The following is a 288358-nucleotide window of genomic DNA, read 5'->3' as shown; positions in this document are numbered from 1 at the left end:
TGTCATCTTTTGGATCAATTTAAATTTTTAATGATTTCATTTCTTTTGTTGGCTTATTGGCTACAATTTTTTAAACATTTTATTAGTTGCTTTTAGGCTTATGGAATACATCTTTTGCCAATTAGAATCAGCCTTGGAATGACATTATATCACTTCATACACACTATAACAACCCTGCAATATTATATTTCTCTCTTCCTTTCTGACATTGTGATACACTTCACTTTTACAGATGTTATAAACCCCACACTACATTATTATTTTTATTTTGAAACTTTGTTTGATTAGAAGTATCTTTTAAAGACAAATAGAAACTAGAAACTATTCTCCTACACTTCTCCACACAGCTACTATTACCAGTACTCTTCATTCCTTTATTGTAGATACACATTGCTACACCTGGCGTCATTTTCTTTCTACCTGAAGGGTCTCCTTCAACATTTTTTTGCAGTATAGATCTGCTGAAAATGCATTCTTTCAACTTTATACATCTAAGAATCTCTTTCCCTTTTTCTCCCCAAAGGAAAGTCCTTCATTTTTGAAGGATAATTTTCTTATGTATAGAATTCTAGTGTGACGATTTTTTCTTTCAGTATTTTAAAGATGTTGCTCCACTACCTTCTCACTTGGACTGCTTCTGAGAAGAAATCTGTGGCCATCTTTACCTTTTTCTTCGTTATTTGTCATGTGTCTTCATTCTTTGGATCCATTAGTGCTTTTTTCTTCCTCACTGGTTGTAAGAAATTGAATTATGATGTGTACTGTATAATTTTCACCATGACCTTTGTGATAGTCTTTTTAAATTTAATATTCTAAGATCTGTGGATCTATGGTCTTTATCAAATTTGGAAACATTGTATCCATTATTTCATCAAATATCTTTTCTGGTGACCCTTTCTTTTAACATGCCAAGTGTTTTGAGTAAGAGGATAAATCGTTCCTGTTAGTCCACCTAGGCCAAAAAGACGGTCTACAGTTCATAATTTCTTTTAAAGTATATTTCCTAGCTCTGCTCACTTAAGATGATCAAAAGAATACCTTCCTAATAAAAACAAGCAACTTGGTGCCAATATTCTTATTTCTACTACAATTCCCTTCTAACAGTTTGCTGATTCTGTTTTGGTTTGGAAATAATTAAGGTTATCTTAGACCATTTCTTATGGATGGAAGAAAGTGTTCAAAGCCTAACTTGGATGTGTGAGGTTGAAGGACTTTTCATGGGATCATCATCAGAGGTTATCATTCTATAAAATTTTATTGTGAAAATTTGCTTATAAATGAAAATGTTGAGTATATACCTAATTTTAAAAGATGGAATATACTTTTTTCCCTAATTGATGAAAGAAAACTTTAATAGAAAAAATGCCAGTGTGGTCATTACTATCAAATGTAGTAAAGCCATTAGATGAAATGTTAATTAAGAGTGATATAGTCACATGGAACCTACATGCTAACTTTCTAATTATAAGTATTTAAGAATAAAACATAACAATGGAAATGTCCAGCTCTTACCATCTTAATCAAGTGCTCAAACTTGCCATTATCAAAAACAAGACAATCTGGTTTTATGTAACACCTGATGTAATACAATATAAGTGCACAGAATCCTCTATAAAGCATTCTTATTGAACATATTTAACCTGAAGCTAATTATTTCTTTAAACTAAACTTCCGGTTTATAGCAATATAGGAGATAAAAGAAACAAGATAAATGACATCCAGATGGAAACAATCAGTCAAGCAAATTCAGATTGTAGGAGTTCTACAAGATAACTGGCTCAGTCTCTTAAAAAAATCAGTTATTAAAAAGAAAGAGATATTTAGACTGTTCTCAATTAAGAAAAGCTAAAAAGATTTAACAACCAAATATGACTGTTAAACTTTAATTGGATTTTTGTTTAGAAAAAAAAGCCCAGTAAGATATTTTATGAACAATTGGGAGGTATTCAAAACTGGACTTATGTCACACTAGGAATTTATATTTAAGTATTCTAGGACAATGACAATACTGTGGTTATATTGGAAAATTTCCTTTTTAAACAAAAAGAAATCTTCATTTTTGGGATATCTTTGTTTTTAAGACAGTCATGATGTCTCTGGCTTACTTTGAAATGGCAAAATGTTAATGGTCATTCTAGCTATATCTTTGATATATGGAATGCACTTTATTCTTCCTTTAACCTTTTAGGTACATCTAAATTTTTTCATAATATAATGTTTGCTGGGGGAGAGAACACAGTTTACTAAGCATTTTGATACCTGGTAAAGTTGTCCAAAGGAATTAATGATGAATGAAGGCAAAATTTTGGCCCTCAAAATGTTCCTGATGAAAAAACTTAATAATAAATATGTATTAACTGTAGATATTGGTGTACCTATGTAAATATAAAATATATTTTTACATTTTATTTATACTTAAATATTTGTATAACAAAATAGATAAATTAACTATATTTTCATAAGTAAAATATTAATTCAAATATGATGCTTTTTGGCAGATTGAGTCTAAACTTCATGTAAAACAACAGAGAGCAACGAATAGCCAATTCATTTCTTTTTTTTTTTCTTTTATTATTCATATGTGCATACAAGGCTTGGGTCATTTCTCCCCCCCTGCCCCCACCCCCTCACTTACCACCCACTCCGCCCCCTCCCTCTCCCCCCACCCCCTCAATACCCAGCAGAAACTATTTTGCCCTTATTCCTAATTTTGTTGTAGAGAGAGTATAAGCAATAATAGGAAGGAACAAGGGTTTTTGCTGGTTGAGATAAGGATAGCTATACAGGGCATTGACTCACATTGATTTCCTGTGCGTATGTGTTACCTTCTAGGTTAATTCTTTTTGATCTAAACTTTTCTCTAGTTCCTGGTCCCCTTTTCCTATTGGCCTCAGTTGCTTTTAAGGTATCTGCTTTAGTTTCTCTGCGTTAAGGGCAACAAATGTTAGCTAATTTTTTAGGTGTCTTACCTATCCTCACCCCTCCCTTGTGTGCTCTCGCTTTTATCACGTGCTCAAAGTCCAATCCCATTGTTGTGTTTGCCCTTGATCTAATGTGCACATATGAGGGAGAACATATGATTTATGGTCTTTTGGGCCAGGCTAACCTCACTCAGAATGATGTTCTCCAATTCCATCCATTTACCAGCGAATGATAACATTTCGTTCTTCTTCATGGCTGCATAAAATTCCATTGTGTATAGATACCACATTTTCTTAATCCATTCATCAGTGGTGGGGCATCTTGGCTGTTTCCATAACTTGGCTATTGTGAATAGTGCCACAATAAACATGGGTGTGCAGGTGCCTCTGGAGTAACCTGTGTCACAGTCTTTTGGGTATATCCATGTATATCACCCTATACCAAGATTAAGCCAATTCATTTCTTAAAAGGGTAAAAGGGAAAAACTACTTGTGGCTCAAGGTATAAAAATTGTAAAACTATTTTGAAAATAAGCAGTGTGCTAGAGAGATGGATTCTTGACTGACAAAACAGATTAGAAAACTCACAAACAGATTATGCACATATGGTATTCTGATGCATGATATAAGCAGCATGACAAATTATTGGAGAAAGGAGAGACTATTTAATGTGTGGAGCTTGAACAGTTATAATTCATATGGGAGAAAAAATGAAATTGGAGCCCTACTTCAAATCATTTAAAGAATCAATTCCAGACTGATCAAGAACCGAAAATGTTGTGAAGGGAAAAAAGAGAAAGGTCAATAGCTAGAGGAGAACATTAGGTTGGGAGAAATTTTTTTAACAATAGGAGAAACCTGAACTTCTGAAAAGCATCAAGTAGAGAGATACAGAAGAGTTGAAGGAGTGCAACTAAGAAGGAAGATGGCAATGGGTTAAAGAGCCAGGTAGCTGGCTTAGGGAATATGCTCAGTAGTTATTAAATGAAAGGATTAATAAAAGGGAAGGAATTTGCTTAGTTGGAATGTGCAGAAATTGATTCAGAGAAGAGGTGGTCTTTTTTTCATTGACAGATGTGAAAGTGAAACTAACAGGTGCAGCACTGATAGGTCTGCTTGGCTTTGTGACTTTCACCTTCAAGATTCAGAAATAATCTTAAGCCAGAGGGGAAAACCCTCTGTGGCTAAAAAAAATCAAACAGAAAGCCCTCAAACTCAAAGGGCATGGAATCACTACATAGGTATAAGAAAATAGGTACTATAACCAGACAGAGAGAAGGCTATTTAAGAGAGATTTTTCTAATGAGTTTCATTAGCTTCCATGCTTGATGTTGATATTATTGTTAATTTTCTAAACCTTGAAGGATCAGGATCTCAGCAGAAAAAAAGTGGCATGTGTCAAAGAGCCAGCTTCAGAAAGAGGCCAGCTCTAAAACTAAAGTGTCTGGGTTCATATTCTGCTTATGGTTTCTGTGAAACCTTTTACAAGCTATTTGATTTCTGAAGTTTCCACTTCTATTACAATCAGTCAGGATTCTGTTAGTTCAGATTTTTTGGTTGCAATTAATACAAACGGACTCTGGCTGACCTGAGAACAAGAACTCATAGGGAGAACATGGTGCAATCCATGAACCAGACGGAAAGCTTTAGTACTGAGGAGAAGAAATTAGAGTAGCCCCAGAAATCCAAGAAGCAGGGAAGGATGGATTGTTTTTCTCACATCCTGGCTTTATATGCATAATGTTCAGAAGTTTTCATCTTTTGTCAATGTGCTCAAGATTCAAGTTCCACAAAGCTTGTTATCAAAGTAGCCTAATTTGAATTCTTTGCTTATCCTTCAGTCAGAGGAGCATAGAGCATCTTAATCCATCAGACTGTGGAAGAGTGTCTTCAGGAAGAGAATGTGGATAGTTGCTACTTGAAAATACTACAAATGTACATGTGCTCCATGCCTTTGGCTATCCAAATGGCCACATGTTTACTCCTAGAGTTAAACTTTAAATAACACTTTGGCTTAACATAATGTAAATATTTCACAAACAATGAAAGTTCATTATTCTTCTTTCTAAATATGGACAACCCCAAATTGCATCTACCTCCATATCTAGAATTTTTGAGTAATATATTTTCTGCTTTAACTCTGTTGTCAACCTTTCTCTGGAGCCTGCCACCTGCTCACAAAAAAAAAATGATCATAACTTTTTCTCATAGAACGATACTCTTATGCTTCAGAGATCCCAATGGGTAAAGAAAGTAAGATCTAGAATGGATCTTACCAAGTAGTCCAGTCATAGTCAGAATACAGGTTTGTCCACTCTAGAGCCATCATTTTTCTTTCCATCACAAGAGAGTTAAAACAATATGAAGCTAAGACCCTTCTTGGAGAATTTTAATAGTAATCAAAGCTTTAAGGCATGAAAATGGAACTCTGAGGAGAGTTTTAAGTCATGGAAATCAGAGAGTGGAAAGTTTAGTATTATAAGATTTGGATGGGGGTGGCAGGTACATTTATTTAATGGAGATAGGGATGACTAAAGATTTCTTATTTTAAGACTATTTCCCAGTAATGTAGCACTTTATACTCACTCATGACTATTCAATCAATCATCTCTATGCCAATTGGTAGTTGTTAGTAAAGGCTTTGATTGACATAGTTAGTAGGTCAAGTGGATATCTGATTGCCCAACTACTGATTATTTTTAACCTTGATATCTATAAAGCAAAACAAATTATAAATACTTAAAGAAGTTCATTAAAAATAGGAATCATAACCAAAACCTTAAAAGAAAACATAGGAAAATAATGAAACTAGGAAAAGTCTTTCAGAACATCATGACAACTAAATGTCCCCACTGGCTAAAGCACAGGAAATTTCAGGTGTTGCCAATGGCTATATTCAGATGGAGGAACTGCATTCAGTATTCAAAACATTGAATTCTCTTTAAAATCTTCTAAAAGTACATTCCCTACCCCTGCTTCTTTATACCCAACAAAGAACAGTGCCAGACATTTTATCCTGTTAAGATTTATTCCCAATTTAAATCTTGGAAACTACACACAGGCATAATTATTTTGGTCAATCAAGGAGAAAGCTTACTCTGTTTCAAAACAAGTCATGCAAGGAAAGATTTAAGGAATTTCATTTTAGCCTGAAGATGTGAAATTTAAACTTCCACTAAAGGACGCTTGGGGAAAATGTTTAGAGAAAGTCATGGTGTTGGCTACAGTCTTTCTGAGTGACTTATTCTGATGTCAGGTATGTGGTGAGGGTTAGTAAGAGTCTCATATTTGGCACAGTCTAGGTTCTCACAGTCTCAAATAACAAGCTGGTCATATGAGGACTTTATTTTCCTTGAAGTGTTTAGATTACATTCCACCATTGGCTTCGAAGCTATTATTCAACTTACACTTTTAAAATTTATCTAGGGGTAAGCACAGAAGGCCACAGAGAATATTTTTCTTTGTTTTTGAGTTTTTGGGCAGAATATTTAGAATGGGATGAATTCCAAGAGAAACAAACTAAGATCTAAGCTAATGACTACAGTCACTTTCTACAGAATTCAAATCCTAGTGTGTCATCTCTGACTGCAATTTTTAAATTAGTGCTTCTATGGTGTCATACAATGTGAAGATTTCTGCCAAGCAAAGCAAAACTAAGAGATAATGTCACAATTAGACATGTTGCCAGTCAATCGAACCGACTCTAAGACAATAAAGGATGTGTCTTAAGGAGGGGGTGATCAGTAGGAGAATTTCAAGAATATTAGTGAATTGCTAAATTATATCATAGGTCTTATTTGAAGATGCAGTTCAATTTGACTATAGAAACAGACTGAAATTGTAACGAAGAACCAAACCAAAGTGCCTCAATTGTATTGCTCAGGCAAGAGCTTCAGGAATATATCAAAGCTACATATACAAATGGATATAAACTTCACTGAAGAAATTAACATGGAAGAATTGAAAAAGAAGGTATATGGGTATTATTAGAAGTTTGCATTTTAAAGCAAAACGGTGTAGCAGATTTCCCTTTCATCTGTTATTCATCAAGAGATTTAGATTATGAAAACCATCCATAGACTACATTAGATAGAAAATTAAGTCAATATTTGATATAATAGTAAGAGTGTTTATAAGTTTTAGGAAAGGAATAGGGATCTTAATCAGGTACTATATCAATAGGTTCAAACATTGGGTTTAGAGTCCCTCAATTCAAGAGAGATGCAAGTGACTGATAGACAATATATAGGAAACAGGAATGATTTGAATAATGAGAAATTCAACTCTGTCTCACTGCACCATAATTCAAGAGGGCTGTGCAGGCTATGCACAAATGTTTTAGTTTCCAATGTCTATGAAGGAGAAAGATTTAGTGCTTTTAGAGCAATAAATTCAAGATAATTATTAGGATAAACTTTCTGACAGTGTTATTTGTTTTATGTGAGGACAACTGCTTCTGGAGTGGAGAAATGGGAAAGGTAAAGTCAAACACCCCCTGACTGGAACATGAGTTATAACAGGATAGGCGTATGATGTCTGATATGCCACCTTACAGTGGTCATGTGACTCTGAAACCTGAGTTTATTGTTGGGCTAATTTTCATATGAACCCCTGAGCACTGTTGAGTTTTGGAGGAAGGAAAGTAACTGTACAATATACTGTTCAACTGATATTTTACAGGCCACATCTGTAAAGATGAAGGAGTAAGCTGTTCCCTACTCATCACGGGCAGATCGTCAAGAGAAGCATGAGTGAGGGATGAATGTGGATGAATTTCATAGAATTCATAAGGCAAGAATAGCATCTTCAGAGGCCCAAGGTTTTCAGCTGCTTTGTGCTTTGGGGTGATATTTTTGTGGCTACTCTGTTTGTCTCGCTGAATGTTTTTTGGTGTTGATAGTTATCTCTTGTGACTTATTTTTAGATTGTTTTTCAGGTGGTACTCCTAAGTAGCAACAGATGTATTTCTGAGACTTTCTTGAGCTTTCTTACCAAGTGGTGGTCACAAAGAGTCTAATCCCAAGTGTTATTAGTAATTCAGATTTCCCATCCACTCATAGTTTTAGCATGTTTGGCTATTTCTTGATTCCTTATATGTAAGATTATTAGGTTGCCGTTACTGCCTGACTTAGCATGATATTTTTTTACCTTCTCTTGGGATCTTTAGGACTACATCTTCAATTCCTTTTGTGTCTAGCTATACAGGTATAGCTATAATACCCCTGAATGGTTCTTCATAGTATTTCCCTTATCAAACAGCTTCAGTCATACAAATCAGATTTGAAAAAAAGAGGCTATCTTTGTAACAACACCCAGAGTAAGAATGATCTATACAAGGAATGACAAGTACTTAGGAGATGTAGAGAAATAGAAGACATGTAGTCTTATAGTGCAATACGAAGAAAGATATATATATATATATATATATATATATAAAAGCAATGTAAATAGTCTGTTATCCATTTAAGTCAACAAATATTATTTGCTCCTATAAACATAGTTATATGGTTAGAAAATTCAGAGCACATAAAGATGAATGAGTTACAAACCAAATACTAAAAAATAACATTTCATGAGCGGACAAATGGACACATAACATCCTTGATGTAAATTGGTGGGGGAGGGGGGATGAAATGATGATGTTATTTTCTCAGACTGTGGAAAAGAGAAAGAAAAACAAGGTAACAAATGGCAGGTCATATTTTCAAGGTCAGTTTGACACCACTGGTTAGACAGTAGTAGCCCTCTCCCACTAGAGAAACAACCCTGTAGTTTTAAGTGAAAATTAGTACTGATTAAATGGTCCAAAAGTATTCTTAAGAGTATCTCACTTTCTCCTTTTTCTGTTTTATGGTTTTTTTTTACCCTTCTGGTTTTGACATCATATTTATTAGAATGAACCATTTCCACTTTTTCTTAGTTTTTATTAATCCTGGGAATATACATTTCATCTCTACTTCTGTCTTAATATGTATCAAGTAGAACCTGTCTTCATCCCTGATGGTACTCACTCTTTCAGATTTCATGATCCTAGCCTTCACAGACTCTTTCAAGTCTCTGTCATCCAGGGTCCACATCCTCTTCTTATTTTTTGATTACTTTGTTCTCTATACTTTATAAAACTGGCTACCAATAAGTGTTAGTTACTCTATGTATCCAACAAACCATTATTCTTGTCCCAAGTTACTGTCAACTTTCCCTTTGATCTTCTATTTTCCACATCTACAATTCATTCTCCACACATCAGCCACAGCAATATTTTAAAAACATTAACAACATCAGAGCATTGCCCAATATTCAATGCCTTCCTATCACATTTAGAAAAATTTACTTCATTTTATAAGAACCTAGATGATGTAGCTTCTATGCTATGGTTTGAACATTTGCCCTTCTCAAACTCATGCTGAAATTTCTCAATTTAATAGTATTAAGAAGAGGGAAATTTAAGAGTTGATTAGGTCATGAAGGCTTTGCTCTTATGAATAGATTAATGGCATATTTCTTTGTCTTTCTGCCAAAGATGATGCAGCAAGAAGGTCTTCTCCAAACACTGACTTCTTGATCTTGGACTTCCCAGCCTCCAGAACTATGAAAATAAATTTCTCTTCACCATAATTACGCAGTCTGTGGTATTCCCTTATAGTAGCTCAAAATGGACAAAGGCTCCATGGCATGTCTTCTGTTCCATTTCACATTGTTCCTTACTCAGTGCATTTAATCCATACTGGTTTTCTTTCTGTAATACCACCACAGCAAATATTACCTGTAAGGACCCTTGTGTTATCTTGTCCCTCTGACTATAATGCTTGTCCAGATACTTACTTGGCTGACTTCTATCGTTGAGGTATCCTCAGCTGAAATGTCTTTCAACTGCTCATAAAAGGCTTCCCTAAATATTCTCCTCCATTAAGTTGTTTTTACATAGCAACAGTCCTTCATAGATTTCATCACTATTTGATATATTCTTTATTCTTATAACTTCCATGAGTACCTGGTGTTTATTCTTCATCTGCATATCCAATTTATTAACATCATATTTATGAAAATGAGCCATTTTCACTTTTCTTAGTTTTATTAGTTTCAATTTTCTTGGAATATCACCACTTTTGTCTTAATATGTCTCAAGCAAAATTTATCTCCATCCTTGACATCTCTGATGTACCTATTTAAGTCTCTATCTGATATTGTACATATCTATATCTATCTATCTATCTACCATCTCTACCTATCTGTCTACTTATCCCCATATATATATTCTTAAGTGCCTAGAATGACTATCTACACAGGGGAAGCATAAAACCGTACCCTGGAGATAAAGAAATGAATGATAAAATGTCATCATTGACAATGTATCTGCTATCTGCATGGCATTGTTGCTTGATCCATAAGCTGATACAATATTCCCTCTCAGATTTCTTTCTGTGATTCTAATAGACTGTTCACTTTAGAAACATAGCAACATGGGTGTGCTTTATTACAGTCCATCAGGTAATTCCTCCTTCTCTTCAAGTTAGTTTCATGGAGACCTGATGTTATATTCTGTGTTGTATATGTGCAATTACCATCAGTCTTTAATTATGAAACTACTGTGTTTACTCTTGCTTTGGGTGCTTCAGTCTTGTTTTAACTAGGCAATTAATGCTCTTTATTGTATTTATTTAAGTTCACCATACTATTCAATAGAGAAGAAACATCTGATAAATTTATATTAGGTTGGTTTTCCAACATTATTTTTCTATAATGACCATGGTCTCTAACTATGATGAATGGGAAAAGTGGTATTTTATTTCTTAATCTGTTATTTCAAAAAATAGAAAAGATAAAGAAAATGTGCCTTGGGGAAACCTTTCATTTATAGCTTTTACCAAAAAGAATAAATAACTGGATATAAGGGAAAAGCTGATGGTTTCATTTTTCTTTTTAGCAGTAAACAGAATGAGGATGCTAATTATGAAATTTTTTAAATCTCTTGAAATTGTATCTCCAATTAACTTCGTGTTTTATGTATTTCTTTGGCATAAAGTTGGCTGAAATTTAATCCTCTACCATTTTCAACACACTCTAAATAACACAATTCCTAGCAAGATTTTAATTCATTTCTTTGAGGAAACATTCTTTACATCTCATTTCCTGAGCCTGGCTTTGCAGTCCAATGTGGTGGTATCCTGTATGCGGTTTCCAAAATTGATCTAATTGCAATGGTGGAGACCAATTGACCTATGAAAACTTGCTATCCATAAGTTCTTGTTCATAGAAAGAAGGTATATTGGAGACCTCTTACCTAATATTCTCAAATATACATTTAATATGTTATCTAACATGTTTAAAATATGATAATAATAAATGAATAGCAACAATTGACATTTACTGAGGAAGTGTTACATTTTAGGAAGAAGACTAAAAACTGTATGTGAAAACCTCTTTCCTATTCTTAAAAATCCTGTGGAATTACTCTCACTACTTGCATTTGGTACATGGGAAACAGAACCTTAGAGAGTTGAAGAAACATAGTTAAGTAAGAGACAGAGGTGGGATTCAAATAGAGTTCTCTGTGGCTGCAGTATCTCTAGCCTTCATTCCTTTGCTGTGTCAAGTTTCACTGATACTGTAGTTAAGCAATCCTGCATTTAGATCCTGACCTGCCTTTATCACAGTCAGCATGCAGGAGAGCTGGAAGATTGGCTGACTAACTGGCATTGGTAGACACATTGGCAGTTGATCACTAGGGATAATTTCTACACCTTTGTTGATAGTTTGGTGCAAATGGAAATAGAATTTGTGAAACAAAAAAAATTTAAGACTGAGACTGGGTCCCTGTCTCAGGCAGCCAAAGAATGAACTTCACAGACAACAAGAAAAGTATAAATTGGGAGAGTTTATTGAGATAGAAAAGTATAAAGTAGGACTGTAGAGCCCCCAGAATTGGGGGGACTTTCCAAGAGAGGGTGACTGAGAAGCATCATAGTGTGAGGGTTTTATCCATTTTCTCCAAGGCAGTGCTCAATCTCTATGCTAATTAGGTGTGCAGAAAGCAGCATTTTGGTTGGCTGTGCCTGCAACATTCTGATTGGTGAATACCCATCCTCACACCATCAGCCCTGCCTTTTCTTTTTTCCATCCTGCAAGGTAACCAGGAGGTCATAATGGAAGTTTCCAGGGGCCCTTTCTTCTGTCTCATTTGGAGTTACAAGATCTAGATTTAAATGCTGGATCTACAAAAGACTGTTACTCCAGAGGCACCTGCACATCCATGTTTATTGCGGCACTATTCACAATAGCCAAGTTATGGAAACAGCCAAGATGCCCCAGCACTAACGAATGGATTAAGAAAATGTGGTATCTATACACAATGGAATTTTATGCAGCCATGAAGAAGAACGAAATGTTATCATTCGCTGGTAAATGGATGGAATTGGAGAACATCATTCTGAGTGAGGTTAGCCTGGCTCAAAAGACCAAAAATCGTATGTTCTCCCTCATATGTGGACATTAGATCAAGGGCAAACACAACAAGGGGATTGGACTATGAGCACATGATAAAAGCGAGAGCACACAAGGGAGGGGTGAGGATAGGTAAGACACCTAAAAAACTAGCTAGCATTTGTTGCCCTTAATGCAGAGAAACTAAAGCAGATACCTTAAAGCAACTGAGGCCAATAGGAAAAGGGGACCAGGAACTAGAGAAAAGGTTAGATTAAAAAGAATTAACCTAGAAGGTAACACCCATGCACAGGAAATCAATGTGAGTCAATGCCCTGTATAGCTATCCTTATCTCAACCAGCAAAACCCCTTGTTCCTTCCTATTATTGCTTATACTCTCTCTACAACAAAATTAGAGATAAGGGCAAAATAGTTTCTGCTGGGTATTGAGGGGGGGAGCGGGAGGGGGTGGAGTGGGTGGTAAGGGAGGGGGTGGGGGCAGGGGGGAGAAATAAACCAAGCCTTGTATGCACATATGAATAATAAAAGAAAAATGAAAAAAAAAATAAATAAATGCTGGATCTAAGAATCCCTTGGGTCCAATGTTCCCTTGGGCAAGTTGCTTAATGGGTTTGATTCTTAGTCTTCTTGCTGGAGATCATTTTATGATTTTATTATCATATAATAGTTGTACAGAGGGATACATTGTGATATTTACATATGTGCTTACATATATCTTAGTTAGATGTACATCTCTACCATTCTCTCTCTGCTTCCCTCTTTTCTTAGAAAACTTTCATGCGTTGCCTGCTCCAAGGAGTGAATTCGGCTGTTTTACCATCATGGCTAGTTCTTGAAAAAACAAACTTCCAAAAAAAATTACTCACAAGAAATCACACTAACACAGACTTGACAAAATCACAGAGAGACACACCAATCTTATGTCTTTATCTTAATGTTGTTAGCGATACCAGAGAGTCATGGATTAGGCATAGTATAGCAATCTTTACTTGAAACCACTGATTTTCTACACAAGATGGAATAATATAAACTCTGAAAGGCAGAGTGAGATCAGGCTACTGAGATGAGTTGTGTTGGGACCCAAGACTAGACCACATTCTTATGATTGAACATTAGGTTTTCACATATGGGAGTAGTATGTATTTTGCTAATCAACTCAGAAAAGAATTTCTTTGGAGTGCGAATGTTGATTTGGCTGACTATTCTTAGATATGGGAACAAACAAGCTCATTTTGTTAAGAAAATATATTTAAAATAAAAAAGGTGTTTTATTATCATTGAAGGGTGCCATTATTTGTCCATGAAGTATATTTTCTTTAACTCACCTTTTTTGTTGTTGATCTTTTAAGGTAAGGTCTTGCTATACATACCAGTGTGGCCACCAACTCGCTCTGTATTCCAGGCTGGCCTTGAACTCACAATCTTCCTTATTTAGCCTTCTAAGTGCTGGGATTACAAGGCTGTGCCACCATGCCTGGATTAACTCACTACTTAGTATGGATTCAAGATTCCAAAATAACTGAAATTATATTTTAATTGATAGATTCTGTTTAGAAGATGTGGAGATAATTTTGTATGATAGAAAAGATAATGCCAAAGAAGTCTTATTTTAATATCACTATTTAAGTTACCCATTAATTTTAAGCTTCTCAAATGGTTTGTAAATTAGTCACATGTATTAGTTAGCTAAGGCTGCCATAAAAGCATAACACACACTGGCTGGCTTAAACAACAGAAATTTTATTTCTGACAGTTGAGGAAGCTATAAGTCCAAGATCAATGAGTTGGCAGAGTTGGTTTTTCCTGAGCCCTCTTTCTTTGATATGTGGATGGCTCCTTCTTGCTATGTCTTTATGTGGCTTTTCCTCTGTGTGTGCATAATTCTGGTCTCTCTGCATGCCCAAATTTCTTCTCATAAGGACACCAATCAAATTAGAACCCACATCAATCAAGGATTTAGTGCAGCTCCAATCAGTTCCCAGGATAGTTTTTAAGTAGAAATTGACAACTATTTTCTAAAGTTTATATGGAAATGCAAACATTCTGGAATAGCCAAAATAATTTTGAAAAAGAGAAATAAAGTTGAAGGGAACACACTAGCTTAAGTTTAAGATTTTATCTATGGTTACAGTCATATTTTCAGTGTGACCAACACATATATGAATGTATTAGCGCTCAAATTTTGCCAACTAATTTTTTTACAAAGGTACAATTGGTACAATGAAAAAAAGAATAATCTTTTCAATAAATAGTACAGCTATTTATTGTTATGTTGTACTATGTATAATAGACATTCACATGCAAAAAAAAATAACAAACTTCATCATTTCTCACACCTTTTACAAAAATGAATCCACACTGGATCATACATAACCTGAGAGGTAAAACTATAAAACCACCAGAAGAAAATGTGGAAGAATGGCCAAGAGTGGTAATACAAGCCTATAATACCAGGTACTCAGGAGACAGAGGTAGGAGAATCATGGACCAAGGCTGGCCCAGGCAAAAGTATGAGACCCTTTCTGAAAAAAAAGTAAAAGCAAAAAAGAACAAAAAAAAAGGCGGGGAGTGGTACATGGCTCAAGTGGTAGAGCACTTACCTAGCAAGAGCAAGATTCTGAGTTCAATCTAATCCCAATTACTGCTCCTCCCCTCCCAAAAGAAAGAGAGAAAAAGACAAACAGGAAGGAAGAAAAGAAGGGGAGAGAGAGAAAGAAAGAAAGAAAGAAAGAGGATCTGGGATTAGAGATAGAATTCTTACATATTACACCAAAGACACAATCCATTAAACACAAAGACTGATATATTGGACTTCGTCAATATTTAAAACATGTATTCGACAAAAGACATATTAAAATAATGAAAAGACAAACTAGAGACAGGAAGGAACTATCCACAAATTACACATTCGACAAAGGAATTGTATCCAAAACATATAAAGAATCTCAAAGCTCAATAACCAGAACACAAATAACCCAATTTAAAAATGGGCAAATGGATACTTTACCAGAGAGGACACTGATGGCAAATAAATACATGAAAAAAATGTTCAACACCTTTAGCCATTGCATAAGTGCAAATTAAAACTGTCATGAGAATTCACAATAGCCAAGTTATGGAAACAGCCAAGATGCCCCACCACTGATGAATGGATTAAGAAAATGTTGAATCTATACACAATGGAATTTTATGCAGCCATGAAGAACGAAATGTTATCATTCGCTGGTAAATGGGTGGAATTGGAGAACATCATTCTGAGTGAGGTTAGCCTGGCCAAAAGACCAAAAATTGTATGTTCTCTTTTATATGTGGACATTAGATCAAGGGCAAACACAACAAGGGGATTGGACTGTAAGCACATGATAAAAGTGAGAGCACACAAGGGAGGGGTGAGGATAGATAAGACACCTAAAAAATTAGCTAGCATTTGTTACCCTTAATGCAGAGAAACTAAAGCAGATACCTTAAAAGCAACTGAGGCCAATAGGAAAAGGGGACCAGGAACTAGAGAAAAATTTAGATCAAAAAGAATTTACCTAGAAGGTAACACACACGCATAGGAAATTAATGTGAGTCAACTCCCTGTATAGCTATCCTTATCTCAACCAGCAAAAACCCTTGTTCCTTCCTATTGTTGCTTATACTCTCTCTTCAACAAAATTAGAGATAAGGGCAAAATAGTTTCTGCTGGGTATTGAGGGGGTGAGGGTGAGAGGGAGGGGGCAGAGTAGGTGGTAAGGGAGGGGATGGGGGAGAGATGACCCAAGCCTTGTATACACATATGAATAATAAAACAATAAAAAAAAACTGTCATGAGATACTTCTATATAGCTGGCAAGGATGCAGAGTAACTGAAAGTCATATAAATTACCTTTGGGAATGCAAAATGGTACAGCCACAATTGAAAACAGTTTAGCAGTTATTATGAAGGCAAACATACATGTTTGATACCATAATTCTGTTCCTTGTTATTTACTTTAGAGAAACAAAAGCATTATATTCATACAAAAACCTGTACATGAATGGTTGCAGCAGCTCTATTCATAATTGCCCAAAGCTGGAAGAAACATAATTATTCTTTAACAGCAGAATGGATAAACAAACTAAAGCACATGTATGCAAAGATATACTCCTCAGCAATGAACAGGAATGGACTGTTGATTCAATAGTTGAATGAATCTCAAAGGCATTATAATGATTGAAAAAGCCAGCGTCAAAATTTCACATACTTATTATTCTACTAATATGATAGTCTTCAAAAGACAGAGCTATAATGATGTCAGCTCAATGATCACCAAGGGATAGGGAAAGGGGAAAAGGGTGACAGCAAAGAGATGTCACAAGGAGTTATTTGGGATTCTGGAACACTTCTATTCCCTGATTATAGTGGTGGTTAGAACTGTACATAAAAAGGGTTAATTTTACTATAAATCAGTAAATAAATACATAAATAAATGCACCCTCTCAGATGACCTATTGCCTGTTGCATTCTGTTGCCTGTTGCTATCACTTCTCAAAAGTGATCTGTACCTATTGCTCTGCCTCTTCCACAATATTCATCAAAATTATTCTGTTTCCTATTCACGAGGACTTCCCTAATGATTCTGCCTTAGCCTGCCCTGCCATGTCTTGACTCCTATAACTGTTCCAATATTCTTCTTCTTGGCATATATCCTAACACTTAGATTATTCAAACAATGTTTCAGGTGCATATATTGGTCTGTCATGACCAAAATGCTTTTGCCTCAAAAAAGCATGCAGATAGAGAACAAACCCAGACTTGCTGGAGCCAGAGTAATCAAAATGTTATGTTGGAAAAAAGAGCCAATATTATTTCTGAGTGTGAGACTTTGGGGAGGACAGTTTAGGACAAAATACCAGCACACATGGAATTCTGATCGTCTACAAAATGATTAATCACATGATTTCATTGAAGAATATGCGTACACATAACCACATATGCTCACAACCACACACCACTGCATGGAGCTTATAATTACCACTGTCCAAAGTGACTAGTTACGAGCATACTGAGGTAGTTTTCTTTTTCTCAGATTGAAATAGTCATAAAATTTTATTTTCATGTCTCTTTTATACAACCTCCCTCTTTTCTAATTTAATTAGAAGTATTCTTTGGCCTCTCTTCTAATTTAATTATCTTAATAATCTTTAATCATCTCTATTTTTGTAATCAAGTTCTGGAAGGGGTCAGGAAATTTTGACACTGGTAAAGTTTTGACATGGACAAATGTTTCACTCCAAACATTATATCTGCAGCCAGATTTGTCTCTGTGGTTTTCTCTGCTGGGGGCCCTCATTCCACATCCATTCAATAAACACTGATTGAGCACTTACCATGTGCCAGGCACTGTGTTAGATGTTGTAAGAAGAGCAATAAATAAGTCAGGCATTGCCTCTGCATTCACAAGGTACATAGGACAGTAATTATGTGAAACAAAGGAGCAAATATTTATAGGATCTGTGTGGAGTATGTGTCATTTATGGGTGCAGAAAGAAGGGGTTTTGACCCAGCCAAGGAGAGGCAGGGAAGCCTTTCTGGATGGAATGCTGCTTGGCTGAGCTTTCAGCATGAATAAGATTTAACTAGGCCATGCAAGATGGGAAAAATTGACAGAAGACAAAATCTGTGACGTTATGCTGAATTAGATTTCTGGTACTGCTATAACCTGACATCTTAGAAACGTGCCCTCATTCTCCTCCAAAACCTTCCTTCGATTCTCTGAGATGCAGTGTTCTGTGCTATGAACTCAGCTGAATGGGTGGCCTGTACTTCTGTGCTCTCCTCAAAGCATGTCTGTTCATGTGGGTGAATCGGTTAGAATTTGAGGTTCTAGGATAAGAGTATCTGGGTTCGAATTTAAGCTGTGTGATCTTCCGCTATTGACCTCTCTAGAAGTTTTAGTTTTCTCATCTATAGAAAATGAGTGATAATATCTGTTCCAAGGGTTAAGTTCACTAATAAACACAATTGTACAGGTATTTAGAGCAGCAGATGAGATACTACTAAGATATTTAATTGCCCAGGGTTGCTAGCACATAGGTGGGAGAGTTTAATATCATGACCCTCTCACTGTAAAGACCCTGCTGGTTTCATGATGTAACAAAATAGGAGAAGTAAACTGTGTCACGCAAGGTTTTTCTTTGGTTGCAAGCAACAGAAACAGAATTCACTAACTTCAGTCAACAAGAAATGACTGGGAGGGTACTGGTAGCTTTCAGAATGACGGCATAGCTTGGGGCAAGGCCTGAGAGGGGAAGCCATGAGCCCAGTAGCACAACTTGGTTACTAAGCTACCCTCCTCCCAGGCTGGACACTGAATTCTTCCATCACACCAAGCATAGAAGATTCTAAGCAGGCTCTGCTTCTTTGTGACAACACTATGATTTTTGCTATAGACATGGCTGTTACCCCAGAAGTTAGGTACTAGGGAGACCAGGTATCTGGCCTATGGAAGGAGGCCTTGCCACCCCAAACTGACACTGCTAGGTTTCCAAGCACAGGAAAAAATGACAAATGTCTACTAATCAGCTTTTAAGGTATTAATGATTTGTGATCCAAAGCAATAAATGTAGTTTTTAAACCAAAGAAATGGGGATGCTGTTTTGACCTGTTCTGCTTGGCTGTGCCTGGATTCTGAGCCAACATACCAGCATAAGTGCAAAAAGGAAAGAAGTTGGGTTTGTAGTTTGGGATATTTCTATGCAGATTTACAACTGAGATGATACCAAATAAACATAAATAGAAGATGGCTGGGATTCCAGCCACTAGGAAAAGCCCAATTATAAGCAGAAAAGAAGAGAAAGACACACAGATACAAATATTAAAAATCTAGCCAGGCATAGTGGCTCAGGCCTGCAATCCCAGCACTTGGGAGACTGAGGCAGGAAGATTGAGAGTTCGAGGACAGCTTGGGCTACATAGTGAGTTTGAGACCTACCTGGGCTATTAGTGAGCCCTTTAAAAAAAAAATGTCTAGAAAAGAATTCTAATGAAGGTTGAAAAAGCAAGATTAGTTTTATGCAGTACTCAAGAATAAGAGCAATCAAGAGCCTATACCTAATAGTAATGAAAATTCTGATTTACAGAGGGTGAGGGGGTCAAAGTAAGAGACTTTGAGGTACTGTGACAGAAAAAGTTGTTTTAAAAGGAAATTAAGAGTTTCAGTTCCCCTATCCCTCTCCAAATTAAAAAGGCTGCTCAGGCCTCTTTTTTTTTTTTTTAAGCCAAACCACAAATTCCTGACCAGGTCATATGAGTAGTAGGTCCTTTCATATTTTCTTTGATGTATGAGTTTTATAGTGGGGTGATCATCCTCTTGTGGGTCCATAGCTACAGTGTATATACACAGAGAATGGAGAGGAAGAGGAGAACCATCCAGCTGGTAAAAGTAGCAGAATTTAACACTGGAGACCAGTGAGGTTGTTATCCAAATCATCCATAACAAGCTGTATTAGGAGGATTAATCAGAGTTTTCTTCATGTGAGTTGGAGAACTGTTTAAAATAATTTTAGCTACAATTTACTGAAGATTTAATATGAAGCATTATTCTATGTGAATTTATTGAATCCTCACACCAATCTAAGTGGTGCTTAAAATTACTGTCTCCATTGTGCAAATGAGGAAACTGAAGCCCAGTGTGACACATATGTGAAGATGGTACTTGAATGTGGGTCTATGGAGCACTTTGGCCAGCAGCTGATTTCTGCTACAAATAACAACAGCACTGACCAAGTGTCTCTTAAATCCTAAAGCATATGCTGTGTTGCATGGCAGGGAATCTGGAGGGAGAGCTGTTCAGGAGCAGAATGATGTCATCAGGTACGAAGGCTTTCCACCTTTCCTCCTTGCCACATATGTTGGTAATGTTTAATGTTCCAGAGCACAAGAAGCTAGAGCAGTTTTAGGCATCCCCAAGTGCCCTAGTCACATTTGTTTAAAAAGAGAAGAGAGAATGTTTTTCATAAATCTCTTCTTTGATTAGAGAGAGAAAATCTTTCTCTCAGCACCCCCAGTGGTTCTCCCTCATGTGCTATTGACTAGTTTTAAGCTACATAGCTTTGCCTAAGTCTAAATCACTTTTGAAAGGGATAGAATTCCTATGATTGGCTTAGATCTATAACTCACTCTCTGAGTATGATAAAGGGGTCAGCTTCCTTTAGCATGCAAAAAGAAAGGGGTCCATTGGGAGAAGGGTGGCAGCGATGGCTATTATGAAGGCAAGAAATTTGTCTGCCACCTTCTTGTGGGAGGAAGTAATTTAATTCTAAAATGGCAATGGAAATGGAGGTTAGGTGAGAAGAGAAGCAGAAACAAGAGGACAGAGGAGGGGAGATGGATTCAGAACTTATTAGATAAATTATGACAGCCTCTTTACATACATTATCATATTTTCTTCACGCAATACTTGCTTTTCTTATATCTATTTTTTAGAAGCTCTGAAGGCCTTTAAATCATATAACACAAACATGACTGATTATTTGAATCCAAATTGATTAATTAGAAAGTACATGCTCTTTAACTCTTAGCTATTCAACTTAGACAAGTGTAAAAGAGACCAATAGCAAAGGAAAATTGCCATTTTCTGGAAAGCTTGTCTGTCTCTTTGTACCTCAACCTTCTCAACATCCCAAGTTAAACAAAGTCATTTGTTCATTAGTTGTATGCACAGCCCTTTGTACATACATCTGTTTCTATTTCTTGGTATTGTGTAATTGAGTAAGGAGAAACTTTCTGACCCTTCCCTGGATCCTTACTTTCATATATCAGAAGCAATTGTAGGCACCACTAGTGGGGAAAAAATGAGGGGGAGGAGAGAGAAAGATAAAGAAGGGAAAAAACGCAGGCAGGAATGGAACCAGGGACTCCAAGAGGGCTTCTAATATTTCATTGTTATTGAAAATTACACTTCGTAAAAAGTCTTGTTCATTTAAAGTTTGAAGAGTGACAGAAAAATGGCTTTCATACTTAGGTCTGCTAAATGTATGATAAATCAAAAAAGATGGAACAAGGAGAAACTTCAAGAAAAACAAAGCAGAAAATCAGTGTGTAGTATAAATAACACTTCATTAGTGCTACGGTGCCTTACAAAACAAATCTAGAAAATTCCACAGAGTAATTGTAGTATGCGGCACAGAAGAGAATAATTTACTATCGTTAGGAGTTTGTAATCCCTCCCATGGAAAGGGGAATGTATGCACGTAACTCTTTAATGATAGTGGACTTGCAGGCATAAATCCCTAAATGATGAGATGTGAATATATTTTATAAATTCAAGTTTCTGTTGCAGAAGAAAAAGTCAAGCTGTCTAGTTTGATCAGGGCACTGACCTAAGTCTATTACTGATTCACTGAGAACTGCAGCCTTGGGAAGGTGCTGTGTCTATTCTGTGCTATAAGAGAGGCCAGGCTCAGGGGGAGGTATAGAACACAGTGGTTTATTCTTTTGCTCATCGGGCACACATCAACACTATAAACACACAAATCTTAGTAGCAAGCAACGCCAACGGCATGGTAACATACTACACCATTCTCCAAACACCCAGAAATAATGCAAGTGTTTTCTGTCAGGAAAACTTTTCTGCACTGAGGTTTAGACACTTCAGCTAAGTGTGGGTCCAATGCAAAATTGGGAGATATGAAAAATTAGTAATTTTACCTGCACCCTTCAAAATTTCTTTCCTTTCTTAGCAGAGTTTCTTCTCTCCATTCTAGTTAATTCTCAAGCTCTCTTCTACCACATCTCTGAAATAAAGGTCTGAAACTTATTAACAAGGAAATGCAAACAAAAGGCAGTAACTTAAGTGTTATTTCTCCCACAAGCATTTTGTGTTCTAACATGGATCAAATCCTTAAGCTAAGCAAAATTTAGGAAAGTTTTCAAAGGGATGTTCTCCGTTCTCTAGACAAGGCTGTTAGGTTGGAAATAGGGGTTCCCCCAGAGGCTGGATTGGACATTGTGGAGGGACCATTAGAGTTTAACAGGAATCTGTAAGATTCATAGTCAAAGAGGGTACAAAGCAGTAGATCAAATCTAAAGATGAGAAAACACAAATGTGAAGAAACAAGATTCCAGATCATATACCAGGAAAAAGGGGCCCCAGCTGGGAAAAGGGATCATGAGAGCAGGATTGTAGGACCACTGGTTGAGGAAGAGGCTGTGAAAATCCCAGCGAATGTCAGGCACTTGTGATTAATAGTACTGGCTGCCCGAGGTGGGCTGCATGAAATGAGGGATACTTTACCTGGTGAGAGGGGTAGCATAGGAGAGAAAACAGTGGTCCATGGGCAGCCTTCAAGAAGTCTAGCAACACTCTGAACTCTTATTAAAGGGTTGTACAAGGAGAAGACTTAAAGCTTTGCTTAATTGCTTAGGGAAGTATGCCATCCTACAGCAAGGTAAGGAAAGGGGCCTTTGTGGCCCCTGAAGTTCCACTTCAGTGGTAGTCAACAGTTGCCACTTGTTTGGTTCTGCCTGGTTCCCACCCCTTGCTTCTGTCTTTTTTCAGCATCTGCGGCAGGATTAGTAGCCCAGCTTCATTCCCTTCTTCCATCTAGTACCAAATGGTTTATTTAACTAGTACTATTACAAAATGGCATCTCTCTCTGGTGGGCTGTTCCAATGATGCACTTCCTGCTTGACACTCTGGAAGTGGTCAACGTCCTGAAGGCCCCATGTCTCTGCCCTACTGTAGACTAGCTAGTAGACTGCTGTCTCTTGACTTTTAGGTCTCTCAGGTGTGAGCCAGGGCCAGTCCACTATACATCCTGCACTCCCAGGGCAATATCAAACTTTCCAAGATGCCCTTTATTACAGTCGGGAAAGGTATGCACATGATACTAATAGAGCTTTTGAAAATCTTCTTTGATTTGACATCCCTTGAGTACTTTAACTTTCCAATATTTTATGCTTTCAAGTGGCTGTCAAAGCCTGTAATTAGCTGTCTTCTTTGTAAACCCTGCACGAACAGTCTTACTTTAGGATGTAGAAGTAGTTGGAGTCCACTTTTTGGAGGCCATGGGTCAACATAAGACAGACATAGATTGATTTTTGACAACCTGTTACTGGTGGGTAAGTTCAGGTGTGAGGGGTTTCCAACAGAGACAAGCACTAGCTTAAATAGTTAGTCAGTCTTAGATAAACCATGATCCCTTCTGGTTCTTTGAAAAATAGGCAAAGATTTACTTTACACTTGAAGAGGAGCTTTTCTGGGTCTGATTTTTATTGTTTCATGTTGGTAAACCTGTTTTTGTAGTGCACATGTTGCTGCTTTTATAGGGTGCCTAAAGTGACACAACACTGTAATAGGACATAGAAGAAAGGGGAAGGATCAGATGAGAAGAGGGGAGGGAGGTTTCCCAAGAGCCTCCATATGAAACATAAGAAAGAGTTCCTTTTGGGAAACATATAAGTTAAGCAGCAGGAACAACAAAAATGAACTGTTGTGCAGGAGGGTGGTTTAGGCTGCTGTTACAAAACAGAATGATTGCCACTGAGAGGCTTTTGGTATTGTAGTCTGCAGTAGGAGAGAATTGTATCCAGATTCAGCATTGCTAGAGATGCCCAGAGGGTTTTCTCAAGAGTCTTGATTTGTTTGTGTTCTATGAAAAACAGAATTCAAATACAGCAATACCTCACTTATCCAGTTCCATGCAGAAGCTGTGCCATACAAATGCTTATTTCAGATGAAGTTTAGGTTTGTGCTGTGATCCAATAAAGCTTGAAAAAGAGTTTTGTTTTTTTTTACTCCTCCCTATTTCAATTTCATCCTGATCCTTATAACAACCCAGAGAACATGGCTTTATTTATCCTACTCGAGACTAATTTGCCTCATAGAACACACTTAGCATAACTGGTATTTGTCTTGCTCTCTATTCCCCTGGCTCTAGGTCTTTTGACCCCAAAAGTAGTCCAGAAGTCTTTCAAATACATCCAGTATAGGGTAATTTGTGAAACCCTTTCTTTATTTACTATTAATAAAGAGCTCAGTCAGAATCAAATAATTTGGTAATTCAGCATTTTAAGTGCCAAGCACTATTCAACACAAAGAACAGAAAAAGATGGTGGATTTAAGGAAACTGGGATGAGGTCAGTGGTGTGGCTGTGATATTACTGAGTGGATTCTGGCTAAAGGCTGGGAGGCATGTAATTACTAGGAAGGCTAAATAGGAAGGAAAGGTACAACTTGGGGTGGGCTAGGCAGACCACAAACCTGAGAGTGTGGGTAAAGTGGAATTGGGTCTTTAGCAAGGCAAAGCCAGAGGTGACTTGGCAAGGCAGGTTATTGGACAGTTACTTATACTAACATGTTAGCAGTTTCTTCCTATATGGGATCACCCTCTTTTGTCCAGTCTTAAAGGAATCAGCCCGAGGGTTTCTGAGGTTTTAAGAGGGTATTAACAAAAGGAGAGACATGACGCCTAATCTCAATGTTTTTGCTATTCTAAACTTAACCAAGAATTTCTTATTTCCTATGATTTTATTACCAAGTTTAATCAGCTTATACAACAATGAAAATTTTATTCTATTGCAATTTTGTGGAGATCCTATTTTTTTTTTTTTTGGTGGTTCTGGGGTTTGAACTCAGGGCTTCACATTTTGCGAGGCAGGTACTATATCACTTGAACTATATCCCATCACTTTGTACACTGGTTGGTTATTTTGGAGATAGGGTCCACTGGCCTGGACCATGTTCCTACAGTTTTACACTTTCCCCCATCACTGGGATGACAGGTATATGCAACCATGCCCAACTACTAGTTGAGACTGGATCTTACTAGCTTTTTGACTGGGCTGGCCTTGAACCACGATCCTCTCAATTTCGGCCTTTTAAGTATCTAGGATTACTTATTATTATTATGAGCAAGCAGTGTCTGGCTAGAGATCTCTTTCTATTTTCAAATATTTGCCTTCTTCAGAAAATAAGTAAATCCACTCTATTAAACTTTTAAAGTTGAAACTTAGATTACCCATTGCCCTTCTGCGAGCAGGAAAGCGGGGACTTCTGCTGAAAGGAGAAAAGGCAGTACTGTTTCTGACTTCAAAGTCACTATACCCCTAAGATAAATGTCTACTAGACAAGAGCGCCCCTGACCAACAGGGACAATATCCCTTCTTCATCCTGGGTTGGTTTTTCCCACTATTACTGAGATCCATATCTGCCATTCCTGACTCCTTTTCATGACTCTGCCTATAGGTCCCATTCTTGAACTAACTTGGCTCAGTGAGCTCCAGAATTGGGCAGAAGATTTTCCTGGTTTTGTTTTCTGGTCCTCAGCTCCTTTCTGCAGTGATTTCATATAAATGGTGTAGCTTTGGGAGCCTGAGTCTCTCCTAGCACCTTATGCTTTCCTCATAGCCTCTCAACCTTTATACCCACCAGGAAACCTATCAGCTACCCCAGTTCACACTGGACCTTCTGCTCTGAGCCTTGTTCTGAGAAACTCTAGTTTTCCCAGGCCTTTTCTTCAACTCCTGCCTTTCCCTTCTCCAGATAATAATGCTCCTCCCCTGAACCCAACCTAATGGTTATGACCTGGGTAGCAAGTACCAAGCCCTTGGTTCCTACCTGCAAGTCAGTCAAACAGTATCTGAGTGTTATCTGATGCCAGGATACTTCACTTCTGGGTCCTATTCACCTCCAGGGTCTCTGCATGGTCATGTTGGGTCCTTGGTGCCAACCAAGTGCCTGAAACTTGATTAAAGACCATAACAATATTTGCTTCTCTTACTAGTCATGAGCAATCAACTCTTCTAGTACTGCCACTGGCAAATTACCATCTGTCTTTTGCTACTTTATGCCCTTCTCCTTGTAGCTCTTACCTTACTGTATTACTTCCATACCCTGATAGAAAATAATCCTGAATTATTTAAACCAGAAGTATCTCAAGTATCTTCTTTAAAAGTACAAGAGCTGGGGCTGGTGGCACATGCCTATATTCACAGCTCTTGGCTGGCTGAGACAGGAGGATCAAGCATGTGTAACACAGCAAGATCCTGTCTCAAAAAAAAGTACAATGAATATTGGGAATTCATACAATTTTAATGTTAATTAATATATCAGATTTTTCACCCCCCCCAATGGGAAAGTATAGGCAGCATAGGAGGGCAGTAAAAAGTTAAATCTATCTAGTTAGGAAATCTGAAAAAATGAAAAATTGCAAGTGCACATTTACTTTTCTCAATTTTGTCAACACTTGTACACAATAGTTAATTTTTCCCTAACAAATGTATGACACCTATTATAACAAAATTTTCTTGATAATTAGCTTAGTTCTAGAACTTCTAAAAGGAGATTTTCAAATAAAACATAGTCACTCCAAAACCAGCCATTCTGAAACAGTTCTTAGCTGGAATAATTGAATGATTATATAACACCATTTATGCAAGTCTTTAATACACATTTCTGTACCCCAGTTGTAAACTACTTTGGAAGGGAGATGATTTCATGACATTTTGCATCTTGAGAACGCTTGAGTAAACCAAGTGCCATATTGATAAATTAGAGTTATTTTCTGGTTCTCTTCTACCCTTTTATTTTACTTTTCCCTTTCCTCTCTCCATTTTTTGAACTTCTTACTCATTTTTTAATCTCATTTTATAACACCCTGTTTTGTGATTCAAACATGGTAGGTGCTGAATAGTATTTGTTAAACTGAATTGAAGTCAATATCCCTCCATATGGACCATTTTACCTACAATTGTAGGGCAAGATTGACTGTTTTGTTTTTCTGTTGTGTGATGAAAGGAAGTTGGCCAGGGTGAACAACTTTACTTTTCATTCCATGGAATCACTTTTATTATTTATTTACTATTTGTAGTGTGAACATGTTTCCAGGAACTTAAGCAACTAGAATGTAGTTTTCTACTTAAATTCACTCCCTCTGTTTAGGAATTTCTATCTATCAGAAAGAAACTGGTTAAAAAAAAAAACTGACTGCAACTATTCTTAGGGTAGAAGGGAACAGAGAGGAGAAATATTTATTGAATCCCTTCATGCTTACCAGACTCATAACTGTTTCCAGAACCAGTTCAAACTAATTCTGTGTCTTGCACCATTTTATTTTGGACTTAATGAAGTTCGGTACCACAGAAGAGGGAACTGGTTTGGCAAAAACATTTCAGACGATTCTTTTTTCTTATCCCCTCTTTTTTCTTAAATGGCTTAGGTCTTGGCAAAACAAAAAGTGTTTTTCGCTAGTGCTTTTTTTTTTTTTTGTCTTTAATTTTAACTAAGTGTGCATTTCAAAGGAAATGTAACCCAGCTGTTTCTTATTCTTTTGCACTCAACAAAATGGTACTTTGTAAAAGCCATTCAATGTCCAAGAAGTCTTGAGCCCCTTAGAAAAAAAGAAAGCTTTTCTTTTCTTTGAACCAAGAATACAAGCTTTGCCGGATGAGAAGATTTGGAATCAAGAAAACTGGGATTTGGTTTAATTTAAACTAAGAATTTATAAATGAGAGAATGATTGCAGCCTTGGCAGGATGTAGGTGTTTCCAGGTAACTGAAATTTAACTCTCTTATTTATGAGCCTTGACCACATCCAGTAGTGGTACTTCTATACTCTCTTCCTGGATATTTCTTAGGAGGGAAAAACTGTCTTTATGTGTATGTGGATTTGGTGTAGGAGCAATGAGCAGGATAATGTATCAGGAGGAATTATAATCCTATATACATAGCTGCACTGAAAAAATAAGGTAGAATAAACTGATTTGGGGGATCTCAAATATGAGAAAATGACCATTTTCACAGAAGTAAAATGAAACTTACTCTTAAATTTTTTATAAGCGATTTTCTATTCAATTGTAACTTTCAATTAAAATATAACAAAGGTGTTTCATTTCCTTATGAGAGAGGAAATTTTCAAAATTTGGGAAGACCTGTTTTCAATATAACAAATCACATTTTAATTATAAACTATCATATATTCCCTAAAAGTTTGCTAATGTTCCTCTATCAGGCAAAACTTTGTGGTCCTTTCCTATTGACATAACAGAAGACTACTTAAAGATCATACCACTTTCTATTATAAGGCTACTTTGTATTTGTTGTCACTAATGTTATTTTGGTATTGGTCTGGTAATGTTTTATACTTGTTAGTTACTTATATAACTTTCATTCTAAGTGAGATTCAGGTTCACATATATGTACTAAGAGCCTACTATGTACCAGATGCTGTTAGGGATAGAGAATCAAATATACCAAAATTATCACAGGAGCAGTGAGAGTGGGCATCTGGGAAGGAAAGGGGTTGCACATTATGAAAGGGGAAGTGCAAGGGGGGAGGGCAGAGAAAAGTCAGAGTCTCTAATTCATCAGAGCTTTTGTGGCAAGTAGGAAAACCCATCTTGTTAGGTGAGAAGTTCTCCTAAGGGCACATGGTTTGCAAAACATACAGTGCTTATGCACAAGGTGAAGGAGCTGATTCCTTTGGGAGGCTACAGCCCACACTTGAACTTTCAGCTTGGAAAGGGTAGCAGGCTCCATTTACTGCAACAGCTGAACTAGCACAACTGCTCAGATCTGAGAAGTACGCTGAAAGAAAGAAGACACAAGAGCAATGTGGAGAAAGCCCGTGTCTGATGAAGAACTTTGCAATATTTGCTGTGGAATTTATGATTTAAACACCTAACTGAATCTCTCTTACAAAACTGTCAGGAAAGTCTTTATTTTTCAATGATGCTTTTGGTGCTGGGGGTTGAAATCTGCATCAAAATTGATTTGAGATGTCAACAGAGGATAGGTGATATCTGAATCACAAAGATAAGTAAGTCCCATTCCTGCCTTGGAACAGCTCCAAGATGAACAGTTTAAACATGTAATTTGAATACAATCTGGTGAAACTCATATTCTAGTCATATAAGCAGAGGGTAGGCTTTCTCAGAAAGCAGTGGCCAAGTCTAAGCTATGTCCTGAACAACATCCAGCAACATTTCAGGTATAATGGCAAGTCATTAGTTGCAGAATAGATTTGAAAAAAACATTGCAACTCTGGATCTATTTATTAATTCATTTTTCTCACCTTCAAAAACTTTGCTTAAAGCAAATCAATTTTAATCCTCTTTACTTTCCCTCAGATCCAAAGGAAATGAAATATTTTGGAAAAAATGTTCAGGTAACTGTGAGGCACTTTATTTATTTATTTTTTTTTGGAAAACCATGTGCTTTTCACTTTCTATTTCCTTATTGCTTAGAAAACAAATACTTGAATGAAATTTAAGTTCAGTAACTTGTGCTGATTTCTCTTAAACTAGAAATAGAAAGCCCTGAGAATCTTGAAGTTTGCCTTGTGAGAAATTGGAACTTGTGTGGGCATTTAATGAGTGTGTGGCAGAGGGAAAAGGGAAAAAACAAGCAATGACATCACAGACTCATTATCCTGTCCATCCCACACATGAGCTCACACAATGGTGTAGTGATAAATGTAATGAAACACAGAATCTACTAAGAAGGAATTAGGACTGGTGTGGTCACAGGATAGAGGAACAGGTTGGAAAGAACTGGTTTGGGCCAAAAGAGGAAGGTTGTGGAGAACATACAGCCCTCAAATTATCTGGACAGATTACTTTTTGGAAAAGGGAGAAAGGCCAGGAAGGGTCTGTGTCAAAGTCTTTCTAAATTTCATTAAGAATTTATTGTCATAGCCATACCACCCTGGTTGTGCCTGATCTCATCTGATCTCCAGAATCAAGCAGAGCTGGGTCCAAGTCATTCTTGGATGAGAGAATTATATTGCCCTAGAGTCTTTAAGGCTTTCATTCATTTTGCTTTTGGAGATTTCAATGAAAATTCTTATACTTTTGGTCATTATTAGTTAACAACTTAACTAAGTACTGTTTCTTACTTGTGACAACAATTTGAAAGACATATTCCCCTGGTTGGAGTAAAGAATGCTAAGAGGAATAGCAGATGCTAGAGGAAACCTATGGCCACTCCACAAATGCATGCAGGATAGCCTTGTACCCATGAAACAGACACCATCCTCATGATCTAACACTTTTGTAATTAGTATTTCAACACACTCATTTTTTTCTGCTTTTTTGGAAAGAAAGAAGAAAATGCACATACATTCAGTATGTGCCAAGTAAAAGACATTTTCACAAATGATTTCTTATGTATTTCTCATCTCAGCTGCATGCCTACTATCATTTCCACAGGTAGCAGGAATCAAAGTCAGAATTTAAACCTGGAACTTAAAACTATAAGTCCTATATTTCCCATATGTGCTCTCCCCTTGTCATGTGATCCAAGTCCAACCACACTGCTGCATTTGCCCTAGATTTAAAGTCCACATATGAGGGAGAACAAACAGTTTTTATTCTTCTGAGCCTGGCTAACCTCTCTCAAAATGATGTTCTCCAGTTGCATCCATTTACCTGCAAATGATAAGATTTCATTCTTCTTCATGGCTGAGTAAAATTCCATTGTGCACAAGTACCACATTTTCTTGATCCATTCATCAACCCGAAGCATGAAAGTGTTTGATGTCCCCACTCCAGAAGAACTAATTCAGAAACCTTAAAGCAACAGAGGTTAACATGAGAAGGGGATCAGGAACCAGTGTAAAGATCAGTTAGAGATGAATCAACATGGATCATAATACATGGGTACATGGAAGCAATGTTAGGAATCTCTCTGTTTAGCTATTCTTAACTCAACTAACAAAAATGCTTTGTCTTCCTTATTATGCTTGTGTGTTTTCTTCAACAAAATTAGTGATAAGGGCAGAACAGGACCTGCCTGAAACTGAGGGGAGGAGAGGGGGAGAGAGCAGGGTGGAGAAATGACCCAAACAATGTATGCACATGTGAATAAATGAATAAATAAATAAATAAAAAATAAATTGTAAGTCCAGTTCTCTTTTTGCTATTAAAAGTGCTTATTTATTTCTTGACTCTACTACTTGCTTTTTTTTCTTCCTATCTTTTAATTATCCCACTATTGGCATTCTGGACATTCTTATTGTCAGATTTTCTCAATATAATCCCCTGCATTAGGTACTATTGTCCAGTAGATTGGTGCACAAGCAGATTAGGCAATGAACTAGGATTGCAGAACTAGACAACAGTGCAGCCAGGGTGCAAAGTCAAGCACACCCACTCCACATCTCCCTTTCAGAACCATCAAGGATTTTTTTCTGCATCTGTGTCTCTAGGAGGCTGTCCGGTGTTGACCATGAGTTCATGGGGACCATGATTTGTTGCATGTATCAGCAGAGACTTGAGAAAATCATCTGGTGACCTTGGCACTGCAACAATCTTCAAGTCAAATTGATGACCAAACCTTGGCCAGTCCACTGTCCACTAAGGCCAGATTAGTGATGGGAAAACTGAAGATACTTGTCTGGTGTTGACTTCCTGTGACTACTTTCATCCTTGTATTGTCCAAGACCAATTTGGAGTTTACAGAAAAAAAAAACTAATGGGAACCAGAGCAATTGGAAATCTTTTGCAGAGAGAAGGGAGCTAGCTCAGACTTCCAATTTTTTTCTCATGAAAACGCTATCAAGGAAACATGTTGGGGAGTGAATATTGCCATCTCCCCTCTCCCCTCATTGGAAAGCAGGCTAGCAACGGGATGCGGAGTATCTTAGCAGAGTCCCCCGTAACTCTGCCCTCCCCGAGTGTAAATCATTCTCCAACTGCAGGTCAGGCATAAATCATTCTGAAACCGCAGTGCTCACTAAATGCTATTGTGTTATTGAGACGTAAATCCTATGTCAGCTCGATGAAATGTCTGTAGCCATTTCATTAAACAAGTCAAGGCAGCTAGTTAACAATGTCCGAACATTCAGTTATTAAAGTCCAGACAAGAGGTTTGAGAGGAAAGTCATGTTAAAACGACTTTCCTCCAAACAGTCACTACTCACGGTCATTTAGTTTACAATAGGCATAATGACTACCCCAGCTCTGAACCCCATATCCTGAGAAGACCCTAGAATGGACAACACAGGTCATTCAGGGGAAGCAGCCCAGAATGCTGGGAGCCCCTCTGACCTTTGCAAGTTTTCTTTACGTGAAGCCTAGGCTGATGCTCCTATCTATTAAACCTGTCTCTAGGGTCACTTCTGTAAGGTGGAAGGACTCATTTTGTTCAATAGTTAGGATTCTAATCAGCTGATTAGATTACAATATTTGTAAATTAAACATAGCAACTTACATCTGGATAGCTCTTCAAGTTTCTGAGGATTTCCCCCATATATTTAATTTATATGTTCTTTCCCTTTCTTCTTGCAACTTCATAGAAAAATTGGAATGACAAAAAAAAGGAACTTTTCTAACATCTTCCTTTACACTACAAGGTTTTCTCCATGTTCTTTTTCAACTCATGATGTAGGATGGAAGAGGATGGGGCATTCTTCCTTCTACCCAAAATAAGTCACTCCATCTATTCTAGGTTGCAATCTTTTCCTCTTCTCTTTTCTCCTGGACCTTATTGAAATTTTCTCTTCTTGCTCTAATTTCAACCTTTTCTTTTTTTTTTCTTTACTCTCCCCTTCACATTAGCCTTTAAACAAGTTTAAGTCCCCTATGATATTTATTATTTATTTGTTATTGTTATTGGCACATATTACTCATAAAAGGGGTTTCATTGTGATATTTCCATACATGCAATAATGTGCAATAATTAACTACCCTATTACTCTTACTCTTCCTTGCATTTTTTTTACAATTTTGTTGTGTTATTTTCATAATTTCATTATGGTATTTTCATATATGCATATAATATACTTTGATTATATTCACTTTCATCATCCTCTCCTTTCCCCCTTTTGCATTCAGGTCATGTATATATACATATTATGTATTATATATATTATATATAATATAGTATATATTATATATATTATATATAATATGTATATATTATATATATTATGTATTATATATTATATTATATATTATAATACATAATATAAATATATTACATATATTATATGTAATATATTTACATATAATATTAGATATAAATATATATTTACATATTATATATATACAACACAACATTAAATATATAATATATGTATGAAAGAAAACAGGATATTTGTCATTTTTAAGTCTGGCTTATTTCACTTAATATATGATCTTCAGTTCCACCAATTTTCCTGCAAATAGCACTTCATTCTTTTTATAGCTAAATGATACTCTATTATGTATATATACCACATTTTCTTTGTCCATTCATTGCTTGTGGACACCTAGGCTTATTCCATAGCTTGGCCATTGTGAACAGTACTGCTATAAACAGGTGTGTACAGTTCTCCTACTGTATGCTCATTTACATTCTTTTGAATATATGCCCAGAAGTATATAGCAGGATTATATGGTAGTTCTATTTTTAGTTTTTTGTGGATCTTCCCTACTTATTTCCATGGCAACTGCACTAACTTACATTCCCCTGAGCAATGTATAAGAGTTCTTCCCTGCCATCCCACATCCTTGCCAGTCAGCATTTGTTGTTTTTCAGAAAGTCATCTCCTATGCCTACCTATGTCTTGAAGTATTTCCTGTAGTAGTTTAAAAGTTTCAGATCTTATATGAAGGTCTTTGATCAATTTTGAATTGATTTTTACACATGGTGAGAGATAAGTTTCAACTTTTTTACATGTGGATATTCAGTTTTCCCAACACTATTTGCTGTCTTTCCTCCAACATATATTTTTGGCACCTTTATTAAAGATCAGATGACTGTAGCTGAGTGGGTTTATTTCCAGATCCTCTGTTCCGTTGCTCTACATTTCTACTTTTGTGCCAGTACCATGATGTTTTCATTACTATGGAGTATAATTTGAAGGCAGGTATTGTAATGTTTCCAGCATTGCTCTTTTTGCTCAGTATTGTTTCAGCTCTTCGGGGTCTTTTATTTCTTCCATATGAATTTTAGCATTTTTTTCTATTTCTGTGAATAGTGTCATTGGGATTTTTATGGGGATTGCATTGAACTTGTAGATTGCTTTTGGTATTATAGTCATTTTACAATATTAATTCTGAATGAATAATGGGAGGTCTTTCCATTGTCTAGTGTCTTCACTAATTTCTTAAGTATTTTATAGTTTTCATTGGAGAGACCTTTCACCTCCTTAACTAGATTTGCCCCTAGGTATTTTTTTAAGCTATTGTGAATGGGATTGGTTTTCCTGATTTCTTCTATAATAGGTAAATAAATAAACAAATCACTGTCAAACTTCACCCCCATCTACTGCATTATATATATATCTTTCTTTCACTGCTAAACTTTTTGAGAATATTTTTCACTGTCATTTACTTTTCATCTCCTGGAAAATCCTTAAGCCACTCCAGTCTGGCTTCTACTCCTAACCCCTTCTCTGGAAAAGATGTCTTGTCTATGGCCATACCACCCTGAACACTCCCAATCTCACCTGGAAAAGATGTCTTGCCAAAGTCTCTGGGTAGGTCTAAGTAACAGAAACATAACTTAAACTGGATTAAATTAAGAAGGAGATTTTGGGCTTAATCAGAAAACTTGGGGTAGAACAGCATACAGTCATCATTCAATAGCTCCAGGCCTGCATTCCTATATTAATCACCTGGGTATAAGATGGCTGCATCCCTTTTATGGCTCTTTCAAAAACACAGAAACTTTTTCTAGAAACAACCATAGAACTTCCTTTGACATTTTCTTGGTGTCAATTTTGTGTCTGGTACCCATTACAAAAATGATCCTTAAGGCCAGAGAGATAACATGCAAGTGCCCCACTTGTAAGCACTGGAATTTTCCTATATCATTGGTTCTCCACCAGAGACGATTTTTTCTTCCTACCTTGGGGACATTGGGCATAGTTTGCGGTCATTTTTGCACATAATGACTTGGGCTGGGGAACACAGGCATTTAGCAAGTCTAGGGCAGGAATGCCACTAAATGTCCTACACTGACATGACATCCTCCTGTGATAAAGAATGGTGCAGCCCAAAATATTAATAGTGTCATCATCCTTTCTTTGTTATCTGCTACATTCCATGATCACGGTCAATGCTAACTCCTAAATATCACTTGAATTTGTCCATCTCTCTGCCTTCTCACTACCACTTTCCCAGTTTATGTCACTGTCATTTTTTAATTGTTTTACTTTATTTGCTTTATTTTTCTAACTGGGGTGTCTAATTTTGCCATTATCTCATCCAACTAGTACATGCATCCTATATTTGTTAAGATTTGGCTACATATGAAATAAAAATCAAAATAAACAATTCAGAAATTCATTTCTCTCTCATATAAAAGAAGTCTGAAGTTAAGTGGGTCAGGGGAGCTAGAATTCCTTGGCAAGGACTAACTTTCTATCCTTGTTACTTTGTGGACTTTAGCATATGACTCTTTCTACATGGTCAAAAACATTTGCTTGAACTCTAGTCATCACAACCATGTTCAGCTAGTGGAATGAGGAAAAAGACAAAGAAGTAAAGCCCACATTCTAGAGGCTGAGCATATTTATTCTGAATACAGGCTTTTAGACACTATTTAGTCATATTGCTACAGATCTGTGAGAGGCTGGTAAAGGTGGAATTTATTTCAAGTGGACTTAGACTTAGCTAAAGATTAGAGTTTTGATTAAGGAAGACATAAGAAAAGATAATGTATGACAACCAGTAGACTCTGCCACAGAGTCAGAATCATTTTCCCAAAAGGGGAGCCAAATTAAAATTGTCCTACTTAATGTGATTGAATGTCTGACTCCATGAGATATTCAGGATACATCCTGAACTTCCTAATGTGGATTAAAATTCTTGTCATTATCTAACCTGTGCTTTCTTCCCTAGTCTTCTGAAGATTACCTCACATCAGCGCCACCTTCTCAAATGCAATCATCCTGTTCTTACAGGCCCTTAAACTTCTCTCCCTTTCTCTGAGTCTCCTCTCGTTCTCCTCTTCCTCCTCCCCCTCTCTCTCCTCCCCCTCTTCCCCCTCTTTTTTTTTCTCCTCCTCCCCTTTACTCCTTCCTCCTCCTCTTCTTCCTCCTTCTTCTTCCTTCTCCTCCTCCTCCTCCTTCATTTTCTTCTTCCTCTTCCTCTTCCTCTTCTCTTCTCTCTCTGCCTTGACCCCCTCCTTTCTCCTCCAAAATTACCCTTTCTTCCCCTAGCTATCCTCCATTCTCTCTCTTCTCACATCAGATGTCATCTCTGGGATGCCTGTTTTAACTAACCATTACTGAGCAGGAAGACCTACCACTGTTTTCTCGCAGCTCCAAAACCTCACTCATATTTTAACACTATGTTGTCATTGCCAATTTCCTTTTTGTGTCCTCCCTCTATACTGTGGTTACTTATGAAAAATACTGTGTCACAATATGTGATAAACATTTATTAAATAATTCTTGAATGAAGCCAGGCACTGGTGGTTCACATTTGTCATCCTAGGTACTAAGGAGGCAGAGATTGGGAAGATCATAGCTCAAAGTCAGACCAGGCAAAAAAGTGAGAGTCTATCTCGAAAATACTCAACACACAAAAGGGCTGGTGGAGGGGGCTCAAGTGGTAGAGCACCTGCCTAGCAAGCACGAAGCCCTGAATTCAAATCCCAGCACCACTAAAAAATAATAATTCTTGAATGAATGTGCCCTCAGAAACACCCTGCAAAGTAAGAAGCATCATTTAGATTTACAAAGGTTAAGGAAATTAAGGTGCACCCTGTTAGGAAAAATACCGCTCACAAAGAAAGCTCATGAAAAAAGTCTCACATCTAACAGCAAGTTTTAATGACAGACTCAAGCAAGGAAAGATGTCGCAGTGCTGACTGTGGGCTAGGTGTGGGTTTTGTAGAAGAGGGAGCTTGAGGAAGTTAGCACTCAGGAATTTCCGTTAGGGTAGAGCTGTCATTGGGGGTGGAGCTGCCTGGGGGAGGCTCCATTTCTCAAGAAGTGAAGCCTGAGGATGAAATGGCCACCGATTCACAAAATGGCGACATTACTGTTCTGTCATACCCAGGGCCATAATACTCCTAAGGGGCAGGATTTGGGCTGAGTTTCTACCCCTTCTCAAGTTCTCGTTTTACAAAGCAGAGTTCCCTTCTTCCTTATTCTGTCTTAGACCTACACTGTAATGTAGACTTGGTGCTAACATCATTGTTTTGCCATAGTTCGCACATATTAATACTCTTGAAACTTTCATTTCTCCCATTGTTGTTGAGGATCTTTAAAGTGTTTGCTGTTACCGGGCACCAGTTGCTCACTCCTACAATCCTACAACTCAGGAGGATCACAGTTCAAAGCCAGCCTGGGCAAATAGTTAAAGAAGACCCACCTCAAAAATACCCAACACTGAAAAGGGCTGGAGGAGTGACTGAAGTGGTACAGTGCCTGCATGGCAAACATGAGGCCCTGAGTTCAAGACATGCTTTTTTTTTTTAAAAGTGTTTTCTCTCTAGTCTTTCATACACAGATAGTGTAAACCTCTTTCCATGTGTGCCTTAAGGCAAATAAGAAAATCAAGGGATATTATTTATTCACTATCTACTAGCCTGTCTTCTTCCTTGGCCTTTCTAAAATGAATCTTTTAAAAAGTTACTTTTCTTCAGTCATTTGATGATATTTTGAAGGAGGCTGAGCATCCCTAGCCCCAAAAGGGAAACTTCATTAGTGTAAGCCAAGACAGCAATCCTATTCCCTTTTCAAATAGCTCATTTACAAATAGTCATGTAAAGCAATTTGGCCAGTAGTATTTAAGAAAAGTCTACCACAGGGCATCTTGTTTTAAAAAGGGACACAATGAGGAGTTGTGCCATTTCTGTCACAATGTTATAATCAGCACTTGATCCTTAAGTCTGCTATGACCATCCTGGATACAAAAGGATTGTCACTATGCTAAGGGTGGCAGAAGGAAAGGACTGATGCATCTGGTTCTTTATAGCATCCCTCAGTGCTGAGTCAGTCACCTCAAGGACCACCCTAACTTAGGATTGCTTATTATATGAGCAACTAAACATTCACAGTATTTACATTTGTATCACTAATGGCTGCATTTTTATTTTACTTCCTGCGACCAAAAACATCCTGAATGGGACATGAACCCTAAAATGCATTGAAGATCATTAAGATAAACCACATGCTTACCCCTTTGTAAAATAATGTCGTAAGAAGTTTCTTTCTTAAGTTTGGGCTCAAAAATAACAGTGTTGCTCTTCCATTAACTGCCCAATATGTATTATAAATATAGAGAATATATTGGATTGTCTCTAAATTGTATAATCATGAATCCAACTCTGAGGAAACCTGTGCCACATCACTACGATCTTTTTCAGAATTTTTTATCCTGAGACTTACTTCTCTGCTCTCCAGTGTTTTATACATGGGTACTATAAATAATCTCTCTCTGCCTTGAAAGTATTTGAGACCTTGGATTATGATTCTTTGGGTCACATACACTGCTTTAAAATTAAAAACCTGCTATGCCAAAGGTCTTTCACATCCCATTTCCCATCCAAACTCTAATTCATGTTTGTAGCCTTCTTCACAGCTTCCTCTGGAGAATATGAAATATGATGTCTTTGAAAGTAGTGTTGGCTTGTGGAAGGGAAGCCTATTGGTCATATTTTTAAGTGTAAGTCCTAAATTATGCATTTAAAATAAAAGATAGTCTCATCTCTTGGGAAGTGTGCATATCTTGACATATGAACTTCAAATGGCCTGAAAGTTTTACTTGGCTAAGGAATGACATCTACTTGTATATTCTTGCATCTCTTCTGTGTGCTGCTCTGCATAGATAAAAAATATTTCACATCTGGATCCTAAATATATCTTGGATATCATTCAGTATAACATTTTCATTTTATAGGAACTAGAAGACTACTTTTGGAACAATAGTTCATGAACACCATAGAAGAAGTGTAAGTGAAGAAACCTTTAGAGTTCCCAATATTGCTCCTGTAGGATTAGTTACTCTGTGTAGTGCTAGAGTGATGTGTGTGGGGGGGTGATTTATTGGATTGTCTAACTTAGTACAAAAGGGTTATAGTGGGAAACGGGGACAATAGTATTGAAAGGAAGAGGTAAGAGAAGCAATGGGTTCTGCATAATTTCAGTGAAATTACCTAATTCTATGCATTAGTTTTCCATGTGTAGTGTGAGAGTATGATATACCCATATCAAATAGTGCTATACCCAGTTTTAGTTACAGAGAACTTGACAAAAAGTGGCTATGGAGCAAGGTTTCTCATCCTCAGCACTATTAAAATGTGAACCAGACAATTCTTTGTTATGAAGCTGTCCTTTGCATTGTAGGATGTTTACCAACATCTCTGGCCTCTACCTACTAAATGCCAGCAGTACTTTCAATTATGACAACTGAAGATGTCTCAAGGTATTGCCATTCTCTTGGAGGAAAAGAGTCCCTGGTTGGGAACCACTACTATAAAGAAAGAACTTTTCATATTGGCATTTTCCCCTCCACGAACAAGTAGTCAAGAAACCAGGACAGTATGGTCACTGGAAGATGATTTTCAGGAAGCCAACCTCCTTTATGTTCCTATTCCACCACTCCTGGCCTGTGACGTTTGCCTATATAGTTGTTGCTCATCAAGGTTCTGCCCTCCATCTGATTTTTTACCCTACAGAACTGGCACTCACAAAAGCAGGAAATGTGTCACTTTTGTAAACCCGGCACTTGCTTGGTCTTGTGCTTGGCATCAATATATTTTTGCAAAGTGCAAAAAGCAATGACCAACATGTGACATCTGTGGGGCCATATTAATCAGGACAATTGGTTTCATAGAGCAAAACAACTTCTATGGTTATTAAAAGAAATTGGGGAGCTCAGCTGGCAGGGCTGGAAAGCCAAACTAGGAACACAGCAGGCAGGCCAGGAACCAGGCCTAACCACACTGTGGGGCCTTTCTAGGAAACCTCACTGCTATACCTGTCAACACCACCAACACAGCTTGTACCCATGATGGGACAGGATAACAGAAGTTCTTCACTTGCAAACCACCAGGCAAGTGCCACGGTCTGCACAAACACTAAGGAATTTGATTTCTCATGCTTTCCTCATGTTGTTCACCATTATGAACAATTTTATATACTAACGTGAATAGATCATAGGGCACCCAAACACTTTGTCAATTCTGACTGTGTCCATGAGGGTGTTTCTGGATGAGATTAATATTTGAATCAGTAGACTTGAGTAGAGCAGACTGCCTTCTCTAAGGAAGAGGGCCTCATCTAATTAGTTGAAGGCCTAAATAGAAAAAAAAAGTCTGGAAAGAAGGGGAAATTCATCCTACATGACTTTTGAGGAAGGACATAGTTTTTATCCTGATTTTATATTTTAATTGAAGCATGAGCTCTTTCTGGATCTCACTCAGCTGACATTTAGTCTGCAATTGTATCATCAGCTCTCTTAGCTCCTCCCAGGAGACCGATTTGTGCTTTCTCTCTCACTAAACTCTCTCTTTCCATATATTTAGAGAGAAAACTCTAATACACTTACAAATCAAAGTCTTAAAGAGGTGTGTGTAATCTGTGGAAATAGGTACTATGTCTGTTTGTCTCTCTCTCTCTCTCTCTCTCTCTCTCTCTCTCTATATATATATATATATATAGATAGATAGATAGATAGATCTATCTATCTGAAAGCATTTCACTGAGTTGTTTCAATTCCATGAAATTGGAAACAGGAATAGCTTCCATATAGCAGAATCTGCTCCAACCTACCAGATACCTTATACCAGGAAGAGAGTATCTTCTCAATCAGAGATGAAGCAACTGAAGGTTCACTGCTTTCAATTTTATTTATTTATTGCCATTTCTTTTTCTTTTTTTTAATTTGTCATTTTTACATTTACTTACACATGTATACATTATTTAGGCTACTTCCCTACTCCTCATTAGCATTTCACCCTGTTGGCCTGCAGTTATCATCTGATAAACTATTAGTTTCTGGAGTAAAATTAATAACCCTCTATTTAAAAAAAGGAACTCAGTAAAATAAAGACAAATAATCAAACTAATATTGGAAACAAAACTCCCTTTGACAAAATGCCTTCCTGTTGCATTTCTCCAAATCAGGACAGCCCCTGGAAGGATACTGGGCTTTCCTCACATGAACTGTTATATGGAATGCCTTACCTAGGGAGGGCCTCTGATCGCCTAATGGAAACCAAAGATCAATTTCTCAAAAATCATGTGTCTGGGTATCTTCCACCCTACTCTTTCTCAGGTTGCAAGGTCTTTTGGCTCAAATCCCTCCTCTTGAGTTTCTAGTACACTCTGACCAACCCAGAGACTATATCCTGATAAAAGCCTGAAGAAAAATAAACTTGAGCCCACCTGGAAAGGACCTTTCTAAGTGCTACCCTCCACAGAGATGGCAATTCGAACTGTTAAACAGGGTTGGACTTACCACACTCAAACCAAAGGACCAGCCTCCAATCCATCAGGAAGAACAAAATTCCAGTGGACTGTGATAAGTTTGGCTTATCCTCTATTAAGAGCCATAATTAATCTCTTCACATGGATGAAAAACCAAAATGTAACCCTCAGGATATATAAAATAGAAATCTCAATCACAGGAACTGACCCCTTGGGCAGACTGGCTTTACATCATAAAAAAAATTCACTTCCTCACCAGTAACTGGACCCACTCCTAACACTAATTTGAGATCCAACTATGACCCCCTTAATGACCCCAAAAGACTACAGATAATTAAGATATAATCTTAATTATATCTTAAAATAAGCCTTAAAAAATTGAGACTGGATATGGTGAAACAAATTCCTGGTTGAAATGGATAAAATATTCTGAGAATGCTTAGTTTTGCACTGCAGGTCGACTAGAGGCTCAGGTGGTCTCATTCCACTTGGTTGGACCTCAGACCCTAATGGTATGTCATGTATAATATCTCTATATCAAAGGAGTTGACCTCAGGAAATGAATCCTGCAAGACCTTACTTAGCATTGCTGTTTCCAACACTAAAAGGTCCAGGACAAAAGCTCCCTCAGACCATCAGGCCTCCGTCTCTAGATGCCAACTCTACCTCATGCCGCTCTAGGTATGGGGAGTAATTGACATTTGTGAGTAACTTGACTGGCTGTGATTAAAGTTGATCCTTTGATGAAATGAGTAATCAAAATGCATTGACCAGAGCCTGAGTAGATGTCTGATAGTACTGTGAAGGGCCTTTGCTTGAGCTCCTCCTGAAAAATTAAAACAAAACCTGTACTTTGGTTCATTTGACCATCCCATTCATCTTGGCATTTCAAAAACCTGGCCAATCTAAAGGGGAACTCAGGTCCCAAAATAAAAGGATACAAATAGACAAACTCCAGGCAGGTCATTTGACCCACACATCTATATAGATGCCATTGGAGTTCCTTGGGGAGTCCCTAACTAGTTCAAGACTAGAAACCAAACAGCAACAGGTTTTGGTCCACTATGATAAATAAAAATGTAGACTAGATTAATTAGATCTACTACAATCAGCAAGGATTTATTAACTATACTAGGGAGGCCATCAAGGGGGTAGCAGAACAACTAGATTGTACCAGCAGAATAGTCTGGGAAAATATCCATCACCTGGATATGATGCTAGCTGGAAAGGGAGGAATTAGTGTAATGATTGGAGGCCTATGCTGTACATTCGTCCGCAATAACACGGCTCCCAATGGCACTATCACAAAAGCTTTCAAGGATTGACTGGAAAATTAATTAGCCAAAAATGTAGGAATAGATGACTCATTTACTAGCCTAATAAAACAATGGCTTGGAAAATGGAAAGGTGTGATGGCATCTATTTTTAACATCTCTAATTATTATATTTAGAGCAATGACTATAGTAGGATATTGTATTATTTCATGTGTGAGGGGGCTCATTCAAAGATTAATTAAAACTACCCTCACTAAACAAATATCACATTCTTACCAAAATAATATCCTCCTATTAGATACTGAACAGGAAAGTCAACTAATGTTAGGTAAGTTTGAAGAAAAGAACTGTTAATAAAAAAGGGGGGGATGTTATAAGAATCAACCAAAGTCAGTTCTTTTCTGTCAAAGGGGTTAATGTATAGTATAGTTATCATTGTGTAGATGTCAGCTTCACTTCCTCCAAATTGTTGTCTACATTGTATATATGCTTAACCTTGCAGGGTTCTCGTCTTTGGACAAAGGGGCTGTTTCATTTTGTTTTCTTCTTAGATGAATATATTCCTGTTATTGCCAGTTGTCCTGTCTTAAAAATGCTTGCTTAAGATGATTATTGCTCAGATAAATTTCCTTGCTCCCCCTGCTCCAAGGTTCTTTGCCCCACATGTTCCCTTTTCAAATTAGCCAATCACAAATATCATAAACCCAAACCTGTTCAGTCAGGGTGAGGGGCAGACTTGCATTAGAGATAAAAAACCTAAGTGGACTTCCCACTTGGTGTGCTTGCTAACTGAACTCTTTGCCTGTGGCCCACCCTACTGTAGAAGCAAATTTTGCCTTGTCCCTTGACTTCTGAGTTGTGTCACCTCTCTTGTGACACCCCAAAATCTCACATTTCTTTCTAACAATGGTACTAGAATTAGAGCTCAGGGCTTTGCGCTTGCTAGACAGGTACTTTACCACTTGAAATACTCTGCCAGCTTTTTTTGCATTATTTTTGAGATAGGGTCTTGTTTTATGCCTGGGCCAGCCTGGACCTTGATCCTCGCATTTATACTTCTCATTCGTAGCAGGGATGGTAGGCACACATCATCACACCCAGGACTTGGATAGGATGGTGTCTTACAAACCTTTAGCGTGGGCTGTACTTGAACCTCAATCTTCCCACTCTTCACCTCTCATATAGCTGAAATTATAGACATGAACCACTGTACCTGGCCTACTTGGGATTCTTTTTTTCTGCTCAAACAATTCATTTAAGAACAATGTTTTGTCTTATTATCTATCTTATTTATCTAATAGTTAGATATTATTTTATTGGAACAGAATTCACTTTTTGAAAATTCTTTTTGAATTGAACTATTTTATAGATTCATCAAAATAAAACCAATTTATAAGTCAAGAAATAAATATTTTAAAAGTATATGTTTTCTGTTACTTTACTGGTATCTTTTCACTCTCAAAACTGATCTCATTTAAGAGATCAATTCTGTGATCACCATTGTCATCAGAAACCCTTACTCCTATGTTTCTGTTACATCATCTTTTTTAATAGTTTTATTATATTCTTGAATTAGCATACATTAATAATATGGAGGAGTTCATTTTGGTAATTCCATACTTGTGTGCAGTGTACTTTCAACAAGTTCACCTCTTCTTACTCCCCTTTTTTCAAACAGAGTTTGGTGAGTTTAATTATGTTCATGTATAGATGCAGCATACTTCCATTCTCTTACCTCTCAGTATACTTTACTTTCTCCCTTTTCACTCCTGCTGATACACTCCCAAGGCAGTTCCCCATTTATATTCATGTCTCTTGATTATTGTCATAATCATCACTATTTTAGGGTTAAGTTACACAAATGAGTGAGAAGGAACTAGAGATCAACAAATAGCACATGTTGTTGATCTCCTGTTCCTTCCATTTTGCTACAAATGACATAATATCATTTTTCTTTATGGCCAAGTAATATTCCATTGTACATATATACCATATTTTCTTTATTCATTCATCAGTTGTTGGGCACCTCAACTATTTCCACAATTAGGTTATTATGAAGACAGCTGCAATAAACTTGGATATGGAGATATTTCTCTTACATATCAATTTAAACTCCTTCAGATACATGGCTAAGTGTGGTATTGTGGTATGTCTGGGTCATAAGGTAGGTCATTTTAGTTTCTTGAGGAAACTTCATACTGATTTCCATAGTGGTTGCAATAGTTTATATTTCCATCAACAGGGTATGAGGGTTCCTTTCCCCCCACCTCCATATCCTCACCAACATTTGTTGTTGTTTGTTTTCTTCTTGATTGCCAATATAACTGGGGTGAGCTGGAATCTTAGTGTAGCTTTGATTTGCATTTCCTTCATGGCTAAGGATATTGAATAGTTCTTCATGTGTTTATTAGTCATTTGTATTTTTTCTTCTGAGAACCGTGTGTTCAATTTGTTGCCCATTTATTAACTAGGTTTTTCTTCTTTTGCTGTTTAGTTTTTGAGCTCTTTGTAAGTTTTAGATGCTAATCCTTTGATAGCTAGTGAAGATTTTCTTCCACTCTGTGGGTTGTCTCTTGAGTCTGGTGATTGTTTCTTTTGATGGACAGAAACTTTAATTTCATGCAGTGCCATTTGCCAATTCTTGCTCTTATTTCCTGAGCAATTGGAATCCTACTCAAAAAATAACTATAGGCCTGTATCTTCCACAGTTTTCCCAATTTTTTGTAGTAGTTTCAAAAGTTTATGTCTTACATTAATTTTTTTATTCATTTGGAATTGATTTTTACACAATATGAAAGATACAAGCCTAGTTTCTGTCTTATGCTTGTAGATGACCAGTTTCCCCAGCATCATTTGTGGAAAATGCTGTCTTTTCTCCATTGTATGTCTTTGCTTCTTTTGTCAAAGATCAGATGGCTGAAGCTGTGTAGTTTTATTTCTGGCTCTAGGAGAATGAAAATGATAGAGAGACAAATAAAAATCAGAATTTCTTTCTTGTTAAGAAGAGTGTCTGCTCTATCAGTGCAGTGGATACTGTCCTCCAATCTCTGTTCCTCACCTTTGTGTCTGCAGTTCTTCTGTTGGTCTTCCTCTCATGGTCTGGTCCCTTTGGTTAGCTTGCTTTGCTGGAATTCCTTGGATAAATGTATTAACATGTGCCACCTGGACTGAGTGGTGTTCTTAAGGAGCTGGCATTCACAGAAAAGTCTGCTCCGCTCTCTCCTACATCATCCCAGAGTCAAACCAGCTGGGGGTGACTTTTCTGAGGACAACTTGGCAAGTCCCAGGTGTGCTTTTTTAATATCTTTGTTTCATAGATCTAAAATTTGGTGTTTAAATTTTTTTCTCTAGCTACTATCTGTCCAGTCTTTTACTGCGCCTCCAAGTTTGCTAACTTCCTCACCTTTTTATGTAGGCATGTAAATGAAGCTTTATTTCTGGTTCTTGGAGCCACAGAAATGTGGCTGCCATCTGCCATCTTCCTCTCTCTCCTGTTATATCATTTTCAACAGGTGGTTGCTATAGACATCAGCTCATGATGTCTACTGCAGATTCACTCATTGTCTCCTATTTTAAGCAGGAGACAGGGAAAAAAATGAAAAGTAGAAAGGAGGCACATGCCTGCTGCCAACATAGGTCTTTAGCAGATTTTCAGAGTTCCACCAAACTATTTCTGCTTACATTTCACTGGCCACCTAACACCTCCAAGGAGGCCACTAAACATAGTGCTTTAACTGGATGCATTGGCCTTTAGAATAAAACTGAGGATCTGTTTCTAAAACCCAAGGGTAGAGGATTTATTCTCACCAGCAAATGGTAGTACCTGCTACACATTTCCTTATTTTGTCTATTTTAAAGCTTCACATCACTAAAGGTGCAGGGGAGGAAGCCTTAAGCTTTTCCCTTTGATGAGTGCTGCGTTAAAAAATAAACTTCTGAATTTTAAACTTAAATTGTTTGAATTTAAAATTTTAAATTTCCTCAATTGTTTTTATTAATTTCCAGTCTGTCACAAACTAATATTTCAGTAAAATACAATAATAAATAAATTATTAGAAGAATTAGGTTAAGAAGACAGAGTTTTACATCATCAGATTCAATAGTCATACATAACTGTCCAATAATTATAATTAAGATATGCACAAAATAGAAAACATAAATTATCAAAGCTATCACTGGGCGCGTGCATACAGGTGATTTACAAAGATAATTGATATTATACGTGTAATTTTTGACCATTTACAATTATAAACAGTGAGTTATGAGTAAAATAACCCTTCTACTGGTTAACTTTCACATTCACATTTCTTAAAGAATTATATCTATCAGTACTTCACATTTTAATATGCTTTTATCTTGTTAACTGATCTAATTGGGGTTGGACCCATTACAACATTATTCTTATGAGATAATGTGTATCTAAATGATTTTTCTACTTTGTTTTTATAACACCCAGAGTGGAGAGCCCAGACCCTCAGAGCTTTGTTGACAGAAATGGAAGAAAATATATTAAAGCAATTTTGACGGTCTCCAGATAGTCCTTTTTATCTTTTATCCAAATGAAGCAAACATTGCTGAATTTTCAAAATTTAATCCACCAATATCGGTTCCAACAATTTGCCCAGAATTTTCTAGCTAAGTTTCAATAATCTATCACAGAAAGAAGAATATTCCAGATCCATGAATTTTCTAAGCATGAGTCTTCTTTCACTGGCAAATAGAGTTTTATCAAATTCTAAGTCATGAGGTGGATAACATTTTGAGGACAAGCAATATCAATATCATTATTTACTTCATTAATAATTGTTGAGAAATTACTCAACAAACTCCAATCTTTCCTTTCCTTCAAACTTATATGCCACTAAAAAAAATACTGCATTCTTTCTTTGCATGTAAGTGTTGAAAAAATTAGAAATGCTGAAGATATCAGACATCCAAGTTTGATTTCTTAAATTTATATCTTTAAGAAGATGGAGACAAACTTCTTTTATCTTGCAGAAACATTGAGTTCCTTTCATAATTCAGATAATCACAGTAGAACTTTTCCCTTGATATGTTAGCCTAAAATAAGAGCTGTTTATACTAGCAGGTTGGATAATCCTTACCTGTCCCTCTGTTTGGAGGGCAGGTAGAAATCATGATACGTGTTACTGTCTCAGCATAATCACGATTTGCAACACCCTGATTGCTCTTCTCCAATTTTTCCTGATAACCTAAAAAAAAAAAAAAAAGTTGTTCATGATTTGCTATCATATCATCATGATGATGAAGAGAATAATCTCAAATTTAACACATAAGTATTGAATATGTCATAATTTTTACTATATCACTAATCATACTGTTTAATTTAGTTGACCCCTTGGTCATTGCAAGATATTCTCAATGAAGGAGCTAGTGTGTTGGTTTACATTCTGCTGCAAGCTCCAAAATCCTAAACATACAACAATTTTGTCATTGCATCTGTGTCGCTAGAACATTACCCTACACAAAAATAAAATTCCAAACTACATGTTGGGCAGTGTAATTCTTTATAAAGTTTTATATGGTTGTGAGTTCATTGGATTGCTAGCAATGAGCCCAAAAGTAAAATTCTTTCCTCGTAGCAGCATATTACATTTATAATAGCTGGGCACCCATGGCTCAAACTTGTAATCCTAGCTACTCAGGAGGCAGAGATCAGGAGGATCATGGTTCAAAACCAGCCCTGGGTAAATAATTCACAAGACCCTATGTTAAAAAAAAAATTCATCACAAAGAAGGCCTGATAGAGTAGTTCAAGTGGTAGAGCACTTGCCTAGCAAGTGTGAGGCCCTGTGTTCAAACTTCAAGACCACCAAAAAGTAACAAAATAAAACAAAATAACTACTATGGTAGTAATATCCATGCATTTTCCAAGATGCAGTGATTTGCTATCTATTTATTCTATGTATTAGTAGTTGGTTCCTGAACGTGTTGAGTTACGGTATCACTGGAAAAGTACTTACTTTCTCTTCCTGATTATAGATTCATCCCAAATTTCCAAGCAGCCATCTTACACTAATGTATTGAGTTTGAAGTATGTTGTTGCAGAGATCTACTGGCTGATAAAAAAATGAAATCATTATTTGGGGACATGGCTTGGGTGGTACAGTGCCTGTCTAGTAAGTTCAAACTCCAGTATAACAAAAAATATGAAACTATCAAACCTCTACATAAGTTTTACAGGTTTTGTTTTGTTGGCCTATTTCTTTTAGCAACATGAAGTGTCACTTTATTAAAAAAAATAGAGGCATAGTACTTATTGGTATGTACTTATAGATCGGTATAACATTTATACATGTTTATAGACATATATACATTTGTATAGTATTTGAACGTATGCTTTTTAATTTAATATTATTTCTTCAAAAATGTTTTATTTTTATATTTAATGACATGTCACATGTTGGAATATGATCCTAGAGTACATGTAGGCCCAGTTTCACGGGTGTGTGATCTGTGTATGTATGTAGGATCACATACTTAGGAGAGTCCCTTGTTTGGTTTAATGTTTTGCTGCTGAAACCTTATATTTATGAGTTTTGTTTTGTTTTGTTTTTTGAGGCAGGGTCTTGCTTGCCCAAGCTGGCCTCAAAGTATCTCTGTAGTCCAAGCTGGCCTTGAATTCATAATCCTCCTACTTCAGCCTTCCAAGTGATTGATTACAGGCTCATACCACCACACCCTATTGTTTTGAATGATTCTTGAACAAGGGCCCATGTTCTCATTTTGTATTTCATCCCAAAATTATATAACTAGTCCTTGTTAGTACGAAAAACACAACTCAAGATGCTTGCAACTTACCTTTTGAGTTTAATCACATACCAGTTCCCTTGTATCCTGTTCAGTGAGACCAGTCCTTTTATTGCCTGCATGGATACCACAGCAGTGGCAAATTGCTGTACAGCTCTGAATGCTTACTCACCATTTCTGGGCCTATCTCATCACAAACTGGTAATGACCAGGCAATGGCTTGGCCAACAGACATGTTTCAAGTAGCACTTTCTTAAATAATAAATCAGTGATCAACAGCATAAAGGAATAAATGAAGTCTTACTTGGATGTTGAGGCAGGAGTCCCCTGAAATAATGAGAGGGAAGGAGTCATCTGCTTGTGGATATTCCTACTATGTTTGCCACAGGTTGGCCAAGAGATAGGGTAAATTTTTAACAATAGTCATTTGGCCAAGGAGGAAGGCATGTGATGATCTTACTGAAATTGAGATGAGGCACAGGAAAAAAATCAGAAATAGCATACAGATTTCTGGACCCTGTCTTGCCCTGTTCCAGCAGAAATCCGTTGCTCTCCTCTTACACTTTCTACTTCAGACAGAAGCAGAGCAAGGGCCAAGTAGAAAGCAGGTTTTCCTTAGGTTACACAGCTTTGGATGAAGACTAGAAATATGACTAAATTATCTTGATCTGAGGAAATTTTTCATTGTCTCTAAACATGAATGAATATAAATCAAGACTAGCATTAGTTTAAACTTCAAAGCCAAGGCACAGATCACTCCCCAGTGATATAGTGTTACAGAGGAGGAAACAGAAATCTTTTCACTTTAGGCATTTGCAACTCAGCTAAGGAAGAAACACAGAGAGCAGTTTTGTGGCTCAGTGGTATGGCATTTACATGGCCCAGAGGAGCCTGAAGAGGTTAAGTGATTTGTCCAAGGTCATCAACTAACGAGATGCAGATCTGGGGCTGTGCTGGACCTCTAGACCCTAGGTCCAGATCCAGCCTTTTCTAGGCAGCTAGAAAGAAAAAAGAAAACTGCCATCTTCTTGTGTCCAAGAACCATGACTCTAAAATATGACACTAAGCCTCAAATTCTGTGTAATTTAAACCAAAATATTATAGAAAGATGAGAATTGAAACAAATCTTGGCCTTAATTCTGGAAGACAGATTCTTCTAAAACAGTTGTCTTCAAACTTTAGTGCAGTTCAGCATCACTATGGAGTTTCCTCAGGGGAAGTTTCTCATCCAGGAGGTGGGACTTGAGACTCTGCATGGCTAACAAGTTCATAGGTAAGGCTGATATTACTGGTTAGTTACCATACTTTAATCCCTATCCATCCTTCAATTAGTGCAAGGAACTCTAGGGGTTGGTATTAACCCTTAGAAAATCCAGGATTGTCACTTTAGATACCAAAGCCCCATAAGGGTTTCCTTGCTGAGGGAGTTTGCCAGAGGTTTAAAAATAAAGAGTGAAGAAAAAAAAAGGGAAAGGAAAAAATAAAAGTCATGGATGTACCACACAGGCAATGGTGGAAAGAACTCTTTTGTGATCTATATGGTCAATGTGAACGTTAAAATCTGAGCTGAGATAGCCCCCCCCCAAGGAAAGGAAAATAACATGGACTCCAAAACAGATTGTATCCTCCCATCCCTCAATTTCATAATTCTACTCCCACTCATGTCCAGAAAATTGTTGACCTATTAAAATGTCCAATATGTAGAGACAATCTAATATATAGACCACACAAAGATAAAGAAAGGATTAAAAAAGAGGAAAAGGCAGCCAGGCACAGTGGCTCATGCCTGAAATTCCAGCTACTGTGGAGGTAGAGATTGGGAGAATCATGGTTTGAAGCCAGCACTGGCAAAGAGTTAATGAGACCCATCTCAAAGCATGGTGTGTGCCTATGATCCAAGCTATCCAGGAAACATAGGTAGGAGAATCATGCTCTGAACCCAGCCCTGTGCAAAAAGCATGAGACCCTATATGTAAAGTAATCTAAAGAAGAAAGGGCTGGGGGCATGGTTGAAGTGGTGGAGCACTTGCCTAGCAAGTGTGAAGCCCTGAGTTCAAACTCCAGTACTGCCAAAAAATAAAAAGAAAGAGAGAGATGAGTTTTCTCTAAGATGGCAGATCAGTAGCACCCATTGAGCACAAGCTTCTCTGGAAGATAGAAGCAAAACAATCAGAGAACAGCTACCTTTTTATTTCGGTGACAGTAAGAAAGCACTGAAGTTTCAGTTGTGAAAAAATCTTAAAAAGTCAGAGAATTTTGAGAGTAGAACAGAGAGAGGGAAAGACTGCTCTAGCACAGAGCACACAGTGGCAGCATGGCAAAGGACAGGGATTGAGGCCAAGAAAAAAAAACGAGCCAGCAAATGCAGTGAACACAGATCTGAGCAATGCATGGAAGTACAGGCTAATCAGACAGGGGACCAGAACCTGCATGGCATAACGGCACCAGGAAGGGTCTCTTCTTCCTGACATTTGGTTGCAGTGCAATGTCAGGGAGCTTGCAGTTTGGGAAGTCAAAGCTCCCTGCGTCATCCTGTCCCTGGGAATCCCCATGAGTATTGGCTTAGAGAGCTGCTCTATCTATAAGGGAAAGACAATCAGAACCACTGAGAGCTCCATACAGCAGGAAGACAATACTGGACATTAAAGGGAACTTCCTGTTTGGGGTGGTCAATTTGGGGAGCTAGTTGGGGGAGTTCTGAGGATGGGGAAAGGATTCTCAAGTAAATATGTATAGGAACTAAGTTGTGGAAGATCAGAGTATAGAGGGGTGGAGCACACATATATTCTATTACTGCTTACCCTCAGTGCAGGTGGCTGCAACCTGGTAGGACTTCTCCATCCCACAAGTAAAGATCAGAAGGAAGGTTCCACAGACACCTTCCTTTGGGATCAGACAGCCAAAAACTCACATTCAGCCTAACCCTATCCTGAAGAGCAGGGCAGCTGATAGTACATACAATCAGAATTGCCCACAAACCACACTCTCTGGTTGCTAGGCAAGGAACACAAACAAAAACAGGCAAGGCTGAACAGCAAACACCCTCTATTTTCATCAAATGGTCCAATACCAAAGTGGTCACAGAAAGAAGAGCTACTCAACATAGGTTGTGATCTTGTACTTCTGCCCATATAAGTACTCTCCTTGGAGGACAGGAACCCTGTCACTTTCTTCCTTTTCTTTTCTTTTTCTCCTGGTGTTGTGGCTGTCCTGTTTTCCATGTTTCTTTGTTTTTCTGAGACTTTTTGTCAGACCTGATTAGTTTGAATATGTACATATACATTATTTATTCTTTTTCTCTCTTATTTTTCTTTCCCTCTCATTCCTTCCTTGTTTAATATCGAATTTCTTTGTTTTGTCTGTTTTTTTTTTTTTTCTTTTTTGAGGTAAGCACTTGCTGTGGGGCCCAGACAGCCCTCAGGATCATGGTCCTCTTGCCTTGGCCTCCTAAGTGCTCAAATTACAGGCATGAGCCACAGAACTGGGCTTTTAATTTTTAATCTTTTCTTTTACCCTCTCCTTTCTCCTCCCCCAACTTTCTCCTCTTCTTCTTCAATTAGATCATTTTCCCTATCTTGTTTCTTCTCCTCATCTTTCATTTTTTGTTTTTACTCTTTAATTAGATCTTTTCTCTCCATCTCTTCTTTCTCATTCTCCCTTCTATTTTTCCTCTTATCTTTCCATTCCTCTCTCTTATTTTTTAGTATTATTCTTTACTATTATTTTTATTCCTATCTTTATTTACTAATATCTTCCTAGTTCATTCAATATTATCTTTGCTCTTTTCACTTCTAATGTTATTGGAATTGTGGTTATAATTGTTTATAATTTGTTATTACTATATTTCTGTAGCTGGTTTGTTTATATGTTACAGTTATTACTGCAATCAGTTGTCTTCTTTTCTTTTCAAGTAGTGCTAGGTACCAGCCTGGTTGGTGTCCTGAGTACATTGGTTGGGCATTTAGCTATAATCCCAGTCCACTTGTGAAAAAACTGTACCTCAATCCTGCCACAACTTAGTCCCACCTAAAGTGTGGGGAATTCTATACAGATTAAAACTTCCAGCCAGTGACTCAGTCCTACATCTGAATATCTCAGTGTGGAAAAACAAGAAATATGAATAAAAGGCAACATGACTTCTCTAAAGGTAACAATTCCATAGTAACTGATCCCAATTATACTGAAGTAAATGAAATCCCAAGAATTCAAAAGAATGATAATAAGAAAGTCCAACAAACTCAAAGAGGATACAAATGAACAGCTGAAAGAAATAACTAAGACAACGCAAAATATGGAAGAACAATTTAATATAGATATTATGAATAATAAAATAGAAATCTTGGAAATAAAAAACTAAATAAATCAAACCAAAAAATCTTCAGTTGAAAACCTCATTAACAGACTAGATCATGTGAAAGACAGCGTCAGAACTGTAAGAGAGGAAGATTCATTAGAACATTCATACAGTAATAAAAGAAAACAGTGAACAGAACAGATAAGACCTTTGGGACATTGTTCAAAGACAAAATTTACAAATCCTTAGCATAGAAGAAAACGTGCAAGGTAAAAGCACGGACAGCATATTCAATGAAATAACAAAAAATTCCCCAAATCATGGGAAAGAAATGAACATCAATGTACAGGAGACTTTTAGAATACCAAACAGTCATAAAAGGAATGAGTATTCACACATTATATTATAGCTAAAATGTCAGTTGTACAGAATGAAGACAGAATATTGAAAGCTATGAGACAGAAGCACCAAGTCATATATAAAGGTACCCATCAGAATACACCAGATTTCTCATCAGAGTCCCAAAGCCAAGAGGGCATGGAATGACATACTTCCAGCCCTGAAAGAAAAGAACTGCCAATCACATCACTATATCCAGCAAAGTTATCCTTCAGTATCAAAGGAGAAATAAAAACCTTAAGTGATAAGCACAAATTAAAGGAATACATGCCCCGTATTTTACACCTGCAGAAGATAGCTAAGTGACTCCTACACACAGAAAAGGAAGATAAACACAACTGTGAGAATACAGAAAAGAATAAATCTCACTACAAGGACTGGGACTCAAATGAGGATTAGGAAAGAACCAAGCACTACAAAACCAACAAAACAACAGGTATTAGTACATACCTTTCAATACTAACTCTAAATGTAAATGGTTTTAATTCTCCAGTTAAAAGGCAGAGTGACTGATTGGATTAAAACAAACAAGCAAGCAAAATATAAACTGCCTGTAAAAAACACAACTCTCCGGCAAAGACAAAAACAGACTAAAAGTGAAAGTGTTGAAAAAGATAATCTAAGCAAAGGAAACTAAAAGCAAGTAGAAATAGCTGTACTCACATCTGACAAAGTAGCCTTCAAGTTAAATCAGTCAAAAGAGACAAAGAAGCTCATATCATATCAATAGGGGAAGCAGTCCACCAAGAGGATATAAAATTATAAACATATATGTATCAAATATGGGTGCACCCAATTTCATAAAACAAACACTAGTGGATATGAAGGTTCAGATAGAACCCCACACAATAATAACAGGATGCCTCATTACTCCATTCTTTTTTTTTTCTTTTATTATTCATATGTGCATACAAGGCTTGGGTCATTTCTCCCCCCTGCCCCCACCCCCTCCCTTACCACCCACTCCGCCCCCTCCCTCTCCCCCCCAACCCCTCAATACCCAGCAGAAACTATTTTGCCCTTATTTCTAATTTTGTTGTAGAGAGAGTATAAGCAATAATAGGAAGGAACGAGGGTTTTTGCTGGTTGAGGTAAGTATAGCTATACAGGGCATTGGCTCACATTGATTTCCTGTGCGTGTGTGTTAACTTCTAGGTTAATTCTTTTTGATCTAACCTATTCTCTAGTTCCTAGTCCCCTTTTCCTATTGGCCTCAGTTGCTTTTAAGGTATCTGCTTTAGTTTCTCTGCGTTAAGGGCAACAAATGCTAGCTAATTTTTTAGGTGTTTTACCTATCCTCACCCCTCCCTTGTGTGCTGTTGCTTTTATCATGTGCTCAAAGTCCAATCCCATTGTTGTGTTTGCCCTTGAACTAACGTCCACATATGAGGGAGAACATACATTTCGTTCTTCTTCATGGCTGCATAAAATTCCATTGTGTATAGATACCACATTTTCTTAATCCATTCGTCAGTGGTGGGGCATCATGGCTGTTTCCATAACTTGGCTATTGTGAATAGTGCTGCAATAAACATGGGTGTCCAGGCACCTCTGGAGTAACCTGTGTCACAGTATTTTGGGTATATCCCCAAGAGTGGTATGGCTGGATCAAATGGTAGATCAATGTCTAGCTTTTTAAGTAGCCTCCAAATTTTTTTCCAGAGTGATTGTAGTAGTTTACATTCCCACCAACAGTGTAAGAGGGTTCCTTTTTCCCCGCATCCTCGCCAACACCTGTTGTTGGTGCTGTTGCTAATGATGGCTATTCTAACAGGGGTGATGTGGAATCTTAGCTTGGTTTTAATTCACATTTCCTTTATTGCTAGAGATGGTGAGCATTTTTTCATGTGTTTTTTGGCCATTTGAATTTCTTCTTTTGAGAAAGTTCTGTTTAGTTCACTTGCCCATTTCTTTATTGGTTCACTAGTTTTGGGAGAATTTAGTTTTTTAAGTTCCCTATATATTCTGGTTATCAGTCCTTTGTCTGATGTATAGCTGGCAAATATTTTCTCCCACTCTGTGGGTGTTCTCTTCAGTTTAGACAACATTACTTTTGATGAACAGAAGCTTTTTAGTTTTATGAGGTCCCATTTATCTATGCTATCTCTTAGTTGCTGTGCTGCTGGGGTTTTGCTGAGAAAGTTCTTACCTATACCTACTAATTCCAGAGTATTTCCTACTCTTTCCTGTATCAACTTTAGTGTTTGTGGTCTGATATTAAGACCCTTGATCCATTTTGAGTTAATCTTGGTAGAGGGTGATATATATGGATCTAGTTTCAGTTTTTTGCAGACTGCTAACCAGTTTCCCCAGCAGTTTTTGTTGAAGAGGCTGCTATTTCTCCATCGTATATTTTTAGCTCCTTTGTCAAAGACAAGTTGGTTATACTTTTGTGGGTTCATATCTGTGTCCTCTATTCTGTTCCACTTGTCTTCATGTCTGTTTTTGTGCCAGTACCATGCTGTTTTTATTGCTACTGCTTTGTAATATAGTTTGAAGTCAGGTATTGTGATGCCTCCTGCATTGTTCTTTTGACTGAGTATTGCCTTGGCTATTCGTGGCCTCTTGTGTTCACATATAAATTTAACAGTAGATTTTTTAATCTCTTTAATGAATGTCATTGGAATTTTGATGGGAATTGCATTAAACATGTAGATTACTTTTGGGAGTATCGACATTTTTACTATCTTGATTCTACCAATCCATGAGCATGGGAGATCTCTCCATTTCTATAGTCTTCCTCAATCTCTTTCTTCAGAAGTGTATAGTTTTCCTTGTAGAGGTCATTCACATCTTTTTTTAGGTTTACACCTAGGTATTTGATTTTTTTGAGGCTATTGTAAATGGAATTATTTTCATGTATTCTTTTTCAGTTTGCTCATTATTAGTGTATAGAAATGCTAATGATTTTTCTATGTTGATTTTATATCCTGCTACCTTGCTATAGCTATTGATGATGTCTAGAAGCTTCTGAGTAGAGTTTTTTGGGTCTTTAAGGTATAGGATCATGTCATCTGCAAATAGGGATATTTTGACAGTTTCTTTATCTATTTGTATTCCTTTTATTCCTTCTTCTTGCCTAATTGCTCTGGCTAGGAATTCCAGTACTATGTTGAATAGGAGTGGAGATAGTGGGCATCCTTGTCTGGTTCCTGATTTTAGAGGGAATGGTTTCAGTTTTTCTCTGTTAAGTATAATGCTGGCTGTAGGTTTGTCATATATAGCTTTTATAATGTTGAGGTACTTTCCTTCTATTCTTAGTTTTCTTAGAGCTTTTATCATGAAATGGTGTTGGATCTTATCAAAGGCTTTTTCTGCATCTATTGAGATGATCAAGTGGTTTTTGTCTTTGCTTCTGTTAATGTGGTTTATTACGTTTATTGATTTTTGTATGTTGAACCATCCCTGCATCCCTGAGATAAAGCCTACTTGGTTGTGGTGAATAATCTTTTTGATGTGTTGTTGAATTCAGTTTGCCATTATTTTGTTGAGGATTTTTGCATCAATTTTCATTAAGGAGATTGGCCTATCGTTCTCCTTTTTGGAGGTGTCTTTGCCTGGTTTTGGGATAAGTGTAATACTGGCTTCATAAAATGTGTTTGGCAGTTTTCCTTCCCTTTCTATTTTGTGGAACAGTTTAAGGAGGGTTGGTCTCAGTTCTTCTTTAAAAGTCTGATAGAATTCAGCAGAGATACCATCAGGTCCTGGATTTTTCTTTTTGGGGAGACTCTTGATTGCTGCTTCAATTTCTGTCAGTCAGATGGGTCTCCTGTAAGCAACAAATTGTTGGATCTTCCTTTTTAATCCATTTCGCCAAGCGGTGCCTTTTGATGGGTGAATTAAGTCCGTTAACATTAAGTGTTAGTACTGATAGGTATGTGGTGATTCCTGTCATTTAGTTGTCTTAGTTGTTTGAAGGTTTGTTTAGGTGTACCTAAGTTGAGGTTACTCTCTACTTTCTTGCTTTTTCTTTTCCTGTGGTTTGGTGCTGCCTGTGTGCAGAATCCCTTGGCAGAATCCTTTGTAGTGGTGGCTTTGTGGTGACATATTGTTTTCCTTTCTGCTTATCATGGAAGACTTTTATTGCTCCATCTATTTTGAATGATAGTTTTGCTGGGTAGAGTATCCTGGGGTGGAAGTTATTTTCATTCAGTCCTGGAAGATCTCACCCCATGCTCTTCTTGCTTTTAATGTTTCTGTTGCGAAGTCTGATGTGATTTTGATGGGTTTACCTTTGTATGTTACTTGTTTTTTCTCTCTTACAGCCTTCAATATTCTTTCCTTAGTTTCTGAACTTGTTGTCTTAATGATGATATGTCGTGGGATAGTTCTATTTTGATCTGGTCTGTTTGGTGTCCTGGAGGCCTCTTGCATCTGTATGGGTATATCTTTCTCTAGATTTGGGAAATTTTCCGTTATTATTTTGTTAAATATATTACGCATTCCCTTCGCTTGCACCTCTTCTCCTTCGATGCCCATGATTCTCAGGTTTGGTCTTTTGATGGAGTTGGTGAGTTCTTGCATTTTCTTTTCACAGGTCTTGAGTTGTTTAATTAATAGTTCTTCAGTTTTTCCTTTAATTACCATTTCATCTTCAAGTTCTGAGATTCTGTCTTCTGTTTGTTCTATTCTGCTGGATTGGCCTTCCATTTTGTTTTGCAGTTCTGTTTCATTCTTTTTTCTGAGGTTTTCCATATCCTGGCTGTTTTCCTCTTTAATGTTGTCTATTTTTGTCCTGAGTTCATTTATCTGCTTATTCATTGTGTTCTCTCTTTCACTTTGGTGTTTGTACAGTGCTTCTATGGTTTCCTTTATTTCTTCTTTTGCTTTTTCAAATTCTCTATTTTTGTTGTCTTGGAATTTCTTGAGTGTCTCCTGTACATTTTGGTTGACCCTGTCCAGTATCATCTCTATAAAATTCTCATTGAATACCTGTAGTATGTCTTTTAAATTATTCTTGTGGGCTTCTTTGGGTCCTTTGGCATAGTTTATCTTCATTTTGTTGGAGTCTGGATCTGAGTACATGTTTTCTTCATTCCCCTCTGGTTCCTGTACTAATTTTTTGCTGTGGGGAAACTGGTTTCCCTGTTTTTTCTATCTTCCCATCATTGTCTTTGGTGTTGTTACTGTCCCTGTACTGTGTGCAATTAAGTATTTTCTAGCTTGTAATAATAACAATGGTAATATTTAGAATGGAAGGGTGAGCTGAGATGGAAAGCAAGAAGTTAGAGAAATGGGAAAAACAAATACACAGACTGGAGGGAGAAAACAGAACAAAGTTTCAGACAAGAAGATTTCAAAGGTATAAACAGGGACCTTTAGTGTACTAATCGACAGTAAGCTGAACAGACATTAGAGAGACAGAGAGAGGATTGAAAATCAAAAATAAAAAAAAGGTAAGAATAAAAATAAAAAAATAAGAAAGAAAAATCTGTTTATAAAAATGTATTAAAATAAAATGAAAAAATAGAAAATTTAAAAAAACCAAAAAACCAAAAAACCAAAAAAACCTCCAAGTTCAAATACAGTGAAGTCTCTGTCTCCAATCCTGGAGATGGTGCCTCAGATGTTGTTCTATAGTTGTCTCATCAAAGGGGATGCATAAAGAAGAACAAAACTACACACAAACACACACAAAAAAACCCCTCCAAGTGTCCCAAGTTCAAATGCAATACAGTTTCAGTAAGTTTTTCAGCTTGCAGGTGTAATTTGGTTGTTCTCTCATCAAAGGTAGAGAGACAAAAAAAAAAGAGTCTGGAGACAGTTCTGAGAATGGTATCTGTAGCTGTGGCTTGCCTGCCTGCTGCTGTCAGCCTGCTGTTTCTGGAGGCGTTATTTATGTAGATCTCTGGGGTGAGCTTAGCATTCACCTGGCCCTGCAGGCTTTGTTTGCTCAGATTTCTCCTGTGTGTGAGCCTCTGCTACAAGCTTTCCCCTTTCCAAGCACTGGGAAAGGTGACACTGCACCTGCGTTCTCAGGCCTGCATGTTTATTTACAGTTCATGTGGGAGGTGGGTCTTCCCCCCTCTCCTGTGCAGTTCTCCTCCCACCTCCGCTTTCACAAGCTTTCCTGCTTCTGATTACTGGGCGGTACTGCTGCTCCTGCCAGCCGCCATGTTTGTTTACAGCTCACGTGGGAAGTGGCTCTTCCCTCCTCTCCTGTGGAGTTTTCCTCCCTCCGCCACTCTCACAAGCTTTCCCGCTCCTGGTTGCTGGGCATGCACCCTCGCTACCTCCAGAGGCTCTCTAGCCTGCCCAGCTTGTTTATTTACAGTCCTGGGAAGGATTCCCTTCCCCCAATCTTCAGCGCTCAGTGCGCCCCACCCTCTTTCCTGCGTGTCTTATTTGTTCTTATTGCTTATTACTCAGTTTCTCTTTTTTTTCCCCGGGTGGAGGTCAGTCTGTCCAGGGGGCTATGCTGCTCTGGTCCAGACTTGTCTGGTACTGAGTACCACAGTACCGCGAAGCTCACCTGGTCCATGTCTTCCCAAGCCATCTGGGCACCGGCAACTGGCGGCCTGGGGCCCTCCTTGTTTTTCCATTTAATGTGAAGTGGAGATTCTCTGCACTGGCTTTTCTCTAGTTCCTGGTCCCCTTCTCCTATTGGCCTCAGTCACTTTAAAGTATCTGTAGTAGTTTCTCTGTGTTGAGGGCAACAAATGCTATCTAGTTTTTTAGGTGTCTTACATATCCTCATATCTTCCTTGTGTGCTCTTGCTTTATCATGTCTCATTATTCCATTCTTAATAACAATAGATAGGTCATCCAGACAAAAAAAATCAACAAAGACACATGAGTTAAACTACTTGATGCAGGGAAACACACACCACACACACACAACTCCAATAACATGCTGCCTAACAAAATAAGGCCAACCAAGCTACCAGAAACATAGAAATCATAATACAGGGACTGATAGAAGTTAATGTCTTGCTTTAAATGAAGACCTAGAATTAGACAATTATAAAATTGAGAACAGAGAATAAGATGCAAATGACTTACATTTTGACATAGTGAAAATAACATAATTAGGGAAAAACTTGGATGAATTATTTTCTCTGCTCATGAAAGAATCATTAGCTACCAGTTATCATCAAATAAAAGTTTCCAAATGTTCAAACTTAATAATGCTTGCAAAACATTTTACCTCAATTTCAGAGTTCTGTTGAAGCATTAGTGACTGCTATTGCAGAAAAAGGTTAACATAAGTTCATAATTCTTTCAGTTTTACTTTTATTTCTTTATCTTCTGTTGTGCACACACAAATACATTATAAAGACCAATATCATGCATTTGTGAGACTTCTGAGCTGGCTGTCTTGGGATTTAACTCTGGAGGCAGGGCATGTGTTAACCAACTCTCCCACAAACTGCTTTCTTGAATGAATTCTCTTCCTCATTGCCTTTTACTAATGTTCTGTCTGTAGTGGAAAAGGCTAAGGGAGGATTTACTGCTCATTAAATAGTTTATGGTTGCTTGAACCACTTGTGCTGGTTCTTCTGCGGGAAAAAAATCAGCCATAGTTTGTAGGGAAAGAAAAGAACTTGAATAGTCATTTATAAAGAAGACAGCCCAAGTTTTGATTTTGAGCTTCTGGTTCTTTTACATTTTTCTCAGAATTTGTGGCAGAAAATATGCATAAGAATTTGAAATATTAGTGAAAGAAGATGGAAAAAGGAAAAAGCTGCCATGTATCCAAGGTGTTACAACAGCCAGACAGAAAGTGGAGGGTACTGAAGAGCCAAAAGCTTGAAAGAGGATACAGAAATCAACAAGGAGAAAAGATCCCTCTGTTGTCCACCATGTATCCTCATTTCCATAGGCACATGTTTTATGGTTGAGGAGGATTGGGGGAACAGCTCTAAGCACTCCTCAGCAGCTTCTGCTTATCTCTGAACCAACAAAGCTTCCTGATGACTTTGGCTCAGTCAGGAGTGTCCTGGAAGTTCTGTGGAGTTTGCTGAGTACAAACACTCTGATGCAGGAAATGATTTCTATTACTGTATAAATATGCCTGTGTGTAAATCCTCATATATATCTTTATATGTCTGCATTTAACTTTATATCTAGAGTGCACTTCTATAAATCATCAGAAATGACAGAGAATGTCAAATATTGAGCATTAATTTGGGACTAAAATAATATCTGGATTGGAAGATGAAAAATAAGCAAATATGTTAATTCATTAATTGATTAAATATTAATTATAAACCATCAGTCAAACTTTTCTGGGTGTACTTCTTTGTTTACTTCTGACTTTTAGGATGATGATAATTTTTCACATATCTCCTATAGTTCATATCTTGAATGTGCTCCAAAGGCCCACATTAAAGGCTGGCTCATCAATCTAGGGTGTTCTTGGGAGGTGGTGATACATTTAGGAGGTAGGGGCAACTGGAAGGAAATTAGGTCATTAGAGATATGCCCATGAAAGGAATATCAGGACTCTCTCTCTCTCTCTCTTTGTTCCATGGCCCACAAAGCCATCTGGGGAACCTTGAGCACTGTTGTTTTTCTGGACATCTGGTCCTGAGACCTTTGCCTCAGCTCCTTGGAGCTTTCTCACAAAGCCAGATGCCAAATCACACAGGCTCTGACAGTCTCCATGAGGTAAGCAGGCCTCCTCTACTATGTAGTTCCATCGTGATACACTGTACCACCACAGACCCAAAATGACATGGTCAACTCTCATGGACTGAAGCCACTGAAACTGTGAGCTAAAATAAACCTTTCCCCTTTAAAAGCTGATTTATGTTGTGCATTTTGTCATAGCAACAGAAAGCTAATGTACCGCCCCCCAAAAAATAAATAATTAAATCAACTGACAAGTGGGGGTAAAAAATGGAAAACAAATAGGAATGTATGATCCTAATTGTAAAAATGAATGAATAACCAGAAAGTGTTGGGGAAAGACAACTAAGCTAAGTAACTTTGGAAAACAGGATTTGACTATACAGACAGTCCCCAAAGGAAAATGGTTCAACTTACGATTTTTTTTCATAGAAAGCTATACACAGTCAGTAGAAACCATTCTCTGAATTTTGATCTTTCACTGGCTCGTGATATGCAGTACTGTGGTATCATACTTTTATATGAAGTTTTGTTGAAAAGATATAAGAACCAACTCAAAGGAACACTCAATATCTAATTTGGTACCATTTGAACAAGAAGGAAGGAAGTACTAAAGGAAAGAGAATAGAAGCAAGAGAAGGGGGAAGGAAGATAATGGGGGAAGGGGAGAGAGGACAAGAAAAGAGAGGAGAATCAAGAATTATAGAGAGAATCAAGACACCATTTGTCAACCACCACAGTAGTAAATGTTACAGGGAAAATTATCATAAATATTAAAATTTGTGGTCAAAAAAAATCAAGGAACAGCCTATTTGCAGTTTCTCAAAGTATGTCACCACAAAATACTTATAAAGAGAAAAATAGTAGCTTTGCAGTTTGGAAACTTGGAAATTACCACCTTAACTACAGCATTACAGTTAACTTCATCAATAACAGTAGTGGCATATCATGTATCTCTTCCTCTTAATTGAGAAGGAAAGGAAATCCCTCCATGGTATCCTTGCCAAAAAAATGAGTGCCCCAAATTAATTATAAGAAAGCAACTGACAAACTAAATAGGGATGTGCTGAAAATTTTGAGGTAATGAAAGGCCAAGACTGGATGAAATTAGAAAAACATGCCAACTAAATGGACCCCAAACTAGAAAATAAGCATTAATAAGACAACTGGTGAAATTTGAATAGGGTATGTGTGAGATTAGTTAAAAGTATTGTTAATGTTAGTTTTTGGTTCTAATAATTGTGTTACTAAATGTTAATAGCATGTAACATTTGGAAAAACTATGTAAAGGTTAGACTGAAATATTTTGTATTTTGCAAGTTTTTGTGAGAAATTATACAAAAATGAAGGAGATGAAAAAACAAAAATAAAATAGCACTTTAAAAACTAAATAATTCCACCCCACTCCTTTAAGAATAGCCATCATTAGCAACACCACCAACAACAGGTGTTGGCAAGGATGTGGGGAAAAAGGAACCCTCTTACACTGTTGGTGGGAAAGTAAACTAGTACAACCATTCTGGAAAAAAATTTGGAGGCTACTTAAAAAGCTAAACATTGAAGATTCCAAGATGGCGGCTAGAGGTAGGAAGCAGAAAGCGAGCCTCCTATAGTGAAATCTTGGAGAGATGCTGGAGACACACTTTGCAGGCATAATCACTGAAAGGCATAACTTTGACCCCTCCACACCTCCAGATGGCACAGAGAATCTCCACTTCACATTAAACGGAAAAACAAGGAGGGTCCCTGGGCCACCAGTCGCCAGCACCCAGACGGCTTGGGAAGACTCGGACCAGGTGAGCTTTGCGGTGCCATGGTACTCCCACAGACAAGCCTGGACCAGAGCAGCATAGCCCCCTGGACAGACTGACCTCCACCCAGGGAAAAAAGAGAAACTGAGTAATAAGCAATAAGAACAAATAAGACACGCAGGAAAGAGGGTGGGGCACACTGAGCGCCAAAGGTTGGAGAAGGGAATCCTTCCTGGGACTGTAAATAAACAAGCCGGGCGGGCCGGAGAGGCTCTGGTGGGAGTGGGGGTGCGAGCCCAGCAACCAGGAGTGGGGAAGCTTGTGAGAGTGGCAGAGAGAGGAAAACTCCACAGGAGAGGAGGGAAGAGCCACTTCCCACGGGAACTTTAAACAAACATGGCGGCTTGCAGGAGCAGCAGCACCGCCCAGTAATCAGGAACAGGAAAGCTTGTGAAAGTGGCAGTGGGAGGAGAACTGCACAGGAGAGGGGGGAAGACCCACCTCCCACATGAACTGTAAATAAACACGCAGGCCTGAGAACGCAGGTGCAGTGTCACCTTTCCCAGTGCTTGGAAAGGGGAAAGCTTGTAGCAGAGGCTGCCCCACAGGAGAACTCTAAACAAACAAAGCCTGCGGGACCAGGTGAGTGCTGAGCTCACCCCAGAGCATAAACAATGCCCTCCAGCAACAGCTGGCTGACAGCAGTGGGCAGGCAAGCCACAGCTGCAGATACAATTCTCAGAACTGTATCCAGACTCTTTTTTCTTTTTCTTCCTACCTGTGATGAGAGAACAACCGAATTACACCTGCAAGCCGAAAAACTTACTGAAACTGCATTGCATTTGAACTGGGGACACTTGGTAGGGCTTTGTGTGTGTGTGTGTGTGTGTGTGTGTGTGTGTGTGTGTGTGTGAGTGTGTAGTTTTGTTCTACTTTATGCGTCCCCTTTGATGAGACAACTACAGAACAACATCTGAGCACCATCTCCAGGATTGGAGACTGAGACAGACACCCAAATTATTAAGATGGAAACTTCATTGCATTTGAACTTGGAGGTTTTTTGGATTTTTTTTTTAATTTTCTATTTTCCATTTTATTTTAATTCATTTTTAATATATAGATATTTCTTTCATTTATTTATTTTATTTTAATTCCTATCTTAATTTTTTCTTGTTTTCGATTTTCAATCATATCTCTGTCCCCCTAATGTATGTTCAGCTTACTGTCAATTAGTACACTAACGCTCCTTGTTTATACCTTTGACATTTTCTTGTCTGAAACCTTGTTTTGCTTTCTCCCTCTTGTCTGTGTATTTGTTTTCCTCTTTTCTTTAACTTCTTGCTTTCCATCTCAGCTCACCCTTCCATTCTAAATATTACCATTGTTATTATTACAAGCTAGAAAATACTTAATTGCACACAGTACAGGGACAGTAACAACACCAAAGACAATGATGGGAAGATAGAAAAAACAGGGAAACCAGTTTCCCCACAGCAAAAAATTAGTACAGGAACCAGAGGGGAATGAAGAAAACATGTACTCAGATCCAGACTCCAACAAAATGAAGATAAACTATGCCAAAGGACCCAAAGAAGCCCACAAGAATAATTTAAAAGAAGACATACTACAAGTACTCAATGAGAATTTTATAGAGATGATACTGGACAGGGTCAACCAAAATGTACAGGAGACACTCAAGAAATTCCAAGACAACAAAAATAGAGAATTTGAAAAAGCAAAGAAGAAATAAAGGAAACCATAGAAGCACTGTACAAACACCAAAGTGAAAGAGAGAACACAATGAATAAGCAGATAAATGAACTCAGGACAAAAATAGACAACATTAAAGAGGAAAACAGCCAGGATATGGAAAACCTCAGAAAAAAGAATGAAACAGAACTGCAAAACAAAATGGAAGGCCAATCCAGCAGAATAGAACAAACAGAAGACAGAATCTCAGAACTTGAAGATGAAATGGTAATTAAAGGAAAAACTGAAGAACTATTAATTAAACAACTCAAGACCTGTGAAAAGAAAATGCAAGAACTCACCAACTCCATCAAAAGACCAAACCTGAGAATCATGGGCATCGAAGGAGAAGAGGTGCAAGCGAAGGGAATGCGTAATATATTTAACAAAATAATAACGGAAAATTTCCCAAATCTAGAGAAAGATATACCCATACAGATGCAAGAGGCCTCCAGGACACCAAACAGACCAGATCAAAATAGAACTATCCCACGACATATCATCATTAAGACAACAAGTTCAGAAACTAAGGAAAGAATATTGAAGGCTGTAAGAGAGAAAAAACAAGTAACATACAAAGGTAAACCCATCAAAATCACATCAGACTTCGCAACAGAAACATTAAAAGCAAGAAGAGCATGGGGTGAGATCTTCCAGGACTGAATGAAAATAACTTCCACCCCAGGATACTCTACCCAGCAAAACTATCATTCAAAATAGATGGAGCAATAAAAGTCTTCCATGATAAGCAGAAAGGAAAACAATATGTCACCACAAAGCCACCACTACAAAGGATTCTGCAAGGGATTCTGCACACAGAAAGTGAAACCCAACTTAACCATGAAAAGACAGGCAGCACCAAACCACAGGAAAAGAAAAAGCAAGACAGTAGAGAGTAACCTCAATTTAGGTACACCTAATCAAACCTTCAAACAACTAAGACAACTAAATGACAGGAATCACCACATACCTATCAGTACTAACGCTTAATGTTAACGGACTTAATTCACCCATCAAAAGTCATCACTTGGCGAAACTGATTAAAAAGGAAGATCCAACAATTTGTTGCTTACAGGAGACCCATCTCACCGACAGAAATAAGCATAGGCTTAGGATGAAAGGTTGGAAGAAGATTTACCAAGCCAATGGTCCCTGAAAACAGGCAGGAATAGCAATACTTATCTCTGACAAAGTAGACTTCAAACCTACATTGATGAAACGAGATAAAGAAGGATATTCCATACTAATAAAAGGGGAAATAGACCAAAAGGAAATAATAATCATCAATCTGTATACACCCAATGTCAACGAACCCAATTTCATCAAACATACCCTGAAAGACCTAAAAGCATATATAAACGTCAACACAGTGGTTGTGGGAGACTTTAACACCCCATTATCATCAATAGATAGGTCATCCAAACAAAAAATCAATAAAGAAATCCAAGATCTAAAATATGCAATAGATCAAATGGATCTAGTAGATGTCTACAGAACATTTCATCCAACCTCTACACAATATACATTCTTCTCAGCAGCCCATGGAACCTTCTCCAAAATAGATCATATCCTAGGGCACAAAGCAAGTCTCAGCAAATATAAGAAAATAGAAATTATACCATGCATACTATCTGATCCCAATGCAGTAAAAAGTAAAAGTAGAACTCAACAACAAAAGTAAAGACAAAAAATATGCAAACAGCTGGAAACTAAATAACTCATTACTTAATGAAGAATGGATCATCCATGAAACAAAAGAGGAACTTAAAAAGTTCCTGGAAGTCAATGAAAATGAAAACACAGCCTACCGGAACCTATGGGACACAGCTAAGACAGTCCTGAGAGGAAAGTTTATAGCCATGAGTGCATATATTAAAAAGACTGAAAGATCCCAAATCAAAGACCTAATGATATATCTCAAACTCCTAGAAAAACAAGAACAAGCAAATCCCAAAACAAATAGGAGAGAAATAATAAAAATAAGAGCTGAAATCAATGAAATAGAAACCAAAAAAACCATACAAAGAATTAAGGAAACAAAAAGTTGGTTCTTTGAAAAAATAAACAAGATCGATAGACCCCTGGCAAACCTGACTAAAATGAGTAGAGAAAAAACCCAAATTAGTAGAATCAGGAATGGAAAAGGGGAGATGACAACAAACACCATGGAAGTCCAGGAAATCATCAGAGACGACTTTGAGAACCTATATAAAAATAAATTAGAAAATCTAAAAGAAATGGACAGATTTCTAGATACATATGATCATCCAAAAGTGAACCAAGAGGAAATTAATCACCTGAATAGACCTATAACACAAAATGAAATTGAAGCAGCAATCAAGAGTCTCCCCAAAAAAGAAAAGTCCAGGACCTGATGGATTCTCTGCTGAATTCTATCAGACTTTTAAAGAAGAACTGAGACCAACCCTCCTTAAACTGTTCCACAAAATAGAAAGGGAAGGAAAACTGCCAAACACATTTTATGAAGCCAGTATTACACTTATCCCAAAACCAGGCAAAGACACCTCCAAAAAGGAGAACTATAGGCCAATCTCCTTAATGAAATTGATGCAAAAATCCTCAACAAAATAATGGCAAACTGAATTCAACAACACATCAAAAAGATTATTCACCACAACCAAGTAGGCTTTATCTCAGGGATGCAGGGGTGGTTCAACATACAAAAATCAATAAATGTAATAAACCACATTAACAGAAGCAAAGACAAAAACCACTTGATCATCTCAATAGATGCAGAAAAAGCCTTTGATAAGATCCAACACCATTTCATGATAAAAGCACTAAGAAAACTAGGAATAGAAGGAAAGTACCTCAACATTATAAAAGCTATATATGACAAACCTACAGCCAGCATTATACTTAACAGAGAAAAACTGAAACCATTCCCTCTAAAATCAGGAACCAGACAAGGATGCCCACTATCTCTACTCCTATTCAACATAGTACTGGAATTCCTAGCCAGAGCAATTAGGGAAGAAGAAGGAATAAAAGGAATACAAATAGGTAAAGAAACTGTCAAAATATCCCTATTTGCAGATGACATGATCCTATACCTTAAAGACCCAAAAAACTCTACTCAGAAGCTTCTAGACATCATCAATAGCTATAGCAAGGTAGCAGGATATAAAATCAACATAGAAAAATCATTAGCATTTCTATACACTAATAATGAGCAAACTGAAAAAGAATACATGAAAATAATTCCATTTACAATAGCCTCAAAAAAATCAAATACCTAGGTGTAAACCTAACAAAAGATGTGAAAGACCTCTACAAGGAAAACTATACACTTCTGAAGAAAGAGATTGAGGAAGAGTATAGAAATGGAGAGATCTCCCATGCTCATGGATTGGTAGAATCAAGATAGTAAAAATGTCGATACTCCCAAAAGTAATCTACATGTTTAATGCAATTCCCATCAAAATTCCAATGACATTCATTAAAGAGATTAAAAAAATCTACTGTTAAATTTATATGTGAACACAAGAGGCCACAAATAGCCAAGGCAATACTCAGTCAAAAGAACAATGCAGGAGGCATCACAATACCTGACTTCAAACTATATTACAAAGCAGTAGCAATAAAAACAGCATGGTACTGGCACAAAAACAGACATGAAGACCAGTGGAAGAGAACAGAGGACCCAGATATGAAGCCACACAACTATAACCAATTTGTCTTTGACAAAGGAGCTAAAAATATACGATGGAGAAATAGCAGCCTCTTCAACAAAAACTGCTGGGAAAACTGGTTAGCAGTCTGCAAAAAACTGAAACTAGATCCATATATATCACCCTCTACCAAAATTAACTCAAAATGGATCAAGGATCTTAATATCAGACCACAAACTCTAAAGTTGATACAGGAAAGAGTAGGAAATACTCTGGAATTAGTAGGTATAGGTAAGAACTTTCTCAACAAAACCCTAGCAGCACAGCAACTAAGAGATAGCATAGATAAATGGGACCTCATAAAGCTAAAAAGCTTGTGTTCATCAAAAGAAATGGTCTCTAAACTGAAGAGAACACCCACAGAGTGGGAGAAAATATTTGCCAGCTATACATCAGACAAAGGACTGATAACCAGAATATACAGGGAACTTAAAAAACTAAATTCTCCCAAAACTAATGAACCAATAAGGAAATGGGCAAGTGAACTAAACAGAACTTTCTCAAAAGAAGAAATTCAAATGGCCAAAAAACACATGAAAAAATGCTCACCATCTCTAGCAATAAAGGAAATGTGAATTAAAACCACACTAAGATTCCACCTCACCCCTGTTAGACTAGCCATCATCAGCAACACCACCAACAACAGGTATTGGCGAGGATGCGGGTAAAAAGGAACCCTCTTACACTGTTGGTGGGAATGTAAACTAGTACAACCATTCTGGAAATAAATTTAGGGGCTACTTAAAAAGCTAGACATTGATCTACCATTTGATCCAGCAATACCACTCTTGGGGATATACCCAAAAGACTGTGACACAGGTTACTCTAGAGGCACCTGCACACCCATGTTTATTGCAGCACTATTCATGATAGCCAAGTTATGGAAACAGCCAAGGTGCCCCAGCACTGACGAATGGATTAAGAAAATGTGGTATCTATACACAATGGAATTTTATGCAGCCATGAAGAAGAACGAAATGTTATCTTTCGCTGGTAAATGGATGGAATTGGAGAACATCATTCTGAGTGAGGTTAGCCTGGCCCAAAAGACCAAAAATCATATGTTCTCCCTCATATGTGGACATTAGATCAAGGGCAAACACAACAATGGGATTGGAGTTTGAGCACATGATAAAAGTGAGAGCACACAAGGGAGGGGTGAGGATAAGTAAGACACCTAAAAAACTAGCTAGCATTTGTTGCCCTTAATGCAGAGAAACTAAAGCAGATACCTTAAAGCAACTGAGGCCAATAGGAAAAGGGGACCAGGAACTAGAGAAAAGGTTAGATTAAAAAGAATTAACCTAGAAGGTAACACACACGCACAGGAAATCAATGTGAGTCAACTCCCTGTATAGCTATCCTTATCTCAACTACCAAAACCCCTTGTTCCTTCCTATTATTGCTTATATTCTCTCTACAACAAAATTAGAGATAAGGGCAAAATAGTTTCTGCCGGGTTTGAGGGGGTGGGGGGGAGAGGGAGGAGGTGGGGTGGGTGGTAAGGGAGGGGGTGGGGGGAGGGGGGAGAAATGACCCAAGCCTTGTATGCACATATGAACAAAAAAAAGAAAAAGAAAATACTAGATGCACAATAAAAAAAAGGAAAAAAAAAGAAATATTAAAAATAAAATAATAAAATAAAAGAAGAAGGAGAAAGAAGAATAATCCAGGCCCTGGAGAGAGAATATTGTCCTATAAAATAGTGATTCTCAAACTGTACTTCCATATAGACTGGGCTCTTAAAATAGTGGCTCTGTTTCAAAGTTTATTGGAGAAAAAAATAGAGTGAATAAAATGTCTTCCTTTTTAATTTGCTTTAAGTTTTTGCTGCTTTGAAAAAACAAAAATTACTTGTATAACAGGTGCTTAGCCCAATAGCTTGCTCTTTTGTGGAGATATGCTTCTGTCTATGAACCTATGATTTCACACTGTCTATATATAATGGAGGCGTATTTTCTGCTAGTAAAAATGTTCATCTTGAAAAATATGAAATAGATTAGCACCACAGTGCTTTCTTTACACAGAGTATCATGGCACCTAGCAATCTCCCTGAATGTTCTTGACGACACTACCCCCCTAAAGAATCTAGCAGATAGCGGTCTGTGACTTTGCACACTGTTAAAGATGTATTGTTTAATCACAGCTATGTAGGAGGTAGAGATGATGATCCTCTGATCATGGTTTGAAGTGAATTAGTGAGATCCTGTCTCAAACAGCAGGCCAGATATGATAGTGCGTGCCTGCAATTCTAGCTACTCAGGAGGTGGAGGTAGGAGGCTCATGGTCTGAGGCTGGCCCCAGACCAAAAAAAAGCAAGATGAAAAATTAACTGAAGCAAAAAGTGCTGGAGCATGGCTTAATTGCTAAAGCACTTGCCTAGCCAATATAAAGCTCTGAGTTCAAACCCCAGCACCACAGAAAAAGAGGTGTTGCTAAACTTTTAGCCACAAATATTGCAAAACACAAAGCCAGGGACACCTTGATGCTTTATTATGCAAATGAGGCTTGTTCCCAGGATTTCTCCATTAACAGTAAACATACTAAAGCTTGAGACTGACCCAAAAGTTTGTATGATCACCACCAGCTGCCTCCCAGCTCTGTGATTATCTGCTACAGAGACCACACCTTGCCTTTTACCAATGCTGCCATTCCCTTTCTCATTTGGGAAATTATTTATTTCTGAAAGTGTCTAAATTTGAATTTATTGCTATGAACTCATTTTTTTAAAGCCTTCTTTTTTTTGCTGCCGTTGATAAATTAGAGGTTTATTGCCCTGGGTGGACATTCTGAATAAAAGCTGCTGTAAAAACATGAAGTTTTTCAAAATAAAAACAAAAACTCCAAAAGCTGAATAATAAACATTGAGCTTGATACATTCTTGCTATGCTGCTGAAGTTTGAGGCTGCACTTGTAGATGGCCCACAGCTGAGACATGCACACCCAGCAAAGCACAAGGGACGCTGTGACCTCATAGCTTAAGGACTAAAAGAGAAAAAGGCTGCACAGTCAGAGCAGGAGTGGGAAAAGGCACTTCAGCTTTGACTTCGATAAATTGCTTATGTTCTTAGAAAACAGCCACAGAAGAATGTGGGTTAAATAAGGCCACTGTCTTATTTAGCAAATGGGGAGGCAACATGGTGGAGTACAAATAGAAAATGGGTTCGCCCCTACATAAGCCGAAGTGTTGGCCCCGGGTTTTGTACCGCTGGCTGTGGTACTTCCCATTAATCATGGCCTCACTTTCTTTAACTGCACAATAAGGAATCTGAGTTTCATGACTTCAAGTTTTCCTCCTACCCCTAAAATTATAAGATGCCACTTGTGATTTTTGACTGGATGCCATTCTTTTCTTATGTAAACCTAATCTCAAGAGAATTAAAGCTCAAATTGATAATCTTATCAATTGAAATTCAGCTAAAATGTCTACAGAGAAGATAAAATAAAAATTTTTTCCTCAAAATTCTCACATACCGTTTAAACTTTTGCTGAAAAGGAAAGTCAAAAGTGACTACTATACAGTGAGTCTTTTTCGTAAATGACACTTAGGTGTCATTTAAGATAAACACACTGTGGAGAAAGACAATTTTAGAGTGCTATTTTTATGTTTAAATGGCTCCAAGTTCTAGGTAATATTAGGTGGCCTGCTATTTCACCCTTTTTCAGGTATTTTCATAAGACCTGAAACAGGTGCCTAAAAGCTTGCTACATATTGTCTATTTAATCATGCATATCCACTGACTTCAAAGTCAAATGTATATAACTTACCTGGCAATTGAAGTATTATGTCTTTTCCCATTACTAAAATGAAATCCCCATGGCTGATCACTTTATTAAAAAAAAAAAAAGGTGGTGTTTTTTTAAGCTCACAGTTTTGAAGGCTGAAAGTCCAAACAGCATGGTGCCTGCTCTGTGGAGGACAACACTGGCTGTATCACATCATGGCAGCTGACATCATGGCAAGATCTCATATAAGAGAAAGAGATCACATGGTGAGACAGGAAGCCAGAACAACCAGGAGAAGGCCAGCAATGATCTCTTATTAAGCCATACCTTTTAAAGGTCTCGCCACCTCTTGATATTGCCACACTGGGGACCAACCTTCCAACACATGATCCTTTGGAAGATAAATTCAAACCATAGCAAATGGTATGAGGATACATTGAATTTTAATTGTTTAAAATTTAAAATGCCCTCTCATGTCCATCATTAAGAGCACTTAATGATGTGACTTACTAATATGATGAAATGATTCTGAGGTATAAAAGGAACCAACTACTGCAACAATGCACAGTAACATGGACAAATGTTTCAAACATACTGAACAACAGAAGACAGACTTAGAAGGGTCTAGGCTGTGTCATCTTCTTTATAAGAAATTCTGATAAAAACAAGTCTAATCTTTGTGAAAAGAAATTAGCATAATGGTTGCCTAAGATAGGGTGAGCAGGGAGCAGCTGGTAAGGAATAAGAGGGCATTCTCTGGAGTAATGGAAATGTTTTATGTCTTGATAGTGGTGTTGGTTACACAGTTGTATGTATTTATATAAACTTGCTGGACCATATGTTCAAGGTTTGAGTGTTTCACTGTATGTCAATTATATCTTAATAAAATTGTTCACAGTTTTAAAAAATACTACATGCACAAGTCTCAGATATTCTACTTAGTAGAAGAATGGGAGAGTATCTTCATAATAAATATTAAAAACCTTGAAACACTCATGCTTTCGGCTCTATAATTCCAATTAAAAATTTATCTTGTGATAGGAATTAATGTTGAGGGACAAATATTTTCCATAGTGATGATTACAGCAATAACATAATTTCCTAACATTTTATTATACAAATTTTATGCATATGGAGAAGTGGAAGGAATTTTACGTGAATACATTCAAACTCCTCCAACATTTTGATTATTCATCAACATTTTACTTATTATCTCTATCCATCAAATTTATAAATAAATTTGTGAAAAACTGTCATTTTCATCATTTTAAGCCCTACAACCCATGACAAAAAACAAGCTGATTCTTTTTCTTCCTGTAGTGCCATGAGTTCATAAATCCTACCATAGGTTACCAAACTATTTTCTTAAGTGTATTCCCAGAAATAGAGTTGAAGTTACCCAGAAACAGATCAAGTAACTATCTCTGAGTAGAAATATAAGTGCATAAGGAAAATATCCCTGCTTCAGATATCCTCTGTAATCTGCCCTTGTTCCAGCAAATTCTCCCATTTGTAAGTTAATGCACTGATTCTTAAGTTAAAAAATATCGCTACCTCTAGGAGAGTGAACACATGGAGCCACTATTGCTGTTTACACATTTATACATTCCCATGAACAGCTCCAAAGCAGAAGGTACCAAGAGAGTTATATAGGCAAACTGAATTGGGAGAACACAGGGGAATGCTGAGTGTAGTGGCAATGATTCAGAGAGGGGTTACTGGGCAATGGGATTAACCCTAACATTTGAAGGTAGAGAAAAAGGCCAACAAAGTGCATAAAAGTTCTGGGATGTTTCTGTGTGGAGCTGGCCCTGCGTTCTGTATGGGATATCTGCAAAGATGAAAACATCATACCTATACTTGAAGCAAAAGATTGGTTGACAGTTCAATAAAGCTCTTATTTTCTTTGTAATTATTAAAATTAATTATTAAAAATTCAGCCCAAAGGCTTAATTACAGTTTGTTTAGGCATTTGGGAGTGTTCTGGGGTGGCAGTCCAGCCAACTATTTCCTGGTTTGTGTGTTTTATCATTTTGATTTTCTGTTGAAGGGCTATGGGGTCTTGGAATCAAGATGGGGGCATCCACAAGAGATTCAGAGAAGCTCTCTGCCAATCCAATCAATTACAGCTCTAACTTAGTTTGTTTCCAATATGTAGGCACTGTTGTTCCAAAATTAATATTTTTGAATATTCAACACATCCCTGAGGGAGAGCAAAAGGCCTCCCCCACCTTTGTTTCTCCAGCAAAACAAGTCAAGAAGAGGTCTTTGCTGATGAAATGTTTGGCTTCTTTCTGTCCAGCTGTGCTTCATCCCTGTGGCTTTCCCTCTTAGAAATCCCAAAATAGTCACAGAGGCTGCCTCCAAGCTAGACATGACCTGGCCTGTTTGGCTACTTTCCAAAAGGAATTTTAATGAAAATACTAGTTTTTCTTTAAAGAAAGTTTTTTATTAGAACCTATGCAAAGCTGTTCCTCTTCCCTTCTTACCATTCTTTAACAATTCTAAAGTCTTTTCTTACTTCATCAAGGATATTTGCTTTATTCTTTGGGCCTAATATCAGTTTCTGAGAGGAACTTGGGGAAGTAGAGAGGTCTGGTTGCCTTGGTCATCAGAATGGCAAGACGTTTGAGGTAAAATAAGTCATGAACTTGTCCCTTCAGTAATCATTCCTTCCTAGCTTCAGTGGGAACATAGTTAACATTTTGCTATTCACATCTACAAAAACAAAACAAGACCCAACAACAACAAAACTACCACTACTGCTCTTGACAAAGGCTCGAGTACAATAATGAGTCAGTCCTACTGTAGGTACCTTAATGGCTCCACTAAGTGGGAGGCCATTCCTAAATTTCCTGCCCAAAACTTGTAGTTGTGTCAGCTAAGAGTAATGCCTTATTACCTTCTTCTCCAATTCTCTGGTTTGTTTGGATGTGTCCTCTATTAGACAGTAAGCCTGTTGAAGTTAGAATCATATTTCATCCTCCTGCATGTGCCTAGTCTATCACAATGCTGGACATGTATGAAATGTTCAATGAATGTCAAAAGACTGAGTGAGACAGATCTATAGTCAAAAGACCATGGCTTTCTTCATGGCTTAATAACTGTTACAGGGAGAATTGATTAGCCTTTCAGAACCCTTTTATCATATGAAAAATGGAAATAATATTACTACATGCCTTCAGGAGTTACTTAAGTAGAATAACTACATGTGGACAGGGAGCGGTGGCTCATATTTGAAATCCCAGCTACTCAGAAAATGGAGATTGGGAGGATCATGGTTCAAGGCCAGTTCAGGCACAAAGTTAGTGAGATCCCATCTCAATCAATAAACCAGACATGGTGGTATGCACCTGTCATCACAACTATGCAGGAGGCCACAGGTCAGAAAATTTGAAGTCCAAGCTTCCCCAGGCAAAAATACAAGACCCTATGTAAAACATAATTTAAAAAGCAAAAAGTTTTGCTCAAGTGGCAGAGTATAAGTGCAAGGCCCTGAGTTCAAACCTTAGTATCTCCACCAAAGACTTCTGCAAATGTTCACTCTCACTGTACTGGTCGGGGTGGGTGGGCAAAAGATAATTACCTTTCCATCATTTTGACTATCCTCTCAGGAAGAAAAACAGGGTGTTCTAGCACTGATCTTAGTATCGACCACATTTTTGAACTTAGGCATGTCACCTCTTTGAGCCTTTTCCTTCTCTGTGAATTAATAAGATTCTATTAGATAGACATAGGTCTAATATACTGCCTAGGAGATGGTCATGGAAGGAAGTCAAAATATTTTTGTAAAACAGACAGATATGAGTCAGACAGATATGAGTTCAAAGCTCTACTTTACCATGAAAGATCTAGGTAATGTTGAACAAGTTACTTCTTATTTTTAAACTGCAGTTTCTTCAGCTACAAAATAGGCTAATTGCATGGGATTGTTGTGATGATTGGATGAAATGATGGACACTTAGCTCTAAGCACATATTGAGCGCATTGTGGGTAAGGTAGTGGTTCATTTTTCCTTCCCCAAAAGTGACAGACTGCCATCCTCCAAGCCTCAGAGTTCTCTAACCCCACATATTCTAGGAAAGAAAGACTGAGTCCTGTTCACTCTCCCACAGAAATTCATAAGCTAGTCTTAATTATCCAAAAGTGCCCTCTGCACTACCTTCAACCCTCATCTACAATTATACTTGGTGTGAGCTACTCCAAGTACAGAATCAAAAATTAAAACTCTACAATTATTAATGGCTTTACTAATCTGAATGCTATATTAGTGAGCAGACTTCCCTTGCAGAGTCCAAATCCCTTTCTTGGGGATTTCTTGATCCCTTCTTGATCTTGGTCAGACCTTCTCAAGACAGTGGCCAGGGAACATAACCATGTAGATAGAGAACATTACTAGAGGCAACCAGGAAACCCTCCTCCTGGTTTGATTTCTGCGTATGGTACCAGATGCTGCCAAGGTGGTCAAGTCTGCCTACTTTTCCTGGGCACCTTACTCTGCTGTCTGAGGCTCTTAGACTCGAAAACCTTTACTTTCTAGTTAACAATGTTGATGTGCATCAATTACAGTTAAAGGCATCAATTGTCCAAATTAACCTAAATGATTGTAGCAGGTTAACAAAGGAGGCAATTGCTTAAGCCAAATTATATTTGTGCTTGCACTCCAGCATTCCGTGTACCTTTTAATTCTGTAATTCATTGCTTAGGTAAAAGACCACTGGGATCTTTTACTTACTGATTTCTAGAATGTAAAATTATGACAAATCACAAGGAGAGAATATCTGAGGCTTCATGTTAGTCCAGAGAGAACTGTACAAGTCAAAGTATAATAGTGATAAGAAGAACAATAATAACCATAACTCTTATTTATTGAGTGCATATTATATGTACTATGTGACTGGTTAAAGTCACATAAAATGATTGTTGGGCAAGGCATTTACCAAAACTTTTCCTGTGGACTCTAGAAATAGTTTAAAGGTAAATTTTTAAGCTAGCATAGGTTAGTCAGCAGGAATAAAATTAGAAATTAGATAGTGAAGCCTAAGTATTAAGAGGCCCAGTTACAGTTTTGCAAGTTAATGGAAGTTTTAATAAAGACTATGGTTGGGGGTGAGGTGGCACAAACAATGTATACACATGTAGGTAAATGTAAAAACAATAAAATAAAAGAAATAAGTCCAAAAAATTAAAGACTATGGTTTAGTGCAAATGCTGATCGCTTGTGGCCATGCCAGCCAAATATAGCATACTCTAGAACTCTACATTATCAATAACTTCAGTCCTCTATAATCTCAGTCTCAAGCTTCCCACATTCCAACTTAAATTTCCTCTTTCTCTGTAGTATTCTAGCCAACACTATCACTGTTCCTTTGATTTAGTGATTCTATGAACTTCTTACTATCCTTACTATCCCCCACTTTCCTTATGCAGCTTAAATTCCATGCTCAATTATTATAATGATTCTTTTTCACACATTCTTAAATCCTATGCCTTCCTCTTACTTCACCATACTTGCTTGGTAAAACTACAGCCTTGGTTATATCTAACCCTCTGCATCTTCTTCACCAGCACCCACAGAGTGAACCCATATTTCTTTTCCAGTTCACTCCCTCTCTCTCCTCATCTCCCATATAGTTAATGCACACTCTTCTTTTCCTCCCATCACCTCACTAAAATTGCCTATTAAGGGGAGAATCACTCCATGTCATTAAAACCAGTGATTGTGTCTCTATTCTTTTGTAAGCAGCAGTATTTGACATATTTTCTTTAGTTGTTCCTAAGAAAGCTTCCTCCTTTTTATCTATTCTTCTTCAGTCTCTTTTGCTGCTTCTCCCTCATATGTTTCACTGTTGTCTGAGTGTTGGAGTGCTCTAGCCTCTTCTGTTTGGTATACTCATTCACATACAGATCTCATTTTTCCTTAAGGATTTAAATGTTATTAACATAGTACTAACACCCAACTGTCATGGTTGGCTCCAACTGCTGTCACGTCCTGCTTGGATTATCCAACAATGTCATGAGTCCTCTCTGCATCTGCCCTTGTGGCATTTCAAACTATACTGATCACAGTGACGATCCTAAAATACACCAGATGATCTGCACTGTCCTGTGCAAAATCTTCCAATGCTTTTCCATATCACTCTAAATAAAATCCAAAGCATTTACAATAGAGTACATGCCCACTCCTTCCTGTCCCCCACTCTCCACCCTATCCCTACATCAGATCTGCTACTTTTATCGGGCAGAGATTGTTGTTTGTTTTGATCATTGTGGTGTCTCCAGGATCTGGCACATAGAACATAACCAATCAGTATTCACTTAGTACATTAATCAATGAATCAGTGTTCAATCATGGCAGGCTAGGTAAAATGGAGGGTTTTTTTTTTTTGATGAAATAGTAGTGAGTAGCAGGATGAGAATGGAGTTTTCTTCCTCTCCCAATTTCCATCTTCCCACTTAATTAAATTGCTAGTAGTAAATAGTAAGGAATATGTAGGGATCTAGTTACATTTTACCCCTAACAGACAACAAACTCACCCAAGACAAAGCTTACTTTGGAAGTCAAGGAATCCTAGGTTGACAGTGCCAAATATTTATTGTACAACATGGCAACTACTTTTATTTCCATCAGGTAACAGCATACTTCTCTAACAAATAGGCTCTACATTTTATCTTATAGTCTTTCTACTAAAACAATTACTTGTTATATGAACGCTGCATTTTTCCCCAAGGTTATCCACCCTCCCCTTGGATAATCAAGCTTACTCCCAATCCTTATTCCTTTCTTTTTTAAATTTTATTTTATATCTTTTATTCATATGTGCATACAATGTTTGGGTCATTTCTCCCCCTTTCCCCCCAACCCCTCCCTTTCTCCCCATCCCCTCCCTTTCCCCTGCCCCCTCCCTCTCTCCCGCTACTCCCTCGCTTCCAGGCAGAAACTGTTTTGCCCTTATCTCTAAATTTGTTGAAGAGAGTATAAACATTAATAAGGAGGACCAGGGGTTTTTGCCAGTTGAGATAAGGACAGCTATACAGGGAGATTCCTCGCATTGCTTTCATGTACATATGTGTTACATTCGAAGCTGGTTCTTCTCGAACTGACCTTTTCTCTAGTTCCTGGTCCCCTTCTCATATTGGCCTCTGTCGCTTTAAAGTTTCTGCACTAGCTCCTTTGCACTGAGGACATCAAATGCTATCATGTTTTTTTGGGCGTCTTACCTATCCTCATACCTCCCTTGTGTGCTCTCACCTCATCATGTGACCAAAGTCCAATCCCCTTGCTGTATTTGCCCTTGATCTAAAGTCTGCATATGAGGGAGAACATGATTTTTGATCCTCTGAGCCTGGCTAACCTAGCTCAGGATGATGTTCTCCAATTCCATCCATTTACTTGTGAATGATAAGATTTCATTCTCCTTCATGGCTGAGTAGAATTCCATTGTGCATAAATGCCACATTTTCTTAATCCATTCATCAGTAGTGGGACATCTTGGCTGTTTCCATAACTTGTCTATTGTGAATAGTGCTGCAATAAACATGGGTGTGCAGGTGCTTCTGGAGTAACCTGTGTCACATTCCTTTGGGTATATTCCCAGGAGTGGGATTGCTGGATCATATGGCAGGTCTATGTTTAGATTTTAAGAAGCCTCCAAATTTTTTCCAGATTGGTTGTACTAGTTTGTATTCCCACTAGCAATGTACGAGGGTTCTTTTTTTCCCCACATCCTTGCCAACACCTGTTGTTGGTGGTGTTTCTAATGATGACTATTCTAACAGGGGTGAGGTGGAATCTTAGTGTGGTTTTGACTTGCATTTCCTTTATGTCTAGAGATGGTGAGCATTTTTCCATGTGTTTTTTGGCCATTTGAATTTCTTCTTTTGAGAAGGTTCTGTTTAGTTCACTTGCCCATTTCTTTATTGGTTCATTAATTTTGGGAGAGTTTAGTTTTTTGAGTTCCCTGTATATTTTGGTTATCAGTCCTTTGTCTGATGTGTAGCTGGCAAATATTTTCTCCCACTTTGTGGGTGGTCTCTTCAGTTAAGAGACCATTTCTTGTGTTGTGCAAAAGCATTTTTAATTTTATACAGTTCCCTTTATCCATATTTTCTCTTAGTTGCTGAGCTGCTGGGGTTTTATTGAGGAAGTCCTTGCCTATACCTATTGTTTCCAAAGTGTTTCCTACTCTTTCCTGTACCAACTTTAGAGTTTGGGGTCTGATATTAGATCCTTGATCCATTTTTAGTTAATACTAGTACAGGGTGATAAACATGGATCTAGTTTCAGTTTTTTGCAGACTGCTAACCAGTTTTCCCAACAGCTTTTGTTGAAGAGGCTGTCTTTTCTCCATAGTATATTTTCAGTGCCTTTGTCAAAAACAAGTTGGTTATAGTTGTGACACTTCATATCCAGGTCCTCTATTGTGTTCCACTGGTCTTCATGTCTGTTTTTGTGCCAGTACCATGCTGTTTTTATTGCTATTACTTTGTAATATAGTTTGAAGTTGGGTATTGTGATATCTCCAGCATTGTTCTTTTTGCTGAGTATTGCCTTGGCTATTTGTGGTCTCTTGTATTTCCAAATGAATTTTAGGGTGGATTTTTCAATCTCTTTGATGAATGTCATTGGGATTTTGATGGGAATTGCATTAAACATGTAGATTGCTTTTGGTAGTATAGCCATTTTTACTATGTTGATTCTACCAATCCATGAGCATGGGAGATCTCTCCATCTTCTATAGTCTTCCTCAATCTCTTTCTTCTGAGGTTTATAGTTTTCCTTGTAGAGGTCATTCACATCCTTTGTTAAATTTACTCCTAGGTATTTGATTTTGTTTGAGGCTATTGTAAATGGAATTGTTTTCATATATTCTATCTCATTTTGTTCATTATTAGTGTATAGAAAAGCTAATGATTTTTGTATATTGATTTTATATCCTGCCACCTTGCTAAGGAGTTTTTAGGTAGAGTTTTTTGGGTCTTTAAGGTATAGGATCATATTGTCTGCAAATAGGGATATTTTGACAATTTCTTTACTTATTTGTATTCCTTTTATTCCTTCTTCTTGCCTAATTGCTCTGGCTAGGAATTCCAGTACTATGTTGAATAGGAGTGGGGATAGTGGGCATCCTTGTCTCATTCCTGATTTTAGAGGGAATGGTTTCAGTTTTTCACCATTAAGTATAATGTTGGCTGTAGGTTTGTCATATATAGCTTTTAAGATGTTGAGATACTTTCCTTCTATTCCTAGTTTTCTTAGAGCTTTTATCATGAAATGGTGTTGGATCTTATCAAAGGCTTTTTCTGCATCTATTGAGATGATCAGGTGGTTTTTGTCTTTACCTCTATAAATGTGCTGTATTACATTTATTGATTTGTGTATGTTGAACCACCCCTGCGTTCCTGGGCTGAAGCTGACTTGTTCATGGTGAATGATCTTTCTGATGTGTTGTTGGATTCACTTTGCCATTATTTTATTGAGTATTTTTGCATTGATGTTCATTAAGGAGATTGGCCTATAGTTCTCCTTTTTGGAGGTGTCTTTGCCTGGTTTTGGGATGAGTGTAATACTGGCTTCATAAAATGAGTTAGGCAGTTTTCCTTCCCTTTCTATTTTGTGGAACAGTTTAAGGAGAGTTGGTATTAGTTCTTCTTTAAATGTCTAATAGAATTCAGCAGAGAATCCATCAGGTCCTGGACTTTTCTTTTTTGGGAGTCTATTGCTGCTTCAATTTCATTTTGTGTTATAGAACTATTCAAGTGATTAATGTCCTCTTGGTTCAGTTTTGGGTGATCATAAGTATCTAGAAATCTGTCTATTTCTTTAAGATTTTCAAATTTATTAGAATACAGGTTCTCAAATTAGTCTCTGATGATTCCCTGGATTTCCATGGTATTTGTTGTTATCTCCCTTTTTGCATTCCTGATTTTACTGATTTGGGTTTTTCTCTCCTCATTTTAGTCATGTTTGCTTTCTCATATTTTTAATTTTTATTGTCTTAGAATTTCTTGAGAGTCTCTTGTACATTTTGTTGACCATATCCAGTATCATCTCTATAAAATTCTCATTCATTACTTGCAGGATTTCTTCTTTTAGGATTTTCTTGTGGGCTTCTTTGGGTTTTTTGGCATAGATTATTTTTCTTTTGTTGGAGTCTGTACTAATTTATTATTGGGAGAAAATGGTTTCCATCCTTTTTCTGTCTTCCCATCATCCCACTTGGTGCTGTTACTCTCCCTGTACTGTATGTAATTTAGTATTATCTAGCTTGTAATAGTAAAAATAATGATATCTGTTGGTCTGCTTCTCCCAAGCAGGTTAGGAGCCGGTGTCTGGCAGCATGGGAGCCCTCCTGGTTTCTCCATATTTTGTGGTGTGGAGAAGCTATGTGAGGGCTGGGGGCTTAGGGGTGCTGAAGTTTTGCCTCTTCTTGGTGGTTTTTCCTGCCAAGTGTGTCTCCAGCATCTCAGCAAGATTTTTACTCTATGGAGTGCATGCTATCTGCCTCCTCCCTCTAGTCACCGTCTCGGAACCCTCTCCTTATTCCTTTCTATTCCTGGATAGACTGCTGTCTGTCAAATTTCCCAGGATGCAGTGCAGAGAGGTACTATCCTTTTGGTTGGCTAGCAACTATGTCTGTAAAAGAGCAATCTTAGCATATTAGGGAGAGAAGCACTTCAACCCTTCTATCTTTGTCTGTATCCTGTTCCCTATCAGTTAATATATAAAAAGATGGATGAAAAGATGACTGAATATCCTTTTTTGGTACATTTTAATGCATCTCAATTGTGAAACTAAGGACAACTGAAGCTTAATTTTTAAACCCAAAATTTGTAGGCATTTCAGAATCAAGAGTTAGAAAAAAATGTGTCAGGAACATAGTCTCATGCAACTACTGTCACAGTGTTGTCCTTGACTTGCTCTGATTCTTATCTATCCTCAGACATTTTCTGTTCTATGTCTTTGTCTAGAGTCTCAGTTGTCTATTAGATGATGAAATTATGATAGAATAGCAGTAATAATAAAATAATGTAGTAATAGTAATAACTAATATTTATTAAGCACTGACTGTGTGACATGCAGTGCTTAGCACTATATTATCCAACTTAATTATCACAAAAGTCCTACAAGTTGGGCACTATTGTAATACCTAAAAGAGAAATGGATATTTTGAGAAATCAAGTAAGGTATTCAAACTCAGGCAGCTAATAAATAAATTACTAAGACAGTGACCAGAGTCAGCACTATTGGGGTTACTCAAAACCATTTCTCCCTTCCAATGCTGGATAACAAGTAAAGGAGGAGAGACAGATGCCAAGGCAGAAATAGTGGTGCTGGGAAAGCAGACTTGTTTGGAATGGTTAGAAAGTCATGAGCCAGAGCTTTGAAATTCCCGACACAAGTCATCCACAACAGCAACATTCTACACGAAATGGAATTGTTTGGAGATTCTGACTGGGCACCAACTACATGCTGCTGGCATGAACTCAGTTAAGAAACCCAAAGCTTTGCTGACGAAGTGCTTGGAAATACAACTGTGTTCACTTCAGCATCACAGAGAGGGAGGCCTGAATGGAATCTCAGAACACTGAATCTCAGGGTAGGGGAAAGAAATCAACCTCAAGTCACTAGAGACTTTGCCTGATGCTGAGTCCTGTCCAAATACTGTTTCCCTTCCAACTCTCTTCTGAAAGAATATTGTGCTGTCCATCACTGCCTGCATCGTTTTCTGGCTCTAGAGACAACCATGTTTCCTAAGATAGCCAAATTGTAATGGATTATAGTCTGTGTGGTAAGGACTGAATATTAAAAACCAAATATGTTAGTTGATACATTGTAAGAACCTTTGTAAATGCCACAATGTACCCCCACCCAGCAGGACAATACAGGAAAAAAAGAAGAAAATCTGACCATTACCAACAACAACAAAAAATAGTTATGTTTTTCCTGTTTCCAAACTGCACTTTTTGTGAGGAAATCAACATACACAATGAAGGACAAGGATTACACTCCAGATAATGTCAGAGTGGTTTATACATCATTCGCAATTTTTTAAATTTATTTTTTGTGGTCCTGGAGATCAAACCAAGGTCTTCACATATACTAGGCAAGTGCTCTACCACAGAGCTATAATCCCTGCCTTTACAATTCTTCTACATGGGAATTTTGTCTATTTTCCTCAATTTCATTATTTATTTGAGCATTTATTTACAACATTATGAACTCATTAATATTTATTGTATACTTCACTTATTACAATCCAGTATAACTTTATTTATTTTGTTCATCAAATATGTCAACCTTGGAGTTAATTCAGTTGGTTTCTGTCTCCTTGATATTTCCAAGTATGGTAAAACTTACATTTTTCAGATTGAAGAAATTGCAGACATTTTTTAGTCAATGAATATCCCTCATAATCTCATACCTCAAATTGAGAATATAAAGTTTTCTGTTTATTGGAATTTTCTTTATGTTTCCTTCACCACAAATAAATAAATAAATGCCAAATATGTGAAATAAGGAACCAAAGTTTCTGCTGCAGATATCTTGAGGATATATGGACAGCTAATACAGGAATAAGAAAAGACATGAGCAGTGGTATGAATGATCTGTTTTCTTGTCTCCTTCACATTAGGCTACAATCGAAACATAGCAAGCAGACTTTGATTGATTAGAAATATCTTAATAAAACTGTAAGGGAGAGGTGACAGAAGTAACATTACCTTTCCAATAGACATTGGAAGCACTAAATTATGAACTCTTTCAAGCAGGAGCTGTTGGGATTCCAAGCACTATAAGCTTAGTTCCATTAGCTATGAAAGGAATTAATAATATTTTAGAAGGCAATGGTAGGAAGAATAATGAATAGTTACATATTTCTGATATAAGCTATATATTGTCACATACAAGAAGGGGTATAATTATAAATTATTATTCCTATTGTGTTAAAAGTAGAGGGAAGGGGAAGCATTTTGTTTTATTTCAAAGACACTTAAAACACAGAGAGAATCACTGGATGGCGACAGTCAGGGTCCTGGTTTCCCAGTCAGTCCTTTTAATTAACCAAAGACTAGAGTTTCCAGATTTCAGTTTTCTAACTGTAATGAAAATATTGGTTGAAAATACTCAAGATTATTTCAGCTCTAAATTTCTCGAACATTTTGTTTATAATAAAGAGCCAATTTTTCTATAAATCTGGCCCAATTTAACTAATAATTTTTTAATTTTTAAACACTTGGATTATACTACAGAGGGTTTTCTTTCTTTGTAATGTGAAACTATTTATGAATTTGAGATTAATACAGAAGGCAACAAGAGAATGGAGTCTTATATCAATTTCCTGATAAAGCCCAAATTAAAAAGCACTATTCTGGGCTAAGTCCCCAATGATGTTCAGCTTTCCACCTGAGCACAAGAGTTTGCAGAAGGCAACTGAACATACACATGCATACATTCATCAATATGGTAATGCTGTGTTTGAACTTGTGTTTTCATCTGGCCTCTAGGGGTTAGGGGCATAGCTCAGTGGTAGAGCACTTGCCTAGTGTGCATGAGGCCCTGGGTTCAATCCCCAGCACTGAAAAAAAAAGAATAGATTAGCCATTGTGCTCTACAATCTACACATAAAAAGAAACCTTCACCAGTGGTTTTAAAAAAATGACTCATATAAAGAGAATTGTAGCAAAGGGGAAACAAGTGGTTTAGCAATATATATCTCACACATGAAAAGAATTAACCATACAGTAATAGGAGTGCTAAAGAATGACCTGTGTCTAAATATCTGCATTTCTATTTAACTTACATTTCTCTCCCATGTGGCTTTCATTACTTAAATAAACAATGTTCAGTTAGTTTGAACTCTGAGCAAGGCTTTCCGCTAGGCACTGTGAGGGATACAGAGATGAATCAAATATAGATGCTCTTCTCCTCAAGGGGCAAGAAGCTGATTAAGGGTCATAGGATAAATACGGGAGCAATTATGATAGAAGAGAAAATGCTCTGCTCCCTAAGGGAGCATCAAAAAAGCACTGAGCACGTCCATTAAAAAGGGAGATTTATTCTATAGGAAAGTACGGTGGGGGCACTTTGTGAGCCATTTCCATCAGGTCTACAAAGGTGCAAAGGAGTCTCAGTATGAGGAGAAAATAACTGATTTTATTGGCTTGAAATGTAGGATTATGAGATCAGGAAGTTTTAGTAAAAGGGTCAAAATGCCATTTTTAGTCCACATTGTGACCTTGAAATAAAGCTTGAACTTTATTCTCTAAGAAACAAATGATTAAAATATTTTAGCCAAAGGATTACATTATCATAGCTGGGCCTTAGAAAGATGATTGTCTGAAGAGAGAAAAATAGAAGGAATAGGAAGCAGACGAGTAGTTAGAAGAATGCTGCACAAATTACAGAAAAGTAAAAGTGACTGGACTTGAATAGTGACAGAAGGTTTGGGGATGATGGGCGGGTGCTTGGGACATTTACAAGGTCTTCCTGTTAGAGGCTCTGTTTACTGACCATGTGGGCTGAGGGGCAGGAGGAAGAGTCAAAGAGTCCTGGGAAGACAGTAACAAGATGAATTCAAACTAGGAACAGAGAGCAATTACAGAAATTTAGAGCTTTGCCTGAGAGAGTCTGCGAATACCCAGATAGAAATGACCAGAAAACAGTTCAAAGCATAAGACTGATATTCTGGAACGTGGGAAAGATTGGCAATAGAATTGGCGGTTATTGGAGTGGATGTTACATATAACTGAATACATGAGACTAAATGGAATTGTCAAAGGAGTATCACAGCAAAGGAAAAAGCAACACAGTAGTCCCCTTATTTGCAATTCTGGTATCTGTGATTTCAATTACCCACATCTGAATCTGAAAATACTAAATGGAAAATCCCAGAAAAACAATTTATAAGTTTATATTGTATGGCATTCTCTTTTTTGTTTTTATTAGTGTATACTAATTGTATAAAGGGGTTTCATTGTGATATTTCCATACATGCATATAATGTACTTTGATCAAATTCACCCCCTCTATTACTCTTTTTTAATCTCCTTTCTCTCTTTCTAAACAATTCAATGAGTTTCATTACTCTATTTTCATACATGCATATGAAGTTCTTTGTGCTTTCTGTTCACTCTCTATATTGTGCACCATTCTGAGTTGTGTGATAAAGTCTCACACCATTCCTCTCCCTCCCAGTCCTGAATCATCTCTTTGTTCATCATTTCCATGCTGTGCACACCCCCACCTGTTAGTCACTAAGTAGCCATCTCAGTTGCCAGAGTAGCTGTCATGGTTTCATAGTGCTTATATTCAAGTAACACAAATTTTACCTACTAATGGTCCCAAAGCACAAAAATGGTGATGCAAGCCATTTGGATACACCAAAGAAAAGAAGTAAAGTGTTCTATTTAAGTGAAAAGGTTAAAAAATATGTAAGTACAAATAAGATATTTTGGGACAGTAAGAGAAAGACCACACTCACCTAATCTTCTTTGCAGATTTTTATAGTATTTCATTTTATTATTAGTTACTGATGTTACTCTCTTCCTGTGCCAAATTTATAAACTAACTTTTATCATAGGTGTGTATGTAATGGAAAAAAGTATAACCTTTGTAGGTTTTGCTATTATCCACAGTTTCAGGCATCTACTGGGGATTTGGGGATGTATTTCCCATGGATAAGGAAGGATGACTATGTTGACCTGTGTTTAGGCAAAAGGAGGGGAGGAAGCAACCTGAAAGAGAGAAAGAGGAAAAATATAGAGGTAAATGAAAGAATAACTGAGAAACAAACAATCACAGAGATTGAAGAGAAGAGAGAGAAGAGCATGTTAAGAAGGGTGTAATAATAATAAACAGTAGCACAGACTGGCCCAAAATTGATTCCAGTCACAACCAGCAAGCAGCATGGCTTTCATGAGAGAAGCAATGGAGAAAACGACATTAAACATAATCAGTGAAATAGCACTGCATGGCAGCTGCTCTCAGACATTTTCTCAACACTGTTATGTTCGAGTCTTTTAGTAGACACATATATATTTTCACTTCTCTTGGGTAAATATCTCAGAATGGAATTTCTGGGTTCATGCTGTCTTCTAATTTAATTTTTGTAGAAATCTAATGAAAGATTGGTATTGTTCTCATTTGTCATCAGTGCATTTTTACCTCCTGAATACTCTACCAGAAAATGCACTTAGACCCTTCACACCTCATGGTACTTCATCAAGGCTGTTTTCCATTAGCTCCCAACTCTGTCTTGCTGTTGAATGACAATGAGGGAACCAGATAAAGGAATTTGTGCTAATGTTAGCTGACTCAGAATACCAACCCAGATGCATGATCCATAATGCAATTAAAATGCACAGTTCATACTTTAAAAATTAGCCATCTTCAATTGCATTATATAACGTAGTAGTAACAATAGTACTCTTATCTGTTATAACTATTTACTTACAAGTATCCATTAAATAAATTTTTTGTGCTAGGTACTGGAGATGGAATAGTGAACAAAACATGCCCAGTTACTGTTGCCATGTAGTTTTCTGTTTAGACAGAGGAAGGTAGTAATCAAAGAACCTCACTAACAAATGCACTATTATTACAAACTTACAGTGCTCCAGAGAAAAGGAACACTATTTTATGAAAGTATGTAAAGAACCCAACAAAATATAGGATCAAGGTAAGCTTCCTTGAGAAAATAATGCTTGAGCTTAGATGTGAAGACTGGGTCAGAATTACAAAGGTGAAGCAAGTTTGCAGAGGGTTCTCATTGTAGCTTGAGAGAAGAGAAAGGACAGAGGTCTGTAGCTGGAGGGGGCTTCAACATACATGGGACAAGAAAGCTAGGAATAAATCCCAGAGAGTGAGGGGGAGAAGGTGGGATTAGAGCCCAGCAGTGGGCATGGAGCCTTCTAGGCAACATTAAGGGCATCTTGTCATAACATAAATGAGAAGTCATCGAGGAGTTTTAAACATAGAAACATAATAGAATTTGTGTTTTGTAAAGATATTTCTAGATGACAGTGTACCATTTTTAAAAGAAGTCCAAAGTGGATAAGGGGTAATTGGCTAAGAAGCAATTTTAGCAGTTAGGTGATTGGCTCAGAACAAGGTAACAGAGAGAAATAAATGGACTTGCAACATATTTAAAAACAAGCTGAAAGGGTTGCAGGGGTTGGTCATCAGTAACTTCTACTTTCTGACCCATGCAATGCCTGCCATACAATTAATGTTTAATAAAATATTAGCAATAGTGATTATTGTTGCACTTGATGCTGCATTATTACTATCACGACGATATTGTTGTTTCTAGAAACTCCTAGTAAACTGTTGGTAAGATAGGCTAACAGAAAAAGATAAAAGGTTTTAGAATGAGAAATCTCAGATTTAGGTCCTGGTTTGTTGATAACCAGATAAGACTATTCTGAAAAAAGTTCAAATCAGTTACAAATTGTCCCACTTCCCAAAGAGGTAGCCTGCATTCCAGTGTCCAGAGAGCATTAAGAACTTGGCTCTGATGCTAGAAGCTATAGTGACTTGCAGAGTTTCAACTCAGGTCAGAGCCAGGGACAATTTTACAACAGGTCCTCCTGTTTTCTTCCCGAGGATCCTGATTAATCAGCCTCAGCCCCTCATTCTCAGGGTACCCAATATCTATGTTTATTTCTCCCAGGTGCTTCATCTCAGACCTTGCTGCAAGCTCTTCTTTCTCTGTATTTGTTCCTTTCCCCTAATTTAAATCTCATTTGCTTGGGGCACTGGAGACTATAAATATTTGATTAACTAACTCATGTTAAAGTACAAACTGCTCGTAGAGCGTTAGTCCTTTGTGACGTTCACAGAGCTTTCACTAGTCTTTAAAATCAAAACTGAGAGATAGCATGCATTACATTCACCTTGTATATATCTCAAAAAACTTAGAATATACAGTACTCACCACCATAAAGAAATGATGGATATTTTAGGTGGTGGACATGTTAATTACCCTGAGTTGATTATTACTCAGTATATACACAAATCAAAGCATCACATTGTACCCCATAATATGTACAAATGTTATATGTTGATCCAAAATGAAATAATTACCAAATAAACACTGAACAGGATGTGGATATCAAGTGCTGTGCATGGTTAACTGCACAGAGACCTGAGGGGTGCCATTCAAGAGGGAGGCACTGCCTGTTGCAGTTGCTTAACAGGCAGAGGGTGTCTGTCCTACTGGGCAGTCTCAGCCAGTGGAAGAGTTGTAAGATAGATCGCTTGGCTCAAGTCCATAGAGAAGCAAATTCATTTGGACAAGACCAAATAGGGAGAGACTTTCATGAGTTTTCAGTGTTGTGAAAAGGCATAATCTAGATCCAAATGGAAAACCAAGGACTCAAAAATATTGAAAACTTGATTTCTTTTAAAGCACAAAAAGCAAGTGTATGCAAAATTTTCTTCTAAGAGAAAAATATTAAATCAGTTTCATTGAGTGAAAGTTACATAGAAAATTCATCCATTTTTAATATACATTTTTATTTATTTATTTTTGTGCTAGGCATTGAACTCAAAACACTCTATCAACTGAGCTATACCCCTAGCTCCTTGATAACTTTTGACAAACGCATACGGTGATGTGATCATCACCATAATCAAAACGTAAAACACATCAACCAAAAAGTTCACTTATGCCTCTTTGTGGCATGGGTTGCTTTGACTGAATCATATTGCAGATTTCATTAAAAAAAAAAAAACACAGACTTGCTGGTGGATTGAGGGTAAAAAGGCTAGAAGAGAAAAGTCAAGGGTGACTCCAAGCCTTTGTCCTAAGAAACTGTATTTAGAGAATTACCACTGTTAGGTCAGAATGACTAGAATTTTGTGTGGAAAATCAGTAGTTTAGTCCTACTTATTAAGGAAGAGTTGATTTATGAAAGATAAATTTTAACACGTAGATAAGCACCTAGAAGACTTGTTTCAACAAAAAACAAGGATACGCACATTGAAATAATAATGAGGTACAATTTTTCAACATAAACATACAAATCTTTGAAACACATGATGGTATTCAATATTAGATATGACCTACTACAGATGTCAATTCAGATAAGAACTGTCATGTGAAGGATAGGGTTCAGAGCCATGAATTTTCCATGTCTTTTTTAACTTCCTCATTCAAATTCTGGGAGTTATTCTCAGGGAATTATATTTAAAAAATAAACCAAACAATCTGAAAGAAACATGAAAAGTTTTATTTGCACCAAATTCTCACTATAAATTTCTTTATAGTAATAAAAAATAGGTATAATTTGAATATGTAGAAAGGCGGGTATATATGTCATGTATGGTGCACTTGGATAGAATATAATGGTAATTTTTCTGAATATTTACTATGTGCTTGATACTGTTCTAAAGTTCTTACATTGTCTCATTTTATCTTCCTTATTATGATGTATGGCAGAGATACTCTATCTGTGTAGCAGAATCTATCCTCAATTTACTGACGAGAAACACAAAGCACACAGTGTTTTAATATTACACAGCCATTGAAGGATTGATTCCACAGTCCAGGTTCTTAGCCATAAGTGTATACCATTATGCATGCATATTGGGAAAGACCAGAAGAAAATACAAAAATAAGCTTTTAAAGAAAAAAACTTGAGACTATTGGATTTTACAGTTAGGAGTTCATTAATGGTTTTGCTAGAAATTTTTCCTATTAAGAGGAAGAGCAAAACAGGTTGAGTGGAATGATCTTTGGAGAGAGGCTGGTGATTTATGGAAGGAAATTATTTTTCTTTGAAAGGAGAAAGGACTGGGAATCAGAAGCAAGTCAAGTGGGAGATAAAAGCAAAGAAAGAAGAAAAAGAAGATAAGTAGGAAGAGATAGAGGATGAGAGGCTATCAAAAAGATGAGAGGACAGAGGAAGGGAAGAGAAGAGAGGAGAATAGTTGAGAGGAGGAAAAATATTGAAAAGGTAAAGAAGAAGCCAAACATAGCATGGAGTGTAATTCACCTTGTACAAAACACTTGCTTAAAACTATTTATTAGTGGGCTGGGGGCATGGCTCAAGTGGTAGAGTGCCTACCTAGCAAGAATAAGGCCCTGATTTCAAAGCCAAATATAGCAAAGAATGAATAAATGAGTAAATAAATAAATAAATAAGTATCAGGCTGGAGATGTGGCTCAAGTGGTAGAGCACCTGCCTAGTAAGTGCAAAGCCCTGAGCTCAAACCCCAGTACCCCCCAAAAGTTAAAGGTATTAATTAAAAACTAGGCAATCAGAGCCTGATTGTTATCTCAAGAAGCTCTTTCTATTCTGTTTGGTTTTGCTGTGTGTCTCCATCTGTGTGTACAAAATGAAAATAGACTTATTTTTCTAAATCTATATGTGAATAAATAAATATTCAGAAGGTACAGTAAATAAGAAAATACAAAATATAAGAAAATAAGATAATCTGTAACACTCTCTACAAAACTATGGTTAAAATTGAATTATATAACCTTCTTGATTATTTCTATTCAAGAAATATGCACACACGTCTAAATCCACATTTGCATCTCCCTTCTTGTCACTTGACAATATGCCATGGAGAATATAACTTCTCCAAGTTAATAAATATCTTCTCTTGAATGGTTGTTTACCATCCTGTTGTACAGACAGTTATAATTTATTTAATCAGACCCCTGTTGATGGGCACTGGGTTATTTTGAATTTTTAGTTACTATAAACAACATTGTGATGAATATCCTTACACATACATCTCTGTACAAATATTCATTTGTTTCCTTAAGGTAAACTAAGAGGTAAAATTTCAGGGTCAAAGAGTAAATGATTTTTTTAAAGTTTTTATTAACACAAATTACTCAAGTTCCTTCCAGAATATGTGTGAACCGTTCCTCCTACTACTAACACCATGTAAGAAAGTTTGCATCCCACACTTCATGGATTTGGAGTTTTGGCCTTCTTTCTAATTTTTCAGATTGGCCATGGTTGAAACACAAACTCAAAATTCCCCCTCTCATATCCCACATTGCTGCATAAACATATAATTTGTCTAAGGAAATATCTAGAAACTTCTGGACACTATTCCTAAGTGGTAGAAAGTAAAAGTACATTTGGTTTTAGGGATTTTTCCAGAAAACAGAGGAAGCTGAAAACCATCAAAACCAAGTCCTGTATGTTTTGTACTTCAATGACTATGTATCTTATTTCCTCTGATTAGAAAATGAGTAATCAAACCTATGGCGATACTTAACAAATATGTTTTTAAAAAAACATATTTCAAGCAATCTAGGAAGCCACATATTTTCCCCTGTGTGAGTCTAACATTATTTTAATGGTTTTTCTCTTTTATTTTGTGTTTTTTTTAATAAGAATAAATATGAAGAAATTGCCTCTAACCCCTTGAAAATAACCATTGGAGTTATAAAAAGAGTTTCATAATTTGAAGTCTGATTTTAGTTTTGGGCAAACATTTTAAGTATCAATTTAATTCCAGACAAACTACAGAATTCTAGTCATTTATTATAAGTCTAATTTGCTACAAGGGGAACACAAATATTTCTTCCAGTGTTTTAGCAGAAACTTAAAATGTATATTTACAACACTTAGTCACTTCTCTCACAAAAATAAAATCTTTTCAGACTCCATGTAAAGTAGCCAGATGCCTAATTAGGAATCCTGAAACTCAGCTGTATTGAATTAATAAGTACCACAGCAAGAATTAACCAGAATATCCAATTCCTCAACAATGAGGAAAAATAAGTTTATGAAATGAGTGGTCAAAGAGGTTTGGTAAATTTCTAAACATGATTATTATATTTTCTTGTTCTTACTAATCCACGCCATGATTAGAAGTCAAATCATGCCCAAACCTCTTTTATTTTTTGCTTTCCATGCTCAATGCTGTCCTTCAGAATTTTTTTTTTCGCACTAAAATTTTCATGGCTGCTTTCAGCCAAGGAAATGTTATATATTATTGGAGTTTATGATATTTTTGCTTTTCATGGAGAGAAAAATATTAGCTATTTTCAGTTCGTTGTGAGGGAGAATGTTGTGTGTATGTGTGTGTGTTATTTCTCTATTTTAAATGTTTCCCTATTTAAAAGGCTTTGTGGTATACTAGTAAATCAAAATGAGCAAAATCTCAGAATTCCTAATAGTCACTTGGCCATTCTTTCCATGGGTGGACTCTTTGTTTTTCTGAAGAGAAAGTAATAAAGACTTGTAAATGAACATCTGTAACTTTTTCTAAAATTCTCGATGAACTATAACTGATATACTTCATGGAAAAATGTGCACACTTTCATGATATTTAGTTAATTGCTACAGTTCTAGAGATTAGTTGTCTGACATTAAATTAACAAATTCGCGTTTGCAAAAACTATATGTTTATTTCAAGTAGTCGAGAGGTAAATGCATTTATATTTTGTTAGGAAAGATAGTTAAACTCCAAAAGGAAATAAAAATAACGTCAAGAGAAAAATAATGTCAAAGTGTCAGCAAGAAAACCAGTTGCCATAATGTACACAAAAGGCGTAAATATCTATGCATGCCTAATAATTTTCAGCTCTTGTCCATGCAGCCATACAGCCTGGACTCAAGTCTGCCATGGCCTGATTGCTCAAAGTGCCCAGATCTGTTTCCTCAACAAGAAAATGAGGAGAATAACAGTACCCACTCTATAGAACTGCTGACAGAACCAAGTATCCACCTAGAAGAGAGGATAACATACAGTACATTCTCACTAAATGTTGTTTTTAAGTTTTGTTATATTTTAGGTGGCTTTGTTTATTTGTAATTGGCACATAATAATTGTGCACAATTGTGGGATGCAGTGTGGTATTTGTGATGCTTAAATGCATGCGTATACTCATAATCAGAGAATTTTTTATCATTTTATAGGGTGAGAAAACTCAAAGTCCTCCCTTAAGGCTATATGGAAATTCATAGTACATATTGTTACCTACAATCACCAACTTGCACAGTAGAAAACCAGCACCTACTCCTCCTACCTCACTATAATTTTGTAACTGTCAACTAACCTCGTACCCTCCTATCACTGGTCTATTCTCTACTTCTGTGAAACCAACTTTTTTACTTTCTATGCATTAGTGAAAGAAATCATGGGGGATTTGTCCTTCTGTGCTAGGCTTATCTCACTCAATGTCCTCCAGGTCTTTCCATTTTTACAAGTGACTGAATGTCATTCTTTGTTATGTACATGTACCACATTTTTACCCATTCATCTGTTGATAAACACTTTGGTGGGTTCCATATCTTGACTGTTGTGATTAGTATTGTACTGAATGAGTGCTGGTATTTCTTCAATATTGTGATTTCATTTCCTTTGGATATATATCCAACAGTGAGATTGTAGGGTCATGGTTTATATTTTTGAGAATTAGTTCCCTAAAATAAGAGCATCCTGCCTTGATTATTACTATATGGAGAGAGAGAGAGAGAGAGAGGAGAGAGAGAGAGAGAGAGAGAGAGAGAGAGAGAGAATCTTACTAATTAGATTATAAAAAGTTTTGGATAGTAAAGTTAGGGTCTCATTTTTCTTTTGTAGTTCTCTCCCTTTCTAGCTTTGCATAATAAGCATGAAAGACAAATTAAATGAGCAAGTGATTTAGTAATCTGTAAATTAAAGTTGCATGAATTATGGTTAAATTAGTCACTGACAGACTGAAGAGGAAACAAAGAATCATTTTCCAATTCATCCAGAAAAGTCAAATGGAAAAAGTACAATGTTTCTTATCATTTACTAATGTACTCACTAGTAATTAAATTGACTCACCAGCCATAAATGACTTCTCAGAAACAAAGTGCTTCTGAAAAGTAGAATACTTGTGCCTCTTATGTCTGCACTATTCTGTGAAAAATGGGTGGTACAAAAAAGGAAACAAAGGTACCAACAAGCAAAACCCAAATCAGTGGTGACTGATTAGCTGCTGTTGGTTCCAAATCATTTGTGAAACAACAGTGCCACCTGTTGGATAGCAAAAACAAGTCTGTTGCAACTTTCTTTTATTTGAGAAAGGTTTGTGTATGCCTCCTTTAGGTAATAGAAATTGTTTGGTTGCAACATGAGAAAGAAAGAAAAATGAAAAAGTGTCTGTTTGCAACAAACCTACTACCTAATAAAACAAATGAAACATCTTCATAGGCATAGAACTTTGAAAGTGTATTTCAAAACCTTTTCTTTCCTTCCAAATTCTTGCAAGGATTCATTCTCTGTCTTGACCTTTGCTCTATTTTTCCTTCATTTGTTCTCCTTTTATGGGATTGCTGAAAGCAAAATTAGCAATCTCTAACACCTGTCCCTTAACTAAGAAGAGATATTATATTTTAAGTTTTCTTTTATTTTTAACTGATCCCTAATGCCATTACAATATCACTAATAATATTACAAATATGTGAACATATTTGTGGGATACAATGTAATGTTTTGATTGAGAGTAATATTGTGTAATGATAAAATCAGGATAATTAGCATGTCTACCTCCTCAAACAATTATCATTTCTTTGTGTGGGAAGATTCAAATATCCTCTTTTCTAGCTATTTTGAAATATACAGTATATATATTTTGAAATATATGTTGTTAACCATAGTCACTGTATCTTACAACAAAATACCAGACCTCAGGGTAACCACTATTCTACTCTTTACTTCTATGACATTGACTTTTTCATATTCCATATGAGTGACTTCATGTGTTATCTGTCTTCTTCTGTAAGAAGCATTCTATTGGTGGAGTTTCAGAAGCTTTGCACATCTCTCTAATAATTGTTACACAGACATAAACCTCTGAGATGTTTTCAAGAAAGACAAATCACAGTCTGATACTCTCATGACATATGCACCTTATTCCCTGACCTGAAAAAAATCAGCCTTCTTTTATGTTTCAGACATTGGACGTCTATCTCTATTGCATAAGATGGTGCCTTACCACTAATTGATGCATTAGTCTAAAGATGAAACACTTGATCCTTATTTCCTTTCCATTACTAGTAAGCAAATGAAGAAGTTAACTTTTGACTTCAGGCAAGAGAGAAAGTCTGGAATTGTTGTTGGCATTAACACATTTATTGAAAACCAAAAAGTACATAAGAGGTGAGTAATGAGAGTCAGAATATCAATGAACAGAAAGAGTCTAAAAAACCAGTCATCAAAACTAAAAGAGATCTAAAGGAACAAGCAACTCTTTTTTTTTCTTTGAAGAGGTATTTTTCTAAAGAACTCTTTGTATTGATTTTCTGGCTGCAAAAATTATACTAACAGAGTAAAGAAAAAGATGAGTGCACATTAAGGACAGCACATCTGAATCCTATGTACAAGGCACTATACAATGTCATCTGAGTGGGATAAGTAATTCAGGAGTTCATAGGTCATAAACATTCCAGCTGATATACACAAGGAAGATTAAATGAAGAAGCTCTAGTTGGAGAGATGAAGGCAAGGAATAGCTAGTATCCAATCAGAAACATTGTACTAGACCATGGGAGTCATTAAGAGTGCTAATTTTTTTATTTCTTATTTAGAGAAATGTTTCATGTGTATGAATAAAATATGTGTATGCTTTAAAAGGATATTTTCAAATATTAGCCATCTTTACATTGAATAATATACTGTATCCTTATTTCCCTGTCTCCAAAAACAGTGGCAAAGACTACAACACAAAGTACATTTCAGGTATCTTCTTTCTTTCTGTTGTAAGTATTCTTTATCATTTTTCAGAGTTTTACAGTATTACAGTATCTCAGTTTTATTGTTTCCTTATGGGTCTACATAGAGTCCCTTTTTACAGAAGGCAGAAAAATCTAATCAAAACTTAAGTCAGACGACATCACTCCTCTCCTTATTGTCCTGTTCATCATTAACTTAGAAAAGTCATCTTAGCTGGTGCTTATAAGGTCCTATGTGATCTGGCCCTCAGCCACCTCTGACTTCATCTTCTCTCTTTTTTTACCTGTGTGCACACCTGTTCCTCAAATGTGTCAATCACACTCAGGCCTAAGGGAATTTATAGTTACTATTCTCGGTGTCAACATGGCTCCCTCCTTCACTTTCTTTCTGGACTCTGCTCAGTGAGACCTTCCCACTTTCTACATTTGAATAGCTCTATCATATGCACCCTATTTTCTTTTTCTCCATGGCATGTATGCCAATTTTATATAGTACATATCCGCTTGTGAATCTATTAGTGATCCGGTTTCCTTAGCTAGAAAATAAGCTCCTTGAAGTCAAGTCTTGTATCTGTTTTTTTCTCTGTGGAATTTCATTACTGAGGAAAGGATACAGCATGTAGCAACTGCTCTACAGCAATGAATTTGGAGCCTTCTCTCAGTGCTAAACTTCCCTGCTCTTCAGTATGGCTTCTCATTTCCCTTCTGCATCCTTGAATTTGCCAGTCAATGCCCAGCTCAGGTTCATAGCATGGCATTAGAGTAGCATAAGACAGAAATGTGAAGGACTGCTGAGCTTCCAAAATGAAATCCAAGGCAAAATGTGTACTTGCCCATGGCAAACAGAGACAGACAAAGGCAAATTTTGAGATTTTTGACAAAAAAGATACATTTAAATTTTTATTTTGTTAAATATGAGATTATGCCCATACAATTTTGGTGCTCAAGTGGCCTTTCCTTTCTGAAATGATGATTGAGTTTGATGACAGTTTTTTGTTTGTTTGTTTGTTTTGCTGTTTGTTTGTTTGCTTCTTCCTTTTTTACTGACCTTACTTGTCAAGGTAAAATGTTGAGAATCCTCAATAATTCTCAATTTTTAGATATATTCTAGAATGAGCTATTTTATAAGGCAGGAAACTATAAGCCAAGAGAGATTCTGTAATGCCTTCATGCTCGTAGATTTAGATTTTTTTTTCATTTTAACCAATTGTTTTTTTCCCTTTTAAAAAATTATTGTTGTACTTGGGGTACATTGTGACATTTATAAAAATTCTTACAATATATCATAGTTGAATTCACCCCCTCCATCATTCTCCTTTAACCTCCATTCCTGGAATAGTTTCAACAGGTCTCATTTTTCCATTTACATGCACATGTACATAATATTGCAGAGTTAGAACTAAAACTCACACTTCCTCACTTCCAGATGCTTCTGCTTCATCTACACAAATCTGCTTCCTCTGAGAATCTCTTTGGGAATTATCCCTTAGAGTGTGCTTATCTGCTGACCTTTATTTATTATTCTTGTGTGCTTATTCTTCCCTGAAAAATATATGTCTAGGCATCAAGATCAAATACTTTCATATTTGATCATATATCTGAGGATGGGGGGCTATTTCCTAGAGTCAGATTCAGAAGCTGTTATGGTTTGGATCTTAAATGTCCTGCAAAGGCCTGTGTTGAAGGCTTGGTCACCAGTCCATGGAGCCATAGGGAGTGGTGAAGGCCTAGTAGAAGGAAGTTAGGTCATTGGCAATGTGCTCCTGAAGGAGGTCTTAGGACCCTGGCCTCTACTTTCTTTGCTCACAGATCACCAGGAGGTGAGCAGCTTGGTGAGCCCACGCTCCCTCTTCGATGTGTTCTGTGATGCCACATGTCCAAAAACAACAGAGCCAAGAGGCCACAGACTGAAACCTCTGAAACTCTGACCCAAAATAAATTTTTCTTCCTTTTTAGCTATTTGTCATAGCAGGCATTTGTCCTAGCAACAGAAATTTGGCTAGTACAAAAGCCAGGTATTTTTTTATTGGTAATTGTACCAGGAAGTAGAGATTTTATTTTCTACTTTTAGAAGTTTTACAGATTTACCTAAATACTTTGTTGTTTAAAACAGCACCATAAATATAAAATATAAAAGTTGAAACAACTTCCCTTCCCCAGTAAACATGTTTGCATATATCCTTCCAGATCTTGTTTGTATGCATTTACATATATACATAAGTATATATATAAAACATTGTAAATTTGTGAAAGAAGGAAATATATACATAGAAGAGAGAAAGATATATGCTTGTATACATACACACACACACACATATATATATATATATATATATATATATATATCACATTTATATCAGTATACTAACAGTACTTCTGTCTGGCTGATTGAATTTATACTTATAAATATGGTTGTTAAAAATATGATTCCAAAATCCAGCATGCTGAGGTTGCATGGAATATTCAGGAGAATCGAAGAGTTTAAGATAGTCAGTTCGAATAGGGTGGAGAGAATAACAATGTTGGAAGCAAATGGAGAGTATTGAACAGGTCAGTATAGATTAGAAGAGTGAGTGGTAGGGTGTGCTTTGTGTAGCAAATTCCTAGATATAATATTTTCGTGTCACCCCTTTTTCTGTCATACATGTTGTTTTGTATAGTGCATATATGTGTTTTGCAAACATCTAACTAAACTCTAAACTTTATTCTAGGCTGAAACTTTATCTCCAAGTGTAGACTGTGTTATCTCCCTAGCCATAGGGCCTGCCTGGTGTGTTCAGGACAAGGTACACATTGACATGTGATGTTATTTATCCTCTTTCTTAAAGATCACTTGAGCTAAATATTGCTCAAGCTGATAAAAAATCCATTCCCAATCCCTTTTACTATATTGGTTCATGAAACTTCCTTCAGTTATGTTTCTAGTTGTCTTGGCATCTGACTTATAAACAGAGAATGCCAAGTTCATGCCAGATCACAATCAGCAAGGACTAATCATCAGAGCTGGCAAGGAAAACAGAATATGCTCCCTTTGTAGAGCTTACGGCTCTAGAAAGGACATTCAAATTCTTGTGACCCAAGCAATTAACTCTAGTACCTTCCTGTTCCCCAGAATGTTCTGACTTCTACATGGGAGACATCTGGACCACTATCCCTAAGTATAGGTTGTGATAACCATTGAATTCCAGGATCAGAAAGAACCTTATCTGGATTTTAATTCAACATTCTTTTATTTATTTATTTATTTATTTATTTAAGGTGGTACTGGAGTTGAACTCAGGCTTTCATGTTTGCTAGGCAGGCACTCTATAACTTGAATCACTCCTTTGGCTTTTTTTGTATTAGTTATATTTGAGATAGGGTTTTATGAACAATTTGCTGGACCTGCCTTCTTCCTGTGATCCTCCTGAGCTATGCCTCTTGAGTAGTTAGGATTACAGGCATGAGCCAGCAGTGCTTGGCTCAACATGTAATCTTTTTGTAGTTAAGTGATTGAAGACTGCAAGAAATTTGAACGATACATTTTTTTTGTTTTCTTTTTACACATATAAAGATTTAAAATCTCCCTTCCTGAAACTTCTGCCCATTGATCACTCATTAACTCATTGTATGCCATGTTCTGTGCTGTGCTGAGGTCAGAAAGATGTACAGATAAGGCTTCCCCTTTTAAGAACTTCATAGTTGTGTTGTAAAATAGTCATATAAATATATAATTAATTTGACGTATATATTTGAAATGACACATATTTCATATAAAAGCAAGATAAAGGATCAGCTAGTCTGGCAGAGTAAAGGAAGAGAATATTCCTGCAGTTGATATGTTACCTCTCTCTAATTTGTTAATCATAAATCTCTCTTATCCAGCTACTGATTGAGTCAACTATATCATCCAGTCCAAACTTCTACATCTTTTCCATAAATGTTATAATTTTCACTGGACGCAGAGTGACTGAGTCTGCATCATGCTTTCCTCATTCTACTTTCTCACTCTACTCTACCGCCCCTGTCTAGAAGCAATCAAATAAGAGATAATTGGCTCCACTCTAATCATGGAGTCCAGTCATCCTTCCTATGATCTTTATTCTAAGTTTATCACTGCACACCATTTTACTGGGTGCAATTACTAGGATGTACTGGGCATATTATTTTAATAAAAGTCATGTCCAGTGCTCAGTGCTTGGAGTGGCATGCTTTCTTTCAATTTATCTTTCTGTATAAGAATGAGAGTATGCAGCCTACTTTCCAATACAGGACAATTTACATCAGTTTCATCTGACACTGCTGTCAGAATAAAAAAGCAGAAAGAACTTTGATTCTTGATCACATTATTGAAATTCTGGATCAATCAAACCTGACACACACTTCCAAACATGTGGAACAATGAATGTACTTCATCTTGAAAACAGTTTGATTTGGGCTTTCTGTCACATGCATGTAAAATCATCATAAAATTTCAATTTGCCTAAAGCCTTGTTGAAACGAAGAGATGTTGTATCTTTTTTTCTGGACAATTGCTCTAATAATATTAAAAGATTGGGGAGGTTCTTTAATATGCCTGTTTTTTTGTGAATCAATTATGGTTCTTAGTGCCTAAAGTCACATTTTCCTGGAAAAATGTTCTCGACTCACTCAGAGTATGAATAACAGCTGGAAGCAATTCAGTTCTACAAGCATTGATTACATATCTACTCTTTGCCCTACATTTTGCTAGGCACCTGAATATATGCAGAGTAGTTCAGAATAAGATGTGTCTCCTCTCTGCAATGAGCTTAAAATCCTTTGGAAATGCAATGAAATGTAAGGAGCCTGAGCTCTGGTGTCATATACTCAGTTTCAAAATTTATCTTGCACTATACATATGCTGTTTCATCTAATCTTCACATCAACTGTTACAATGATTATTTATGAATGAGGAAATTAAGTTCAAAGAGGTAAGTAACTTTCTCAAAGTGACTTGTCAGACATAATGGCGCTGGGAAATGAGTATGAGAATGAGCACAAAGCCAAAGGTATATCCAATGTTTAGGTGGGATCTGAATGTGTCATTAATAGCCCTGCACCCCCAGACCAGCAATTTATGTCTATTGTAGTTTTTCTGTCTTAAAAGATATGCTCTGAAGTCAAAGGTGGTGCTCAGTTAATCTTTTAGAAGAAAAGCATTCCCAAAATCAGGCAAAAGCTCCATCTGATGGCAATTAGAGCAAAAGCCAAGAGCATTAAATAGGTGTTTTTTAGTTATTCACCCATTCAATGAAAATTTATTATACCTAATATATGACAGGCATTGTGCTAAAGACAATGAAGAATACAAAGATTCACAAGGTTCAGATTTTGCTCTAAGGGAGTTGTGACCTTTTAGCTGTGTTTACTGTAAGTACTCAGTGAATTCACATGGTGTGGTTTTAGTTGTGTGACAGAAATTATCATCCTTCCCTGACGCTAATCAAGTAATAATAGCTGTCATGTATCAGATGTCTACTAACTCATAGGCATTTTTATAGATGTCATCTACAGTCTTTAAAAGACACTGCATTTTTGTTCCCTTTCTATGGATGGGAGAGCTGTGGACGGGGGAGCCTAGGAAGACTACTCACAAATCACACAAAGCCAAGATTTGAAAGCAAGTCTGACCCGAAAGTTTGTGTTCTTTTCGTGGTGTTACTTTGACATCCAAGGCCTAAACTGGATGGAAAAAAGTAGGTAGTGTCCCATCGGTGTTCCTCTTTCATTCTTCACTCCTGCACACTACCCACTGCCCTCAGCACCACATGCCCACCAAAGTGTGGTGTACTGCAGGCACTCAGTGATTCACATGATGTGTTTTCAACTGTGTGACAGACTATCATCCTTCCCTGAGGCTAATGAAGTGATTGTTTTCTGAAATCTAAGGTCTGAACATTATATTTAAAGCCCTTGCCACAATAGACATTCTTTCCTCTACTATATATGGTAAACACTTCCAAACATATTGTTTCATAACTTCTATTTTTGCAAATATGATTTTGATGCTGTAACAAATTGCTCAAGGTCACTCACATTGTAAGTGATGGTCCAAGACTCAAAATCCAGTACTCTCTATTCTAGCATAGTTTTAAGTAACATGTCCAAGTTTCCAATACATTTTCAAAGATATGTCCAAGACTAGTATATTTCCTGCTAAACCAGATGTGGATGCATGCTATGGTGTTTTGAATGATGAGAACTGCTTTCCTTTAAAGAATTTACTCTTTGTTCCTCTCATTCCATGTCCATTATTGTTTTCAGAATATTTTACATGTACACAGTCTTGACTTTTTTCCTTGGTGTCTCATAATTACTAGTCCTGGCTCCACACTCTCTCCCATAACTATTCCCAGAGGCCATTTGTCACCATCTACAGCCTGTGTTTCAGTTAAGTTTTCATGAGAAATGTCTCTTTTGTGGCATTTACCAAAGGGAAAAAGTATCCCAAGCTCCTTTAAATAGAATACAGCAATGCTTTTCTCATACTCTTAAACCAGGGTTTTAAATTATTTTAACTTTATGACTCATCCCATCAGTAGGACCCAGACAGTTTGCTACATGAAAACAATTGGAGCAGATTTTCTTCAAATCCTTGATATGACTAAGACAATGATTTATTCTTCCTGGCCCCAGGTAATCTCTGTGGAATACTTTCTTATTTTCAGAAAGAAGAAATTATCAAAATTTAGTATGCAAGATTTATTCATGATGAAACTCAGTAAAGCTCAGAAGGCCACACTTGTTCCTGTCCCCTTATGACGTGCTTGGTAACAAATTACATTTTTCTGTATTTCTAAAATAAGCACAGTCCTGTTTGAAGGCTTCAGTGGGATGACCTTTGAATGGAACCACAAAAGAGCAGGGTCACCCCTTGCTACATTTGGAAGCATTAAAGTATTTTTAGAGTTCTAGCAAAAGAAATTTAAATTAAAGTAAGACTAAAATTACCTTATAAATGTGAAAAAAGACAAGTGCATAGAAAGGAGATTCCTTGTCTTTTGAGAAAGAGACTATCCAAACTCATGCTTTCAACTAACACCTCTTAGCAAAGTAATGAGAAGCAATCACCAAGGAGTAATGTACCAGTGTCCAATTCTCATCTCAGCTACTTATTAACTCAACTGGTTTAACCTCTCTAGATTAATAATACTACCTCAAAGGATTTTGGTGAAGTTGAAGTGAAATAACACAAATAAAGCAGTTAGCACAAAGTCTATTTATTGTATTAAATAGTCAGACAATATTCTAACTGTTATTGTTATTATTATTTTCCAGATGTAAATATTAAGGCAGTCCAAGTGGTATGACAGGGAATTTCCACAAGCTTATAATCCTGTACAGCATAAGTGAGTTTTTCTGAGATCAAGGTGACAAGACAAATAACATTGATCTGGGAAATAGATAAACACAACTCCTTGCCCATTAATCATGTATGCTCAATGCATGCTTGTTGAGGTAATTAACTTTTATTTTCTGTAAGTAGCTGGATTCAATGAGATATTGATGGAGAGGAGATACATAACTCAACGTTTTGGCATTCATAATCTCAGCATATTATATGATCTCTAGAAGTCACATGATATAAATCTGATATTTTGAGGGGAAGAAATTTGGCAAGAAGAAATTAGGAAGCTTTTAGTCAATATGAGGACAATTTGAGAACAGAACTATAAGTGATCATCCAGATTCCGAAACACAGCCTTGTGACACAGGGGACCTTTAACATCCAGCCCTTTGTTAGAATTTACTAAACTCCTGGGCTTACCTAACACCAACTAGGCAAAAAGGAAGATTGGAGTTATGCTTTACAATTCGGGAATCTACGTGATATTTTAGAATATAAGAAGCATAGATGTTCCTAAATTAATCTACTTATCCTAGACCGTTCTTAATTATAATCAGATTTAGAATATTTGTGAACCAGAAATAATACCCCCTTAATTCCAAACTGTGTGAACTGGCTTTGAATTTAAAAGTTTCTAGTTAAGAAAGAAATAACTATATTTTGGCAAAACCAGGAATATAGCCCACCTCTGAGCTGCCAGCCATTTGTCCAATAGCTGTCTGTGTTTAGAGATTATAGAGAACCAGAGAAAGGCAGCCAGAATGAAGCTGACTGTAGCTCCACCTTCTTATTACTCCTGCAAACCAACATTTCTTTGTTTTTTTTAAATAACTTTTATTAGGATATTTTAATTATACATGGAGGGATTTGTAGTAACAAATCCAGTATTCCAATTAATCTTATATTGTACATTATTTACATTGCCCCCATCATCTCTCCCTATCAGCCCCCTCCCACCCCACTTAAAGCAATTGCAAGAGGTTTTTCAGTTCTATTTCATATAGGTGTATGAAGTCCACCAACCATATACCATCACCTTAATCTTCTTCCTTCACTCTTCTCCCTTCCCTCCCATTAGTACCCCACCTCCCCCTGCACACACCATGTTTGTTTTACAGCCCTGGTTTTCATTATTAATGTTTGAGTTGACATTCGACAGGGTGTCTCAATGTGTGCCCACTGTGGGAGTGCTTTACTTTGGTCTGTTCAATCCTTTTGAATATTCTCCCTTACCCCTTTACCTCCCACACCCCATTTTTCAACAGTTTTCAATCACATCCTCATCTTGTGGTATGCGATATTACTGATGCTCTTTTCCTTTTCCTTTCTCTCTTTCCCCGAGTTCCATAGAGTAGTTCCACTGTTACAAATGTGTTCTACAATTGAGTTTGTATATGATCATGCTTGTTTTTGTATATATGTTTTTCTTTGGATCTATCTTGCACATATGAGAGAAAACATGTATCTTTTGTGTTTCTGATCCTTACTAACTTCACTTAATATGTCCTCCAATTGCATCCATTTATCTTCAAAGTAAAAGAAGGTTATTCCTTGTGGCTGAGTAATACTCCACTGCCAAATAATTCTTAATTGGCTTTTGCTACAATATATTTTAGTAGCAAATTGCCCAAAACTCACTGGTTTAAAAGAATACTCACTTATTTTCACAGGTCTGTGAGTTGGCTGTGTAGAGATTGAGACTGAGCTCAACTGGATGGATCTGCTTTGAGCTGTTAGATGGCTTTGCTTCTCACTGAACATTGGTGAGCCAGCTGAGCATCTCAGCTCCACATATCTCTCATTGTCTTGGGATTTGAGACTTAGTCAGAGAAAATCTGACTCATGGAGAGAGCAGAGGCAAAACGGAATAACAGGAAACATGCAAGAGCTCTTAAGGCCTACCTACATGAGAGGGTGTGTTTGAAAAAAAAATAAGTTTCAATGAGAAAATACAAGAAATTCAGTGACAGAAGAAAAATAGCTAAGCATCATAACAGGCTGTAAATTAGCCATGATCAATGATGTAGCTGTAGAGAAAGCAAACAAACAAAAAAGAAAGGCCTACCTAATGGCAGGCCCATTGTCACCCCATATAGGGTCAAAGCAAGTCACATGGTCAAACAAGAAAATACTCACCACTCATGACTGCTACAGCAAGGTATAATGCAAGAAAGTGTGAAGAATTGGGGCCAATAATCAACCTATCACCCTGAATCAGTCCCAACTCTAAACTTAAATTTCTTTATTGAAAGGACTTTTTTCCTTTACTTTTTAAATCATCATTTGAAATTCTAAACCCATACTTATCCCTTACCCAGAGATCAGAATTCTCCCTTCTTCCCATTTACTCCCCCAAATTGGAAACATTCTCCCCCCATTGTTTATTAAAACATTGATTACTCTTTGTGTCATATTTCTATTTAATTCTTTGGGAACAAATCTACAAGTTTCTTCTTGAACAAATGGCATTAGCATCTTTGGCACATATCCAAAATGAGGAAAAGCTAATTATTGCATAGAGGTAATATGAACATCCTTATGGAGAATTTGAACCTTGAAGAAAATTACTATACTTTTTAAGGCTTAACTTCCTAATGAAAAAATATTCCAACAATTCAATTGCAACATTACACTTATTACCCATGCAGAGAGGAAATAGAGGTATGGATTGGCTAGTATTTTGATTGTTTGCTTACTATTCACCACAATTCTACCTTTGTCCTTAAGGTATGCAAACTATTAGTGAATGGCAGGTGGGTGAGAGCTTACATTTAATTCATCACCGTGACCAAGCTTACAGCCCACGTAACTTTGACTGATTGGTCTGAAGTATGGCTCATGTATGTCCTTTGTCTTTCTGCCTGTATGTGTGCACATGTGTAATATTTGTTTGTGAACATAAAATCAAAGGTAAATTTACTCCATGTTTACAAACAGAATAAGAAATCAATAAATTGATCATAAGTAATCAATAAATTAGATTACATTGTGTCTGTCTGACCACTGATGGAGTGATTGGGAGCCTTTGATACATCAGAAAGCAGATGAGATTGAATCACTAACTTCATATTGTACTGTTGCTTTACCCTTCAGTTTCTAAATCTAAGTTTAAAATAATTGGAGAGAAGTCACTTCCTGGGTTAGGTGCCCCTGTTTGGTGTTTTAATGCCACCCTGTCTACCTTTCTCCATAGCACTTATCATTTGCATTATAATCATATATTCACATGTCTCTACTCATCATTTACTCATCATTTGATCATAAGCTCTGAGAAGGCAAGTGAACATTTGTCTTGCTCATAGTTTTACCTTTTGGCAATACATGCCTGCCATGTATTAGATTCTCAATAAATTTGTTGAGAGAAGTAAACATCATTCCAAATGATCCATAGAACAATACACATGAAGAATTTTGTCAATAGTCAATGCAATATAGATATATGTATTATTATCTTCATTGCTAATGAGAAAAATTACAATAAGCAAATCACAGATTAGAAATGAACCAGCCCAGGTAATCTGCCAACTTTGTATTAACTAGCTTGGGGGTTTTACATCTCCATTTCAGCATAAATTTGTTTGGTATACTCTTAACAATGTGGACAGGGTGTATGAACATGCTAGACAGTGGGGCTTAGGTCTATGCCCACTGACTACACACAGACTTACATATTAATGACAGATAGCCTTGGACTCAGCATTGAAATGATTTCACTACGAAAGAGCCTCAAGATTGTGAAATACAACTAAAATTCAAGCGCAAGATAAAATACGAGTCTTACCATAGGAGAAACACATTTTTTTCTCTGCATTAAAAAAATAGTAAGATTTTTTTCCCTTCTCCTGAACGATAGCACCATAATGATTCAATTTCTCCTGAACCAATCAGCATCAGCCTGTGAGATCCAGACCTGGCACATGGAAATTTCAGCCTTAAGTCAAATATTATTTCAAAGTTAATGACAAAATCTATTTTTGCAGTGGTCTTGTTTAAAATATTTCCCCTTAATACTCTTGAAATGCTGTAATTGAAAGCAGTTATTTGAGATGCCAGTGCATACTTCTTTAATTATGTCCCATACCATCTGTTTCCAATGAAGGGGCAGTATCTGTTTGCAGTTACCAATCTTATGAAAAACAGGCTTGTCCCGAAAATAGATTGGAACTAAAACCAGAAAGCATTTCTTTCAGAGGCATCCTTTCAAGCCAATTAACTTTAATCATTATAGAAATGTTTATTTCCCATCTTAGTCTCTCTTCACATGTAAATTCCTTCAGGGGAAAAGATCTCTTTTTGTGACTGTTTGAATAGTTCCAATTTGGATTAATCAGAACCTGCTGGTCTGTTTATGTTCCAATTGTGAATGCTGGCAGCTTTCTTGATGAGGGAGGCACACACTCCCTGCTGAGAGCAGATCCCAAAGCACAGTGAATACACACCTACTGGTCAGAGCAAGTTGGCGAACACCTGGACCCCATGCTTGCCTCCGGACTGCCTTCTAGAGTGAGGCCCATGCTTCTCTGGTGGCTGGGACAGGAATCAGTGTGAAAGCCATTTTGTTAAAGGAACCAGATATCCTCTTGGACCACAAGTTCCCACATCATTCTCACAAAAGCTATGAGAAGGGCTGGTAGCTACAGCAAGCTACAGCATCTGTGGTGGGAGCTTGCACATGTCATCACTGTACCTAGAAGAGTTATTTCTGAATTGCCTCTATTCTTCAGGGACATTTTCTATCCACAAAAACTGTCTTACAGCAAATTTTTGGTAACTATGACAAGATAGCTTCATTCATTCATTCACTCATTCATTCAGAATGTAAGTTCCTGAAGGTACTTTTGAGTGTTTTGTACCTTGATTGTCCCAAATGCCAAGAACAGTGCCTAGAACAACTAGACTCTCAATTTTTGTTGAATATATTCAGTTTTCTAGACCCTAGGGATACATTAAAATGAGACATACAACATTTCTGCTCTTATGCGACTTTCGTTCAACATTATCAGTGTCTTGGATTCAAAAACAAAATGGTTTAAAGACAAAACATGTTGACTGTAAACATCTTGAGGATAGAACAAGAGCAGGGACAGTGTCTTTTTCATTTCTGTGCCTCAATGCAAAGTATTTGGTGCAAACTTTGCATTTAATAAGTACTTGATTAATTTAACTTAGCAAGCATGTGTGTGTTGGCCACCATCTAAGAAACCTACTATTTACTAAGCTTTTAATAAGTTCCATTCACTGTGATGAATGTTTTATGTACATGAGCTCCTCTAATCCTCTAAACAAACAAAACCTGGGAAGCAGATATTAACTACTTCTAATGTTCTGATGAGAAGCTGAGGCTTATGTACAGAAAAATCACTTTCTGGGATTGATTAGTTATTAAATGTCCACATATGATTAGGAATTCAAGCCTGTCTTAAAGTCAATATTCACAGATGCTCTCTGCCATCTTTGCTCAAAGTGTCCTTTAGGAAGGTTTGCCTGTAACACACCAAAATCATGGATTTCATGGTCACATATTTTAAAATCTGAAACCATGTTATTATCATTTGGGAAATGACAGTTCTCATCTCCATCTCTCCGTTAAAATTTCTGAAGTTTTATATTGACTGGACCTTTAATATACATCTTTCAAGCTAGGTTTCCTAAAGCTTACATGTCTGTGGTTTTTAGATCTCATGGTCTCCATCCAAGAAGTATATATTCTCCTCATTTCTCAAGAATCCTGAGACTAAGTAATGTATTTTTTTTCCTTTGGAGTTAAAATGTTATCCTATCAGACTGGATGGACTTGGCAGATTTCAAGTAAAGAAAACTACCCTTCTAGCCCAGGCTCTCTCTTCATCTGATGATTTAAATGGAAGTGTAACAAAATCCTTTAAACTTTCATAAATTATTCCCATCTCAAACTTTCCAGAAATCAGTCAGGAATTCCTGTGGGAATAACATGCAAGACAGTACAGGGTGGCACAACAAAGGCAAGCATGGTGAGAGATGAAGGAAAGTTGGGAGGAGAACCAAGACATACTAATTGTGTAGTGAACAGTGACTGAGCATCTAAATACACTCACACTGATGAGTGGCTTCTGAAAGGATGGGCTCCAAGACAGAGCTGGACTTTATGTCTTTGGGCCATTCTTCCAGTGGCTGTGACTCATTTCTGGGTCTGAGCATACTAATGACTTAAAACCAATCTACAAGCACTAACTACTTTAGAATGACTCTAATCTACTTGTCAGCTGTTTATCACTTGATAATATAATCACTACAACTTACTCATCAGCACTAACTACTTTAGAATGACTAATGGATTTGTCAACTGTTTATTACTTGATGATATCAATCACTACACCTTACTTTTCATCCACAATGTAGTAAGTACTATCCTGAGCAGCAAGTGAAATATATCTCTACCTAGAGAATGTTCCATTTAAATTCATTAAACACACAAACACACTCAAACACATGCATGGAATAAGACCTCCTTGAAAGAAAATGAATGTCAGAGTAGGGCAAAAGTCAATGTATTAAGTTGAAAATACCAACAAAAATGATGACAACAACAACGATAACAAAGCAGTAATAATACCACCTGTTTAGTATCTACTGTGTACTAAGCACTGTGCTAAGGAGCTTTAGATTGACCTTTAAACACCCTTTTGAGTGAATGTTCTTATCTCATATTACAGATGAGACAACTGAAACTGAAAGAAACCAATGTTTTTAGGCTGCAGAACTAATAAATGATAGAATCAGAATTAAAATTCAGTTCCTCCTGACTCTTTCTAGATGAATGAAGTTTGTTTCACAAATCAAATCAGAGAATGTGATGTAGGAAATTGCATTCTGTGAAGGAAACAGATTGAGTATACATAAAAGAAGCTAAAAACTTAATAGAGGATCTGGGAATATTCCTGAGTTAGAAACTTTATCTAAGTTTTATTCTTTGCTACTTCACTAAGCATCCTTATAACCCTGGACAGGCCACTTCACATCTTTGGACTATAGTTGCACCTTTTATCTGTTGATTTGAGGTAGATTTAATACTTTTAAGGATTTCAGGAGGAGTTTTGGTGTCTAAATACCACACTGCTCCTACCTTAAGGTTCTCTGTGGAAGGAGGTAATTCAGCAAAGCTAATAGCAAAATAGGAAGCAGTATGCCAACATGTCACTTGCAGAGTTCCTAAGCTACATCATACTACAGAGCCTTGGGCTTTGGAGCAGCCCTGAGCTGTCCTTTACCTACTCCATCTAGCATGATTGAATCTTCATAACATATTCCAAAGTAAATGACCAGTCTTACAGATTAAAAATAGCCAATCTAAGTGTAAAAGAACACAGAGTCAAAATGGTGGGTTGAATTTTAATGAACCAAGGCAGAAGCAAGAGATGGAGAAGAAACAAAAGGGAAATACAATTTATCATCTTCTGTACAGATGAGTTCTAAGAACTTCCCTGATAGTAAGAATCAATGGATCTATGAAGCTACCACCTAGAAACAACCAGAATCAACATGTAATGAGTATCACACAAACTGAAGTCTGTAGTGTAATGCCAGTTATCTATAAAAAGTAACTGATATTAAAAGCAGTTTTTACTCAAGAACAACAGATATCACAGAAAATAATGGAATAAGATATTCAAAGTGCTAAGGAAGAGTAATTGGAAATGCAGGACTTTTTATTGAACTAAACTATTAGTTAAGCCAGAGGAGAAATACAGTGTACAATGCAATTTCTCACTGAAATAATTATCAAAGGAAGTATTTTATGTCATTACCATTTTTAGAGTCAGGCAGCTGTCCTGACCCCTTTGCTTTATAGTTTTCCTCTCCACCTCTGTTTTTGCTGTTCCTCTATCCCCAAAGGTAGAATCCTTACGCTCACTTGAAACCTGTTTCTGATAGACCCTACTCCAGATATTTAGAACTTCAGAACTTCTTTTCAAAACAGCTCTGGCTTGATTATGGGTCCTCTGAGGGACTCTTTCCCAAGTCTGTTATCTCAAGAGTAGGAAGTGCTACCAGTGGTCACACTTCTAAGCTCCAGAGGAAGCTGTTTGCAGGTGTTGTAGCTGGAGATTGGATATATGGGAGGCAGAACTACAAACTAGTTTAGAAGGTCCTTCATTGCATGGGATGGAGCCATAGTGAGAACAGAATGAGTGTAAGCTACAGAACAAAGGCTGGGGCCCACTCTCCCAAGCCATGACTTTCTGGCTTGGAAGTTAAAGAAGTCCAAGAAATTTGAACTTGGAATTGCACATTGTTAGGGAGATATAATTATCAGAAGGAGGATAGAATACAACTTATCAATTTCCAGCCTATAAATATAACTCTAAAACATTTAAGTTCATGGTAGGCAGGCCTCCATTTATATCCTGCTGTATACCCTATGAATATTAGGATAAGTCTGGAAGAAAAGGAAACCCATAGGGAAAACCTAGAGTACAAGAAGCAAGAGTTGGTATGGAAATTAAAAATACTATGCCAGTAATTAGTTAACTTGTCTACAAAAAAACTAATGACTATTTTTTGTGGATCAAAATAGTATTAATACAAAATTAGGAGGGTTTTTCAAATAAGGATTAGAGTGCTAGTGTCCTGTCATTCAAAAGTAAGAGGCAAATACTTTACTATTAAAAGTTTAGAGCTTCTTATACACAATAAGATATTTAGGGCAAACACTAAAGGAATAGAAGTACTTAGTCTCTGAATTAATAGAAGAAAAGAAAAAGGAGTATGTTAAACTACAATTCCAATAGAAAACAGAAAAATAAAGCAAAGAAAAACACAAAACAAAAAGAATAAATCCACATTTTATTAATTAAAATGAATCTAAATGCAACTAAATTACATATTGAGAAACAGATTAACAGTTTGAATGAAATATAGAAAAAATCCAGATACATGACATTTATAACTGAAATAAAAACCATGGACGTGGAAAGTGAAGTTATGAAAATATGACATGTAAGCACTAGCCAAAATAAATCTTATTTTGTAATTTTAATACCAGAGAACATGAATAGAGCAAAACACTTTATAGAAAGGGTGATAAAGTATAACAAAAAAGGAGCAATCAACAATAATAATCACCAATGTATATATAAGGGGAAATCTAACACAGACATGTCTCCTATCAAAGCAGACCCAAAACAAGCAGGGAGATAGAAACTTTGAATATATATAAAGATTCAGAAGGATTTGAACTTGGGAATTCACACTTGCTAAGTAAGCACTCTACTGCTTGAGGTGTGCTTCCAGTCCTTTTTCCTCTGGGTATTTTGGAGCTAGGGTCTCACTTTTTGACCAGGTTGGCCTGGACTGCAGTTCTTCTATTTATACTTCTCACTGTCACTGGGATAACTGGTATATGCCACCATGCCCAGCTCCATATTATTATCATGCAGATATTATCCTTCTTCTGTTGGTTAGAAAATATATATTGTTTTCAAGAAGTAGCCCATATGTGTAAAATTTTTAAAACTTTTATAAGTAATTCATAGCTTAAAGGAGAAATCATAAAGATAATATAAATATCTTTATGACAAATGCTAAATTTAAGAATTTGTTAAGATGTAGCTACCTTGATACTTGTATGGAAGCAAGAAAAACTAACCCCTGCAAAACAGAACAGAAAGTAATAATATTTGAATACAACAAAACTTTACAAAACTTCAGGAAAGAGGATAGATGGAGTTACTTTTGTAAGATGGATCATACTTAAACACCTGACATTTAATTTTACTTTAAGAAAATAAAGGAAACAAAAGTGAATTGCTAACCTTGAACTATGACTTTAAACCTTTAAAGAAGAACTAACACCAATACTCCTCAAACTTTTCTAGGAAATAGAAAGGGAAGGAACACTACCAAAATCATTCTATGAAGCCAACATTATACTCATTCTGAAATGCAATAAAGACATAACCATAAAAGAGAATTATAAACAAATATCTTTAATTAATATAGATGCAAAGATTCTCAACAAAAAACTGGCAAACAGAATCTAGCAACATGTCAAAAAAAATCATACACCATGACCAAGTTAGTTTCATTCCAGGGATGCAAGGATGGTTCAACATATGTAAATCCATAATGTAATATAGCATATAAACAGAAGCAAGAACAAAACCCTCATGATCCTCTCAATAGCTGCAGAAAAAGCCTTTGAAAAAATACAACACCCTTTGTGATAAAAGCTCTGAAGAAACTAGGAATAGAAGGAACATTCCTCAGCATAATAAAAGTTATATATGACAAACCTAGAGCCAACATCATACCAAATGGAGAACAACTGAAACTGTTCCCCATAAAGTCAGGAATGAGACAGGGCTGTCCGCTTTCCCCACTCCTATTCAGTATAGTTTTGGAATTCCTAGCGAGACCAATTAGCAAGAGCAAGAAATTAAACGGATTCAAATAGAGAAGGAAGAAGTCAAACTATTCCTATTTGCAGATGACATGATCTTATACCTAAGAGACCCCAAAAACTCTACCAAAAAAACTACTAAAAAATCATAAACTCTTTCAGCAAAGTTGCAGCATACAAAATTAACATACAGAAATCAGTAGCTTTTCTATATACCAACAATGAACAGATGGAGAAAGAAATCAGGGGAACAATCCCATTTACAATAGCCTCAAAAACAATAAAATACCTTGGAATAAATTTTAAACAAGAAACCAAAGACCTTTTTAATGAAAACTATAAACACTGAAGAGAAAATCAAAGAAGACATCAGAAGATGGAAAGACCATCCTTGCTCGTTGATCAGTAGAATCAACATTGTGAAAATGTCCATTCTACCAAAAGCAATCTACACGTTCATTGCAATTCCTATCAAAATTCCAATGACATCCTGCACTGAAATAGAAAAAGCAATAATGAAATACATATGGAAACACAAAAGACCTCGAATAGTCAAAGCAATTCTGAGCAACAAGTCCAATGCTGGAGGCATTATAAAACCTGACTTCAAACTATACTACAGAGCCATAACAATAAAAACAGCATAGTATTGGCACAAAAACAACAGAAAGACCAATAGATCAGAATAGAAGATCCAGACATAGGCCCACGTATCTATAGCCAGCTGATCTTCGATAAAGGAGCCCAAAACACATGATGGAGAAAAACAACCATTTCAACAAATGCTGCTGGGAAAGTGATATCCACATGCAGAAGACTGAAATTAGATCCCTGTCTTTCACTCTGTACCAAAATCACCTCAAAGTACGAACACCTTAATATGAGGCCTGAAACTTTGAAACAACTCCAAGAAGCAGTAGAAAATACACTGGAACAGATAAGTATAGAGAACAACTTCCTAAACAGAACTCAAAAGGCTCAGCAACTAAGCAAAACAATGAACAAATGGGACTGCAGCAATTAAAGAGCTTCTTCACAGCAAGGGAGATAGTCACCAGACTCAAGGGACAGCCTATAGAATGGGAGAAAATCTTTGCCAGCTACTCATCCAATTAGGGACTAATATCCATAATTACAGGAAACACCCCAAAAAACTCAGCCCCCAAAGAATCAACACCCCAGTGAGGAAATAGGCACATGAATTAAACAGGGAATTCTCAAAGGAAGAAGTACAAATGGCCAGTAAATACATGAAGAAGTGTTCAACTTCCCTGGTTATAAAAGAGATGAAAATCAAAACAAAACTTAGATTTCATCTCACCCCAGTTAGAATGGCCAGAAACAAGGGTAATGACAACAAATGCTGGCAAGGATGTGGCAAAACAGGAACCCTTATACATTGCTTGTGGGAATGCAAATTAGTACAACCACTATGGAAAGCGGCGTATAGAGATTCTTTTAAAAACTAGAGATAGAACTGCCATATAATCCAGTGATACTGCTCCTGGGCATCTTCCCAAAAGAACATAACACAAGATACAGTAGAGATACCTGTACAGTGATGTTCATTGCAGCACTATTCACAATAGCCAAGCTCTGGAAACAACCCAGATGCCCTACAACTGATGAATGGATCATGAAGTTGTGGTACATACATAATGAAGTATTACTCAGCCACAAGGAATAATGACATGGGGCTTGAAGGTAAATGATGCAACTGGAGGACATCAAGTTACGTGAAAGGATCACAAACACAAAAGATGCATGTTTTCTTGAATACATGGAAGATAGATCCAAAAATAAACACATACACAGAAACAAGCACAATCATTTACAATAAACCCAGATGTAGAACATGTTTGTAACAGTGGAACTACTTACTCTATGAACCTCAGGGAAAGAGGGAAAAGAAAAGAGAATGATAGAACATCAGTAATATCACATACCACAGGATGTGACTGTAGTGGATATAAGGGAATGTTTTGAAAACTGTTCAAAACTGGGAGTGGGAGGTAAAGGTGTAAGGGAGAGCATTCAAAGGAATTGAACAAACCAAAGTAGAGCACACCTACAGTGGGCATACATTGAGACACCCCCTTTGAACATCAACTCAAATATTAATAATGAAAATCAGGACTGTAAAATAGGCAGAGTGTGTGGGGGGGGAACGAGTGGGAAGGGGAGGGTGAAGGAAGGAGATTAAGGTGACAATATATGGTTGATGGACTTCATATACATATATAAAACAGAACTAAAAAACCTCTTGCAGTTGTTTCAAGTGGGGTGGGGAGGAGGCTGAGGGGGAGAGATTATGGGGGAATGTAAAGAATGTACAATATAAGCCTAATCAGAATTGTCATTATGAATCCCCCATATAATGAATATATCCTAATAAAAATATAATAAAAAAGATTTGAAAATTTCAGATTAAGGATGCTAACCCTGAATATAGCTACAGTAATCAGTAAAGTGTTATATTGGTGTAAAAAGATCAGTGATGTAAATAGTCAGTGAAATAGAATAGAGAGTTCAGAAATAGTCAATTGGTTTCTTAGTTCTTTCTTTTCTACAGTCACAAGCAATTCAATGGGAAAAAGAAAAGTCTTTTCAACAAGTAATTCTGGATCAACTGGCTACCTATATAAAAACAAGGAAAACGTAACCTACATCTCATATATTAATATGTAAACAATTATTTTGGGATAGATTATAAATCTAAAACTAAAAGCCAAACCTATATAACTTCTAGATGAAAGCAAAGGAAATGATCTTTCTTGATGTTGGTGTAGGCAATAATTTCCTAGACAAGACAATAAACACTAAACATAAAAGAGAAGAAAAGTCAAATAGACTTTATAAAAATGAAAAACTTTGAAAGAATTATTAAGAAAATCAAGACAACTACAGATTGGGAGAAAATATTATTTCCTGTATGTTTGTGTATATATATATATATATGTATATACATTATGTATTTATATAATATATGAATATATACTATTTTATTAAATATTAATATATATAATTCATATGTGTATGTATATATACAATATATCTTACATTAACAAATGGACAAAAGAGTTCAGAAGCAGCCAGGCATCCATGGCTCATGCCTGTAATCCTAGCTACTCAGAGAGGCAGAGATCAGGAGGATCCTGGTTGAAAGCCAGCCCAGGCAAATAGATCATGAGACCCCATCTTGAAAAAAACCCATCACAAAAAGGACTGATGGAGTTGCTCAAGGTGTAGGCACTGAGTTCAAATACCAGTACCATAAAAAATGAGTTCAAAAGCATCTGATAAGGAAGAGATACAAATAGCCACTTCACAAGTGAAAAAGTACATTATAGTATTAGTTGTTAAGGAAAGGCACAGTAAAATCACAATGAAATACTAATTCACAACCACTATAATGATTAAAATTTAGAGGCTGATAGCACCAACTGTTTAGGAGGATGTGTAACAATTTTTGGTGGGAATATTATATAATAAATCACTTTGGAAACATTCTATCATGATGTCAAGCATATATGTACCTGTGGTATTATGATCCCACTTTTAGATGTTTACCCAAGAGGAATGGAAAGCTATGTCCAAAAAAGTGAATGTGCATAGCAGCTTTATTAATAATAGTTGAAAACTACAAATGACCCAAACAACCATCAACATCAAAAGACAAGGAGAAACTATATTCAACAACCTGGCTGAACCTTGAAAGCACTCTAAGAGTTAAAGAAGCCAGACACGAGAGTCCATAGTGTTTGATTTTTCTCAAAATGTTCCATACCAGTTAAAACTAACCTATGTGGAATGCAACAAAAACAAAAGTTCCCAGAGTGGGGCAATGGATGGGAAATAGGCACTGACTGTGAAAGAGCGAAGGAGATACCTATGGGCTGATTAAAATGTTCTGTACTTTGGAAATAAAATGAGTTACATGGTTGTATGATAAGTAATTGAGTATAAAATTAAACTTTATTTACTTAAAATTTTGTGGGCATATTTACTTAATTGCAAATATATATTAGAATACCAGTGCCAGTCATTGTTATATGCTCTGTAATACTACACTGAGTTTTGAATCTTCTTAACAGAAAGAAATCTGTGGACCAGAGGCATGACTGAAGTGGTAGAACAACTGTGTAGGAAGTGCAGAAGCCCTGCAATAAAACCCAAGTAATGTTAAAAAAAAAAGTAAAAGAGGGGAATCTGATAAGTGCTGAAAACTAGAGGCAGAGAGTAACTACACATATATATACATGGACCAGCAAGCAGAAACAGTGGTCACATTAAGGAATCTCTTGGAAATGAAGATTGGAGTTTTATTTATTACATGATATTAGATAAAATAGTTACTGAAACAAGGTTACTGACCAAAAATAACATTTCAGGTGAGATCAGAAAATCATGAGACTTGCTGTAGCTTTCACTCAAGAGTTGGGAGGAATGAGTGCTAGAGAGACAACTCTATATGGCAGTATGGATAAAAGATAGAGACTCCGTTGTTGATATGGTGTTGGTATTGGCATTAGTGATGGCAGTGGTTGGTGTGGTGGTTGATTTGCATATTTGTTTTCAAGATCTACCATGTCAGTAGAACAGTTATTTTGAAGTCATTCTTGAAGGCAGCACTCTTTAATAATAGTAGAATAATTATGCAATTGTTCCATTGTAATGTCCAATGTAGAACCACATGTAATGATTCTTTTCTTCCTGATTTTTGTCTCCCAAATTAGAAAAATATCCAGCTTACAACTACAGACTACTAGGAATAAATAGTATGTTGACAATGTTAGACAACTGTCAAGAAAACTAGCTTCTGTCTCCTCAATTGTAAAAAAATATATATAGCAGCTTCAGAGATGGAGACAGATGATTTCCTAACATAACCTTTTAAAAAAGTTATCTGTGGAAGTCTTATCTTCGTTCTCTGTTGCACACACTGCTTTGTTCTGTTTTTCTTTGTTTACTTTCCTCAATTATCAACAATACATCATCAATTTCTTTCTCCAGTGAGAGAAGGAAATTCTCAAATGTAAGGGAAGAATAAAGATTTCTGTCATTGAACTATAGTACCAGCTTGATTTTCTTTATAAAATTCTGGTATCTTAAAAATAAGGTATAGTAAGGGGAGGTCACTAACCAGGAGGGGGAGGGTTAAAGAAGGAAGTTAAGGTGAATACGGTTGATGTACTTACTATACAAGAATGAATATAGAATTTTTAAACCTGTTGGAATCACCATAAGAAGGGAATTAAGGTAGAAAGGAGAAAAAAAGGGGATGAACTAATTTGGGTTATGTTATAAGTGGAAATATCATAAGGAATCTCCTTGTATAGCTACCTCAAACAAATAAAAATGTCCTTTTACAAAAATGGAGAACAGGAAGGTAAAAAGGTCCTGTCTGAAGGTGGGTGGATGGAGGATACAAGGAAAGGGTATTGGAGGGTGAATATGGTGGAAATATTGTATACAAATATATGTAAAAAACATGAGACCTGTTGAAACTATTCCAGGACAGAATGATGGAGGGGGTGAATTCAGCTATGATATATTGTAAGAATTTTTGTAAATGTCACAGTGTATCCCAGGACAATAATAATGAAAAACTAAAAATGTAAACTCTGCAAAAAACAAAACTCTTTGTATCTTATCTCATTAATTAAAAATAAATATTTTTTGACCTCAACAAACAGGTTCTGTCTATAAATGCTGACTATGTTGCTGAACAGGTCTTTGGCAATTATATAAGTGGCCAAATGGATGTTCAGTGTCAATAAGGGAATTTTGATACCATTCTTCATTTCAGAACCCCACAGTTAGCTTTAATTTGGACAGCCAGTGAACTTCAGTGTACAAGAGCAGAGTTGTATAATTGCTTTGCATTTCCTTCCATAGAATGCTGGAAAGACACAGGATAATCACTGTGATTTAATCATATGAACATTTTCCACTACTTCCTTCAGTACTTCAGTGAAGATCAAGTGACATTTTTCTAGGCATTAACTCCTCTAGGGAGATATAGCATCATAAAGATAAGGAGAAACAGTATCCTCCAGAAAGTTTTAGTGAAGCTATTCCTGTTTACTAATTAGTCATTCTGTGAGTTTCATAAAACAACTAAGGTTTCAGTGCTACCTGCCGAATGGCTGAGAATTTAGAAATGAAGATTGGAAAGAGGCAAAGGCCCAGGACAGACTCCTCAATTAGCCACAACTTCTATTATGTGCTTTTATTGCACTGTGATGTATGAATGATGTATGAATATAATAACTGTGTAACATAAATGACACAATGTTGCAGATTTCATGTAGCATTTGTGTAGTTGTCTACTTCTTATCTTTGCCACTTCACTGGAAGACATAAGAGAACAAAGGCTATCTTTTTTATTTGGTGTTGTTATCCAGTGATTAGCAGATCAGATGGCACATAACGAAGTCTCGGTACCCATATTTGAATGTATAAGTGGGTAGATGAGTAAATGCGTCCAAGTCAGAGTGAAAACTTTAGATAAATATTTAATATGGAAACTAAGCTAACCCTCTCTCATATATTAGACTAGCTAATTAGTTACCAAAAAACTGGCATGTAAATTGCAGTATTTCACCATTCTGTCCATCTTATCGATTGCCTTTCCCTAAATTTAACAAACCCATCCTACTTAGCTAATTTAGAATGTACATTGCTTCAGAAACAAAACATGAGACACATTTGTCAGCCTTGTGGTTAATGATAAGCAGAAAGATGTATTAACTCTATCTTGAGCTAAATAGCTCATAAAGGGATATTCTTTCTTGAATAAGAATTCCAGCTCACGAATGTAGAAGGAATGATATAACTTGAAATCATCATATTGAAAGCTCTAATGAAATAATGGTGGTGATCAATGATCATCAACAAGCACTAAAACCATTAGATGAAAACTGACAGGGAATATTATAGTGGATGGCTAAGAATGACAATACTTGAATCCACTGATATTAATATCATAAAGAAAAATAACTAGATATTTTAGTGATTATTAGCTTGATGGGAAAGAATATTTACAGCACTATCTGTGAAGTGTTTCTGCCAAAAATAAAACTTACATGCAGGCACAACAAACTAACTAGTACATACATATGGAAAGGTAAGAAGAGTGAGTATATGAGATAATTACCAATTGCTTTCTATGGAGACCATCAACCAATCAGTTGTTACAGTACTTGTAAAACTGTGGAACTTTGTAACTGGAAACCACTACTTTTCTCCTTTCATTTACTAAAGAGAAAACTGGGACCTAGAGAGTAATTTGCTTTTTTTAAAAAATCAAGCAGTTTGCTTTAAAAAGAAAATCACACAGCTGGCAATTAAACAGTATCCAGATCTCAAGATTCCATTCATCCATGAAACCAACTATAACTAGAACAGTAAGGTATCTTATTTTGAGATTTGGCAAGTAGTCCTAAACATTGGGAAAGAGAAGAAGATCAGTGCAGTGTGGCTGAGGAGAGCTGGAGCAGACAGCTGGACAGGAATCCTTGGCTAGCAAGAACCAGAATCATTCTCCATCACTCATCTTTTGTTTAGCAGAGTCAAGTTTCCTAAGGATTTTGTAGGCCAACCCTATAATCTTCCAGGTCTTTAGTTCTCTTCCTTATTTGAATACTTATGGGTAATGAGACCCTTGTGAATGGTCACTTTAATAACTCAATAATGACAGTGGCATGGATCATCTTTGAGGTCTGTTTGGAGGCACCTGAAAATACCATTCATTAATTTGCCTTGAAATTAAGGAAACATTTGTTTTATTTGAGAGGATCCTAACTGTTCATAGGGAACATCCAACGTAAGCATATTCTTTCCCAGCAACAGTTTGCAAGAGCAACCCTATATTTCTTGCAGTGCCAAGTCAAAGCTTTCTTCCATGAGGCACTTGGGAGGTGAAGAGCATTTGAAAGCCATATTCAAAGTTATCTTTTAATATGCCAGTTCTTCTTGGAATACTTCAGTTGGAGAAATGTTTACAGGGGAATTAAAAATTAAAGCCATTATTCAAAACTTAGCTTTTAAAGGCACTATTGATCAAAATGGGCTTTAAAAAATGTCTGAGAACCCCTTTTCATGTTTTCTCACCCTGTAAATTGTTGATAGGAAAGAAAACTATGTAGCAGTTGCTACACTTAGAGTTCACACTTACATGTAGAGAAGTTTTTTCTAAACTCAGCAGTGATTTCAACAAAATATTTTAGTGTCTTAAAAAACATTTCTAGCTACCAAATATGCTTGCAAGAGAACCACTGTTCTTGTAAGTATTGAACTACTTTCAGTCTCCCTTGACATCAGGTCTTTCCATATGTTTTTGCATATATTTGTGGCTACTCTTTGCTACTATGCTAAAGTATATAATTTAGTAATTTATTAAAGGTTAGGTCAATGTGCAACTGAAAACCATGTCAATAAGCTTTTCATATCCTGCTACATTAAAATCCATTTGTCTGCCTTAAATTTTGAGGAGATCTTTACTCAAGCCTGATTTTGCAACATTATACATTGGTAATTTGGAACATACTAGCTAACTGAATTATGCAGATATTCTAAATGTTGACATAAAATCACACTTATTAATATCATCACCAATTTCATCAGAAAAATCTTTAAGTATTGGAAAGCTTTCAAACTCATGGTGGTAAATTAAATTTTCCAAGATTCTAATTTTCTCTTGAAAACTTTAATTTTTATCATTGGCAACAGATACTTATTTTCCCAGAAGTGACAGACTTACTTCATTCATTTTTACGAAACTATCTGCCAAATATCTAAGTCAGAATAACCACAGTCTGTCAGTCTTTTCAAGTAGTAAAAGATGTTTCATGAATAGAGCTGTGAGTTCAGCTCACAACTCAAATAATTACAAAAGTGCTTTCCTTGAAAATATGACATTCTCATATTTCATCATAGCAAGAGTGCTTTATGTATATTTCCCATTTCATCACATAGAATATTTAAGACATGACTAACTTTGACTTTTTGGTTCCTTTTTCTATTTGTTATTTGCTTTTACCTTGTGTGTGTGTGACTACTAGTGCAGATTTTTGGCATTTCATTGATTCAAGCTAAAGGACTAGCAGTTTTACCCAGGAATACTTTTGTACCACCAATGTATTAGTATGAAAATAATTGTGATCTCACAGACCACTTAGTAGGGTCTATAGGAGTCTGCTAAGGGCACAGCGAAAACTGTGAATAGCTCTTAAATATTCACTCTGCCAGAATATGATTTAAAATAAAGATATAATAAAGCAAGTGTATAGAAGAGAGCCAATGAGAAAATTCTTAGCTTATGTTCTAAATAAGAGGAAATTTTAATTTCTGCTTGAGCTGTGTCAAAAGCAGCTTTTTTTCCCCCCAACTGGGCAGTGAAGGAGACTTTCATTCTTAGCCAGAAAAGAAGAAATGGGAGATAAACTTGCAAAGTCACCCTTGGGGGTGGGAGGTTATAGATACAGAAACAAAGAAATGAAAGGGATAAAGAGACAAATTAAGGGAAGGAATATTCATGCCTTTTCTGGGAATGGGCAGAGACTTTCCAGGAGTTCAGGCATCACATCTTTTCAGTCCTTTTATGGTTCTTTCCCGTCCTCACTGGCAATTGTCAACTGTTGTGGCTCTGGGGGTGTATCATTTAGCATGCAGATAAGATTAAAATGAAGTTAGAGGTTGTCTGAGGGTCACTTTGGCAGTGATTATAGATCTAGCCAGTTTTGTCTAGCCCACCTGAAGAGGAACTGCTGGTCTATAGACAGCCTGTACTCAAAGATTCATGTGGGAAGAGAATTAATTATGTCACCTCAGCAGTACTCAAGATAACTAACACCTCCTTTTTTATTTTCACTCCTCATTTTTGAGGGGTGCTGAAGGGTGAAGTTCTGGCTGTATAACTTCTTTAAACTGAATTTAGGTGTTGTTAAGGGGCTAACTAGAGGCATAGGAATTTTCCCTAGCTAATTTTAATTATGTTATGCCCTTAAGTAACTATGATTTGAAACACTGTAGCCTCCAACTTTTTACTTAGGAATAAAGCCAGAGAATTTGCTATTAGTAGGCCCAAACAGGACAAAAACCAGGTAATGTTTGGTAAAGCCTCTTAAAGCATGTTTCAAATGTCTTGGGCAAAGTAGCTAGAGTTTGATCATAGAGCCAGGTTACATTTTCTAAAAGCCTATGGGTTCCTTTTATGGTTCCACTGGCATTCACAGTGTTCATTATTTCTGGGCAGTATTATCTTTTAAGAAAGAGGTCAGGTATTTAATCTTAGAGTAAGAATAATCATTATACATCATAGGACAGCATAGAAAAGAACCCAGCCTGACAGAAAGCCAAATGAGTCTATGTCCCTATGTGACCACTGAGCCATTATACAGGCATTTTGGTACAATTTCTGTTATAAGACTCAGGTCCTGGGATCTAGCCTCTACTTTGTAGACTTAAAGACCATTGCAGTGATTTGCTCAATAACCCAAATATATGAAGTCTGAGGTAGATAAGAGAGAGTCAGTTCCAAAAGTAACTTTTAATGGATGGTATTTCAATTTTATTTTAGGGGTTTGCTACAATTACATGTCAACAGTAAAATTAAGGCACAAATAAAATGGAAATCTAATATAGAATGGGAGATTAAATTAGGAGTTACAAAAGGATTTTGCTTCTGAAATATGTAAGAGGGTTATGCATCCTGATGATAAAGAAACTTCACAGTTGGTCCCCTCCCAGACCTCATCCTATGGGTTTCTTTTTTTGGCTAGTCCTGATTTGTATCCTTTATAATAAAACTGTAACCAAAAGTTTAGTAATTTCCTTAGTTCTGTGAATCATTCTAGTGAATTATAGAAGCTGAAAGAGATGTAGAAAGTCTCAAATTTCTAGCCAGTTGGTTAGAAGTGCCAGTGTCCTGTGCATCACAGAGCTTGTGGCTGATATCTGAAGTGAGGTTACTTGTCGGGGACTGTGCCCTGGACCTGTGAAGTCTGCATTCATTATGAGTGGTTAGCTGCAAAATGTATTGTCCCTGGCATGTGTGTATTTGTTAGACTTCAGGATATTCAGTTCTAGGAAATTAGTCATTTGGTAGTATTTTCTAGGAAGAAGTATTTAGAGTTTTTTTTTTCCTTCACCCTCCTCCCACCACCACCTACACACACATACAAAATATAGTGTTTTTAGCATACTTTTGAGTACCTCATTTTGTCCACCACAGAATAAAAAGCTTTATCAGTCAGATACCAAAGATAAAAGTTCCCAACAATTCTGATCAAATATGGTGCTACTGTGTGTGTGTGTGTGTGTGTCCACGTAAATTCTGAGAATTAAGTCCCTGACAGTTCTTCTTGAAGTATTAGTTTTACCTAGTTACTGAATATGGTATTTGGGGGCTATAAATCCAAAATCTAATACAAAAGCTTTTCAAATTAATTTAAGAGATGTCCTTGGGCTTTCTGGAAAAGTATACTAAACTACTTCACCAGCCAGAACTACTGCCAGATCTGGGGTTGGGCCATCCCAGAGACAGGCAAGTAAACTCCAATGCAGCACATTAACTCTGCCAGGGAGGGTGATGAAGCACCAAGATGAGGAAGGATTCCCAGCTTGAATCAACAATGAGCTTTGGCCAGTGTCAAGAAACTGCCCAAGAGCTCATTCGTGAGCATTTATTTGCAATCTTACAAGAATCTGTGTACCTGAAAGCAGGATTTCTGATGGGATATCCCCTATAGACTCTCTGGATAAGCAAAGATTGAGCAGGCTGACATGTGTTGCTCATACATCTCTCACAGCATGTCACAGTGAAAACAAATAGTTATGCAGCCAGTGAGGGAGATGAGGAAAGGACTGTTTCTATCCTCTGGGCAAGGATACTTCATTACCTACTGGCTTAACAATCTTTACAAAGTCTTGCTATGGTAGAGGATCTTTTTATTAGGTGAGAAGATAAAGCTTATCAGGACAAACTCTTGACATTGTCCAAATTCTTTGAGACCCATAGGTTACTTCCTCAGAGTACCTTTCCTTGATAAGATCCCTTAAGAGGATATGCCTAGTGGTAAAGGGATGAGTTGGAGTTATGTTCAAGGTAATTAGTGGTCTTTTCTGGAAAATATATCAGACTTGACTGTGAACAATGGTTCCCCACCTCAAAGGTTGGGGATAGGTATATTGAGCTTTTGTAATAATCCTGAGGATCTGCCTTCTAATGCCTCTCTTCTTTTCCCTGATCCCATATGTGCCTCTGTAAGAGATTTTACTCACTAGCCAACAACCGTCTTATGCATTGGAATATATATTGCTCATATTGGCATTCTTACAATGAAAATCAACTTCTAAAGCCCTCAGATACAATAACCTCTGTGGGTGTAATACTCATACATATCTTTGGTTTCCAAAACTCAGTGCCTTTGTTTGTTTAATGGTGCTCATTCCACATCTTAAACATCACACCCAACCACTGAACTGTTCTTCTCATCTCTACCCTATTTCCTTAATACCCCCATACCAGAACCACAAGTCCTCTCCTCAACTTCTGAACTCCCAGAAAGATATGTGCCTTTACGATTATCATTTTATCAAATCAACACTATTATATTAAGCCACCAAGATAAAAGCATATGCTATTTCAAGGCATTGTGTTTTCCTTTTAACCTTACAAAGATCTTGGAAACAATTACATTCTCAGTGAAGTATTTGTCAAATACTGTGGTTTCCTTCTCTGATATAGTTTTCTGTAACCCTTTGCTAAAAGAATTTTCTTTATTAGTGGCCTTTGGAGTAGGATGGCCATATAGATTACTTTCTACCATGGGTCAACTTTATGTGTGAAATGGGACTCTATTAGCATAACAGATTTAACCTGGTATTGACCAGCCTTCAAACTAGGAGTGGAAGCCCCCACCTTACAGGAGTTTTATTGAAAAGCACAAACATCTTCTTCTCAGCTGCTCATAAATTAGTTCCTAATCTCTTTGACATTTTTCCTCCTATACAGACCAAGTGGTTGCACCCTTCCTGCTTCTAGATCTTTGAAAAACAAACATGATGATTCCAAAACTACTTCCTAATTAAGAAACAATTCTTTTATCTAAAGAGCACTGGTCCCAACAGGGATGGCATATGTATTACTAATGATAAATTTCCAATCTGTCAGGCTCTCAGGAAGAGTCACTGTTTTGCTAATAATGCTAATATTTACTGAGCATGTGATACATGCCCTGATTTTTAAACACCACAGATAAATTAAATCATTTAATCGTCATATTAACCCTGGGGTGAGTGAGCTTCATAAAGGAGGATACTTCCATAGCATCCAATGCAGTAGAGACACGGCAAGGGGGGGTATGCAACATAATATGCTCCCCCTCCACCAGATATGTTAATTATGGAGATCCTCAGTCAAACTTAGCAAGAACAATTTTAAGTGACTAGAAAGGTGAAAGACAGGTTTGAGTGGTGAGGCTGAGCAGCAATTGAATATCAAAGCATGGGTGGAGTGAATATATAGTTTCATCTTCCTGGAATCTCAGTTGAATGGGACAGAGACAGAGGGTTAAGGAATGGGCTTTAGATGGAGGCTTATATGCTAATTGGAATACAACAACTGAGAAAGAACAAAAAGAGAACAATTAATAAATTGACCTTTCTTAAGAGGCCATTGGGATGGAATATAGGGGAAAGGTAAAAATGAATTGCTTTAGGAAAGGAGGTTGGACAACACTCCTCTGAAATAATTGAGCACCTTTCTCTAATGTGTTCGTCAGATTGAGTTTATCCATTGTCATTAAGTAAATTATTATCTATAAGAGCATACTTCAGTCCTTGGCTATAAGACTTGTTCCAAGTGAGTTACTGTAGTTGTTACTGACAGTCTACTCAGTCAAATGCGTCCTCCTAGCCTAGGTTCTACCATGATTCCCAGGATGGTCCTGGTTATTCCTTGCCAGACTAATTTCTAGTGCTTAGAGACGCCAGGCTATGCTGTTTGCCTTCATTGAGTTCCATCAAGAATGGCAAACATTAATAGTCTTTACTTTCACTTCCTTTTTTTTTTTTACTTTTACATGGGGAGCAGGAAATGTTTCCTTATTCTCCCCCACCTTATCCCATAATATTAAAATAAATCCTTGCTTTAAAAAAAGAATAGGGAGCATAAAAAATTATCCAGGTAAGATCCATTTGACAGAAGTGGTAGCATTCCAGTAAATTTCTCAGGCACTAGTGTGTATGCTGTCTGGGAAACAGGATTCAGAACTCATTTTCCCAGTAAAGTGAAATTAGGTTTCAAAACCCCACTAGAAATACTTCTTGAAAAACATTATAATGAGCAAAGTGAAAATGAATCAGTTGGGTTTCCCTGGAAATACAAATGGGCTGAAAAATGAAGGGAGGAAAAAATTTCCACCCAAGGACTTTAAGATGCCATTGGAATGTGAGGCCAAGAAATGACAACTTGCTTTTCCAGCACTCAGAAGTCTTTTCCTTTCAACATTTCTTTTTAGGCATTTGAAAAAAAAAAATTGAAACTCAATTGCTTTTCTCCATTCTGAAAGGCGACTTTATTAATTCAATTAGCTGAGGTCCTGTCTTCCTGTCTTTCTTACCATTACATAAGCTAAAAGGAACAATGGGAGGGAAGCAAGCAGTATACACAAGGTATTTAAACTCTAATGAGCCTTCCTTCAGCACTCTCTCACAGGGATAAAATAAATGAAATTATTTTACCTCTAAAGTTAAGGAAAAGAAGCTTCCATCCATGATAAAGCGCATGTTTTTGAAAGTAAAAGTGTGGGTAACGAGGTAAGGAGGGTACACGATTGTGCCCTTCACCTCTGGTTCATTAGTATTAATCCTCAGATTGAAAGTCAAACCCTTCTTTTCCTAGATATTATAGTAATGGATAGAGGAAAAATTGCTCCATGGGCTTTGGTAGCAATGTGTAGGTTTTGTGGTATAACAAACCACACCAAAATTTAGTACCTTGAAACTAGGGAAGCTTTGCTGGTCTGGGGTGACTCTGCCAGGACTTGATAGTCTAGGATGGTGCAGGGGAAAGTGAAACTTTCCCTCCACCCTCTGAAGTTTTGCTAAAATGAACTGGCAACAGGCAGATGAATAGGAAGAAAAAGTACGTGAATTTATTAACATGCACTGGGAAACATCACAGCACAAGACTCATGAAAGTATGAGCCTCCCCAAAGGGGCAGATGGTTAAGGCTTAAGCAAGTTCCCAAGCTAAAGAGAGAAATAGAGACTGGATTGTGGGAAAGAGGGCTTAGGGTGTCCTGGAGTGTAGTGATGATAAGCTATAGGAGGTGTTATGGAAGGAAGGACAGGTGGAATAAATGTTGTTTTATTATGTAAACAAAGTGCATAGCCACCCTTAAAAATTAAATGAAAATTCTGCCTGGACAGGATGTCCTTGTATGAAGACTTACAGTCTCTCCTTTCTCCAGATTAATCTTTCCTGGTTATTTGATGAGATTCCTAGGTAGAAGATTTAAGACATTTGTACTCCTTGCCTTAGTCAGATGAGAAAGTTCTAGAAAGAGCCTCTCCTTGCATTTAGGGGAGTCTAAGACGACTTCTAGGGTCTCTCAGCATGTCAAAGCACCATGAAGGCAGAAATGCTGTTTCATCTTTTTTCTGTGAATCGTCAATCTCTAGGCTGCTATATTTCGTAATTGCATCAAAGTATTCTTTGGTTTCTTCATTCTATTAAATATCTTGGAAAAAAAGCTTTAAGTATTTGACTAGATTACAACTGTTAAGAGGTATTTTTGTTGTTTGCTTTTGTTGAATGTCAATCAGTTTCTGTGCTTTTGGTCTACTTTTGAAACTTGGTAATATGACAGGTCAGAGAAGTTACTGTGCAGTGTCCTGCTGCCCCGCCTATTAAATGAGTCTTTAGAAATAACTTGATGGCAGGTCCCGAGATCATTACAGACATTTCCCAGTTGAAGACTGCCAAGGAGATCTCAAGCTTCTTTACAGCATGTCTCAAATTTTGCTACAAAATAGAATGTAATAGGTTATATACCATAATCATTTATAGACTTTCCTTCTTTCTAATCATAAGAATTTTATTCTAAATTCAATAACTTATCCCAAGAATCATCATGTCCAAATGTAAATGCAATGTAACTAGTCTTCCCCCTGCCAAATTTCCACACTTCTAGAAGGAGAACTTGAAAAATTTTAAGACCCCGTTTCTTGGGGAACTTTCTTTAATGTGAGGGTAGGAAGTATTTTGTTGCAAAATCAGATAACTTTTAGTTGTTTTCTTATTAAAGTATAAAACAAACTAAATTTAAAATACATTCTTGGATTGGAGCTAACATCCTATTCTCTAGTTGGTTATTACATTAGGTATTGCTTCCCAATAGGAATTATTTTTAGCATTATATACTCACCACTCCTTTAGCTAAATACTAGATAAGAAGTCAGCCTTTATGAAAAAAGAAAAATAAAGAGGAAAAAATGGAATGCAGAAGAGGAGAAAACAAGAAAGTTTCTTTGAAACAGTTTATGAACATAAGAAAAGTGGATGAATTAGTTCATTTTCTGTTGCTATTAGTGTAATATCACAGACTGGATAAGTTATAAAGAAAAGAGATTTGCTTTGGCTCATAGTTCTAGTTTAAGGTTGAAGGGTCACATCTGGTGATGGCTTTGCTGGCAGAATCTGAAGACTGTGCCATGTACCACATGGAGAGAGACATGGAATGTGATGTGTGTGTGTGTGTGTGTGTGTGTGTGTGTAGGCGCTCATGCATTTGTTCTGTCTTTCCCCCCCTTTTTATAAAGCAACTAGTATTAATCATGAGGGCTGTGCCTGTATGGCCTATCTAATCCTAATAGCCTCCCAAAAGCCTTGCTTCTAACACCATAGTCAGATTAAGTTTCCACCATTTTAATACTTCACAATGGGAGTTAAACTGCAATACAAATTTCAGAAGGGATGAGCCGTATTAAAAACAGCAGTGAACATCTTTAAGGTTCTGAGTTCCTTTCCCCATCACTCCTTCCGTAGGCCTGCCTCACTGCCTTCCTACTTCCAACCCTGTCATGATGCAGTCTAAAGAGTGCTGGCTCTCTAAATCTTCAGTGGTCTTCTTGAGATTCACCATGTGTTTTCACAATAGGTCCAGGAATAATTTTCTAACAAACAGATGATACCATATATGTATAATATAAAATCACAGACATAGAAACTCTTACTTTTTAAAATAAGCCATAAGTCTAAGTATGATTGGATGTTTTTAAATTTTTTTCCAGTACATTGCTTGCTATTTGTTCAATATTTTGTCAGGAAGATAATTATTGGCATCAAAGATTTAAACAAAATATATGAAAGAATAATTTTGAACTAAAACAGTTGCCTCCATTTGCCTTTTTGTCTGTGAAGTAGAAAAAGATCATCATTATTCAATATTAGGGGGTCACAGGAAGTGGGAGGAGCTTTCTGTGATACACAGGGTGCTCTGTTAATACTTGTTGGTAAGTGCTGTAGCACAAAAGTCCTCCATAATCAAAAGAGATTGGAAAATACTGGGTTAAAAACATTAAGTACAACAGGAGGCAGAGTTTGGAGAAGTTGTCTTATGCCAGGCACTGGCAAAAACAGAGACCCTATCTGAGAAATAACTAAAGCAAAAAAGGGCAGGGCTGTGTTCAAGTGGTAGAGCACCCATAGGCCCTGAGTTCAAACTGAGAACCACTAAAAAAAAAAAACAGTGAAATACATTTCTTCACTTCAGGGGTAATATATAAATGTGCAATATAAATTTGTAAAATAAAGCAATGATTATATAATTCTTTGTTCATGAGCATGTCATTAAATTGAAAGTCATTTAGGGAAATGTTTTCTACTCACTTCAGAATCTGACCATTCAAGGAAAAAAAAAAGCAGAACTAAAGCTAATTTCTTATTACAACTTTTCATAGCACATTATACACAGGTCAACTCATCTAAAAGATACAGAATGCTAGAAAGTTAAGCTTGAGTAAATCCATGCTAACATTTTTTGCTCATTTCTTTTCCCTCATGTAAGTTTTCCCTTGGAGTTTAATAGAGAAATAACAATGTCTGCAACTAAGAGAATAGAGTAGCAGCTACGAAGAAATTGGTCATAGCCTGTAGGTCCAGTTTATAATACAGGAAGCATAAGGTATATGGAAAAGTGAGTGTATGGAGATAAATATATCTATATAAGTATTTGGGTATAATAGTACATGGTATATATGTATATGCATATGAAGTATATGATATATGTTTATTAAAGTATATGATATATGTTTGTTAAAGTATATGATATATAAGTATACATGTATATGAGTACAAATGTATATGATATGAGTATATGACATATATGAACTATGATAGACAGCTATCATAAAGGTATATGATATATAAGTATATATATATACTTATATATACATGTGTGTACATATGTACATAAATACAAAAGTGTATGAAAAACTGATGCAGAGTAGCCAGCTAGGAGAAAATGCTAGACTGCATTTTGGGACTTCGAATCAAATGTTTCTAGTAGAAGAGGATGAGAGTGACCTCTTGTGGGCAGAACCTCCTTTATTTCAATTTTATGTCCTTCTTACCTTCTTCATCAACTTCATAGAATGCCATTTGTATATGTCATATAAGTACTGCATGCTAACCAATTAGGCCACTATAACTCCAGCCATTTGTATCTGTAAGGTGGGCAAAAATCAGGATACGAGCATAAAGGATATTTTTCTAATCGACTTTATTGATAGCAAAAGCTTTACTAAAATTAAATCTCACTTAGTAATACTGTTTTATCAGTGAGGATTATGTTTGTCTGCAAGTGATAATTATTGGCACCAAAGATTTCCACAAAATGTATGAGAGAATAATTTTAAATTAAGGAAATTATTTCCATTCACCTACCTTTTATCTGAGAAGTAGGAAAAGATCATCATTACTCATGATATCAGGGTGAATACAGCAGGTTTGAAGTTTACCTTTCAGCTGAATAAGGTCCAGAGGTAGACAGTACAAGACTGGCAAGTCAGTGCCGTGGTCAACAAGGCTCTCAGCACAGGGCTTCCACCAATTTGTCCAGTCTGCAACTGTCGTGTCCTGGAAGAAGGAAAAGGAAAACAGCGAGCCTCTCCATTTCAAAAGGTTTCCAAGAATGTACCTGGACCATGATAAAAGAAGTTGGGAAATGTACTTATCCATGTACTCAGTTAAAAAACTGGGATTCTATTTCTTTAGAAAAAGGAGAAAATGCCACATTACTTAAAAAATTGCCTTCAATAAAGAAAATAAAGTTACATGAAAAAGTATGGGAGAATGGTCAGCTGGAAGAAAATGTTTAGCTTGCATCTTGGGAACTGCAGGCATATGTTTCTAGTGGAAACATCTGAATGCCTCAAAAGCAACACCCAAAGAAAGAAACTTCTCTGCCCTCTCATCTCTCCTTCACTTCTCTCTATAGCACAAGTTAGGGAATGGAGAGGAGTTTAGCATACTTCACTCCCTTCTAGAGGCTGTCTGACTGCAACTAGCCATAGTTTGGGAAAGGAAGAACTGTAATTTTGAGTGAAATAAGTCATATTACAATATGAAATTAGAAAGTTTAAATTGCTAAATTACAGTAGTTCTGTTGCTTAAAGTTACTATAGGACTTTAGAGTAACAACAAGAAATCAGAAATGACATAGTGGCTCCTTTTATCAAGGAACAGAGGAAGTACTTTGCTACTTTATAATAAAGTTTAAAAGGGAAGTAAGCAATAAAAGCAAAGATTATTTATGATTATATCTCATGAGTATTGCTTGTATAAATAAATGGTTATAATAACTACCTCACAGGTTTTTTGGTGAAGATTATGTTCTTAAAAAAAAGCAATTGGAAGCAAGACATAGGGAGGCACTAAATCAATGTTAGCTGCTTTCCCTTGATTCATCCTATTCATTCCACAAATACACATGAACTCATACTAGCTATGGTTTTCAGAAGACATGAAAAGGAAAAAAAGTCATAGCAAACAGTGGAAATGGATATGTGGAAAAACCATATCTCAATTCTCCCTGACTGAAGAGAATCCAAATTATCTGCCTCATTACAATCTGGGGGCAGCTGTTGAAATTTTAGACACGATTCCCAGGACAAGTTCTGAAAACTTGAGGCTCAGATTTTTAATCTCATTTAACTAACAGAGTCATCACTATGATATACTTCTTGAGTTTTGTGAAGTTATTTCATTATTTTTCTGTTAAAAGCTAATTCCAGGCAATATACTACACACATATGGCACAGGGGATCTGAAACCATCTCCTGTGGGCTCGGGGAAGAAGGAGGCCACTTACCATTGTGTCACATAAGGATGGAAATCAACTTCTCTCCATTAACATGGTGAGTACCTCGTTAACATTATAAATTCATTTTCTGTTCCTAATGTGTTATAATCTAATACATAGCATGGAAGTTTTATCTTGAGTGACACCTAGTGGTTCCTAGTTATAATGAGAACACTTTGGCTTTGAAGGTTTTCTGGTTAAAAAGTCAAGGGCTAGGCTTGAGGTTTTTCATCTTTACCCCAGTCAAATAGTCATAGTTGAAAAATGACTTCTTATCATGGGAATTCAGATTTCCCACTTCCCACTTGTGAAAAATAACTGAAATTTTGTGTTCCCACTTCATCAGTGGGATAACAAAAAACTGGAAGAGAGATTCTATGTTCTTTCAAGTGGTTGTGATTATAAAGCTTCCTTCTCTTCTTTGGAAACTATGGAGGTATTACAAACCAAAATTGAGGGTGGATGAAGGGAAACAATGCCAACAGTTTCCCTTCCCTGGCCAGAGCAAAAAAATACTGTGGAGATTTTTCAGATAGGAAGAAGCCAATGATCCACATTTTTCTGTTTGGTTTGAACTTGTGATTATTTAAAAGCAAAATGAAAACCAGAATTTGACATTCCACATGTGAAAATCAATCCAAAACCATTCAATAACAAACTCAAGTGTGGTTCAGCAGTTATTTATCTTGCTCTTGTCTCTTGTTTCCTTTCCACCCATAGATTATAAAAAAAAATTGGACAGAGCCAAATGAATTCCCAGAGTACAGAGGGATCAAATCCATTATGACTTTTTCCTTAAATTTTAAATGCGGAAAATAATATAGCAAATACCCCTATATCCATATTTTCTTTAATAAAAGAAAAACTATTATGGAAAGAGTTGATCTCATTTTTCCAACTTCCCACTCCAGTCCAACTCCCCATCATTATCGTTCATGTGGCATTTGATCATCTAGATCCATTTAAAAAACAATTTATTCCAGTTTTAATTATATAAATATTATATACTTTAATTATATAAATATCATTTACTGTAGGTATTGTTCTACAATTTGCTTTTCTTAACAATTATTTTTTATAGCTATTTATGTTTAGATGTATAATCTTAGCTAATTATTCTGATTGCTGAGTTCCATTGTATGAAGACATCACAATATGTCTATTCACATATGGTTAAATTTTTTCCCAATGTTATTTTCCTATCGAAAACAATGTTCTCGAAGGACCTTTGAAATGGTAGAATAATGGTCTCTAAAAATCTTTATGAAACCAACAAGAACAAAAACAATATTGTCCAAATCAACTTTTTCAGAATTCAGCTTGTGAAAGTGGCGGTGGGAGGAAAACTGCACAGGACAGGGGGGAAGACCCACCTCCCACATGAACTGTAAATAAACATGCAGGCCTGACAATGCGGGGGCAGTGTCACCTTTCCCAGTGCTTGCAAAGGGGAAAGCCTGTAGCAGAGGCTCCTGCACAGGAGAACTCTGAGCAAACAAAGCCTGTGGGACCAGGTGAGTGCTAAGTTCACCCCAGAGATCTGCATGAATAATGCCTCCAGCTACAGCAGGCTGAGAGCAGAAGGCAGGCAAGCCACAGTTGCAGATACCACTCTCAGAACTGTCTCCAGACTCTTTTTTTTTCTTTTTCTCCCTACCTTTGATGAGAGAACAACCAAATTACACCTGCAAGCCAAAAAACTTACTGAAACTGTATTGCATTTGAATTTGGGACACTTGGTGGGGCTTTTTGTGTGTGTGTGTGTGTGTGTGTGTGTGTGTGTGTGTGTGTAGTTTTGTTCTACTTTATGCATCCCCTTTGATGAGACAACTACAGAACAACATCTGAGGCACCATCTCCAGGACTGGGGACTGATAAGGACACCGAAATTATTAAGACTGAAACTGCATTGCATATAAACTTGGAGGTTTTTTGGTTTGTTTTTTTTTTTTAATTTTCTATTTTCCATTTTATTTTAATTCATTTTTATATATAGATATTACTTTCATTTACTTATTTTTTATTGTTTTTATCTTTGATTTTCAATCCTCTCTCTGTCTCTCTAATGTCTGTTCAGTTTACTGTCAATTAGTACACTAATGCTCCCTGTATATACCTTTGAAACTTTCTTATCTGAAACCTTGTTCTGCTTTCTCCCTCTTGTCTGTGTATTTGTTTTCTTCTTTTCTTTAATTTCTTGCTTTCCATCTCAGCTCCCCCTTCCATTCTAAATATTACCATTGTTATTATTACAACCTAGAAAATACTTAATTGCACACAGTACAGGGACAGTAACAACACCAAAGACAATGATGGGAAGACAGAAAAAACAGGGAAACCAGTTTCCCCACAGCAAAAAATTAGTACAGGAACCAGAGGGGAATGAAGAGAACAGAAACTCAGAGCCAGACTCCAACAAAATGAAGATAAACTATGCCAAAGGACCCAATGAAGCCCACAAGAATAATTTAAAAGAAGACATACTACAAGTACTCAATGAGAATTTTATAGAGATGATACTGGATAGGGTCAACCAAAACGTACAGGAGACACTCAAGAAATTCCAAGACAACAAAAATAGAGAATTTGAAAAAGCAAAAGAAGAAATAAAGGAAATCATAGAAGCACTGTATAAACACCAAAGTGAAAGAGAGAACACAATGAATAAACGGATAAATGAACTCAGGACAAAAATAGACAACATTAAAGAGGAAAATTGCCAGGATATGGAAAACCTCAGAAAAAGGAATGAAACAGAACTGCAAAACAAAATGGCAGGCCAATCCAGCAGAATAGAACAAACAGAAGACAGAATCTCAGAACTTGAAGATGAAATGGTAATTAAAGGAAAAACCGAAGAACTATTAATTAAACAACTCAACACCTGTGAAAAGAAAATGCAAGAACTCACTGACTCCATCAAAAGACCAAACTTGAGCATCATGGGCATTGAAGAAGGAGAAGAGGTGCAAGCAAAGGGAATGCGTAATATATTCAACAAAATAATAATGGAAAATTTCCCAAATCTAGAGAAAGATATTCCCATACAGATGCAAGAGGCCTCCAGGACACCAAACAGACCAGATCAAAATAGAACTACTCCACAACATATCATCATTAAAACAACAAGTTCAGAAACTAAGGAAAGAATATTGAAGGCTATAAGAGAGAAAAAACAAGTAACATACAAAGGTAAACCCATCAAAATCACAGCAGACTTCTCAACAGAAACATTAAAAGCAAGAAGAGCATGGGGTGAGATCTTCTGGGCATTGAATGAAAATATACTCTACCCAGCAAAGCTATCATTCAAAATAGATGGAGCAATAAAAGTCTTCCATGATAAGCAGAAACGAAAAGAATATGTGACCACAAAGCCACCACTACAAAAGATTCTGCACACAGATAGTGACACCCAACTTAACCATGAAAAGACAGGCAGCACCAAACCACAGGAAAAGAAAAAGCAAGACAGTAGAGTGTAACCTCAACTTAGGCAAACACAAACCTTCAAACAACTAAGACAACTAAATGACAGGAATAACCACATACCTATCAGTACTAGCGTTTAATGTTAATGGACTTAATTCACCCATCAAAAGATACCGTTTGACAAAATGGATTAAAAGGAAGATCCAACAATTTGTTGCTTACAGGAGACTCATCTCACTGACAGAAATAAGCATATGATTAGGATGAAAGGCTAGAAGAAGATTTACCAAGCCAATGGCCCCTGAAAACAGGCAGGAGTAGCAATACTTATCTCTGACAAAGTAGACTTCAAACCTACATTGATCAAATGAGATAAAGAAGGACATTCCATACTAATAAAAGGGGAAATAGACCAAAAAAATAAATAATCATCAATCTGTATGCACCCAATGTCAACGAACCCAATTTCATCAAACATACCCTGAAAGACCTAAAAGCATATATAAACGCCAACAGAATGGTTGTGGGAGACTTTAACACCCCATTATCATCAATAGATAGGTCATCCAAACAAAAACTCAATAAAGAAATCCAAGATCTAAAATATGCAATAGATCAAATGGACCTAGTAGATGTCTACAGAACATTTCATCCAACCTCTACACAATATACATTCTTCTCAGCAGCCCATGGAACCTTCTCCAAAATAGATCATATCCTAGGGCACAAAGCAAGCCTAAGCAAATATAAGAAAATAGAAATTATACCGTGCATACTATCTGATCACAATGCAGTAAAAGTAGAACTCAACAACAAAAGTAAAGACAAAAAACATGCAAACAGCTGGAAACTAAATAACTCATTACTTAATGAAGAATGGATCATTGATGAAATAAAAGAGGAAATTAAAAAGTTCCTGGAAGTCAATGAAAATGAAAACACAACCTACCGGAACCTATGGGACACAGCTAAGGCAGTCCTGAGAGGAAAGTTTATAGCCAAGAGTGCATATATTAAAAAGACTGAAAGATCCCAAATCAATGACCTAATGATACATCTCAAACTCCTAGAAAAACAAGAACAAGCAAATCCCAAAACAAATAGAAGGAGAGAAATAATAAAAATAAGAGCTGAAATCAATGAAATAGAAACCAAAAAAACCATACAAAGAATTAAGGAAACAAAAAGTTGGTTCTTTGAAAAAATAAACAAGATCGATAGACCCCTGGCAAACCTGACTAAAATGAGGAGAGAAAAAACCCAAATTAGTAGAATCAGGAATGCAAAAGGGGATATGACAACAAACACCATGGAAGTCCAGGAAATCATCAGAGACTACTTTGAGAACCTATATTCAAATAAATTAGAAAATCTAAAAGAAATGGACAGATTTCTAGATACATATGATCATTCAAAATTGAACCAAGAGGAAATTAATCACCTGAATAGACCTATAACACAAAATGAAATTGAAGCAGCAATCAAGAGTCTCCCCAAAAAAGAAAAGTCCAGGACCTGATGGATTCTCTGCTGAATTCTATCAGACCTTTAAAGAAGAACTGATACCAACCCTCCTTAAACTGTTCCACGAAATAGAAAGGGAAGGAAAGCTGCCAAACACATTTTATGAAGCCAGTATTACACTTATCCCAAAACCAGGCAAAGACACCTCCAAAAAGGAGAACTATAGGCCAATCTCCTTAATGAACATTGATGTAAAAATCCTCAACAAAATAATGGCAAACCGAATTCAGCAACACATCAAAAAGATTATTCACCACGACCAAGTAGGCTTCATCCCAGGGATGCAGGGGTGGTTCAACATGTGAAAATCAATAAATGTAATAAACCACATTAACAGAAGCAAAGACAAAAACCACTTGATCATCTCAATAGATGCAGAAAAAGCCTTTGATAAGATCCAACATCATTTCATGATAAAAGCTCTAAGAAAACTAGGAATAGGGAGGGAGAGGGAGGTGGTGGAGTGGGTGTTAAGGGAGGGGGTGGGAGCAGGGGGGAGAAATGAACCAAGCCTTGTATGCACATATGAATAATAAAAGAAAAATGAAAAAAAAAAAAACAAAGAAAACTAGGAATAGAAGGAAAGTACCTCAACATTTAAAAGCTACATATGACAAACCTACAGCCAGCATTATACTTAATGGAGAAAAACTGAAACCATTCCCTCTAAAATCAGGAACTAGACAAGGATGCCCACTATCTCCACTCCTATTCAACATAGTACTGGAATTCCTAGCCAGAGCAATTAGGGAAGAAGAAGCAATAAAAGGAATACAAATAGGTAAAGAAACTGTCAAAATATCCCTATTTGCAGACGACATGATTCTGTACCTTAAAGACTCAAAAAACTCTACTCAGAAGCTTCTAGACATCATCAATAGCTATAGGAAGGTAGCAGGATATAAAATCAACATAGAAAAATCATTAGCATTTCTATACACTAACAATGAGCAAACTGAAAAAGAATGTATGAAAACAATTCCATTCACAATAGCCTCAAAAAACCTAGGTGTAAACCTAGGTTTAAATCAAATACCTAGGTGTAAACCTAACAAAAGATGTGAAAGACCTCTACAAGGAAAACTATACACTTCTGAAGAATGAGGCTGAGGAAGACTACAGAAAGTGGAGAGATCTCCCATGCTAATGGACTGGTAGAGTCAACATAATAAAAATGTCAATACTCCCAAAAGTAATCTACATGTTTAATGCAATTCCCATCAAAATTCCAATGACATTCATTAAAGAGATTGAAAAATCTACTGTGAAATTTATATGTGAACACAAGAGGCCACGAATAGCCAAGGCAATACTCAGTCAAAAGAACAATGCAGGAGGTATCACAATACCTGACTTCAAACTATATTACAAAGCAATAACAATAAAAACAGCATGGTACTGGCACAAAAACAGACATGAAGACCAGTGGAACAGAATAGAGGATCCAGATATGAAGCCACACAACTATAACCGACTTGTCTTTGACAAAGGAGCTAAAAATATACGATGGAGAAATAGCAGCCTCTTCAACAAAAACTGCTGGGAAAACTGGTTAGCAGTCTGCAAAAAACTGAAACTAGATCCATGTATATCACCCTATACTAAGATTAACTAAAATGGATCAAGGATCTTAATATCAGACCACAAACTCTAAAGTTGATACAGGAAAGATAGGAAATACTCTGGAGTTAGTAGGTATAGGTAAGAACTTTCTCAATGAAACCCCAGCAGCACAGCAACTAAGAGATAGCATAGATAAATGAGACCTCATAAAGCTAAAAAGCTTGTGTTCATCAAAAGAAATGGTCTCTAAACTGAAGAGAACACTCACAGAGTGGGAGAAAATATTTGCCAGCTACACATCAGACAAGGGACTGACAACCAGAATATATAGGGAACTTAAAAAACTAAATTCTCCCAAAACTAATGAACCAATAAAGAAATGGGCAAGTGAACTAAACAGAACTTTCTCAAAAGAAGAAATTCAAATGGCCAAAAAACACATGAAAAAATGCTCACCATCTCTAGCAATAAAGGAAATGCAAATTAAAACCACACTAAGATTCCACCTCACCCCTGTTAGAATAGCCATCATCAGCAACACCACCAACAACAGGTGTTGGTGAGGATGCGGGGGAAAAAGGAACCCTCTTACACTGTTGGTGGGAATGTAAACTAGTACAACCACTCTGGAAAAAAATTTGGAGGCTACTTAAAAAGCTAGACATTGATCTACCATTTGATCCAGCAATACCACTCTTGGGGATATACCCAAAAGACCGTTACACAGGTTACTTCAGAGGCACCTGCACACCCATGTTTATTGCAGCACTATTCACAATAGCCAAGTTATGGAAACAACCAAGATGCCCCACCACTGACGAATGGATTAAGAAAATGTGGTATCTATACACAATGGAATTTTATGCGGCCATGAAGAAGAACGAAATGTTATCATTCGCTGGTGAATGGATGGAATTGGATTCTGAGTGAGGTTAGCCTGACCCAAAAGACCAAAAATCGTATGTTCTCCCTCATATGTGGACATTAGATCAAGGGCAAACACAACAAGGGGATTGGACTTTGAGCACATGGTAAAAGCGAGAGCACACAAGGGAGGGGTGAGGTTAGGTAAGACACCTAAAAAACTAGCTAGCATTTGTTGCCCTTAATGCAGAGAAACTAAAGCAGATACCTTAAAAGCAACTGAGGCCAATAGGAAAAGGGGACCAGGAACTAGAGAAAAGTTTAGATTGCAAAGAATTAACCTAGAAGGTAACACCCACGCACTGGAAATCAATGTGAGTGAATGCCCTGTATAGCTATCCTTATGTCAACCAGCAAAAACCCTTGTTCCTTCCTATTATTGCTTATACTCTCTCTACAACAAAATTAGAAATAAGGGCAAAATAGTTTCTGCTGGGTATTGAGGGGTTGGTGGGGAGAGGGAGGAGGCGGAGTGGGTGGTAAGGGAGGGGGTGGGGGCAGGGGGGTGAAATGACCCAAGCTTTGCATACACATATGAATAATAAAAGAAAAAAAAGAATTACATAAAAAAATTATTTTCAATAACTATTTATGTTTAGATGTATAATTTTAGCTAATTATTCTGATTGCTGAGTTCCATTGTATGAAGACATCACAATTTGTCTATTCACATATGGTTAAATTTTTTCCCAATGTTATTTTCCTATTGAAAACAATGTTCCCGAAGGACCTTTGAAATGGTAGAATAATGGACTCTAAAAATCTTTATGAAAGCAACAAGAACAAAAACAATATTGTCCAAATCAACTTTTTCAGAATTCAGGGTATTAGCCATAGGGTAGAAATAATCCAAAGTGCACTTATTTAAGAAAAATGACCAAATCTCTGTAGAAATACTAGAATTGGGAAGTCTTAATTTTCCCTATTCCCATCGTCTTCTTTCTAGTCCAAGATACCCTTAAAAATCAGCAACCCCATCAACACAGTAGTTGTGAAAAACATCAGTCTAGCCCAGTAGAGGGGGTAAAAAAGTTTGCATTCCTCCCCCCTCCCCACCCACCACTACTAGTTCTCCAGGAAACTATCAGGATTTGACCAATCTGGCATTTCCCTGAAAAAGCACCATTCACTTAATTTCTTTATCTGATATGACTCAGAGCTCAGAGCTCATTCAGTGTAAACAGGTCTATTCCCAAAGCATGTGTTAAAAAAAAAAAACAGTGGCAGAACAAGAGCAGTAATCCCAGCTACTTAGGAAGTAGAGACTGGAGGATCACAATTTTTTTTCCTTTATTTTTTTTTTTTCATTTTTCTTTTATTATTCATATGTGCATACAAGGCTTGGTTTATTTCTCCCCCCTGCCCCCACCCCCTCCCTTACCACCCACTCCACCCCCTCCCACTCCCCCCCTCAATACCCAGCAGAAACTATTTTGCCCTTATCTCTAATTTTGTTGTAGAGAGAGTATAAGCAATAATAGGAAGGAACAAGGGGTTTTGCTGGTTGAGATAAGGATAGCTATACAGGGCATTGACTCACATTGATTTCCTGTGTGTGGGTGTTACTTCTAGGTTAATTCTTTTTGATCTAACCTTTTCTCTAGTACCTGGTCCCCTTTTCCTATTGGCCTCAGTTGCTTTAAGGTATCTGCTTTAGTTTCTCTGCATTAAGGGCAACAAATGCTAGCTAGTTTTTTAGGTGTCTTACCTATCCTCAGCCCTCCCTTGTGTGCTCTCGCTTTTATCATGTGCTCATAGTCCAATCCCCTTGTTGTGTTTGCCCTTGATCTAATGTCCACATATGAGGGAGAACATACGATTTTTGGTCTTTTGGGTCAGGCTAACCTCACTCAGAATCCAATTCCATCCATTCACCAGCGAATGATAACATTTCGTTCTTCTTCATGGCCGCATAAAATTCCATTGTGTATAGATACCACATTTTCTTAATCCATTCGTCAGTGGTGGGGCATCTTGGCTGTTTCCATAACTTGGCTATTGTGAATAGTGCCGCAATAAACATGGATGTGCAGGTGCCTCTGGAGTAACAGTCTTTTGGGTATATCCCCAAGAGTGGTATTGCTGGATCAAATGGTAGATCGATGTCCAGCTTTTTAAGTAGCCTCCAAATTTTTTTCCAGAGTGGTTGTACTAGTCTACATTCCCACCAACAGTGTAAGAGGGTTCCTTTTTCCCCACATCCTCGCCAACACCTGTTGTTGGTGGTGTTGCTGATGATGGCTATTCTAACAGGGGTGAGGTGGAATCTTAGTGTGGTTTTAATTTGCATTTCCTTTATTGCTAGAGATGGTGAGCATTTTTTCATGTGTTTTCTGGCCATTTGAATTTCTTCTTTTGAGAAAGTTCTGTTTAGTTCACATGCCCATTTCTTTATTGGTTCATTAGTTTTGGGAGAATTTAGTTTTTTGAGTTCCCTGTATATTCTGGTTATCAGTCCTTTGTCTGATGTATAATTGGCAAATATTTTCTCCCACTCTGTGGGTGTTCTCTTCAGTTTAGAGACCATTTCTTTTGATGAACAGAAGCTTTTTAGTTTTATGAGGTCCCATTTATCTATGCTATCTCTTATTTGCTGTGCTGCTGGGGTTTCATTGAGAAAGTTCTTACCTATACCTACTAACTCCAGAGTATTTCCTACTCTTTCTTGTATCAACTTAAGAGTTTGGGGTCTGATATTAAGATCCTTGATCCATTTTGAGTTAATCTTGGTATAGGGTGATATACATGGATCTAGTTTCAGTTTTTTGCAGACTGCTAACCAGTTTTCCCAGCAGTTTTTGTTGAAGAGGCTGCTATTTCTCCATCATATATTTTTAGCTCCTTTGTCAAAGATAAGTTGCTCATAGTTGTGTGGCCTCATATCTGGATCCTCTATTCTGTTCCACTGGTCTTCATGTCTGTTTTTGTGCCAGTACCATGCTGTTTTTATTGTTATTGCTTTGTAATATAGTTTGAAGTCAGGTATTGTAATACCTCCTGCATTGTTCTTTTGACTGAGTATTGCCTTGGCTATTCGTGGCCTCTTGTTTTTCCATATAAATTTAACAGTAGATTTTTCAATCTCTTTGATGAATGTCATTGGAATTTTGATGGGAATTGCATTAAACATGTAGATTACTTTTGGGAGTATAGACATTTTTACTATGTTGATTCTACCAATCCATGAGCATGGGAGATCTCTCCACTTTCTATAGTCTTCCTCAATCTCTTTCTTCAGAAGTGTATAGTTTTCCTTGTAGAGGTCTTTCACATCTTTTGTTAGGTTTACACCTAGGTATTTCATTTTGTTTGAGGCTATTGTAAATGGAATTGTTTTCATACATTCTTTTTCCATTTGCTCATTGTTAGTTTATAGAAATGCTAATGAATTTTCTATGTTGATTTTATATCCTGCTACCTTGCTATAGCTATTGATGATGTCTAGAAGCTTCTGAGTAGAGTTTTTTGGGTCTTTAAGGTATAGGATCATGTCGTCTGCAAATAGGGATATTTTGACAGTTTCTTTACCTATTTGTATTCCTTTTATTCCTTCTTCTTGCCTAATTGCTCTGGCTAGGAATTCCAGTACTATGTTGAATAGGAGTGGAGATAGTGGGCATCCTTGTCTGGTTCCTGATTTTAGAGGGAATGGTTTTAATTTTTCTCCGTTAAGTATAATGCTGGCTGTAGGTTTGTCATGTATAGCTTTTATAATGTTGAGGAACTTTCCTTCTATTCCTAGTTTTCTTAGAGCTTTTATAATGAAATGATGTTGGATCTTATCAAAGGCTTTTTCTGCATCTATTGAGATGATCAAGTGGTTTTTGTCTTTGCTTCTGTTAATGTGGTTTATTACGTTTATTGATTTTCGTATGTTGAACCACCCCTGCATCCCTGGGATGAAGCCTACCTGGTCGTGGTGAATAATCTTTTTGATGTGTTGCTGAATTCGATTTGCCATTATTTTGTTGAGGATTTTTGCATCAATGTTCATTAAGGAGATTGGCCTATAGTTCTCCTTTTTGGAGGTGTCTTTGCCTGGTTTTGGGATAAGTGTAATACTGGCTTCATAAAATGTGTTTGGCAGTTTTCCTTCCCTTTCTATTTCATGGAACAGTTTAAGGAGGGTTGGTATCAGTTCTTCTTTAAAGGTCTGGTAGAATTCAGCAGAGAATCCATCAGGTCCTGGACTTTTCTTTTTGGGGAGACTCTTGATTGCTGCTTCAATTTCATTTTGTGTTATAGGTCTATTCAGGTGATTAATTTCCTCTTGGTTCAGTTTTGGATGATCATATGTATCTAGAAATCTGTCCATTTCTTTTAGATTTTCAAATTTATTTGAATATAGGTTCTCAAAGTAGTCTCTGATGATTTCCTGGACTTCCATGATGTTTGTTGTTATCTCCCCTTTTGCATTCCTGATTTTACTAATTTGGGTTTTTTCTCTCCTCATTTTAGTCAGGTTTGCCAGGGGTCTATCGATCTTGTTTATTCTTTCAAAGAACCAACTTTTTGTTTCCTTAATTCTTTGTATGGTTTTTTTGGTTTCTATTTCGTTGATTTCAGCTCTTATTTTTATTATTTCTCTCCTTCTATTTGTTTTGGGATTTGCTTGTTCTTGTTTTTCTAGGAGTTTGAGATGTATCATTAGGTCATTGATTTGGGATCTTTCAGTCTTTTTAATATATGCACTCTTGGCTATAAACTTTCCTCACAGGACTGCCTTAGCTGTGTTCCATAGGTTCCGGTAGGTTGTGTTTTCATTTTCATTGACTTCCAGGAACATTTTAATTTCCTCTTTTATTGCATCGATGATCCATTCTTCATTAAGTAATGAGTTATTTAGTTTCCAGCTGTTTGCATGTTTTTTGTCTTTACTTTTGTTGTTGAGTTCTACTTTTACTGCATTGTGGTCAGATAGTATGCATGGTATTATTTCTATTTTCTTATATTTGCTGAGACTTGCTTTGTGCCCTAGGATATGATCTATTTTGGAGAAGGTTCCATGGGCTGCTGAGAAGAATGTATATTGTGTAGAGGTTGGATGAAATGTTCTGTAGACATCTACTAGGTCCACTTGATCTATTGCATATTTTAGATCTTGGATTTCTTTATTGAGTTTTTGTTTGGATGACCTATCTATTGATGATAATGGAGTGTTAAAGTCTCCCACAACCACTGTGTTGGCATTTATATATGCTTTTAGTTCTTTCAGGGTATGTTTGATGAAATTGGATGCGTTGACATTGGGTGCGTACAGATTGATGATTATTATTTCCTTTTGGTCTATTTCCCCTTTTATTAGTATGGAATGTCCTTCTTTATCTCATTTGATCAATGTAGGTTTGAAGTCTACTTTGTCAGAGATAAGTATTGCTACTCCTGCTTGTTTTCGGGTGCCATTGGCTTGGTAAATCTTCTTCCAGCCTTTCATCCTAAGCATATGCTTATTTCTGTCGGTGAGATGAGTCTCCTGTAAGCGACAAATTGTTGGATCTTCTTTTTTAATCCATTTTGTCAAACGGTGTCTTTTGATGGGTGAATTAAGTCCATTAACATTAAGTGTTAGTACTGATAGGTATGTGGTGATTCCTGCCATTTAGTTATCTTAGTTGTTTGAAGGTTTGATTGTGTGTACCTAACTTGATGTTACTCTCTACTGTCTTGCTTTTTCTTATCCTGTGGTTTGGTGCTGCCTGCCTTTTCATGGTTAAGTTGGGTGTCACTTTCTGTGTGCAGGATCCCTTGCAGAATCTTTTGTAATGGTGGCTTTGTGGTCACATATTGTTTTAGTTTCTGCTTATCATGGAAGACTTTTATTGCTCCATCTATTTTGAATGATAGCTTTGCTGGGTAGAGTATCCTGGGGTTGAAGCTATTTTCATTCACTTCCCGGAAGATCTCACCCCACGCTCTTCTTGCTTTTAATGTTTCTGTTGAGAAGTCTGCTGTGATTTTGATGGGTTTGCCTTTGTATGTTACTTGTTTTTTCTCTCTTGCAGCCTTCAATATTCTTTCCTTAGTTTCTGAACTTGTTGTTTTAATGATGATATGTCGTGGAGTAGTTCTATTTTGATCTGGTCTGTTTGTTGTCCTGGAGGCCTCTTGCATTTGTATGGAAATATCTTTCTCTAGATTTGGGAAATTTTCCGTTATTATTTTGTTGAATATATTACGCATTCCCTTCGCTTGCACCTCTTCTCCTTCTTCGATGCCCATGATTCTCAAGTTTGGTCTTTTGATGGAGTCAGTGAGTTCTTGCATTTTCTTTTCACAGGTCTTGAGTTGTTTAATTAATAGTTCTTCAGTTTTTCCTTTAATTACCATTTCATCTTCAAGTTCTGAGATTCTGTCTTCTGTTTGTTCTATTCTGCTGGATTGGCCTTCCGTTTTGTTTTGCAGTTCTGTTTCGTTCTTTTTTCTGAGGTTTTCCATATCCTGGCTGTTTTCTTCTTTATTGTTGTCTATTTTTGTCCTGAGTTCATTTATCCATTTATTCATTGTGTTCTCTCTTTCACTTTGGTGTTTATACAGTGCTTCTATGGTTTCCTTTATTTCTTCTTTTGCTTTTTCAAATTCTCTATTTTTATTGTCTTGGAATTTCTTGAGTGTCTCCTGTACATTTTGGTTGACCCTATCCAGTATCATCTCTATAAAATTCTCATTGAGTACTTGTAGTATGTCTTCTTTTAAATTATTCTTGTAGGCTTCATTGGGTCCTTTGGCATAGTTTATCTTCATTTTGTTGGAGTCTGGCTCTGAGTTTCTGTTCTCTTCATTCCCCTCTGGTTCCTGTACTAATTTTTTGCTGTGGGGAAACTGGTTTCCTTGTTTTTTCTTTCTTCCTGTCATTGTCCTTGGTGTTGTTACTGTCCCTGTACTGTGTGTAATTAAGTATTTTCTAGCTTGTAATAATAACAATGGTAATATTGAGAATGGAAGAGTGAGCTGAGATGGAAAGCAAGAAGTTAAAGAAAAGGGGAAAACAAATATACAGACAAGAGGGAGAAAGCAGAACAAGGTATCAGACAAGAGAGTTTCAAAGGTATAAACAGGGAGTGTTAGTGTACTAATCGACAGTAAACTGAACAGACAATAGAGTGACAGAGAGAGGATTGAAAATCAAAGATAAAAAAATTAAAAATAAGTATATGAAAGTAATATCTATTTATAAAAATGAATTAAAATAAAATGGAAAATAGAAAATTAAAAAAAAAAAAAAAAAACAAAAAACTTCCAAGTTTATATGCAATGCAATTTCAGTCTTAATAATTTGGATGTCCGTCTCAATCTCCAGTCCTGGAGTTGGTGCCTCAGATGTTGTTCTGTAGTTGTCTCATCAAAGGGGATGCATAAAGTAGAACAAAACTACACTCACACACACACAGAAGATTAAAAAAAAAAAAAAAAAGTCCCACCAAATGTCCCCAGTTCAAATGCAATACAGTTTCAGTAAGTTTTTCGGCTTGCAGGTGTAATTCGGTTGTTCTCTCATCAAAGGTAGGGAGAAAAAGAAAAAAAAGCGTCTGGAGGCAGTTCTGAGAATGGTATCTGCAACTGTGGCCTGCCTGCCTGCTGCTCTCAGCCTGTAGCTGGCGGCGTTATTTATGCAGATCTCTGGGGTGAGCTAGCACTCACCTGGTCCCACAGGCTTTGTTTGCTCAGAGTTCTCCTGTGCGGCGGCCTCTGCTACAGGCTTTCCCCTTTGCAAGCACTGGGAAAGGTGACACTGCCCCGCGTTGTCAGGCCTGCGTGTTTATTTACAGTTCACCTGGGAAGTGGGTCTTCCCTCCTCTCACAAGCGTCCCCGCTCCTGGTTGCTGGGCGCGCGCCCCGCTCCCGCCAGAGCCTCTCCGGCCCGCCCGGCTCGTTTAGTTACAGTCCCGGGAAGGGTTCCCTTCCCCCAATCTTCAGCGCTCAGGGTGCCCCACCCTCTTTCCAGCGTGTCTTAACTGTTCTTATTGCTTAGTACTCAGTTTCTCTTTTTTTCCCGGGTGGAGGTCAGTCTGTCCAGGGGGCTATGCTGCTCTGGCCCAGGCTTGTCTGTGGGGGAACCGCGGTACCGTGAAGCTCACCTGGTCCGCGTCTTCCCAAGCCGTATGGGCGCCAGCCCCTGGCGGCCCGGGGGCCTCCTCGGTTCTCCGTTTAATGTGAAGTGGAGATTCTCTGCGCTGGCTGGAGGTGTGGAGGGGTCAAAGTTATGCCTTTTCTCGGTGATTATGCCTGCAAAGTGTGTCTCCAGCGTCTCTCCAAGATTTCACTATAGGAGGCTTGCTTTCTGCTTCCTCCCTCTAGCCGCCATCTTGGAATCCGAGGATCACAATTTAAGGGCAGCCTGGACAAAAGTTAGTAAGATCCCCATCTCAATCAATAAGCCAAGGGGGTATAGTGGAATGCACTTGTCATCCCAGTTACTAGAGGCCAAAGGTGGTAGGATTGTTGTCTCAGACTGGCCCTGGGCAAAAAGTGAGAGATCCTATCTGAAAAGAAACTAAAGCAAAAAAGGGCTGGGAGGTGTGAATTGTAAAGCACCTGCTTAGCAAGCATAAGGCCCTGAGTTCAACCCCAGTACCACCAAAAATAAATCAATGGCAGTTGCTAACTTTGCAATCCCAACTGGATAGCAATACCAATTGTAGCAAGAAAACAGCTATCCAAAAAATATAACAGAAAAAGTAGGTATCATCAATAATAACAAATCATGTGATCAGAAACCATGGAGACCAAAAGCAGTGGAATGATATAATCAAAACCAAAAAAAAGTAAGCTGTCAAGCAAGAATTGTAAATCTGCCAAACTATCCTTCAAAACTAAAGGAAGGATGAAGACAATCACAGATTAACAAAAATAAGTGCTTTTGTTTGTTTTGCCAAAAGCTCTTCCCTACAAGAAATAAAGATATTGCTTTATGCTGAAATGAAAGGATATTGCATAGTAACTCAAGTCTACACATGGAGTATACCAGTAAAGTTAGCTACATAAGTAAATTTAAAAGGTAGTATAATATATTTTTGTTTCATTCTATCAGATATAAAAGAAAACAGCATAAAACAATGATTATAAAGTCTAGTTGGTTAGATTATAATTTTCAAAAGTTTATGTATGTGTATGAGAGTAGCACAAAGGAAGAATCAGAAAACAAGCTATATTGAAGCAAAGTTTTATATACTATTGGAATTAAGTTGGTATTAACTCAAACTACATTGTTTTGGGCAAAAGCTCTAATTTTAATGCCATGATAATCATAAAGAATACAATTGTTTAAATATGTAGTAAAATAAACAAAAAGGATATTAAAATGATAACCTAGAAATTTTCTACTTGATTTAAAAAGCAGAAATGGAGGAATAGAGAAACCCAAAATATGTGCGTATACAAAACAGTCAATCCATTTGAAGACATGCAAATAATAAATATATATGCATCTGCTCAAAGAATACCAAAATCCACAAAGCAAAACCTGACACAGCCACAATAGACAATTCAATAATAGTCATATACTTCCATACTTCACTTCTTTCTTTCTTTCTTTCTTATTTATTTATTTATTTGGTAGTACTAGAGATTGAACTCAGGGTCTTGTTCTTGCTAGGCAAGTGGTCAACCACTTGAGTCACACCTCCAGTCTTTTTTGCTTTTGGTTTATTTTTCAGATAGGGTTTTATGCTTTTGCCTGGGCAGGCCTTGAATTGAGATCCTCCTACCTCCACCTATTGAGTAGCTAGGATTAGAGGTATGTCCCACCATAGCCAGTGTATACTTTCACTTTCAACAGAACGATTAGAAAAATAAGAAAACCATAAATTTGAACACGATAAGCCAACTAGACCGAAGAGAAATCTGTAGAACATTCTGCCCAAAATATCATAATCTACATTCCACTTCAGTGTACATGAATAGTTATAGAAAACTTATGAGGCAATAAAATAAGCAGTTATGCATTTAAATGGACTTAAATAATACAAAATATGTTGCATATGAAATGAAAGTAGGAATCAACAACAAAAGAAAACTTTGGAAATACACAAAACATGCAAAAGAAAACAGCACACTCCTAAGTAACTGATAGGTCAAAGTCACAAGGACCATTAGAAAATACATTGTGATGAATGAAAACAGGAATATGGCATACCAAATGTTTTAGAATGCAGCAAAATTCATAACAGTAAATCTCTATTTTGAGAAAGGAGGAAAAACCTCAAGTTTCTCCATATTAAAAAATAGAAAAAGAAGATGAGTGAACAAGGTGGTGACTTTGTAAGACACCCTCCAATGACTGCCTCTCCACAGAAACATTTGAACCTGTGGTCAAGCACCAAATGACCTTCACAAGAGCTAAGGGAACCACATAACAGATCACATAGCATAAAAAGAAGAAAAAATGCACTAGAGATTGCGGGTTAGCTAGAAAGAGGTGCTTATATACTCCTCAATTTCAAGCAATGGAGCCTGGAGAGATAACTTTCACATAAAGGAGGGGAGGAAAAATTAAGTCCAGATCTTGAACTTAGAACTCAGTGTTGAGGTAAACCACAGTAGTAACCATTACCAGGCAGAGCCCCCATGGCTCCTATCACCAAGCTAACCACTGTGGGCTGAGTATTTGGCCCCAAGCTAGCCTGGCAGCCAAGTGACTGCTTCTATCATCTCTCCCTCAATCTCAGGCAATATAGTGAAAACAATCAACCCCATCCACAAGGTGGAGAGCACAGGCAAGACAGGTAGCAAGCACAGGACTTTGCCTGGGAACTCAGTGCTAGGCCCACCACAGTGAAACGTACAGTTGGAAAAACCCAGTAGCCCCTCTCCCTAGGTCAATGTCCATGATCAAATCTGTGAACCTTCCCTAGCACCAGGCATGGACCTCAGGCCAGGGGGACAGACTCATGTCTCAACCTGCATCAACACCAGCTGTGGTCGGGACCACTGCACCAGTTTTCTAAATGTTTCTATAGTCTATGAACCTACAATTTGAAATTCTGAGTTATAGCTTTTCAATGCTGTTAGAGCTTGACAAATAGTTCTAAACTAATATCTATTTATATTTCTACTAGGAGAATGGGAAAATTTGTTTCTTTTTTATACTTGCCAACTTTTGAAGTGATCCATTTTTATTGTTACTTATTTTTATTTTATTTTTACTTATTAGCTGGGAAATAATACTTCATTGGATTTCATTTCCATAAATTCAAATGAGACTAATAATCCTTTTAGGAATTTGTCAACCATTCAGTCTTTTTCTTCTATAAATCTTCTGTTCAAACCCATTGCCTAGCCTCTAATGGGCTGTTGGTTTGCAGAATTATCTTTCTGTGCCAGAGACATGGGAACCAGAAACTTCCCTACATTGAATAGCCACAATGAAAATTAGCAGCTACTTATATATGTTGGTACATTCTAGCCAGGTTCTGCATCCATTCCAGAATGGAATCTTTGAAATATATGGTTGCCATGACAGGTGACAACATTTCAAAGGATTCTCATGGCTGATTACTATCCCAAGTATCTTACCTGTGGTTAAGCGGTAATATACTGGAGATTTTCTTCACTACTTTGTCTCATCAAATATTACAAAGAAGTTACAGAGTAAGTGCTTATTCTCCTATCAATCCTCAGGCAGCCAAAAGTCTGTGTTCTTTCTAACTTTGACTACTTGTCCTAGTTTGTCATTGTTGTTATTGTTGCTGTTGTTTGTGTTAAGAGAAAAAAACTATGTATGCATTAGAATTCATCTAAAATTCTTACCAAATTTGCAGTCTGGAAGAATTCATTTTTGTTATTTAATCCCCTAATTTCACATCTTATTAGTCAGGTTCCCCAGAGCAGCAGAATTAATATGTAGAAACAGATTTACTATAAAGTATTGACTCACATGATTACAGAAACCGAGAACTCTCACAACCTGCTGTCTAGTGACCTGAAAGTCACTAGAAAAGCCTGAGAGTCACAGAAGTGATGATGTAGATTCCCACCCAATTCCCTGGTCTCCTGACTGAGACCTAGTGTGCTGGACAGGAGAAAATCCATGTCCCAGCTCAGCAGTCAGGCAGAGAGCAAAGTGAACCTTCTATCTTTATGCTCTACTTAGGTCCTTAAAAGACTGGATGATGCCCACCCACATCAGGGGAAGCTGTCTGCTTTAACTAAGTCTGCCAATTTAAATGCCAGTCTCTCCCAGAAACATCCTCATAGGCACACCCAGAAATAATGTTTACTCAAATATCTGAGAATTCTGTGGCTCAGTCGGGTTGACACACAAAATTAGCCATGATAGTGTCTAACTTCTTTCCCATCTTCTGACTACTCTTCTCTTGTCTTTCAGTATTTGGGGGCACTTATGTTAATTTCTAGCTCTCTAAACCACTTACAAATTGGTAACCATCAAAATTTGTTCTCATCCCAAGCAACTAAGTTCTGAAATTGTATTTATTTACAGAAAACTTTTCATTTTCCTCAGTGAAGTTGGATTTCAATGAGTCAAGAAATAGAAAAGTTCATAGGGTAGTAAAAAGCTCATGAGAACAAATAGTTTAAACATCAGTAAAGAGCCAGGTGTGGTGGTGCACACCTGCAATCCCAGCACAGGAGGCTGAGACAGGAGAATCATGAGTTCAGGGCCATCCTGGGACACATTCAGAGACTGTGTCTCAAAATAGATAAATAAATAAAAATATTAGTCATTATTTATTAAAATAAATCATATATTAAACAGGGGAGTAGAAATTGTTTCATGGGGAAAATTCTAGACCTGTCCTAAATGTAAGAATTTTGAAGAGTAAGCTTTTGCTAAAGTAAAGTCTTTGATAAACTACTAACATACATTTAGCAAAATATAGAATTTAGAAATAAAAATGCAAGTGCTCCAGTTATGAAATAATGGTGGAATTGTGAGTAAATATGGCACATGTGGAATGAGGCTTTTGCTCACATATTTGGATCCACAAATTCCTCCCATGGCAGATGACTCATTTTGTCAGATGTGATGAGAACAATAGGAAAAGCAAGGCAAGCAGCTTAGACAGAGAAATGGGACTGCAACATATACATTACCTTCATTGGTTCTGATTTTGAACCAAGAAGAAGCTAGCAAGTCTAGAGCAAGCAGGAAATCACAAGACAATCAGCAGCAAGTTGTTGCAGAGGTGGGCAGGCAGGTCAATTTTGTAGCTCAGAAAGTACAGAGTGAAATAGCTGGAGAAAAGTAAGGCTAAGCAGACTTACAAATATAATTCTGGATCTAGAGGAGAATTCCTCCTTGTTGAAATACTGTAAACATTTGCTCTGGGATTATCTCATTTAAATACAGTAATAATTTAAAAGGAATCAGTATAGGATCGAAAAGGTTTTACCAGAAAAAGTGGGAAAATCACATAAAAATCAATGACAGTTATATAACACTGACAAAATATTGCCAAAGAGAAAATAAGTAAGATTTTTTTTAATTTAAAAGAGCACCTTCAGCTATAAAATATGAGCTCAAAAGTAGAGATATAAAGAATTTGGTGAAACTGGGCTGGTGTTTCATGTCTGTAATCTTAGCACTTGGGAATCTGAGACAGGAGAATTGGGAGTTTGAGGCCAGCCTGGGCTGTGTAGCCACTCTAGGCTACATTGTGAGACTTTGTCTCAGAAATACAAAGAAGAAAAAAAAAATTTAGAGAAGAAATAGTACAGTTCAAGAAAGAATGAAATGGAGAAAAAACTCTGGCCAAAATAAAAGCTATGTTGGAAACAGCACAAAAAATAAACATGACCAAAAATTATGGTAAGGACCATGATGGACAAGTGTGAGGCAAACTAGAAAGACTTTAGAAGGGAGATCAAGTGTAATCATGATTGGTATCACCAAACAAGAGGGCCAAAATAACAGAAGAGAAGAAATATTTTAATAAAAATATAATACAATTTTCCATGAATGTATAGATTGCAAAGCAGACTATCTCTTTAGAAAAATTAACTCAAAGCAATCAATGGTGAGCTATATCCTTGTGAAGTTACTTATTTCAAAGATAAAGAATCCTTTGGAAAAGCAGGAAAAAGTCCAATTAATCTCTATAGAAGAAAAGAAAAACTCAGCTAACTGGAGTCTTTCCCACAGTAATGCCTACGAAACTGTCAAGGAAAACACTGTAGATCAAAGTCATACCCAAGTACACTATAATTCAGTAAATATAACAAATAGGTTTAGGGCAGGATTATTTACATTTTACATTGGTTGTACAAAGGGATTTCATTGTGATGTTTCCATACATTTATAATACTCCTATCAAATTCACCCCCTCTATTTATTCCTCCCTGTCATCCCCTCCACCTTCTTTTTTTTTTTTTTTTTTGTGGAAAAGAAAGATTTATTGGAACCAGACCGCAGGGCTGCCCCCCGAGATCAGGGAGCAGCGGCTTGACTGAAATGGGTAGTAGGCTTTATAGGAGAGGCTAAGCCATGGGGGAGGGAGAGAGTCTCTAGTCTCTGATTATCTGTGATCAACAGGTTGACATGACTGGCTAGTTGAGTAACTGGAAGTTCCTGAGTTGTTTTGCAAGCAGAGAAACAATCAGGGGAGAAACAAGCAGGGGGTTTGGCAAGCAGTCATAAATCAGGGGGTCTGGTTTTGGTGCTAGCCTTGGGACCTTCCACCCGCCCCAAGAATGCCATCCCCTCCACCTTCTTAAAACAATTTCAACAGGTTTCTTTGTTCTATTTTCGTATGTGACAACAAGTAATTCTGAACATGAAAAGAACTCCAGGAGCAGGAACTCCTCTTTCTCTTAAATAAACTTATAGAAAATGAACTTTAACCCTGCAAGAGACTAAAGGAGAAAGCTTGACTGTGGCCACTGAATCTACTTAAATACATTAAGTCCACCTTATTTGTGGAGTTATTGCGTTTGGTTTTAGCCTAATGCAGTCAAAAGATAATAATAAATTTTTTAAAACCAAAAAAGAATCAGAAAAAAGAATTTTAAGTTCCTGTGTGTGCATTGCATAGCTCAGCTAATGCAGAGAAGCCCAGTCAGTCTTATGTTGTCATAGCTGTACTTGAATCAGAGTGTTTCCCTGCCCTTAATTTTGTGAAAATATGCCTTCCAAAAAACAAATGGTGCTTCTAAAGCAAAGTGAAAGTTGATGTGCTGAATTTAAGTGATAAAGTGAAAATTTCAGATTTGTTGAAAGGCAGCTTGTCTTTAGCAGAACTTGGGTCATTGTGGGAAAAGTGAGAACAAGAGTAACAGTATAGTACTAAACTCTATGCATCCTGAACATTTGTGGGTTTTCATCAGCAGAGGTCTCCTTGGGACACAAACCAGAGGATACCAACAGTGTACTGTATAGGGCTAAGGCATAAAGACCGTGAGATTATAGTTACTGAACTGAATGCAAACATTGCAAGCCTTAACTAATACAATTATAAAGAAACTAGAAGATATGGGGGAAGATAATGTAATACATTGATTTCTGCATCTTTAAAACTTTTCAGTTATTAAGTTATCAAGTAATATAAACACAAAGGCATAAAGATTTTATTAAGTAATTTAGTCAACTAAAATCTTATGAGGAGTGAGGGAGAGGGGAGGGGGAAACAGAAATGAACAAATTTCATCTTTGCTCATGGCTGAGAATCAACATATTTTGTCTAAAGTTTTGGAAATTATAAAAGCTATGGCTAACCTAATCATCATATGTCAAGAATATAAATGTTTCACAGGGAACCAGTGGCTAATGCCTGTAATCCAAGCCACTCAGGAGGCAGAGATCAGGAAGATTGAGGTTCAAAGCCAGCCCTGCCCAATAGTTTGCAAGACCATACCTCAAAAAAACCCAACACAAAAAGGGCTTGTGGTGGAGTGGCTCAAGGTATAGGTCCTAAATTCAAACCCCAGCACTGTAAAAATAAAAAAGAATATAAATATTTCATATTTAAGAAACAGAAATACACCATCTCTCTCTCTCTCTCTCTCTCTCTCTCACACACACACACACACACACACACACACACACACACACACACACGGAGGTAGCAAATAATATAGGATTTAAAAGTAACAACAAAAGCCTTACCTAAAATAAGGTGACAAATTCTGCTAAATTCTGCTATGTAAATAAATGAACATGACTTGAACTCATGTATTAGGAGAAACAAACCTGGTTAAATTGTAAATAAAATTGAGCAATATGCTGCATACTGGCAACAAGTTTGTCAAGGGATTACAAATAAAATCATGAGGAAAAGACAGAATGTGAAAGCATAATACGAAGCAGAACTTCAAATGTTCCACCCCTGAGCTACATCCCCTGCTACAAAGCTGAACTTCAGAATCTTAATTCAGATAAACTTGAATTTCAGGCTTTGAATTAAGCTTTAAAGCAGTACATGTGATTTTTTTAAAAAGCATAACATAAATGAAAAAGTTTATGATTCATAATGAAGATAAAATAATTGTAAAAAAATCTTCTCGTAAAAAAACTTCTAACAAAGCCCTCAATATTCCTGTCTTGTATAAATCCCTCCCCGGAAACTGAAAAGTTAAGGAAAGAGGTGGGCTGAAGCTCTGAATATCATGGGAAATTACTCTCATGATTATGCTTCCTATCATGGCAAAAGGGACTTTGCAGATGTCATTAAGGTTGTCTCTGAATTAATCTAAAAGGAGATTATCTGAGTGGGCCTAACATAAGCACAAGGTCCCTTTAATTCTCAGTCTAGTCTGTTGGAAACAGAAGTCAGAGATTGGTAATGTGGGAAGGTCTATGGAAGGGGTGTCATGACAAAAGACTGTAGATAGCTTCCAGGAACTGAGATAAGTCCTTGGCCACAGCCACCAAGAGAACAGCACCCTCAATCAGACAGTCTCGGAGAAGTAAATTCTACCAACAAACTAAATGACCTTGCAAGAGGGCCCTGAATCTCAGATGAGATAGAAGTCTCAGCTAATATCTTGATTTCAGCTGGGTGAAAGACCCTTTGCAGAAAATATGACTAACCCAAGACTGAACCTTCTGACCTACAAAAATAAAATGGTGGGTTTTTTTTTTTAAAGCCATTTAATTTGTGGTAATTTGACATAGCAATAGGAAATCAGTGTAATATCCATATCAAATAACATAATAGCACCAAAATTGATAGAGCATAACAAAACTAGAAATATTACTGCTTTGTGTACTAACACTTAACACTCTTTTACAGATTAGAAAATTTTAATTCACCTCTGTCAGCATGACCTCAAAGAGCTCAAAAACAAGTAAGACTTTAGGAAATAACTGATGAAGATCAAAGGGTGTGTGTGTGTGTGTGTGTGTGTGTGTGTGTGTGTGAGAGAGAGAGAGAGAGAGAGAGAGATCCTTATATCAATATCTATTCATGAAAACAACAGAACATTAATGCCCATAGAACATTCAATTAAGTAACCATACATTAAGCTAGAAATTTCTGTATAAATTTTAAAAATTAGAAATAGCAGAAATAGTCTCTGATCACAATGTAAAAACATTGTGATAAAAACATTGATATAATTTTTTAAAAATTATAAGCATAAAATAGTTGTACAGGTAGATACATTGTGATATTTACATTTGTGCTTACAATATATTTTAGTTGGATTTACCCCCCTCCACTGTTCTCCCTCTCCCGCCCTCCTCTCTTCTTAGAACAATTTCAGCAGGTTTCATTCTTCTATTTTCATATATGGACACAAAATACATCCACCATATTCACCCTCATTCTCCCTCTCCTTGTGTCCACCTGCCTCCCACTAGTACTCACCCCAGGAAAAGATCTATTTTTCTCTCCTGCCCTTCATTTTTAAAAATTAAATGTAGATTGAAAGTTTAAGGGGGTTTCACCTTGGTACTTCAGGCCTGTATATATCATGTTTTAATCAAATTATACATTTACCTTATAGGTCTAACTTCCACATGAGGGAAAATATTACCTTTGATTTCCTCAGCCTGGCTGACTTGGCTTAACATGAAGTCCTCCAGTTCCACCCATTTACCTGCAAGCAACATAATTTCATTCTTCTTTATGGCTGTATTTTTAACATATGTATTTTTATTTTCTTTCTTTTTTGTTTTGGTGGGACTGGGATTTGAACTCAGGGCTTTGAGCTTGCAAAGCTCAAAGTGGCCCTACCACTTGAGCCACCCCTCCAGTCTATTTTGCTCTGGCTATTTTGAAGATGGGCCAACCTCAGTTTTGGAGATGGGCTGGCCTTGACCTCAGTCCTACCAATCTCAGCCTCCCAAGTAGCTAGGATTACAGGTGTGAGCCACAGGCATCTTTCTTCTTTTTATTTTCTAATACTGAATGTTACCTCCCCAGGAAGCTGGCTTTTCCATTTATCAGATTAAGAAATTAACTACATATCTATTTTATTAAGAATTGCTACCAAAAATAGTTTTAAAATCTTACCAGAAAATTTTACCTTAACAAAAATTATCATGTAAAATTTCTCTTTATAGCAATCAATGTTGAGAATTGTATTGTGTGCTCTTTTTTGTTGGACCACCCTCTATGTTGGAATAAATATCACTTGATTATGGTCCGTTATTCTTTAATGTGATGCCATACCCTGTTTTGCTAAGCTTTTTTAAGTGTTGTTCAGAAATATCCATAATGAACTTGTCTGCAGTGTGTGTGTATTTGTGTGTCTGTCTTGGTTGAGTTTATCATCAAAACCATACTATCTCCTTGGAACCAGGCATGGTGGTACTTGACTGTAATCCTGGCTACTTAGTAGGTAAAGGTAGGAAGACAGTGATTAGGGGCAGGCCAGAGCAAAAGTGTGAGACCCTATCTGAAAAACAAACTAAAGGCAAAAAGGAATGGGAGCATGGCTGAAGTGGTAGGGTGCTTGTCTAGCAAGCACAAAGCCTTGAGATCAAACCTCACCCCACTACCTCCCAAAAGAAAAGAAAACAGTCATGTTAAGTCCAGTTCAGGATGAAATCCCACTAAGGTGAAAAGAAGTTATGTTCATTGCCTTTTAATTGCTCTCCTCCTCCTTTCTCACTAGGAAGTAATTTCCAGACCCTTCACTACTGTGTGAAACAGCACCTCATGGTATGTAATATTCTATGAGGACATTCATGTGACTGAAATCTCTTGGAAAGAACAAACCTCATTCACTATCTCTATTACAAGAATGTTATAATTAACACTTAAACTCTGTGTGGGGTTGGAAGGGTAGGAAAAAAGGGAACTTGGCTGAAAATTATTTTTACCTTCAGTAAAAATAGGGAAAATTATTCTTCCCTACAGTAATACTTTCTTATTCACCTACCTGTACCTTAGAAATGACCTTCAACTTATTCCAAAGGTTTGCCTCTGCGACTGTTTTTCCCACCCACCCTCCATCTCCTGACATCTCTGCAAGTCTCCTCACTCATATCCTTCCTTGTAGCATTATGTGGAAATCCTTCTCACCAAATTGTATCCCCTCTCTGATTGGAGGGCATAATTTTTTTTTGTTTGAGAAACATACTACTTGCATCTCTCCTTTTTCATTTATCTTCTGCATTTTTTCTAGCTCTTTTGATAATTTTTCTGTCCTTCATTATTAGAGGGAAGATTGCGATTATCTTGTGTTCTCTGCAGTGTGTCACAGAGAATTACTACACAATTACACTGTTGTCATAGTGGGTATTAATCTAGCAGTCTTAAAAATTGTATTGAAATATTGAACCATTAGTAAACCCTACCACCATCTTAACATCCATGTCCAAATTAACACAAAAGACACAAGGAAGGGCTACCATAAGAAGATGTGTAATCTTTTACCCTTAGAAAGAGGAATGGGCTAGTGGGATTATTAAATCTTTTATAGACAGTTTCTTCATGATCCTAGATCAGAGTTGCTGATAATTAAAGTAAAACATTGAGAACAATTGATTAACTGGTTGATTTTTGCCAGCTATAACATGAAAATAGTTGCCAATAAAGTCAGCTACTCACAGCTGTTTTAACCCTTTCAATCCATTCGTCAGTGGTGGGGCATCTTGGCTGTTTCCATAACTTGGCTATTGTGAATAGCGCCGCAATAAACATGGGTGCGCAGGTGCCTTTGAAGTATGGAAGTTCTATTTTTAACTTCCTTAGGAATTGCCATTCTGTTTTTTCTAATGGCTATACAAGTTTACATCACCAGCTGCAGTGCACAAGTACTACCTTTCCTCCACACCCCACCAACACTTGGTAATTGTCTCTTTAAAAACAGCCATCCTAACATGTTGAGGTGGTATCTTACAATGTCTTTTCTTTGCATTTCCCTGATAATTAGTGATGTTGACTATTTTTTCATATACTGGCTAGCCATTTATATGTCTTTCTTTGAAAAATGTCTCTTCAGGTCCTGTGACCATTTTTGTCCATTTTTAAATCAGGTTAATGGGTTGGGGGTACCATTAAGTTAATTTCTTTATATTTTTGATATTAACTATCAGATTATATGATTTGTGAATATTTCTTCCATTCCACAGATTATCTTTTCATTTTGTTAATTGCAGGAATTTTGTAGTTTTTTAAGTGTATATTCATTATCCAAAGCGGTTTTACTATGGTATTTCACACATGAATAATCATACTTTCATCAGATTACCCCTCTATTACTGTCTTTACGTTATCCAATGCTCCCTATTACTCAACAGCTTTCAGTGCATTTTATTATGCCATCTTAATACATAGGTGCAGTGTATTTCAATATTATGCACTTTCTATCCTTCTCTTTTCCTCTCCTGCCTCTCCTTAGTCCCCTGAAACAGTATCACTATCACAAACTTATCATATATATAAATACACACATAATTTCATATATATGAGATTATTATGTACTTATGTATACTTAAGTACATAATTTACCTTTAAAGCCTACTTTTACATATAAGAGAAAACATGCAACCCTTGTACTCCTGAACCTGGGTTACTTCATTTAAAATGATAATCTTCAGTTCCATTCATTTATCTGCAAATGACATAATTTCATTCTTCTTTATGGTTGAATAATACTCCATTGTGTATATATACCACATTTTCTTAATCCATTCATCAGTTGTAGGGCATCTGGACTATTTATATAACTTAGCTATTGTGAATAGCACTGCAATAAACATTGGTGTGTAAGTGTCTCTACTGTATCCTGATTTATACTCCTTCAGATATATGCTTCAGATATTGCTGGATCATAAGGTAGTTCTATTTTTAGTTTTTTGAGGACCATCCATACTGGTTTCTATACTAATTGCACTAATGTACATCTCCACCACGAGTGCATATGGATGGATTCCTTTCTCCCACCTCCTCGTCAGCATTTGCCATCGTTTGTGTTCTTAATGATAGTCATTCTGACTAGAGTTAAGTGAAACCTTGATTTTTTTTTTTAATTTTCATTTCCTTTATGGCCAGGGATGTCGAGCATTTCTTCATATATTTATTAGCCATTTGTACTTCTTTTGAGAACTGTCTGTTCAGTTCTTTTGCCCATTTATTAATTGAGTTGTCAATTTCTTGGGAGTTCAGTTTTTGAGCTCTCTGTATATTCTGGTTATTAATCACTTGTCAGATGTATAGCTGGCAAAGACTTTCTCCTATTCTGTAGGCTGTCTCATCAGTCTAATGACTGTTTCCTTTGCTATGCAGAAGCTTTTCAGTTTAATGCAGTCCTAGTTGTGAATCCTTTCTCTTAATTGCTGAGCTATTGGGGTTCTAATCAGGAAGTTATTACTTCCTTATATGTTCCAGTATATTCCCTACTCTTTCTTATAGTAATTTCACAGTTTCTGGTCTTATATTAAGATCTTTGATCCACTTTGAATTGATACCACTACAGGGTGAGAGACAGGGATCTAGTTTTTGTCTTCTGCAGGTAAATATCTGGTTTTCCCAGCACCCTTTGTTGAGAGGCTGTCTTTCTCCAATGTATGTTTTGGGCTCCTTTGTCAAAAATAAAATGGCTATAGCTGTGTCAACTTATGTTTAGATCTTTTATTTTGTTCTACTGGTCTTCATGTCTGTTTTTGTGCCAATGCCATGCTGTTTTTATTGCTATGCCTCTGCTGTATAGTTTGACGTTAGGTTTTGTGATACTTCCAGCATTGCACTTCTTACTCAGGTTTGTTTCAACTATTTGAGATTTTTATGCTTCCTTATGAACTTTAGGATTGATTTTACTATCTCTGTGAAGAATGCCATTGGATTTTGATGGAGATTGCACTGAACATATAGATTGCTTTGTGTATTTTCACAATATTGACTCTGCCAATCTTTAAGCACGGTAGGCATTTCTATCTTCTGATGTCTTCTTCAATTTATTTCTTCAGTGATTTATATTTTTTGTTGTAGAGGTCTTTTGCTTCCTTTGTTAAATTTTTTCCTAGGTGTTTTTTAGGCTATTGTGAATGGAATTGTTTTACTGGTTTCTTTCTCACTCTGCTCATTGTTGGTGAATAGAAAAGCTACTGATTTTTGTATATTGATTTTGTATACTGATACTTTGCCGAACAAGTTCATGAGCTGTAAGAGGTTTTTGATGTAGTTTTTAGGGTCTTTTAGGTATAAGATTATGCTGTTTGCAAATAGGGATAATTTGACTTCTTTCTTCCCTATTTGAATATCTTTTAATTCTTCCTCCTGCTTATTCTCTCGTTAGGAACGCCAGTTCCTTATTGAATAAGAGTGAGAAGAGTGAACACCCTTGTCTTGTCCTGACTTTAAAAGAAATGGTTTAGTTTTTTTCCCCACTTAGTATGATGACAACTATAGGTTTTCCATATATTGCCTTATTATGTTGAAGTATATTCTTTCTATTGCTAGTTTCTTCAGAGCTTTTTATCATAAAAGACATTGAATTTTCTCAAAGTCTTATTCTGCATTGAGTTGATCATATGATTTTGGCCCTTAATTCTGTTTATATGCTGTATTATATTTATTGATTTGCATGTGTTACACCATCGTTGCATGCCTGGGAAAAACACAATTTGATCATGGTATTTAATCTTTCTGATGTATTGTTGAATTTGGTTTGCAAACAGTTTATTGAGAATTTTTGCATCTATGTTCATTAAAGAGATTGATCTACAATTCTTTCTTTTTGTTGGTTCTTTTCCTGTTTTGGAAAGAATGTAACACTGGATTCATAGAATGAGCTTTATAGTATTCCTTTCTTGTCTATTTTATGGAAAAGATTATGAAATATTAGTATAAGTTCTTCTTTAACTGTCTGGTAGAATTCAGTGGTAAATACATCAAGTCCTAGGCTTTTCTTAGTTGGAAGACTATTACCGCTTCAATTTCACTGTTTGGTATAGGTCTATTTATCAATTATATCCTCTTGGTTCAGTTTTAATAGGTGAAATGCATCTAGAACTATATCCATTTCTTCTAATTTTTCCAATTTATTTGAATATAAGTTTTCAAAGTACTCCCTCATGATCCTCTGGATTTCATTGGAATTTCTTGTCATATTTCCTTTTGACCTCTAAGTTTACTAATTTTGGTCTTTTCTCTTTTTCTAGTCAGATTGGCTAGGATTTATCAATCTCATCCATCTTTTCTGAAGAACCAATTTTTTTCATTGATTCTCTGTAATAGTTATTTTGATCTCTATTTTATTCATTTCTGCCCTAATTTTTATTATTCCTTTCTGCCTGCTAGTTTTGGGTATGGCTTGGTCTTTTTCTGTGAGTTTAAGACATATTGTTAGGTTATTTATTTTTAAACTCCTTTTTTAAAATATAGGCCCTCTGAGGGCCTATACTCTCAGCACTGCCTTTGCTGCATTCCAAAGGCTTGGGTAGGTTGTGTTTTCATTTTCATTAGATTCTAGAAACTTTTCAATTTCTCCCTCTATTTCTTCAGTGATCTACTGATCACTTAACAATGTGCTGTTTACTCTCCATGTGTTTGAATATTTTCTGTAGTTTCTTTTGCTTTTTAGTTCTAGTTTCATTCCATTATGGTCTAATAGAATATTTTAACTTTCATACATTATTAATACTTGCTTTGTGTCCTAAAATAAGACCTATTGTGAGAAAATTCCAAAGGCTGCTGAAAAGAATGTGTATTGTGTTACTGTTAGATGAAATACCTTGCAGATGTCTGTTAAATCCATTTGGCCTATTCTGCCAATTAATTCTGTTTCTTTGCTGATTTTTTGTATGAATGATCTATCTGCTAGTGAGAGTATAGTATTGAAGTTTCTCACTATTATTGAATTGTAGTCTATCTGTGCTTTTAAGTCCAGTAGTGATTTTTAATGTAGGTAGGTACACCAATGTTTAAGGCATATATGTTAAGAATTGTTATTCTATCTTGATGGATTGTTCCCTTTATTAATGTGAAATGACCTTCATTGTCTATTCTGACTAATTTTGGTTGGTAGTCTTCTTTATTAGATATGAGTAAAACTACTCATATCTGGCTTTAGGGGTCTATTTTCTCAGAAGATCTTTCTCCACCCTTTCACTCTGAGCCAGTGTTTGTCTTTGTCAGTGAAATGTGTTCTTGTAAGCAACAAATGGGTGGGTCTTTCTTCTTAATCCAAGTCACCATTCTGTGTCTTTTGATTGAAGAATTGAGAACATTAACATTCAGTGTTAATATTGAAAGGGATGTAGTATTTTCAGCTATTTTGTTTTTCTCATATTTACTTTTACCCTATTCTTTGTTTTCTGGTTCTTGGCTCCCTATTTCTTGTGTTTTTCTGGCATGTCTATCTTCCTCATCTGTGTATGGGATTTCTTTTAGTATTTTCTGCAGTAATGATTTTGTGGTCATGAATTACTTTAGTTTTTGTTTCCTGTAGAAGGTTTTTATTTCTCCTTCAATTATGAAGTATAGTTTTGCTGGATTGACTAGTCTAGGTTGACAGTTGTTTTCTTTCAGGGCTTGAAAAACATCATTGCATGAGCTCCTTTCATTTAGACTGTGTTTAGAAATCTGTTGTTATTGTGATGGGTTTGTCTTTATATTGACTTGTTTCTCCACTTTTGTAGTTTTTGATATTCTTTCTTTTTTCTATATATTTAGTGACTTAATTATAATATGTCTGGCAGTTTTTAATTTTCTGATCCTGCCTATTTGGTGTTCTGAAAGCTTCCTGTACCAGTATGTCCTCCCTTTATTGAGATTGGGGGAGTCTTCTATTATGTTACTGAATAAGTTATCTAAGTCCTTAATGTGTATCACTTCTCCTCCTTCGAGACCCATGATTTATAGGTTTTGTCTTTGGATGGTGTCCCAGAGGTTGTGCATGTTCTATTCCTGCTTTCTTAGTATTTTTTCATTGGTTTTGACTGATTGAGCTAATTCTGCTTTATTTTTAATCCCCGATACTTAATTTTCAACCTGCTCCACTCTACTTTTAAGTTTTTATTTGGGATATTGAGCTTTTAATTTCCAGGATTTAATTTGATTTTTTTCAGAATTTCTATATCTTTATCGAATTTTGCTTTCATATTTTGCATTATCTTCTTTATTTATTCAGCTGTTTTTAATTCTCTTTGAGTAAGTTAGTTGTTTATTTGTATCCTTGAATTCATTCATTTGCTTATATATCTTCCTTTAATTTCACTGATCATTCTTGTCATTCTTTTTGAATTTGTTGTTTGAGATTTCTATCTCTTTACTATCACTTAAGTCCTTTATTATGGAGTTGTCATTTGGGGGATAGATAATACTTTTTTTGTTCATAGAATTTGGTGTTTTTATACTGAGGTTTATGCATCTGGGCATGAGTTTTTGCTTAGGGTTTTCAATTCTCTATGTCCACTTAGCTAATAATTTTTCAGATTATTTAATTCTATGTAATGACTTGGTTGAAGTGTGTTTTCTTATCACCAGACTGGTGGTGTGCAGCTCAGTAGTCAAACATTTGACTTCAATGCTCAAGTTGCTAGGTGCAGCTCCCTAATCCACTCAGGAAGAGGAATCTTAACTACAAGAGCTATTGTAGGTGATAAATCACAATCTTTTTTTTTTCATTTTTCTTTTATTATTCATATGTGCATACAAGGCTTGGTTCATTTCTCCCCCCTGCCCCCACCCCCTCCCTTACCACCCACTCTGCCCCCTCCCCCCCCAATACCCAGCAGAAACTATTTTGCCCTTATTTCTAATTTTGTTGTAGAGAGAGTATAAGCAATAATAGGAAGGAACAAGGGTTTTTGCTGGTTGAGATAAGGATAGCTATACAGGGCATTGACTCACATTGATTTCCTGTGCGTGGGTGTTGCCTTCTAGGTTAATTCTTTCTGATCTAACCTTTTCTCTAGTACCTGTTCCCCTTTTCCTATTGGCCTCAGTTGCTTTAAGGTATCTGCTTTAGTTTCTCTGCGTTAAGGGCAACAAATGCTAGCTAGTTTTTTAGGTGTCTTACCTATCCTCACCCCTCCCTTGTGTGCTCTCGCTTTTATCATGTGCTCATAGTCCAATCCCCTTGTTGTGTTTGCCCTTGATCCAATGTCCGCATATGAGGGAGAACATACGATTTTTGGTCTTTTGGGCCAAGCTAACCTCACTCAGAATGATGTTCTCCAATTCCATCCATTTACCAGCAAATGATAACATTTCGTTCTTCTTCATGGCTGCATAAAATTCCATAGTGTGTAGATACCACATTTTCTTAATCCATTCGTCAGTGCTGGGGCATCTTGGCTGTTTCCATAACTTGGCTATTGTGAATAGTGCCGCAATAAACATGGGTGTGCAGGTGCCTCTGGAGTAACCTGTGTCACAGTCTTTTGGGTATATCCCCAAGAGTGGTATTGCTGGATCAAATGGTAGATCGATGTCCAGCTTTTTAAGTAGCCTCCAAATTTTTTTCCAGAGTGGTTGTACTAGTCTACATTCCCACCAACAGTGTAAGAGGGTTCCTTTTTCCCCGCATCCTCGCCAACACCTGTTGTTGGTGGTGTTGCTGATGATGGCTATTCTAACAGGGGTGAGGTGGAATCTTAGTGTGGTTTTAATTTGCATTTCCTTTATTGCTAGAGATGGTGAGCATTTTTTCATGTGTTTTTTGGCCATTTGAATTTCTTCTTTTGAGAAAGTTCTGTTTAGTTCACTTGCCCATTTCTTTATTGGTTCATTAGTTTTGGGAGAATTTAGTTTTTTAAGTTCCCTGTATATTCTGGTTATCAGTCCTTTGTCTGATGTATAGTTGGCAAATATTTTCTCCCACTCTGTGGGTGTTCTCTTCAGTTTAGAGACCATTTCTTTTGATGAACAGAAGCTTTTTAGTTTTATGAGGTCCCATTTATCTATGCTATCTCTTAGTTGCTGTGCTGCTGGGGTTTCATTGAGAAAGTTCTTACCTATACCTACTAACTCCAGAGTATTTCCTACTCTTTCCTGTTTCAACTTAAGAGTTTGGGGTCTGATATTAAGATCCTTGATCCATTTTGAGTTAATATTGGTATAGGGTGATATACATGGATCTAGTTTCAGTTTTTTGCAGACTGCTAACCAGTTTTCCCAGCAGTTTTTGTTGAAGAGGCTGCTATTTCTCCATCGTATATTTTTAGCTCCTTTGTCAAAGATAAGTTGCTTATAGTTGTGTGGCTTCATATCTGGGTCCTCTATTCTGTTACACTGGTCTTCATGTCTGTTTTTGTGCTAGTACCATGCTGTTTTTATTGTTATTGCTTTGTAATATAGTTTGAAGTCAGGTATTGTGATACCTCCTGCATTGTTCTTTTGACTGAGTATTGCCTTGGCTATTCGTGGCCTCTTGTGTTTCCATATAAATTTAACAGTAGATTTTTCAATCTCTTTAATGAATGTCATTGGAATTTTGATGGGAATTGCATTAAACATGTAGATTACTTTGGGGAGTATCGACATTTTTACTATGTTGATTCTACCAATCCATGAGCATGGGAGATCTTTCCACTTTCTATAGTCTTCCTCAATCTCTTTCTTGAGAAGTGTATAGTTTTCCTTGTAGAGGTCTTTCACATCTTTTGTTAGGTTTACACCTAGGTATTTGATTTTATTTGAGGCTATTGTAAATGGAATTGTTTTCATACATTCTTTTTCCATTTGCTCATTGTTAGTTTATAGAAATGCTAATGAATTTTCTATGTTGATTTTATATCCTGCTACCTTGCTATAGCTATTGATGATGTCTAGAAGCTTCTGAGTAGAGTGTTTTGGGTCTTTAAGGTATAGGATCATGTCATCTGCAAATAGGGATATTTTGACAGTTTCTTTACCTATGTGCATTCCTTTTATTCCTTCTTCTTGCCTAATTGCTCTGGCTAGGAATTCCAGTACTATGTTGAATAGGAGTGGAGATAGTGGGCATCCTTGTCTGGTTCCTGATTTTAGAGGGAATGGTTTCAGTTTTTCTCCGTTAAGTATAATGCTGGCTGTAAGATTGTCATATAGAGCTTTTATAATGTTGAGGTACTTTCCTTCTACTCCTAGTTTTCTTAGAGCTTTTATCATGAAATGATGTTGGATCTTATCAAAGGCTTTTTCTGCATCTATTGAGATGATCAAGTGGTTTTTGTCTTTGCTTCTGTTAATGTGGTTTATTATGTTTATTGATTTTCACATGTTGAACCACCCCTGCATCCCTGGGATGAAGCCTACTTGGTCGTGGTGAATAATCTTTTTGATGTGTTGTTGAATTCGGTTTGCCATTATTTTGTTGAGGATTTTTGCATCAATGTTCATTAAGGAGATTGGCCTATAGTTCTCCTTTTTGGAGGTGTCTTTGCCTGGTTTTGGGATAAGTGTAATACTGGCTTCATAAAATGTGTTTGGCAGTTTTCCTTCCCTTTCTATTTCGTGGAACAGTTTAAGGAGGGTTGGTATCAGTTCTTCTGTAAAGGTCTGATAGAATTCAGCAGAGAATCCATCAGGTCCTGGACTTTTCTTTTTGGGGAGACTCTTGATTGCTGCTTCAATTTCATTTTGTGTTATAGGTCTATTCAGGTGATTAATTTCCTCTTGGTTCAGTTTTGGATGATCATATGTATCTAGAAATCTGTCCATTTCTTTTAGATTTTCAAATTTATTTGAATATAGGTTCTCAAAGTAGTCTCTGATGATTTCCTGGACTTCCATGGTGTTTGTTGTTATCTCCCCTTTTGCATTCCTAATTCTACTAATTTGGGTTTTTTCTCTCCTCATTTTAGTCAGGTTTGCCAGGGGTCTATCGATCTTGTTTGTTTTTTCAAAGAACCAACTTTTTGTTTCCTTAATTCTTTGTATGGTTTTTTTGGTTTCTATTTCATTGATTTCAGCTCTTATTTTTATTATTTCTCTCCTTCTATTTGTTTTGGGATTTGCTTGTTCTTGTTTTTCTAGGAGTTTGAGATGTATCATTAGGTCATTGATTTGGGATCTTTCAATCATTTTAATATATGCACTCATGGCTATAAACTTTCCTCTCAGGACTGCCTTAGCTGTGTCCCATAGGTTCCGGTAGGTTGTGTTTTCATTTTCATTAACTTCCAGGAACTTTCTAATTTCCTCTTTTATTGCATCGATGATCCATTCTTCATTAAGTAATGTTATTTAGTTTCCAGCTGTTTGCATGTTTTTTGTCTTTACTTTTGTTGTTGAGTTCTACTTTTACTGCATTGTGATCAGATAGTATGCACGGTATAATTTCTATTTTCTTATATTTGCTGAGGCTTGCTTTGTGCCCTAGGATATGATCTATTTTGGAGAAGGTTCCATGGGCTGCTGAGAAGAATGTATATTGTGTAGAGGTTGGATGAAATGTTCTGTAGACATCTACTAGGTCCACTTGATCTATTGCATATTTTAGATCTTGGATTTCTTTATTGAGTTTTTGTTTGGATGACCTATCTATTGATGATAATGGAGTGTTAAAGTCTCCCACAACCACTGTGTTGGCATTTATATATGCTTTTAGTTCTTTCAGGGTATGTTTGATGAAATTGGATGCGTTGACATTGGGTGCATACAGATTGATGATTATTATTTCCTTTTGGTCTATTTCCCCTTTTATTAGTATGGAATGTCCTTCTTTATCTCATTTGATCAATGTAGGTTTGAAGTCTACTTTGTCAGAGATAAGTATTGCTACTCCTGCCTGTTTTCGGGGGCCATTGTCTTGGTAAATCTTCTTCCAGCCTTTCATCCTAAGCATATGCTTATTTCTGTCGGTGAGATGAGTCTCCTGTAAGCAACAAATTGTTGGATCTTCTTTTTTAATCCATTTTGCCAAACGGTGTCTTTTGATGGGTGAATTAAGTCCATTAACATTAAGCGTTAGTACTGATAGGTATGTGGTGATTCCTGCCATTTAGTTGTCTTAGTTGTTTGAAGGTTTGATTGTGTGTACCTAACTTGATGTTACTCTCTACTGTCTTGCTTTTTCTTATCCTGTGGTTTGGTACTGCCTGCCTTTTCATGGTTAAGTTGGGTGTCACTTTCTGGGTGCAGGATCCCTTGCAGAATCTTTTGTAATGGTGGCTTTGTGGTCACATATTGTTTTAGTTTCTGCTTATCATGGAAGACTTTTATTGCTCCATCTATTTTGAATGATAGCTTTGCTGGGTAGAGTATCCTGGGGTGGAAGTTATTTTCATTCAGTGCCCGGAAGATCTCACCCCACGCTCTTCTTGCTTTTAATGTTTCTGTTGAGAAGTCTGCTGTGATTTTGATGGGTTTACCTTTGTATGTTACTTGTTTTTTCTCTCTTACAGCCTTCAATATTCTTTCCTTAGATTCTGAACTTGTTGTTTTAATGATGATATGTCGTGGAGTAGTTCTATTTTGATCTGGTCTGTTTGGTGTCCTGGAGGCCTCTTGCATTTGTATGGGAATATCTTTCTCTAGATTTGGGATATTTCCATTATTATTTTGTTGAATATATTACGCATTCCTTTCGCTTGCACCTCTTCTCCTTCTTCGATGCCCATGATTCTCAAGTTTGGTCTTTTGATGGAGTCAGTGAGTTCTTGCATTTTCTTTTCACAGGTGTTGAGTTGTTTAATTAATAGTTCTTCGGTTTTTCCTTTAATTACCATTTCATCTTCAAGTTCTGAGATTCTGTCTTCTGTTTGTTCTATTCTGCTGGATTGGCCTGCCATTTTGTTTTGCAGTTCTGTTTCGTTCTTTTTTCTGAGGTTTTCCATATCCTGGCTGTTTTCTTCTTTATTGTTGTCTATTTTTGTCCTGAGTTCATTTATCCATTTATTCATTGTGTTCTCTCTTTCACTTTGGTGTTTATACAGTGCTTCTATGATTTCCTTTATTTCTTCTTTTGCTTTTTCAAATTCTCTATTTTTGTTGTCTTGGAATTTCTTGAGTGTCTCCTGTACGTTTTGGTTGACCCTATCCAGTATCATCTCTATAAAATTCTCATTGAGTACTTGTAGTATGTCTTCTTTTAAATTATTCTTGTGGGCTTCATTGGGTCCTTTGGCATAGTTTATCTTCATTTTGTTGGAGTCTGGCTCTGAGTTTCTGTTCTCTTCATTCCCCTCTGGTTCCTGTACTAATTTTTTGCTGTGGGGAAACTGGTTTCCCTGTTTTTTCTGTCTTCCCGTCATTGTCGTTGGTGTTGTTACTGTCCCTGTACTGTGTGCAATTAAGTATTTTCTAGCTTGTAATAATAACAGTGGTAATATTTAGAATGGAAGGGTGAGCTGACATGGAAAGCAAGACGTTAAAGAAAAGGGGAAAACAAATATACAGACAAGAGGGAGAAAGCAGAACAAGGTATCAGACAAGAGTTTCAAAGGTATAAACAGGGAGTGTTAGTGTACTAATCGACAGTAAGGTGAACAGACATTAGAGAGACAGAGAGAGGATTGAAAATCAAAGATAAAAAAAATAAAAAAATAAGTAAATGAAAGAAATATCTATATATAAAATTGAATTAAAATAAAATGGATAATAGAAAATTAAAACAAAAACCCCAAAAAACTTCCAAGTTTATATGCAATGCAGTTTCAGCCTTAATAATTTGGGTGTCTGTCTCAATCTCCAGTCCTGGAGTTGGTGCCTCAGATGTTGTTCTGTAGTTGTCTCATCAAAGGGGATGCATAAAGTAGAACAAAACTACACACACACACACACACACACACACACAAAAGCCCCACCAAGTGTCCCCAGTTCAAATGCAATACAGTTTCAGTAAGTTTTTCGGCTTGCAGGTGTAATTTGGTTGTTCTCTCATCAAAGGTAGGGAGAAAAAGAAAAAAAAGCATCTGGAGACAGTTCTGAGAGTGGTATCTGCAACTGTGGCTTGCCTGCCTGTTGCTCTCAGCCTGTAGCTCGTAAATCACAATCTTGAGATATGGTAAACCCCAATGAAGTTTAATTATTTCTTCTGTTCCAATACATATGGGAGCAAAGAAGAATTTTCCTGGTGAAGGAAGACGTAAGTTAATAAGGTGTTAATGAGAAAGAGATAGTTGTGATAACTACCTAATAAATAATATAGGGTGTTTCATCTTATAAGGCAGTAGGGGCATTGGCTTAGCTTACTAATAAGAATTAGTGAGTAAGTGGGATGAGCTAGTAGGAAAGATTTAGTTAATCTTATGTTGGGGAAGAGAGGTGAAGAAAATTAAGCAAACAATCAAGGAATAAAAAGTTTTTTTTAAAAAAAATATGATCTGGCAATCTAATTGACCTGTTAAGAGTACAGATAATAAAGAAGGGTTATGGATGAAGAGATAGGATAGAGGCAAAATGTGAGCAAATGTGATTCTAATTGGAAACTGGAGGAAAGTATAAATAGAGACAGATGATAGGGAAGGGACAGAGGATATTGGTTAAGATTGCACGCTGAAAAGCATGTTTCATGGTTCATATGCAGTGAGTGAAGAGAAAAGAGAGGAAAAACAGAACTAAAAAGAAAATGATTTATAGAGAGAGTATAAAGTTATCCTGAGCAGTTACACAAAAATAAATCAATATAAACAAAAGATAAAAACAATCAAAACCAAAAGTGACAAAAAAAATCAACATTTTCAGTTGCTTTTCTGAATGGCTATCATCTATGTATCTATCTATCCATTTATCTATCCATTACTCTTTATTTATTCCCCTCAGACTCTGAGTCTTTTAAGCCAATAGATGGCAGTCTGGTTTGAGACCTGACTCTGGAATGGGTCTTAGTTGGTTTCCAGAACAGTAGTTGAACATTTGGAGATCTGAATACCAACACCAGCAGAGGATTCTGAGGTCTGAGCCTTCACCCTACCAGACTTGCACTCCACACTCCAAGTCCCCAAGAATTCACGATTAGTTGTATGTTCCAGCAGTGGTCCTTTCCTGTGTTGGAAGCTGCTGAACTGTGCTGGCATGCATGCTGCCAGTTTCTTTGTTGTAGATAGTAGCCATGTCCCATCTAAGTAGGTGTGTCTGTTTCCTGCTATTTTTCTTGCTGGATTTTCTGCAAGTTAAAGCTACTTTGCTACCAGCACTTACTATTTTAGCAGTTTTGCAAGGAATTAGGTGAGAAAATTACTGTTTATTGGTGTGTATCCCTAAGGAATAATGTGGGCTGTGTAATTCTGTCACTGTCTTACTATTGTCTCACCTTACATTTAGGTCTTTAGTCCATTACCACTTAACTTCTGTATATGACATAAGGTAAGAGTCCAGTTTCATTCCATTGCTTGTGGATATCCAGATTTCCCAACACCACCTATTGAGGAGACCATCTCTTCCCTATTGTGTGTTCTTAGCACCCATATCAAAGATTAAATCACCATCTATGGTGAGTATATTTCTGGATACTCGATTCCATTTCACTTATCTATGGGGCCTGTTTTTATGCCTGTCCATAGTGTTCTAAACACTTTAGCTTCAAACTATAGCTTGAAATCAGGAATTGCAATCCCTCCAGCCTTATTTTCCTTTCTCCAGGATGCTTTTGCTAATAAAGGTATAGTTCCCCAGTTCTTTGAAAAACAATTATAAATTCCTAATAATCTTTTCAATTATCACTTTTAATGACTACATAGTTATATTAACAGCTTTAGATTGAATTGAATATGATTCTCATTCTACAGTGTGAGTGTAATCATTCTTCTGTAAGGCCTGACTTAAATTGCCCTGTTAATATTTCTATCGGTAGACCCCACACTAAGTAGACTGTGTTTAACAGGTACAGTGGTAAATGGTAGCATACCTGATAAAGAGTACCCCTCACAAAATATTCTCTGAAAATACTACTTAAAGATGGTTGCTGTGAAGTTTTCTTACAAATAAAAACAAGCAATTAACAAAATGCAAAGATAATCTGTGGAATGGAATGGAAGAAAATATTTGCAAATTATTTTGTGTGTGTGTGTGTGTGTGTGTGTGTGTACAAAAGGCCACCATCTAGGACAATATAATATTATGGGCTAAATTACAGCTTTTCTAGTCTTAATACTTCTATGAACTCTTGGGTTTATAACCTGATTTGCTTCCTTTATTCTCTGTAAATGGGAAAATTACACACGATATTATGAATTTCACTGGTCTATAATCATTGATTCTTTCTGGTTTTTATTTTCTCATGGTACTTAGGAGAGTACAACTAACAGCCTGCTGGATACATTCTCAGAGTTGCTATGTCATCAATCCATGATCCTGGCCATGAACTCCAGGTATATAAACTGTAATGCTCTTATTTCCCTAATTGAAAATCTTTAAAATGTTATATCTTTAAAAAATTTGTGTAAGAAAGAAAAAAATCACTTCAAATTCCATCATCCTAATTCTGCAACTGTTGTTTCTTTCTTATGCTTCTTTCTAATCTTTCTGTATTTCATGAATAAGCATATAATCCTTCTAGCTGATGAAGGGCAAGCAGCTACTGATACCAATTTGAAGATGCTTCTCAATACCAGAAATATTAAAGTGTGAAAAACATGGTATCATTGGCTAGAAAAACTGTAACAACAATACAGTTCAACAGTTTAAAGCTAAGCATTGGTTTTGTGGACTTGGCTGAGAATACGACCACTCTATACATAATTACATTTATGGAGAATATATTCTGATTTCTAAATAATTGTAGATTACATTTACAAAGAAATTTATTCCTTCTGATTGAAAGTATCATCATTAAGAGAATGTTCAAGACCTTTGTGTCATATAAAGATAAAACTAGACCTCGCTTTCTAGTATAGTCTCCCTTATTACTAAGAAGAAATCAATAACATTAGATTACATTTGAATTTCCAGCAATTTAATAATTGTACCTTTTTCTTCTCAGCTTTGTGGATCCCTTACTGCAGTTTGAGTCTCAATTGGGGATAATAGAGTCATCCTTTAAAATGGCATTTTCTATACCAAGTCTTGACAAGGTGAAAATGATGGGGAAGAATGATGAGGATATTGAGGACCTGGAGGTAAAATCTTTCTATCCTTAATCATATTAAGGCATTATTATATCCCACTGCACACCTAAAGAACATGTCTTAATAGGTCATTATCTTTGCTGGTTCCTCCTTCACTTTTCTCAGACAAACAGTATTTTCTAGCACTGACCTATACTCCTAGATTCCTTGTGAATCCTACAATCCATGGAATTTAATGGATTGTATAGGATTTATAGGAACAAATGGGTGAAGATATTTTTAATTGATTTAGTAAGGGCAAGAAGTTTACTGGAAAGCACTGCAAAAAAGGGAACAGAAGCAGAGAGAGATGAAAATAGAAAGAGTCATATAGTAAGATTAGCAATACTTGTGGTCTCTATTTCCTCAACATTGCTATGTAGTGCACTTAAGCTATAAACTAGAGAAGCAATTATGGCATATGTCATTGGGTGAGGTCTTATCAACATAGCCACCTATCTCTGTTCTTACCTTCAATTTATGGAGAGAACTTAAGATATCTAGATGAAAAACTGTATATAAGGTAAAATTTTATTTAAGCCTGGCAGGTTGATTGTGCATACTTTTTTGTATTTCAGAATTTATATCAAAGTATTTTAAACATATATGAAGATACCATTCTGATCTTAGTGTCTAAAGACCTCTACAAACTACAGATTTTAAAGGTAAATGAAAAACAAATAATTTTGCTTGTCATAAATATAGAGAACTCGTTATGTTTCATTTACTTCTAATTTGTCATATTTGCATCTCCAAGTGCTGGGTGGCTGAAATTTTTTTCTGTACTTCCAATTGAGTGAAATTACTCACAAAAACAAAACCATTTCCCTTTTTGAATTATAAAAGCATATTTTAAGAAATCAATTTCTAGGAGATGACAACAATATCCATCTTCAGAAGACAAGTCTTAATGTAGCAATATAGCAGGTGAACACAGTAGCAGAGAATAGTATTGGGCTTAACTACATTTGAGTCCACGTAACAATGAACAATGCCATGACAGTGCCTATATGTGTGCTTCTTCCCCATCACTACTGGGGCTGAGGAATTCTGTAGGCATTCTATCCTCGTGAGTACCATTCACTGTGGTTTGAATATATCCCCCAAAGCTTATATATTGGAATATTGATCCCCAGTGCAGCAGTTAAAAGGTGAACTCTTCAAGAATTGATAAGATCATGAAGAATTTCCTCATGATTACATTGGTGATGTTATCATGGAGGTAGACACTTGATACAAAGATGGATTTGCCCCCTTCCTTTTGCTCCCTCTCCTGTGAGCCCTCTTCCCCTTCTGCCTTCTGCAATGGGATGATGCTGCAAGAAGGCCCTTATAGATGAGAGCTCTTTGACCTTGGACTTCACAGCCTACAAAACTGTAAGAAATAAGTCTCTGCTTCTTTTCACATTGCCTAGTCTCAGATATTCAGAAATAACAACATAAAATGGACTTAGATAGAGATTTGGTACCAAGAAATAAGACTGTTCCTAAAACAAATACCTGAAAATGTGAAAGCAGTTTTTGGAACTGGGCAATGAGGCTGGAAGAATTGGAAAGCACAGGCTAGGGAAAGCCTAGATTTTCTATGAATGGAACAATAAAGCCTGTTCTGGTGAGGAATTAGAAGAAGACATGAGCTATAGGGGAGCTTAAAGTTTTTTTATGGATTACTTAGTGGGCATGGTGAGAATTTTGATAGAAAATGAACAATAAAGACCATTGTAATGAGGCCTCAAAAGGAAATAAGGAACAAGATATTGGAAAATGAAATAAAGTCCATTGTTGTCATACAGTTGCAAAGAACTTGGAGGGATTGTGGCTGTGTTCTAGGACTTTTGGAGAAGACAGAACTTAAAAGTGAGACTCTATCTTTTGGAAGGAGAATGTGAAGGGAAAGAAACTCATTTTTTCTGGTCTATTGGGCAGATGAAATTTCTAAGTATCAGTGTTCAAGGTGCCACATGGCTTCTTTGGGTCACTTATAGTAAAATTAGAGACAAAAATGATTTAAAGATGAAATTTATAATTAATAAGGAAGCAAAATGGAAAGATTTAGAGAACTCTCTGTCCATGTTAAATGTAAAAAAATTTTTACTATCATATTATTGCTGTAGTTGGGGGTGCATTGTGACATTTACAAAAGTGCTTACAATATATCATAGTTGAATTCACCCTTAAAAATCATTTTTTAGAGGGAGTAACCAAGTGACCATTTGCTGAAGACATTAATATGGATAGAAGATAGCTAGGTTCTGTTCATCAAGACAATTGGAGAATGATCTCGAAGATATTTCAGAGATCTTTGAAGCGAGCTAGGACCTTATAAGCAAAGTTTCCAACCAGGTGCCCACAGGGCCTCACCATTAACTACCCTGCACCAGATGGGGACTCTGCTCCCTGAATTCCAGCACAGCACCTTTGGCTGTCTTGGCCATGACTCTAGCAGGTTCAACACACCACCATGGAAGATACAAGACATAACCTTAGCAGTTAATTCTGCAGACACACAGGATACAAGAGCTGTGGAAAACGGGTCCTGTTTGGGGGCTGGTGCCAGTGGGAGGGGGAAGGATATAAGGAAAGAGTATAGGAGCATGAATACAAGAAAATATCATGTACTTGTATATGAAAATTGAAAAATGAGACGTTGAAACTATTCCAGGAATGGGTGGAGAGGATATAAAGGACAATGATAGAAGGGATGAATTTAGCTATGATATATTGTAAGAACTTTTGTAAATGTCACAATGCATCTGCAGTATGACAATAATATAAGAAACAAAAAGAGCTATGAAACCTTGGTGGCCTCTACCTAGATTTCAAATGTATCATGGATAGGTTAAAGGCCCAAGAAGAGACTTGTTACAGGGGCAGATCCACTACAGACAGCTCTTGTAGGGGCATTGTTGCTATAGCCATCAAAGTAAGGCAGCCCCCAAGACCAAATAGGGCCATCAGCATTTAACAATAGCCTGGGAAAGCTGCAGGCATAAGACTCCAACATGTGAGAGCTGCTAGGTGGACTGAGCACAGCAAAGCCATGGATGCGGGGCTGTCTGAGGCCTTGCAGGCCCTGTCAGCACTCCAGCATACCAAAGATGTGGGACTTGAAGTCAAAGATTATTCTTCAGCCTTAAGTGTTAGTGTTGCTTTCCCTGTTGGGTTTTGGACTTACTTGGAGCCAATAACTCCTTTCTTCTGTCTCTTTTTCCTTTCTGGAATGGAATGCCTACCCTGTCCTGTTCCACCATTGTATTTGGGAAACATGTAACTTATTAATTTCACAGGCTTGCAGAGAGAGAGAAATTTTCCTCAAAATGAATTATGCCTTGAGTCTCACACTTCTGATTCAGATGACACTTAAGACTTTGCTCCCTTGAGTTAATACTAGAATGAGTTAAGGCTTTGGTGTCATTGGGATGGAGTAAGGATATTCTGTATGTGAGGAAGACATGAATTTGGGGGGCCATAGGTAGAATGCTATGGTTTGAATGTGTTTTCCAAAGTCCACATATTGGAAACTTAATCTTCAGTGCAATGGTATTGACAGGTAGGGCCTTTGGGGAAGTGCTTAGATGGATTAATGGGAATGTGTTCCTGATAATTCCTGATAAAAGAATGGATTTAGATGGGTTCCTGCCCCCCCCCCCCGCTGTGTGTGTGTGCGCATGTGTGTTTCTCACCTTCCTGCCATGGGATGGCACAGAAATAAAGCCCTTGCCAAATATAGGCCCCTCAACCTTGGATTCCCAACCTCCAGAACTCTAAGAAATAATTTTCTGCTATTTATGAATCACCCAGCTCCAAGTATTCTGTTACAGCTATAGCAGCAGAAAATGGACCAATACATTGCTATATCGGAGGAAGGTCTAAAATCCTATTTTTCACAACCAAGAACTCTCTGTACTTTTAATGTCCCCAGTCAGAGATGGAGTACTGCACTGGGCATCTCATTTCTTAAAATTTGTGTTCCTATCATGATAGCACTGAGGTCCAGCTGCTTGGAAAAGCTGAAAAACAGTTTGACTTACCTTCTCAGAAGCATCCATGAGCTGTGAAAATCATAAATACATGCAAGTAAAGAGGACATAATGGTATCCTTAAAGACAAGTGGAAATGTGAAGGAAAATAAATATGAATTGAGCTAATTTGTCCCTAATTTGAGCCAAATTTTTTGTACATGTAAAAAATGTTACCTTTACTGGCCATAATAGTACACACCTGTAATCCCAGCTACTTCAGAGGCATAAATAAGAGGACTGCAGTCTGAGATGGCCTGGGAAAAATGCAAGAGACTTATCTAAAAAGTAACTAGAGCAAAAAAAAAAAAATGGCTGGGGTTGTGACTGAAGTGTTAGAGCACTTGCCTAACAAACACAAAACCCTGAGGTCAAACCCCAGTGTCACTAAAAATAAAAATGTTTCTTCACAATCCTTCAAAGTGATTATTATTCCCCTTTCCCCCTGACCATGGATGTTCTGTTGACCACCCTATGTCACTATCAATAGCTTCCATTTATTGATCATTTTACCTTTGGCACTAAGCTGAATATATGGGTTATTTAATTTAATGTCTAAAATGACAGTACAAAAAAGTTACTATTATTGCTCCCATTTTGGAGATGAGAAAATAGAAACAGTGAGAAACAATAATATGTGCAGTCCTGATGTATAGAGGAACTTGGGAGCCCATTACTTAACCACTTTGTTCTTCTACCTGCCATGCCTAAGACTCTCCTGACTCTATTTTGGGGGAAAAGAGCTGAAATCTCACTCCCAGAAAAGGAAAAGGATAATTCCCTAAGGTTTAGAAACTCTTACATCTTGGAAACTGATGTCAGGTAAATGGGGCAAGACTTGGACAGCCATTGGTATTTATACAGTGGACTCCAATAGACTGCTTGAAGAAGTCTGTTAGCTGTGATTGGCATATGAGGAATATGCAGTCTTACTCCCTTCCAAGGTGGCAAATGTTTCTGCTCTTAGAATTTAGAACAAATAAAGATACAGCAAGACAGATTTGAATCAAAATTAGCAAGAACTTTTTAACCAAGCTGCCTCTAGTAATGTACTCAAAGTCTGAGTATTTCTGGATGGTGAATTTGCAGAGGAATTCTGGGATAAGATGACATTTCAGGATAAGTTAAAATGTTAGTTCTCTTAAAGCTGAAAAATATAGTATGTATTTTTTAAAATATCAATTATGTACTTAAAAAAAGAAGCAATGAAGCAGCTGGTTATCACATCATAGCCTCATAATAAACTTTTCATGATGCCTGACAAATGATTATTATAATGACTATTAGTAACTTATTGACTAGAATTAAATAATATGAAACCTAAATGGAGTTACTATAGTAGTTGAAGTAGTATACTGGTTGTTTGTTATCTGTATTTTTGAGATTAAAATTAACTGCAGATTTATCAGGAGAACTCAGGGACCCCTGAATTGGTGAAGGTGGAGGCTAGAAGAAAAGAACCTCAGGACATGGAAATACCGTGGTGCTAAGATGATGCTTATGTTCCAAACAGGAAATGACCAAGTGGATGAATGAAGATAATTTGTACCTGCAAGAGGGAGTAATGGTGATCATCAGCAGAGTGTTAATCTTTGCATCCAGGAAGGTCAGGGGACTTGTAAGTCACAGAATGCAATAATGCTATTGATCCTGAAGACTGCATTTCTGAAGTGCTGCTTGCCATGTCTTAGAACTTGAGAGTGTTAGATGTCTGCTTGGTATGATTGTGTTGGTAGTTGGGGATTTCTGGAAAGGAGTCAATATCCTACATGACTTTACATCAACCACAACACAGTTTCTCAAACAATTGATTAAGATGCATTATACTTTACAAAAATAGTGAATGTGGGAGGAGGGGGCAAGGTGGCAGATTGTTGACACTTCTATAGGCTAGCAGCAACCAACTACCCCAAAAAAGGAAGATCGGAGGACCCCAAAGGCACCCAAAGGATCCCATAACCAGCGAGAAGTAAAAGCCTCTCCAAATACACAAATAGAAAAACAACTAACCACGGGAAGAATGACCTGCAGCTCCACACTCCCAACCCCCTAGCCATGAAGTCACTGTGCAGCCCCAGGCTCCATTGCTCAGCAGTTAGTCCCACTGCCCAGCACACACAGGAACTTGGAGCTCCACACTCCCCCTAATACACGACCTTCTACCTTCACCATGAAATGCCAGGGAAACCAATGCCCCTGTGTAAGCAGGTCCCATGGCTCCCATTACTCCACATGTAACAGAAGGCACAGCACACTCTATTTCTCCAGCAATGGTGCAACAGGAAAGAGTTCCCTGAACCCTGTGTGGGAGATTCGGCCCCAGAATCTAGCTGCCTTCAGGCTTTGTTCTTCTAAGCCGACAGCAGCACCATGGGACTGCACTTCCAGAAGCCTCTGTGGAAAATTGGGCCCCCAAACCCCTGCAGCTTCCTGGCTCATTTCTCCTGAGTAGGCTGCAGTCCCACAGAACTGTGCTCCCTGAGGCCGGTGTGGGAAATCAGGCCCTGGAATGCCCACTGCCTGCAAGCTCTATTCTCCTAAGCTAGCAGCAGTGCCCCAGGACTGCACTTCCTGAAGCCAAGGCAGGAAATGGGCCCCAAAGCTCCCACCACCTGCTGGCTTAGTTCTCCCAAGTGGGCAGCAGTCCCACAGAACTGTGCTCCCTGAAGCCTGTGCAGGAAATCAGGGCCTGGAATGACAGCTGCCTGCAGACTTTGTTCTCAGCCAGCAGCAGCTGCCGTGGCTTCTGGAAGCCCACACCCCAGGGCCTCCACTGCCTCCTGGGCACCAGATGATTTAAGCTCTCCAGATTTGCTGCCCTATAGGTACCCTCAACTTACTACACAGTGCCAGGGGCCTGCCACCACACACCCAAGGGAATCTCAGGCTCTGGGCCTTGCTATTCTGCTGGTGCCAGGAGGCTTCCCTCCCCATAGAGCACAGAGGCCCAGCACTCCCCACTGCTACTGTAAGAGAGCCCCTGCACTCCCATCAAAGAGTAGGAACTCCAGCCCCCCGCAATGAGGAGAGAAAAGAGGCAATCAATTGGCACCACAGCAAGAACCCTGCAAGGGGTAACATTTCCAGCATACCCCTCTCTGAGGAACACTGCTGGAGCTCCAGAAGGAAAAGAATACAAAAACTCAAAACCTGAACTACAGGGCCACAAGAAATTAAAACCCTAACCAAAAACAACTCCAGATGCATAAATCTCAATGCAGAATGAAACAGCAAGACAACCACGCTCCCTCAAAAGCCAATTCCACCACTGAGGATCCAAACACCGATGTAGAGGAAGAGCTATCAAATAATGAATTCCAAAAAACAATTTTAAAAATGATTAATGACCTCAAAGAAGAAACACAAAAGTTAGTATTTGAGAATGTGAATAAACAAATGAGCTCAAAGAAAATTCAAACAGATGAGTGAAATTAGTAAGACTATCCAGGATGTGAAAGAGGAAATCAATAAAGATATGGAAATCCTGAAAAATAATCAATCCAAAATAAACAACTCAATATCCCAAATAAATATCACAATTGAAAGCTCGGCAAATAGAGTGAAGCAAGCTGAAAATAGAGTATCAGGAAAGGAAGACAAAGTAGAATTAGACCAAATAGTAAAACATCACGAAACAATGCTAAGAAAATATGAATGGAACATGTAAGATATATCAGACACCATGAAAAGACCACACCTACGAATCATGGATGTGGAGGAGGGAGAGGAGATACAAACTAAAGGCATTGATAACCTATTCAATAGAATAATAGCAGAAAAATTCCCTAACCTCAAGAAAAAGAGAGTCACTCAGGTGCAAGAAGCTTACAGAACACCAAACCTTCAGGACCAAAAGAGAAACACCCCCAGACACATCAAAATCAAAACACTCAGAACACAGAACAAAGAAAGAATTCTGAAAGCTGCAAAAGAGAAAAGACGAGTCACAGATAAAGGCAAACTGATTAGAATAACAACAGATTTCTCATCTCAAACTCCAAACACAAGAAGGTCTTGGAAAGACCTTCTAATTGAAGGAGAAACTAAAACTTTCTACAACAAAGAAAAACTACAAGAAATTGCAACCACCAAGCCAGAACTACAGAAGATACTTAAAGGACTTTAAGTATGTATAGAAGAAGAAACTAGAGTGAGACAGATAGACTCAAGAAAGAATAAACAGTTTTGAGCAAGCATACCAGTAAACAAGGAATAGGTAAAACTAAACAACAGGTAAATAAAAATGACTGGAAACAACAAGCACCTCTCAATACTAACACTGAATGTAAGTGGCCTCAATGCCCCAATCAAGAGACATAGAATAGCAAGTTGGATTAAAAAATAAGATCTAACCATATGTTGCTTACAATACACTCATCTAACTGAAAAAAATAAACACTGGATAAGAGTTAAAGGGGGGAAAAAAGTTTTCCACACAAATGGATCCCATAAACAAGCAGGAGTAGCTATGCTCATATCTGACAAAGTAGACTTCAGACTAAAGTCAATCAGAAGAGACAATGAAGGTCACTTCATATTAATGAAAGGAAAAATTCATCAAGAGGAAATATCAATCCTTAACATATATGCACCAAACACAGGGGCACCCATCTACATTACAAAACCTCTAATGGCCCTAAGAGCACAGATAGACCCTAACACAATGATAGTGGGAGACCTGAATTCACAACTGTCGCAAACAGATAGGTCATCCAGACAAAAGATGAACAAAGAAACTTCAGAACTACTCCACACATTAGACCAAATAGAAATGGTTGATATCTACAGTGCATTTCATCCAACAACTAGGCAATACACATTCTTTTCTGCAGCTCATGGAACTTTATCCAAATATTTTAGGATGCAAAGAGAGTCTCAACAAATTCAAGAAAATTGAAATAACCCCCTGCATCATATCAGGTCACAACAAAATAAAACTAAACCTCAACAACAAAAGAAACTCCAGAAAATAAACTCATGGAAACTGAACAACACACCGCTAAAAAAACGATGGATGACTGAAGTCACAGGGAAGAATTAGAAAAATTCCTAGAATCCAATGCAAATTAAAATACAACATATCAGTATCCGTGGGACACAGCAAAGGTCATGCTAAGGGGAAAGTTCACAGCTATAAATGCGTACATTAAAAAAACAGACCTCTCAAATAAACAATCGAATGATATATCTTAAGCTCCTAGAAAAACAAGAACAAACCAAACTCAAAACCAGTAGACGGAGAGAAATAACAAAGATCAGGCCAAGATTAATGAAATCAAAACCAAACAAACTATACAAAGAATCAATGAAACAAAAAGTTGGTTCTTTGAAAAGATTAGTAAGATCAACAAACCCTTAGCCAACATGACAAAACAGAGGAGGGAGAAGACCCAAATTAATAAAATAAAGAGATGAAAATAGGGACATAACCACATGCCAACAAAATCCAGAAAATCATTACAGAGTACTTTGAAAACTTACATTCAAGTAAACTGAAAAATCTAGACAAAATGGATAAATTCTTAGATGCATATAACCAACCAAAATTAACCAAGATGATGTTAGCCACCTAAATAGTCCTCTTACATGCAATGAAATTGAAACAGTCATAAAGAATCTCCTTACAAAGAAGAGCCCAGGACCTGATAGATTCATGGCCAAATTTTACCAAACCTTTAAAGAAGAACTAATACCAATACTCCTCAAACTTTTCCAGGAAACTGAAAGGGAAGGAATGCTACCAAAATCATTCTATGAAGACAGCATTACACTCATTCCAAAACCCAATAAAGATGTAACCAGAAAAAAGATTTATAGACCAATATCTTTAATGAATATAGATGCAAAGAGTCTCAACAAAATACTGTCAAACAGAATTCAGCAACACATCAAAAAGATCATACACCATGAGCAAGCCCGTTTCTTTCCAGGGATAAAAAGATGGTTCAACATACATACATTCATAAACATAATACAGCATATAAACAGGTGCAAGGACAAAAACCATATGATCCTCTCAATAGACGCAGAAAAAGCCTTTGACAAAATCCAACACCCTTTCATGATAAAAGCTCAGAAGAAACTAGGAATAGAAGGAACATTACTCAACATAATAAAGGCTATATATGACAAACCTAATTTCTACAGCAACAAACATTTAACGACAGTGAATTGAATGAAAGCTCAGACAAAGAATTAAAAAAAAGATTTAATGTGGATGAATGAAATTTAAAAAGACATAAACAAACACTTGAATGAATTCCAAGGAAACTGAAAGACCTGAATGAAAAAAAGACAATGTAAGACATGAAAGAGGAATTCAATAAAGACATAGAAATTCTTGAGAAGTCAAATTGAAATTGTGGAAAGGAAAATCTCAGTAAGACAAATAAAAAACTCAGTTGAAAGTCTCTCCAGTAGACTGGATCAAATTGAAGACAGAATACCAGGACTGAAAGACAAAGTAGACTTATTAGAATATGTCAATGAAGATAGAGGGGAAAAAACTAAAAAAGTATGAATAGAATATGCAAGACTGCTGGGACACCATTAAAAGACCAAACCTACAAATCTTGGGCATAGAAGAAGAACATGAATGCTAAAGCCATAGAAAACATATTAAATAAAAAAAAATAGAAAATTTCTCAAAACTTGAGAAAAAGATGTTTATACAGCTTCAGGAGGTTTTTAGAACTCCAAACAGACAAGACCAGAAAGAACCTCCCCAAATCATATGGTTAAAACATTAGTCATACAGAACAAAGAAAGAATATTGAAAGCTGCAAGAAGTGACAAGTTGCCTATAAAGACAAACCCATCAGAAATAACAGCAGCATTCTCAACAGAAACTAGTCATGGAATGGTGTATGAATGGTATATTAAAGAAAATAACTGCTAACTCATATTTCTCTACCCAGCAAAATTATCTTGCATGACTGAAGGAAATAAAACCCATGATAAACAAAAGCAATTCAAGACCACTAAATTAGTGCTATGGAAGATACTTAAAGGAATCCTTCACACAGATCAAGAAGATAAATATACCTATGAAACCATGTGAAAGAATAAATCTCATTAGATGAGTAAATAAGCAAATAAGTAGTAAAGAAGCACTACAAAACCAATAAAATGGAATAAATTACCATATACCTTTCAATATTAACTCTGAAAATTAATGATCTCAATTCTCTAATCAAAAGACATAGACTGTTGGATTTGAGTTTTAAAAATACCCAACCACTTGTTGTCTACAAGTAACATACCTCACTGGCAAAGATAAGCCTAAGCTTAGAAGAAAATGATAGAAGATTTTCCAAACAAATGGAGCCTAGAAGCAAGCAGGGGTAACTATGCTCATATCTGAAAAGGCAGACTTCAAACCAATATTAATCATGAAAGACAAATGTCACTTCATTTAACAAAGGAAACAATCTACCAAGAGGAGATAACTATTGTAAACATACATACACTGAATGCTGGCATCCCCAATTTTATACAGTAAACACTACTGAACATAAAAACACAAACAGACTCCAACACAATAATATTGTAAGACTTTAATACTCCATTGCCACCAATAGACATGTCATCCATACAAAAAAAAATCAAGGAGGAAACTTCATAATTAAACAAGAATACAGATCAATTGGACTTAATAGGCATCTAAAGACTATTTCACCCAATAGACTCAGAATTCATATCCTTTTCAGCAGCTAAGAGAACTTTCTCAAAAATAGATTATATAATTAGGGCATAAAGCAAATATTAACAAGTACAGGAAAATTAAAATAATTTATTGTATTTTATCAGACCACAATGAAATAAAACTAGAAATCAATAACAAGAGAAGTTACAGAAAATATCTAAAGTGGAGACTGAATATTTTACCCTTTAATTAATAGTGGGTCAAGGCAGTAAAGAGGGTGAAAATCAGAACACTCTTAGAACCAACTGAAAATGAAAATATAACTTACCAGGACCTTTAAGACACAGAAAAGGCACTACAAAGAGTGAAGTTTATAACATGAGTTATAACACCACCAACAACAAATGGTGAGGATGCAGAGAAAAAGGAACTCTCAGGTACTAGTGGTGGAATGTAAGCTAGTACAACTACTTTGGAAAACAGTATGGAGGCTTCTTAAAAAAATAAACATAGATCTGCCACATGATCCAGCAATGCCACTCCTAGGGATATATGCAAAGGAATGTGACTCAGGTTACTCCAGAGGTACCTGCATATCCATGTTTATTGCAGCACTATTCACAATAGCCAAGTTATGGAAACAGCCAAGATGCCCCACCACTGATGAATGGATTAAGAAAATGTGGTATCTATACACAATGGAATTTTATGCAGCCATGAAGAAGAACGAAAAGTTATCATTCGCTGGTAAATGGATGGAATTGGAGAACATCATTCTGAGTGAGGTTAGCCTGGCCCAAAAGACCAAAAATCGTATGTTCTCCCTCATATGTGGACATTAGATCAAGGGCAAACACAACAAGGGGATTGGACTTTGAGCACATGATAAAAGCGAGAGCACACAAAGGAGGGGTGAGGATAGGTAAGACACTAAAAAGTTAGCTAGCATTTGTTGCCCTTAACGCAGAGAAACTAAAGCAGATATCTTAAAAGCAACTGAGGCCAATAGGAAAAGGGGACCAGGAACTAGAGAAAAGGTGAGATCAAAAAGAATTAACCTAGAAGGTAACACCCACGCACAGGAAATCAATGTGAGTCAATGCCCTGTATAGCTATCCTTATGTCAACCAGCAAAAACCCTTGTTCCTTCCTATTATTGCTTAAACTCTCTCTACAACAAAATTAGAAATAAGGGCAAAATAGTTTCTGCTGGGTATTGAGGGGGTGGGGGGGAGAGGGAGGGGGCGGAGTGGGTAGTAAGGGAGGGGGTGGGGGCAGGGGGGAGAAATGACCCAAGCCTTGTATGCACATATGAATAATAAAAGAAAAAAAAAGTAATACTAAAAAGAAAGAAAGAAAATGTGGTATCTATACACAACGGAATCTTACTTAGCCACAAAGAAGAATGAAATTTTGTCATTCGCAAGTAAATGGATGGAACTGGAGTTAGCTAGGCTCAAAAGGCCAAAAATCATATGTTCTCCTTCAAATGCAGACTTCAGACCTAAAACAATTGCAGTAATATTATTGGACATGGGTCACACGCTAAGGGGAGAATACTTATAGGAGGAATAGGGAAAGGGAAGGAAACTTAAAACTTGAATGTTTGATGTGCTCACTGTAGAGAAGCAAATAAAGTAATCTTAAACTGACAGAGGCCACTATGGGAAGGTGATAGGGAAGTAGTGAAGAGGTCAGGTAGAGATGAATCAACTCGGGTTGTAATACACATATGCATGGAAGCAATGCTAGAATCTCTCTTTATAGCTACCTTTATCTCAAGCTAGTGAAAATGCTGTCTTTCTTATTATTGCTTATGTCTTCTCTTCAAAAAAATTGGAGAAGAGGGTAGAACAGGTTCTGCCTGGAAGTGAGGGGGTGGGAGGGAGAGGGAGGGGGTAGGGATCAGGGGGGAGAGATGGCCCAAACAATGTATGCACATATGAATAAATGAATAAGCAATAAAAAAAAGATCTCAAATAACATGACAATGCACCTCAGCCTCTTGGGGAAAACAAGAACAGGACAAACTCAAGGCAGAAGATGAAAAGAAATAATAAAGATCAGGGCAAAAATGATTAAATTGGAGAATAAAAGAATAATAAAAAGAATCAATGAAACAAAATGTTTGGTTCTTTGAAAAGATAAACTAAAATGGACAAGCCCTTAATCAAACTAACCAAAAGAGAGAACAAAATTAATAAAATTAGAGATGAAAAAAAGCAAATCACAAGTACCAATGAAATTCAGAGGATCATTAGTAAATATTTCTAAAACATATATTCTAATTAACTAGCGTATCTAGAAGAAATACATAAATCCTAAGTGTATATGAGCTACCAAGATTGAACTAGGAGGATATAAACCACCCAAACAGATCTATAACAAGCAATGAAATTGAAGCATTAATAGAGTCTCCCAAAAAAAGAAGAGCCCAGCAGGATGCCAGTGACTCACTTCTGTCATTCTAGAGATCAGGATGCTTGTGATTCAAAGTCAACCTGGGCAAATAGTTTGCAAGACCCTATCTCAAAAAACCCTTCACAAAAAAGGGCTGGTGGAGTGGCTCAAGGTGTAGGCCCTGAGTTCAACTGTACTACTGCAAAAAAACCCAAAAAACAAAAAAACCCAGGACTGAGTGATGCTGAATTATATCAGAACCTTAAGGAAGAACTAATACCAATTCTCCTCAAGTTATTCCATAAAATTGAAAGTGAAGGAATGCTACTAAATTCATTCTATGAAGCCAGTATTACACTCATTCCAAAACAGGACAATGACATAACAACAAAAGAGAATTATAGACCAACTTCCCTGATGAACACAGATGTAAAAGTTCTCAATAAAATTCTTGCATACTGAATTCAACAATATATTAAAAATATATATACCTGACCAAGTTGGCTTCATTCCAGGGATACAAGGATGGCTTACTATACACAAACCAATAAATGTAATACAGTATATAAACAGAATCAAGGATAAAAATCACATGATCATCTCAACAGATATGGAAAAAGCCATTGACAAAATCCAACATCCCTTAATAATAAAAGCCTGGAAAAAACTAAGAACAGAATATACTTCAACATAATAAAAGCTATATGTGAAAAACTATAGCTAACATCACACTAAATGGGGAAAAACAGAAACTATTTCCTCTAAAATCAGGGATAAGACAAGGGTGGTCACTCTCCCTACACTTTTTCAATACAGTGCTTGAATTCTTAGCCAGAGCAATATGGAAAGAGAAAGGAATATAAGAAATACAAATAGAAAGAATTAAATCAAATTACTCCTGTTTGCAGATGACATGACTATATACTTAAAAGACCTTAAAGACTCTACCAGTAAAACTCATACATCTGATGAACATTTTTGACAAAACAACAGGATAGAAAACCAACCTACAAAAATCAGTAGCTTTGCTGTGTACCAATAATTAACAGGCTGAAAAAGAAATCAGGAAAACAATTCCACTCACAATAGCCTCAAAAATTTAAATACCTGGGAATAAACCTAACAATGGAGGTGAGAGACCTCTACAATGAAAACTACAAAATTTGAAGAAAGTAATTGAAAAGAATAGAAATTGGAAAGACACTCCCCCTTCACGGATAGGCAGAAATGACTGTAGTACCAAAAGAAATCTATGGATTCGATGCAAGCCTAATAAAAATTTCAATGTTTATTTTTTTACAGAAATAGAAAAATAAAGCCTAAAATTCATATGTAAACACAAATGATCCTGAATAGTTAAAGCAATTCTGAGATAAAAGAGCAATGCTGGAGGTATCACAATACCAGACTTCAGATTATACTACAGAGCCATAGTGACAAAACGGCATGATACTGGTACAAAAGCAGACGTGTAGACCAATGCAATAAAACAGAAGATCCAGAAACAAACCCATACAGCCACAGTCATCGAGTATTCAACAAAGGCACCAAAAAATACTTCAGAGAGAAGACAGCCTCTTCACAAATGGTGTTGGGAAAACTGGCTATTCACATATAGAATACTGGAACTTGACACCTGTCTCTCAACCAAAATATATCAGGATCTAAATGTAAGGCCTGAGACTTTGAAACTATTATAAGAAAACATAGGGAAGGCCCTTAAAGATATAGGCATAGGCCTTTCTGAATGGGAGTCCAATTACTAAGGAAATAAAAGGAAGAATTGACATTTGGGATTGTGTCAAATTAAAAGGCTTCAGCACAGCAAAGGAAACAATTACCAGAATCAAGAGACAACCTTCAGAATGAGAGAAAAATCTTTGCCAGCTACTCTTCAGGATTAATATTTAGAATACAGAGAGTTACAAAAATTGAACACTTAAAGAACAAACAATCCAATTAATATTGGACAAATGAATCTAACAGACAGTTCTCAAAAGAAGATGTACAAATGACCAATAAATACATGAAGAAATGTTCAATATTCTTAGCCATAAAGGAAATCCAAATCAAAACTACCCTGAGATTCTATCTCATCAGTCAGAATGGCAACCATCAAGGAAAGAAACAACAAATGTTGGCAAGGATGGTGGGAAGAAGGAATCCCAATAGACTGTTTTGACTATATAAATTAGTCAAGCCACTATGGAAATAAGTATATAAGTGGCACAAGAAAACTAAAAATAGTACTATCATACAATCCTGCTCTACTACTTTTGCGCATATACTCGAAGGAATGTAAATCTGCATTCCCATGGTTACTGCACACCCATGTATATATTAGCATTATTCACAACTAGCCAAACTATAGAATCTGCCTAGGTGTACATAAGCAGATGAATAAATAAACAAAATGTGGAGATACACACAATTGGGTATAATTCTTTACACAGAAGAATGAAATTATGTCATTTGCAGGAAAGTGGAAGGAACACCTGTTAAGTGAAATAAGGCAGACTGAGAAAGACAAATAATATATGTTCTTTATCATATGCAAAAGTTAGATCTTTTAAAAAATGAATGACAAGTATAATGGGAGAACTGTTGGGGACTCAGTGGGAGGGGAAAGGGTGAAAAGAGAGGCTGAGGGGTGAATATGATCAAAGTACTTCATGCTAGTGTAAGAACCTAGAATAATTAAACCTGTTAAAATTGTTTTGAAAGGGATAAGAAAGAGCAACACAGGGGTTGAATTTGATCAGAGTACCTTGTATGCATGTATGAAAATAGCATAATGGAACCCCTTCATACAATTAATATGTGCTAGTAAAAAAGAGAGAGAAATGAAAAATATGTTAGAGATAAAACATAAGTTTTGCTCTACTTTATTCCCACCCTCCCTATCTCTCTTGTGGATAGTTATATCCAACTTTGATTCCCAATTCATCCTTTAAGTGATTTTTAAATGTACACTACTAACTGCTTATTTGATTATTTGAGTAATTTCAAGAGTATTTAAGTATTAAGAGGATTGAAAATAAACATTGGTGATACTATATTCTTGCATCCATTTTTCACAATCTAGTGGTGGGCATGGTGGTACACCATTGTAATTCCAACACTCAGGCTAGTCCAGACTACATATGAAACTCTATCTTAAAACAGTCACCAAAAATAATCTAGATCAGCCATTAAAAATCTGAATGTTTACGATTTTGTTTAAAATCTTGGAACATAATATCATTTACTTAAAGAAACACAGTCCGTGATGTCCTTTGCATTATACCTATTTTAGTATCCAAAAGAGAGACTTCATGGCTTATTTCAATCTTCTGATTTGAGAAGGTGTGTTTCTCTACTTCTAAAGTGGCTTGAGGTTCCATACAAATATCTGGAATGTTCATGGTAAAAAAAAAAATTTTGCAAGTGAGGCTTGGGATTAAGTGTAGTTCACCAATCAAATATGTTTTCTGTGCAAAAACTTACAATGTAATTTACTCAGCAATTATTTGATGCCAACTTTTTGGCTAGGACCTATTCCCATGACTCACTCTACATTTGGATACATATATTCCAGTGAAGTACACTCAGGTAACAGATTTTGCAGTTTCATCTTCAATCACTTCCTTCTGTCTTTCCATTACTGTTGTACAAGTCATTCTGCCATGCACATAGACCACTCTTCAACTATGAAAGAGTAACAAGGCAAATTTAGATATGCTGCAGAGGCTGTCCCACTTGTTAGTTGAGGGCTCCCATCTATAAGGATAACTTACTACTCTATTCTCCAGTGTTCAGCAAATGCCATCAGGTGAAAATGCATCAGCACATTTCATACAGAACATTGAGACTAAGCTACAATCAACCCATTCATCACAGTCATGGAGACATAAACTTCATTATGTTAGCTTTCCTTTAAAAGATGTCTTCTAAAAGTAATTAAGTTAATGAAAATAATGTGATATATAAGACAAAACAATGAAAAGTGCTGATAAATTAAAAGCTTAGCTTCCCTCTGGCCTACTACGTACATCTCTGTACCTGATACAATGAAAATTCGTTCTAGCCCTCTCTGATTGTAACTGCCTGTTCTGTTCTCTGGTACTGTCCACACACTAAACAAAGACTTTTTTTCTTTATAAATCACCTTAGTTTAGGTCTTTCAGAGCCTCAGAGGTTCTTGTCCTATTGAAGAGTCGTGATCATCTTTTGTGTTTTGTTAGAAATATTTTTACGTGACAATTCACTTTCCTACGATCTATGTACCTATCAGAGTAGAGAAATTCCTACACTTAAGGAATATTTTTCATTTAATTAAACTAGTTTCAACAGGCAAAGAAATATAACCTAAACCTGACATCTGATGGCATTAACAGATTTTTCCTCGATCTGTTCCTGTAGGGTATTAGCATTTAAAGAAGGATGGAAGCTAGATATGGTGGTTCACACCTGTAATCCCATGACTCAGGAGGCAGGAGAATCATGAGTTCAAGGCTAACAAGACCCTGCCTCAAAAACACACTTACAAAATACATGCATATATTCAGATTGGGAGCAAAACTCGTGGTACAGTGTTTCCCTGGCAAGTGTGAGGCCCTGGGTTCAATACCCAGTAATGAAAAGAAAAAAAAAAAAAGGATGGATGGAGGGTTTTGAATTAAAGCTATCAATCTGTATTTATCTCCTCCCCCTCCAGAGTACTCACAAAATTATAGTAATAAAATTTATTAAAGCTATAAATCCACAGTGACAAAGAGAATTAGTGAGAGGTTTTCAATGAGGTAGAGAAGTCATCAAACTTCTGGAAGACTAAACAGAAGACAGTAACAGATAAAACCTGGCAGAGGAGCCAAGTATCAGGAGCCATGACCATTAAGATGAGCGACAGCTGTAAAGAGGAACCCAGCAGAGTCTGGCACTGTGAAAGTCCAAGGGACGGCGAAGAATGGAAGTTAAAGAAAGGCTGCAAACATACGCATTAATTGAAAGAAGACTCAATGTCACCTTACCCTGACATGTAATGAATTCAGCAACAGGCAAAATTTGAGGACTTACTTCTTTGTTTATCACAACTAATGCTAAATTCCCTGAAAAAAGAATCTTTAATTCTGTTTAAATAGCATAGTAAGATCCAGATTGTACTCCAACCACTCTAAAGCAAAGCAAACCATGTGAAAAGACATGCCTACTAAATGTCTCATTAGGAGGCAATATTATATTCTTAAATATGAATATACAGCCAAAATTCACCAGATAGTTGAGAAAACCTCTAATTAAAAGAGGCAGACAAAGGCAAAAAGACTATCAAAAATAGATCATGTAAGATACAAATAAGAACTTATCTCAAAAACAGTGTAGAAATCAGTGTTATATCCAATGGAAATATAACTAAAATGAGCATGCCCTATGAGCTGAACAATTTTACTTAGCCACAGTAATACCATATTATTGATTTTCAACTTTTAAGATCAATCTATATACCAAACACTAAAAAACTTAAATGAATCACAATGTAAATGCTATTATCTCAACAGCACAGGACTGGGGATTTGGTTCAGCAGTAGAGCACTTGTGTAGTGTGTGCAAGGCCCTGAGTTTGATCCCCAGCACCACCCACATGCACACACACAAATAAAAAAGGAGTACAGTCAACAGTTAAGAGGTTCTTCAATAAGTTCAACATTGAATTACCACATGACCAAGCAATTCTAGGTACACAGCCAAAAATTTTTAAAATGTGTGTTCAAACAAAAAACTTGTACACAACTGTTCATTGCAGCAAAATTCACAAATGGAAACAAGCCAAATGTCTCCTGACAGATAAGAGAGAAACAAAAGTGACATATTCATATAATGGCACATTACTCAACCCAAAAAGTAATGGAGCAGTGCTACGACATTAATAAACCTTAAAAACATTATACTAAGCACAACAAACCAAACCCAAAACGACTACTACTCTATGATTCCCTTTATATAAAAATAACACAATAGGAAATCTTTAAGTAGAAAGCAAATGGGTAGTTGCCAAGTCCTGGGAAGAAGGGACAGTGAATATCTGCTCATGAGCAGAGGGTTTCCACTTAGCTTGATGAAAAAGCACAACATTCTGAATGCACACAATGTTACCAAACTATATACTTTAAAATGGTATCTTTTTATTATGTGTAAATTTTCCTGTGATAAACATGCAAAAAGCCCATAAAACAAAAGTAGGAAAGTAGAAGTGACAGAGGGAACTCGAAGAGAAGTAGAGAAGTAGATAAAGTAGATAGATGATCAACAAGTTATCACTGTTGTATGAAACAAGAAATAAATTTATTACTGTATTGTTCAATCAAAAGTAAAAGAATTAACTATTGTAATTGATTATAATGATTAATATACTAGAGTAAGAGGATTGTAGTAGAGTAGAAGGATGAAACTGAGGTTAAGCCTAATTTATCATAGCAGGAATAAATAGGCAATGTTCCAAACTGATGTTAAAAACAGAAATGAAAGCACATTATTCAGTGACAAAGGGTTTGACTATCAGAAGAAGCAGCTTTTTTAAAATTTAGAAGTGGTTGGATCTGGAACCTAGTACTTAAAACTGTCATTATTGCTAAAAGAAGGAACTGAAGAAGGCATCCAAGAAAAAACTCAATTAATAGACCAGAAAACTAAGCAGGAGTACTAAGCTATAGGTGTGAGCTGCTTTTCTCCAGATTTTGACTCTGCTTCTTGGTAGCACTTGGATAGATTTTCTATGAAGGCGGAACCATACCATATTAAAATTCTCAAAGCCTGGTGTTTGTGCTTGGTACACTTCTGAAGGGACCGAGCAGGGATTAGTCAGTCCACACTGCCTTGCTCTTCTTTTGGCCTATCCCTAGGCCATGCTGCCCCACCAGCAAGCTAGCCATGGTCGTACCTACTCTGCTAGAAACACACACCTGCTTAGCAGAAGGAAACCACCAACGCTTCCTTTTCAAAAGAGCTTGCTCAGAATTATACATCCACAAGTTTATGAGAAGGGTTAATCAGAGAGAACATTCAAGGCAAAAAATGTAATACACTAAATTCTTAGGGTCAATCCCCTGTAAATGGTCCCCAACTTCAGTGCATTAAGCTGTAAGAAGTGTTTCTCCTCCATCATGGCCAACAGAGAAAGTGACTTTTTATCCTTTTTTTTCTCCTTAGACCCGTAACAGAGAGGTGGTCCTTGCCAGTAGAAAAAGAAACCTGTGAGGCCAATCCAAAGAACAGGACATTCAAAGAAACAGATTATTTCTTCTGAGGGCCTGTATTAGAGGCAGCTTCTACTATCTGCTTGTAGATTAAGTTATAGGCCTCCTAAAAGTCACAGGCTAGTCTTACATAGAATTATAGGTGGGAAGAGTTCAGGGAGAACACTCACAGAAGAAAGAGAATTATTACTTTCCCTTCTCCTACTGAGACCATCACTGTCTGCATACCAATTCAGTTATGACCTAGGTCACTTTGTAGTTCTTCCTCAGGAATTACTCTGGTGTGTGTGTGTGTGTGTGTGTGTGTGTGTGTGTGTGTGTGTGTGTCTGTGAGAGAGAGAGAGAGAGACAGAGAGAGAGACAAAGAGAGACAAAGTCAGAGAAAGAAAGAGAATGAGAAAGAACTGGCATAGAAAATGGCAGCAGCCAGCATTGGGATCTTGCTACAAGGTTCACTTGGTGACAAACACCAGACTGCCTATTAGAAAAGATAATCATTTACCCTACACTCAAAGAACTCTCAACAGGTGATGCATCAGTCTGCTAAACCTTTACATGGGCAAAGCCTTTTACTCTTTAAAATAAAAACGCCACAAAATTGGTAAAGAGTTTTCATACCTTCGTACATGCAAAAGTGTCTTCCACCTCCCCTCTTTTCTTTTATGTCTCTGCTCCGTTCTCTAATTGCATTTGATCTGGCCAGATGGGTCAATCAAGATTTTTTAAAAATCTAAATATTCAATTAGTCTACATGTCAAAGAAGTTGTGAGGAGAAATACATAAATACTGTGTTAATAACTTTGACATCAGAAACAAATGCTTTGAGTTTTAAAAGAAATGAATTTCTCTGGGAAAAGTCAGGGAAATTCTGTGAGGGGAAAAAAGATCACATTTCTTCAGTGGCTTACAGAGTCAGCTAAAACGTTTCACGTGTGAAGAGGGAGCATTAAAGACTTTAGAAAGTCACTCCACCCTACTCCCCTACATCCTAGAAATTTGCTACTGCAAATTGCTACCTTATTAATGGTGTAGAAACTATGGAGTTGAGTTATTATTTTCAATTACTTTTCTAGGAATTTTCTATCCCCACAATAATCATTAGAAGATGACATTTGTTTATCTTCATTTCACAGATGAGAACACTGAGATTCAGTAATAAAGCCAAGATTGAGTACAGATTTTAAAAATCCTGAGGCTTTCCCTCTAATACTGTTGTGATACATAAGAGGATCAGATACAGACACTTAATGTTGGCTGTGCATAGCAAAAGCATTTTCTCCTTTGTTTCAACCCTAGACAAGTGTTGATGCTCCGTGTTTAGGTATCCTGGCAGCAGAGCTTTCTCTTTTGTGTTCCCATAAGGATTCCTTAATCGCACAACAAGCATCCTTGGGACTGTATCACCTCCTTTGCATTGCAAAATGTCAAAATGGTAAGAATGGCTCAACATCTTTTCTAAAGATTACTATGAATCTGTTGGTAATTGTTTTACTTGTGAGTCTTAGGAAGACTCTGTGTCTATGAAATTCTTAATCCTGCTCCAAGATCTATAGCTTCACCTTATAAAATGTGTGTTTAAGAATCACTTTAGTGTTGTCAAGAAATTCTTGTAATACTACAGTAAGTTCTTCAAGATTTATAAAGTACTGTGCTCAGGTTAGTATTAGGTATTAGTGGTGGGGATAGGAATGCCAAGGAGAGCCAGGGAGGGAGGAGAAGAAGAATTACCAATAGGACTTTTAAAAGGAAGCATACTTTCCCCTCTAACAGAGTATCAACTAGAATACTCAGAAGATTCTTTGTATTGGAGAAAACCCAGCCCAAGACTAAAATTAATGTTGAGATAGCTGGCCTAATACAGCACCAATAACAAGACATGAAAATACCAAATTATTTCCAATCAACTGCACCTCAGAACAAAGTTTGAAAATACTCATAGCATCCTCTGCTTCTGTCCAGGATATAATATCGAAGGATAGAGTTATCTAATGAAAAACAATATACACATGTGTGTATGAATAATATGTACATATATATGTGTACACGCATATGTGTGTGTATATATATATATATATATATAAAACAATTCATTGAACATCAGCTAGTGAGACAATGAATCCCAAGAAATGGGAAAATGAGAAGAAATTTAAAATGTTCCATAATTGCCTGAATGTATTACCTAGAGTAAGTTTCTGCACTGAAGTTGAAGAGATGAAATTGGGAGTCCAAGAGAGCCAAACTAGCTAGCATTCACAGGGAAGAGTACCAGAAAGAAGTGCACAAAAAGATAACTCCAGAGATCTTCAGACACCAACAGAGAACCTCCTTTAGGTTTCTGGTTAAATACTGATGAGAGCATGCATTCAAGGAAACTACTTGAGGCTGGAGGAAGGGGGCACCAAATTTACTAAAAACAAAACAAAACAAAACAAAAGAACACTGAACTCTCAAAAGCTATTGATAGTGCCAGGGGCTATAAGCCAGAATTTAAAACCTCATAGTTCATAAGCAGTGAAGTAGGGGTTTTGTCTCATCCGAAGAAAGAAAATTATCCTTAGATTGTACTGTTTTAATGTTACTTTATAAGACTCAAAAGCAAGATCTAGAAGGATCAGTCTATTTCCAAATACTTAAATTGCTCAAGCTTAATTCTAAGAATACAAAAATTCCAGCATTCAAAAAGTAAAAATTAACAATTTCTGACACCAAACAAAAAATTGTCAGTGGAGCCATGTATACACGCTTGCAATACCAGCACTTGGAAGGCTGAGGCAGAAAGATCATGAGTTTGGGCCAGCCAGGGTAATGTATGGCACACAAGGCCAACTTAAGCTACACAGTGAGTTTAAAATCAATCCGGACTACATAGCAAGATCCTCTCTCAAGAAACATACAAAGAAGCCGGGCACAAGTGGCTCAAGCCAATAATACTAGCTACTCAGGAGCCAGAAATCAGGAGGATCGCAGTTCAAAGCCAGTCCAGGCAAATAGTTCACAAGATGCTAGCTTGAAAAACCCTTTACACACAAAAAAGTAGGGCTGGTGGAGTGACTCAAGGTGAAGGCCCAGAGTTCAAGCCCCAGTACCACAAAAAAGAAAGAAAGAAATCAGGCACACACGAAGAAGCAGGAAAATATAGCCATAAAGTAAGACAAGGCAATCAAAATGGATCCAGAAATGTTACAGATATTAGAATTAGTAGAGCGGGATATTTAAAAACAACTATGATAACTACATTTCATTTGTTTAATGAATTAAAGGAATAAAGAAACATGGTGAACACAGACATAGAAAAAATTTTATAGCATCCATACTGTCTCAGCTCTCAGGAGATAGATGCAGGAGGATCATAAATTTGAAGTCAGACTGGGCTACATAGTGAGCCCTGTTAGGAAGGAAGGAAGGAAGAAAGGAAGGGAAGGATGGAGGGAGGAAAGGAGGGAGAAGAAAATACACCAGAACTCAACCACCACCCATTCCTGTATAATCTTTCATTAAAAAAAAAACAAAGGGCCACAAGGAATTGAAACCACCCACCAGACACAACCCCATAAGCATAAATCTCAACACAGAAACATGAAGTAGCAAGGTAACAGTTTTCCCTTAATGGCCAACTCTACTACTAAGGATCTAAATAATAGGGAAGCGAAGGAAATAGCAAATTTTGAATTCCAAAAAATAATAGTAGGAATGACTAAAGAGCTCAAAGAAGAGGCACAAAAACTAATGTATGAACTCAAAGATGATATGAATAAACCACTAAAAGAGCTCAAAGAGAATTCAAACAGATGAATGAAATTAAGAAGACTATGCAGGTATGAAAGAGGAAATAAATAAATACAGAAATCCTGAAAAATAATCAATCTGAAATGAACAGTTCAATATCCCAAACAAAAATCTCAATCAAAAGCTTGGTAAACAGAGTGGAGTAAATTGAAAATAGAGTATCATGAATATAAGACAAAGTTGAGAAATTAGATCAGTCAAAGAATATGAAAAAAACACTAAAAAATATGAATGGAATATGCAATAAGTCTGGGGCAACATTAAAAGAACAAATTTATGAATTATGAGTACAGAAGGAGAAGAGATACAAAACTAAAGGCACAGATAACCTATTCAATAAAATAATAGCTGAAAAATTCCCCAACCTTGAGAAAGAAAGGGACAGGAGGTCTACAGAACACCAAACCATCAGGGCCAGAAAAGAAACACCCCCAAATATATCATAATCAAAACACTCAACATACAGAACAAAAAGTATACTGAAAGCTGCAAAAGAGAAAAATCAAGTTGCATATAAAGCCAAACCCACTAGAATAACAGTAGATTTCTCAACACAAACTCTAAACACAGGAAGGTCATGGAAAGATATATTTCAGGACCCAAACACATGATGGAGAAAAGACAGCCTCTTCAACAAACATTGCTGGGAAAATTGGATTTCCACATGTACAAAAGTCAAACTAGATCCCTGTCTCTCACCCTGTATCAAAATCAACTTAAAGTGGATCAAAAACATTAATATAAGGTCTGAAACTTTGAAACTACAGGAAGTAGTGGGATATACCGGAACAGATAAGCATAGGGGATGAGTTCTTAAACAGAACTCAAAAGGCTCAGTATCTAAGAGAAAGAATGAATAAATGGGACTGCATTAAACTAAAAATTCTGTACCACAAGAAAAACAATCACTAGACTCAAGAGACAGCCCACAGAATGGGAGAAATCTTTGCCAGCTATTTCATCCAATAAAGGACTAATATCCAGAATCTACAGAAAACTCAAAAACTCAACCCACAAAGAATCAACATCCCAATGAAGAAATGGGCACATGAATTAAACAGGGAATTGTCAAAGGAAAAGGTACAAATGGCCAATAAATACATGAAGAAGTGTTTGACTTCCCTGGCTATAAGATATATGCAAATCAGAACTATACTCCAAGTAGAATGCCATCTTCAAGGGCAAAAACAACAACAAATGTTGACAAGGATGCAGTGAAACAGGAATGCAAAATTAGTACAACCATTAAGGAAAAGCAATATGGACATTCCTCAAAAAACTAAAGATAGAACTGTCATATTATCCCGTGATACCACTCCTGGGCATTTACCCAAAGGAATGTAAGTCAGGATGAAATAGAGACACTTGTACACTGATGTTTATCACAGCACTATTCACAATTGCCAAGCTATGGAAACAACACAGATGCTCCAAAACTGATGAATGGATCAAGAAAATGTGATATATATAATGGAGTTTTATTCAGCCATAAAGAAGAATGACACCATGTGGTTTGAAGGTAAATGGATGCAATTGGAGGACATCCTTCTTTTTTTACTGTGGAAATGTATTCATGAATAAATACACATATAAACATTGCTAACTTATGCACTTTAAATGTTATATGTCAATTAAATTTCTATGTGGCTATTAAACAAACAAACAAAATTCTTTAACACCAATCTTCCCTGTAACTCAAGATGTCTGTACCTGAAGCTTTTACTGAGAACTTCTGGCTTTCCTGGTCCACCATTTCTTAGCTTTTCTTGAACTTTGCTCTCTGACCAATGAGCCCTACAACTTAGCATAACTTTCTGTGCACTGAACCATCCATTTGATGGCTTAAATGTATTTGATATCTGGTCAATATACTAAAATTATTTCTGTCCTTCATTCATATTTAACTTGGCCTCTTTTAAATATAAATTCTGGGTCAGTGCCATCATAATATTTTATGTAACTAAACTATATATCAGAGTTAAATATTTAGAATATGTTAGCTCTCCAAAATTAGATAGGAAAAGGAAATTGGAAACAGTAATGCCATTGATGGAACAAATGATCAAATAAAAACCTGAAACTCTTTTCTTCAATACAGCAGCCATTGTAATCACTACAACTATGAAGAATTTTAGGCATGGAAGTCATAACTTCATGACTTTCTCTGAAAGAGACTCACTACCAAACACCTTACATCAAGACAAAGTGAAACTCACTCAGGTATCTTGGGCCTCATTTTATCCTATGACTTTTGTTTTATATGTATTATTACTCTTAGTGGCAACTTATTTCAACAAAGTTTAGGTTTTTCACAAATATTTTCCATTTTTTAATGAATTTTAGTAAGGAAAGGGGTAAATGATTTATAGAGCACTTTGGTTCTCTGAATTTCACCCCTATTAATAAGAATTATTAATTCAGCAAATCATATTTATATTATTTAATGTAATAAAATGCAAACAAGATAGGCATTTTCTAGTTCCACTTTTTGTTTGACTTGAAAACATTTCAGTAAAAGAGGTGAACTTCTTAGCCACCAACTCCTGTAATTCCAGCATTGAGAAGGCTGAGGCAGGAGGATTTTGAATTGTAGGCTAGCCTGGGCTGTAGAGTGAGACCCTGTTTGAACAAAACATGGGGAGAACATCTAGCTATTTAACAAAATTAATGGAGTCACCATTTTTAAATACTATCACAAATATGAGAATGGGATTATGACTGATTTTGTTTAAAAGAGATATTTAATGAAAAGATTAAAAGTTTACATGCTAAGCCTCAGTACTAAGTAATTTTCACTCTACCCTAATTCTTGGGAAAACCACAAGGGTCTATAGCTTTACATCCTTCTTCAAAGTATATAGGTTTGGCTATAAGCTAGAGAAGCCACCCAGAGCTGAAGCTCAAGTTGGGTGTCAAGTGAATGGACTTCTAGTCATCCACACTGAGCTAATAACACAGTAAAACTGCCAGGAGGTGCCTAAAGCTAGCTCATCTCTTGGGGTTAGAAAGTCTGGGGTTCTTCCCCAAACTGTGCTGCTTCTCCTCTGTGGCTGAAGTGGCTGGAATTGTGGGAGGCTGAGGATATGATGAAGCAATGCATTCAACATTGTATGGTCAAGATACTCATAGTTGTCTTAAATATGTATATGCATGATGGTGCATCTTCAAAGTCAAGGCTTTTTCTTACCCACCACCTGGCAAAAATCATAAGTCTCGTTGACTATGAAGTTGGGCATTTACATGAAGAAACCAAGTATCTATGTAGGTTTGCTAGCAAACACTTCTTCATCCATCCATCCTTCCCTCCGGTGTAGTACCCTGTAGTTAAAAATCCTGAGTGCTTCAATTAGAATACTGAGTGTGGGACTGGTTGCCTCCTCAGGTCCTTTTTCAAATGATTCATGAGACTTACAATCCCTCACATTGGTGTCTTCTCTTGTATGAATTCAGTGTCTAAGAGGCATAGAAATCCTGCCCTGTGTGCCAGTGTATATGAAGAGTTATGCAGTTTCCATTTGTGAGATCAAAGCAAGTTTAGTGCTGACAGTGTATGTAGGAATAGTAGCTGGACAATCCAGAGGTAGGGACTTCCAGCAGTAGATACAATAGGTGGGTTGGGGGAACCCGGGTTTCCAATGGGAGGACCAATAGGTGGGTTGATAAAATCAAAAGTTGTAGCAATGAGCATGTAACAACATGACCTAATAGTGAGAAACAGGAGATGAAGGTGCTCTCTGGAGACCAGCTGATTATAAAGTTGGTATAGTCCTGGAGACGTATATACAGATCATAATTGCTAAAACAAACTCTGTCCTTTGATGCAGTCTTTTGTCATATCTGCACGTCCACATGACAGAAACTTCTAATATAGGTCTGAGCTTCACTGATAATTGTTTCATCTACAACTTTTAGACAGAAGTTTTTGTTGAGTAAACAAATATTCAAAAGAGAATATTTCCCTTTCAAATGATTTTTAAAATTTTATTCTCTTAAATTAAATCTGGCTTTCAAATAGGGAAAACTATAATATTCAGCCTACTTCACCAAGACTTGACTATCCTCCTTTGGTTTTCTTCCATAGCTTTCTAAAATTACCAACCCTTACCCCTCTGCCCAGTGGAAGTGGAGCCCAGGACATCTTTGTCGCTGAGTCCTCAGTTCTGCACTATTGACCAAAAAGAGCAATATTCCATCCCTTTAAGGAGGATGTACGAATGTTTTCATTAATGAAATTGTGCACCTTCCGAACATAGAAGATTGACTTTTTTCACGTAAAGGCAAAAGGAGAACATGTGGCTCATTCATTCATATATTGCCATAATCAAGCAATTTTGTTCAAATTTTATGGTCTGCGAATATTCTTCTAACTTTAAAAAGGGATTGCTTCCATCGTTGTTCTTATACCTCAGTCATGGACATACAGAAATCCTTTCCCTCCCTGCATTTTTACCTGTCTCTGGGAAAGAGAGTCATTTTGTCTTTCTCATCACATCCCCTCCTGAAATTTCTACTTGCTATGCTTGTTTCTGATCTGAGCAAACTCACTTACAAAGCTGAAGAAGTTCACAATAATACTTCACAGTAGAATTGTTTTAAAATCAGAAGAAAAATTCAATATAACTATTCTTGTATTACAGACATCTTTATACTAATAACTATTGTAAATATGTATTTTTATTATTTTAATAGAAGAAAGTAATTTAATGGCTCATGGAAGTCATCTGCTCCTGTCTGGTGCTTGAGCTTCCCCTGGTATGTCTGAGTCTAGCTGTCTATTTTATGCTAATGCAGGTGAGACCTGAGTTCACAACTCTACTCTTGGTTTCAGAGTGTAGGACAAATCTTACTGCCCTCCTTGCTAACTGACTTTGTGTGGAGTCTCCTGAAGAAGCTCTCTGAACCTGATTATACAACAGCATCTGAGGCAGCAGCCATACTGAACCTGACTCTAGAATATTATGCCCAGAAGGTCACCATGGTAAGATATTGGAAAATAAGTGGAGGAAAATACAGTGTATTCTCTAAAATGTACTTGCTTACTCTGTTATATGAATACTTCTTTTCATACATGTGTCTTGCCACTGTTCTTATGACACTTTTAAAAAATGAGGCTTTTGTCAAATAGTTCAAGCATACAGAAAATTTTAGAAAATGTTATAATAAATATTTACTCACCAATTATGTTAAATAAGGATATTTTGCTGTATTTTTTAAAAAGAAACATATTAATGGTAATAACATAGTATAGTTAGAATTGAAATCCCCTATGTAGCCATTAAAGACAGTTTTTGAGGACTTTCAGCTTGGTGTAGGACTGACTACATCATTGGTAGGATCTTGTACAAAATGAAATATGGAACAATGTCTCCACAACATAGAAAAAGTGTCATTCAATGTTTAAGCATATGACTTTTCTTACCTTTTCTATATAGTCTCCCTCTCTCAATTTATTCATGATTTTTAATTTACTATTCAATGTCTTTATGACTAAAAAGAACAATTAAATTTAATTATCACCACAAATGTTGCTATTCATCTTTGTGTTGTGTAATGCCAGCTATAAATGTAAAGATAGGAACATTTAACTCATATGCAAAGTCACTAAAATAATTCAATTTGCATTTTATAATTCATACATATCTCATAATATATGTATTTCATTCTTACCTGAATGAAATTCATTTTACAGCTTATATGTGTTTCATAGCATATGTATTTCATTCTTTTTTTTGTTTGTTTTTGTTTTTTTGTTTTTTTATATTCTTTATTTTTCTTTTATTATTCATATGTGCATACAAGGCTTGGGTCATTTCTCCCCCCTGCCCCCACCCCCTCCCTTACCACCCACTCCGCCCCCTCCCTCTCCCCCCCACCCCCTCAATACCCAGCAGAAACTATTTTGCCCTTATCTATAATTTTGTTGTAGAGAGAGTATAAGCAATAATAGGAAGGAACAAGGGTTTTTGCTGGTTGAGATAAGGATAGCTATACAGGGCATTGACTCACTTTAATTTCCTATGCCATGTGTGTTACCTTCTAGGTTAATTCTTTTTGATCTAACCTTTTCTCTAGTTCCTGGTTCCCTTTTCCTATATCATTCTTACTTAAATAGTTGAAACTGTACAAAACTAACTCAGCTGTTTTTACTTCTCCCCTTGTCATTCATATATTCTACTAATGTTATCTACCTTCAGTTTATTGATGGGTAAGGAAAGGCTGATAAGATTTGTGTTTCTGTTTTAGTCTGTTTGGGCTTGCTATAACAGAATGCCTGAGACTTGCATAGTTTATAATACTAACTGCAGAGAAACTGAATAAAAATGGGGTTCATCAACTTAAATTACACCCCACCTGAGCTCCCACATGTCATTAAACTGCAAATTACAGCAGATTCCTGTCTTAAACAGGGTTTGCTTCTAAAGCCAGGCTTTTTATTGTTGCTATTTATTTTGTTTTTTGTGGTACTGGAGTTTGAATGTGTGGTTTCTAAGCAAGCACTCTACCTCTTGAAATATGCCTTCAGCCCCTACAGTCAGCTTTAAGGAAAAATTGTGCATAGTTTAAAATATCCCTGAAAATTCCCTAAATTGTACATATAATATATAGGCTTACAATCTCTAAGTAAATCTAACACATCATATCTTTCTTGGGGATTAAATATATCCTCATTCCTATTCTTGAGCACGAAGTGACCTATCTGGCTTGTTTTAGAGGTATATGCTGCATTTTAAAGAGCAGAACAACAAGAAAAGGCAGCCCTAAACCTTATAATGAAGAGACCCCAGAGAAGAAAAATGGCTTAATGTCTTGTTTTGGGCTCACCTTGGGGAATATGTGGTACAGGGATGACCTGCACTATTTGAAATTCATTTATTTCTCAGTATTGTTTCCTTGACTGAAGACAAATTCCAGGTCCAGCTAGAACTCCAGCTGAGTTCCTAGAACCTAGAGTTCTAGGAACCTAGAGTAAAAAAAAGGATAAAAAATAAAACTAACATGTTACCTATGTGTCTGCAAGATTATATATGGCTTAGTGTTTTATCATCCTGGGTAATTCCGCATATTCCCATTTTGGTCCTTCAATATGTAGACTCAAGTCTTTAATTTTCAGAAAATAATTTTGAACTATAAATGTTTTCACTGTTAGTTTGTTCAATTGCCTTTCTTCCTTAAAGACTTGAAATGTGTGTGTGTGTGTGTGTGTGTTGTTCATTACTGAGCTTATATGTCTTTTTTAATGAAGTTTAGCCTCCCCAAACACATTATTTTGAAAAATGGGTATTTTCTGAACATCCATAAATTCATGGCTTTATTCCTCATTTCAATAAATATTTTGCATGGTAGTCACACATGTCAATACACTTTCTGCTACCGTGTATTTATGTATTAATTGCTACTTTGGTCATTCCACGAAAGATTAAGTGCTTACATTCAACAAATGTCTTGGTTTTTAAAAGTGACCATGGACCAAGAAACTTACTGACCTATAGTATTTCTCTTCCAGGTGTCTAAGATTGTAGATTCTATTTATAAGCAACTATGTGAAAATTCTTCTCACATCATGAAACAGGCTATGTTGCGGGTCATCACCTTGTTGACATGCGCTTCACCCAGGAAGGTCATTTTTCAACTCATGGACTACCCAGTCCCAGCAGACAAGTAAGGCTTCCCCACTCCCTGCACTTTCTGCTTGGTTTGTTCACAGGCACCACAGCCAGATGGATGGCCTCAAATTTATCATAGTCAGGTCTGATTTTTTTTCTGAAAGAGACCTATTTTTGTGTCATATACAATGATTGAAAGGCTTAGATAAAATCACACATGACATTTAAACTTTGTACAATGCTTGGCATATAATAAGCCCTCAAGAAATGATCAATGTCAATATTATTGATCTGAGACTTTAAATTGTGTTCTGCTATATATCCTATAGAAACAAACTCTCTTCAAAGTGATAATGGATTTTTTTTTGCTCATTTGTGAATTTACTAATTTTTCTTAAGGAAAAATTCAAACTTATAGTGTCTTCCTTATTTAAGAATGACAAATAGATATTTCTATCTACCAATAAAATAAAGAATCATTAAAATTGCCAATAAAATTGAGAGTCTCTTGTTCCTTGACTATAAATCTGACTGTAATGATCCAGGATCATAAGATACACTTAAGAAGAAAAAGTGCTAATGTGAACCTATGGAGCAATATGACTCTTACTAGGTTAATTACAAGAGCTTAGAAATAACCCATCACTCCATTTCCACAGTTTATACACTGAGAAAGAAGGTGTGGTTTCTCTACTACTAACAGTGCAAAAAATAGGAAGCTACATTATGGAAAGGACTCAGGCTTTGAAAACAAGCAAATCTGGATTCCATCCCAACCTTGACCATTACACTTTGTGTGGTATCACACAAGTTAATAAAACTCCCTACTACTCAACTTCCTCATCTATGAAAATGACAAAATTTCTTTCTCTATATAGAGTTGTCTATGGGTTAGTGAGTCACTGTGAAAGGGCACTGAAACCATCAAGGTTCTAAACAACTTACACAATTTTCTTTTTCCAACTGAAAGATTGTTTATTTAGGAAGCTTAAACTCATAAAGTATTTTACTATTTATAAAATTCCTGGGGGTTGGCTGGTGGCTCAGTGGAAGAGTGCCTGCCTGGCAAGCATGAGGCCCTGAGTTCAAACCCCAGTGCCTCAAAAAAAAAATAATAAAATAAAATAAAATTCATGGAAAGACTTTCATGAGCTTAGTGTTTACTCATTCAGGAATGGAGCACCAATATGTAAAGTATTACCAGCCCTCAAGCCTTGAAGAAAGGGACTATACCCGTGTGGACACAGGACAATAGTTGCCGTGAATCTACTACAAACAATACATGCTGAAAAGTACAGAAAGCAGGCACATTTAGAGTTAGAGAACTTAAAAAAGTTTCCAGTAGGTCTTACATGATTGTAGATGAGCACTGGGGTAAAAAAGGCCAGGATTTGGAGTAAAATTAAACTGGAGAAATGTATAGAGGATCTGATCAACATGAAGGTAGGAACAGCAGGTAAGAAAATGTGACAAAGTACATGAGATTTTACATCCTTGTTGTTGTCAGCCTGAGCTCTACAGATAGAAGCAATTGGTAATAGGTTCTATAGAACTGGGTATATCCATGTTCTGAGATACTAGGCCAGCACATGTTAGGAGGCTAAATGCAGGAAGACTTAGTGATAGACTTCAGAAACCAGTATAGATGGACAAGCATCAAGAATACATTGTCACAGAGATACAAGAAAAGTTTTTTTAATAATTTTTTTTAGGATATATTCATTATACAGGGGAGATTCATAGTGACAATTTCAATTAGACTTACATTGTACATTAGTTATATTTCAACACCCTCTCCACCCCACTTAAAGCAATTGAAAGAGGTTTCTTAATTCTATTTCATATAGGTATATGAAGTCCATCTACTATATAGCATCACCTTAATCTCCTTCATTCCCCCTCCCCTTCCTACTAATAACCCCTCCCACATACACACTTTACTTATTTTACAGTCCTGGTTTTTGCTATTAATGTTTAAGTTGATGTTCAAAGGGGTATCTCATTGTATGCCTACTGTAGATATACTTTACTTTGCTCCATTCAACCCCTTCCATTACTCTCCCTTAACTTTTACCTCCCACCCCCCATTTTTTGACAACTTTCAATACACATCCTTATAACACTTTCCCATCTTATGTTATGCAATTTTACTGATGCTCTGTCATTCTCTTTTCCTTTTCCTCTTTCTCCAAGTTCCATAGAATGGTTCCACTATTACAAACATGTTCTATATCTGAGTTTGTATATGATCATGCTTGGTTTTGTGTATATGCTTATGTTTTGGATCTATCATCCACATACGAGAGAAAACATGTGGCCTTTGTGTTTCTGAGCCTGACTTACTTCACTTAACATAACTGCATCCATTTACCTTCAAACAACATGGCATTATTCCCGATGGCTGAGTAATACTCCATTGTGTATATATGCCATATTTTCTGATCCATTCATTAGTTGTAGGGCACCTAGGCTGTTTGCAAAGCTTGGCTATTGTGAATAGTGCTCCATTGAACATTGGTGTCCAGGTGTCTCTATTGTATCCTGTCTTAAGTTCCTTTGGGTAGATGGCCAGGAGCAGTATCACCAGATTTAAGATGAACAGTGGTAAGAATAATCATGCAGAGTGGCCAGGTGTGTAGGGAAAAGAGCTAGAGCATTAGAAGTCAAGAGAGAAGGCTTTCATAAGTTTGCAGCCCTTTGTGTTTACAGCACTCTGAAACTGATGTGGGAAGCAGCGGGCTCTGAAGCAAGTGTTGCCCCTTATGTGCTGAAGACCATCTTGTTGATACTGAAAGGAAAGCCTGGGGAGATGGAGGAGACCACGTTGGAAAAAAGGCAGTTCTCTCTAGATGCCACCAACATGATGCCTGTGGCGGTAAATAACACAAGGACTGTTTCCTGTCAGTGTTGCTTCCCTGATCTTAACACCCTGATCTGTGCAGGCTTAGTACACTTCCTTGACACAGTGTTCTTTCATACATCCATGCATCCAACACATATTTATTGTGCGAATGCTAGGAGGCCAAAGATCTGAGTGAACTGAGCAAGGGCAAAAGTGTAGAAGACGATACCAAGGAGGAAGCCAACAACCAAACCATATAGACCTCATTAGCCATTTGGAGACTTAATTTCACTTGTGTCCATCATTTTGTGTCCCCAATTACTGGGAGTAAATTTGGGTCTTACAGAAAAATAATAGAAAAATGGCACTGCTTTATAAATGTTAGGCATTGGCATGTATATTTCTGATGTTGTGGGCATTGCAGGGATCAGTATGCCAAACGATCTGGGGGTGACCTGGCCTGCCTCTCCTAACTAACCCCTTTCCCTGGATTTAAGCACAGAGAGGACCTGAGTTATTAGTAGAACCATTCTTCATGGCTACATATGAAGGGAACTTTGGAATGTATGCCCTCCTCTAGGACTAGCTTGCTTCCCACTGGTCTACCAGCTGAGGGGGAAAAGGGTTAATAGTCCTTTAGAAGCCTCTTACCAAGGAATGCTTGGCATATTTCTTTGTTCCCAATCTACTTAGTAGCTGTTACTGAATGAGAAAATGCACGTGTCTGACTCAGGCTTTCCTTCAATGAGGTTGATTGCAGGGGTTGCAGAGTCCTACCCTTCCCGCCCTCAGTAAAACTGACTGGGTTTGGGGGGAAGTGGTCACCATTTTATCTCCCTTTTTTTCCCTTATAGGCATCCCAGGCCTTGTGCATATTTCTGTCTGTGAGTTCTTATAAGAAAGCTGTCGCCCAGTTTTTTCCCCAGCTCCTGATGGCCCTCATGCTTCAACTCTTCTACAGCAGTCAGCTGAGAGTGCTGCCCGGGGACAGCCCTCTGTGAGTCAGTGCTGGCTATTTCAGATTAAATAAGAGACACACGTTCAACTACCCCCTTGGGTTCATATGGGATTCATTATAATCCTGAGTGCAGTGCATTCATTCAGTAGTTTTCTCTGCTCCAAAGAGTAAAATGTGTACAGAAAAGCAACTATCCTGAGTACCTGACCATTAGCTAGGACCTTCCCTGAGTGAGCACATAAAGAACCACCACCACAGAATGCTTTCTTCCTGCTATACTCACTGTTAGATCAATGAGAGGGAGGGGGAACCCAAGGAGCATTAGATCTCAACCAGACACATTCAAGCTCTGCCATTTACTCATTCTCTGGTAGTTCCTTCACAGAGTCATTGCACATATTAAAAAAAAGTGAGCAAATGTGCATTGTGCATTGGAAAGCTGTTTCATGGTTGAGGATGGAATGTGTGTGGGCTTATGACCACAGTCCTCTGCCTAGAGAAAGGGTTGGTGTTTCCTTTTTGCTTAAGAGAGTACAATTGGCTTTGCTGCCCTACAAGAAAATCTCAACTCAACTGTCAGCTATTTTCCTTGTCTGGTATGGATGTCTAAGTCAGGAAGAGGTCTAAAACATGATCAGTCCCATTAAAATAATTCAGTCCCTATCCTTTAAGCAGATATATACCAAATCACTCCAAGTGATTTATTTATGGCACCTATCAAAGAAAATTGACACTTTTAGCTGGTTATTACATTGCTATTCATTTCTTGCAAACAAGCTAATAGACTAGTGAGCTGTTCTGTAATTCACTCTAGATTTTATGTGCTATAATTTTAATTTAGCCTCCCATCCCATGTTCTGATAATCAGGGGAAGATGAAAAGCATTTAGCAATATTCTTCCTCTGAAGTATCCCTTCCTCAAAATTTGTATCCTGCCCAAGATAGAATGGAAAAGCAGGTCATATGTACTTGCTTATGTGAAGACGACTGTCCCATGATGACCACTCTTTTCTGGGACCTTAGCTATGCCCGGGATGCCCTGAGAGTTCTGCTGAATTGCTCTGGACTACAGGATGTGGATACTGCTCTACAGAAAAAGAATTGCTGGAACCAGTTTTCCCAAGCCCTGTATCACCATCATGGGGTTTACCTCATTGCCAAGTAAGAACAGGGGCTCTGTGTAGGAGTTTTGGTCTCTACCCTACCTTGTCCATCTTTCAAGTAAACCATGTGAGAACACACTCAGCATCTTCTCCAGTTTCTAAAGCTCTCTTAATGATCTGATTGTAATTTGATTTCTATTTCTTCAATTATTTTGAAGGGTTTTATTTCAGGACATTTCCCCTCTCATTGTGCTCTTGCTTTTAAGAGGTAAACAAAAACCTGTGATTGATAGGTCAAATAAATTTTGGAAAATATAATGGAAGAAAGCTATTTGAAAAGGGTTTTATTTCAGTTAGTCTTTCAGTGATTATCAAGATTCTGATTATAGGGATGATATATTCTGATCAAAAATCAAGATATAAGGCCTTGGCAACATGACGGACCATCTGAAGTTGTGAATGACTCAGAAAGTAGACAATATGGTGCATGGGCTCTTACTGCTTTAAAAAATAACATCGGATTGTATATACATCCCAGGAATAAATCTTACTGTATGAAAGTGTAGTATATTTGCACCCATGAGAGGTCACTAGTCAAGGATTACGCTGTCCTTCATGCTTCTGGATCTTTTTACTCAAAGTGTGGTCTACAGACAACCATCAACAGCATCACTGGAGTCTGAAACTTCAGCTGTCATATTATGAAGTTCTCCATATGATTTGCGTGCACATTATAGTTTTAGAAGACGAACTTAGAATCTCAAAACTGTCATATCACAATCTTGCTTCTAACAATCTGATCCAGGCAAGTGTGTCAGGAGAACTGTGAGCCTGGTATGTCTGGAACTACCCAAGTGTGTTAGTGCATCAGAGCTCACAGTCCCTTCTCCTGAGTCAGCCCAGTCGTTCTAAACTCGCTTCTTCATTTTACCACTCAAAGGCAGAGCTTGATCCCAAACCACAAGGTGATCCATCACCTGCATGGCTATCTGCATTGAGCTTTAGATATTTATTTCTTCTCTTGTTGGTCAAGGACTGTGTATGGCAAAGGATAAGGGAGACAGGAAAGAGAGGTGACAGTAAGGACAGAAATGTTGCAGGGATCTAGGCATATCTAATTCCCTGGAGTCTATATAAAATGCACAGTGAGACCACAGTTTACCTTAGATCACAAAATATTGGAAAATAACTTTTCTTTTTAATCTAGAAGATAAAAATATGAGGATGATGATTGTCTCTTTATCATTATCAGAACTGCAATGCAGTACACGTTTTCTTCTTGGTTAATTCAGTGCCTTGTTTTCCTTTACAGAACACTCAGTGATTGTAACTTTCCACAGTTTCCAGAGACCTTATATTATCTCTATAAGATGTCAGTGGAAGGTCCCAGAAGGTCAGAAGACAGTATCATCACCATAATATTCCTCACTGAAGTGAGTTTTAATGGGGAAATGTGAACAACTGTGGTCTTATACCCTTTCCTTACTTAATCACTTCAACGTCTCCTCTCCCTCTCTGAATATTTGTTCTCACCAAGAGAATTAAAGATACCTGAGGTTGGGAGTGGGGCAGGAAGGTGAATGAAACTGGGTCACAGAAAGGTTGCCTCCTTAACTTGCTCTAGGAGTCAGCTTTCAATTTCTGCTCAGGGGTGTGTATTTGCACAAACACGAATAATTTTTATAGTACCAGTACATATGTTTCTGTATGTTTGTTGTATGGGTTTACTAAACACAGTAAGTTGTCTGTGATATAGACAATATTTCAGGCTGTCTTGAGGGAAAAAAGGAATTGACCAAATAACTGAATAAAATGAAAATGTGGAACCCTATTGCAGCACATCTTGCAATGCCACAGTGGAGTCAAGCAAATTGAAAAAATCTTTTCACGTACAAAAATACAGGTTATATTTACACTGCTGGTGGGAATGTAAACTAGTACAACCACTCTGGAAAAAAAATTGGAGGCCTCTTAAAAATCTAAACATAGATCTACCATATCACCCAGCAATACCACTCTTGGGGATATACCCAAAAGAATGTGACACAGGTTACTCCAGAGGCATCTGCACACCCATGTTTATTGCAGCGCTATTCACAATAGCCAAGTTATGGAAACAGCCAAGATGTCCCACTACTGACTAATGGATTAAGAAAATATGGTATTTATACACAATGGAATTTTATGCAGCCATGAAGAAGAATGAAAAGTTATCATTCACAAGTAAATGAAAAGAACTGGAGAACATAATTCTGAGTGAGGTTAACCTGGCCCAAAAGACCACAAATCGTATGTTCTCCCTCATATGTGGACATTAGATTAAGGGCAAACACAACAAGGGGATTGGACTTTGATCACATGATAACATAAGAGCACACTTGGGAGGTATGAGGATAGGTAAGACACCCAAAAAACTAGATAGCAATTGTTGCCATCAATGCAGAGAAACTAATGCAGATACTTTAAAGCGACAGAGGCCAATAGGAGAAGGGAATCAGGAGCTAGAGAAAAGGTTAGTTTGAGAAGAATTAATTTAGAAGATAACACACATGCATAGGAAAGCAATGCAAGTCAATTCCCTGTATAGCTATCCTTATCTCAACTAGCAAAAACTCTTAGTCCTTCCTATTATTGCTTATACTCTCTCTTCAACAAAATTAGAGATAAGGGCAAAATAGTTTCTGCCTGGTAGTGAGGAGGTTGGGGGGGGGTAAGGGAAGGGGGGAGAAATGACCCAAACATTGTATACACATATAAAAAAAATACAGGTTATATAAGTTGAAATTATTCAAGTCCAATAAAAGTAATATTATAATAGGCAAGCATTACTAAAAGAGGACATCCAATTGTCCAATTGTCAAACATCAAAATAGTCAATAAACTATAAAAGATACCTGTAAACTACATTGTCTACTTCTAAAGCTTTCTGAAGTATACATGAGTCAATTTTACTGAACAGTACAGTTTTCATATTGCTCAATTTAGATCTCTCACTAGTTTTATTTCGTGATTCATAGTTTTTATTGTAGTGCCACTTATGTATAAACATTAAACAAGCTGAAACATGACATATTAAGTTGCAATCCAGAAAAAATTTAAAATTACATAAGATTTGTATTAGTATCATTAATGTGACAGATGATGCTTAATGAAACCTAATTGCCTCTGTCATCATGAATATTAGTGCTTTCTGCTGAGACAGGTTGGCATGCCTGTTCTTCTTTGTACTCAATAATAACCACATTCTTCCATTTTGAGAATCTTTGACATGAAAAGATGTTGATTTTGTCAAATTTCTTTTCTTCATTTTTGAAATGATCATGTGAATTTTACCCTTTATCATGTTAATGTGATGTATCACATTTTAAGTTTACATATGTTGCACCATTCTTGCATCTCAGGGATAATTCCACTTGATCATGATAATTGAACTTTTAGTTTGCTGTTTTATATTTTCTTTATCCATTTATATGTTGGTGGACACAGGCTGGTTATCGTGAATAATGCTGCAATGAAGTCCTACTTGAGTTTTCTTTGGAGATCTATAGCTACATCTCTCTCTCTCTCTCTCTCTCTCTCTCTCTCTCTCTCTCTCTCTCTCTCTTTCTCTCTCTCTTCATATATATGTGTGTGTGTGAGTGTGTGTGTATAATATATATATATATACATATACTTATCCAAAGTAAAAAAGTAGAAAACACACATCTATGGAATTGTTGGATAATATGGTAGCTCTTCATTTGAGGAACCTTCTTACTGTTTTCCCTAATGTCTATACCAACTTATCTTCCCACCAACAGTATACAAGGGTTCCCTTTCCTCCTTACTCTTAACCAACACGTTTCTCTCTCTCTCTCTTTTTTAATAATAGTTAACCTAACAGGTCTGAGGTGATACCTCAATGTGTTTTTGCTTTGCATTTCTCTGAATATTAGTGATGTTCATCACCCTTTCATATACTGGTTGGCAATTTTTTTATATGTCTTCTTTGGAAAAATATCTAAGTTCTATGACTATTTTTTGTGTTATTTGCTTTTTCTTTGTATGAGTTCCCTATTTATTTTGGATATCAACTTTTAATCGGTTGTATAGTTTGAAAATAGTTTATCTAAATCCACAGATTGCCTTTTCATTTTGTTGTTTTCCTTTCTTTGCAGAAACTTTTTAGTTTGATGAACTCTTACCAAAAATAAATGGCAAGGCCAATTTCAGGAAGCTTTTCTTCTAGGAGTTTTCTTCTAGGGGTTTTAGGCTTTTATATTTCACATTTAAATTTTTAATCTGCTATGACTCTATTTTGTATAAGGAGCAAAATAAGGGTCCAATTTTATTCCTTTGCATGTGGATATCCAATTTTCTCAACAACATTTATTAAAGAGACTGTCCTTTCCCCCATTGTGTGTAATACCAAAGATTAGTGAACCATAACTAAACATTCCTGGGCTTTATATTCTGCTTCCTGATCTTTGTGTCTGTTTTCATGCTAGTACTGTTTTAACTACTATAGTTTTGTGATAAATTTTGAAATCAGGGAATGTGATGATCCAACTATATTCTCCTTTCTCAAGATTACTTTGGTTATTAAGGGTCATGTGTGGTTCCACATAAATTTTAGGATTGTTTTTAGAATTTTGGCAGACATTGCCCTGAGTCTATGGTTGACTTTAGGTGCTGTGGACACTTTAATAATGTCAATTTTTTTCATCTGCGAACATTGGATATCCTTCCACTGTGTGTAATTTTCATAGCTTTGAGCATACGGCTCTTTCACCACCTTAGTTAAGTTTATTCCTAAGTCTTTTACTTTCTAGAAGGTACTGTAGATGAGATTCTTTCCTGGATCTTTTTGGATACTTCATAGTTAGTGTATAGAACTGAAATTGTATGTTGATTTTGTGTCCTATAGCTTTACATAACTTATTTATTTACTTGTTCCAATAGCTTTTTTCATGACTCATTTAAGGTTTTCTAATATATAAGAGCATGCCATCTGCAAATAGAGATCATTTTACTTCTTCCTTTGTATTTGTAAGCATTTTATTTATTTTTTCTTGTCTGTATGCTCTATCTAGGATTTACAATAGGGTTGAATGAAAGTGACAAGAATTGGCATCTTTATCTTGTTCCTGATCTTAGAGGATAAACTTTCAACATTTTGCCAGTGAGCATGGTGCTCACTGCACACTTATTGGATATACTTTTGTTACACTGAGGTGCATTCCTGCTATACCTAAGTTCTTGAGAGTCTCTCACATGAAAGAAAGTTGACTTTGTCAAATTCTTTTTTCATCTGTTGAAACGATCATATTTTTATCCTTCATCTGTTAGAGTGATATATCACATTTTAAAATTTGCACATAGGACCATTCTTGCATCCCAGGAATAACATCACTTGATCATGGTACGTGATCTTTTATTATATTAGTCAATACTGCTAGTATTTGTTTGAAGAATTTTGCATCTATGTTTGTTGGAGATATTTTCCTGCTATTTTCCCATCTTGTAGTGTCCTTATCTTGCTTTGGTTTAAGGGCAATGTTGCCTCATAAAATGTGTTTGGAAATGCTTCCTACTCTTCAACTTTTTGGAAGGCTTATAAAGCTTTTATTAAAAGGATTGGCATAAATTCTGATACAAAACAGCTGACCAGGGTCCTTTTGCTCTGCCCAGTTATAAATCATGGGTAGGTGAGAAACTTTTCCAGCTATTCTGGGCCCTTGCAAGTATTTGGAAGTGGCGAAGAGGATGACTGTGGCAGAGTAGATGACAATGGGCAGGGGCCTTCGGCTCTGGGCCTTTGACATCTAGGGCGGTAGTCGTGCCTCAGGGCTCTGATCCAGGAAGGTCTTTTTACTCCAAGTGAACTGAGGCCTTAAGCGTTACAGCTCTCCACAGCCCACTGGGATTCCCTACTGCCAGCCACTGCTTTTCTCTTCTTTTTCTTCCTGTTACCACCTCAGCAAAGGTAGGTAAGACCGCCAGATAGAACGTCTTTATTTGAACCTGATGTTGTAACACTGGTGGGGTGGAGGGCAGAAAGAAGGATGTCTCCTAATTGCTCACAAAGCGAGTTGAACAGCCTGCTTATATAGCCAGAAGGGAGAGGGGATACTGGTGTCTGTACCAATCACACAGTCCCCTCAACTTGCTAAATTGAGTCTCTTATTAACGGCATATTTTGAGAATTTTTTAACCATTCAACCACTCTGTGTCTTTGATTGGTGAGCTTAATCCATTTACATTTAAAGTGATTATTGAGAGGTTGGCATTTCATTGTTTTTTCTTTTCTTTTTCGTTTTTTTAGTTCCCTCATTCTTTTCTTCCTCTCTTGCTGTTTTCCTTTACGACTTATTGGTTTCTTATAGTGGGATGTTTTTTCCTTTCTCATTTGCATATCTACAGGTTTTTTTGTGTGTATACGTGTGGTTATCAGCATAATATACAGTTATAGTTATAAGTCTATTTTAAATCAATAACAATTTCACTTCACCTTTAAAAGGTAAACTTATGATTTTCTTCCTCCCTATCCTTATTTATGCTATTGATGTCATTTCTGCATGTTATCAAATATCTGTTAGCAAACTATTATACCTGTATTTATTTCAATGTGTTTATTTTTTAACTTTCATACTGAAGCTAAAAGTAGTTTATCCATCAACATTTTATAATGGAATATTCTGAATCTGACTATGTATTTACCTTACCAGTGACTTTTCTTTGTTCATATTTTCATGTTATTACTCAGTGTCTTTTCATTTCAACTCAAAGACATCCATTTAGCATTCCTTGCAAGGTACATCTCTCATTTGTTTTTTGGGGGGATAGCTGCATCTTTCATTTTTTTGTTTGCTTGTTTTGTTGTTGTTGTTTTTCTGAAGGAGAGCTTTGCTTGGTATTTTATTCTTTGCTGTCACATTTTACTTTCAACATTTTGACATATTTAGTCTAGTCTTTCCTGGTTTGTAAGTTTTTTATTGAAAATTCTGCTGATCGCTTTATAGAGATTTCCATTTATGTGACAAGTGTCTTTGCTCTGAATTCAGATTCTCCATTTTTTACTCTCAACAATTAGATTATAATGTACTTCAGAGAGTTGTTCCCTGAATTGATGTTGCTTGAAGTTCTGAGCTTCATGAATCTGAATGTCCATTATTTCCTCTGAGACTCAGGAACTTTGAGGTCAATTTTTCTTCAAATAAACTTTTTGTCCTTTTCTCCCTGTCTTCCCCTTTTAGACTCCTAAAATTCACTTAATTCATATATTTGATGGTATTCTATATGTCATGTCCCTTATAGTTTTTTCACTTTATTTCATATTTCTCCCTTTTCTTGTTGGCTAATTTCAAATAACCTGTCTTCAAGATCACTAATTTTTCCTTCTGTATGATCGAGTCTACTGTTGAAACTCTCAGCTCATTTTTTTCAGTTCTGTCATTGTCAACTTTGACACCAGGATTTCCATTTTGTCAATTTGTATGGTTTTTATTTCTTAATTAAGCTTCTCTTTTTGTTTCCACGTTGTTTCCCCAATTTTATTTAGTTGACTGTGTTCTGTTTTTAATCTCAAGTTTCTTTAATGTGATTATTTTGAATTCTTGATCAAGCAATTTATAGATCTCCTATCTTTGGTGGCTGACGCTGGACCTTTATTAGTTTCCTTTGGTAGGTATCATGTCCCCCGGCTCCTTCACTGCCTTGATGTCTGTGCATTTGCATTAGTGTCTGTGTAACTGAAGGAGCAAATACATCCTCCGGCATTCACAGACTAGTTTGGGCAGATAAAGGCCTTCTCTTCTCTCATTTCATGGGCTGATGGGATTGACTTCAGGATTGTGGTTGGAATGGAATTGGATCTGGTCACACGGGTGTTCCTGGGGCCTGTGCTAGTAGGCTTGTTACCAGGAGCTCAAGCAGACATGAATCCTGTGTGGTTCATAGGTGAAATGAACTTCCTTTAGGACTTTGGTTAGTAAGGTTGGCTCTGGAATGAGGGTCTGCTTCAGGGTTCACAGATGGCAGACTTGTTACCAAGTGTGTGAATAGAAACGGCTCCCTCTCTGTCCATGAGAGTATTCATACTCTGATATTGGGTGGGTCCCTGAGCAGAATGGGTCCCATAGCAAGGCAAGTGAGACTGGAATTGAATCAAAAGGCATCTTCAGTTTCCACAGTCAAGACTATTGTATGCAGGCCTGTCTGAAGGTACGTAGATGGCTGTGTCTCCCAGTTGGTTTCTGGGTAGGCAGGATTTCTCCCAAGCTGAAGCTGAAAGTCACCAGTGCCAAGTTACAGTGATCTTTCAGGATCTGTTGTGGGACCAAGGTTAGCAATCCTTCCTTCAGGGTCACAGATGGTTGTGTCCCATCTGCAGGTCCCTGAGCCCAGAGAATTGCTAAGGAGTTTGAGCTAAATTACAAGGCCACTTCAGAGTCTACTGCTAAGACCATCGTTGCCAGGCTTGTCACATGAGGCATGACTTTTCCCAAGTTCCTTGATTGATGGTTCTGGTGGCTGGATTAAGGCAAAATAATGTCCCCACAAAAGCCACATGGGGTAGAGTCATTTCTAAGTCCAGAACTGTGACCATAATTGACAAGCCTAACACCTGGACATGAGTCTGTACCTTCAAAACACCCTCCCCAATATTGATCCCCACCAGGGTTTTGCAACCTTCAAACAAAATCCAAAAGAGCCCCCACAAGGAAACTTTTGCCTGTAGATATCTGTGAAGTTATCGCTGCAATGGAGATGATAGAATCTCATATCCTCCCATCTTGCTGTATAATTCTAAATACTCATAGTGATAATGCTCCACTCTTATTTCATTACAGATTTAATAGAAATGCTTTTTCTGCTTCACCATTAACATGGTTGACTTTTATTGGAAAGAGATTGTTGTTAGTTAGCTATCATTCTATTCATAATTGTAATTTGAATGTTGAATCTATTAACTATCTTTAAGTAGGTAAAATGTGATATTTTTCTTACAGGACTTGTTAATGATACATAATATTAAAAGGTCCAATATTAAAATATCATTGCAATATTCCACAAACTAGAAATTATTTGAAATGGATTTATTCACATTTTATTCAGAATGTTTGCATCTGGACTGGGGACAAAGCTCAATGGCATACGCCAATCCTTAGTTCTAAAAAAAAAAAAAAAAGATTTTGGATTCAATCCCCAGTACTGAGTTGGGGGAGTAATTTTCACATGCATATTCAGAGGTGATTTTATCCTATAATTATATACTATATGTTATCTCAAATTTTGGCATGAGATTTTATTAAATTTATATTGTTTAAAAACAATTGGGTAATTTGAAATCTTTTCTGTACTATTAAATAATTTTGGGATCTTAGAAATAATCTATTACATAAAATTTTTATAAGACTTCCTTAGTTAAAATCATCTGTGATCAGCACAACTTAAGTACTAGGTTGCCATAAAAATAAATGAGGTAGATCAGTATGCACTAATGCAGAGAGATTTCAAAGAGATGCAGGGGATAAAAAATCTGCAGAACAGCACAGATGTTACCTCTAGGGTGGCAAAGAAAAAAAATGTATTATATGCTATAATATAGAAGCATGCAAGAACATAAGCTAATACTTTGGGAAATACACACTATATTTATATGCTTTATGTATTATATATAATTCTACATATTTCTATTACACTTTATAAATTTAAGAATTTAAAAATGTATACTTACTTCATTTGGGAGAGAACAGAAAAAAGATAAAGCAACTATTAAAGAAAACCATTACTTTGCAAAAGGTGAGAGGAGTTGGGGTGGGTTGATAAGGATGGAAGTGAAATTCTTCAATATGCATTCTTGTGTAGTTTTGACTTGCATAGCTATTAGTGAAAAAATAAAATGAAATAAAAAAGAAATGAATCATAAGCCAAACTGATACAAAGGAGTTTATTTGTATCTAACCCTATAGATAATGTAATTACTTCAAGTGAGTTGTGAACTTCAAGTAATTGACTTAACAAGAATTTTTCTAAGGACAAAAAAGCCCATAAAGATATATTTATTTTTACTGAAGAGGTTTATTTGGTATATATATTGATATCACAATTTTAAAACTGGCATTTATTATGTAGCAGAAATCAAATAGCTAAATATATTAATTCTATTAAGCAATAAGCTTAAGAGAAGGGTAATGCAAACATAAAACTGCAAAAAGTTAAGATAAACTGTAAAATTAGGTTTGGATTTTAAAAATCACCATTTGTCAGTATGAATTTATTATTTAAGAAAAAAAGTATTTCCTAGCTATGAGTAGGACAGATAGACATGATATTCTTGTAAAACAGTAAGATGTGTTATTCCTGTAGTAATAAGTAAACCCTACAACCCATTTCTAATGGTTTCTTAACACTGTCACTCACTGAAAGGAAGCCTGTCTCCTTGAAGAAATGGCTGATTCCAGGTGACAAGGAAAATGTAAAATAAGTCTGGGACATCTAAATTTTCCACAAACCAAGAAGTGGCTCCTACTGGCTAATTTTGAGTATGAAAGGGAATATTAACTGTAAATGATTTAAATGTGTTGGAAAAAATTTTATTCATAAGTCCTTGATGGTACTGAAAGTAAGAAAGTAAGAAGATACAAACAGAGAGAGACAGACAGAAATAAACAGACATATGACAGCCACTCTATGTAAAAAGGATGCTATAAAGTGGAGATAATCGTGACTTTGCAACCTCAAAGTAATAACTGAGTCAAGAAAAAGTCATCAATAGATATTTAAACCATTAAGTGAAATATTGGGAAATAGAATTATCACATGACACCAGTTACCACCACATGTTACTTACTACAAAGGAAAAATATGTCTTTACATGTTTTTGAGCCTTAATTACTCAAAAAAAATTGTTCTTGATCCTGTTCAGAAATAACACATTAACTATCAGTCTCCCATTGTTCCTAACCTATTTCAATTATCTAATTTTCTTTCGCTCAATTTTGGTAATTTTTTTTTCTAAAAAATAACTCATTTCACTTCAAATTTCAGATAATTGACATATGTTAATGGATCTCAACTAGACAGGTATATTAAAAGCACTAAGGAATGTTTAAGCACACAAGCCAGAGTCCACCCCTGGAGGGTGTGATTGGGATGAAGTCTAGGCAGATGCCCTATGGAAAGGCTGCCCTGGAAGATCCTGTGCTCATCTTTGGTTAAGAACTGCACACATGGATACACTCTTATTAATCTATTCTGTACTTTTTTTCTCACTACTCATTTGCTTGTCCTTTTTTATATCATATTTGTCAAAGTCTGTTCATTTTAATGTCTTTTTATCTGAGCATAAGGCATTAGATTTATTCAATCTAGTTTTTTCTGATTCCCAATTCAATGATTTGTGCTTTTATCTTAATTTTTTTTCCTTATGCTGATTTTTTAACAATTATTTCATATTTCCTGATATTTTATTTCTTTTAATTCAGGAAATAATTTGTTCATTTTCTACATTTCTTTTAAAATAAGGTATATAAACCCAACTTACACACTTAACTTCCAACTGCAATACATATATATATATATGTATTATTTTGTTGGTTTTCATTATTTTGTAGTAACTCTTCTTGTATATCTCACCTCCTCTGTGGTTTAAGATTTTGACCCAAAAATTGAAAGAGGATTCTCTTAAATTTTCAATTGATATAGTCTTTCTTTGTTTCCATTTAAACTTTATTATTTCATGGTTTAAGAAGTGCTTTTTAAATGTTTTGCTTTAGTGAAATTATTGATAGTTTTTGACCTGGTATTTTAATTTTTGTGAAAGTTCTTCAGAAGATTGTTAAAAAGAAAGTATGGCCTCTCCTCCCCTCTCATTCATTGTCTCTCTCCTCACTTTCACTTTAGCACTTGTTTTCATTCTTTTACTCTCTAACGCTTTGTCTTTTTATGTACTTGATCTATCTTTATCATATTTTTTATTCTTTTGTGAATTTTATGTGCTTATATAACAGTCATAGTGTTTCTAAGAGATTTTTAGAACATGCATATTGGGTTGCCAGTTATCAGCTGCAAGCTGGATCATGATGATCTTTGTGAGCCAATGACTTCATTTGGGGCATTAGCTGTTAAATAAGACTAAACCTCCTCAACTTGGCCTGGCCTTGAGCTACTTTCCCCACCTTCCTTGTAGCCTCACCACCACCAGTCTTTCCTTCTGTCTTCATTCATGTCTTTTAGGTTCTGATGCAGGCCCTGCTCCATCTACCTCAGGGTCTTTTACACAGGCTCTAGGAACTAATTTCTCCAAATTATTTATCTAATGCTAACTCTACTTTCAAGTCCAAATCCAAATTTCACTCTTCATTCTAAATTAAATAATTCTTTACAATCTAACTTCAGTACTCCTGTAAATGTTCTTGTGTCATCTTGTAGCTTTCCTTCCTAATACTGTTAGCAATGCAGTTTTCTTTAGACTAGTGTATTGCATGGTGTAATTATATAGCATCAGTCTCACCAGCTAGTCTATCAAGAAGGTCATGGATTAAAACTGTTTTGCTCACCACTTCTTTCCTATTTCCTAATGCAGTTCCCTGGGCATAATAGGCATTACCTCTTAGCATATATGAATATACTCATCTGACTGTAATCCAAAAGAGAATTTAAATTGGGTCATTCAGTTTCTAACAATAGAGATTAATTATTAAAACAAAACAAAAATAGAGCAAAGCATCTTCTCTTATTCTGATGACTGTCTCCGCCTTCTGTGAGCACAGAAATACATGCAGGAATACATGCAAATACTTGGAGTCTATAGCATTTGCATTATAATTTTACTGAAAATGTCTTGCTTTTATGACAAGCAAAAATCATGCATTTGACCTGACTCCACTCATTAATTGTTTTCTTTCAGATTCTGAATAACTTCTTCAAGGACCCATTCCCAGAAGAATTTTTGGTCCTCTTCAGAAACTGGGTCAATGATTCTAATCCTGAAGTTAGCAAATTGAGCCTTCAGAAAATCGCCAACATGTCACCAGTTATCAATGAAGTATGTATGGATGTGTTATTTGTGTCTGCCAGCATAAAAGCCATACCCTAATATTCTGATATTGCTCTGTATCTTTACAATAAAACATTGATTTTTTTTCAGTTTCTGTATAGCTAGAACAGTATCAAAGCCTGATATTATTTTAATAAGGAAAAGCCTGGTATTTTTTAATGAGGAAACTGATTTGAATGGAAAGATAATTTTTTCCATAAAATCATTCATTGAACTCAGAATTTGTTTACGATCATTGAACAGACTCTTCTTCCAGTCTAAACCATGAACACATAAGTTAATTTCTCACTTATGTACTCATTAATTCCCATCTTGGAGCACTTGCTGCAGTCTTTTCTTCCATTTATAACACTTTCCTCAATCATCTATACATACATTTATCTCCTTTTTCAGTGATCTTAACTTTAACTTCACTGAAAATTCTGATCTGAAGCAACCTCACTCTTCTCAGAGCCATACCAACTATAAGCACTTACTTATGTAGTATTTTTTGTCAGTGATGCTCAAGTATGGTTTTTGAGTCAAAGCCATCAAAATCATCTAGAAACCTGTTAGAAATGCAAATTGTTGGGCCCCACCCCAAGCCTACAGAATCTGAAATTTTGGGTTAGAACCCATCAGTCTGTGTTTTTAAAAGTCCTCAGATGACTTCAATACAGATCAAAGTTGAGAATCATTGTCTGACATTGTTTCCCACTAACTCATGTGAATACTTCTTGCTGTCCAGGTTGATTAAATACACACATGCCCCTATGGTTTGAAATTCCATATTCTAAACTATCTTGCACAAGGCTGAGACTGTAAATTTTCCATAATTATTGTTGATTTAACAATAAAGTGCTGCTTCTCTCTTGAGCATAGTCTCTAAAAGCTTAAAGCCATCATTTTTGCATTCAGAATGACTTGAGTCTTAGTCTGTTTGCTTTTAATAAATCATACAAGTCAACTGAATTTTTAGCAGTGTTCATTCATTTAGTAATTAGTAAGTTATTTAGTGTTTTGCACTGAGCTCATCCCCATGTTATTAACAACTGAAAGGTAGATTCTGTTTCAAGGCTGGGTAGGACAGTGGCAGAGAAATAATGGAATGATCTGTATTAAAGTTTCATTACTGTTAAAAAAGAGACTTAACTTTCCAGCTGAACAAAAGTGAGATTGGGCATTGATATATTCCTTATTTCTTTTTTTCTCTCCTTATTATTTTGACAGATACCATTTATTTATTTCCGTTATTTTTATTCCTGCCTTTCTTTCTTTGCTTTGGTATTTCCTGTTTCTGTTTTTCACCTTCTGTTCTCTTTGACTCTGACCTGCAATTGACTCCATGATCTGCCTCAATAGCTCAGCAGTTCTGCTGTCCAAACAAGTCACTGTAATCTAGTTTAGAGATCATACTGCCAACACTTATTGGTAAGTGTTTAGTGACCAGACCCCTGGAAATGATATCAATGTTTCTGGTGTAAATATTCTCACCATGGCTAATTTCAATCTATCAAAGTGATGTTACTAACCACAGAATTGGGCAGAGATGTACAATGACACATTATTTAATATTCCCCACCATGCAGATATAGTACATAAATATCTTGAGTGTATAAAATAATAACATGCAGCAAAAGAATTAAAAATTGATCATTTTTTGGTATCTATTACTTTGGTTTTGTTAATTTTAAATTTATGCAATTTAATCTTTTAATAATGATTTTTAAACAATCAGTTTACAGAATTTTTCACAATTTGACAAATGATTCTTGTGAGCCAGTGTCAGCACACCAGACTCAGGGCTGTGCACACCAAATCTCAGCTCAAGTGTCCTTCCAAAAATCCCAAAACCTACATTTCCTTCCTTTTATATGTAGATAGAAAATTCCTGCAGCTTATTAATATCCATCCTGGATGCCTTCCTTTCCAAAGAGAAGACTGTTGTAATTAGAGCCTTACTCACTCTCAGAAGGCTTTTAAGCAGACTGGACAAGATGACCTACTCTTCACTGTGTACCAGAATCGCTTCCAGCTACTGTCCTCTGATGGATCATGTGAGTTACCCAGTTAGAAGTGTCAGTCCATTAGGTTTTGTGGTTCAGTTGAAGCTCCAGTTGAGGCAATGATCTTATATCCCAGAATAAGTCAGCAAAAGAGAACCATTGTTTACACATTTCTTTTCTGGAGATAATAGTATTCATCCGGTATTTCTTTTTTATTTTAAACTAAACTCTGGGAATCTAGGAAAGTCTGTCCATAAGAAAGGAGAATCAAAGAAGACTCTCAGTCTTGGATGAAAGAAAAGTCTTAGCTTAGGGGTTATATGTTAATTAAACTTATTTCTAGACTGGCTAGATTAAAATCTTTGTTCTGCCTCTTACTAGCTGTGATTCTGTAAGATATTTCTTCAGTCTCCTGGTGGATCAGTTTCCCCATCCATAAAACAGAGACAATACTAGGTTTACTATGAGTTTGAGCTGATATGTGCACTAGCCCAAGTAAATGTTTTTTATTATCATGTAAGATTTTAATTAAAAATATCTCACAAGAAGTGAGTTTTGAAAATTCTCATGTGCTAAATGTGCTCCAGAAAACTTGAACAAGAATAACATATTTCAATAAATAAGAACTCCTGGGTATGCTATAGCACCCTGTATTTAAGACTTTCATAAGTTGTTTGTAAGCCAGAGAATTATTTCATAGTAAATCATCTCACAAAAATTTGTATCTTAATTATTCATATTTCAGCAAAGAAGGAAACAATATTTTTAAATTGCAGAAAGGAGGAATTTGGGACAAAATGGTTTTCACAAAGACACCGTGGTAATAATGTGACTAAAATGTATTGAACATATACCATGCATGAATCACTCTCCTGCAGGGTTTATATGCCTAACCTAATTTCCTAAGCAACTCTGTTATTGCTACTCAGTTTAAATATAAGGAAACTGAGTCAGACAGTCAATATTTTGCAAAGGCCTGTACAGCTGATAAAGTCGTTGGTATGTCTCTATAAAAATATTTTCAAGATGAGATCATAAACATATCTTCCAAACTAGAAGATGAGGGTTGGAGATACGGCTCAAGTGGTAAAGTGCTTGCCTAGAATGTGCAGGGCCCAGAATTCAAACCCCAGCACCACCAAAAAGAAAAAAGAACCTAAAACATATTAGACTTTTTAAAAATTAGCTTCCTGTTCTGCTTGAAATTTTTCTCCTTTATACTCTTTATAATACAATTACCTCTCTTGAACATCTAGTTGTATGGCAAAATGCAAAGGGCTCCATCAATATTCAGATGCAATTCTGCAAAGTCCTCTAGTATTGATATAAGAATTAGTCTCAAGTTATAAAGTATATTTCAGTTTATACTTTCAGGATGTTATTAAATATGAACCATCTTCCTAAACTTAAGAAACTCACTTTTCACACTATACTTTTTTAATACAATCTGAATTTTGGTAAATAAATCCTTTTACAATCAGTTTCACTATCTTCCCCATCTTTATTAAGTGTAATTGACAAATAAAATCATGTATATTAATGTTGTGCAATGTGATGTTTTGATATATGTATATATTGTGAAATGATTAAATTAAGAGAATATATCACCTGACATATTTTTATGATGAAAATATTAAGATCAATCTCTTAATTTTCAAGTACAAAATACATTATTAACTATAGTCACCATCTATACATTAGATCTTCAACATTTATTCATCCTGTCTAAATGAAAGTTTGTATCCTTTAGTAAGCATCTCCTCCATTCTTTGACCCCTAACCTATCCCCAGTCACTGTCAGCCATTGTTCTACTCTCTGCTTCTACAAGTCCAACTATTTTAGACAGATTGTCTTTCTGTGCCTTGTTGCTTTCATATGGCATAATGGAGGACACTCCAGGTTCAGCCATATTGTTGAAATGATGGGTTTTTCTTCTTTATTAAGATTGAAAGTATTCTTTGTGTGTGTATGTGTGTGTGTGTATGTGTATATTCCTAATCTTTTCTTCCATTCATGGGTAAGTAGGCTTATTATATACCTTAGTTAAGCAAATCTTATGTTAAAATCAAAATTAAAAGAAGAGCTGACTACCTAGACCCAATCTTTCCTAAAAATAAATGGTAAGAATTTTATGTATATGTTAATATACATATAGATATGTATATATATGCGTAGACCAGATATGTATGCTACTGATTAAAGAAAGCAGCATGAATATCATGCTCACATGATGCCTTTTACTTTTCTTGTGTTCATATTCCAGAGTAACAGAGGCATTCGGAGCATGGCCATCCGACACTTTGGTGAATTACTTAGGGACATGAGTCAATACACATGGATGCTGAACCATACAGTCCTAGGAGGCTTGGTGCCCTTGATCTTATTTCTAGAGGACAAGGAGATAATAGTAGTAAAAGTAAGCCTTTTGCTCTTCTTTTTCTTAATTTTGCAGAAAAAAAAATCACAATTTTTTATGTAACAGCAGATGACCTTCATTGACCTTTTCCTATCTCACAGGCATGTAAATATACATTAGAAATCTGTGCCTCACAACTAAAGTGGTCAACATCATATTTGCTCAAGGATGAAAATTACAATTTTGAATTGGTGGTGCTCAACATCTGTAACAACCTTGTAAGTGGCCCTTCCCTCTTTCCTACCATAAGAGTTACAGAAAAAACTGAAAGGAAATGTAAAGAGTGATGGTGAAAAGGTAGATTATGGAGAAAGAATGTGAAAAAGGAATAATAAGAAAGCGTAATTATAGCTAAGGCTTGAAATGAGAGAAAATTAGAATTTTCCACTTCCTCAATATTGATCATTTATCTTCTTCCTCCAGCCCACCCGGTTTGAGTCAATGGCATTCCAAATAGCCAAAAGGAAAATTGAGATTACTTTGCCACCATCTCATCAGTTGGTTCCCTGAAAACCGGAGTAAACAATGGTAGCTAAGTAAGGATGGAAGAAGGATTACCATAGGTTGGAAACAAAATTGGGTTGGAGATACAAAGTTAGGTTTTGGCATCAAATCCTAAGTAGAAGAAAACTTGCAAGCAGCCAGGAAAGTATAGTTCACACATAAAAATCCCCCAATTTTTTAATTGGTCCCAATTTAATATAAACAATTAAGTTCTGTCTTTAAGTCTCTCTGGAGGAAGCAGATACCCTTTTCCAACAATTGAAAGACTGTTTTTCCTTTGTGTTTTCAGCTTGCTTTTCATGAGAGCTTCATTACAGATTTAATATCTGACACCTTAGGATTCCTGAGGAGCTCCCAAGCATACCTGAGGAGAGGAGCAGTTATTTTAATAGGTAAATAAATTTAATTCTTATTTCTTAATTTGTTTTTAAAGATAACAAAAGGATTCAAGCTAGAAGTATTCATTCAAAATTTATAAATTTTCTTTGTTTATGATGAACACAGCTGGTGTATCTATAATAAATAGAGTTAATCTGAGAGATGATAATAGAGCTCTATTTTATAATGTACAATGAGTCTGTCCAATTAAATTAATACACAAAATGTGTTCAACCTGATGGATTTCAAATGTTAAGATGTAACATATCACTGCTTATCATTCTCCCTCACTGCCTAAAAAAATCACTATCCAAAGAATAAGAATAATTCAAAATACATACCAACATCTCCAATAAAATTTGAACATCTGTAACCAGAAACTACAACAAATACGGAGAGCTACCAAATCCAATAAAGTTTTTTATCTATTTATTGGAAGCATGGAGATTTGAACTCAGGGCCTCATGTTTGCTAGGCAGATGATCTTACCACTTGAGCCACTCCATCAACCCTTTTTAGTGATGGATTTTTCGAGATAAGGTTTCACAAATGTTTTTTCCTGGGCCTGTCTTTGAATCCTTCTGATCTCTTTCTCCTGAATAGCTAGGATTACAGGTGTGAGACACCTGCACCCAACTCAGTAAAGTTTTAAAAAGTGGATGCAGGTAACATGTGTACACGAAAGCAATGTTAGGAGTATTTCTATATAGTAATCCTCAACTCAACTAGCAAAAACATGTTGTCTTCCTTATTATGCGTGTGTCTTTTCTTCAACAAAATTAATGATAAAGGCAGAACAGGACCTACCTGGAACTGAGGGGGGAAGGGGGGGAGGGGGCAGGGGGGAGAAATGACCCAAACAATGTATGCACATGTGAATAAATGAATAATTTTTTTAAAGTGCATGCAGGAGGATTTCAGGAAGATTCTGAAAGAAGACAACTAAAGTATTTGACCTTGGACAAATCTGACCCAAACCTGCATTTTCCCCATGAATATTTTCACTGCAAAAATCAAAATTAGTAACCCCTTATTTTTTAACTCCCAACTTTGTAGTGAGTTCCCAACTTGTTAGTGAGATCTTCCTTTTATCCTATTTGTCACCATGAAATAGCAGGGACATCAAGGAATGGGGAAATGCATGGCCACGTTATTCTTATAGAGAGGAGTCTGTCGTCAGTAAATGACATATTGGATTATGATGAGCACTGGAGATTGTGGTCTGTATTGAGCACAGGGTAATGAAGAAGCACATGCACACACACACAAAGCAAGTCCTTTGTCATAGGAACTTTATGTCAAAGTTTAAAATAAGAACCACTCTATTCTGAATTCTACTCTAGAGCTTTCCACAAATAAATGTCTGTACATAAAAATTGTGAGATCCCTAAATAAGTACTTTAAAAAAAAAAAAGAAAAAGAAAAGGCATTTCCCTTGTACATCAAGGGAAAAAATGAGAGGAAAAAAGAAGAAAAAAACCCCAAATTTTAGAAATTTCTACAGCACAGAGGAAAATCATGGTATATATTTCCATGAATCAAAAACTTCTTAAATTAAAGATCTAAAATATACGCAAATACACAGAGACTATATGACAGGACAATGGAAGCACATGAAAAAATAAGCTTTCAAAACATGGGGGACAAGAATGTAAATATATACACATAAGATTTCATCTCACTTCAGTCAGAGTGGCTACACACACCAAATGCTGACAAGGATTTGAATAAAAGGAAACTCTTATACACTTTTGGTGGGAATGTAAATTAGTGCAACCACTATGGAAAGCAGTATGGAGGTCCATCAAGAAATTAACAACAGAACTACCATATGATTCAGCCATACCACTTCTAGACATATACCTGGAGGAATGTGCACCAAGATACAGTAGAGCCACTTGCAACACTATTCACAATTGCCAAGCTTTAGAAACAGCCAAAATGCCCCACAACTGAAGAACAGATAAGAAAATATAGTGTATATTCACAATGGAGTTTTATTCAGCCATAAAGAAGAATGAAATTATGTTGTTTGTAGGTAGATGAATGGAACTGAAGAATATCATGTTAAGCAAAGCCAAGCTCAAAAAGTCAAAAGTTGCATGTTTCCCCTCATATGTGTAAGCTAGACCTATAAGATAACCGTATGATTTTATATATCTATATGTGTATATATATACGTATATATACATATATATATACAGAGAAAGAGCAAGTCCTACTTACAATAGGTAAAAAATAAAGAAGGAAAGTGAATGGGGAGTGGAAAAGTAAGGAAAGAAGGAAGAAAGGAGGGAGAACTTCTAAAAAAAAGGAGGATTGATGACGAGAGAGAAAAGAGAGGAAAGGAGAGAAAAAAAGGATGGACAGCAGAGGGCAGAGGGGATCTAAAAATAAACATTGAAATATATGCACCATGTCTACGAAGAAAATTTTTGTTACTGAAGAACACAAAGTTTAAATAAAGAGAAAAGTAAAAACCCTATTTTGAGAAACAATCAAAACAAAAACATGTCAGTTGAGATGCCAATTTTAAAATATCAATTTTTTTCCCAAAATTGATCTGCTGATTCTAAAGTCAATACAGAAAAGTCATATGCAAGAATAATGAACATTTTCACCAAAAATTGGGAGAGTTATTACTATCAGACATTAACAGAGCTATGGTAATTAAAATCATGTGGAATAAATAGAGATAAATGGAACAAAATAACATCCAGAAATAACCCTTAAGCTATGCAACATTTTAGAAAGTAAATCATAGGATTTAACTAACTGGTAAAAATACTCCTTAAATGGTGTGGGGACACCTGGTAAGCCATCTGGAACTTTAAATTTTTTTAATTCATTTTTACCCTCATTACATTAAATAAATTCCAGATGGTCAAAGATTCCAATGCTAAAAGTGAAACCATAATTATAAATAAAATTAGATAAAGTAACATGGAAAATTTGCTTTATAATCACAGGGTAGGGAGAAACTTTCTAAATAAGAGTCAAAATCTAGGAGTCATGACAGAAACATTGAAAACTATCTAAAAAGAAAACATTTTTGCAAGGCAAAACTACTATGAGCAAAGTAAAAAGTCAAATTGGGATGAAATATTTATAATTATCACAGATAATTATGGTGAATTCTCACCATCTAAAAAAATTCTTACAAATCCATATGAGCAACAATGCAGAAGAAAAAAAATGTTTAAAAAAATCATTTGGCTCACAGCTAGCGACTTATAGTACCAATGACAAAGACTATCACATGCCACCATTAAAGACATGCCTTGGAATATGGTTTTTTAAGTGGGCAAGAAGGAAACAGTGATTCTGAATTGATAGCTAGCATTAGGTCACAATCATCAACATTTAAAATTTGAGAACTTTCACTTAAGTAACTGGGATTCCCATTATTCCTGGAGGGGGATAAAATGAACATTGAGCTGTACTGAAACTCCACTTGTGGTTGGAGCCTGTACTTCCTGTCCACCACACTCCTCTCTATCAACAATTTGCACTCTTCCATATAGTTAAGACCACTTGGTTACCCACTTGTGTCTCCTTTGCATTTTTGTTAATCTATTATTTTCCAAAACATCAAATTCTATTTGAAAGTTTGGACTTTCAAAACACAGTTCCTATAGTGCCATTTAATTTTTGACTGTTTTTGCCTAATTTTCCCATTTATTTTGTTCCTTTAGTGATAATATTGTATTTGTGACATAAGTTCCTTCAGCAATAAGAAAGATCCAAATATAACTATGGCTTAAACAAGATAGTAATTTATTTCTCTCATGTAACAGTTCAAGTTTGAGAAGCCTAAGGTCAACTCCTTTGTTGCTAGTAAATTCTTGTCATAGTTTCCCACAACAAGCCTAAAATATTTACTCCATTTCCTGCAACAACTTTTACATTCCATTTGGTTGCAAAGAAAAAAGTATCAAGAGGTCACAACGATATCACTTCACCCAGAACACAGACAGATTGCCATATTAATTTCAAAGAAACCTTAAAAATCTGTTCATAAGTTAAGTGACCACGTGTCCAACTAAAACTCAGTAGATTTAATAAGAGAACCAAAAGGAAAGAAGAAATTTAATATTTGAGAGGACTGTTACTCTTTAGCATGAGAAATTTTCATTCATCTATTTGCACTCCCATCTAATTCTAAAAGGAATTGTACTGGAACGCAAAATTATTCAGAAAAGCACACCAATTAAGGACATCCCTACAACAAGTTTTTGTTACAAGCATTATCTTTAAATTTTGAAGCCTATGCTCCACTTTCCAGTAAGAGTATCTTGAGCCTTACTAGTAGTTTGTGAAAACTGTGATTTTTGTAGTCACTATTTTGACTGAAGCAGAGATTATATGAAACTTTGGTTTACAGTCAGATAAGCAGAGATCATGTCATTTGAGACAATGTAGCTGGACCTAAAAAAACATAATTGAAATAAGCCAAACACACAAAGAAAACCTCTGCAAGATCTCACTTATAAATGGAATATTAAAAAAAAGTCAAGCATAGAATCAGGAGTAGAATGTGGTCATCAACAGAGGGAGAGGGATAATAGGGAGAGGTAGGTCAAAAAGCACAAAACTGTAAGATGAATTAGTCTAGTGAACTAATGTACAATATGAGAACTACAGAGATATTGTAACATATACTAGAAATTTGCTAATAGAGTAGACTATGTTCTTGGCACACACACAAAAGCTAACTATGTGAGAGAATGGACATTAATTTAACTGTAATATTCCTTTCAATTACAATATGTAGTTAAGAATATTGTGTTGTATACCTTAAATATATATAATAGAAAAATAAATTCTATTTCTGGTTATGAAAGTTAAAAAAAAATCAGATAAGCTTGAATTCAAATCTTAGAATGACCACCCAATAGCCATGTGACCTTCACCAACTTACTTAAGCTCTATGAACTTTGGTTTTACTATGTGTGAAATTAAAATAATAAGAACAGTTTCATAAAATGGATGTGTGGACTAACTGAAATAAAGCACCCAAGAGAATGTCTGGCATATAGACAGTATAATCCTTTGTGTGGTTTTATTCTTAGTATTTAAAATCATTTAAAATAGTTGTACCTAACAAGAATAGACTAATTTGTTTTAGTCTTGTGTCCTGCTAAAATCAAGAAGAAAAGTATGTGTGAGGGTTGGGAGTTAAATCCTTCTGAAGACATTAGAGAGCTTTAATTAAGGCAGCAATACAGAACAGAACAGAAAAGCCCAAAGAAATAGACCTGATATTTGGGGATTACGTTACTAGTTTGGTTTTACCAGTTCTAAACACAAACATGATGGTTGAGAGACTGAGAAATTGCAGAAATTTTAACCTCTTCCAGAGACTTAAGTTTCACAAAATTTCATACACAATTGCTTACATTTAATCAAAAACAGCCAGACATAAAGATTTCTTTAACTATGAGAAAAATAAACAGGTAATAAAAGTAGAATCTGTGATACATTGTTATTGAAATTAAGTAGGAGCTTTAAAATAAATATGATTAATATATTACCAAATAATTAAATAATGAGATAGAATGAAGAACTCAATGGATGAAATTAGCAAGAGATTGGAAAAACTTGAAAAGAGAGAATTCAATATGTGCCAATAAAACATTAAAGCCCAAGATCAAAGTTTGAAGAAATAAAATGGAGCATATGACAAAATCAAAAGATAACATGAGACACGGTTAAAAGTTTTAGCATATGCTTCCCAGAAGGAGAGAAGGAGAGAATGTGGCAAAGGAAATATTTGAAAATAATAGCCAAGACTTTCCCAAAATTGAAATTTCTATAACAAGAAATAAAATGTCTAAGTTCTGATAAAAAAATAATACTTTCCAAATTTACACATAAATAATTACTTACTTAGAACATTGGAAATAATTCAGAAAAACTACTCAAATGATTTTAGCTAGTTTTTTTAGCTACAATATCAAAATATAAAGATCAATTGGGTTTCTATACATAAGCAATAAGTAAATTAGAAAATACAATTTTTTAAATATCAAATACAATAGTACCCCCATCACCAACTACCTCCTAATAGAATCAAAGAAAGATAGACAAAATAGATATACAGAAAAGTAGAGAACAATGACAAGTATTTTGAAAGATTTAAGAGATTTTTCTTCTTTGTGGGTTAAAAGATTAAATATGGCAATAATGTCAGTTCTCCCTAGACTAATCTATACAGACTCAATGCAATTCCAAACAAATTCTTACCTAGGATTTTGGGTGTATGTATGAAATTTGGAAAGTTTTGAGAATATACAGGACAATCAGAGGAACCACAGAGTCGAAGGACTTATACTACTGGATAACAAGTCAGTTTATACATTCAGGCAGTATGGTAGTGGCAAATGTCCACATATTGTTGGTAGGAATGAAAATTGGTTCTACTTTGGCAAAGTATTTGGCAGTAATCATTTAAGTTGAACATAAGCATATCCCTAATCCAGCAAATCCACTCCTAGTTATATACTAAACAGCTTTTCAAAAAATCGTATATAAGAATATCTATAACATCATTATTCATGATAGTCTCAAACTGGAAAAAACACAAATGTCCATCATCAGCAGGGTTCCACAAACTCTTCTTGTTAAAAGCCCAATAGTAAATATTTTAGACTGTGAGTTCCCCATGTTCTCTGTCATAGGGTAAAAGCAGCATAGATAGATAATATGTAAACAAATGAGCCAATGTGCATGGCCATATTTCAAGAAAACTTTGCTCTGCCATGTAGCAATGGAAATTAGTGAACTATTGCTACATGAAAGAACACAGATAAGTCTCACACCATTATGTTAAGCAAAAGGCAGAAGACCCAAAAGAATATATTTTTAAATATGGAGTAGGAAATTGCAAGAGGCTTGTGGTAGTTATATTTGATGTTAGTAATATTCTACTTAGTGACCTAAGTGATAAGCTAAGGTTTGTTCACTTTGTGGTTATGCTTGACACATACATATATTTCAATAAATAGTTATATGAAAAAAATAATCATTTGTAAGCAATAAAAGATGACTCAAGGATAATCTAGATTGTTTTTGCTTTAAGGAGAGCAAAGAAGGAAGCCAGATAACATGAGATAATGTATTTTCATAGCGTATTTGGGAGTAACCTTAATTTTGCTTTATACATAGGGTACTTGGCAAAACTGGGTGAACATTTACTACTCAGAGAAGAAATTGCAGTCATGCTTGAGGGTAAGTATTGAGTTTATCATGAAATCTTTATTCATAGTCCATATAAATTCAGTATCTGTGATTCTAGTCACATGAGTTATACATAAGAGTGCCAGGATAGAAGGAGGCTGGTAGTGGTGGGTGTATGGTTGGAGGAAAAAGACTGGGCTAAGGGGCATAATTTTTTTTCTTTCTATTCTATTTCTCTTACTCCACCTGTCTTGGTCTCTCCACTTATTCCTGCCATTGTGTGAGACCTAACATTCTAGAGCCTTAGGAACTACACAAAGCTAAGGAGTCATTCACTCACTCATCTAGCAAATATTTTTTCCAGCATCTCTTGTGTGACAGCACCATTCTAGATGCCAGAGCTACAGCAGCAAATAAAGCAAAAGTTGTTTCTTGGAGACTTTACATTTCAGTGGGTAGTGACACACATTACATTTGAAGAAGAGGAAATTAAAGAGGGGTAATGTTATTTTCCAAAATGTTTGGGTCTTAAGCATCCCTCTCAGCCATTGTCAACATCAGATTCAAAGTTAGAAACAAATGAATTAGAAAATTGAGTGACTGCCTTTCCTTTTCTTTTTTTTTTTTTTAAGTAGGCTTTCTTTTTCAGAGTTCACAAGAAAAATGAGCTGCAGGTACAGAAATTTCCCATATACTTCCTCTCCTCCCCCCACTCACACATAGCCTCCTCTTTTACAAGCATCTCCCACCAGAGAAATACATTTGTTTTACAACTGAAGCACCTACATCTTTACCTTCCTTCCTGTTTCATTTATTAACTCATTCACTCATTCAGTTGACAGTTAACTGCCAAGCACTTCAGTTCTTTCTCCATCTTTCTTGCAATCTTTTCCTTCTTTCCTCCTCCTCCTCCTTTTCTCCTCTCCCCTTCTTTTCTAAATGTCCCTCTTTATCCTCTCTGTTTCTTTTTATTAAGAAACAAAATATTAGATTGGCAGAGTGGCTCAAGTGGTAGAGCACCTGTCTAGTTAAGTGTGAGACCCTGAGTTCAAACCCCAGTACTATCGGAAAAAAAAAAAGAAAGAAATAAAATAGTTTCCCACCACCCATTATCTAATATAATGATGTTATCATTTTGATATATGTATTATCCCATATATTATTAGAGAATATAAATTACTATATACTTTGTTGGGGTTTTTTGGCAGTATTGGGGATTGAACTCAGGGCCTCATGCTTGCTAGGCAGGTGCTCTACCAGTTGAGCCATGTTCCCAGCCCTTTATTTTTGGCTTTATTTTTCAGAAAAGTCTTTTGCCCAGGACTTGCCTTAGACCACGATCCTCCTACCTACAGCCACTCACATAGCCAGGATCACAGACACATGCCACCATACCCAGATTCTTTAATGAAATGGGTCTCACTAACTTTTCGCCCAGGACTGACTTCAAACTTTAATCCTGTCAATCTTTGCCCCCCAAGTAACTGAGATTACAAAGCATGAGCCACTACACCCAGCCATATTTAGCTTTTAAAACTGTCTTAACTATTTTATAGCTTTTTCACTTACTCATCTATCACAAACATCTTTCCCTGCCAAGGAATGTATGTCTACTTCATTATATTAAAGTGTATGCTATTTCATTTTATGATAACCTTAACTTTTTTATTTTATCATTTTTACATTTACTTACATGTGTATACATTGTTTGGGCCACCTCACCCCTCCTCCAGCCCTCCCCATAACCTTAACTTTTAAGTAGTTTCCTAGTAAATTAATGTTTAGACTGATTCCAATTTTTTCACTATCATGATCAATACAATATGTATATGTGTATATGTATGTATGTATATATGTGTATATATGTATTTTCATGAACCTACTCATGAATGCATGTCTATGCTATTAAGCAGAATGGGTAGCAATAATAGCTACTTGTAAACATTTAGTGAATATTTCTGTTTTTCTTTTAATGGGGTTGGGGAAAGTGAGAAGCAGGAGATGTAGAGGAGTGGGTCTCTGAAATGTGCTGGAGCTGGTCAGGGTTAGAGCTTCTTGGACTCTGACAGATGCCTTGAACTAAGGGCCCCTCTGCCATTACAGTTATTGATCGAGTGCTCCGGGATGAAGACCCTGTGATCAGGGAGTTGGCAGAAATAACCCGCAATATTTTTAAAGAAATAGCCCATAAAATGACCTCCTCAAGTATTAAGCAAAGCTTCCGGAGATTGTTTAAGTTCATTTACACCAAAAGATTGAAGCCCCTTTATAACTGGCCCAAAGACCAAACCAGAGAGTCTACTGAAATTAAAGATGAGAAGAGTGATAAAGAGGGTCTTACAGAAGATAATGATGAAGACACTGAGAAAGAATGAATTTCAGCAATGCCTTACTGGAGCAGTGAGACATTGGAGCAGACCTTAGAAGAAGAACGACTTTACTATCTCTCTTGATAACCTGAGCCCATTTGCAGATATTTTACTGAAGAATGCTAGAAGCTTTCACTGTCCCTTCTTAATCTTTATTAAAATATATAAATCTGAAAAATCTGGCACCTCTTTGACAATCATCACAAGCTTAACTTCATTAAACCCACTACATCAAATGAAAAAACATAGTCACCCTTCAGTATAGGTGGGGAATTGTGGTACCCCTCCCCCAATTCCAAAATCTCTGGATGCTCAAGTCCCTTACATAAAGTGGCTAGCATTTGCATGCAATCTATGCATATCCTCTTGTGTATTTTAAATCATCTCTAGATGACTTATAATACCTACTACAATGTAAGTGCTGTATAAATGGTTGTTACACTGTACCATTACGGAAGTAATGAGGAGGCAAAAGTCTGAACTGATTAAGTACAGACACAATTTCTTTTCTAATATTATTTGATCCGTGGTTGGTTGAACCCATAGATGTAAAATCCCTAGGTAAGAAGGACTGAATGTGTAAATGAAGTGTTGATGAGGAACTTGATTCAATCGGTAAGCATCTATTAAGCACCTTCTAAATATCACACACTGTGCTAGGCAGTGGGGACATTTGAGTGACACAGACAAGATCCTTTTGCCCTCAGGAGAGGCACTGTCTTGTGACACATAGTGTGGTGGTCATTTCTAACTTGCTGGAAGGAATACTGCCTGGGCATGTTCACAAAGGAGGAGATGGACTTGAAGGGGAAGAGGAAAGGGGAGAGAAATGTGTTCCAGGTGGAGATACTGAGGCAATAAAAGTGAAGGGGAAAGCTAAGGAGTTTGTGAATTCAACCATGGGTGGGAAAGAAAGATGGGAAGAGCTGAGACCCAGGGGAAGAATATGCTGTGCTAATTGGTGTGAGCCTTTTGAAATGAAGATTGAATAGTCCATCATAGTCAGTGTTCCCTGAGCATCAGGATTCAGTCAAATGTTTTATCCTAGATTATAAAACCTTTAATGATCTTGATTGACTTAAAGTCCTCTTTCCTCTGCTGAGTCAATGTGGTATTTTAATAATATGTCAGCATACAATTCATGGATGCTTTCACTTCTCTGCTGGGTAATTTTTCTGGTGTGCAACAGCAGCTGCTCCACCTTCCCCCAGATTCTTCTTCGGTGTCTGACCTCCGGACCAGGTGTGTTTAGTTATGTTGACAATGGACAGCAGCTTCTCCTGAAGAACACTCATCAATGTTGAGCACAGTAGGAGACAAATGCACTCAGCTTTTGGGGGTCTATCTTGTTCTTGCTTTCATATTGCACACACACCTCTTTTCCCAACTGCCGGCCCTTCAGCATCAAATGTGAAGACAATAGCCTGCAGAGAGACTACTACCCTGCTCCCACAACCACACAAGGTCAAATCCTTGCCTCTGCTTCTCCAATTGAACCTGGACTGATATGTCTAGGATGAGTTTTCACACCTTCTTGGTTCAAGTCAAGTGTGGGTGTTGCTCCTATGTTTTTCCTTAGCATTCTGTAAAAATACCTCTCCTTGCATCTATCAGATGGCAGAAAAATTATCTTTTTCCTTCTTCAGTCCCACAAAACTGTAGTTTCTTGAAAGCAACTGTCATATCTTACACTTGGTTGTGTACTCTGAGACTCAAAGTGCTTGGAACCGAAGGTGTACAGTCAATGAATACTTGTCAAATGAATAGAATGTTAATACAACATATTCCCTTAATTCTTCAATAAGTATTTTCACACATTTTAAGTGATATTTGATAGAAATAATAAAAAATGAATCATTTAAATTTATTCTTTAACCCATATTATTTTATATTACCCAGAAATCCCAGAGCTCGCCTTTCAAAATTAGGAAAAAATTTCCTTTCTCATGTACTATACTAGTAGAATACCTAAAGAGGTAATGTAAATAATGATCCCTTAAGGATATCCAACTCATAACCAGAAACTGTGAGCTTATTACTTTACATGGCAAAAGAGTCTTTACAGATGTGATTAAGGATCTTGCAATAGAAAAAAATTGTGTATTACTCAAGTGGGCCCAATATAATCTCAGAGGTCTTCATAAGAGAAAGACGGAAGGTAAAAGTGGAAAAAAACTCTTGAAGGTGCTGCACTGCTGACTTTGAAGATGGAAATAGGACTCATGAGCTAATGCAACCCTAGAAGCTAAAAGAAACAAAAGGAAATTAACTCTCCCTTAGTGTTTCCAGAGTAAGTAAGATTCTGCCAGCACATTAATTTCAGCCCACTGAAATTAATTAAACCAGTTTGAAGACCTGGTTTAGAATTGTAAGGTAATAATTTCAGGTTGTTAAACTTGCGGTAATTTGTCAAAGCAGAAATAGGAAATTAATATACCTAGGCTCTGCAAAACAAAGCAGAGCATATCATACCATCAATCAATCAACTAGACCATAGCATCTGTATACTGGACCTTGTACTCATATTGAGATTTTAGTGAAAACCTGATATTTACATGATATTTGTATTATACTGTTCTTTAATGTCCTTTAGGCCATCCCATCCCCAGGAATTTCTCCTTCATGTCCAACCTACATGGTAACCTTCATCATCTCCTGGCTCTCCTCTTTCTCCCTCCCATCTCCTCTTCTCACCTCCCATATTTCCTTGGTTTCCCTAGGATCTCTGAGTTCTTTTTACTTTATTTGGTGAAACACTCAACTCTCCATAGGTACCACCTCCAGCCTGCATACCCAGATAGTCTATATGCTCTGAAGAGGTAACAGCACCTTTCAATAATTCCACTCTCTTTAGGAAAGAGTTGTGCTTACGAACAGCACTTTTAACCTCAGAAGATGGCTGTTACCTTCATTTTAAAAAATGATAATAACACTTGCAAGCTTTTCCATTATTTGTAAGGATGAGATGGAAATAGTTAGCATGGCTCTTGAGGCGCTACAGGATAGGGCCTTACTTACATCATTTGCCAACCTGGAGAAATGAGCACACACATACACCCTCACACTCCACTCCAAAAGCACTGACCTTCTCAACTTCCCATGTTACACCATATACCAGGCTTTCATTCCTGTCTGAAATACTTATCCTCTCCTCCTCCAATCCTTCATAGCTCAACTCAAAAGTTTTTCCACAAGGAATCCTCTTTGACCCTCCATATACATTTATAGAACTTACCACAATAACTAGGATGATTAACTGTAGAACAAATTGGCAAAATAATTCATTACACAATCAGTTGTTGCTACTTTGGGCCCCATTGCTGAAATGTTAGCTCTATAAGAACATGAATTGTGTCTGCGTGGCTCATCCCTGGACCACAGAGACAACGGTAGTATTTAATATATATTTATTACATAGATAAAGGAATAGATAAACACATAGCCAGATTTTCTGAGACTTGATAGCTAGATGTGTTGGTAAAAATCCTTCAAAGAACAGTCAGACTGAGCTTTATTGGGCATATGGTTGTGTGGGAAACTGGCTGACATATGTTGTTGACCTGGCATTTTTGTATGATTATTTCATTTCATCATCACAATAAACCTAAACCTGGGAAAGAAAAAGAAATTTTGCCCCACTGTGGAAATGAAGAAAGAGTACAGAGTCTGCTGGCTTTGATATCCAGGTAGCTGGAGAGGATTAGAGTGATTGCCAGTGAGATCCCAGTTCCAAGAGTGATAACTGGTCTCTGACTTGTAGAACAATATCATGGTAGCACTCTGTCAAAGAAGGAAGTAACCTTCCATTGAGAGGCCTTCTTCAACTCCCAATGTGTTCCCGTAGCATACTCGGTCCACAGCAGTCTTAGACATTGCACATTACTTCTCTCATTTTGCAGGTGAGTAATATGAATCTCCGCAAGATTGGGTAAATAGTCACACAACTTAAGGACAGAAGGGTGATACATCCAAACTCATGGACTCTAGGCCAGAGCACACTATCAATGTACTGTTGTATTTGCCTTTTCATAGATCTGTTATTCCCACTAAATATAAACCAAGTTTCCACATTGGAATTATTTTTTAAAACCAATAAACGGTCTTACTCCAGATCATTTACATCAGAATCTTTGGGTTTGAAGCCTGAAGTCGGTGGGTTTTTAAGAATACAGATGGATTTAAAGTATCGTGAGTTGAATGTATTAGTCTTTCAGATTGGGTTTCGATATTTCTGTATCCTCAGCATCTAGCACTGTGTTTGACATGTGGAGAGGAAAACTTCAAAAATTTATAACTTATTGTGTAGTAGGAGTCATTCATATGCAAATATTTATTACGTGTTTAGTGTAAGCAAGGCACTGCACTGGGAAATAAGGATATACATTAAGCATTACGTATGTATAATTGTAATAAGATATTAAATGATGCTGTTTCCCTACAAAAAGAAAAAGATAGGGCTGAGGGTACAGCTCAGGTGGTAGAACACATCTTAGCATGCACAAAGCCCTGGGTTCAATCCTGCCCCCCACCCAAAAAAAAGGATATCTAAGTTCTAAAGAGAATTACTGCTTACACCAGTACAGTAATAATACCAAGCATCGAAGTAAAAATAGATTCATGTTTTATTTTCCAATATATTTTACTTTTTGTAATATCTAAATCAACATTGATCCTAGCTGATAAATAGTGATTAATACCCATGGCCCAAGCAGTCCTACATCCTTTAAGTAATAAATAAGAAACATTGGCTTGATGCAGAGACTCTACTGTAATACTTTCCTTGAATTAATAAGGAAACCTAGGTTCAAATTGAAGAGACATGAGTTTAAGTCCTGACTTCTCTGCTTGCCAGTGAAGAACCTTAGGTAATTAATTTCTTTTTTTTTTTTATTCATATGTGCATACAATATTTGAGTCATTTCTCACCCCTTCCTCCACCCCATCCTTACCCTCCCCAACCCCTCCCTCTCCCCTCGACCCCCTCAATACCCAGCAGAAACTATTTTGCCGTTATCTCTAATTTTGTTGAAGAGAGAGTATAAGCAATAATAGGAAGGAACAAGGGTGTTTGCTGGTTGAGATAAGGATAGTTATAAAGGTAGTTGACTAGCATTGATTTCCTGTGCATGTGTGTTACCTTCTAGGTTAATTCTTCGTGATCTAACCTTTTCTCTAGTTCCTAGTCCCCTTTTCCTATTGGCCTCAGTTGCTTTTAAGGTATCTGCTTTAGTTTCTTTGTGTTGAGGGCAACAAATGCTATCTAGTTTTTTTAGGTGTCTTACCTATCCTCACCTCTCCCTTGTGTGCTCTCGCTTTTATCATGTGCTCAAAGTCCAATCCCCTTGTTGTGTTTGCCCTTGATCTAATGTCCGCTTATGAGGTAGAACATACGTTTTTTGTTCTTTTGGGCCAGGCTAACCTCACTCAGAATGATGTTCTCCAATTCCATCCACTTACCAGCGAATGATAACATTTCGTTCTTCTTCATGGCTACATAAAATTCCATGTGTATAGATACCACATTTTCTTGATCCATTCATCAGTAGTGGGGCATCTTGGCTGTTTCCATAACTTGGCTATTGTGAATAGTGCTGCAATAAACATGGGTGTGCAGGTGTGTCTGGAGTAACCTGTGTCACATTCTTTTGGGAATATCCAAATGCTGGCTGTAGGTTTGTCATATATAGCTTTTATAATGTTGAGGTATTTTCCTTCTATTCCAAGTTTTTTTAAAGCTTTTATCATGAAATGATGTTGGATCTTATCAAAGGCTTTTTCTGCATCTATTGAGATGATCAAGTGGTTTTTGTCTTTGCTTCTGTTAATGTGGTTTATTACGTTTATTGATTTTCGTATGTTGAACCACCCCTGCATCCCTGGGATGAAGCCTACTTGGTCGTGGTGAATGATCTTTTTGATGTGTTGTTGAATTCGGTTTGCCATTATTTTGTTGAGGATTTTTGCACAATTTTCATTAAGGAGATTGGCCTATAGTTCTCCTTTTTGGAGGTGTCTTTGCCTGGTTTAGGGATAAGTGTAATACTGGCTTTATAAAATGTGTTTGGCAGGTTTCCTTCCCTTTCTATTTCATGGAACAGTTTAAGGAGGGTTGGTATCAGTTCTTCTTTAAAGGTCTGATAGAATTCAACAGAGAATCCATCAGGTCCTGGACTTTTCTTTTTGGGGAGACTCTTGATTGCTGATTCAATTTCATTTTGTGTTATAGATCTATTCAGGCCTCTTGGTTCAGTTTTGGATGATCATATGTATCTAGAAATCTGTCCATTTCGTTAAGATTTTCAAATTTATTTGAATATAGGTTCTCGAAGTAGTCTCTGATGATTTCCTGGACTTCCATAGTGTTTGTTATTATCTCCCCTTTTGCATTTCTGATTCTACTAATTTGGGTTTTTTCTCTCCTCATTTTAGTCAGGTTTGCCAGGGGTCTGTCGATCTTGTTTATTTTTTCAAAGAACCAACTTTTTGTTTCATTAATTCTTTCTATGTTTTTTTTGGTTTCTATTTCGTTGATTTCAGCTCTTATTTTTATTATTTCTCTCCTATTTGTTTTGGGATTTGCTTGTTCTTGTTTTTCTAGGAGTTTGAGATGTATCATTAGGTCATTGTTTTGGGATTTTTCAGTCTTTTTAATATATGCATTTATGGCTATAAACTTTTCTCTGAGGACTGCCTTTGCTGTGTCCCATAGGTTCCGGTAGGTTGTCTTTTCATTTTCATTGACTTCCAGAAACATTTTAATTTCCTCTTTTATTTCATCAAGGATCCCTTTTTCATTAATAATGAGTTATTCAGTTTCCAGCTATTTGCATGTTTTTTGTCTTTACTTTTGTTGTTGAGTGCTAGTTTTATTGCATTGTGATCAGATAGTATGCACAGTATAATTTCAATTTTCTTATATTTGTTGTGGCTTGCTTAGGATATGATCTATTTTTGGGAAGGTTCCACGGGCTTATGGGAAGAATGTATATTGTGTAGAAGTTAGATGAAATGTTCTGTGGACATCAAGTAGGTCCATTTGATCTATTGTATATTTTAGATCTTCGATTTCTTTATTGATTTTTTGTTTTTTGTTTGGATGACCTATCTATTAATGATAATGGAGTGTTAAAGTTTCCCACAACCACTGTGTTGGAGTTAATATATGCTTTTAGGTCCTTCAGGGTATGTTTGATAAAATTGGGTGCATTGACATTGGGTGCATATAGGTTGATAACTATTATTTCCTTTTGGTCTATTTCCCCTTTTATTAGTATGGAATGTCCTTCTTTATCTCATTTGATCAATATAGGTTTGAAGTCTACTTTGTCAGAGATAAGTATTGCTACTCCTGCCTGTTTTCAGGGGCCATTGGCTTGGTAAATCTTCTTCCAGCCTTTCATCCTAAGCCAGTGCTTGTTTCTGTTGATGAGATTGGTCTCCTGCAAGCAACAAATTGTTGGATCTTCCTTTTTAATCCATTTCGTCAAACAGTGCCTTTTGATGGGTGAATTAAGTCCTTTAAAATTAAGTGTTAGCACTGATAGGTATGTGGTGATTCCTGTCATTTAGTTGTCTTAGTTGTTTGAAGGTTTCATTGTGTGACCTAAGTTGAGGTTACTCTCTACTTTCTTGCTTTTTCTTTTCCTGTGGTTTGGTGCTGCCTGTCCTTTCATGGTTAAGTTGGATTTCACTTTCTGTGTGCAGAATCCCTTGAAGAGTCTTTTGTAGTGGTGGCTTTGTGGTCACATATTGTTTTAGTTTCTGCTTATCATGGAAGACTTTTATTGCTCCATCTATTTTGAATGATAGCTTTGCTGGGTAGAGTATCCTGGGGTTGAAGTTATTTTCATTCAGTGCCCGGAAGATCTCACCCCACGCTCTTCTTGCTTTTAATGTTTCTGTTGAGAAGTCTGCTGTCATTTTGATGGGTTTACCTTTGTATGTTATTTGTTTTTTCTCTCTGACACCCTTCAATATCTTTCCCTAGTTTCTGAACTTGTTGTTTTAATGATGATATGTCATGGGGTAGTTCTATTTTGATCTGGTCTGTTTGGTGTTCTGGAGGCCTCTTGCATCTGTATGGGAATAGCTTTCCCCAGATTTGGGAAATTTTCTGTTATTATTTTGTTGAATGTATTGTGCATTCCCTTTGCTTGTACCTCTTCTCCTTCTTCAATGCCCATCATTCTCAAGTTTGGTCTTTTTATGGAGTCGGTGAGTTCTTGCATTTTCTTTTCACAGGTTTTGAGTTGTTTAACTAATAGTTCTTCGGTTTTTCCTTTAATTACCATTTCATCTTCATGTTCTGAGATTCTGTCTTCTGTTTGTTCTATTCTGCTGGATTGGCCTTCCATTTTGTTTTGCAATTCTGTTTTGTTCTTTTTTCTGAGGTTTTCCATATCCTGGGTCATTTCCTCTTTAATGTTGTCTATTTTTGTCCTGAGTTCATTTATGTCTTTATTAATCATGTTCTCTGTTTCACTTTGGTGTTTATACAGTGCTTCTATGGTTTCCTTTATGTCTTCTTTTGTTTTTTCCAATTCTCTATTTTTGTTGTCTTGGAATTTCTTGAGTGTCTCCTGTACATTTTGGTTGACCATGTGCAGTATCATCTCTATAAAATTCTCATTGATTACCTGTAGGGTTTCTTCTTTTAGATTATTCTTGTGGGCTTCATTTTGTTCTTTGGCATAGTTTATCTTCATTTTGTTGGAGTCTGGATCTGAGTATCTGTTTTCTTCATTTCCCTCTGATTCTTGTACTAATTTTTTGCTGTGTGGAAACTGGTTTCCCTGTTTTTTCTGTCTTCCCTTCATTGCCCTTGGTGTGTTTACTGTCCCTGTACTGTGTGCAATTAAGTATTTTCTAGCTTGTAATAATAGCACTGGTGATATTTAGAATGGAATGGTGAGAAGAGATGGAAAGCAAAGAAGTTAAAGGGAAAGGGAAAAACAATAAACAAGTAGAAAAAACAAAACAAAGAAACAAACAAAAAAGTTTCAAAGATATAAACAGGGAGAGATAGTGTACTAATCAACTGTAAGTTGAACAGGCATTAGAGAGAGAGAGAGAGAGGATTGACAATAAAAAATAAAAATAAAAATAAAAAATAAATAAATGAAAATAAATAGATAAATAAAATTAAATATAAAAAAAACTTCAAGTTTAAATGCAGTAAAGTTTCGGTGTTAATAATTTTGGTGTTTGTCCCTCAGCCTCCAATCCTGGAGACGGTGCCTCAGAAGTAGTTCTGTGGCTGTCTCATCAAAGGGAAAAAAACTAGAAAAAGCAAAATAAAACAAAACCACACACACAAAAAAAAACCCACAAAGTGTCCCATGTTCAAATGCAGTACAGTTTCAGTAAGTTTTTCAGCATGCAAGTGTAGTTCAGTTGTTGTCTCATCAAAGGTAGGGAGAGGAAAAAAAAAGAGTCTGGAGACAGTTCTGTGAATGGCTATCTGTGGCTGTGGCTCACCTGCCCACTGCTGTCAGCCTGTTGTTGCTGGCAGTGTTATTTATGCAGATCTCAGGAGTGAACTTAACACTCACCTAGCCCCTCAGGCTTTGTTTACTCAGAGTTCTCCTGTGCACAAGCCGCTGCTACAAGCTTTCCCCTTTCCAAGGACACTGAGGGAGGTGACACTGCACCTGCTTTCTCCAGCCAGCTTGTTTACTTACAGTTCACGTGGAAAGTGGTCTTCCCCCCTCTCCTGTGGAGTTTTCTTCCCTCCGCTACTTTTACAAGCATTCCCACTCCTGATTGCTGGGTGTGTGCTGTTGCTCCTGCCTTCTCTGGCCTGGCTTGTTTATTTACAGCTCACATGGGAAGTGGTCTTCCCCTCTCTCCTGTGTAGTTTTCTTCCCTCTGCCACTTTTACAAGCTTTCCCACTCCTGATTACTGGGCTTGTGCTGCTGCTCCTGCCTTCTCCAGCCGGCTTGTAAGGGATTTCCCCTCCTCCCCTTCGGTGCTCAGGGCACTGCGCCCTCTTTGTTACATGTCTTTTTTGTTTTCATTGCTTACTATTCAGTTTCTCTTTTCTCCCTGGGTGGGGGTCAGTCTGTCCAGGGGGCTATGCTGATCTGGCCCAGGGTTGTCTGTAGGAGTACCGCATATCACTTAGATCACCTGTGGTCCACGTCTTCCCAAGCCATCTGGGTACTGGGGTCTGGCAGCAGCGTGGGAGCCCTCCTGGTTTCTCCATTTAACGTGAATTGGAGATGCTCTGCGCAGGCTGGAGGTGTGGAGGAGTCAAAGTTTTGCCTCTTCTCGGTGGTTTTTCCTGTAAGGTGTATCTCCAGCATCTCTCCAAGATTTTACTTTAGTAAGCATGCTTTCTGCTTCCTCCTTCTAGCCACCATCTTGGAATTCAGGTATTTAATTTCATTCCAACTTTTCTTACTATGATATGGAATTAATATCCCCCACAGTGTGAACAGGATTATTGTGAAGTTTTAAAGGGATAATTATTATGTAAGAACAGCTTATAAAAGGCTAGAGATGTAACTCAGTAGTAATGTACTTCCCTAGCCTACACAAGGCCCTGGGTTTGAGACCCATAACCCATCCCTGAAAAAAAGTTTATAAAATATTAACTCTATAAACAAATAGCCCTGGCCATTGAATCAATGGTGGCCAAGCCTCTCATCTAACAACTTCCCCTGATTTGGCTTCAGGACTTTGTTGACTGTTCCTGGAAATTCTCATTCTGACAAGGTTTTCTCTGTGCTTCTTCCCACCATCCTCAGCTATTCAAGATGCAGGGAGTAAAAGAATCACCAGCATGACAGGCCTCTCACAGTGTCACTCCCTTAATAGGTTGTACCACTGCTAGGATTACAGGTGGGAGCCACTTCACCCAACTTCAAAATTCTAACTCTTTAGCCTTGCCACTGTGGCTTTGCAAGTGAGATTAACTGGGGGCTTCTGTCAAGACTGTGGCAACCAGAATAGGAGGGGAGTTTGCATTTAAATAGCACTGTGAATATTTCAAGAGTCAATACTACACTCATTACAAAAGTCAATATCCACTTTATCCTCCAGCCCTAGTGAGGATACAGTAAGATGTAAAATTTGAAGTCTCAAACAGTTAAACTACCCAAAATCACTTTTGACCACCCAGATGCTCAGGAGAAAAGTTGGAACAGAATCCAGCAGTTGTGTCCAATGCTCATCTTCATTGGACTCTACCAAGTCCTCCAATGAGAACTTCCCTCTGCACCTCACCATGACACAGAGAGAAATTAATCTAGTTGAACTACAAATCTATACCTTAAGCTATGAATCTATAATGGTAAAAAAATATTCTTTTTGAGTATCTTTAGTCAAAGATATGGGATCTGCAGCTATATAATATTAGTATATAATGGGACTTAGATCTCTGCTTAGAAATATATTTGTGATATGAGAAGCACTTAGCTATCACACAGTGTTAAAAGAATTTAGTTCCTAATTATTATCAGCTTTCACTTCTTTACAGTATGATTTCTCCCTTTTTGTGTTCTCCTTTTTCATCATTTACAAATATGAAAAATGTCCCAAGGGATTGCAATACACAAGTGCATGGAAGCAACACTAGGAATATTTCTGTATAGCTATCTTTATCTCAAATAGCAAAAACACTATGTCTTTCTTATTATCTCCTATGTTTTCTCTTCAACAAAATCAGAGAAGAGGGAAGAACAGGTTCTGTCCAGAAGTGGTGGTGGAGGGGCAGGAGGGAGGTGGCCCCAACAATATATACATATGTAAGTAAATGTAAAAATAATAAAATAAAAGAAAGAAAAATAATTTTTTTCTTTGCAAACAATCAGATAGGAAGATATTTCATTATGGGCTATAACTATAGCCAGAAGCACTAAAAATGACATTTTAGTATGGGGGGGAAGGGAGAAAAATCCCAAGTAATAGGAGTTGTCTGGACCCACAGTGTCTGAAATGAACATGACATCCATTGCAAAAAACAAGCCAGGCAAAGGGATTTCAGAGAGTGCTTCAAGAAGATGCAGAGGGAGTAAATGAATAGGTCCTAATATACATACAGTATTAATTGCACAAATCATTTCATAACATTTTACATAATGTAGGAATATTTTAGTTCATTGTTTACTCATAACATATCCATCACTTTACAGATGTATCTACTAAAAAACACTCATAAAATAACCCCAACAATGAAATGTCCTGTCTGTCAGAAAAGCTTAAAATAAATAGAATCTATGCCCTCAGAGAAACTCATGGGAATTTTAAACACCAGTTAGGTATTTACTAAATGAAGATATATTTTTTAAGGATAGCATTCTGTCAAAGCATCAATGTTGACTTATAAAAATTCTGTGCAATTTTTTTATTTGTTAAACTATGATTCTATTATAGACTCCTGCCTGGCTTTATAGCTTCTGTAGGTTTCCAACTCCCCTCCCCAGAGTATGTTTCTGTGTCTAAGCTGAGCATGATAGTGAACTCTTACTGAACTCTTCCTAAGAGCTAAGAACTTCATATTCATCACTTAATCTACATAACAACCTTCTAATAAAACCAAATATATTTGGCAGTACTGGGGTTTGAACTCAGACCTCATCTTGCTAAGCAGGCACTCTACCACTTGAGCCCCTCTGTCAGCCTTGAAAGTAAATAATTTTTAATTCCCTTTTTACAGATAGAGAAACCTGAAAAAGGAAAAGAAACCAGAACACACTGAGAGTAATTTTCCAAGACACACAACTAGTAAGTGGAAGTTCAAGGATGCAAATCCACACTTTCTGATTAACTCAGCCAGCTCTCTTGTTCAGCTCTGCTGCTTCTGAATCTTACTAGGCTCAGAATGTGATATCATCATACTTTGTGATTATATTACCTTGCATTCATATGAAGATCCTGTTTACCCAAAACCTTTTACATCGGTTACCTTCACAATACCTTTGTTATAGGAAAGACATATGCCTATATAAAGTGAAAAACTATCTTTATTGCTTTGCTTAGTCAAGACTTGGCCACAGACTGAGCTAGCTTTAGGTGTATGGGGGAAGGGGCAGCCCTGGAGCATCAGAAGGACACCCAGGTTCCCTTCCAAAACCAAGCCATGTACACTCCCTGAAATTCTTTCATGTGTCATTGAGCTAATATTTATCAAGTACTTGTTGCTATGGAGTTCTGTGGATACAATTTCAAGAAAAACAGGTATGATTCCTTTTCCCATAGAGTTCACTGTCTACTGAAGAAGCAATATTAAACAAATAACCATACAAGTAAGTATGGCTAAATTACTGTAAATGAAAGTGTGCTGTGAGATCATGTCCCATAATATAAAATGGGGATTTGAGAGGCTTCTTTAAACAGAAATGTAGGCATTAAATAGGAATTCATTACTGGAAGAGTTGAGGAAGATCAGACAGAGGGAGTATCGTGTGTGAAGGGATGGTAGTGATAATGAATTGGCATATTTAAGAAAAAAAGACAGGTAGGATCAATGGGGTATAGTATGTGAAGGGGAAGGTGGTACAGGATGACACGAGAGTTATTGACTGGGATTTAGGCTGTACCAAGAATTTGGGGGTTTATTCCAAGTCCAGTGGGAAGTCACTGAAGTGTTTTAGTCAGGAAATGATATCCTATTGAGAAATATTACTTTGATTGCTTTGGATGAAGCATAGAAGCAGAGAAAGTAGTCAGACTATGACTGGAACAAGAAAGAAGCAGGGGTAATGAATTGCACTGTAGCTCTCAAGGCAGATAAACCACACCAAACTATGATGTGTAGCAAAAAGTATGGCAAAAATAGTCTTACTGCCTAATTCCAAGATGGTGGCAAGAGGGAAAAAACAGAAAGCGCACCTCCTAAAGTGAAATCTTCAAGAAACGCTGGAGACACACCTTGCAGGCAAGGCCACTGAGAAGAGGCAAAACTTTGACCCCTCCACACCTCCAGCCTGTGCAGAGAATCTCCACTTCATGTTAAACAGAGAAACCAGGAGGGCCACTGGGCTGCCAGATACGCAAGCCTAGACAGCTTGGGAACATGGACAAGCTTATGGTTGATTAGTACACTGTTTCTCCCTGTTTATATCTTTGAAACTTTTTTGTTTGTTTCTTTGCTTTGTTTTTTCTTTTGACTTGATTATTTGTTTTTCCCTTTTCCTTTAACCTCTTTGCTTACCATCCCCTCTCACCCTTCCATTCTAAATATCACTAGTGCTATTATTACAAGCTAGAAAATACTTAATTGCAAACAGTACAGGGACAATAACAACACCAAGGGCAATGACAGGAAGACATAAAAGACAGGGAAACCAGTTTCCACACAACAAAAAATTAATATAAGAACCAGAGGGAAATGAAGAAAACAGACACTCAGATCCAGACTCCAACAAAATGAAGATAAACTATGCCAAAGAACCCAATGAAGCCACAAGAGTAATTTAAAAGAAGACATATTACAGGTACACAATGAGAATTTTACAGAGATGACACTGGATATGGTCAACCAAAATGTACAGGAGACACTCAAGAAATTCAAGACAACAAAATAGAGAATTGGAAAAAGCAAAAGAAGACATAAAGGAAACCATAGAAGCACTGCATGAACACCAAAGTGAAACAGAGAACATGATTAAAAGAGATAAAAGAACTTAGGACAAAAACAGACAACATTAAAGAGGAAAAGACCCAAAATATGGAAAACCTCACAAAAAAGAATGAAACAGAATTGCAAAACAAAATGGAAGGCCAATCCAGCAGAATAGAACAAACAGAAGACAGAATCTCAGAACTTGAAGATGAAATGGTAATTAAAGGAAAAACTGAAGAAGTATTAATTAAACAACTCAAGACCTGTGAAAAGAAAATGCAAGAACTCACCGACTCCATAAAAAGACCAAACTTGAGAATGATGGGCATTGAAGAAGGAGAAGAGGTACAAGCAAAGGGAATGCACAATACATTCAACAAAATAATAACAGAAAATTTCCCAAATCTGGGGAAAGCTATTCCCATACAGATGCAAGAGGCCTCCAGAACACCAAACAGACCAGATCAAAATAGAACTACCCCATGACATATCATCATTAAAACAACAAGTTCAGAAACTAGGGAAAGATATTGAAGGGTGTCAGAGAGAAAAAACAAATAACATACAAAGGTAAACCCATCAAAATGACAGCAGACTTCTCAACAGAAACATTAAAAGCAAGAAGAGCATGGGGTGAGATCTTGTGGGCAATGAATGAAAATGACTTCAACCCCAGGATACTCTACCTAGCAAAACTATCATTCAAAATAGATGGAGCAATAAAGGTCTTCCATGATAAGCAGAAACTAAAACAATATGTGACCACAAAGCCACCACTACAAAAGACTCTTCAAGGGATTCTGCACACAGAAAGTGAAATCCAACTTAACCATGAAAGGACAGGCAGCACCAAACCACAGGAAAAGAAAAAGCAAGAAAGTAGAGAGTAACCTCAACTTAGGTCACACAATGAAACCTTCAAACAACTAAGACAACTAAATGACAGGAATCACCACATACCTATCAGTGCTAACACTTAATTTTAAAGGACTTAATTCACCCATCAAAAGGCACTGTTTGACGAAATGGATTAAAAAGGAAGATCCAACAATTTGTTGCTTGCAGGAGACCAATCTCATCAACAGAAACAAGCACTACCTTAGGATGAAAGGCTGGAAGAAGATTTACCAAGCCAATGGCCCCTGAAAACAGGCAGGAGTAGCAATACTTATCTCTGACAAAGTAGACTTCAAACCTATATTGATCAAATGAGATAAAGAAGGACATTCCATACTAATAAAAGGGGAAATAGACCAAAAGGAAATAATAGTTATCAACCTATATGCACCCAATGTCAATGCACCCAATTTTATCAAACATACCCTGAAGGACCTAAAAGCACATATTAACTCCAACACAGTGGTTGTGGGAAACTTTAACACTCCATTATCATTAATAGATAGGTCATCCAAACAAAAAACAAAAAATCAATAAAGAAATCGAAGATCTAAAATATACAATAGATCAAATGGACCTACTTGATGTCCACAGAACATTTCATCTAACTTCTACACAATATACATTCTTCCCATAAGCCCGTGGAACCTTCCCAAAAATAGATCATATCCTAAGCAAGCCACAACAAATATAAGAAAATTGAAATTATACTGTGCATACTATCTGATCACAATGCAATAAAACTAGAACTCAACAGCAAAAGTAAAGACAAAAAACATGCAAACCGCTGGAAACTGAATAACTCATTATTAATGAAAAAGGGATCCTTGATGAAATAAAAGAGGAAATTAAAATGTTCCTGGAAGTCAATGAAAATGAAAACACAACTTACCGGAACCTATGGGACACAGCAAAGGCAGGAACTAGAAAAGGATGCCCACTATCTCCACTCCTATTCAACATAGTACTGGAATTCCTAGCCAGAGCAATTAGGCAACAAGAAGGAATAAAAGGAATACAAATAGGTAAAGAAACTGTCAAAATATACCTATTTGCAGACAACATGTTCCTATATCTTAAAGACCCAAAAAACTCTACTCAGAAGCTTTTACACATCATCAACAGCTACAGCAAGGTAGCAGGATATAAAATCAACATAGAAAAATCATTAGCATTTCTATACACGAAAAATGAACAAACTGAAAAACAATATATGAAAACAATTCCATTTACAATAGCCTCAAAAAAAATCAAATACCTAGGTGTAAACCTAACAAAAAATGTGAACGACCTGTACAAGGAAAACTATAAACTTCTGAAGAAAGAGATTGAGGAAGACTATAGAAAGTGGAGAGATCTCCCATGCTTGTGGATTGGTAGAATCAACATAGTAAAAATGTCTACACTCCCAAAAGTAATCTACATGTTTAATGCAATTCCCATCAAAATTCCAATGACATTCATTAAAGAGATTCAAAAATCTATCGTTAAATTTTTGTGGAAACACAAGAGGCCATGAATAGCCAAGACAATACTCAGTCAAAAGAACAATGCTGGAGGTATCATGATACCTGACTTCAAACTATATTACAAAGCAGTAGCAGTAAAAACAGCATGGTACTGGCACAAAAACAGACATGAAGACCAGTGGAACAGAATAGAGGACGCAGATGTGAAGCCACACAACTATAACCGACTTGTCTTTGACAAAGGAGCTAAAAATATACGATGGAGAAACAGCAGCCTCTTCAACAAAAACTGCTGGGAAAACTGGTTAGCAGTCTGCAAAAAACTGAAACTAGATCCATGTATATCACCCTATACCAATATTAACTCAAAATGGATCAAGGATCTTAATATCAGACCCCAAACTCTAAAGTTGATACAGGAAAGGGTAGGAAATAGTCTGGAATTAGTAGGTATAGGTAAGAACTTTCTCAATGGAACCCCAGCAGCACAGCAACTAAGATACAGCATAGATAAGTGGACTTCATAAAACTAAAAAGCTTCTGTTCACCAAAAGAAGTGGTCTCTAAACTGAAGAGAACTCCCACAGAGTGGGAGAAAATATTTGCCAGCTACACATCAGACAAAGGACTGATAATCAGAATGTATAGGAAACTTAAAAAACTAAATTCTCCCAAAACTAATGAACAAATATAGAAATGGGCAAGTGACCTAAACAGAACTTTCTCAAAAGAAGAAATTCAAATGACCAAAAAACACATGAAAAAATGCTCACCATTTCTAGCAATAAAGGAAATGCAAATTCAAACCACACTAAGATTCCCCCTCACCCCTGTTAGAATAGCCATCATGAGCAACACCACCAACAACAGGTGTTGGCATTGATGTGGGGAAAAAGGAACCTTCTTACACTGTTGTTGGGATTGTAAACTAGTACAACCACTCTGGAAAAAAATTTGAATGCTACTTAAAAATCTACACATTGATCTACCATATGATCCAGCAATACCACTCTTGGGGATATTGCCAAAAGACTGTGACACAGATTACTCCAGAGGGACTTGCGCACAATAGCTAAGTTATGGAAACAGCCAAGATGTGCCACTACTGACGAATGGATCAAGAAAATGTGGTATCTATACACAATGGAATTTTATGCAGCCATGAAGAAGAATGAAGTGATATCATTTGCTGGTAAATGGATGGAATTGGAGAACATCATTCTGAGTGAGGTTAGCCTGGCCCAAAAGACCAAAATCATATGTTCTCCCTCATATGCAGACATTAGAGCAAGGGCAAACACAACAAGGTGATTGGACTTTGTTTACATGATAAAGTGAGAGCACACAAGGAAGGGGTGAGGATAGGTAAGACACCTAAAAAATTAGCTAGCATTTGTTGCCCTTAACACAGAGAAACTAAAGCAGATACCTTAAAAGCAACTGAGGCCAATAGGAGAAGGGGACCGGGAACTAGAGAAAAGGTTAGATCAAAACGAATTAACCTAGAAGGTAACACCCACGCACAGGAAATCAATGTGAGTCAATGCCCTGTATAGCTATCCTTATCTCAACCAGCAAAAACCCTTGTTCCTTCCTATTATTGCTTATACTCTCTCTTCAACAAAATTAGAGATAAGGGCAAAATAGTTTCTGCTGGGTATTGAGGGGGTGGGGGGAGCTGGAGGGGGCAGAGTGGGTGGTAAGGGAGGGGGTGGGAGCAGGGGGGAGAAATGACCCAAGGATTGTATTCACATATAAATAATAAAAAAATAAAAATTAAAAAAAAATAGTCTTACTACCAGCTTATTGAAACCCATCTGCTCCATGATAAACTCACAGAATAACTGCTGTAACAGTTACTCCACAGATTCTTGGGGTTCCAAGCAAAAACTATCAAGTCCTTCTAAGTTTACAAATTCTGAACAATACTTTTTTTTTTTTAAGGTCTAATAGTTCCCTGTGATAACCCCAGTCCCACACTGTACAGTTTCCTCTTCTTAACTCCCAGACATTTAAGGCTCTGGTAAATGGTGCTCTCATCTTTACATAGTCTACAAGTTTCCCTCCTGCTCTGTGTATAGGATGGTTTTTAATAAAAACTTAAATATGGTGATGCCAGAGAAAAGGAAAAGTGGAAGTGTATTTTGGACATAGACTCCATATGTCTCAAAACTTGAATATAAGGAGTAAGAGACACAAGATATTAAAGATTGCTTCCAAATTTATTATTTTATTTCAACTCCTAGGATAAAAAGCCTGAGGATCTGGTATAATATTTTGGAACAAAAGTTTTAGATTGAGTGAGACAGAGACTGAATCATCACTCTGTGACCTAGCCTTTGTGACTTGGCAAAGTTACTGAAATAACTCAAGCCTCAGTTCCCCTATGTAAAATAGGGAGATGAATAGAAGCTCTATTTAAATCAGAAAACTATTACAAAGAACTTGGCACCCTCACTGGAGTGTATTCAACATTTTATGTTACCTGCTGTGCTGAGGTTTCTTCAAAGCAAAAATTCTAATTTCATTTCATTTTCTATATTATGTCCTTATCTGTAATAACTTTTTATCATAGTCCACTTTCTGCCTGGTGACAGAAACTCATTCTCAGTCAATTCAGGTTGTTGTCACAGCTCCATCTTATGCTACAGAATCCCAAGGGGCTTAAGGAGTACTAAGCCATCAGGTGAGAGAAGGAGGAACAGTGGAGAGATGCAGCTGGTCCTCAGTCATTATCAGGTATTCACCATGACATGAAAGAGCCCACTGGAAGTCTGTCACCAAGCTACTAGGTCACCACTAGACCTTTTTCACTCTCATCTCAAGATCTCATGACACTCAGCTCTCCCAGCCACTCATGCTCCTCTGACACTTGATAAAGAATCAGGTGTTTTTTGGTTTTTTGTTTTTGTTTTTGTTTTTGTTTTTGTTTTGCTAAACATCTACTGTGAGAACTCAGATGGGGTTACCTATGGCACTATGTCTATTATATCTATGTTCCTGCTCCATGCTGGGCCCAAGGAATTTCCAGCTTCCATGTTCCTCTCCCAGTCTGAAAGGATGGGCAACAAGCCCAAGTTCTCTCTGCCACAGGATCTTCAGGTCTTTGGAGGTGTATTTCTCCCTTTGTCCCCATCAAGGGAATTCAAGAGAGGAGCAATTTCTAGTTCTCACTCTAGTTCTCCACAGGAGACAAACCTACCTGCCTTGAGTGATGAGACAAAATGGTATTCTTTCAAACTACTGTATATGCTCAAATCTCACAGTTTAATTCTTTTGTTTTCTGCCTTATTCTGCATGTCTTCTCTAAGGCCACTAACTCACTGCTATTTGAAGGAGGATCACAAAGTTACAAGAAACACTGAAAACAACAAAATTAGTTAATATGTCATAACATTGCCCCATTAAAATAGTTGTTATTGTTGATGTTTACCTATTGAATTTGTTGAAAGAGGGAAGCTTTATAAAATGTTGATTAGTCAGTTAGACTCAGGAGCCAGATGACTTGGGTTCAAATCCCAGTCTACCACTTACTTGCTGTATGATCTTGGATTAGTGGCTATGTTTTCAATGTCTCAAATTCCTTACTTGTGCCTTGAGGATGATAATAGTGCCTTCTTCACATGCTGAATGTGACAAAGATTATGAAGTCCCCGGAACACAAAAAATAAATGTAAGTGTTTGCTACTAAGTGAAGAAGCAGACAGTTTGAGCTCCATAAATAAAAAATCTTGCTGAGACACTGGAGCCACACTTGGCAGAAAAAAAACACCAAGAAGAATCAAAACATCATCAACACCCTGAACCCCAGCCCATACAAAGCTTCTCCATGCCATGTTACACTGAGAAAACAGGCTCCCATGCCACCAGACACCGGCTCCAAACCTGCTTGGGATACATCCAGCAGAACAACAGGTGAGCAAATAAGCATCAGGTGGTATTCCCACAGCCACCCCTGGGATAAACCAGCATAGCCCCCCGGACAGACTGACCCTCCCCACCCCACAAAAAAATGAATAATAAACAAGGAACTGAAAAGGAACACATAGTAGAGGGTGTTGTAAGCACACAGGAAAAGGGTGGAGGGGCAAGGCTGGAAAGGCAGAAGGGCTGACAGCAGGCAGGTGGTAATTTGCTGCCTGAAATATGGCAGATAGTGGTCCACAAACTCATCTGCTGAGGCAGTGAGCAACATCCAAAGTCAAATGACATTGCAAAATTGAAAAACAATCAGCAAACCATCGTAACATGCAGGGTACCAGCTGACAGATCTCTGACCTTGTGCCAGAGAAAGGGGGCGAGGCAAAGAAACAAGCCCCAATAAACCAACACAGCAAAATCCAACTCTAAAGCGGGATGGCTGGTGGCAACAGATCAGTTCCCTGGAACCTGAGGAACTCAAACTGCCACACCTCACTGAGGGAGGAGCTGACCAAGCAGCTGCCACTGAAAGACAGGAAAATAAAACTGCCAAAACTCCCCAATCACCTGGCAAGATTAAGACAGAGCTTCTCCTTGAATACCAACACCAGGACTAGATGCTAAAGGAGTAACATCAGAACTACTAAGACTGAAATTCTATTGTTCCTGACCCTGGAATTTTTTATGTGTTTGTTTTGTTTCTTCCCTGTTTGTCTGTGTGTGTTTGTCCACCTCTCCCTGTTTATTTCTTTGGTTTTCTGTGGGTTTTTTTTTCTGTTTGTTTTGTTAGTTTTACTATTGTGAGTTAACTAACACTAAATTACACAAAGACCAGGGACAGAAACAGCATACATACACTAACCTAAAACCCAACACACCCACAAAACAAAATTAAACCAAGGGAAAGAAAACAGATTACTGAAACCACCAAAAGCCTATTGAGAACATAGTTACACAGTACCAAGTGGAGCAATGGGAAGATGAAAAAGGGATGGAAACCATTCTCCGCCCCAAAATAATTTAATACAGGATTCAGAGGGAAATGAATAAAATGGATACCCAGTTCCAGACTACAAAAAACAAAGATAAACTATGACAAGGAATCCAATGAACTCCACAAGAACAGCCTGAGAGAAGAAATCCTGCAAATAATCACTGAGAATTTCATGGAGATGTTACTAGACATGGTCAACCAAAACATACATATACCAAGACACCAAAAATAAAGAATATGAAAAGACACAAAAACAAATAAATGAACTCATAGGAGCCCTAAATAAACACCAAAGTGAAACAGAGAACACTATAAATAGACAGATGAATGAATTAAAAATGAAAATTGACAATATTAAAGAGGAAGTGACCCATAATATGGAAAACCTCAGAAAAAAGAATGAAACAGAAATACAAAACACAATGGAAGGCCACTCCAACAGCCTAGAATGAGTGGAAGACAGAATCTCAGAACTTGAAGATGAAATGGAAATTAAAGGAAAAACTGAAAAGCTATTAGTCAAACAACTCAAAATCTGTGAAAAGAAAATGCAAGAAATCACCAACTCCATCAAAAGACCAACCTCCTTGAAGAAGGAGAAGAGGTGCAAGCAAGAAGGATTAGTAATACATTCAACAAAATAATAACAGAAATTTCCCCAAATCTAGAGAAAGCTATTCCTATTCAGGTACAGGAAGCATCCAGGAAACCAAACAGACTTGACCAAAATAGAACTACCCCATGATATATTATCATTAAAACAACAAGCACAGAGTATAGAGAAAGAATATTGAATGCTGTAAGAGAGAAAAAACAAATAACATACAAAGTAAGCCCATCAAAATCACAGCAGATTTCTCAACAGAAACCTTAAAATCAAGAAGACATGGACTGAGGTATTCCAGGCACTGAATGAAAATAATTTCAACCCTAGGAAACTCTACCCAGCAAAACTATCATTCAAAATAGGTGGAGCAAAGAAAGTCTTCCATGATAAGCAAAAATGAAACAATATATCACCATCAAGCCACCACTACAAAAGATTCTCCAAGGAATTCTGCACACAGAAAATGAAGGCAAACAAAACCATGAGAAGGCAGGCAGTACCAAACCACAGGAGAAGAAAAGACAAGTAGAGAGTAACACTGATTCAGCTGCACACAATCAAACACTTAAACAACAAAAATAGATGACAGGAATCATTACATACCTATCAATACTAACACTGAATGTTAACGGACTTAACTCCCCCATCAAATGACACCGTTTGGCAAACTGGATTAAGGAGGAAGATTCAACAATGTGTTGTTTACAGGAGTCACATCTCATCAACAGAAACAAGCACTGGCTTAGGATGAAAGACTGGAAGAAGATTTACCAAGCCAATGTCCCCACCCCCCTTCTGAAGTAGCAATACATATCTCGGACAAAGAGACTTCAAACTTACATTGATCAAACAAGATAAAGAAGGACACTCCATAGTAATAACAGGGGAAATACACCAAAAGGAAGTAACAATTATATACCTATTTGCACCCAAAGTCAATGCACCCAATTTTATCAAGCATACTCTGAAGGACCTAAAAACATGTATAAAGGCCAACACAGTGGTAGTGGGAGACTTTAATACTCCCCTACCACCAATAGATAGGTCATCCAAACAAAAAATCAATAAAGAAATTCTAGAACTCAATCACACCACAGATCAAATGGACCTAGCTGATGTCTACAGAACATTTCATCCAACTTCTGCACAATATACATTCTTCTCAGCAGCCCATGGAACCTTCTCCAAAATTGATCATATCTTAGGGCACAAAGCAAGCCTTAGCAAATATAAGAAAATAGAAATAATCCCATGCATTCTATCTGATCACAATGCATTAAAACTAGAACTCAACAATAAAAACAACAGTAGAAAACAAGCAAACAATTGAAAACACGACTTACTGGAACCTATGGGACATAGCAAAGGCAGTCCTAAGAGGAAAGTTTATAGCCATGAGTGCATATACTAAAAGGGCAGAAAGATCTCAAATCAATGATCTAATACTACAGCTCAAACTCCTAGAAAAACAAGACCAAGCAAATCCTAAAACAAGCAGAAGGAGAGAAATAATAAAAATAAGGGCTGAAATTAATGAAATAGAAACAAAAAAAAAACATACAAAGAATCAATGAAACAAAAAGCTGGTTCTTTGAAAAAAATAAATAAGATTACCAGACCCCTGGCAAACCTAACTAAAATGAGGAGAGAAAAAACTCAAATAAGTAAAATCAGAAATGAAAAAGGAGAGATAACAACAAATACCACAGAAATCCAGGAAATATTCAGAGACTACTTTGAGAACCTATATTCTAATAAATTTGAAAATCTTGAAGAAATGGACAAATTTCTAGATACTTATAACTGTCCAAAACTGAACCAAGAGAATATTAGTCACCTGAATAGGTCTGTAACACAAAATGAAATTGAAGCAGCAATAAGGAGGCTCCTAAAAAAGAAAAGTCCAGGACCTGATGGATTCTCTGTTGAATTCTATCAGACCTTTAAAGTAGAACTAATACAAACCCTCCTTAAACTATTCCGTGAAATAGAAAGGAACATTGCCCAACTCATTTTATGAAGCCAGTATTATTCTCATCCCAAAACCAGACAAAGACACCTCCAAAAAGGAGAACTATAGGCCAATCTCCTTGAACATCGATGCAAAAATCCTCAATAAAATAATGGCAACTGAATCCAACAACACATCAGAAAGATCATTCGGCTTCATCCTAGGAATGCAGGGGTAATATACCACATTAATAGAAGTAAAAACAAAAACCACTTGATCATCTCAATAGATACAGAAAAAGCCTTTGATAAGATTCAATACCACTTCATGATAAAAGCTCTAAGAAAACTAGGAATAGAAGGAATGTACCTCAACATTGTAAGGCTATATATATGACAAACCTATAGCCAACATCATACTTAATGGAGAAAAACTGAAACAATTTCCCCTAAAACCAGGAACAAGACAAGGGTACCCACTATTCCCACTTCTATTCAAGATAGTCCTGGAATTCCTAGCCAGAGCAATTAGGCAAGAAGAAATAAAAAGAATACAAACAGGTAAAGAAACTGTCAAAATATCCCTATTTGCAGATGACATGATCTTATATCATAAAGACCCAAAAAACTCTACCCAAAAACTCAGAGACACCATAAACAGCTATAGCAAGGTGGCAGGATACAAAATCAACTTATAAAAATCATTAGGTTTTCTATACACCAATAACAAACAAACTGAGAAAGGATATGTTGAAACAATTCCATTTATAATAGCCTCAAAAAAATCAAATACCTAGGAGTAAACTTAACAAAGGATGTGAATGACCACTATAAGGAGAACTACAAACCTCTGAAGAAAGAGATCAAGAAAGACTACAGAAGGTGGAAAACTCTGCCATTCTCATGGATCGATAGAATCAACATAGTAAAAATGGCTATACTACCAAAAGCAATCTACATGTTTAATGCAATTCCCATCAAAATCTCAATGACATTCATCACAGAGATTGAAAAATCTACCCTAAAGTTCATTTGAAACACAAGAGACTACAAATAGCCAAGGCAATACTCAGCCAAAAGAGCAATGCTGGAGGTATCACAGTACCCGACTTCAAATTATATTGCAAAGCAATAGCAATAAAAACAGTATGGTACTGGCACAAAAACAGACATGAAGACCCGTGGAACAGAATAGAGACCTGGATGTGAATCCACACAGCTATGCCCACCTTATTTTTGAAAAAGGCAACAAAAACATACAATGGAGAAGACAGCCTCTTGAACAAATGTTGCTGGGAAAAGTGGTTATCTGTCTGTAAAAAACTGAAACTAGATCCATGTTTGTCACCCTGTACTAGTATCAACTCAAAATTGATCAAGAACCTTAATAACAGACCAAAACTCTGAAGTTAGTACAGGAAAGAGCAGGAAACACTCTGGAACTAATAAGTATAGGCAAGAACTTCTTCAATAGAACTCCAGAAGCTCAGAAACTAAGAGAAAGGATGGACAAATGGGACTTTATAAAATTAAAAAGCTTCTGCACAACAAAAGAAATGGTCTCTAAACTGAAGAGGCCACCCACAGAATGGGAGAAAATATCTGCCAGCTATACATAAGACAAAGAACTGATAACCAAAATATACAGGAAACTTAAGAAGCTAAACTCTCCCAAAATCAATGAACCAATTAAGAAATGAGCAACTGAACTAAACAGAGCTTTCTCAAAAGAAGAAATTTAAATGGCCAAAAAACACATGAAAAAATGATCACCATCTCTAGCCATAAAGGAAATGCAATCAAAACCACACTAAGATTCCACCTCACCCCTGTTAGAATAGCCATCATCAAAAACACCACTAACAACAGGTGTTGGTGAGGATGTGAGGAAAAAGGAACCCTCGTACACTACTGGTGGGAATGCAACCTTATGCAACCACTCTGGAAAAAAATATGGAGACTTCCTAAAAATCTAAACATAGATCTGCCATATGATCCAGCAATCCCACTCCTGGGGACATACCCAAAGAAATGAGATTCAGATTACTCCAGAGGCACCTGCACACTCATGTTTTTTGCAGTGCTATTCACAATAGCCAAGTTATGGAAACAGCCAAGATGCCCCACTACTGATGAATGGATTAAGAAAATATGGTATTTATACACAATGGAGTTTTACTCAGCCATGAAGAAGAATGAAATCTTATCATTCTCAAGTAAATGGAAGAACTGGAGAACATCATTCTGAGCGAGGTTAGCCAGTATCAGAAGACAAAAATTCTTATGTTCTCCCTCACATGTGGACTTTAGATCTAGGGCAAATGTAGCAATGTTGTTGGACTTGGGTCACACACTAAGGGAGAGCACATATGGAGGTATGGGGATAGGTAGGAAACCCAAAACATGAAAGTGTTTTATGTCCCCACTCTGTATTAGCAGAGGAGCTAATACAGAAACCTTAAAGTGACAGAAGTCAATATGGGAAGGTGATCGGGAACTAGTGAAAAGATCAGGTAGAGATTAATCAATTTGGAGAATTCCAAGATGGCGGCTAGAGGTAGGAAGCAGAAAGCGACCCTCCTATAGTGAAATCTTGGAGAGACGCTGGAGACACACTTTGCAGGCATAATCACCGAGAAAAGGCATAACTTTGACTCCTCCACATGTCCAGCCGGCGCAGAGAATCTCCACTTCACGTTAAACGGAGAACCGAGGAGGCCCCCGGGCCGCCAGTGGCCGGCGCCCATACGGCTTGGGAAGACGCGGACCAGGTGAGCTTCGCGGTACCGCGGTTCCCCCACAGACAAGCCTGGGCCAGAGCAGCATAGCCCCCTGGACAGACTGACCTCCACCCGGGAAAAAAAGAGAAACTGAGTACTAAGCAATAAGAACAGTTAAGACACGCTGGAAAGAGGGTGGGGCGCCCTGAGCGCTGAAGATTGGGGGAAGGGAATCCTTCCCGGGACTGTAAATAAACGAGCCGGGCGGGCCGGAGAGGCTCTGGCGGGAGCGGGGCGTGCCAGCAACCAGGAGCGGGGACGCTTGTGAGAGGAGGGAAGACCCACTTCCCACGTGAACTGTAAATAAACACGCAGGCCTGACAACGCGGGGCAGTGTCGCCTTTCCCAGTGCTTGGAAAGGGAAAAGCCTGTAGCAGAGGCCCCCCTCCCCCGCACAGGAGAACTCGGAGCAAACAAAGCCTGTGGGACCAGGTGAGTGCTAAGCTCACCCCAGAGATCTGCATAAATAACGCCGCCAGCTACAGGCTGAGAGCAGCAGGCAGGCAAGCCACAGTTGCAGATACCACTCTCAGAACTGCCTCCAGACGCTTTTTTTTTCTTTTTCTCCCTACCTTTGATGAGAGAACAACCGAATTACACCTGCAAGCCGAAAAACTTACTGAAACTGTATTGCATTTGAACTGGGGACACTTGGTGGGGCTTTTTTTTTTTTCTTCTGTGTGTGTGTGAGTGTAGTTTTGTTCTACTTTATGCATCCCCTTTGATGAGAAAACTACAGAACAACATCTGAGGCACCAACTCCAGGACTGGAGATTGAGACGGACATCCAAATTATTAAGACTGAAATTGCATTGCATATAAACTTGGAAGTTTTTTGGTTTTTTGGGTTTTTTCTGTTTTTTTTAATTTTCTATTTTCCATTTTATTTTAATTCATTCTTATAAATAGATATTACTTTCATATACTTATTTTTTATTTTTTTTATCTTTGATTTTCAATCCTCTCTCTGTCACTCTATTGTCTGTTCAGCTTACTGTCGATTAGTACACTAACACTCCCTGTTTATACCTTTGAAACTCTCTTGTCTGATACCTTGTTCTGCTTTCTCCCTCTTGTCTGTATATTTGTTTTTCCCTTTTCTTTAACTTCTTGCTTTCCATCTCAGCTCACCCTTACATTCTAAATATTACCATTGTTATTATTACAAGCTAGAAAATACTTAATTACGCACAGTACAGGGACAGTAACAACACCAAGGACAATGACAGGAAGACAGAAAAAACAAGGAAACCAGTTTCCCCACAGCAAAAAATTAGTACAGGAACCAGAGGGGAATGAAGAGAACAGAAACTCAGAGCCAGACTCCAACAAAATGAAGATAAACTATGCCAAAGGACCCAATGAAGCCTACAAGAATAATTTAAAAGAAGACATACTACAAGTACTCAATGAGAATTTTATAGAGATGATACTGGATAGGGTCAACCAAAATGTACAGGAGACACTCAAGAAATTCCAAGACAATAAAAATAGAGAATTTGAAAAAGCAAAAGAAGAAATAAAGGAAACCATACAAGCACTGTATAAACACCAAAGTGAAAGAGAGAACACAATGAATAAATGGATAAATGAACTCAGGACAAAAATAGACAACAATAAAGAAGAAAACAGCCAGGATATGGAAAACCTCAGAAAAAAGAACGAAACAGAACTGCAAAACAAAACGGAAGGCCAATCCAGCAGAATAGAACAAACAGAAGACAGAATCTCAGAACTTGAAGATGAAATGGTAATTAAAGGAAAAACTGAAGAACTACTAATTAAACAACTCAAGACCTGTGAAAAGAAAATGCAAGAACTCACTGACTCCATCAAAAGACCAAACTTGAGAATCATGGGCATCGAAGAAGGAGAAGAGGTGCAAGCGAAGGGAATGCGTAATATATTCAACAAAATAATAACGGAAAATTTCCCAAATCTAGAGAAAGATATTCCCAAACAAATGCAAGAGGCCTCCAGGACACCAAACAGACCAGATCAAAATAGAACTACTCCAAGACATATCATCATTAAAACAACAAGTTCAGAAACTAAGGAAAGAATATTGAAGGCTACAAGAGAGAAAAAACAAGTAACATACAAAGGTAAACCCATCAAAATCACAGCAGACTTCTCAACAGAAACATTAAAAGCAAGAAGAGCGTGGGGTGAGATCTTCCGGGCACTGAATGAAAATAACTTCAACCCCAGGATACTCTACCCAGCAAAGCTATCATTCAAAATAGATGGAGCAATAAAAGTCTTCCATGATAAGCAGAAACTAAAACAATATGTGACCACAAAGCCACCATTACAAAAGATTCTGCAAGGGATCCTGCACACAGAAAGTGACACCCAACTTAACCATGAAAAGGCAGGCAGCACCAAACCACAGGATAAGAAAAAGCAAGACAGTAGAGAGTAACATCAAGTTAGGTACACACAATCAAACCTTCAAACAACTAAGATAACTAAATGGCAGGAATCACCACATACCTATCAGTACTAACACTTAATGTTAATGGACTTAATTCACCCATCAAAAGACACCGTTTGACAAAATGGATTAAAAAAGAAGATCCAACAATTTGTTGCTTACAGGAGACTCATCTCACCGACAGAAATAAGCATATGCTTAGGATGAAAGGCTGGAAGAAGATTTACCAAGCCAATGGCCCCCGAAAACAAGCAGGAGTAGCAATACTTATCTCTGACAAAGTAGACTTCAAACCTACATTGATCAAACGAGATAAAGAAGGACATTCCATACTAATAAAAGGGGAAATAGACCAAAAGGAAATAATAATCATCAATCTGTACGCACCCAATGTCAACGCACCCAATTTCATCAAACATACCCTGAAAGACCTAAAAGCATATATAAATGCCAACACAGTGGTTGTGGAGACTTTAACACTCCATTATCATCAATAGATAGGTCATCCAAACAAAAACTCAATAAAGAAATCCAAGATCTAAAATATGCAATAGATCAAGTGGACCTAGTAGATGTCTACAGAACATTTCATCCAACCTCTACACAATATACATTCTTCTCAGCAGCCCATGGAACCTTCTCCAAAATAGATCATATCCTAGGGCACAAAGCAAGCCTCAGCAAATATAAGAAAATAGAAATAATACCATGCATACTATCTGACCACAATGCAGTAAAAGTAGAACTCAACAACAAAAGTAAAGACAAAAAACATGCAAACAGCTGGAAACCAAATAACTCATTACTTAATGAAGAATGGATCATCGATGCAATAAAAGAGGAAATTAAAAAGTTCCTAGAAGTCAATGAAAATGAAAAAACAACCTACCAGAACCTATGGGACACAGCTAAGGCAGTCTTGAGAGGAAAGTTTATAGCCATGAGTGCATATATTAAAAAGATTGAAAGATCCCAAATCAATGACCTAATGATACATCTCAAACTCCTAGAAAAACAAGAACAAGCAAATCCCAAAACAAATAGAAGGAGAGAAATAATAAAAATAAGAGCTGAAATCAACGAAATAGAAACCAAAAAAACCATACAAAGAATTAATGAAACAAAAAGTTGGTTCTTTGAAAAAATAAACAAGATCGATAGACCCCTGGCAAACCTGACTAAAATGAGGAGAGAAAAAACCCAAACTAGTAGAATCAGGAATGCAAAAGGGGAGATAACAACAAACACCATGGAAGTCCAGGAAATCATCAGAGACTACTTTGAGAACCTATATTCAAATAAATTTGAAAATCTAAAAGAAATGGACAGATTTCTAGATACATATGATCATCCAAAACTGAACCAAGAGGAAATTAATCACCTGAATAGACCTATAACACAAAATGAAATTGAAGCAGCAATCAAGAGTCTCCCCAAAAAGAAAAGTCCAGGACCTGATGGATTCTCTGCTGAATTCTATCAGACCTTTAAAGAAGAACTGATACCAACCCTCCTTAAACTGTTCCATGAAATAGAAAGGGAAGGAAAACTGCCAAACACATTTTATGAAGCCAGTATTACACTTATCCCAAAACCAGGCAAAGACACCTCCAAAAAGGAGAACTATAGGCCAATCTCCTTAATGAACATTGATGCAAAAATCCTCAACAAAATAATGGCAAATTGAATTCAGCAACACATCAAAAAGATTATTCACCACGACCAGGTAGGCTTCATCCCAGGGATGCAGGGGTGGTTCAACATATGAAAATCAATAAACGTAATAAACCACATTAACAGAAGCAAAGACAAAAACCACTTGATCATCTCAATAGATGCAGAAAAAGCCTTTGATAAGATCCAACATCATTTCATGATAAAAGCTCTAAGAAAACTAGGAATAGAAGGAAAGTTCCTCAACATTATAAAAGCTATATATGACAAACCTACAGCCAGCATTATACTTAACGGAGAAAAATTAAAACCATTCCCTCTAAAATCAGGAACCAGACAAGGATGCCCACTATCTCCACTCCTATTCAACATAGTACTGGAATTCCTAGCCAGAGCAATTAGGCAAGAAAAAGGAATAAAAGGAATACAAATAGGTAAAGAAACTGTCAAAATATCCCTATTTGCAGACGACATGATCCTATACCTTAAAGACCCAAAAAACTCTACTCAGAAGCTTCTAGACATCATCAATAGCTATAGCAAGGTAGCAGGATATAAAATCAACATAGAAAAATCATTAGCATTTCTATACACTAACAATGAGCAAACGGAAAAAGAATGTATGAAAACAATTCCATTTACAATAGCCTCAAACAAAATGAAATACCTAGGTGTAAACCTAACAAAAGATGTGAAAGACCTCTACAAGGAAAACTATACACTTCTGAAGAAAGAGATTGAGGAAGACTATAGAAAGTGGAGAGATCTCCCATGCTCATGGATTGGTAGAATCAACATAGTAAAAATGTCGATACTCCCAAAAGTAATCTACATGTTTAATGCAATTCCCATCAAAATTCCAATGACATTCATCAAAGAGATTGAAAAATCTACTGTTAAATTTATATGGAAACACAAGAGGCCACGAATAGCCAAGGCAATACTCAGTCAAAAGAACAATGCAGGAGGTATCACAATACCTAACTTCAAACTATATTACAAAGCAATAATAATAAAAACAGCATGGTACTGGCACAAAAACAGACATGAAGACCAGTGGAACAGAATAGAGGATCCAGATATGAAGCCACACAACTATAAGCAACTTATCTTTGACAAAGGAGCTAAAAATATACGATGGAGAAATAGCAGCCTCTTCAACAAAAACTGCTGGGAAAACTGGTTAGCAGTCTGCAAAAAACTGAAACTAGATCCATGTATATCACCCTATACCAAGATTAACTCAAAATGGATCAAGGATCTTAATATCAGACCCCAAACTCTTAAGTTGATACAAGAAAGAGTAGGAAATACTCTGGAGTTAGTAGGTATAGGTAAGAACTTTCTCAATGAAACCCCAGCAGCACAGCAACTAAGAGATAGCATAGATAAATGGGACCTCATAAAACTAAAAAGCTTCTCTTCATCAAAAGAAATGGTCTCTAAACTGAAGAGAACACCCACAGAGTGGGAGAAAATATTTGCCAACTATACATCAGACAAAGGACTGATAACCAGAATATACAGGGAACTTAAAAAACTAAATTCTCCCAAAACTAATGAACCAATAAAGAAATGGGCAGGTGAACTAAACAGAACTTTCTCAAAAGAAGAAATTCAAATGGCCAGAAAACACATGAAAAAATGCTCACCATCTCTAGCAATAAAGGAAATGCAAATTAAAACCACACTAAGATTCCACCTCACCCCTGTTAGAATAGCCATCATCAGCAACACCACCAACTACAGGTGTTGGTGAGGATGCGGGGGAAAAAGGAACCCTCTTACACTGTTGGTGGGAATGTAGACTAGTACAACCACTCTGGAAAAAAATTTGGAGGCTACTTAAAAAGCTGGACATCGATCTACCATTTGATCCAGCAATACCACTCTTGGGGATATACCAAAAAGACTGTTACTCCAGAGGCACCTGCACATCCATGTTTATTGCGGCACTATTCACAATAGCCTAGTTATGGAAACAGCCAAGATGCCCAAGCACTGACGAATGGATTAAGAAAATGTGGTATCTATACACAATGGAATTTTATGCAGCCATGAAGAAGAACGAAATGTTATCATTCGCTGGTAAATGGATGGAATTGGAGAACATCATTCTGAGTGAGGTTAGCCTGGCTCAAAAGACCAAAAATCATATGTTCTCCCTCATATGTGGACATTAGATCAAGGGCAAACACAACAAGGGGATTGGACTATGAGCACATGATAAAAGCGAGAGCACACAAGGGAGGGGTGAGGATAGGTAAGACACCTAAAAAACTAGCTAGCATTTGTTGCCCTTAATGCAGAGAAACTAAAGCAGATACCTTAAAGTAACTGAGGCCAATAGGAAAAGGGGACCAGGAACTATAGAAAAGGTTAGATTAAAAAGAATTAACCTAGAAGGTAACACCCACACACAGGAAATCAATGTGAGTCAATGCCCTGTATAGCTATCCTTATCTCAACCAGCAAAACCCCTTGTTCCTTCCTATTATTGCTTATACTCTCTCTACAACAAAATTAGAGATAAGGGCAAAATAGTTTCTGCTGGGTATTGAGGGGGGGGGCGGGAGGGGGTGGAGTGGGTGGTAAGGGAGGGGGTGGGGGCAGGGGGGAGAAATAAACCAAGCCTTGTATGCACATATGAATAATAAAAGAAAAATGAAAAAAAAAAAAAAGAGATTAATCAATTTGGGTTGTAACACATATGTACATGGAAGCAATGCCAGGAATCTCTCTGTATAGCTATCCTTTTCTCGACTAGCAAAAACACTTTGTCTTTCTTTTTTTTATTGTTTTATTATTCATATGTGCTGCAATGCTTGGGTCATTTCTCCCCCCTGCTCCCACCCCCTCCCTTACCACCCACTCCGCTCCCTCCCTCTCCCCCACCAACCCCTCAATACCCGGCAGAAACTATTTTGCCCTTATCTTTAATTTTGTTAAAGAGAGAGTATAAGCAATCATAGGAAGGAACAAGGGTTTTTGCCAGTTGAGATAAGGATAGCAATACAGGGAGTTAACTTCACATTAATTTCCTTCTACGTTAATTCTTTTTTATCTAACCTTTTCTCTAGTTCCTGGTCCCCTTTTCCTATTGGCCTCAGTTGCTTTTAAGGTATCTGCTTTAGTTTCTCTGTGTTAAGGGCAACAAATGCTAACTAATTTTTTATGTGTCTTACCTATCCTCACCCCTCCCTTGAGTGCTCTCGCTTTTATCATATGCTCAAAGTCCAATCCCCTTGTTGTGTTTGCCCTTGATCTAATGTCCACATATGAGAGAGAACATATGATTTTTGGTCTTTTGGGCCAGGCTAACCTCACTCAGAATGATGTTCTCCAATTCCATCCATTTACCAGCGAATGATAACATTTCATTCTTCTTCATGGCTGCATAAAATTCCATTGTGTATAGATACAACATTTTCTTAATCCATTCGTCAGTGCTGGGGCATCTTGGCTGTTTCCATAACTTGGCTATTGTGAATAGTGCCACAATAAACATGGGTGTGCAGGTGCCTCTGGAGTAACCTGTGTCACAGTCTTTTGGGTATATCCCCAAGAGTGGTATTCCTGGATCAAATGGTAGATCAATGCTTAGCATTTTAAGTAGCCTCCAAATTTTTTTCCAGAGTGGTTGTACTAGTTTACATTCCCACCAACTGTGTAAGAGGGTTCCTTTTTCCCCGTATCCTCACCAACACCTGTTGTTGGTGTTGTTGCTAATGATGGCTATTCTAACAGGGGTGAGGTGGAATCTTAGTGTGGTTTTAATTTGCATTTCCTTTATTGCTAGAGATGGTGAGCATTTCTCATGTGTTTTTTGGCCATTTGAATTTCTTCTTTTGAGAAAGTTCTGTTTAGCTCACTTGCCCATTTCTTTATTGGCTCATTAGTTTTGGGAGAATTTAGTTTTTAAAGTTCCCTATATATTCTGGTTATCAGTCCTTTGTCTGATGTGTAGCTGGCAAATATTTTCACCCACTCTGTGGGTGTTCTCTTCAGTTTAGAGACCACTTCTTTTGATGAACAGAAGTTTTTAGTTTTATGAAGTCCCATTTATCTATACTATCTCTTAGTTGCTGTGCTGCTGGGGTTCCATTGAGAAAGTTCTTGCCTATACCTACTAACTCCAGAGTATTTCCTACTCTTTCCTGTATGAACTTTAGAGTTTGTGGTCTGATATTAAGAGCCTTGATCCATTTTGAGATAATATTGGTATACGGTGATATACAAGGATCTAGTTTCAGTTTTTTGCAGACTGCTAACCAGTTTTCCCAGCAGTTTTTGTTGAAGAGGCTGCTATTTCTCCATCGTATATTTTTAGCTCCTTTGTCAAAGACAAGTCAGTTATAGTTGTGTGGCTTCACATCTGCATCCTCTATTCTGTTCCACTGGTCTTCATGTCTGTTTTTGTGTTTTTTTGTGCCTGTTTTTATTGTTATTGCCTTGTAATATAGTTTGAAGTCAGGTATCGTGATACCTCCAGCATTGTTCTTTTGACTGAGTTTTGCCTTGGATATTCATGGCCTCTTGTGTTTCCACATAAATTTAATGGTAGATTTTTGAATCTCTTTAATGAATGTCATTGGAATTTTGATGAGAATTGCATTAAACATGTAGATTACTTTTGGGAGTATAGACATTTTTTACCAGTCCATAAGCATGGGAGATCTCTCCACTTTCTATAGTCTTCCTCAGTCTCTTTCTTCAGAAGTTTATAGTTTTCCTTGTAGAGGTCATTCACATCTTTTGTTAGGTTTGCACCTAGGTATTTGATTTTTTTTTGAGGCTATTGTAACTGGAATTGTTTTCGTACATTCTTTTTCAGTTTTCTCATTATTGGTGTATAGAAATGCTAATGATTTTTCTATGTTGATTTTATATCCTGCTACCTTGCTATAGCTATTGATGATGTCTAGAAGCTTCTGAGTAGAGTTTTTTTGGGTCTTTAAGGTATAGGATCATGTCATCTGCAAATAGGGATATTTTGACAGTTTCTTTACCTATTTGTATTCCTTTTATTCCTTCTTCTTGCCTAATTGCTCTGGCTAGGAATTCCAGTACTATGTTGAATAGGAGTGGAGATAGTGGGCATCCTTGTCTGGTTCCTGATTTTAGAGGGAATGGTTTCAGTTTTTCTCCATTGAGTATAATGCTGGCTGTAGGTTTGTCATATATAGCTTTTATAATGTTGAGGTACTTTCCTTCTATTCCTATTTTCTTAGAGCTTTTGTCATGAAATGATGTTGAATCTTATCAAAGGCTTTTTCTGCATCTATTGAGATGATCAAGTGGTTTTTGTCTTTGCTTCTGTTAATGTGGTTTATTACGTTTATTGATTTTCATATGTTGAACCACCCCTGTATCCCTGGGATGAAGCCTACTTGGTCATTGTGAACAATCTTTTTGATGTGTTGTTGAATTTGTTTTGCCAATATTTTGTTGAATATTTTTGCATCAATGTTCATTAAGGAGATTTGCCTATAGTTCTCCTTTTGGAGGTGTCTTTGTCTGGTTTAGGGATAAGTGTAATATGTGCTTCATAAAATGTGTTTGATAGTTTTCCTTCCCTTTCTATTTCATGGAACAGTTTAAGGAGGGTTGGTATCAGTTCTTCTTTAAAGGTCTGATAGAATTCAGCAGAGAGTCATCCAGTGCTGGACTTTTCTTTTTGGGGAGACTGTTGACTGCTGCTTCAATTTCATTTTGTGTTATAGATCTATTCAAGTGATTAATTTCCTCTTGGTTCAGTTTTGGATGATCATATGTATGTAGAAATCTGTCCATTTCTTTAAGATTTTCAAATTTATTAGAATATAGGTTCTCAAAGTAGTCTCTGATGATTTCCTGGACTTCCATGGTGTTTGTTGTTATCTCCCCTTTTGCTTTCCTGATTCTACTAATTTGTGTTTTTTCTCTCCTCATTTTAGTCAGGTTTGCCAGGGGTCTATCAATCTTGTTTATTTTTTCAAAGAACCAACTTTTTGTTTCATTAATTCTTTGTTATTGTATTTTTTGGTTTCTATTTCATTGATTTCAGCTTTATTTTTTATTATTTCTCTCCTATTTGTTTTGGGATTTGCTTGTTCTTGTTTTTCTAGGAGTTTGAGATGTATCATTAGGTCATTGATTTGGGATCTTTCAGTCTTTTTAATATATGCACTCATGGCTATAAACTTTCCTCTGAGGACTGCCTTTGCTGTGTCCCATAGGTTTCAGTAGGTTGTGTTTTCATTTTCATTGACTTCCAGGATCGTTTTAATTTCCTCTTTTATTTCATCAATGACCAATTGTTCATTATGTAATGAGTTATTCAGTTTCCAGCAGTTTGCATGTTTTTTGTCTTTACTTTGTTGTTGAGTTCTAGTTTTATTGCATTGTGATCAGATAGTATGCACGGTATAATTTTTATTTTCTTATACTTGCTGAGGCTTGTTTTGTGCCCTAGGATATGATCTCTTTTGGAGAAGGTTCCATGGGCTGCTGAGAACAATGTATATTGTGTAGAAGTTGGATGAAATGTTCTGTAGACATCAAGTAGGTCCATTTGATCTATTGTATATTTTAGATCTTCGATTTCTTTGTTTGGATGACCTATCTATTAATGATAATGGAGTGTTAAAGTCTCCCACAACCACTGTGTTGGAGTTAATATATTCTTTTAGGTCTTTCAGGTTGTGTTTGATGAAATTGGGTGTGTTGACATTGGGTGCATACAGGTTGATAATTGTTATTTCCTTTAGGTCTATTTCCCCTTTTATTAGTATGGAATGTCCTTCTTTATCTCATTTGATCAATGTAGGTTTAAAGTCTATTTTGTCAGAGATAAATATTACTATTCCTGCCTGTTTTCAGGGGCCATTGGCTTGGTAAATCTTCTTCCAGCCTTTCTTCCTAAGCCTGTGCTTATTTCTGCTGGTGAGTTGGGTCTCCTGTAAGCAACAAATCGTCGAATCTTCCTTTTTAATCCATTTCATCAAATGGTGCCTTTTGATGGGTGAATTAAGTCCATTAACATTAAGCGTTAGTACTGATAGGTATGTGGTGATTCCTGTCATTTAGTTGTCTTAGTTGTTTGAAGGTTTGGTTGTGTGTACCTAAGTTGAGGTTACTCTCTACTTTCTTGCTTTTTCTTTTCCTGTGGTTTGGTGCTGCCTGTCATTTCATGGTTAAGTTGGGTTTCACTTTCTGTGTGCAGAATCCCTTGAAGAATCTTTTGTAGTGGTGGCTTGTGGTCACATATTGTTTTAATTTCTGCTTACCAAGGAAGACTTTTATTGCTCCATCTATTTTGAATGATAGCTTTGCTGGGTAGAGTATCCTGGGGTTGAAGTTATTTTCATACATTGCCCACAAGATCTCACCCCACGCTCTTCTTGCTTTTAATGTTTCTGTTGAGAAGTCTGCTGTGATTTTGATGTGTTTACCTTTGTATGTTATTTGTTTTTTCTGACAGCCTTCAATATTCTTTCCCTAGTTTCTTAACTTGTTGTCTTAATGATGATATGTCGTGGGTTAGTTCTATTTTGATCTGGTCTGTTTGGTGTCCTGGAGGACTCTTGCATCTGTATGGGAATAGCTTTCTCTAGATTTGGGAAATTTTCTGTTATTATTTTGTTGAATGTATTGTGCATTCCCTTCTCTTGCACCTCTTCTCCTTCTTTGATTACCATCATTCTCAAGTTTGGTCTTTTTATGGAGTTGGTGAGTTCTTGCATTTTCTTTTCACAGGTCTTGAGTTGTTTAATTAATAGCTCTTCGGTTTTTCCTTTAATTACCATTTCATCTTCAAGTTCTCAGATTCTGTCTTCTGTTTATTCTATTCTGCTAGATTGGCCTACCATTTTGTTTTGCAGTTCTGTTTCATTCTTTTTTCTGAGGTTTTCCATATCCTGGATGGTTTCCTTTTTAATGTTGCCTATTTTTGTCCTGAGTTCATTTATCTGTTTATTAATAATGTTCTCTCTTTCACTTTGGTGTTTGTCAGTGCTTCTATGATTTCCTTTATTTCTTCTTTTGCTTTTTCAAATTCTGTATTTTTGTTGCCTTGGAATTTCTTGAGTGTCTCCTGTACATTTTGGTTGACCCTATCCAGTATCATCTCTATAAAATTCTTATTGAGTAGCTGTAGTATGTCTTCTTTTAAATTATTCTTGTGGGCTTCATTAGGTTCTTTGGCATAGTTTACCTTCATTTTGTTGGAGTCTGTATCTGTGTTCTTCATTTCCTTCTGGTTCCTGTACTAATTTTTTGCTGTGTGGAAATTGGTTTCCCTGTTTTTTGTGTCTTCCTGTCATTGTCCTTTGTGTTGTTACTGTCCCTGTACTGTGGGCAATTAAGTTATTTCTGGCTTGTAATAATTATGGTGATATTTAGAATGGAAGGGTGAGAGGAGAACGCAAAGAAGTTAAAGAAAAAGGGAAAAAGAAATAAACAGACAAGTAGGAAAAAACAAAGCAAAGAATCAAACAAAAAAGTTTCAAAGATATAAACAGGAAGCGTTAGTGTACTAATCGACAGTAAGCTAACAGGCATTAGAGAGACAGAGAGAGGATTGAAAATAAAAAATAAAAAGAATAAAGGTAAGAATAAAACTAAAAAATAAGTAAATGAAAGAAATATATATATAAAATAAAATAAAACAATATGAAAAATAAAAAATAAAAAAAACCTCCAAGTTCAAATGCAATGAAGTTTCATTCTTAATAATTTTGGTGTCCGTCTCAGCCTCCAATCCTGGAGATGGTGCCTCAGATGTTGTTCTGTTGTTGTCACATCAAAGGGGATGCACAAAGTAGAACAAAACTGCACAAAAAAACCAAACAACAACAACAACAAAAACCCACAAAGTGTCTCAAGTTCAAATGCAATACAGTTTCACTAAGTTTTTCAGCATGCAGGTGTAGTTCGGTTGTTTTCTCATCAAAGGTAGCAAGAGAGAAAAAAAAAGAGTCTGGAGACACTTCTGAGAATGGTATCTGCGGCTGTGGCTTGCCTGCCCACTGCTGTCAGCCTGCTGTTGCTGGAGGCGTTATTTATGCAGATCTCTAGGGTGAGCTTAACACTCACCTGGCCCTGCAGGCTTTGTGTGCTCAGAGTTCTCCTGTGGCCAGCTGCTGCTACAAGCTTTCCCCTTTCCAAGCACACTGGGGGAGGTGACACTGCACCCACTTTCTCAGGCCTGCGTGTTTGTTTACAGCTCATGTGGGAAGTGGGTCTTCCCCCTCTCCTGTGGAGTTTTCCTCCCACTGCCACTTTTACAAGCTTTTCCGCTCCTGGCTGCTGGGCAGTGTTGCTGCTCCTGCCAGCCGGCATGTTTGTTTACAGCTCATGTGGGAGGCGGGTCTTCACCCTCTCCTGTGGAGTTTTCCTCCCTCCACCATTCTCACAAGCTTTTCCACTCCTGGCTGCTGGGCGCGCGCCCCTGCTCCCGCCAGAGCCTCTCCGGCCAGGACTGGCTTGTTAATTTACAGTCAACACTTTGCCTTTCTTATTATTGCTTATACTTTCTCTTCAATAAAATTAAAGATAAGGGCAGAACAGTTTCTGCCTGGAAGCAAGGGGTGGGTGTGAGGGGGAAAGAGGGTTGGGGGGGAAGGCAGGAAGTGGAGGAGTGGGGGAAGATATGACCCAAACAATGTATGTACATATGAATGAATGAATAAATAAAAGAAAGGAAAAGATTAAATAAATGAAGATTTTACTGGGAAAAAATTGTTTGCTACTATGACTATTAAGATAAAATGCTCTCCTCCTAATATTTAACAGCAATTGGTCATTGAACACCAGGGAAGTTGATCTATAACTATTGGGTGAAATGAAACACCTGGGTCCCTTCCAAAAGAAAATGTATTTTATCCATAAGGTGGGACTAACACCTCTACTTTTAAGCATTGGATTCCCATGTAGAACATACATTTAGAATGATTTAATGAAATGTATTTTGAAAAGTTCTTCATCTTCACCCATTCAAGTTTTATTCAATTTAACCACATCTGGAATATCTGCTAGCACTAGGTACTACACTAGAAATTGGAAGCATGGCTCTAGTTCTGGTTTTCATGGTCCTCATGAACAACAAATATGTAAGTAAACCAGGAAAGAAAAAACAGCCCTGAAAGCCACCCAGTGCTTATGGTGTACCAGTCCAGATCAATGACTTGATCCTGGGTCTACGCTTAAAATAGTAAGACTCATTCTCTTTTTCTCCAAGAAATTTTGTACAACTCAAAAAAATCCTCTAAGGATTTTTCTGCAATCTTGAAACCAGTTATCAGGCAAAAGAGAAAAATTCTTCCAGTTCAGCTATGTTCTACTGGGGAGAGTGAAGGAATATTATTCTTAGAACAGATTATGAGGATGGAGATAGAATCTACATATCCTTTAATGAATATTCTGACATAGATTGTGGTCCATTTTGAATATTAAGCTTCTGTGTTTAGTGCTATTTAGTTCTCTAAATGAATGGCAGCCTGGTTAATATAAAATATCTGTTTTAAATGTGCTGAGATTTTATGTTAATTGAGTGGCTTTTGTGAAATCAACCTCTGCTGAGCTGCAGTTTTTGTGTGTTTGTAAAATGGAAAAGATAGCATCAATACTGTAGGACTACAGTGAGTGGTGTCTGGCACATAGTAGGGACTCAAAAAATGTTGCTCTATACTGAGTACCTCCAAAGTGTCAAGTGATGCCACATATACCTCATTTAATCCCTAGGACAACACTGTGATGTAGGTATTATTACCATTATTTTGCATTGGAGGAAATTAAGTGTAAGAGTGAAATATCCCACCGCCACTGTCACAGAGCCAGGAGACACTGGGTTCAGGCCCATATTCTTTTCTACCTCATGGCCTGATGTGTCCATAGGTAATACTTGCTACATAAACAAAAAAGAGTTTTGAGCTTTGTAGTTCCCATTCAATGCAAGCAAAGCCTACTACACATTAGTCCAATAAAAACATCAAAGGGCCTCCCCTGGCTTAAATCTTCCTCAGGCCCTTTGGAGATCAAAAAGCCAGCTCCCAAATCAACTTCCAGGTGGCTAGGTCAACACTGGACTCTCAGGCAGAGTGGGGGCAAAGATTGTAAGTGTTCCTAGGGTTTCAGTTCACAATACTATCAAGTGTCTGCCAAGCCCTG

The 288358-nt window shown here is 36.7% G+C and overlaps 1 protein-coding gene and 1 pseudogene across 1 annotated transcript; both read left to right on the top strand.

Annotated features, from left to right (window-relative positions):
• Positions 1 to 48054: 48054 nt before the first annotated feature.
• LOC141414396 (U8 small nucleolar RNA) lies at positions 48055 to 48172 on the top strand (annotated as a pseudogene).
• A 5703-nt stretch (positions 48173 to 53875) lies between these two features.
• Mroh9 (maestro heat like repeat family member 9) lies at positions 53876 to 246090 on the top strand. The gene is made up of 20 exons (XM_074044784.1): positions 53876 to 53890; positions 179640 to 179719; positions 180331 to 180466; positions 181033 to 181119; positions 185987 to 186091; positions 203044 to 203179; positions 207632 to 207753; positions 210362 to 210511; positions 213038 to 213192; positions 215847 to 216012; positions 216834 to 216976; positions 217961 to 218098; positions 219353 to 219473; positions 230933 to 231070; positions 232942 to 233118; positions 235332 to 235484; positions 235586 to 235702; positions 236278 to 236380; positions 243534 to 243596; positions 245649 to 246090. The coding sequence occupies exons 1-20, from the start codon at positions 53876 to 53878 to the stop codon at positions 245918 to 245920; spliced, it is 2577 nt and encodes an 858-aa protein (XP_073900885.1). The 3' UTR covers positions 245921 to 246090.
• Positions 246091 to 288358: the final 42268 nt, after the last annotated feature.

This window comes from Castor canadensis, chromosome 11 (assembly GCF_047511655.1).
Source record: "Castor canadensis chromosome 11, mCasCan1.hap1v2, whole genome shotgun sequence".
Lineage (NCBI taxonomy): Eukaryota > Metazoa > Chordata > Mammalia > Rodentia > Castoridae > Castor > Castor canadensis.
This window is presented reverse-complemented; position numbering and strand designations above follow the sequence as displayed.

Bases quoted from the DNA above. Each gene is read 5' to 3' on its own strand.
- Mroh9 (XM_074044784.1), top strand. The intron at 218,099-219,352 runs GTAAGAACAGGG...TTTCCTTTACAG, and splicing joins GGGGTTTACCTCATTGCCAA to AACACTCAGTGATTGTAACT. The intron at 219,474-230,932 runs GTGAGTTTTAAT...GTTTTCTTTCAG, and splicing joins CCATAATATTCCTCACTGAA to ATTCTGAATAACTTCTTCAA.